Raw genomic sequence first — 236,663 nt, forward strand, 5'->3', positions numbered from 1 at the left:
GAGAAGATATGATGTTATTAAGGCTTTGAAGGTCAGGAGAGTAGTGGTCTGTCTATAATAAGGGGAGGGGAGTTCCAGGCCAGAGGGAGGATGTGGACAAGGAGTCGGCGGTGACATAGATGAGATTGAGCTACAGTGAGTAAGTAGGTTGGCGTTGGTGAAGGAAAGGGTGTAGGCTGGGTTGTAGTAGGAAATCAGTGAGGTAAAATAGAAGGGGACGATTTAAAGCACTGATTGAGCGCCTTCAAGTTTATGGTAAGGAATTTCTGTTTGAATAACTAGTTCAATTTCATTGAAAACACAGCTTCTGTTCATGATCCTGGACTACAATAGGAGCCTTAGTATATCCCTCCCTTCTTTAATCCTCCAGAATGTGAATTTTAAGGCACCCATTCATAGGTAGACCTGGATGTCACCTCCTCATTCCATTTTAGATATTGGGGAGATTCTACAAGGAGGGATTTGAAGTTGAAGTTGGGCAGTTGGAACAATAGGATGAATAAATATTACCTTCTTTCCCTTCTCTTCCCCTCCTCAAGAATCATTTTCCTGAGACTTCCCAAAGTCAAATTAAATCCCAAATTAAATCCGGTAAAGAGTTCAATCTTAAACTTGTATATGCTAGGTTGGAATTTTATCTAAGTAACAAACACCTTAGGAGTATGACTGATAGGGAACGTTATACATTGACTGGGACTTGGTCCATGTGCATAAAATGTTTAACGAGTTTTAAGGTTCAGGATAATCAGTGACACTACAGAATTTTTCTCACATGTCCATGTTAGTCTGGTCAGATCAGGGAACTTTATAGCAGTCTGACCATTCCAGGGCTGAGCCGATGATGTCAACTTAGTCTGTGATAGATTTTGTGGTCTTGGAAAACCCACTTTTGTGGAAATGAGATTAGAATTTTAAGGTTTAAAAGAGGAAAAATCATAGGAGATTTTAAGTTTATCTCACATCCATAAACATGGCGATTTCAGTCAATGTTAACAAAGAGAATGAAGACAAAATGTTGAAACATCCAATTAGGCAAGAACAAAAATCAATCTTTTAAATACTCAGTTCTTTTAAAAGAAAACTTCCTGATTTATCTATTTTTATGAAGACTGGCTGAGTTTAGCAAACACCTGTTAACTGAAAGTAGCTACTAAATATTGCCAAAACTGAGAGGAATGATTGTTATTCTGTTCTTGTTTGTTTAGACAAGCTCAGGTCCTTTTTGACTGCTACTCTTTATATATATACCCTGAAGCATAAAATTAGACCTAGCATATTTAATGCGCTTTTATGTACCTTATGGTAATTTATTCTGTGATTAATGGCCCGAGGAGTAGTGTTTGGGGCCTCCTGCAATTATAAATCATTGACAGACCTGAAGTTCACACTATTACTTTAAAGTTATAGCTTTATTAAAGTTTTAGACTTGCATCAGGATATCTCTAAATCATGCTTTACTGCTTATTGTTTTTGTTTTCTAACCTACAGTACACTTCTTTAGCATTACATAGGCATGGAATTGATGTTCCAAAATCCAGTTAGAAAAAAGCTGAAGAGAATAACTTGAGGAATCATATGGTCCTATTTAAGGGGACCCTATCAAGTAGTATGAATCTACAGTATTTTATGATGTCTTTTTCTCTGTTCTTCATATAAAATATAATTTTTGGATGTTATGACTTTTTAATACCATAAATATTTATATAACAACAGAGATAAATCCATTTTTGTGCATTATAGCAGCTGCCAACACCCCAGCCCAGGTCTCACAGTTCCTGAATGTACTGTTACTAGCATGAGTGATATCCATTTTTATTACATTTGGCTTCTATGTATGTGCAAAGGGGAAAAGGGAAGCCCATAGAATTTCAAAGAGCAGAGTACTGCCAGCTTTCTCATCTGTGGAGCCGGGGGATGGGGTAGCATGGATAGTTAAAATTCCCTGTTAATCCCCAAATCTTATATTATTTAATAATTCCATCCTCTTCCCCTTTTGCCTTTTACCAGAGCTGATAGCAAAGGAGAAGGGCAAATAAGGGAAGCCCTGTGGTGGCTGAGAAAGAAAAGATAAAGGTGAAGAAATGTTGTGGGACAGAAAAACAGGGCACCAGCCAAGCAAGGCCTCACACCCTTCAGGGACACTTCACCCCATCGCATGACAGATGCCCATTTCTTGCATACTTTCATTCATTCAATCATATTTATTGAGAGCTTACTGTGTGCAGAGCCCTGTACTAAGCACTTGGGAGAGTAAAATAATATAATAAACGTCACATCCCCTGCCCATAACGAGTTTACAGTCTGGATGGAGGCAGACAGACATCATACACATCCACTGTCCTCATTCTGGTGATATCTCTACCCAGAGATCCACACCTTAACAGAATAAAATGACCAATTTTTTCAGAGCTCAAAGTAGAACATGTGTGAGTTGGGGTGAGGGGGAGGGGTCCACGCTCCCTTAGGGCTGAAAAGCCAATAAAGAAGTGGGGAGTGAAATTTCCTTTTGGATAGTCCAACCCAGTCCCCTCCCCAATATTTCTCCTTCCCTTGGGAAATATCTCTCACCATGGAACATAGCACTAGTTTAGATGGACATGCTCAGGTAGGCACCTGTTCTCAGGAACACCTAAATCCCAGTATCTTTCTTGGGAAAATGAGCAAATGCTTAATGACTCTTTAATTTGTAGCTCCTAGATTTTGATTTAAACCTAAGTTTAAACTTAAAGAGGGGAGGCTTATCAGCGTCTCACGTCTGTGGACAGCCTGAAGGTGTAAAACGCATGGAATAACCCATTTCAGCACTATTAAGAGATGTATATACGTATATATAGATATATACATGGACATAAATATCACATAATGATAATGATGGTATTTGTTGAGCACTTACTCTGTGTCTAGCACTGATCTAAGCACTGGGGTAGATACAAGCTAATCGGGTTGGACACGGTCCCTGTCCCACATGTGTTAATCCCTATTTTGCAGATGAAGCAACTGAGGCACCCAGAGGTTACATGACTTGCCCAAGGCCACACAGCAGACAAGTGGCAGAGCCAGGATTAGAACCAGGTCCATCTGACTGCCAGGCCTGTGCTCTATCCACTAGGCCATGTCCCTCGAATACTGAAATAGGCTATTTTGGACACCATAGATCTCCTCGCTGAATCATTCAGGCATTTTGCTCTGATAATATGACTAAAAAGACCAGAGATGATATATCGGCCTTCTCCAGGGAATCAGTACATACAACCAAAAATCTTTATAGGCAACAGAGGCATCCATAGTGTCACAAAATTCTGTTACCTAGGTAGCACACTGATCAATGATGCAATAATAGACAAAGAAACAGCATGGCCTTGTGAAAAGAATACAGGTCTAGAGTCAGAGGACCTGGACTCTAATCCCAGATTTGTCAACTGTTTACTGTGTGACTTTGAGCAAGTCAATTAACATCTCTGGGCCTCAGTTTCTTCAACTGTAAAATGGAGATCAAATATCTGTTCTTCCTCCTATTTAGACTGTGAGTTCCAAGGCGGATTAGAACTGGGTCCAACCTGATTGACTTTTCATGCCAGCACTTAGAACAGTGCTTGACACTTAGGAATTATTTAACAAATATAATAATAAGTAAAAAAAAGAATTATAAGGTCTGAACTTCATTCAAATAGAGTGTGATGGTGGTGTGGTACTATTAAGTGGCGTGGTGTAGTGGATAGAGCACGGGGCTGGAAGTCAGAAGGTCTTGGGTTCTAATCCCGGCTCTACCACTTGTCTGCTGTGTAGCCTTGGGCAAGTTACTCCTCTCTGCCTCAGTTTCCTCACCTGTAAAATGGGGATTAAGACTATAAGCCCCATGTAGGAGGGATGGTGTCCAACCTAATTATCTTGTTTCTACGCCAGTGTTTAGAACAGTGTTTGGTGCACAGTAAGTGCTTAACAAATCCCATTATTATTATTAGGCTCCAGGCCGAACCAAAGATCAAAAGAGCTATAATATTGGCCATCTTTCTCTAGAGTTGGGAGACCTGGACTCCTAACACGTGTCATATCTGATTCATTTAGCAGTTCCATCAGCACCACGTATGGTCTATACTCAACATCAAATGATAAGACAAGTTCAAAAATAACCAAGTACTAGAATGAAATCAATCTTTTAGCCAAACTGGGTGGAGCATGTGAGGAGAATGAACAACAGTAGGATTACCCAAATAGCTGCTAAGTGGTGAGTTGAAGTTGGGAAATGGAAGGGAAGGAGGACAGAGGAAAGTTTCAGGTTTTTAGTATAATAAAGCCTCAGACAGTGCTGCATCTCTGAAAAGTAAAGGTCAATTGCCAAAGGTAGACTAGCATGGAATACTGCAGTCGAGAAAGGAATGTTTTTTTGTGACCAGAAGCTACATAATGTTACAAGGAGGCAAAAGCCAAAACCATGTCAGACACTACAAAAATTGAACAGGACAGCACGAAGGACAATATTTGTGTGTGCTTAGTGAAGCAAAGACCATGAGTCCCTGCTTTGACCTTTTCATCCCATCCTGGGCTTCACTGACACTGCCCTCTCCTAGTTTTCATCCATTTTTTTTCTTTTAAGGTATGTGTCCCACGTGGGGCTCACAGCCTTAATCCCCATTTTACAGACAAGGTAACTGAGGCAAAGGAAAATTAAGGTGACTTGCCCCGTCATACAGTGGACAAGAGGTGGAGCCAGAATTAGAATCCAGGTACTTCTGACTCCCAGGTCTTTGCTTTATCCACTAGGCCATGCTACTTCTCCTATCTCTCTGGCCTCTCATTCTCAGTATCTTTGGCAGGCTCCTCCTCTGCCACTTACCTCCTAACTTTGGAGTCCCTCAAGGTTGAATTCTGGGTTCCCCTTCTTTTCTTCATCTATAATCACTCCCTATGATGTCTCATTGACTCCCATGGTTTCAACTCCCATCTCTATGTGGATGATTCCTAAATCTGCATCTCCAGCCCTGCTCTCCTCTACTGCAGTCCCATATTTCCTCCTGCCTTCAGGACATCTCTACCTGGCTGTCCCACCAACACCTCAAATTTAACATGTCCAAAACAGAACCCCTCATTTTCCCACCCAAACCTTATCCTCCCTCTGACTTTCAACATCACTGTAGACAGCTCCGTGATATCCTCTCTGTCTCACAAGCCCGTAACCTTGGCATTATCCTCGACTCATCTCTCTCTTTAAATTCTCATATTCAATCTCTCACCAAATCTTGTTGGTTCTAAATGCACCACGTTATTAAAGTCCACCCTTTCCACTCCATCCAAACTGAGACTAGACTGATCCAAACATTTATCCTCTCCCGCCTTGACTACTGCATCAGCCTCCTTGCTGACCTCCCTGCCTCCTGTGCCTCCCCACGTCAGTCCATCCTTCACTCTGTTAACTGGATCATTTTCTAAAACACATTTAATCCATGTTTTTCCACTCCTCAAGAACCTCCAGTGGCTGCCCATTCCCCTCCCCCCACCATCGCACCCACTTGCTCCCTCTGCTCTACCCACCCCCCTTCCCACCCTCCAGCACTTGTGTGTATATATTTACATATTTATAATTCTATTTATATTATTAATGATGTGTATATATCTATAATTCTATGTATTTATATTGATGCTATTGATGCCTGTTTACTCGTTTTGATGTCTGCCTCCCCCCTTCTAGACTGTGAGTCCATTATGGGCAGAGATTGTCTCTATTTGTTCCTGAATTATACTTTCCAAGCACTTAGTACTGTGCTCTGCACACAGTAAGTGCTCAATAAATATGAATGAATGAATGAATGAATGAATGAGTCCACCTCTGCATCAAACAGAAACTCCATACCATTGGCTTTAAAGCATTCATTTGCTCTGTCCCCTCCTACCTTACTTCCCCATTTCCTACTCCAGTCCAGCATTCCCTTCACTCCTTTAACACCAACCTACTCAACTGTACTTTAATCTCACCTGTCTCGCTTCAAATCCTTCTCCCACATCTTGCTTCTGACCTGAAACTCCCTCTCTCTTCATCTCCATCACCATCCTTGGCAGATCATCTCCATCCCCACCTTTCAAGTCTAATTAATTTCACATCTCCAAGAGATCGTCCTCAGCTAAGCCCTATTCCCTTTATTTCCGCTCCCTTCCGTGTCACTCTTGCAGTTAGTTTTGTACCCTTTGTTCATCCCACCCTCAGCCCCACATCACTTATGAACATATCTATAATTTATTTTAATGCCTGTCTCCCATTCTAGACTGTAAACTCCTTGTGGACATGGAACCTTTCTACTGATTCTTTTGTATTGTACTCTCCCAAGTGCTTAGTACAGTGTTCTGCATACAGTGAGCACTCAATAAATATGATTTGTTCATTGACTGATTGATTGAAGGAATCCTACAGATGGAGAATGGGAGGCAGAGAGGACCCTGTGAAAGAGCCTGAGAAAATACTCAAAATATCAAAGTAGTCTTTGAGGATAATTAGTGGTTAGTAAAATGTAAAATAAATCAATGAAATACTGAAAGGGTTAGATATCCCACCAGCCCCAGCAAATCACACCACACACCAATTCCCATCAAATATCCAGTAAGGAGACAGCTCCTCTCTAGGAGTTTGAAGGGAGGACCTTCATCCCCAGCCCCACCTCCCCATCCTCTCTAGGGCCAAGGCAGTCTCTAATAATAATAAGAATGATGATGGTATTTGTTAAATGCTTACTATGTGCCGAGCACTGTTCTAAGCGCTGGGGTAAACACAAGGTAATCAGGTTGTCTAACACGGGGCTCACAGTCTTAATCCCCATTTTACAGATGAGGTAAATGAGGCCCAGAGAAAAGTGACTTGCCCAAGTTCACACAGCAGACACGTGGCAGAGCCCGAATTAGAATCCAGGTCCTTCTGACTCCCAGGCCTGGGCTCTATCCATTAAGCAACACTGTTCTGATGTCACAGTAGGGTACAGAACAGACCCTGGCCGACTGAACCACCAAAAGAGAGATGGTGAAGGGGACCCCTAGGGCACCAATGAAGAGGAGGAGGCCAGGCAGCAGCAAAATGATAATAATAATAATAATTATAGTACTCAAGTGCTTACTATGTACCAGCACCGTTCTAATCACTGAGGTGGATACAAGGTAATAATAATAATAATGATTTTTTTTAAGCACTTACTATGTGCAAAGCACTGTTCTAAGCACTGGGGGGATACAAGGTGATCAGGTTGTCCCACGTGGGGCTCACAGATTTAATCCCCATTTTACAGATGAGGTAACTGAGGCACAGAGAAGTGAAGTGACTTGCCCAAAGTCACACAGCTGGCAAGTGGCAGAGCTGGGATTAGAACCCATGACCACTGACTTTCAAGTCCAGGCTCTTTCCACTGAGCCACGCTGCTTACTAATCAATTAATCAGGTGGGGCACAGTCCCTGTCCCACACAGGGCTCACAGTCTTAATCCCCAGTTTACAGATGAGGTAACTGAGGCCTAGAGAAGTTAAGTGACTTGCCCAAGGTCATGCAGCAGAAATGTTAGTGACCAGTTCACAATTCACAGCAAAGCTATACCTGTCTCTCCCCACACAATTTCAGAATTTGCTGGCCTAGAAAAAGCGGAGTTTAGGGCTTGATTTCCCCTTGGACTTGCTAGATCCCTAAGGTGCAGAATGACCCAAATGGAAACAGAGCCTTCCCAGTCTACCTCCTCCAGTCAATTAAAAGGAACATATCTCCCTCTTCTTCCTCAGGTTCACTCCAGCTGAGAGGGAACAATGCACAGTTTGGTTTCTCTCTCAGGAAAAGTGAAGAATATCTTTTTCTTAAATGATCTCAATCAATGGTATTTATTGAGAGTTTATGTATGCAGAGCTCTGTACTAAACTCTTGGGATTCTTCAACATAGCAGAGTCGGTAAACACATTCCCTGCCCTCCAGGAGCTTCCAGCCTAGAGGAGGAGCTTATGGTTTGACCTTGGAGTCTTGCAGGCCAGGACAATCCACTGGAACTGAGTCTGAAGCAGTTACAGATACTCAGTGTACCTGGCTCTTGAAGCCTAAGAGGGAGGGAGAGAGAAAGAGAGAGACAGTGTGTGTGTGTGCCTGGCTGATTGTGTGCAGGGGGAAAGTGTCAGGTACGGTTCTGAAAAAGTGAGCAGGGAGTGTGTTTATTGTTATATTGTACTCTCCAAAATGCTTAGTACAGTGCTCTGCACATAATAAGTTCTAAATAAATACAATTGAATAAATGAATGAAAAGAGGCAGATGGTGCCAATCACAAGAAAAAACTGTTTTGACCCTCATTCAGCAACTCTTAGCATCTTTTAACCCCAAATCCAGACTCAGCTCTCAAGAGGAATGAAGCCAGCGTCTGGCCCCAAAAGCTGTTGGGGGCAAATGAATAGCTTTGCCATTGTTATCGTCATCCTCTTTATCATCATCATCATCATCATCAGATTTGTAAAGGGCTTACTCCACTTCAAGCACTGGACTTGGATCAGGTCATAGTCCCTAAGTATCTATGTATCTATGTCTCTATCTATCAAAGTCTAAGTAAGAGGGAGAACAGGTATTGAATCCCTATTTTTCAGATAAGGAAACTGAGGCCCGGAGAAGTGATTTGTCCAAGGTCACACATCAGGCAAGTGGCAGAGGCAGGATAGAAAGAACCCAGGCATTTTGACTCTGAAGCCTGTGCTCCTTCCACTAGGTCTTGCTACTTCCATAGTTCAAATCATGATGGATCCCAGCTCCCTGGTGTGTTGATCTCAGAGAGACCATTCCAGGTCAGTAGGCTGTCCCTAAGGAAGCATTAGCATTGGTGGGAGGAACTGGTTTTTACAGGACTTTCTTGGGCTTCCCTTAAGTAACTTCTTCACCAGTAAATGCTGGCATCAATCAATCTATCAGCCATTTTTATTGAGCACTTTCATTCATTCATTCAATTCATTCAATTGTATCCATTGAGCACTTACTGCATGCAGAGCACTTTATTAAGCACTTGGGAGAGTACAATAGTACAATTAAAGTGAGACAGGTGAGAAGCAGCGTGGCTTGAGAAGCAGCGTGGCTTAATTGAAAGCCCACGGGCTTGGGCGTCAGAGGATGTGGGTTCTAATTCCTCCAGCACCACTTGTCTGCTTATGACTTTAGGCAAGCCGTGTATCTTCTCTGTGCCTCAGTTACCTCATTGTAAAATGGGGATTAAGACTGTGAGCCCCACGTGGGACAACCTGATTAACTTGCATCTCTCTCAGAGCTTAGAACAGTACTTGGCACATAGTAAGCGCTTAAATTCCATAATTATTGTTATTATTATTACAATAAGCAGACACATTCCCTGCCCACACGAGCCTATAGTCTAGAGGAGGAGACAGACATTAATGTATATAAACAAACTACAGATCTGCATAAGTGTCGGGGCTGGGAAGGGGGAATGAATAAAGGGAGCAAATCAGGGCGATGCAGAATGGAATGGGAGGAGAGGAAAAGGGAGCTTAGTCAGGGAAGGCTTCTTGGAGGATATGTGACTTCAGTAAGGCTTTAAAGGTGGGGAGAGTAATTGTCTGTCGGATTTGAGGAGGGTGGCCAGGCCAGAGACAGGAAGTGGGCGAGACAGACAAGATCGAGATACAGTGAGAAAGATAGCATTAGCGGAGCAAAGTGTGTGGGCTGGCTTGTAGTAGGAGAGTAGGGAGATGAGGTAGAAGGGGGCAAGGTGATTTAGTGCTTTAAAGACAATGGTAAGGAGTTTTTGTTTGATGTGGAGGTGGGTTGGGTAACCACCGTAGTTTCATGAGGAGTGGGGAAACATCCTGAACGTTTTGGTGGAAAAATGATCCGGGCAGCAGAGTGAAGTTTGGACTGGAGTAGGGAGAGACAGGAAGCTGGGAGGTTAACAGAGAGGCTGTTACAGTAATCAAGATAGGATTAGGATAAGTGGTAGCAATTTGGATGGAGAGGAAAGAGCAGATTTTAGTGATGTTGTGAAAGTGGAACCGATAGGATTTAGTGATGGCTTGAATACGCGGGTTGAACGAGAGAGAGGAGTCAAGGATAATGCCGAGGTTTGTGAGATGGAAGGATGGTGGTGCCGTCTACAGTGGTGGGAAAGCAAGGGGGAGGATGGGGTTTGGGTGGGAAGATGAGGAGCTCTGTTTCGGACATGTAAAGCTTGAGGTGATGGGAAGTAGAAATGTCTTGAAGGCAGGAGGAAACGCCTGTTTCATTAGAGAAGCAGCGTGGCTCAGTGGAAAGAGCAAGGGCTTTGGAGTCAGAGATCATGGCTTCGAATCCCGGCTCTGGCACTTGGCAGCTGTGTGACTTTGGGCCAGTCACTTCACTTCTCGGTGCCTCAGTTACCTCATCTGTAAAATGGGGATTAAGACTGTGAGCCCCACGTGGGACAACCTGATTCCCTTGTGTCTACCCCAGCGCTTAGAACTGTGCTCTGCACGTAGTAAGCGCTTAACAAATACTAACATTATTAAACGCGAGCCGGCAGAGAGGGAGACAGAACAGGGCTGGAGAAGTAGATTTGGGTATCATCCACATAGAGGTAGTAGCTGAAGCCAAGCGAGCGAATGAGAGCCTACTCTGTGCAGAGCACTGTACTAAGTGCTTGGGAGCATATAGTATAATAGAGCGGATAGACACATTCCCTGCCCACAGTGAATTTACAGTCTAAAGAGGCATCTCCCGAGAATCCAGCACAGTAGGGTGGAGATGTTCAATTCTTTGGCTCCTTATCAACAACTGATTCAGAGGTGGCGTCTGCCTCGCCTCAACCCTTGCAACAGAAGAACCACATTCCTAGCATTTCTTTTGTTTCTGAGGCAATCTAGTAACCTAAAATATGTTTGAGTTTTGGGCCTAAAATACCACAGTACTCTTGAAGCTGGTATGATGCCACAACTGATGTGCTCAGAGGCCTTGTTGTTGAGAGTCATTTCCAGTTTACCCTGGATCACTCCTGGATCAGCAGTGGCTCAACCTAGTACCCGACAAGGGAGGGAGGCAGAGGAAATGGGGGCTCAGGGGGCCTAGGAAGACCCCTGCCCATCCTCTGGGGACCCCAGTCATTTGGGTCAACCCAGGGCAATGGAGATCTGTATGCCTATTCTGCAGTAATGCAGAGCTGTGCAGAAGGTTCCCTGCGTGGATGATTGGAATCACTGAATGGGGGAAGGGGTACAGAGAGAAACTGTGGTTCTCAGCCTCTTCCGAGGATATGTAGCTGCCCTTCCTAGAGAGACGTGAAGGCAGTAATTTGAAGTCGATAAATGGACGCTTACATTGTCATCAAATTTAATCAGAAAAATGGAAAATAAATACATCATTTGTAAGGACTTGGCCAATGGTCATTCTATATATACCCCATGTACCCCATGCACCCCATGAAGTGTAGCTTTTTGAAGGCTCATGTTGACAAAAAGAAGTGGAGAAAAGAAGGGTGGAAGCAGCAGATTGAAATGACTTGCCTGAGGTCACACAGAAAACAAGAGCATGGGCCTGGGTGTCAGAAGGATCTGGGTTTATTCACTCAATTTTATTTATTGAGCACTTACTGTATGTAGAGCACTGTCCTAAGTGCTTGGAGAGTACAATTGTGCAACAGATAGAGACAATCCCTACCCAACAACAGAGTCACATTCTAGATCTCAGCTCTGTCACTTATCTGCTGTGTGTCCTTTGGAAGTCACTTCACTTCTCAGAAGCAGCATGGCTTAGTGAAAAGAGCCTGGGCTTAGGAGTCAGAGGTCATGGGTTCAAATCCAGGCCCCGCTACTTGTCAGCTGTGTGACCTTGGGCAGGTCACTTAGCTTCTCGGTGCCTCAGTTCCCTCATCTGTAAAATGGGGATTAAGACTGTGAGCCCCACGTGGGACAACCTGATTACCCTGTATCTACCCCAGTGCTTAGAATAGTGCTCAGCACATAGTAAGCACTTAACAAATACCAAAATTATTATTATTATTATGTGCCTCTTCTTTAAAATGGGGATTCAGAGTGTGAGCCCCACTTGGGACAGGGACTTTGCCCAACCCAATTTGCTTGTATCCACCCCAGATCTTAGGGTGTGGTAAGAGCTAACATGGTATGTAGTAAGCACTTAACAAATGTCATTATTACTGTCATTATTCATTCATTCAATCATATTTATTGAGGACTCAATGTGTGCAAAGCACTGTACTAAGGACTTGGGAGAATACAGTGCAACAACAGACACATTCCCGCCCATAACAAGCTCTATTAAATGGTGGAGCTGCGATTACAATCCAGGTCCTTTGACTCCCAGGCCTATACTCTTTCCTCGAGGCCATGCTGCTTCTAAGTCGTGGCTCAGTGGAAAGAGCACGGACTTTGGAGTCAGGGCTCATGAGGGCTCATGAGTTCGAATCCCAGCTCTGCCACTTGTCGGCTGTGTGACTGTGGGCGAGACACTTAACTTCTCTGTGCCTCAGTTCCCTCATCTGTAAAATGGGGATTAAGACTGTGAGCCCCACGTGGGACGACCTGATTCCCCTATGTCTACCCCAGCGCTTAGAACAGTGCTTGGCACATAGTAAGCTCTTAACAAATACCAACATTATTATTATTATTATTAAGTAATTCAGCAACAGGCTCTTTTTAAACTGCTAATTTGGTTAAAAGATCTTTACTGACTTAAATTTAAGTATTACCAGCTTTTTGGCACTATGATTCTTGTGGTTCATTTTCCTCAAATAATGACTTTGAACAGGGTTGTAAGTGTGAGGTGTTTATCTCTCTAATCCTCAATGAAATGGTCTTTGTAGGCAAGGTACCATGTCTGGTTTTTATATAAGGCCCTTATTGTTTCCTATCATTTATCACTACATTCCAGAGATGCTGGTAAATCTTATTTAGATACTAGACAGAACAACCATGGCTCCATGTACATAGGATGGGGGTGTTTAATAAATACCATAGGGTAAAGTTGACCCAGGAACTGGGCCAGGTCTATTCCTCTTAATAAAATTATTTGCCTGAGAGTGCAGAAGGTCTTCAAATACCACATTTGGGCTTGAAGCTCTTGTTTTCCTTCCTCCAGAAAATGTTTTTAATATCTGAATAAGGAATCTCTTAAAATTGTAAATGCCATTCAGTCTCGTCAGATTACTCTATACAAGCACATATATGACACTTACAGACAATTATAGTTGTACTTGTACTTGAAGAAGATGCTCCTGATGGCGAACTTCACCTCTGGGTCCAGGTCAATTAGTCAATCAACGAATCATGTTTATTGAGCACTTAATGTGTGCACGGCGCTGTACTAAGTGCTTGGGAGAGTACAATATAACAGAGTTGGTAGACATTTTCCCTGCCCACTAGGAGCTTACAGTTTAGAGGGGGAGACATATTAATATAAATAAATTATGGATATGTACATAGGTGCTGTGGGGCTAAGGGAGGGATGAATGAAGGGTGCAAATCCAGTGCAAGGGCAACGCAAACGGGAGTGGGAGAAGAGGAAATGGGAGCTTAGTTGGGGAAGAGCTCCAAGCAGCATGCTTAGAAGCAGCGTGGCTCAGTGGAAAGAGCACGGGCTTTGGAGTCAGAGATCATGGGTTCGAAACCCGGCCCTGCCACTTGTCAGCTGTGTGACTTTGGGCTAGTCACTTAACTTCTCTGTGCCTCAGTTACCTCATCTGTAAAATGGGGATTAAGACTGTGAGCCCCACATGGGACAACCTGATTCCCTTTTGTCTACCCCAGTGCTTAGACAGTGCTCTGCACATAGTAAGCGCTTAACAAATACCAACATTATTAAGAGCTCCCGGAGATGTGTCTGACATGAACAGGGAGGTCAATCCGGGTCAGAGTCAGGATGTGGGCAAGGGGTCATTGGAGAGATAGACAAGACTGAGGTACAGTGAGTAAACTGGCATTAGAAGAGTGTATCCTGGGTTATAGCAGGAAATCAGTGAGGCGAATGAGAGCTTTAAAGTCAGTGGTACGGTACGTGGTTTCTGTTTGATGTGAGAGGTGGATGGTCAACCACTGGAAGGTCTTGAGAAGTGGGAAAACATGGACTGAACATTTTTGTAGAAAAATAATCTAGATGGCAAAGTGAAGTATGGACTGAAGTGGGGAGAGACAGGAGACAGGGAGGTTAGCAAGGAGGATGAGGCAGTAGTCAAAGAAGAAGAGGATAAGTGCTTAGATAAGGCTAGTAGCAGCTGAGATGGAGAAGAAAGGGCAGGTTTTACTGATATTATGAAGGTAGAATCAACAGGATTTTCATTCATTCATTCAATAATATTTATTGAGTGCTTACTATATGCAGAGCACTGTACTAAGCACTTGGAGTATACAATTTGGCAACAGATAGAGACAATCCCTGCCCAATGATGGGCTCACAGTCTAAACAGGGGAGAAAGACAGCAAAGCAAAACAGAACAAAACAAAACAAGCAGTCTAGCGCAGACATCATCAAGATAAACAGAATCATAGAGATATTCACATCGTTAACAAAATTAATAGGGTAATAAATAATATATACAAATATCTACAGTGCTGAGGGGAGGGGGAGAGGGAAGAGCAGAGGGCGGGAGAGGAGGAAGTGGGGAGGGGAGGAGGAGCAGAGGGAAAGGGGGGGCTCAGTCTGGGAAGGCCTCCTGGAGGAAGTGAGCTCTCAGTAGGGCTTTGGAGAAGAGAATAGAGTTATTTTGGCAGACGTGAGGAAGGAGGGCATTCCAGGACAGCGGTAGGACGTGGGCCAGGGGTTGATGACGGGACAGGCGAGAACGGGGGACCGTGAGGAGGTGAGTGGCAGAGGAGCGGAGTGTATGGGGTGGGCAGTAGAAAGAGAAAGGGAGGCGAGGTAGGAGGGGGCAAGGTGATGGAGAGCTCTGAAGCCAAGAGTGAGGAGTTTTTGTTTCATGCAAAGGTTGAAAGGCAAGTACTGGAGGTTTTTGAGGAGGGGTGTGACACACCCAGAGCGTTTCTGTAGGAAGATGATCCGGGCAGCGGAATGAAGAATAGACGGGAGTGGTGAGAGGCAGGAGAAAGGGAAATCAGAGAGGAGGCTGACGCAATAATCCATTCAGGATATTATAAGAGCTTGTACCAGCAAGGTAGCAGTTTGGATGGAGAGGAAAGGGCGGATCTTGGCGATACTGTGAAGGTGAGACTGGCAGGTGTCGGTGTCGACAGATTGGATGTGTGGGGTGAATGAGAGAGCAGAGTCAAGGATGACACCAAGGATTTGATGACAGATTGAATATGTGAATTGAATGTGGGAGATGAATTGAGGATATTGCTAAGGTTATGAGCCTGTGAGACAGAGAGGATGGTGGTGCTGTCTAAGGTAATGGGAAAGTCAGGAGGAGAAAAGGATTTAGGTGGAATGATGTGGAGTTCCGTTTTAGTTGTGTTAAGTTTGAGGTGCCTGTGGAACAACCAGGTGGAGATGTCCCAAAGGCAGGAGGAAATGTGAGACTGCAGAAAGGGAGAGAGATAAGAGCTGGAGATGTAGACTTGAGGATCACTGACATAGAGATGGTAGTTCAAGCCCTGTGATTCATTCAATCATTTAATCATATCAATTGAGCACTTAATGTGTGCAGAGCACTGTACTAAGCACTTGTGAGAGTACAGTGCAACCATAAACGGGCACATTCTCTGCCCCCAATGAGTTTATGTCAAATTAGTTCTCCAAGGGAGCAGTGTAGATGGAGAATAGAAGGGAAATCAGAACTGAAACCTTGAGGGAATCTCATAGTTAGAGGGTGGGAGGCAGAGGAAGAGCTCATGAAAGAGAATGAGATTAGTGGCTAGAGGGAGAGAAGAAGCAGGAGAGGACAGCGTAAGTGAAATCTAGGTTGGATAGTGTTTGCAGGAGAAGGGAGTGGTCCACAGTGTTGAAGGCAGCCAAGAGGTCAATGAGGATTAGAGTAGAGTAGAAGCTGTTGGATCTGGCAAGAAGGAGTTGACTGGTGACCTTAGAGAGAGACGTTTTCATGGATTTAAGGGGGCAGAAGCCAGATTGGAGGGGGTCAAGGAGAGAACTGGAGGAGAGTCAGTGGAGGCGGCACTCAGTTCTGGTTCCTTTCTATTCTCCGTCTACACCCACTCCCTTGAAGAACTCATTTGCTCCCATGGCTTTAACTGCCATCTCTATGTAGATTGTTCCCCAATCTACATCTCCAGTCCTGACCTTTCTCCTCCTCTATAGTCTTATATTTCTTACAGCCTTCAGGTCATCCTTACCTGGATGTCCCTCCAACATCTCAAATTGAACATGTCCAAAAGAGGACTACTCATTTTCCCCCATCTTTCCCTTTATTATAGGCAATGCTTTCATCCCTGTCTGTAACTGTAACCTGTAAGCCTGTAACCCTGCCATTTTTCTGTCAGTTCTACCTTCATAACATTGCTAACATCTGCCCTTTCCTCTCTATCCAAACTGCCTCTACAGTGATCCAAATACTTGTATCAGCCTCCTTGCTGACCTCCCTAATAAAAATAATAATAATTATGGCATTCATTAAGCACTTACTATGTGCCAGGCACTGTACTAAGTGTTGGGGTAGAGACAAGCTAATCAGGTTGGGTACAATCCTTGTCCCATATGGGGCCTCACAGTCTCAATCTCCATTTTCCAGACAAGGGAACTGAGGCCCAGAGAAGTGAAGTGACTTGCCCAAGGTCACACAACAGACAAGTGGCAGAGCCAGGATTAGAACTCATGACCTTCTGGCTCCCAGGCCCGTGCTCTATCGACTACGTCATGTTGTCTCTCCCCACTCCAGTCCAGATATACTTTACTCTGCAGCCTGGGTCACTTTTCTTGAAAAAGAAAAGTTCACTTATTCATTCAGCTGTATTTATAGAATGTTTACTGTGTGCAATGCACTGTACTAAGCACTTGGGAGAGTATACTACAATAATAAAAAGACTGATTCCCTGCTCACAATGAGCTTACAGTCTAAAATGGGGGAGACAGACATTAATATAAAAAAAATTACAGATAGGTACATAAGTGACGTGGGGTTGGGAGGGGGGAAGAACAAAGGAAGCAAGTCAGGGTGATGCAGAAGGGAGTGGGAGAAGAGGAAACAGAGGGTTTAGTCATGGAAGGCCTTCTGGAGGACATACGCTTTCAGTAAGATTCTGAAGAATGGGACAGTACCTATCTGTCGGACTTGAGGAGGGAGGGCGTTCCAGGTCAGAGGCAGGATGTGGGCAAGGGGTAAGCAGCCAGATAAGCGAGATGTAAGCACAATGAGAAGGTTAGCATTAGAGGAGTGAAGTGTGTGGGCTGGGTTGTAGAAAGAGAGTAGTGAGCTGAGGTATGAGGGGGCAAAGTGATGGACCGCTTTAAAGCTAATGGTGAGGAGTTTTTGTTTGATACGGAGGTGGATGGGCAACCACTGGAGTTTTTTGAGGGGTGGAGTGACATGTCCTGAATCTCAGTTCAGTCTGTGTCTCCTCACTCTTCAAGAACCTCCAGTGATTGCCCATTCATTCACTTCCCATCAAACAGAAACTCCTTACCATCAGCTTTCTCCCCCTCTTACCCTACCTCAGCAATTTCCGACAAAACCCAGCCCCCACACTTCACTCCTCCACGTGTACCTCTGTCTCATCTATCTCACTGCAGACCCCTTGCCCACATCCTTCTTCTGTCCTGGAATTCCCTCCCCCTCCATAAATGGCAGACTATCACTCTCCCTACCTTCAAAGCCTTATTAAAATCACATTTCCTCAAGAGGCCTTCCCCAACTAAACCCTCATTTCCCCTAGTTCCTCTCCCTTGTATGTCACCTATCTACTTGGATCTGTACCCTTTAAGCACTTGGCATCATCCCACCCTCAGTCCCACATACTTGTGTACATATCCATAATTTATATTAATGCCTGTCTCCTCCTTTAAACTATAAGTACTTGGTGGGCAGGGAATGTGTCTACCACCTCTTTTGTATTGTACTTCTAATAGTATATTTTAAGTACTCACTGTGCTAAACACTGAGAGAAAATACACCGATAGCAATGAAAATACACTGATAGCTCTCATAAGGCTCATAATCTAAAAGTTTAAGGGGGAATAAAGGATTGGAAACAGATATATCAAGAGTGATGAAACATCCAAACACAACACAAATAGACAAAAGGGACTTGAAGTCTCGGCAGTGCCGGAGAAGTCCAAAAGCATGCTGGAACACGCCAAGAGCAGGGACCCTCAGTGACAGGAGGGAAGCCCGTGGTTACCAAGGTGCTTTTCTCCATGACGATGGAAGAGTATCAGAGGACGTGGGAGCCGCTTTTCTCCTCAGCCCAGTGAGCATGGAGAATGTAGGAACTAGGAGCCTCAGTGGCAGGAGGGAAGGTGGTAGTTATACAGTGCTTTTTCCTGCAGAGGGAGGGGCTTTTATCCCGGCAGGCATGGAGCGTGTGGGAGCAAGGACCCTCGGTGGCATGAGGGAAGGAGGCAATAACTCTGGGACCCTGGCCCTTCATTTCTCATTTGTCCCTGCCCTTGATCGCCAGCACGTAGAGTAGCTTATTGTTAACCCAGGAGTAGGGGCCCGGGTTGGCTCATATTCCCACCTTGATTGGGGTCATGGCCAAGGCTGGGGAGTATGGGGGTGGGAACAAGTGACAGAGAAAGAAACAGTTTGAACAAGTGTGAGATGGATCTTTCACAGTCCAGGCTCTGGATGGCTGATGGCCGAACTCAGCAGGACATGGCAGCAGGAAATGGCGAATGAGAAGCAGCGTGGCTCAGTGGAAAGAGCCTGGGCTTGGGAGTCAGAGGTCATGGGCTCGGATCCCGGTTCTGCCACTTGTCAGCTGTGTGACTGTAGGCAAGTCACTTAACTTCTCTGTGCCTCAGATACCTCATCTGTAAAATGGGGATTAACTGTGAGCCTCATGTGGAACAAACTGATTACCCTGTATCTACCCCAGCGCTTGGAACATAGTAAGTGCTTAACACATACCAAAATTATTATTATAATTACCCAGTAGAATGACTCTACAGGGAATGGTGGTGTCCAAGACAGATTCTGACAGAAAGTGAAAGCCCACTCTCACTCTACTGGCATTCTGGATTCGAGCCTCGGCCAATGCTGGTCTGAGACCCCCCCATTCTGCCCCTGAGGCCCAGGCCCAGTAAAGGGTCCTGTCCCTCTGTCACCTGCCTTGTGGTCTGGGATTTCAGGAATATCTACTTCATAACAGTTACCCTCTGTGGCAAGACAATCACAGGGTCATCGAGCAGTCAGGCAGGGGCTAGTTGGACCTCTCCTGTGGGGACCTGACAGGGAGGCGGTGATACCTGGGGGGTCACTCCGCTGCTCTGGGGTCAGCTCCCTGTCCTCAGAGAGGGGCTAAATGAAGCACTGGTTAGATGTGCCCTCCCTCCTCACCTCCGCCAAACTGATTCTCTTTCCCTCTTCAAAACCTTACTTAAAAATCACCTCCTCCAAGAGGCCTTCCCAGACTGAGCTCCTCTTCCCCCTCTACTCCCTCTGCCATCCCCCCTTTACCTCTCCGCAGCTAAAGCCTCATTTTCCCCTTTTCCCTCTGCTCCTCCACCTCTCCCTTCCCATCCCCACAGCACTGTACTCGTCCGCTCAACTGTATATATTTTCGTTACCCTATTTATTTTGTTAATGAATTGTACATCGCCTCGATTCTATTTAGTTGCCATTGTTTTTACGAGATGTTCTTCCCCTTGACGCTGTTTAGTGCCATTGTTCTTGTCTGTCCGTCTCCCCCGATTAGACTGTAAGCCCGTCAAACGGCAGGGACTGTCTCTATCTGTTGCCGACTTGTTCATCCCAAGCGCTTAGTACAGTGCTCTGCACATAGTAAGCGCTCAATAAATACTATTGAATGAATGAATGAATGTGTCCTGTTTGCATTGGGTGAGGGAGGGAGGTATAGGTAAATTTCCTGAATCCTCTCATTCTGAAAAGATTCTAGAAGGACATAAAGACATCAGGGCATCAACAGAGTCAGAGCAGATTCAGCAGCAGGAGGGACCCTCAGCAATCTGTGCCTGCAAGTATTTGGGTAAGTATAAATGGATCAGTCAAGGATCAAGAGATTATAATGCAGGAGAAGGATTTTCATCCAAGTGAAATGAGAGGTGCTTAGAATGGAAGCAAAAGATAATTATTTCACACTCCTGGCCAACATCTTAAACTTGTGGGTGCTGCTCCAAGTTGTTCTTCACCTGAGCTCAGTGTTTGAAAAAATCAGGAACTAAACTTGCTAAGAGGGTCTTTCCCTGCCCCCAAAAGGAACAGGATTAGGCTGTGCCAGGAAAGAGAAGCAACATAGCCTAGTGGATAGAGCACCAGGCTTGGAGGCAGAAGGACCTGGGTTCTAATCCCGCCTCCGCCATTTGTCTGCTATGTGACCTTGGGTAAGTTACTTAACTTTTCTGTGCCTCGGTTATCTCATCTGTAAAATGGGGATTAAGACTGTGAACCCTATGTGGGCCATGGAGTATATCCAACCTTGTATCTACCCCAGTACATAGTTCAGTGCCTGGCACATAGTAAGTGCTTAGCCAATATCATAAAAAAGGAAACCCATATAATTTAAAACAAAATTAATCCTAGTCCTTCTCTGAATTTGTTTTCAATCATTCAGTAGTATCTACTGAGTGCTTACTGTGCACAGTATTGAACTAAGCATTTAGAAGAGTACAGTAGAGTTAATGAACAAGAGTTAGTGGACATGATCCCTACCTTCAAGGAGTTCACTATTTAGCAGCGGGGAGACAGACATTCTGTGCCTCAGTTACCTCTGTAAAATGGGGATGAGGACTGTGAGTTCCATATGGGCCATGGACTGTGCCCAACCTGACTACCTTTTATCTACCCCTGTGGTTCGTGCCTGACACATAGTAAGTGCGTAATGAATACCATAAAATAAATAAATAAATAAGTTATAGGTAGGGTGAGGCAGTAGAGTTTAAAGATAGGTTCAAAAGTACTACGTCATGGATGGGTGTGGGACGGGTGGGTACCCTAGTGCTTAGGTGATATGGAAGTGGTGCCCTACCTTCAGAGGAATTGCCAAACTGCCCAAGCATCCCATTCTATCATGGACAGTAAAGTCAGGTGACCAAAATTGGAGGAGCTCATCCTGGGGTTGGGGGTGGGGCTTTAAAAGGGTGGGATCAAAGGAGGAGAAAGACAGTGAGAAACTGTAAGCTCATTGTGGGCAGGGAATGTGTCTGTTTATTGTTATACTCTACTCTCCCAAGCGCTTAGCAGAGTGCTCTGCACAGAGGAAGCGCTCAATAAATACGATTGAATGATTGAAAAGATAAAAAAGGAAATAGAAGAGATGGGGAAAAGGAGGGAAGGAAAGGCCGGCAGTGATGAAGGTAGCTTAGGTGGGGTAAGGACGATAGGGAGGGACCAGGGGCCACTGGCATTAGTAGCCCCCTAGAAGCATCAAAAACAGCTCTCTGAATCAGGAGCCAGAAATACATCATCCAGTTGCATCGGAAGCTCGTATCGCACACCCTGCAATCAGATCGGCCAAAAGGGGGTGGGAATGGCAGCCGCGGCTTAGCTGCTATTCTGCCGCCAAAGTTAAGACTCTTCCTCCTCCTCCTCTTCAGCAATAGCAATGGCAACTACCTCCACTCCTGTGGCCACCGTCACCGTTGCCGCTGAGGGGGTCCTGCCTCATCCCTCTGGTCTAGAGCAGAACTCTCACTGTCTTGTCAGGCCACGGGGGAGCACCCCCAAAACTGGAGCAGTCTCACCTAAAGTGGGATTCCCGGTCATATTATAAGGGTTGCTGCAGACTGAGCAGCTCCCAAAACAGAAGCTGCCTTTGTAGTAGCGTTTCCCCTGAGTTGAAGAAGAAAACAATCTCTCCATCCTCTGTGTGAAGCTAAAAGGTCTAAGCCAGAAACTTCATCCCCAGTAGTTGTCCAACAAAATCCATCTCAAAACTCCTTGCCATTGGCATTAAAGCACTCATTCAGCTCTCCCCCTCCTACTTTACCTCGCTTATTTCATCATACAACTGTCTGCTCACTTTCTTCCTCCAAAGCCAGCCTATTCACTGTACCTTGATCTCGTCTATCTCGCTGTCTATTCCTTGCCCAAACCCTCCCTCTGTCTTGGAACTCCCTCCCCATTTATTTAAGACAGACCACCGCTCTCCCCTCCTTCAAAGCCTTATTAAAATCACATCTCCTTCAAGAGACCTTCCCTAAGCCCTCATTTTCCCTACTCCCTTTGCTTCACTAAACACTTGAATCTGTACCCTTTAAGCACTTGTTATACACCCTCACCCACTCAGCCCCACGGCACTTTAGTACATATCCTTAATTTATTTATGTTAATGTCTGTCTCTCCTCTAGACTGTTAGCTTGTTGTGGGCAGCGAATGTGTCTACCCACTCTGTTGTATTGAACTCTCTCAAATGCTTAATATGGTGTTCTCCTTACAATAAGCACTTAATAAATACCATTTATTACGAATTATTACGAATTATTTAATACGAATAAACCATTCGTTGATCGATTGGTTGTCATAAGATGGTACTTCTCATTCATCCATTCATTCAATCATATCTATTGAGCTTCTCCTTCACAGTTTGAGGAGGGCCTCTTTGTTCACATTCAGTTCATCTTTAAGTCTGTTATGCCTGACGGTTTTGTCAATATAAATCCACGCAAGCCTAGAAAATCCACGTTCAGAATTAGACTGAGCCAAATATGGCAAGCAGTGTTCCGTGCAGATGCAATCAAAGACAGACCCTATTTATGAGAATCAATAGCATTTCCTACACTAGAAAGTGAAAAACCCAAGACATAGGCTAAGAATGAGAGACCATTCTGGCTCAACTAAATGGAGTTTCAGATTCTGTATGCTCTCACTTCTCCTATGTGAACCCAATATAAATGATATTTCCCCTGAAGTTTTGTCAGAAGTCTCCTTTTTTTTTAATATAAGATGACTATTCAGTCCTCGGTTCCAAAATTAAGTGGAGAGCTGAGGCAATCTCTGGGTAATTCCAGCCAACTACTCGGTAAAATAAGGTGTGCCATTTGGTCCTTAATAACCCAGATTCCTGAACTCACAGGATCTTTCCATTTTATTTTGCCCATTTAGATATAGTCTGAGGTGGTAGTTTATTTGGGGATCAAAAGCTCTCTATGTATTATAGAAAATGAAGCAGTCATACTTCATGGATAGTATCAATAAGTAGCATTTATTGACTGTTTACTGTGTGCAGAACATTATACTAAGAGCTTGGGAAATACATTACAGTAGAGCTAGTAGATGTGATCCCTGCCTACTAGGAATCTATGCCATTGCTAGTTTCCTGGTACACTGGGTAAAGTCTGATGAGCTACCACCTTTGACTTGGCAACTCCCTGGTAGACTGCCTGTACTCCAGAAAGCCCAGAGGCATCAATGGGTAGTTGGGCCAATTCTTCCAGACTGTAGGTCCAAAAGGAAAAGGGATTAAATGTTTGCTGTGCCCCTGAGGGGTGAGTTGGTGGGAAAGAGAAGGGGGCTCCCCTCTATTGCACTGACTTTCCAGATCCCCAAAGTCTGGGAACAACATTCCCTCACCCTTTGCCCTGCAATCACCCAGACTTGCCACAGGCCTGTGATAGGGAAAGAGGTGGGCTAAGGGACTCCCAGGATAGAAAAGGTTGGGAAGTGCTGGACAAAGTCAGGCATAAGCTAGTAGAAATGGCAGTTCACTTTGAAGACGTTTGCAAGTTGTGCAGATTGGCCCTTTCATTTTCATTTCTGTGTCCTCCTGGGTCCATTCCAATTGGCTCAGGATTCCATCTGATTGACAGCTGCCAGGGGAGTGAGGAGGCAGGGCTGGAGGTTGGTTGATGTCAGTAGTGAGGTGCAAAGGTAGTGGTTTTGTCTTGTCTTATTCTTCTGAGTCGTCTCTGACCCATAGCGACTCCATGGACACATCTCTCCCAGAACACCCCACCTCCATCTGCAATCTTTCTGGTAGTGGATCCGGAGATTTTTTGACAAAAACACGAAAGTGGTTTACCATGGCTTCCTTCCGTGCAGTAAACTTAAGTCTCCGCCTTGACTCTCTCCCATGCCACAGCTGCTGCCCAGCCAGGGGAGTCTTGACTTGCAGCAGATTACCTTCCACTCACTAGCCACTGACCAAGCTAGGAATGGAATGGGTTGACTCTCCCTCCCATAATAGAGTCTGCTATGACTCTACCTCCCATAGTAGAGACTAGGAAAAACTCTCTAGGTGCCACCCTGAGAGCATAAAGTTAGTGGTACAAGCCCAATATCATCAGCTGTTTGACTTCTTGCCCTTGACAAATATGCACCATGCAGTCAAGTAAAAAAAAGCAGTATTTTCAATGAAAAAATATCCATCAAAAATATGCCTGCCTTCGAGACATGATCACTGATGTTTTGAAACTTCTCAAAGAGAACTGATGATCGGTAAGGATTTTCAATGTAGAAACTACCAAAAAATAGAAGTTCCTCCTGGAATCATACCCAGCCCCCATCATAATGTTCTATTTTTTTTCATTCTTTTGTTTAACAAAAAAAACCCAAAACCCAGAAAAAGAACTCTGGTCATATATTCAAAGCCAAACCTGTGCCATTGTTAGAGAGAATGATGTGAGGTTTATATAAATGCTCCACATTTTCTTTAACAGTCACATCTAAATATATTCACAGGCTGAATTCTTTTCACATTCAGAGAAAGAAAAATTAGCAAAGGACTTTTATCCAGGTCTTGTGGCTGGGTTCATGTTCAATATTGTTAATCCTACCCTCTATCTCTCTCCTAGGGCTGACATCTGAGGTATTTTCCTCTACTGGTTCATCACCAAGATAGAGTGATCATCTGTCTGTTATAAAAGGGAAGGGAGTTCCAGCCAGAGGCAGGAGGTGGGAGAGGGATTAGTGGTGAGACGGATGAGATTGAGGTACAGTGAGTAGGTTGGCATTAAAAGAGTGAAGTGAGTTTGCTGGATTGTAAAAAGAAATCAGTAGGTAAATTAAGAGGAGAAGCAGTGTGGACTACTGGAAAGAGCACAGGCCTGGGAGTCAGATGACCTGAGTTTTAATCCTGGTTTTGCCACTTGTCTGCTGCGTGATCTTGGGCAAGCTGCTATGCTTCAGTTTCCTCATCTGTAAAGTGGTGATTCCCTCCTATTTAAACTGTGAGCCCCATGCGGGTCAGGAAATGTGTCCAATCTGATTAATTTATATCTAGCCCGGCACTTAGACCAGCGCTTGATACATAGTAAGTGCTTAACAAATACCACAATTATTATTGTCATGGATTCTACTGCCCCTATCATCTGAATGGAAATGGCTTCCAAGTCAACTGAATGTTCCCTACAACACCCCAAATTTATTGTGGCAAAAATAGAAATCTGAAAGACTTTCTATTCAAACTTCCCTTCCCAACTTCTCGGCCAACACCATCCTGTGCATCCCTAGACCCATCACTTTAGATGCCCCCCCCCCATCCTGTGCCCTTCATGATTAGACTGTAAGCCTGTCGATGGGCAGGGATTGTCTCTATCTGTTGCTGAATTGTACATTCCAAAGGCTTAGTACACTGCTCTGCACATAGTAAGCACTCAATAAATACTATTGAATTGAATGAATGAATATTATCAAGTCTTGTACCTTTCTCCTACTTAATGTTGCTTGAGTCCACCCTCTTCTCTCTGTCCTTGCTACAGTCCCTGTCCCACATGATTCCAACAGTCTAAGTAAGAGGGATTAAACTCTTTCAGTGCCCCCTGGCAACAAAAACACCCTCCTGAGCCTTGACTTTGATGACTGCGTGCTAAATTCCAGAGTGTGTGTGGGTGTGTGTGTGTGAGATGTAGGGGGACATGGTGCCCATCAGTGATTCAAGAGATTTGGGGAACATGCTGAGGCTCACTTTGTCTTCATTCATTCATTCAATTGTATTTATTGAGCACTTACTGTGTGCAGAGCACTGTACTAAGTGCTTGAAAACTACAATTGGGCAACAGAGACAATCCCTACCCAACAACGGGCTCACAATCTAGAAGGGGGAGACAGACAACAAAACAAAACAAGTAGACAGGCCTCAATACCATCAAAATAGATAAATAGAATAACGGATATATACACATCATGAATAAAATAGAGTAATAAATATGTACAAATATACACAAGTGCTGTGGGGAGTGGAAGGGGGTGGAGCAGACGGAGAGAGTAGGGGCGATGGGGAGAGGAGGAGGAGCAGAGGAAAAAGGGGGGTTCAGTCAGGAAAGCCTCCTGGAGGAGGTGAGCTCGCAGTAGGGCTTTGAAGAAGGGAAGAGAACTAGTTTGGCAGATGTGAGGAGGGAGGGCATTCCAAGCCAGTGGTAGGATGTGGGCCAGGGGTCGACGGCAGAACAGGGGAGAATGAGGCACAGCGAGGAGGTTAGCGGCAGAGGAGCGGAGTGTGTGGGTTGGGCTGTAGGTGGAGAAAAGGGAGGTGAGGTAGGAGGTGCCGAGCTTTGAAGGCCAATTCTACTTTTCCTAGGGAGAAACCTTGCTAAAATGTTTGTAGGTACAGTCCCCAGTGCTAACCTGGGATTTCCACCTTTCCTAGTGGGTGATGGGTGAGTGAAGAATAAGCCAAAAGGGACAGGGAAGAGAGAAAGCAAAATGCAGACTAGGCTTCCTCTGTGCAGACCAAGGTGAGGGAGTCCTGGGAAGGCTGACCGTGACAGGGACATAAAGTCCCACTTCCAGGGTAGAGGCCTTCAGCAGCACTGCTACCAATGCTTTCTTCATTCAAGGAACCCTGCTGTTAGTTTGGGTCTGCCCTCAAATTCAAATCTCCAGCCTACTGCCCGGTCCCCCAGGGATCTCTTAAGCCCCACATCATATCCACCAACAGACTATTCCTCCACTTCTATGAGTACATCTAATGCTTAATGGTATAAGCTCGTTGTGGCAGAGAATATGTCTATTTATTGTGGTACTGTACTCTCCCAAGTGCTTAGGAACCTCTATAAACAGTAAGCACTCAATAAATGTGATTTACTGGCTGACTGACTGACTGACTGACTAAATAGTTGACCCTGGAAGCACATTCAGCTTCCCTCTGGATCTTGCTCTATAGCCTACTTTTTGCCACAATCACAACCTTCTCCCTATTTCTCCATCCGTGTATTTATAGCCTCGCTGATCACCGACAGTCAACATTTACTGAGCATACACCGGATGCAAGGCACTGTAGTGGGGTGGATTAGGAGTTTTCGTTCTTGGAACGGATATTTCCTCCTCTTGACACAAGTGGAACTTTGAACTGACTATGTTCTTTACTTTTAACACTTTCTGTTTGGAAGGGTTTTCGATCTAACTATAAACTCCTTGTGGGGCGGGAATATTTCTATCAACTCTGTACTCTCCCAAATACTTAGTACAGTGGTCTGTACACAGTGAGCACTCAATAAATACACTGATTGATTGATCTAGAGGTTCAACCGTGCTGCACAAGGCAACAGCATGCTAACTGGTGGAGAGCATTATTTAGGCTTGCTCTGATGAATTTCAGCCTCTTTCTCAGCCTGTTAGAGGATTAATCTTGGCTGTCGGCAGCCTGAAGATGAATTGCAAAATGCCCCCAAAGACTTGGGACACAACCAATGCTGCCAAGGTATTCATCAACCTTTGCCTCTCTGCCCGTTTTTCTTCAACTTTGATCCCTATTAATGGTAGGTTCCACAGGGAAACTGAACAAGTGGTTTGCTAACCTACCCTGGCTTGCTCAATTTTCCCAAGCTGAAGTTGCAGGTTTTAAAGACGAAAGCTTCCTCCCCTGCCGCCTTTCTAGGTCCCCCTAATCTGACACACCAAGGTAGGTGGTTAAAAATGAGCAGAGTCACAGCTCCAGCATTAAACCCTCTATTATCTATTGACATATCCCTAGCAACCTACTAGCTTAGAATCCTACCATCAGGCCTAGTGGGAAGGCTTGCTCAGCCTGCGCCTATGTCTGAAAGCAGAATTCCCGATTTGGAACATTTTTCTGTTGTTAGTCTTCATTAGCTATGCAACTTCCGCTAGGATGTAGTTAGTGACACCAGATTTCTAGGCAAGCGGAGAATTAGGTTTCTCACTGGATATGGAACCTTAAGTTTAGGGGTCTTGTTTGAAGTCATATGACATTCTAGGGAAGGAGGCCTTTCTGTGATCAGGCATCAAATGGCATAGTCTTCATTCATCTCTGGAAATCTATGAGGGAGCCTTAAACTGTTCCAAATGACCAGCACCCACCATTATCCATCTGCTGGTCCGAGATGAACAAGCAGACACCCAGGGAGAGGATGGAATTGTAATGAAAAGAGAAATAATACAACAATGTGGTAATACTATATTTTTTTGGACTTCTGAGGCTCAAAGCCAGCAGAGTAAGGAGAGCTGATGAAAAATTGGGGTTGTGAGAAAAAACGTTTTGTAAGCAAATGATTCCCAGACTAATATAAAGAATCTCATTTCAATACTCTCCTCCTATCTTTGTCCACCTCAACTTTAAATGACTTTGAGGATGGTATCTGATATATAGAAAGAAAAGAGAATGCTTTTTGCATTCATTTAATCAACTATCAGCTAGGCGGTATAGCATCGGTTTGGAATCCCCATTTGGTCGTCAGGTCCAAGTGGATGATATTTTGAGAGCTGAGAAAAGAGTGGGGTTACCATAGCAGAATGAGGTATATATGTCTACCGACTCAGTTATATTGTATTTTCCCAAGTGCTTAGAACAGTGCTCCACACACAGTTAAGTGTCCAAGAAATATGATTGATTGATTGATTTCCTCTGGGCTTCTGAAGCCCTGGAGAGCAAGTCACATGGGGGAATTGGTAGGACAAGGTCACCACAAGGAGACAGCAACCATAGCAACATGATTGCCATAGTCTAATAGGGGTCAACACCTTTCACGTAAGAGAGGGAGATTTTAGGTTCAGGCTGGGCACACTGAGTCAAAGCCAAGCAATGGGCTCAAATTTCAAGGGTGAGGCTATAAAGCCCACAAAGCAAGGAGTCAAAAGCCAGGGCTCCATTCAATTAATCAATCAATCATATTTATCGAATGCTACTGAGTGCAGAGCACTGTACTAAGCTTTTGGGAAAATACAATTTAAAGAATTGGTAGACACATTCCCTGCAAATAAGGAGTTTATAGTCTAGAGAGGGAGACAGACAATAATATAAAGTACGAATATGTATGTAAGTGCTGTTGGGGTGAATAAAGGATGCAAATCAAAGTGCAAGGGCATGGTCTAGTGGAAAGAGTACTGGCTTGGGAATCAGAGGATCTGGATTCTAATCCCAGCTCCACCACTTGTCTGCTGTGTGATCTTGGGTAAGGCACCTAACTTTTCTGTTCTTCAGGTACCTCATCTGTAAAATGAGGAAAAAGACTCTTAGCCCCATTTGGGACATGGGTTGGGTCTAATCAGATTAGCTTGAATCCACCCCAGTGCTTAGTAACTGGTACATAGTAAGCGCTTAACAAATATCACTAAGAAGGGGAGGGGGGGTGAGACGGAAGGGAGTGGAAGAAGAGGAGATGAGAGCTTAGTAGGGGAAGGCGTCTTGGAGGAGATGTGTTCTTAATAAGACTTTGAAGGTGGAGAGAGCGATATCTTTTAGATATGAAGGGGGGTGGAGTTCCAGTCCTGAGGCAGGACAAGGGCAATATGTTGGGTTCGAGATAGAGGTACAGTGAGTCAGTTGGCAACAGAAGAACGAAATATGCAGGTTATGTTACAGTAGGAAATCAGAGACCTGGGAGAGGCCATGCAATGATTCTGGGTCAAGTAGTTATTGCTTAATCCTTAAGAACTGTTGGTGGACTGACCCAATGTCCCCACCTTGTCTTCTCAAACACAGGACTCAGGACAGGAAGGGCAGAAGAATTTGTGCAAGACTGTCATGAATGTATTTGAAATTGAAGGCACAGAAGACCACAGTCTTAGTTTTGAGCTGAGGCCCAGATTCCATACTTGATTTCAGAGTAATTCCAACAGCATCACCTCTGACCTATATTTAACACCAAGGGGCAGAACTGGATACCAAATAACTAGAGGCTGGAATACCTTATCGACATATGGGAGGCAGGAGCTGGCTAGCCGGGGACTACAGTCCAGGAGACAAAAGCCATGGGCAAACCAGTAAGAGAGTGACAAGCTAGTATTGGGGGGCCTTTTACAGCGGGACCTTCCAGCATACTGGGAGGTTAAGAGGCAAAGTCACAAATGACTCTGGATTCCAGATAGCAAACACAACAGTGAAGCAAAGGTGATCTTTATGGCTGAGCAGGGTAGAAGGGATTATCAATTTTGCATTGACTTTATCAGCCATACCCACAACCACACCCACATGAATGAAATCTCATCAGAAGTGTCATCTTTGAACCCCAGGAGCAGCTGTACTAGATGTTCATAAAGCCTTGTGCAACCTCAACCTTTAAAAGCTTTGAATGTAAACGTGATAAGAAAGAACTTTAAATGGCCCTTAGAAGAATAATTCATACCACGCTTAGATTTATTTCTTCTCATTCCGGGTATTGACTTCAGTTAACTCTAATCGACCGTTAACCACCTGAAAATATATAGTGTGTAAGTGATTCCAAGAATGTTGTTAAAAACTTCATTAATTACACATTAAAGGGTCATGTCAAGTTTCTTTTTATCACATGGATATCAGAAGTTACTGAGTTTGAAGTTGCACAAGAACTTTACGAACGGTCTGTATATTAGCCTGGGAGGCCAAGCAGGGAAGAGAATGCTGTTATGCAGGCAGATATATATTGTTTTTGAGTCAAAATACTTTCTTAACTGGTCCCAAAGCTGCCTCAGATCGATAGATTTAAAAAAGGCAAAGACTCCTCTTCCCACCTGTACTGTAGCCTAAGACTACTAGCTTGCCTGCTCTTGTGCTCAGTTTTGGATCTAAATAGTTAGACAGGCGGTTGGAGCAGTGACCAGCTGCTCCAGGAATGAACAGCTTAAACATTCTCACCTCCCTTCTCGCCCTTATGTCGGTTCTGAGTCCTCATTAATGCCACAGGGAAGAGACATGCCGAGGCCTGAGGGCAGAAATGTGAAGCAGGAGGGCAGCAAAGCGTGCCCACTCAAGTGCATTATTATTTAGCTCACTGTCCTGGCTCTTAAACCCACACAGCCTCTCCAGTGCAGCACGAAGTTGTACCCCATCCAATGGAAACACTTTTGCTTAATTCCAGAGATGAATAATTGTGACAGCATTTCTCATGAACAGACCCGGCACCGGACTCAGAAATAATTAAAATATTTATTAGTATGAATCAGCGAAGATTAAATCAAAAACAAATATAATTTCATGTTGGGAGTGGGGAGGCATTAGACACGATCCAACCATGTCCAAAACAAAGAGGAACAAAAAAATCCTAGCACATGGCTGTAGCGCCCCATTAATGCGGGGGAGTGGAACCAGCCCACACAGCCCTTGCAGAAACCTAAGAGAAGAAGAGCGTTTAACACAGGACAGAGCGCTGACACGGGATCACTGGAACCGGTTTGAACAATGACGGTGAGAAGAGCAAAATCTGTCATCAGTATTCTCAACAGGGCTGACTAAGAGTCAGGGCCTTTTGGTTCAGAAAACTGCCCATTCCTCTATCCCCTGTGCATTCAGAGCCCTTCAACCAACCAATCCATCAGTGGTATTTGTTGAGCACTTAACCTTGTGCAGAGCACTGGACTAAGCGCTTGGAAGAGTACAATAGAGTTTGTCCCTTAGAAGAGAGACCCATCCCCAAGGGCCCATTTCGGCTTCCCCACGTTGAAACCCTTTGTCTGAAGGAAGCAATTTGCACTGGTCTCTTGTACCATTAAAACCCCACTCCCCTCTTCCCCGACCATGTTCAGTCCTGTGTTCTGGGTACAATGTCTATATATCTATGTGTTGGATAATGGTTATTGAGGGTTCCAGATTTTCCAGTCTGCACAGCAAACATCCTTAATGCTGACTGAAACAGCAAGTTGTTAAGGCACCTATAAAAGCCTCTTATTTTTCACTGCCTCCTATCTTTGGCCTTTCTGCTCTTCAACGTGAAAACATCACTAACAAAATTCTCACATGGTGTACACAGTAGATAGCTGTGAGCCCAGTGGCAAAGTATAACATGTCAGCATAACAAATATAAAACTATATTTATACATATGTACATACACACAGCCATAACAAAATTAGGTTCTTTTTTGAAAACAAACCTTTTAGAGAAAATAAAACTGGTCTGGGACGTGCTTAAAAAGCACATCGTGTCACCTACAACTCTCTGGCCGACTGTGAAGCCACAGAGGATGTCTCATAATACACTGCTATTACAGTTTGTGTTTCACCCCAGATGGCCCTGGAAAAGAATCTCATCCCCTAATTAAAAGCAAGCAAACTTGACTGGTGGAGAGGACCTAAGCATCTTCTGAACAGATTCACGGAAAAATCCAGATGCTCTTGATTCTATATCTCTCTGAATCTAGAATCTGAATTAGAAGACTGGCTGTCTTCTGACTTTTCAGGTGCTAACATATCCCTTGCTGAGCATTTAAGAAAAAAATGATGTTTCTGAAGGATAGGTAGCTGCAGGGAGGTGAAATACTGATCTCTACTTGGACTGTGCTCCTATTCCAAAACTCTGGCTTTGGGAAACTTGGTTTTATGGGGAAGCTGCGGTTCATCAACTTTTCGTCAGCAATTCCCTGACGTGTCTAGTTTTCCTCCTTACTCACTTGTTCAGAGGCTAACCAGAGCTCTTAGGGAGTATGAGAAAGTGAAAGGTGCAAGGAAAAACGGTATAGGCCATCTGGAAAGAAGTCAGTTCAGATTCCATTTTTAAACTACAGTTCCCTCCAGAAGCACGCCCAGTTCTGTGTCCAACTAGGGTTTGATTCAGGGTTTCTGGAAACTTGGAGAAGCCCATGAAATCTTCAGCTGGACAGAACTCAGGAGGTAGCAGATGGCTTTCATAACACCGATCAATCATGAAGCAACTGCATCAGCCTGTGATGGTTTAGGTGCGATTCTGCCAAAAGCTGGAGGGCGGGGTGGAGACTGTATTATTTGACTGTATTATTTTCGTTGAAAACCAGTAGGTCAAGACACCCTCCTTGCCTTGTGCGTGACAGTGAGGGCAGGAATTTGGGAAGGGGAAGTGGTGGGGCTATAATTTCTTAGCATTCTAGGATATCCGTACTACAAGACCAGACTACCAGACTACCTAGAATGCTGTAGGACTTACACTGGGCCAGTCCTGAGCACTCTTCACTCAGACATGGAAATCCAAACATTTAAGTAAGCAAAATCTGATGAATGTTTGTACAAGGCTGACTGGCCAGTTTATCCAGGACAGTTTAAATATTGGGCCACCCAAATGTTTGCCTAAAACTGGTGGGGAAACACTACACAAATCTAATCCTGTCTTGGCTAAAATAGGACTTGTGGCCTGCCTACCTGACAAGACTCCTACAAGCCCTGTGAATCTCTGACTCTTAAAAATCCCTCGAGCATGTTTGGAGTCACAGCCTGAACCCCAAATGGCACTCTGTGACCGAATGTATTTATTTGTATGAAGATCTGTCTCCCCCTCTAGGCTGTAAGATCGTTGTGGGCAAGGATTGTGTTTATTTTGTTATATTGTAATCTCCCAAGTGCTTAGTATGGTGCTCTGCACACAGTAAGCACTCGATAAACACAAATGACTGATCGACTGACTGACTTACCCCAGATGGGTTGATCACCTCCATTTAAGAAGTATTCATGCTGGGTCTGGTCATTTTTTTGGCAATCAGCCTGCTTAACACCACACAGCCAACAAGAAGGACTTGTAGTGAGATTCACAGTGATCCCTTCTGGAATGCTAACTCCTGCTGCTGAAGCAATTTGGAGTTCCTTCAGCTCAAAAGAGAGTGATAGCTCCACAGCGATTTGCTGCGTGGCTTCCTTGCCAAAGAACTAGCTCTGGAGGCAAGTTTTTCTTTCAACTAGCAGGTCTGCGACTCTCCAGGTGACTGGCAGCTGGGAAAGAATTTATAAACCACCTTCAGGTGGGAAATACTTTTCTCTCATGACTGCACCATGAATGGTTTTGCAGTCATATATTCGGGCTATAAGCAGTACTTTTATGGTTTAAAAACAGTTTGAAAAGACTCTGATTTTCCCCCCAGCCCTCATTTCTTTCCTGAATGCTAGCTGGCATTCCCTAGGCCTGGTTCCCCTTACCTTATCCCTGGATCTCAAATGAGCACTGCATTGAAGATTCTAAAGCTTTCTCCCCCACCTGAAGGAAACCCTATCAGGTTGGCCCCTTCTAGAACACGAGGAATTAAAAAAGTTGGAGTGAGCACAAGATTTGGATTTGGAGGTTGCAGAGGTGAGTGGGAGGAAGAGACAGGAGACCTCTTTGTCCCCACTCCTCCCTGTCCACCTGATTCAGATGATTGCTTAGTCGCTTAGTAGCAGTAGCCTAATCGGAGGCAGAGAGATCAAGGAAAAACATCTCCCAGGGAGTGCATTCCTCAAGGCCCGTTCTCGGTGGAGGTCACAGTGTAGCTGTTTCAGTGTTTTCTCTGGTTTCAAAACTCTTGGGACTCCTAGTTGCCTCAATCAATCAATCTTGCCTCAATCAATGGTATTTTTTGAGTGCTTACTATCTGCAGAGCACTGTACTATGTGCTTGGAGGAGTTCAATATACAGAGCTGGATGAGCCATGATCCCTCACCCATGAGGAGCTTATGGTCTTCTGCCTCACCTGGAGGACACTGGGCCCAGAGCTGGTTCTCAAATTTCCCCAATTCTTTTTTGAACAGGTTCTAACACAAGTTTGGGCCCCCTCTGTGGGAGAATGTCATGCAAGCCCAGTGCATTCCTGAAAACCAAGAGTTGGCAAGCACCAGAAGAGGCCCAAAGGAGTCTTTTGAGCATCTGCTCTCCCTTTCCTAAAAGAGCACCGATGCCCCATGGCACCTCCGGCCTACACATCTTACATCCCAACTCCTTGATCTCCATCTTCAGAACCCAATCCCTCCAACCCTCCTCTGGGCACTGAGACCTAATGGAAAGAGCACAGGCCTGGGAATCAGAGGACTTGGGTTTGAATCCCGGCTCTGCCACCTGCCTGCTATGTGACTTTAGACAAGTCAATTAACTTCTCTGTGCCTCAGTTTCCTTATGTGTAAAATGGAGATCCAATACCCGTTCTTTCCCATCTCCCCCCAACAAAACTGTGAGCCCCTTGAGGGACAAGGACTTGTCTCTACCCACACTTAGTACAGTCCTTTGAAAATAGTAAGCACTATACAATACCATAATTATTATCTTTATTATTATCTCCTGGGTGGATCTTTCTCAGGTTGGCTGCTGAATTTACATCGTGGGCTTTTGGGGAACCAAGATGTGCAGGATCAAAGGCAGTACCTGTTTCCCTGCTGATAAGGCAATAGATTCCAGGGATTCCAGGCAATGATTTCCAATGCGTCTTTTTCTCCCCATCTCTCTGCCCTTTCATTGATTTTCCTGAGTCTGGAATTTGGATGATAGTTCAATAACACTTCTTCCTGCACTGCAAGAAACGTGGCATGTGGAGCTTCGATCTTGAAGCCGTCCAGTACCTGAAAAATTAGCTATCGACTTTAATTCAGCTCTTGCTGGAGACTACTTGAAACTCCTGCAGAGGAATGGCACCAAAGCATTTAGATGAAGCCAGAACATGAGAAAAATATCCTGTCTGAGAGTTTAAGGTTCAGACCTCACCTTATCCTCGGCCCCCTTTCTCCATTCAAATGAGAAAGCAGAAATGCGACTGCTTTCCTATGAAATTTTCAAGTTGGAGGGATTTCACAGAATATCTCTAAAACATCTTTCCTCCCGCCTAACCCCCAAAATAAAAGCCACTGTTTTGTTTTGTTTTTTAAAAAGAGAACTTGGTATAGTATAATTCAGTAATCTGGCAGGATGACGGAGAGTTTACACGAAACCCCATCCAGGGATGGCTTCTGCTCTTCTTGCCTGCATGTTTCTCCTGAGGCCGGGCTGGGATTCAGAGCCTTCCCAAAACAGGTTACTGAGTCCCAGGGAGGGGGAACAGTTATGTCGGTTCTTCAAGGGCATCTGGCCGGAGCAGGTGGAGTCAGCAGCACCGGCGATTGGTCTGCATCGTCGGCTTCCCCAGGCGGATTGTTCCATTGTTGCCATTTTCATGAGGATCCAAGGGTGGGATCTGGCGACCTAGAATAAAAAAAGACAAGAGACAGCTTTCTGCAGGAGGGCACAACACCCCCACCTCCCCATCAATGCCTTCCAACAGAGCGACCCCATCTGCCCAGCGATACCTCTGCTGAGGAATGCCAAGGGAAAATCCCAGGAGGGAGGGGCTCCCCGATAATAATTATGGTACTTGTAAAGGGCTTACTATGTGCCAAGCACTGTTCTAAGTACTGGAGTGGATACACTGTCCCTGGCCCACATGGAGCTCACGGTCTTAATCTCCATTTTACAGATGAGGTATAACTGAGGCACAGAGAATTGAAGTGACTTGTCCAAGGTGACACAGCGGACAAGTGGTGGAGCAGGGATTAGTATCCAGGTCTTTCTGACTCCCAGGCCCATGTTGGACCCACTAAGCCACACTGCTTCTGCTCTGCACACAGTAAGGGCTCAATTAATACAACTGAATGAATCTGATGTCACCAGAAACAGGGTGGCTGGCCCAGGCTCTACCTCTCTCCAGCTCTCACCCTTTCGACATAAACATGGGGAAGAACAAAGCAGGAGGAACTGCTTCCCTGGTGTGCTGCCGTGTCCTGAAAGCTGAGGCAGGAGGGAAGGTCGCGGTGGGTGTACCATCCGCAGCCCATTCCTCTCCCTCCCAGCCGCTATGGCTTCCCAGTCCTATTCCACTTTACCAACCTCCCCTTACTTAGCCCACCTCAGGGTAGACCTTCCTCATGGCCAGGGAATGCATCTACCAACTCTGTTATATTGTACTCTTCCAAACTCTTAGTACAGTACTCTGAACACATTATGTGCTCAATAAATACCACTGATTGATTGTTGTGCATAATGGGATTTGGATTTTTGCCCTAACGGTCTGGCATTAAACTGTCATGTTTCTTAACTTTATGAAATCCACTGGGGTGAGGCCCAGCGAAGGTGGGGTCGTGTCTCTGGGACTTGTGGTTTTCTGATGCCTGTTTGGCTTCAGGACAGGCTGGAGAGCCTTGCTGAATTGCCAGTCTGCAGCGGAAAGCTCCCTTCAGCTTTTTCAGAAGCAGATCGATTGCCAGAACCTTCGTTCACCCTCCACTTCCCACCCCGCAGCACTGCCTACTGAACACCAATCCTTTAGTAAGGCACAGGATGGGGAACATTAAAGATGCCACATACACAGGCTAATTTAGATCCATGGAAAACTGGACTTAGTTTACTTGCTTGAGTGATAGTACAGTGCTCTGCACATAGTAAGCGCTCAATAAATACTATTGAATGAAAGGAAATGAAGAAAAATGGACGTCCTTGACCATGAGGCCCGAGAGAAAGGTTCAGTATTAGAGTTGCTGGGCGGGTGGGCAGCTAGAATAGACTCTGGGCCTGGAGAACCAGTCAATAAAACAATATAACTGACACATTCCCTGCCCATAGCGAGCTTACAGTCTAGAGGAAGGATTCCCCGGTGTCTGTAAGCATGACGCAAATCAAATTTCCAGTCAAGAATGTGCTGGTAGTAGAGGAAGAGTGGTCAAAGAGATCCCCAAAGAGCCAAAAGACCAACAGGAAATTCATGGGCTCTGCCTCCCCTTGCTATTTCAGCAGTTCTGGATCATTAAGGGCCAGAAGGTGCTGGGAGAGCCTGGATATACCTGCAGTATACAAGGAATTCCCCCCACTGTAAAGTAGCCAATCAGTACCACCTCTTCCCTCACTGAACAGTTTTCCAAAGCTGCTGACAAGGGTAAAGGGAAGGTTTTTTTTGTTTTTTGATTTTTTTTAATGGTATTTGTTATGCACTTATTATGTGGCAGGCACTGTACTAAGCATCGAGGTATTCATTCAATAGTATTCATTGAGCGCTTACTATGTGCAGAATACTGTACTAAGCGCTTGGAATGTACAATTCGGCAACAGGTAGAGACAATCCCTGCCCATTGAAGGGCTTACAGTCTAATCGGGGGAGACAGACAGACAAAAATAATAGCAATAAATAGAATCAAGGGGATGTACATCTCATTAACAAAATAAATAGGGTAATGAAAATATATACAAATGAGTGGATGAGCCCAGGGCTGAGGGGAGGTGAAGGGAGAGGGGGAGGAGCAGAGGGAAAGCGGGGGAAAAGGGGGCTTAGCTGAGGGGAGGTGAAGGGGCGGGGCAGAGATGCAGCAGAGGGAGCAGAGGGAAAAGGGGAAGCTCAGTCTGGGAAGGCCTCTTGGAGGAGGTGAGCTCTCAGTAGGGCTTTGAAGAGGGGAAGAGAATTAAGAAGAGGTATATACAAGCTACCCCATTTTACAGATAAGGTAACTGAACCACAGAAAAGTTGAGTGAGAAGCAGTGTGGCCCAGAGCATAGAGAATGGGCCTGGGAGTCAGAAGGTCCTGGGTTTTAATTCCAGGTCCTTCATTTGTCTGCTGTGTGACCTCGGGCAAGTCACTAAACTTCTCTGGGCCACAATTACCTCATCTGTAAAATGAAGATTAAGGCTGTGAGCCCCATGTGGGACATGGACTGTGTCTATGTGCTTAGTACAGTTCTTGGCACATAGTAAGCATTTAATAATTAACATAAAAAATAGAAGTGAAAAGATTTGCCCAAGGTCTCACACCAGGCAAGCAGCAGAACCAGGACTAGAACTAGGTCTCCTAACTCCTAGCCCTGTGCTCTTTCGATTAAGTGATAATGCTTCAGGATGGGGGCTTGTCCCCCGTCTCCTGGGTCTAGATACATAGTGACTTTCTGTGGGTTTATCATCCGGTCTATTTACTGAGAGGCTGGAATTCCTTTCTGGTGATCTCTCAGCAGAAAAATAAGTCTTGCCTGGTGCACATATTTCTGCAGTTTTTCCTCTCTGGGTTCATGACACTGACCCTAGAACTCTTCAGAAAGGCATCATTCCTTCAATTAGAACACACACCATCTGGGTAAGTTTAAATCAAAAATGAGATGACTTTTTGGTTAAGTGTCCCAAACTCCACATTTTTATCTGCGGCTTAAAGAGGAGGACACTGAAGAACATTTTGTTTAGTTTTTACTAGCACATTACACTTGGAGGCTTCAAAAATGCTGAAATCCTTCCAGATAGAATCGAGTGTGCCTGTTTCTTTCTCAGCATCAATTGCCTTACTCCAGGCAAACACATCTACTTGAATGAGAGGTTGTGGAGTATGGCTTGGGGGTTTATGTATTAAGAAGTTTTTTTCTGAATTCAGAAGTGCTTGACAGAGCTGACCTTTGGCAGGGAGAGAGACAGAGAGACAGAGAATGAACGTTCTCTTGCCCACAGGATCTCAGATTTTATTATGGTACTTGTTAAGTGCTTACTATGTGACAAACACTGTTCTAAGTGCTGAGATGGACATAAGTTCATCAAGTTGTACAGAGTCCCTGTCCCACATAGGGCTCACATTCATCCCCATTTTGCAGATGAGGTAACTGAGGCACAAAGACTGGCCCAAGGTGACAGAGCAGTCATGTGGCAGAGCCAACGTTAGAATCCAGGTCCTTCTGACTCCTGGGCCTGTACACTAAGCCACACTGCTTCTCATCAGATTTTCACCTAGATGGGGGGGGGGGGGACTCAGCCCTTTCATCCACTCCTGATTGATACCGGTCCCATCAGAGACGAAAGTGACTTGAGTACTGTAGAGGGAGCATTAACAATCATTTGCAATGACTTTTTTATGGTTTCTGTTAAGCGTTTAGTGTGTGCCAGGCATTGTACTACACACTGGAGTAGACACAAGATTATGAGGTTGGACACAGTCCCTCTCCCACATGGAGCTCACAGTCTTAATCCCCATTTTAAAGATGAGGCAACGGAGTCCCAGAGAAGCGAAGTGACTTGCCCAAGGTCACACAGCAGACAAAATGGCAGAGCCGGGATTAGAACCCAGGTCCACCTGACTTCAAGGCCCATGCTCTACCCACTGGGCTAAGCTGCTTCTCAGACCCATGATTTCTCCAGCCTCGGGTTCTGCCTTCAAGAGTAGCAACAGAGTGATTAGAGGCACTATGTGGTGACTCCCAGAGTCAGGTAAGCTGGGGCAGCATGGAACGCGGCACCACTACAAGAATAAGAGCAGTGTGCCTGTTCTAGTTTGAGTGATTTCAAAGCAGATTTTTTTTTCCTTTCAGGCTGGGCCGAGCTGGCTGGAACAGGGACTTCCCAGTATTTTGGGGTCGCTGAAGTGTGTGCCCAGGGCAGACATAGCCTGAACACAGTGCCACAGCACGGGGCCCAATCCCCAATGTGCCAGGCAGCCGTTAGGCCACCAGCAGCGCCATCTGCTCTCACCACCAGCCGGGGTGGCTCCAGCTGGGACTCAGAGGTCACTCTGAGGTGGAGTGTGGGGAAGCCTCCCTACGCTCCTACTCCGCTCTCTCACCCAACAGAACATGACCTCCAATCTGGCCTGGGATCTGAGGAGTCCCCTTGTCCTCAGTGCGAGCAGGGGGAGCCAGACTCTCTGTCCTGGTTATAACAATAACAACGGTAATTATTAATGGTAATTATTATTATTATGATTATTAGGGTGAGCCAGAGTTTCTGCCCTGCTTTGAAATGCCCTGTCTTATTTCTCTCCCTCTCAAGCTCCCATGGGCAATGCCTGGTCTTCCTTCCCACAAAGGCCAGAAACCTTCAAAGGCCCTCACTGTGATATGAATACTTTGACTCGATGATTGCCCTCCTGGAAAAGCCAACCTACAGGTTAGGAGTGTTATCTAGCCTCCTCGACTTTCTCTCCATAGGCTCTGATGTTCCATCTAGTAACTCGTATAAGATTTTACTTATACATGTATAAGGAATTGTTCCCATTCCTTTAAGCCTTTGACATGCCCTTGCTAAACCAGGGGAGCGGAGATATAGCATTTCCAGCTGCTTGGCCTCGTGGATAGAGGATGGGCATGGGAGTCCGAAGGACCTGGGTTCCAATCCCGGCTCAGCGACTTGTCTGTTGGGGTGACCTTAGGCAAGTCACTTAAATTCGCTGTGCCTGTTACCTCATCTGTAAAATGGATATTAAGACTGTGAGTCCCATGTGGGACAGGGACTGTGTTCAAACTGATTTGCTTAAATCCACCCCAGCACTTAGTACAGTGTCTGATACATAGTAAGAACCTAACAAATACCATAATTATTTTGAGTAGTAGTATTAGAGTCTAAATCTGTTATATCCCACAGTTCTCTTTTCCTTTTTGCACAACCAGTAGAAGAAATGTCCTATTTGTTCTAAACTCTCCTTAGTTTCAGGTGACTTAGTTCTAGCTCACCTCTAGGCTTTTATGATTTTGATTTTGAGGTGATTTTGTGTGAGTTTGTGTGTCCGTGTGCTTTTTACTCATGAGAGAGATGAGTACTAAAAGATATTTTCTTTCCATTTTATGGGTAAGGCTATACTTCAAGGCTTTGAATCTCATATCTAAGTGATTACAGACAGAAAATACTGAATTTAAAAAAGACCCTTTTTGACGAAGCTAGACTGTAAGCTCACTATGGGCAAGGAACGTGTTGTTACTTCTGTTGTACTCTATCAAGTACTTAATACAGTGGTATGCACATAGTAAGCTCTCAATAAATAAAACTGACTGAAAACCTAGAAATTAAAGTCTTGAGGTTCATATGTATTTGGTAAAAAAAATTGCTAGTTTCTGGTCATATAATTAGATGAGGGTCAATCGTCTGGCTCCTTTGAACACAGAGGAATTTTCCTTCTCCAGATTGGGTTATTTCATCTCCTAATCCATTTGGGTCATTTTAGCAACTAGTAGACTTGCGGGGACAAAGAGGGCTCCTTCTATGTTCATTATCACTATCATTATTGTCATTATTTTGACTATTGGTATTTTTCTTACTCATTTCTTTCTGGTTTCCACTGTGTGTGTATTATATTCTTCTGATACACATGTCCTCTTCCACTAAGATTGTGAGTCTTTTTATGTACCAGGCACAGTATTTTAATTTGTTTTCCTTATGATAATAATAATGTTGGTATTTGCTAAGCACTTACTATGTGCAGAGCACTGTTCTAAGTGCTGTGGGAGATACAGGGTCATCAGGTTGTCCCATGTGAGGCTCACAGTTAATCCCTATTTTACAGATGAGGTAACTGAGGCCCAGAGAAGTTAAGTGACTTGCCCACAGTCACACAGCTGACAAGTGGCAGAGCTGGGATTCGAACTCATGACCTCTGACTCCCAAGCCCAGGCTCTTTCCACTAAGCCATGCTGCTTCTCTAATAATAATAATAATAATGATGGTATTTGTTAGGTGCTCACTATGTGCCAGGCACTGTACAAAGTGCTGGGTGGATACAAATAATTCAGGTTGGACACAGTCCCTGTTCTTCATGGGGCTCACAGTCTTCATCCCCATTTTACAGATGAAGTAAGCGAGGCACAGAGAAGTTAATTGACTTGCCCAAGGCCACACAGCAGACAAGTGGTGGAACCAGGACGCCCGCATATGGCACAGTGTTTTGCACTCACTAATAAATCAATCAATCAAAAGTATTTATTGAGCACTCACTGTTTGTAGAACACTGTACTAACCACAGGAGTAGATATAAGCTAATTAGGTTGCACACAGTCCATGTCCCATGTGGGGCTACCAGTTTTAATCCCTATTTTACAGATGAGGTAACTGAGGCACCAGGAAAGTGAAGTGATTTGCCCATAGTCACACAGTAGACAAGTGGCAGAGCCAGGACTAGAACCCAGGTCTTTCCGACTCCCAGGCTTGTGCTCTTTCCACTAGGCCACACTGCAGTACAACAGAGTTGGTAAATATAAGGATAATAAGACGCCATCTGATCTAGCCTTCTAATATATCTACCGGCAGGTAATTGACCAGTCATTCAGGGCAGAGCATGTCCTGTTCCTTTCTTAAAGATTACCCAGGATGGTCACTCCACAAGCCCCATCTGTAGCCCATTTCAGTGTCTTTTCATTCCGAATATCTTTTCTTACTCTTCTGTATGTCCAACTGAAATTCATCCTGTTTTAATTTATGGTAATTTCCTTCTGTTTGGGTCTCAGTGACTTGAAGAAGAACTAGCCAGTTTCTTCCACCTTTCACTGACTTGAAGGCCACTAATCAATCAATCAATCAATCAATCAATGGTATTTATTGAGCACTTAATGTATGCAGAACACTGTAATAAGCACTTGGACGAGTACAGTAATAATAATAGTAATATTTGTTAAATGCTTTCTATGTGCTAAGCACTGTTCTAAGCACTGGGGGGCAGATATAAGGTGAGCAGGTTGTCCCATGTGGGGCTCACAATCTTAATCCCCATTTTACAAATGAGGTAACTGAGGCCCAGAGAAGTTAAGTGACTTGCCCAAAGTCACACAGCTGACAAGCAGCGGAGCTGGGATTAGAACCCATGACCTCTGATTCCTAAACCCAGACTCTTTCCACTGAGCCATGCTGCAGTACAATAGAGTTGGTAGACATGTTTCCTGACCACAAGTACCTTATAGTCTAAAGGGGGAAATAGCCATTTAAATAAATAAATACATAAATCTCAGATGTTTACCTTTTTCCACTCCTGGTTCCCTGCTATCTTTAGTTTTCTCTTCTCATAGTTAAACAACCCACTTGCTTTTATTTTCCATCATAGAGTCTATTTTCATCCCTTTTATCACTTGTGTTGATCTTTGCAGACCCCTACCCCATTTTTCTATCTCCATTTGAGACTATAAGCAACTTATGGGCAGGAATCACGTCTATTAATTGTACTGTACTGTACTTGAGAAAATACCGTACTTTCCCAAGAACTTAGTACAGTGCTCTGCACCTCGTAAGTGCTCAATAAATGCCACTGATTGATTGAGAGTGCAGGGCCCTACAATGGACCACGAAGGATTACAAAAGAGTCTGATTAATGTGAGGAAGTTTGGAAGAAGCACTTTCTGACTCTTCTATACACTGTTTCTCTTGTGCTATCTCAGGATCTCATTTTTTTAAAAAAAACACCACAGTGCTGGCATATATTCGGCTTCTGGCCAACCATAACTCCCAGAATGTTTTCTATTTATTTGTGCCTCGCAGGTCTCCATAAATCAATCAATGAATATCAATCAATAGTACTTATTTGAGTGCCTATGATTTACAGAGCACTGTACTAAGATTGTGGGAGAATACGATAGAGTAAGAAGACAAAATCCTTGCCCTCAAGAAGTTTACAGTATAGTGGATTGTACCACCTCTAGCCTTTCCCCTTTCTGTATTCATCATGTTTGTTTTATGCCCATCAGTGCACCTACCTGCAAACTTACATTAGGCCCAGCCCTTCTAAATTTCCTTCCATTTCTATAGGACCAGTATCCAATTTACCTAAGTCACTTTGGATCCTACTTCAGTCTTCAAAATGATTAGCTCCAACCCTCTCCTTCCTCCCAGTCAGTGTCATTTGCAAATTTGATGAGTGTCATCTTAATTCTTTCTTGCAGATTGTCAATTAAGAGACTGAACAGAGCCAGTAGTAATAATAATAATAATTACAGTGGTATTTGTCAATAAGCACTGGGGAAGATACAAGTTAAGCACGTTGGATACAGTCCCTGTCCCATGTAGGGCTCGCAGCCTAAGAGGGAGGGAGAACAGGTATTGAATCCCTGTTTTATAGATGAGGAAACTGAGGCCCAGAAAAGAAGGTCTGATGCCTGTGTGTAACCACTCACTGCACCGTCACGTCTGTCCCTGAGATATGGGGGTTTGGCCTCTGAGACACCTGTGCACTTGCCTAAAAGAAGTATTTTCCCAGCTTGTCAGCAAGGATGCCAATGGGATGGAATTAATTGCCTCGCTGAAGCCTATTTTCATCCCATATCTTGCTTCTCCCTCATCTAAATCACCCATCACTCTGTCAGGGGAAGAGAGTGTAAATTAATCTGGTTTGATTGGCTCTCCACAAGTTGGTTGCTTCCTAGTTCTTTTTGCTCTTTTAGGCGACTGCAAATTGATTTGGTATAATGCCTGTTTTCTTTGAAGGGAGTTAACTTGACATAAGTACAACTTAAGCAGAATAAACACCAGATCCCATGTAGGAAAAACGTCAAAATCAATTTTGTCCTTGAACTATTTTAGCAGCTATAGGACCTTTCATTGCTGTCTCCTTGTTTTCACCCATGAAGCAAAAGTGGCTGTCTAGTGTTATTATTATTAATAATTATAGTAGTATTTCTTAAGCACTTACTATGTGCCAGGCCCTGTACTAAGTGCTGGGGTAGATACAAGATAATTGGGTTGGACACGGTTCCTTTCCTACATTGGGCTCACAGTCTTAATCTCCATTTTACAGATGAGATAACTGAGACACAGAGAAGTGAAGTGACTTGTCCAAGGTTACACGGCAGACAAGTGGCAGAGCCGGGATTAGAACCAAGGTCCTTCTCTCTCCTGGGCCTGTGCTCTATCCACTAGGCCATGCCGCTTCCCTTATAATGAGACATTAGGGAAGTTATGAGTTATAATTTAACTCATGCAAGTTTGGAATCTCATCTTAGCGGGCACCCCCATGCCTCACTGCATGAATCTGTGCATTCAACCTCTTGAGCCAACCTCTACACTTAGTAGAGCTTGTTCAGCTCAGAGCATCCCTCTCTGGACCAAGAGTAGAATATTGTCCATCCCTGGAAGACTTGGAAAACTTACTAAACACAATTGATTCATAAAAATAGAAGAAAAAAAGGGAAAGAAATAGATATGAGTGTTTGCCCATCTGCAAAGATATAAATTGAAGTGAAACCTCCTGAGGCATATCAGAGAATTCATAGAGCAAGTAAGGAAAAAAAGATCTGTTTGCCCTAAGCAAAAATATGGGAGCCCAGGAAACAAAATGGAGGAAAATGAAAGAGAATGATATCGAGAACCGAACTAAAATGTAGTACAAGAGAGGAATCTAAACAAAAAAAGTGCCAGTGTAGAGTCAGAGCACGCACAGGAAATGGCTGAAGGCCCACCACCCAAGAGGAGAAAAGTAACAGCTGTGACTAAACATGCAATTTCATTTCATTTTTGTTCTATATTGGAGTCTGGTAGCTACCAATTCCTAGGCTGGAACTAAAATGCATGGGCTTTCCCTCACCGAGTTTCAGAAGAAACATTTAAGGGCCTGCCTGCCCCATTTCAAGGCTATCTGCTTTCTTTCAGGAAAATAGAACCATAACAATGTTTATAATGTTTCACAATCGGGTCCATTTCACAATCCAAATCTTACTAAAAATGTCCCAGGGCGTGCAGTCAGGATGACTTGTTACTGAGTATAGATATCAGCAGGAACAGGGGACTTATAGATGATACTCCAGACTTGCTCAGATGGTTTGAAAACTTCTTGTTCTCTCCCAGTTCCCAGCTCTCCTCCCCACCCCCGCCAGCCTCTCCCTGCCACGTGAATAATGTTGCTTCAGCAGACGATCTAGATGTCACAATGTTACATATCTAATAATAATAATCATGATATTGGTTAAGGGCTTACTATGTGCCAAGCACTGTTCTAAACACTGGGGTAGATACAAGGTAATCAGGTTGTCCTCTGTGGGGCTCATAATCTCCATCCTCATTTGACAGATGAGGTAACTGAGGCACAGAGAAGTTGAGTGACTTAACCAATGTTGCACAGCTGATAAGTGATGGGGCCGGGATTAGAACCCACGATCTCCGACTCCCAAGCCCGTGTTGTTTCTACTAAGCCACGCTGCTTCTCTTTGCCACACTGCCTAACGAATGCCATTATTATTATTATTATTATATCTCCATGGCTTCTTTGCCAAATGTTCTGGTTTGGTACATGGTACGTTTGCCGGCGGTGCCAAATTCGAACCTACAAGCAAAGGCGTGGACTCATTCGGCTCTGTTGAGGATTTTTTTTTAATGGTATTTGTTAAGTGCTTACTATGTGCCAGACATTGTAGTAAGCGCTGGAATAGATACAAGTTAATCAGGTTGGACACAGTGCACGTCCCACAACCAGACTGTGAGCCCGTTGTGGGCAGGGACGCTCTACATTTGTTGCTGAATTGTACTTCCCAAGCACTTAGTTCAATCCTCTGCACACAATAAGCGCTCAATACATACAACTGAATGAATGAATTTTAAAGATGAGGCAACAGAGCACAGAGAAGTTAAGTGCTTGCCCCAAGGTTACGCAGCAGACAAGTGACTCCCAACCCCATGTTCTATCCACTAGGCCATGCTGCTTCTCACAAAGCCACACATTAGACAAGTGGCAGAGCCAGTGGTCTATCGACAAATCACGCTGCTTCTTACGTACTTTTGTGTACTTCATTCAATTCCCTCATCGGGTAAGTGAGGATAAAATTCCTCCCTCCTAGACTGTGAGCCCCTTGTGGAAAACGGACTGTGTCCAACCTGATTACCTTGAACCTCCACCCAGTGCTTAGCACATCATAACCACTTAAAAACAGACCATCTTTATACTGAGAAAACATAGAAGGAGGGAAGTGAGTTTTGGGTTTTGTTTTTTTTACATTTGTCTTGCTGTCACCACCAACAAGCTGTTCAAGCCTCCCCCTCCCTCTGGCTCCAAGGACCGAGGCTTCTCTTTTCTTCCCCTTTCCGCCCACCTTGCATAGTCAGGCTTGGCCCAAGATATCGGTAGTCCCATGACTTCTTTTTTCGTAGGACAGAAACACTGTGTCTAAGGGGGCCCACTGGCCTTTAAAAAAGCCACAATCTGACAAAGCAATTTAAAGGATAAGGCACTGTGTAAACCAAAAACAGCCTTGGAAAACAGCTTAAAGGAATCTGAAACCAAAGCCACCCTACAGTAGTTCAAGTTATTTGCTGTGTATTTGTCATTAGGGATTTTTTCCTCCATCTTTGGGCTACAAAACCAACTCCAGTTAGCAAACAGATTATCTCATGGACTGAGGAGCTAGGCACTTTATTTCTAATTTATTACCACTTTGGGAAAAACAACAGAGGGAAATTTCCTTCATCTCCAACAATATGACTGATCCTACCAGAGGCTTTATCTTTTTTAAGCCTCTAATTTTTTTCACTCATCTTTAATAGTTTTTTGCATCTTTCCTTCCCAATAAGTTTGTCTTTAGAAGATTGTTTCTGGGAACAGAGGGAATGACCCTCTCTATTTCTATTTTAAGCACAAGGGTTGGGCAGAAGGCTTGCTCTGCAAATGAGAAACAGGGAAAGCAATGAGTGAAAGTCTCTAGAAATCCCCTAAATTTTTCATTCCTCTCCTGGAGCCTCTCCTGGAAAACTTTCAATTGTAGAGAGGGAGGGAAGAAAGAAAGAAGATATAATGTGTATGTGTTTGTGTGTGTGTGTGTGTATTCATTCATTCATTCATTCAATAGTATTTATTGAGCGCTTACTATGTGCAGAGCACTGTACTAAGCGCTTGGGCATTCATTCAATAGTATTTATTGAGCGCTTACTATGTGCAGAGCACTGTACTAAGCGCTTGGGATGAACAAGTCGGCAACAGATAGACAGACGGGAACGATGGCAATAAATAGAGTCAAGGGGAAGAACATCTCGTAAAAACAATGGCAACTAAATAGAATCGAGGCGATGTACAATTCATTAACAAAATAAATAGGGTAACGGAAATATATACAGTTGAGCGGACGAGTACAGTGCTGTGGGGATGGGAAGGGAGAGGTGGAGAAGCAGAGGGAAAAGGGGAAAAAGAGGGTTTAGCTGCGGAGAGGTGAAGGGGGGGTGGCAGAGGGAGTAGAGGGAGAAGAGGAGCTCAGTCTGGGAAGGCCTCTTGGAGGAGGTGAGTTTTAAGTAGGGTTTTGAAGAGGGGAAGAGAATCAGTTTGGCGGAGGTGAGGAGGGAGGGCGTTCCGGGACCGCGGGAGGACGCGGCCCGGGGGTCGACGGCGGGATGGGCGAGACCGAGGGACGGCGAGGAGGTGGGCGGCGGAGGAGCGGAGCGTGCGGGGTGGGTGGTAGAAAGAGAGAAGGGAGGAGAGGTAGGAAGGGGCAAGGTGATGTACAGCCTTGAAGCCTAGAGTGAGGAGTTTTTGTTTGGAGCGGAGGTCGATAGGCAACCACTGGAGTTGTTTAAGAAGGGGAGTGACAGGCCCAGATCGTTTCTGCGGGAAGATGAGCCGGGCAGCGGAGTGAAGAATAGACCGGAGCGGGGCGAGAGAGGAGGAAGGGAGGTCAGAGAGAAGGCCGACACGGTAGTCTAGCCGGGATATAACGAGAGCCCGTAGCAGTAAGGTAGCCGTCTGGGTGGAGAGGAAAGGGCGGATCTTGGCGATATCGTAGAGGTGAAACCGGCAGGTCTCGGTAACGGATAGGACGCGTGGGGTGAACGAGAGAGACGAGTCAAGGATGACACCGAGATCGCGGGCCCGAGAGACGGGAAGGATGGTCGTGCCATCCACGGTGATAGAGAAGTCTGGGAGAGGACCGGGTTTGGGAGGGAAGATGAGGAGCTCAGTCTTGCTCATGTTGCAATAATGCTACAAGTCAGATAATATTACTTATTTTATATTTTTAAAGTGAATACAATACAAATTTTAAGATAGGGAAATAGAAAAAATTTGTTCCTGAAGTAGGAAGCAGCATGACATAGTGAAAGAGCACGTGCCTGGGACTTAGAAGACTTGAGTTCTAATCCCAGTTCTGCCACTTCTCTGCTCTGAGACCTTGAGTCACTTAACTTCTCCGTGCCTCAGTTACCCTCATCTGCAAAATGGGTTTAAGACTAAGAGAAACACGGACTTCATCCAGTCTGATTACTGTATATTCTCCCCGATGCTCTCAGTACAGTGCCCGGCATGTAGTAAATGCTTAACAAATACCAAAACCTCCTCTGGCCTGAACTGTAGAAATAATTGAGTGAAAGTGGGGAGTAGTTGGATCTAAATGATCAGAAAATTGCCCAATTGCCTTACTTCATGTTTTGCTCAGAGCTGAGCACTGCAGAGAATTCTTTCCAGTTGTGACACTCCTTATCTGGATGGGCTGGTGACAAGAAGGAATTTTTCAATATTCTTGTCTGTGCTAAGTAACTATATGTTTTGGGAACTGTTTGCTTTCTCTAATGGGGCCTTTTCTTATTTGAAGAATAAACTCCCAGGCTCAGATATCCCTGGTTAACTAAGGGGCTGCAAAAAATACTTCAAAGATGTGGATTGGAATTTATTTACATTTGTAAGTGATTGACCACTATTTAATAATAATCAAATCATAGGCCCAAAGTCCTGCATAAAAAAATGAAACTTCCATGCCTGTGGAATCTAGGCTCTAAGTGGTCTAACCCACTACTCATCAAACAATAAATCATCTCTGCGGAAATAGATGGATTCTTGCAACAAGTGAAATTCTCATCCTTTCAGAAGATGGTTTGAACAGACTGCTGAGGCTGAGGAAGGTCAGAATGAATTCTTCATGCAGACACACTAAATCCACAGTGCTTTATTGGACAGCCAGCATTACCGGGCTAATCTGAATTCTATGCTTCAATGAACAGCTGTAAATCTATCACTCGGAAATTCTACAGCCAATGTGAACACATCCCAAGGAGGTTCCAGGTTGTGAACAATCAGCAAAGACAGCAGCCAAGGGTGGGGAGCGGGAGAAGAGGAAATGAATTCAACTGTACGGCTTTCAAGAAACAAAGGGGATGTAGAGGGAAAAGCTGTTTTTCAACTCCCTCATGTGGAGATTGATATTCCAAGGCAAAATTCCTGTCCCCAGTGAGTTTTCCCTGGAGCCAATATAAACAAACATAGGTTGCCAATTGTGGGTCCAATTCCCAGAGACCATGATAATGAACAGAAATGAGTTGAATGGAAACCAAATCTGTTTTAGGAAGTGCCAGCCCATGGAGCTTTTGCCAAACAGCCTCTAGCAAGGTCAAACTCCAACTACTTTTTGGGGATGGTCAATTCAAAACTACAATTCAAACTACTTTTTAATGACGTGGGGGCTAGAGGAGGGCTAGATTTCCCCTGAGGTAGATTCCCCAGAGGCCTCAGGTTTGTCTGTTATTCTGTGATGATAATTAATATCCTCCAGTTGATTAACTCCCTTCTCAGGGTCATACCTGGAGAGTTTCCAGTACTCTACCAGTTTTGACTATGGGAGGGAGAGTCAAGCAGTGGCATACTCATTCCATTCCTAGCTTGGCCAGTGGCTAGTGAGTAGAATCTGCTACAGTTAAAAAAAATCACCTCTGCTGGGCAGCAACGACATGGGAGAGAGTCAAATTTCCTACACGGAAGGAGGCAATGGTAAACCAGTTCAACATTTTTACCAAGAAAACTCTATGGAATCACTACCAGAACGATGGCAGATGGACGTGGGGCGTTCCGGGAGAGATGGGTCCATGGCGTCGTTACGGATCGCAGATGACTCGATATCATAAGACAAGACAAGTTGACCAACTGCAGCTAACTGAGGTTTCCATAGGCTAATTTTTTTCATGGTATCTGTTAAGCGCTGTGTCAGGCACCGTTCTAAATGCCGGGGTAGGTACAAGATAATCAGGTTGGTCACATGGGGCTCACAGCTTGAATGCCCATTTTACAGATGAGGTAACTGAGGCACAGAGCACTCAAGTGACTTGCCCAAAGTCACCCAGCAGATAAGTGGCAGAGCCGAGATTAGTATTCAAGTCTACTGAATCTCAGGCCCGAGCTGTTTCCACTAGGCCACGCTGCTTCTTGACTAGTATGCCAGACCACTGCTCTCTCCTTCTTCAAAGTATTACTAAGGTCACATCTCCTTCAAAGGGCCTTCCCCATTTGAGTCCTCTTTTCCCCAGCTCACTCTCCCTTCTGCATCATGTATGCACTTCAATCTGTGCAGTTTGATATTGCACAGTTGATATTTTCCCCATGCCCAACTCCATTATACTTATAATAATAATAATAATGTTGGTATTTGTTAAGCGCTTACTATGTGCAGAACACTGTTCTAAGCGCTGGGGGAGATACAGGGTCATGAGGTTGTCCCACGTGAGGCTCACAGTTAATCCCCATTTTACAGATGAGGTAACTGAGGCCCAGAGACGTTAAGTGACTTGCCCACAGTCCACAGCTGACAAGTGGCAGAGCTGAGATTCAAACCCATGACCTCTGACTCCCAAGCCCGCACTCTTTCCAATGAGCCACGCTGCTTCTCATAGTGCATATATCTATTAATTATACATTATAAATTATTTATTCATATTAATGTCTATCTCCATCTCTAGACTATAAGCTCGTTATGGACGGGAAACGTGTCTACTAATTCTGTTGTATTTTACTCTCCCAAATGCTCAGTGCTGTGCTCTGCACATAGAGCTCATTAAATACAATTGATTTTTGGATCACCTGGTGATTTTCAGAAATACGCTTTCTGGGACAGAATCCAGAATCAAAAACCTTGGATATGAAAATGGGGAGACAGGGAAATATGGATAGGGGCCACTTGTCTGCTGTGTGACCTTGGGCAAGCCACTTAACTTCTCTATTCTTAAGTTACCTCATCTGTAAAATGGGGATTAAGACTGTGAGACCCACATGGACAACGTGATTACCTTGTATCTACCCCAGCGCTTAGAACAATGCTGGGCACAGAGTAAGCGCTTAACAAATACCATAATAATGGTAATTATTATTATAAAAATGATAATTATAAAGTACTTGTTAAGCACTTACTATGTGCCAAGCACTTTACTAAGCGCTGGGGTAGATACAAAATCATCAGATTGGATACATCCCCGTCCACATGGGGGTTATAGTCTAACTAGGAGTGAGTAGGATTTAGTGAATAGAATGCTTCTTTTCACCCCTTGAGGTGACCCCCAAATACAATAACAGCACTCCTAAGCTGTGCTGGTCTGGGCCGGATTCTCTTCTTTTCTCCACCCTGCCTTTAAGACAAAAGGAAATTCTTGCTGCAAGGTGAAGGAAATCAAGATTACAATTCCACAAAGAGGTCTTTGAAATGAGTGAGTCAGTTTTCCCTCCAACAGGGGCTTCTAGCAGCATCCTGGAGCTTTAGTAGCTGAGGCTGCTATATGGGCCTGTGGGCTCCAACTCCAAAGGTGGTTATGGTCAGAGAAGCAGCGTGGTTCAGTGGAATGAACATGGGCCTGGGAGTCAGAGGTCACAGGTTCGAATCTCGGCTCTGCCACTTGTCAGCTGTGTGACTGTGGGCAAGGCACTTAACTTCTCTGTGCCTCAGTTCCCTCATCTGTAAAATGGGGATTAAGACTGTGAACCTCACGTGGGACTACCTGATTACCCTGTATCTACCCCAGTGCTTCGAACAGTGCTCTGCACATAGAAAGCGCTTAACAAATACCAACATTATTATTATTTTTACTACTAGGACAGAGAGGCCAGTGGTGATTTCAGGCAAGCTGGACTTGTTCAGTGGATTGACTGGATCCAGAAGCCAGTCCCAGGATCCTGCCCTGTGACACATGCAGTAAAAGGAAACCACAAGTGTAACACAGATAGGGAGACACAAGTGGGAACTGAGGAAGAAAGTAGCCACTTTATTATAATTAGTAGTAGTAATTATATTATATATTTATATTATATTATAAATATATATTATGTTATAAATATATTATATTAGTAGTATATTTGTTAAGCACTTATTATGTATCAAGTGCTGTTCTAAGCATTGGGTAGATTCAAGTTAATCAGGTTGGACATAGTCTATGTCCCATATTGGGCTCACAGTTTCAGTAGGAGGGAGAAAAGGAATTAAACCACCTTTTTACAGATGAGAAGCAGCATGATCTAGTGGATAGATCAGGGGCCTGGGAGTCAGTAGAAGCTGAGTTCTAATCCTGGCTATGACACTTGTCTACTCTGTGACTTGGGCAAGTCACTTCTGCTTTTCTATGCCTCAGTTACCTCATCTGTAAAATGGGGATTAAGACTGTTAGTCCTTTGTGGGACTGTGTCCAACCTGAATAGCTTATATCTATGCCAGCACTTAGTACAGTCCCTGGCACATAGTAAGTCTTAACAAATAACATAAAAAAAAAACTGGAACTAGGGCAGCTTCCATTTATAAGCTACTCGTAAGCAGTAAGCTCCTTGTGGGAAGGGATCATGTCTACCAACTCAACTGTATTGTACTTTCCCAAGCAAGAGCTCAATAAATATCATTTATTGATTGATTGATTGGAGCAGTAAGTCAACCAGAACCATTTGGACAGGTAATCATGCAGCCAAAAATTGCAAGTTCCAGGCTAGTGCTCCAGTCTAGTGCTCCATTAACTTTCCGTTTTTCTGGTGCTCAATACCCCAATTTAAGGCACAAGTGAAGGTAATGGCAGAACAAACATCCGCTCAAAGATCACCCAAGAAGTAAAGTGAGTGGCTTGGAGGTAATATGCTACTGAGAATCGGAAGATGAGGGTGGTGGTGATGATAATGATGATAATGAGAGCAGTGACCAAAAGAAGGCGAGCTTGAGGATTTGGGGCAAAAATATGCCCTTTCAAAGATAACCCTCTATTTCCTCCAGTGATGATCTCTCCCTGAGGGCAAGGATAGAGAACAAGACAGAATAAGCTACTACCCCCAAAATTAAGGAAAAAAATATTTTTAGCCACCTTTGGGTGTCTCCCTCCTGAGAAGTGTGGCATAGTGGAAAGAGCATGGGTCTGGGAATCAGAAGGAACTGCATTCTAATCCTGGCTCCACCACTTGTCTGCTGTGTGGGCAAGTCATTTTACCTCTCTGTGCCTCTGTTACCTCATCTGTAAAATGGGGATGAAGACGGTGAGCCCTATTTGGGACAGATACTGTGTCCAACCCAATTATCTTGTATCTACCCCAGCACTTATACAGTGCTTGGCACATAGTAAGAGCTTAACAAATACAATTATTATTATTATTACTACTCTAACGTCTGGTCACAATCAAGCATCCCAAAGTTTCAAAACTTTCAGAGGCCTCTCGTTGCTGCAACTTAAAAGCCCTCATGACCCTGCATGCCCCGAGCAGGTTGGAAGTGGGATCCCTGGATGTCACAGGGGGAAGCGATCAATCAATCAGTGGTATTTATTGAGTGCTTACTAGGTGCAAAGCACTGTACTGAGTGCTAGGGAGAGCACAATACAATAAAGTAGGTAAAGGCAATCCTTGCTCCCAAGGAGGGGAACAGGTGGTTTTGCTTGGCCATCTGGAGGGAAGAGAGACTAAAGGGCACCCAGCTGCAGCTTAAATCCCCCCTCTGATTACCCTTCCATTAGCAAGTGTCTTTCGGACTTCTAGCATCAGGCCTCTGGCTGGCCAGGCAGCCTGCGGAAGCCCAGAGCCACTGGCTTCCTGCCCTCACCATATTCTAGGGTTATAGCAGGATCGAGTGGGATGGATGCAGAGGGCAGGTTCCAACTTGGGACCAATAGGTTGTGGCGGAGCTTCCCGGGAATATCGTGTTCTTCTCTGTCTCTCACTTCCTAGCAAACAGCCACGTTATTTTTACCAATCATTCACCCATTCAGTGGTATTTATTGAGTGCTTACTAGGCTTTCGAGAAGCAGCATGGCTTAATGGAAAGAGCCCGGGCTTGGGAGTCAGAGGTCGTGGGTTCTAATTCTGACTCCGCCACTTATCAGCTGTGTGACTTTGGGCAAGTCACTTAATTTCTCTGGGCCTCAGTTACCTCAGCTGTAAAATGGGGATTAAGACTGTGAGCCCCACATGGGACAACCTGATTACTTTGTATTTACTCCAGCGTTTAGAACAGTGTTTTAATAATAATGTTGGTATTTGTTAAGCGCTTACTATGCGCAGAGCACTGTTCTAAGCGCTGAGGTAGATACAGGGTAATCAGGTTGTCCCACGAGAGGCTCACAGTCTTCATCCCCATTTTACAGATGAGGTAACTGAGGCACTGAGAAGGGAAGTGACTTGCCCACAGTCACACAGCTGCCAAGTGGCAGAGCTGGGATTCGAACCCATGACCGCCGACTCCCAAGCCCGGGCTCTTTCCACTGAGCCACGCTGCTTCTCTTCTTTTGCACATAGTAAACACCTAACAAATAGCATTATTATTATTATTGTTCTATGTGCAGAACACTGCACTAAATGTTGGGGATAATAGAATACCCAGAGTTGGCAGACATGTTCCCCACCCACAATGAGCTTAAAGTCCAGAGAAAAATAACAAGGAAATGCCCAACATAAATAGTCATGAAGCTGGAAGGAGCCTGGGAAATGGCCTAGTTTATAAATTCTTTGATCAGGCAGGAATATACCCCAACCAGCCCAGATGGATGATCTTTTCCTTTGCCCTTTAAAGGCCTCTCAGTTTCCGCAGTCCCTCCCAGTCACCTAGGCCAGTGTCAGATGCTCTCTTCCGATTTGGCACCTGTTGGTTTTTGATTTTCAGACCAAAAAAAGGTAAGCATTTCAGAAAGGATTTTAACTGAAAATCTTTAGAATTCCAGCCATGAAGAGAAAAATGGGGCAGAGGTGGAGGAGTTAAAGGACCAATGGAAGTCATGAGTTAAGGTACTTACTGATTCCTTGGAAGAGTTCCTCAATGTTTATAGCATTCTTTGCGCTGGTCTCCACCACGATGGCCCCTATGGATTCTGCATATTCCCTAGCGTCCTTCATAGGAACCTCCCTGGAAAAGCAGTATAACAAGCATAAATTAGTTCTGGTTTGAAGGCAACACACAGGCTACATAACACCGAGGCCATTCAAACAGAATTGATATCTCCCCGGTCCTGGTCCCCCGGGATCGAAAAAGCAAAGATATCTGCCACAAGAGACTGTGGCGTCGTGAGGTGAATTAGTCCAACAGGTAAAATGGCTCTGTTCTCTAGTCACGGAAACACAGTGCAGTTATGGGAATCATTTGTAACCAGAGCAGCTAAACGGAATCCTGAATAATTTATGGAGCCATTTGAGAGAGTTCAAACACAGTGCTGGCCATTTAATTTTTTGTTAGATATTGAATCATGTGAAAAGGAGTTTGGAATAGTGGCTTGGCAAACTGTCTTTTGACTCATTAATACAATTAATATTCATTAAAATGTATTAATTGAGCTTTGAGCAGATCCACTAAATGACTATTCATATGCTATCTTTCCCCTAAAGACTAACTGTGGTCTAACACTAACCCTAATCAAGTTTTTCAAAGATTAATTAATTCATTCAATCATATTTACTGAGCTCTTACTGTGTGCTTTGCACTGTACCCAGCACTTGGGGGAGTACAATATAACAATAAACAGATTTATTCCCTGACCACAGCGATCTTACAGTCTAGACGGGCTTACAGTCTATAGTGACTAAGTTGTTGGCTGGTTGACTTTGACTTTTAGAATGTGGAACAGATAGAATTTGTCCACTATAGGACTCTGGAAGAATTTTATGTTAGCAAGTTGTCATTTCCCCATCTTGTCCATCTTTCTGTCCCTAGAGAGAACTCAAGCAGTCTAGAAAAGATAAAGTCCTAGGTTTAACAATCCAAGAATAAGACTTTGGGTAAACACTTCTGGGCTCTAATTAACGAATCAATAATATTTTATAAGTGCCTACTGGCATAAAGCACTGTACTAAGCACTTCACCCCTCTCAAGCTAATCTTGTAGCTATTCCTCATTTTTGACTCCCCTGACTCAATCTCCTTGCTCATACCATTTCCCTAGCTTGGAAAAAGAAATATGGTACTTGTTAAGTGCTTACTATGTGACAAGCACTGTTCTAAGCAACTGGGTATTTAATAATAATAATAATAATAATAATAATGATGGCATTTGTTAAGTGTATTCTATGTGTCAAGCACTGTTTTAAGCCCTGGGGGGATACAAGGTAATCAGATTGTCCCACGTGGGGCTCACAGTCTTAATCCCCATTTTACAGATGAGGTAACTGAGGCCCAGAGAAGTGAAGTGACTTGCCCAAAGTCACACAGCTGACAAGTGGCAGATCTGGGATGAGAACCCACGACCTCTGACTCCCAAACCTATGCTTTTTCCACTGAGCCACACTACTTAATCAGGTTGGACACAGTCCCTGTCCCACATAGGACTCACACTCAATCCCAATTTTTTACAGATGAGATACTGAGTCCCAGAGAAGTTAAGCGACTTGCCCAAGGTCAAACAGCAGACAAGTGGCAGAGGCAGAATTAGAACCTATGACTTTCTGACTCCCAAGCCCGTGCTCTATCCACTATACCACGCTTCTCCTCCAAGTCCCTCCCATCTCAAATCCAACTGAGCCCAGTTCTCCCCTCAGTCACAGCCCTCCTAAAATCCCACCTCCTCTAACAACTCTTCTTCTGTTCATTTGCCAGCACCCTACATCCTATAAAACCACAAATCAACTCTAGCACTTACAAATTTAATTTATATTCCCTTCTCAGCGCCTTGCATATGTCTATTCAATTGTTCCATCAATTATTTAGTTTGACTACTTCTCTCAATTTTTTTTTTTTGCCTTCCCCATGAGAGTATACAGGCTCCTTTTGGGCAGTGAATGTGTCACTTCTTTGTTATATACTCGGTAAATTCTATAAATACTACTATGACCACTACCATTATTTCTACAACAGAAATAGTACAATAACTACCTTCAAAGAGCTAATAGCTGTCTATTTATATTCTTTAAGAACAGTCATGCCTTTCAGTTGTAAGTGAACTGAAGTCAACATTTTAATAATGATAATATAATAATAATAATTGTTGTATTTCTTAAGCACTTACTATGTGTCAGGCACTGTACTAAGCACTGGGGTGGATACAAGATAATCAAGTTGGACACAGTCCCTGTCCCACGTGGGGCTCACAGTCTTCATCCCAGTTTTCCAGATGAGGTCACTGAGGCACAGAGAAGTGAAGTGACTTGCCCGGGGTTATAAGGCAGGCAAGTGGCAGCACCTGGATTAGAACCCAGGTCCTTCTGACTCCCAGGCCCCTGCTCTGTATATTATTTATTCAATAGTATTTATTGAGCGCTACTATGTGCAAAGCACTGTACTAAGCGCTTGGACTGTACAATTCGGCTACAGATAGAGACAATCCCTGCCCAATAAGGTCACGTTGTGTCTCATGATCTATGATCATAGCACTCTGGTGTGACTCTTAGAGATCAACTGACAGGAAAACTCCTTGAGAAGGAACCAGTGCTCCCCTGGTCTCTTATATCTCTCCCACAGCTACTTCTCTGGCACTTTCATTGACTTCCTCCAGGTTTCATCCCCTCGCTGTGGGTGTCCCTCAAGAAACCCAATCCATTAGAGCTGCAAAGCTATCTGATAGTTTCAGACCCAAATCCTCACAGATCACATTAGAGACAATTCTCTCTCGTTAGGATATCACGTCATTTGACCTCTAGAAAAGGGTGACCGTGTGCTGCAAACAACACTTTTCCAAACTGTTTTCAAATCATCCTCTCTAGATTGGAGGAGTGTGGCCAGGCCTTGAGAGAGTTACGTCTGCCTGACAAGGTCTCTTTCTATTATTCGAGACTAATTGCTCAATAATTTATCCCTCTGAGTGGAATGATCATTTGGAGGGCCAACTGGAGCCTGTCGGGATGTTGAATAAGCATTGCTTCTTCTCCAGTGATGAGTAAACGGAGCCCAGAGAGTGGCTCTTCTTTTGTTTCTGTGGCATTTGACAGACTCCCTTAATGCCTTTTCTGGCCAATAAACCTCTCAAAACAGAAATCTAAACTCACTCCCTAGGAGAAACTACTACAGGCAAAACTACTTTTCTTCCCTCACTGATGCCCATGCCCATCATGCCCAGCAAGTGTTCCGGACTTTTAACTCTCTCTTCCGGCCCCCTGTTCCTCTCCCTTCCCCATCCCTCACCCCCAACGACCTGGCCACCTACTTCATTACAAAATTAACACTATCAGGTCTGAGCTCCCCAAAGTCACCCCTCCCCCTTCTCCATCCCCCCAGCTCCCAACCCTCTTCCCTACTTTCCCATCCTTCCCTGCAGTATCCTCAGAGGAGATCTCCTCCCTCCTCGCAAGTGCCACCCTCTCCGCCTGTGCTTCGGACCCCATTCCCGCTCACCTTATAAAAACTATCGCCCCTTCCCTCCTCCCCTCCTTAACTTCTATCTTTAACCACTTGCCAAAGGCTTCTTCCCCTCTGCCTTCAAACATGCCCTTGTCTCCCCCATCCTAAAAAAACCCGCTCTCGACTCCACTTCCCCTTCCTGTTATCATTCTATCTCCCTCCTACCCTTTCTTTCCAAACTCCTAGAATGAGTCATCTACACTCCCTGCCTTGAATTCCTAAACTCCAACTCTCTCCTGGACCCCCCTCCAATCTGGCTTCTGCCCCTCCGCTCCACCGAAAATGCCCTCTCGAAGGTCACCCATGACCTCCTTCTTGCCAAATCCAATGGCACCTACTCTATCCTAATCCTCCTCGACCTCTCAGCTGCCTTTGACACTGTCGACCATCCCCTTCTCCTCCACACTCTATCTCAGCTTGGCTTCATTGACTCCCGTCCTCTCCTGGTTCTCCTCTTATCTTTCTGGTTCTTTCTCGGTCTCCTTCGTGGGCTCCTCCTCCCCCTCTCAACTACTAACTGTAGGGGTTCCTCAAGGGTCAGTTCTTGGCCCTTTTCTGTTCTCCATCTATACTCACTTCCTTGGTGAATACATTCGCTCCCAAGGCTTCAACTATCATCTCCTTGCAGATGACTCTCAAATCTATACCTCTTCCCCTCTTCTCTCCTCCTTCCTCCAGGTTCATATCTCCTCCTCCTCTAGGACGTCTCCACCTGGATGTCTGCCCGCAACCTAAAACTCAACCTAAAACTGAGCTCCTTATCTTCCCCTGCAAACCCTGTCCTCTTCCTGACTTCCCTATCACTGTGGATGGCACGACCATCCTTCCAGTCTCTCAAGCCTGCAACCTCGGTGTCATCCTTGACTCAGCTCTCTCATTCACCCCACACATCCAATCCGTCACCAATGCCTGCCAGTCTCACCTTTACAATACCACCAAGATCCGCCCTTTCCTCTCCATCCAAACGGCTATAGTGCTGGTACAAGCTCTCATAATATCCCGACTGGATTATTGTGTCAGCCTCCTCTTTGATCTCCCTCCCTCCTGTCTCTCCCCACTCCAGCCTATTCTTCATTCCGCGGCCCAGATCATCTTCCTACAGAAATGCTCTGAGCATGTCACTCCTCTTCTCAAAAACCTCCAGTGGTTGCCTATCGCAAGAAACAAAAACTCCTCATTCTTGGTTTCAATGGTCTCCATCACCTTGCCCCTCCTACCTCACCTCTCTTCTCTCTTTCTACCCATACACTCCGCTCCTCTGCCACTCACCTCCTCACGGTCCCCCCGTTCATGCCTATCCTGCCGTCGACCCCTAGCCCACGTCCTACTGCTGTCCTGGAATGCCCTCCTTCCTCACATTTGCCAAACTAACTCTCTTCCCCTCTTCAAAGCCCTACTGAGAGCTCACTTCCTCCAGGAGGCCTTCCCAGACTGAGGCCCCTGTCCCTCTGCTCCCCCTTCCCTCCCACCCTCTGCTCTTCCCCCTTCCCATCCCCTCAGCACTGTGCTCAATGGTATGTACTATTTATTACCCTATTTATTTGGTTAATGAGATGTACATCCCCTTGATTCTATTTATCTTGATGATGTTGCCTTGTTTTTTTTGTTCTGTTCTGTTCTGCTTTACTGTCTGTCTCCCCCGTTTAGACTGTGAGCCCGTCACTGGGCAGGGATTGTCTCTATCTGTTGCCGAATTGTACATTCCAAGTGCTTAGTACAGTGCTCTGCACGTAGTAAGTGCTCAATAAATACTATTGAATGAACGAATGAAAACTCATTCGCTCCCATGGCTTTAACTATCATCTCTATGCAGGTGACACCCAAATCAATATCTCCTCTCCTGTTCTCTCTCCCTCCCTTCAGGCCCACATCTTTTCCTGCCTTCAGGACATCGTAACTTGGATATTCTCCCGCCACTTTTAACTCAACATGTCCAAGACAGAGCTCCTTATCTTCTCTCCCAAACCCTGTCATCTCCCTAACTTTCCCGTCCCTGTGGATGGCACAACCATCTTTTCCATCTCAAAAGCCCACAACCTTGGTGTCATCCTTGACTCCGTTCTCTCATTCACCCCACATATTCAATCCATCACTGAATCCTGCTGGTCTCATCTTCTCAACATCACCAAGATCCGCCCTTTCCTCTACATTCAAACCACTACTACATTAGTATATTCACTCATCTTATCCTGACTGGATTACCGCAACAGCCTCCTTTCTGATCTCCCAACCTCCTGTCTCTTCCCACTTCAATACATACTTCACTCTGTAGCCTGGATTATCTGCCTACAGAAATGCTCTGGGCATGTCACCCCCGTCCTCAAAAAATCTCCAGTGGTTGTCTATCAACCTCCATCACCTTGACCCTTCTTACCTCATCTCCCTTCTCTCCTTCTCCATTCCAGCCCGCACACTCTGCTCCTCTGATGCTAACCTTCTCAATGAGCCTTGATCTCCCCTTTCCCGCCGTTGACCCCTGGCCCACATCCTACCTCTCGCCTGGAACGCCCTCCCTCCTCAAATCTGCCAATCAATCACTCTTCCCCCCTTCTGAAGGCTCACCTCCTCCAAGAGGCCTTCCCTGACTAAACCCCCCTTTTCCTCAGCTCCCCCTCCCTTCCGAGTCACGAGCTCCCTTAGCTCTACTCCTCTCTCCCCACCCCACATCACATATGTATATATGCATATATATAATTCTACTTATGTATATTGATGCCTGTTTACTCATTTTGATGTGTATATATATATAATTGTATTTATTTATATTAATGCCTGTTTACTTGTTTTGATCTCTTTCTCCCCACTTCTTCCTTAGGCCCCCGTTCCTCCCCCTCCCCCATCTCTCACCCTCAATGATCTGGCCACCTATTTCCTCACGAAAATCAACACGATCAGGTCTGAGCTCCCCAAAGTCACCCCTCCGCCTCTCCCCTCCCCCCCACCGAACCCCTCCCCTACTTTCCCATCCTTCCCTGCAGTATCCTCAGAGGAGATCTCCTCCCTCCTCGCAAGTGCCACCCCCTCCACCTGCGCCTCGGACCCCATTCCCTCTCACCTTCTTAAAACCATCGCCCCTGCCCTCCTACCTTCCTTAACTTCTATTTTTAACCACTCAATCTCCAAGGGCTCCTTCCCCTCTGCCTTCAAACATGCCCACGTCTCCCCCATCCTAAAAAACCCGCTCTTGACCCCACTTCCCCCTCCAGTTATCACCCTATCTCCCTACTACCCTTCCTTTCCAAAATCCTAGAACGAGTCGTCTACAATCGATGCTTAGAATTCCTTAACTCCCATTCTCTCATAGACCCCCTCCGATCTGGCTTCCGTCCCCTCCGCTCTACCGAGACTGCTCTCTCTAAGGTCACCCGTGACCTCCTTCTTGCCAAATCCAATGGCTCCTACTCCATTCTGATCCTCCTCAACCTCTCGGCTGCCTTTGACACTGTCGACCATCCCCTCCTCCTCCATAACTTATCTCACCTTGACTTCACGGACTCCGTCCTCTCCCGGTTCTCCTCTTACCTCTCTGGCCGGTCATTCTCGGTCTCCTTCGCTGGAGCCTCCTCCCCCTCCCATCCTTTAACAGTTGGAGTTCCTCAAGGGTCAGTTCTTGGCCCTCTTCTGTTCTCCATTTACACTCACTCCCTCGGTGAACTCATTCGCTCTCACGGCTTTGACTACCATCTCTACGCAGATGACACGCAGATCTACATCTCCGCCCCTGTCCTCTCCCCCTCCCTTCGGGCTCGCATCTCCTCCCGCCTCCGGGACGTCTCCACCTGGATGTCGGCCCGCCACCTAAAACTCAACATGAGCAAGACTGAGCTCCTCATCTTCCCTCCCAAACCCGGTCCTCTCCCAGACTTCTCTATCACCGTGGATGGCACGACCATCCTTCCCGTCTCTCGGGCCCGCGATCTCGGTGTCATCCTTGACTCGTCTCTCTCGTTCACCCCACGCATCCTATCCGTTACCGAGACCTGCCGGTTTCACCTCTACGATATCGCCAAGATCCACCCTTTCCTCTCCACCCAGACGGCTACCTTACTGTTATGGGCTCTTGTTATATCCCGGCTAGACTACTGTGTCGGCCTTCTCTCTGACCTCCCTTCCTCCTCTCTCGCCCCGCTCCGGTCTATTCTTCACTCCACTGCCTGGCTCATCTTCCCGCAGAAACGATCTGGGCATGTCACTCCCCTTCTTAAACAACTCCAGTGGTTGCCTATCAACCTCTGCTCCAAACAAAAACTCCTCACTCTAGGCTTCAAGGCTCTCCATCACCTCGCCCCTTCCTACCTCTCCTCCCTTCTCTCTTTCTACCGCCCACCCCGCACGCTCCGCTCCTCTGCCACCCACCTCCTCACCATCCCTCGGTCTCGCCTATCCCGCCGTCGACCCCCGGGTCACGTCCTCCCGCGGTCCCGGAACGCCCTCCCTCCTCACCTCCGCCAAACTGATTCTCTTTCCCTCTTCAAAACCCTACTTAAAACTCACCTCCTCCAAGAGGCCTTCCCAGACTGAGCTCCTCTTCTCCCTCTACTCCCTCTGCCATCCCCCCTTTACCTCTCCGCAGCTAAACCCTCATTTTCCCCTTTTCCCTCCGCTCCTCCACCTCTCCCTTCCCATCCCCACGGCACTGTACTCGTCCGCTCGACTGTATATATTTTCGTTACCATATTTATTTTGTTAATGAATTGTACATCGCCTTGATTCTATTTAGTTGCCATTATTTTTACGAGATGTTCTTCCCCTTGACTCTGTTTATTGCCATTGTTCTCATCTGTCCGTCTCCCCCTATTAGACCGTAAGCCCGTCAAACGGCAGGGACCGTCTCTATCTGTTGCCGACTTGTTCATCCCAAGCGCTTAGTACAGTGCTCTGCACATAGTAAGCGCTCAATAAATACTATTGAATGAATGAATGAAAGTCCAGTGTGGACAAGGATTGTTTCTCTTTGTTGTTGCTGTACTTAGTACAGTGCTCTGCACACAGTAAGCACTCAATAAATATGAATGAACGAATGAATGAAAGGAATAGAATGTAGAAAGGGCTACACACACACACACCCCCCAAAAATAATCACTCCATTGCCATTTTTAAAATAAACACCCAGACATAGGCTGATGAGTTTTTTAGAAAGACCTAGGCACAAGGGAGGAAAGAACCAATTCTCTCACACAATTACAATTTTCAGTGGTTTGGAATGCAATCACAGCAATTTCCTGACTCCCCAGGGCACAGCCACAGGGCAAGCCCTCTGCCCTTGCCTCCTTTAGGTAGGAGAAGCAATGTGGTTTAGTGGAAAGAGCACAGGCTTGGGAGACAGAGGTCATGAGTTCTAATCCCGGCTCCGTCATTTATCAGCTGTGTGACTTTGGGCAAGTCACTTATGGGGATTAATACTCTGAGTCCTATGTGGGACAACCTGATTACCTTGTATCAACCCCAGCGCTTAGAACAGTATTTTGCACATAGTAAGCACTTAACAAATCCCATAATAATTATTATTATTACAGTAAAAGTGCACAACTGCCAGGCAGTATAATTTTCTCCTAAACAAAAAAACAATTAGGTCAATGGCTTTCCTACACAAACATTTAGTCTTTCATCCTTCATTCATTCATTCAATCTTATTTATTGAGTGCTTACTGCAAATAGGGCACTTGGGAAGGTATGATACAGAAACAAAGAGAGACAATCCCTGCCCAAAACAAGCTCACAGCCTAGAGCGGGGAGACAGACATCAATACCATAAACAAGCATCAAGACATCAGTACAAGTAAACAGGCATCAATATAAATAATTAAAATTACAGATATGTACATAAGTGTGGGACGGGATGGGGGGGAGAGCAAAGGGAGCGAGTCAGGGTGATGTGGAAGGGAGTGGTAAATGAGGAAAAGTGGGGCTTACTCTGGGAGGAGATGCACCCTCAGCAGAGCTTTGAAGGTGGGGAGATTAATTGTCTGGAGGATTTGAGGAGGGAGGGTGTTCCAGGCCAGAGGTCAGAGGTGAGACAGGCACAGTGAGAAGGTTAGCACCAGAGGAGTGAAGTGTGCGGGCTGGGTTGTAGAAAGAGAGAAAGGGAGGTGAGGGTAAGAGAGGGCAAGGTGATGGAGAGCTTTAAAGCCAATAGCGAGGAGTTTTTGTTTGATAAGGAGATGGATAGGCAACCACTGGAGATATTTGAGAAGGGGGGTGACATGCCCTGAACATGTCACCCTGAACGTTTCTGTAGAAAGATAATGTGGGCTGTAGAGTGAAGTATGGACTGGAGTGGGAAGAGGCAGGAGGTTGGGAGGTTAGAAAGGAGGCTATTACAGTAAAGTAGGTGGGATAGGATGAATGATTGTATTCTCTCGGATGACTCAATCAGTGGCATTATTTAGCTCTTACTATGAGCAGAGCACTGTTCTATTATTAATCTCAGTAGAGTGGAGGAAGTAGAAACAATCCCTGCCTACCGTAAACTAGTATTCACTGTTTAAAAATATTTCCACCCTTTCACCCTCTTTCCACTGCCATTCGAGCATAAAGTTGGGTTCCAATCCTGGCTCAACTACTTATCTGCTGGGCGGCCTTAGGCAAGTCGTTTAATTTCTCTGTGCCTCAGTTACCTTATCTGTAACAATAGGACTAAATCCTATTCTCTTCAATTTAGACTGTGAGCCATCTGTGGGATTGGGGCTGTGACCCACCTGATTATCTTGTATCTACCGCAGCACTTAGAACAGAGCTTGACACACAGTAATACCATACACAAAATGTTTAGAGTTCCCCCGAGATGACAAAGCAACGTCCATGACAATGAGCAATATATTACCTGCCTATGAAGAGACAGCAATTTCCAGGATACAGCTCAAGCCACACTGCTAACTGCTAATTTTCTCATAGGAAATTCTTGGAATCTAGGGGTTGGGGGAACCATGCTTGGCAAGACAGTAAGCCCCAGGGTGATACGCCCGTTAAAAGTCCTTTCACCTTCACCCTCTAGACTGTAAGCACCTTGTGAGCAGGGAATGTGTCTACCTTAGTGGAAAGAGCACGGGCTTGGGAGTCAGAGGTCATGGATTCTAATACCGGCTCTGCCGCTTGTCAGCTGTGTGACCTTGGGCAAGTCACTTTACTTCTCTGTGCCTCAGTTACCTCATCTGTAAAATGGGGACTGAGACTGTGAGCCCCACGTGGGACAACCTGATTACCTTGCATCTACCCCAGTGCTTAGAACAGTGCTTGGCATGTAATAATAATGTTGGTATTTGTTAAGCGCTTACTATGTGCCGAGCACTGTTCTGAGCGCTGGGGTAGACATAGGGGAATCAGGTTGTCCCACGTGGGGCTCACAGTCTTAATCCCCATTTTACAGATGAGGGAACTGAGGCACAGAGAAGTTAAGTGACTTGCCCACAGTCACACAGCCGAAAAGTGGCAGAGCTGGGATTCGAACTCATGAGCCCTGACTCCAAAGCCTGTGCTCTTTCCACTGAGCCACGCTGCTTCTCTTCTTCTCTGCCATGTAGTAAGCGCTTAACGAATACCATCATTATTATTATTTATCTCCCAAAGCATTTAGTAGAGTGCTCCACACAGAGTAAGCTCTCAATAAATATTATCGATTGATTGCTTTGGGATGTTTATAGTAGTAATGGTAATAGTGTTTATTAAGCAGTGACTGTGTGCAGAGCACTGTTGTCAGTCCTGGAAGAGAATTCACAGGAGGGAGTTCGGACATGGTCCCCGGCTCTCGAGGGGTTCAACCATCTGTGCAGGCTACTCCCTGCCTGTCCCCACTCCCTTTACCAGCCTGGTGGTGCTGCTTGCTGCTGGGAGTTGGGGCTTGGGGTGCAGGATGGCCTAGTGGATACAGCACGGGCTTGGGAGTTAGAAGGACCAGGATTCTAATCTTGGCTCCTCCACTTGACTGCTGTGTACCCTTGGGCAAGTTGCTTCACTTCTCTGTGCCTCCGTTCACCTCATCTCTAAAATGGGGATTAAGACTGTGAGCCTCATGTGGGACAGGGACTGTGTCCAACTTGATTATCTTGTAAATACCCTAGCTCTTAGAACAGTGCTTGACATACAGTAAGCACTTAATGAATATCATTACTATTATTATTATTATTTTATGCCTGGTGGCCTTCCTAGGGGCTCTGAGAGTTGTAACGTAGTCCAACCTGATGAGCCCACCGAGGAACACCTCACAACTATGACTCCCCTAGTGCTTATCCCGGTCTGAATGAGACTCACTTCTGCACCTGGTTGGGATCTGGGATCAAATGCAGTTTCCTTAAAAAATGTCCACCCTGCCCCGTTCCTCTGTGCCTTTCCTCATTTTCCTGGGCTTCCCGTTACCCTTTGGCTTTGCGACTGGGGTGCCATTTGCACGATGTGTTTGGTTGGCTTACAAATTTTCTGGACGGCCTATCAATTTTATGAGAAGTGGCATGGCATAGCGGACAGAGCACGGGCCTGGGAGTCAGAAGGTCATGGGTTCTAATACCGACTACCACTTGTCCGCTGAGTGATCTTGGGAAAGTCACTTCACTTCTCTGTACCTCGGTTACTCATCTGTAAAATGACGATTGAGACTATGAGTCCCAAGTAGGACAGGGACTGTGTCCATCCAACCTGATTTGCTGGTATCCACCCCAGCATTTAGTACAGTTAAGCACTTAACAAATACCACAGTTATTATTATTAACAATGCTGAACTTAAGGGGTTGAACTACAGTCTAACATGGCACCACCTCCCTGACACATGACACATGACCCATGTCACATGAAATAATCTGACCCCAACCTGGTACCCCATGGCTGCAGCACTCCAGTTTGGGAGGTTGCCTATGCCATGGACCGCTGCTGGCCCTGGATGATTAATTTTTTTGTCAGTTGTTTTAAATAAAAAGAAAACAAATACAAGCCTTCTCGTTTTGTCTCCTCTGCCCACTCAGTGGAGAGACAGACCTTGAGTAACACAAACCTACCCAAGCTTTCCAAGCTCTCCACCGGGAAAGCCCAGTCCAGCTCCCTCCTCCCTCAGTTCCGAGCGTGGCACTACTGTGGGGTGACAGCACTCCCCTTCCGCCATGGGGTTCAGCCCGGGAAAATGAGCCAGGACGGCAGAGAGATTTCTTGCATCCCCACAGCGGCCGCTACTCTGGAGCTCAGGAAAATGAGCCGGGGAGAGCAGAAGAAAATGTGTTTTCCTGCTTCCCCCGTTTCAGAGCCCAGGAAACTGAGACGGGAGAGTGGAGGAAACCATGCATACACCCACAGTCAGCCTGTGATGTTTCCTCCCAAGCTTGATGGAAGGTCCCACCTCCCTCTTCTGAGACACCATCTCCTGCTCAGTAAGTCCAGAGACTTCATAATTTAAACCCTGCAGAGAGCTGGCTGGGAGGTTTTATAAAGCGCTACGTTATGGGACCATCTTGAAGGATTTCGCCTGATTAACATTTCTTAGGGCCAAATCCGCCAAACCATTGGGGAACCATCCAGACATGCAGCCAGGATGGCCCTCCACATCTCCTGCTGATTGCCCGTTGAAAGATTACCAGACCAACATGTTTCTCAATCTCCATCTGTCCCTGGTTGCTGGGAGGTCATTCTCCTTCACCAGTTTATCCAGGGCCATATCTTTCTCCCAAAGCAAGAACTTCTCAATGGAGCACTGGGCCAGAAGACCTGATTTCTAGTTCCAACTCAGTCACTGAATTGGTCTGACCTTGGACCAAGCCCTTAAATACCCCTCCATACATCCAGACCCTCTCTCTGCCTCTATCAATCAATCCGTCAATTATATTTATTGAGTGTTTACAGTGTGCAGAGCACCATACTAACTGCTTGGGAGAGTACAATATAATAGAGTTGGTAGACACGTTCCCTGCCCACAGTAAGATTACAGTTTAGTCCCCGATTCATTCTCTCCTCTACTTTCTCCAGTTCTAAAATGGAGATAAACCAGCGTGGCTCAGTGGAAAGAGCCTGGGCTTGGGAGTCAGAGGTCATGGGTTCGAATCCCGGATCTGCCACTTGTCAGCTATGTGACTGTGGGCAAGTCGCTTCACTTCTCGGTGCCTCAGTTACCTCATCTGTAAAATGGGGATTAACTGTGAACCTCACGTGGGACAACCTGATTATCCTGTATCTACCCCGGCGCTTAGAACAGTGTTCTGCACATAGTAAGCGCTTAACAAAATACCAACATTATTATTTAGAGGAGAAAGAACCATTGGGGAGGCTGTGATGGAAAAGCCCTTTGAAAGTACAAGTGTTATCTAGATAATATGGTGGTTCCACCTTCCACCAGCAGCAGTAGGGAAGGGGTAAAGTTAGGGAGGAGGAAGAGAGAGGAAATATGAAAACCTTAACTGAATGCACCTGGACTGAGGCCAGAGCTCAGAGCAAACTGAGCAGAACAGAGAGGGAGATTTGAGATGGGAGCCTAAGAGCCAGAAAGGCTGCGAAGGGGCCCCAAAGGAAGTAGAAAAGCCAACAAATAGTTGGGGTAAAAGCTGAAGAGACAGAAAACAGAGCGGACTGCAGGCAGCTGGCTAGAGAGGCGAGGCGGACAGCCAAGATTCTCTGAGGCCTCAACTAGTTATCACTTGGGCCATAGGATTTGCCTACCTCATCAAAGGACAGGGAAATCACAGGAAGTTTCATTGTTCCTTTCCATTTACGATCTTAGTAAACACTAGATATTTACTGAGCACTTACTGCGTGCAGAGCACTGCCCTAAGTGCTTGAGAGAGTACAACACAACAGAGATAGTAGACACACCATTGAGAACAACGGAAATTTACCTCGGAAAACTACTCCAAAGGGGTTCCTGCAGCAATTACCTCATCATCGAGTACTGTTTACTGAGCGCTACCCATGGCCGTACTTAACTTCAGAATGCATGGCCGGCTCACAGGCAACGGAGTCCTGGAACCGTATCAGCACTGATTACGATACAGCTTTGCTGCTCAGGAGGTGGTAATAATGATAATAATAATAATAACTGTGGCATTTGTTAAGAGCTAACTAAGTGCCAAATATTCCCCTGAGTGCTGTGGTAGATAGAAGATCATCAGCTCCCACATGGGGTTCACTGAGGGAGAACAGGTTTTGAATCCCCATTTTGCAGATGAGGGAACTGAGGCACAGAGAAGTGAAGTGACTTGTCCAAGGTTACCCAGCAGACAAGCGGCTGAGGCAGAATTAGAACCTAGGTCTTCGGACTCTCAGGCCGGTGCTCCTGCCACTAGGCCATGCTGCTTTTACCTCTCTCTGGTAAGAGAGTGGATAACTCAGGATACCCACATTCCTGGGAAGCTGACTCGGGGTGTTGGGAGCACGGTTCGACACGAGTAGACACAGCTATGGAAACCTGGGAAAGAGCAACGGCAACAACAGCCGACCGGTCAGCCCAGCTTGCAGCAAGTCAGGAATCGGCTGGCTCTTGTAGAGCAGAGGTTTCGGGAAATCACGAGCCCAAATTTGGCAGAGTGGCTCGCCTGCTTTGGAGAGAGAGTGGCTTGGGTTGGAAAGAGATAAAATCAGCCAGCTGCTGCCGCCGCAAGAGAAAGAGGAGGCAGCAAGCGGCACCACAGGGGGAAGAGATCCTGGCAACTGCTACAAGAGGGACTTTCCCTGATCTGTCTGCCTGATGGTGACTGAAAGCAGAAAGAGGAGAAAGAGAGAGGCCCTTCCGCCTGTACAGATATCATTTTCCCTGTGCTTGAAAAGACAAAATAACAGCATGGAGAGGGAATGAGAATAAGGTTGTAAGAGGAGGGGGGTTCATATTTATGCCGAGGCTTTTTCAACTTTTAAGGAGACACAAACTGTGCCACAGCAGCAGCCCTGAGCCACTGTAAACATCCGTGTATAAGCAAAGCAATGGTGCATGGTGGATTTAAGCGCTTAGTACAGTGCAAATGCTTAGTACAGGGCTCTGCACACAGTAAGCGCTCAATATATATGATTGAATGAATTTTTGAGAAAGCCAGGGAGTAAGAGCACTATGGCATAGTGGATAGATCAAGGGCCTAGGGTTCTAATCCTGGCTCTGCCACTTGTCTGCTGTGTGACCTTGGGCAAGTCACTTCACTTCTCTATGCCTCGTTCACCTCATCTGTAAAATGGGGACCGAGACTGTGAGCTCCACGTGGGACAGGGACTGTGTCCAACTCGATTTGCTTGTAACCACCCCAGCGCTTAGTACAGTGCCTGGAACATAATAAGTGCTTAACAAATGTCATCATTATTATTATTATTATAATTGTGGTATTTGTTAAGTACTGTTATGTGCCAAGCATTATACAAAGCACTGGGGTAGATACAAGATGATCGGTCCCTGTCCATGTGGGCTGACAAGATGACTATAAAATGGGTTTTTCAGTCTTCGTTTTCTCTAAGCCCACAGCCCCACCACTCCTCTGAGGTGAGATTCAGAGGAGCCAGAGCTTGGAGAAGACAAGGGAAGATGTAAATTCACTCTAAATTCAGCTTCCTGAAGATACAGGGCCTAGTGGAAAGAACCCAGTCCTGGGGGCCAGAGGATCTGGGTTCCAATCCCAGTTCCATCACTTGTCTGCTCTGTGGTCTTTGGCACGTCACTTAACTTCTCTGTACCTCAGTTACCTCAACTGTAAAATGGGGATTTGAACTGTGAGCCTCATGTAGGTCATGGACTGTGTCCAACTTGATTAGCTTGTATCTACCCCAGCATTTAGTACAGTACCCAGCATATAGTAAGTGCCTAACAAATACCCTTTTTAAAAAAAGTGACATGAGCTGTATTATTAAGGTGTAGAGTTGAAGACACGAAAGCAAATAAGCAAATAAGTGAGTGCTGGAAATATTGGTAAGGCACGCTGAGCTCGCATAGCATGACATGAGATTAGGTGGCGTTTTTGTAAAGCCTTGATCCGATTTGATTGAATTTAATAAAATAGACACTTGTTATAAGTGCTATTGCCACAGCATTAGATTTCTTGTTAGGTCACTTATGACATGACTTTCAAGCCCTGACCACATGCCTCTGAGGTAAAATCTTTCAAGGGAGCAGCATCAGAATTAGGTCATGGAGGACAAGAGGTTAAATTCATACTACTCACTTGACTGAAGGGTAACCTCCACCTTAAATTCCTTAATCTGCCCTACTTTATGATATTCCTTTCACTTCTTCTATTACACTTGCAACTTTTCCTCATTTTCCTAGCCTATGTATGACTGTCCGTTGATAGACCTGTATGAGAATTCTGAGTTTGGGACAGAGGCCTCAGAGTAGGGAGACCTTCCTCCACCCCACTACCTCCCGCAATGAACCTGAGCCCTAGGACACCCTTGTCCCTTTTAGAGAATTCCACAGGGTAGGGAAAGATGAAAGGGAGATAGACACCTACCTCTATCACAGGGACTGTGTTTCATTCCCCCTTCTGTATCGCCTCCCTGTGCTTAGCTAGAGAAGCAGCGTGGCTCAGTGGAAAAAGCACGGGCTTGGGAGTCAGAAATCACGGGTTCTAATCCTGGCTCTACCACTTGTCAGCTGTGTGACTTTGGGCAAGTCACTTAACTTCTCTGTGCCTCATTTACCTCATCTGTAAAATGGGGATGAAGACTGTGAGCCCCACGTGGGACAACCTGATTACCTGGTATCCCTCTAGCGCTTAGAACAGTGTTTGGCACATAGTAAGCGCTTAACAAATGCCATTATTATTATTATCGTGCTTTGTACACAATCAGCACTTAATAAATACTATTATTATATTCATGACTATTGATAATAGTAGAATGGCATTCATTAAAAACTTACTACTCTGCTAAACCTGGGATGAATACCAGATAATAATAATAATGATTGTGGTATTTGTTTAGCATTTATTATGTGTCAGGCACCATTCTAAGCACTGGGGTAGATTCAAGCTAATTAGTTTGGACACAGTCCATGTCCCACGTGGGGCTCACAGTTTTAATCCCCATTTTACAGGTGGGGTAACTGAAGCACAGAGGAGTTAAATGACTTGCCCAAGGTCACACAGCAGACAAGTAGCAGAGCTGAGATTAGAACCCAGATCCTTCTTACTCCCAGGCTCATGCTCTATTCACTAGGCCACTAGGTCAGAAGCAGTCCCTGTCATACCCATGTAGCTCACAGTCTAAGGAGGAGGGAGAATTGGTTTTATCCCCATTTTTCAGATGAGGAAACTGAGACACAGAGAAGTTAAGTGACTTGCCCAAGGTCACTCAGCGGGCAAGTAGCAGAGCTGGGACTAGAACCTGCAGCTCCTGACTCATTAATTAGCCAGGAAAATGAATTAGTAGGTAATCATAATTGTTCGACAGAACCTGCTGTTTCCTCCCCACAGTCTCCAATATGGAAAATATGCTTTCTCCATTGCTTCCAATGCCCAGGCAGAGACTAAATATGGATTTAATTTCCATAGAGTGGCTCCCTGCCAATCTGCCCCTGGAAACCACCAAGCTCACAACCAATAGCCCGCTCTCTATGAGGCAAAGCAGAGCCAATCCGGCACCCGTTAACTTTCTAGCAGATCACCAATACAACATTTCCCTTTATTCACTTCACTGTTCTCTCCTAAAATCATCACCCACAGGTGGACTGAGAATCTACTGTGTGCAGAGCACTGCACTAGGACTTGGGGCACATACAGAAAGAGAAAAATATCTGTGTCTCCATTTTTCAGAGGCTTACACTCCAATGGAAAAGGCAAGCAGACATATATTCATTAGTAGAGAATAGTTACGAGCATGTGAGATACATACAAATAAACCTAAGTATATATCACTATCGTCCCTGTCTCCCAAGCCCGTAACCTTGACTTTATCCCGGACTCTTCTGTGGGTGTGTCAACCCACATATTCAGTCTGCACCAAATCCTGTCAGTTCTACCTACACAGCATCGCGAAAATCCACCCTTTCCTCTCCATAAATTGCGATAGCACTTATCCAGTCCTTTAGACTGTAAGCTTGTTGTGGGGCATGGAAAATGTCTGTTTATTGTTGCATTGTACTCTCCCAAGAGCTTCATACAGTGATCTTCACACAGTAAGCCATCAATCAATACGACTGAATGAACTTGACTACTGCTTCAGCCTCCTCGTTGAGCTTTCTGCCTCCTGCCTCTCTTTACTCCAGTCCATACTTCACTCTGCTGCCCGGATCATTTTTCTAAAAATAAAAAAGATCAGGCCACGACTCTCTTCTCCACAAAAACCTCCAGTGGTTACCTATCCACTTCTGCATCAACAGACACTCCTTACTATCGGCTTTAGAGCACTCAGCCAGCTCTCACCCTCCTACATTATCCTGCTGGTTTTCTACTAAAACCCAGCCTAAATGCTTTGCTCCTCCAATACCAACCTACTCACTGTACCTTGTTCTCCTCTTCCTCACCTCCAACTGCCTGTCCACGTCCTCCTCCTGGCCTGGAGCTCCCTCCCCCTTAATATACAACACACCACCAGTCTCCCTACCTTGGGCTTTATTAAAATCACATCTTCTCCAAGAGGCCTTCCCCAACTAAGCTCTCATCTCCTCTACTCATTCAATCATATTTCATTCAATCGTATTCATTGAGCACTTAATGTGTGCAGGTCCTCTGATTCCCAGGCCCTGGCTCTTTCCACTACGCCACTACTTCTTAGTGTAACCCCCGTGACTCACGTATGATAATGGCTCAGTGGAAAGAGCCTGGGCTTGGGAGTCAGAGGTCATGGGTTCGAATCCTGGCTCTGCCACTTGTCAGCCGTGTGACTTTGGGCAAGTCACTTAACTTCTCTGTGCCTCAGTTCTCTCATCTGTAAAATGGGGATGAAGACTTGTGAGCCTCATGTGGGACAACCTGATTCCCCTGTATCTACCCCAGCACTTAGAACAGTGCTCTGCACATAGTAAGCGCTTAACAAATACCAACACCTCCCCCAGTTAGACTGTAAGCCCATCGATGGGCAGGGATTGTCTCTATCTGTTGCTGAATTGTACATTCCAAGCACTTAGTACAGTGCTCTGCACACAGTGAGCGCTCAATAAATATTTTTGAATGAATGAATAATAATAATTAAGATATTTGTTAAGCACTTACTATGTTATTATTATTATGTGCCAGGCACTGTACAAAGCACTGGGGTGGATACAAGCAAATGAGGTTGGCTATAGTCCTTGCGCCAAGTGGAGCTCACAGTCTCAATCCCCATTTTACAAATGAGGTAACTGACTCACATAGAAGTGAAATGACTTGCCCAAGGTCACACAACAGACAAGTGGCGGAGTCAGAATTAGAACCCATGACCTTCTCTGACTCCTAAGCCCGTGCTCTATCCACTATAATAATAATAATAATGTTGGTATTTGTTAAGCGCTTACTATGTGCAGAGCACTGTTCTAAGCACTGGGGTAGACACAGGGGAATCAGGTTGTCCCACATGGGGCTCACAGTCTTAATCCCCATTTTACAGATGAGGTAACTGAGGTACAGAGAAGTTAAGTGACTTGCCCACAGTCACACAGCTGACAAGTGGCAGAGCTGAGATTCGAACCCATGACCTCTGACTCCAAAGCCCGGGCTCTTTCCACTGAGCCACGCTGCTTCTCACTACACCTTGCCGTTTCTCATGATGGGTTGGCTCCTGCCTCTCTGGTCTCCCTGGTCTCCCAGACCTGGAGACCTGGTCTCCCAGACCATGAAGGTCCTCGATTTCCAAACCCCAGAGTGGTCTTCCCTACTTAGGATCTCCTCACCGGCGGTCCATAGGCTTCTGAGAGTCCTCAATGCCTGCCGGGGAAGCGAGCCTGCCTCCTCCCAACCACTGACGGCCTATGATCCACTGGTCACTTATTCCTCTGGAGAACACACAGCTGACGCTTGACTCCATTCTTCTTCCATCCCTCTGGGAGGTCCTGGATCCCAGCAGCCTTCTACCCTAAAGCCCTACCCAGACAACATATGTGGGTACATCTACAAACGTATATACATTACCTTATATCTGAGAGATCACACTTGTTTCCAGCAATAGCCATTACAATATTTTCTGGACCATGTTCTTTCAATTCCTTGACCCATTTCTTCAAAGTATGAAATGAATCCTAAAGCAAAAACACAACACAAACCCATAACTCACATGGCCTTTCTGTATATTACATTACAGTTAGGTATCCAGCTCGCTAAAATCTAGCGGAGAGGACCCCTCTGAGGTTCATGAATAATGTCATTTCCTTCTGAAGTTTAGCCCCGAAGCTACACTGAAAAGATCACTGTCACGCTAGCATATAGCAATTCCTATTAATATGCTGAAATGGAAACTTGGAGGAAAGGGAGATGTATGGCTAGCAGCATTCTCCTTGAAGATTATTATTCATCTTAGTTGAAGACAGCACAGGGGTGGGAGTCAGCAGGTCTGCCACTCTCAATTATTGGTATTTACTGAGCGCTTACTGTGTGCAGAGTACTGTACTAAGCGCTTGGGAGAATACTATACAAAAGAGTAGGTACAGATGATCCCTGCCCACAAGGAGCGCACATTCTAATCAATCAATTAATCAATCAACGGTATTTATTGAGGATTTACTGTGTGCAGAGACCTGTACTAAGCACTGGGGAGAGTGCAATATAACGGAGTTGGTAGACACTTTCCAGAATGGATTTGTGGACTGAGTCAGTCTCTTCTGAGCTAAAAGTAAATCATTCCAACTGGCAGAGGAGAAAGAGATAACTCAGCAAACTACTGCAATGATCCATTACTGGACCTGTGGCATCCCTGATGGATCAGATTTCATGAAAAAAAAACATTACCCTTAGGATTTTCCAATCACGGATACACTTGGAGGGGGGCTCAGACTCTTAAGGAGTTTATGGACTAGTTTGAGTGTCGGTTTGATATCTGGTTTGCTCTTTGACATTAGCACTCGGGTAAATCTCGGAATTGTGAGAATGAAAGGCCTTCTGGAGTCACACCATGCCCACTGTCAGACAACACATGGGTGTTCCCCAGTAAACTCCCCTTCCGATCTCAGGGTGGAAATATACTAACACAAAAGGGACAAGAAGGGGAAGAGGGAAAATGATTCATCAAGCAAGGTGGGGTGGACCCTTACTTAATCCAGTAAAGTTCCCGCCACTGGAAAACATCAATTCCAGAATTCTGCACACAGGGCCTGCCCCCGGCTTGGAGCGTTTCAATGATACAATTCCTGGATGATTTTTGATCCTTAAACTCCTCTTGCGTTTCAATGATACAATTCCTGGATGATTTTTGATCCTTAAACTCCTCTTGCCCCATTCCCCATCTGATCTCAGAAGTGGCACAGCGTAGTGGATAGAGGATGGGCCTGGAAGTCAGAAGGTCTTGGATTCTAATTCTGACTCTTCCACTTCTCTGCTATGTGACCTTGGGCAAGTCACTTCATTTCTCTGGGCCTCAGTTACCTCATCTGTAAAATGTGGATTGAGACTGGGAGCCCCGTGTGCGACAGGGACTGGCACACAGTAAGCGTTTAACAAGTGCTACAATGGTTATTATTATCCCACACTGAAGTGGGAGCCCCAGGGTCCAAGGTGGAGCTCTTTCCCCTGCTCTTTCCATGTTTCCATCCCACGTGGAGACGCCAGGACAGAAACTCTCAAATGTCATTTGGGCTGTGATATCCAGCACATGGGAGTAGTGAAAATAGTAGAAGTATTTATTAAGCACTTACCATGTGCAGAGCAGTTTACTAAGCAGTGGGAAAGAAAGCACAGTTGGAAACTGGACACTTTTTAAAAGGAATTTGTTAAAGGCTTACTATGTGTCAAATACTGTTCTAAGTGCTGGGGGAGATACAAATTAATTAGGATGGACACAGTGCCTTTTCCGCATGGGGCTCACAGCCTCAGGAGGAGGATAAACAGGAGAACTGAGACACAGAGAAGCTAAATGACTTGCCCAAGGTCATGCAGCAAGCAATGAGCAGAGTGTGGATTAGTATTCAAGTCCTCTGACGCTCCCGGCCATGCTGCTTCTCAGGAGGCTCACAATCAAATAACACGGTTCTCTGTGGACTTACCTGCTTGGTGATATCATAGACTATAACAGCTGCGGCTGATCCTCGGTAGTACATGGGTGCCAACGAGTGAAACTGTTTAAAAATAATAAATGGTTTTAGGCCAAAGTCAAGGATTTGGTTTTTAGTCATCACAAACAGCTCCAACACAAGGGGGCTATATTATCCTGTAATGGAGAGGCTTCCCCTAGAATTTGTTTAAAATCTTTAAAAAAAAAATCCATTTATGATTCCTGCAGTTAAATTGGGGAATTGCTATGAAACGAGGAAAGCTTCCCGTAGATGTACAGGTACACTCCAGAGACACATCACACCCTAGCCATTCTAAAATACATGCAACTACAGTTTGGTTTGTTTGCCCAGCTAACTGCAAAGCTTTGCGTTTCTAAAGAACCACAGTCCAACACTTAGTTAACAGCCTAGTTGCAGATTCATTAAAAATTGATTCTTAAAAGCATCAGGGTTCGATTCTACGGATCGCCATGAAACTGAACCCCTATTGATATCCTTGAGAAAGCCTGGCCACATTTCAGTTTGCAAAAACAGATCCAGATGAAACATTTCACTTGCCAAACTGGTTTAGTTTGTGTTTTCAACCAACTCCCTGAAACAGCAGACGATAGAGATCCCACCTTTGATTATGAGTCGGCACCAAAGCGTCCAAGAATATGATATAGATTGGCATTTGGCCCAAAGTCTGCACTGAGCACTGAGTGTGGAGAAATTCCACCAGGCTCAAATCTTTTCCTATCCCTTCTCCAAGCTAGATAATTCCCGACAATGGAGTTCTAATACCACGGCTCATTCCTTCATTGTTTCAGATAGGGTTAAATCAAAGGTGAGACCAAGATGAGCCATCTGAAGAGAAGCAGATGAGACCAGGATGAGAAGCCATGTGGCCTAGTGGAAAGAGAACAGGTCTGGAAGTCAGAGGCTTTGGGTTCTAATCTCGGTTCCATCACTTGTCTGTTCTGTGACCTTGGAGAATTCTTTAACTTAGTGTCTCTGCTACCTCATCCTCCTACCTAGACTGTGAGCCCCCTGTGGGACAGGGGCTGTGTCCAAACTGATTATCTTGTACCCATTCCAGCACTTAGAGTGCTTGGCACATAGTAAAAAACAACCATGGACATCTGCTGGGGGTTTGTTTGGACTCTAGTGCTGAAATGCCCCAAATGCTGGAAAAAGAGCTGAAGGTGGCCCTGTCTGTCTGCCCTTGAGATCACTGCAAGAATCCACTTGATTCAAATCATCTACTATACCAGCTTTCTGAGGCAGTGAGAGAGAGGCAAGCAGGGCAAGTGCCCCAGAAGCTGGGCAAATGAGGGGCCTAAGGATTGAACGACGGTGGCGGTAATGGTAGATACTGTACTGGGTGCACTGCACTATATGAATCACTGGAGAAAGAGCAACAGAAGCACAAACTACCCCAGAATAGACCACTTGGTTGGGATGCTAGTGCCTGCAGCTATTTTTACCTCGGAAGAAGAGGAAAAACAGGAGGCAAAATCTCTCCACTGATCCTCCCTCCTTCCCTGGCAGTAACAGCTTCCTTCTGTTGGGTGGCATCCCTGGCAAAGATGGTTTAGGCTGCGGCCCTGCCATCAGTTTCTTAACTACTGGGTGGTCACTGCCCCTTTAGAAACCCTCAGAGTGGGGATATTGTCCTTCTTATGTCCTACAACCGGAACCCACCCCGCTCTAGCCCTGAGCCAGCCAACAAGGACCAGGCTCCAACCGGAAGACCCTCTTCAGGTCACTAATACGTTCTTGATCCTCAACCCCCAAACACAGAGGGGGCCAGTAGACAGGCCGCTCTGAATCAGAATCAGAAAGGGAACTGCTTGAAAACCAGATGGCCGACAGCCAATCCCGGGTGCGGCAAGGGGGGAGACGGGTCAGCAGAGGAAGGTATAATAGGATCCCTCACTCTCACTCCAGGCTGCTGGCATTCACGGGGATTTGCCTCTTCAGTACCCTCTCTAGAATACCGCCTTCTGCCATGTGATGGGGTTTTAAACCCCGTCCTAGATTCGCCTGACTGAGCCCCGGAGTGGCAGTCGATGTAATAATCCGTCAGTTGGAGGATGAGAAATCGAGAGATTAAGCGCCTTCTCTAAGATCAAACTGCAAGTCGGTGGCAGAGGCTGCTGTTAGGATGGATTGCTTTTGTATTTGAGCTCCATGAGATTCGCCTTCGGCCCCTTTCCCACATGGCAAGTCACTTAACTTCTCTGTGCCTCAGTTACCTCATCTGTAAAATGGGGATTAAGACTGTGAGCCCCACGTGGGACAACCTGATTCCCCTGTGTCTACCCCAGTGCTTAAAACAGTGCTCTGCACATAGTAAGCGCTTAACAAATACCAACATTATTATCCTCACTTGGGCCTGGAACTCCCTCCCCATCCAGATAGAACAGACCACCACTCTCCCAACCTTCAAAGCTTTATTAAGGTCTCATCTCCTCCAAGAGGCCTTCCCCAGATCCCTCTCATTCATTCATTCAATTGTATTTATTGAGCACTTACTGTGTGCAAAGCACTATTCCTTCTTCATTCATTCATTCAATAGTATTTATTGAGTGCTTACTATGCGCAGATCACTGTACTAAGCGCTTGGAATGTACAAATCGGTAACAGATAGAGACAGTCCCTGCCCTCTGATGGGCTTACAGTCTAATTGACTTCATTGTCTTTGCACTTGGAGTTAAATTCTTTGGGCATTTTCCACTCACCCTGCCCACAGCACTTTTATATATATATGTAATTTATTTATTTGTATTAATGTCTGTCTCCCCCTCTACACTGTAAACTCCTTGTGAGCAGGGAAGGTTTCTACCAACTCTGTTATATTGTACCCACCTAAGCCCTTAAGTGCAGTGCTCTGAATAGAGTATGCATTCAATCAATCAATCATATGTACTAAGGGTCTACTGTGTGCAGAGAACTGTACTGAGCGCTTGGGAGACTACACTATAGCAGAGTTGGTAAGCCATGTGCCCTGCCCACAATGATCTTACAATCTAGAGGGGAAGAAGGACATTAATATAAATACAATTGATTGGTTGTATCGTACTCTCTCAAGCACTTAGTACAGTGCACTGTACACAGTAAGCATTCAGTAAATACTATTGATTGACTGTTCAAAGCACCAACTTTTGCCCAAATTCTTCACCATTCCCCTCCATCGAGGCAGGGGAACCTGTTTGCTGTGCCCTTGGGATTCCGGTGGCTGCCACAGTTCCAAGAAGACCCAATAATAAACTATTCCACTTCATCCCAGGCAGCTGGCTTGAGCCTCTGGTCTCAGGGAGGGAGAAGCAGCAGCATCTGTCATATTACCGATGAGGAAACTGAGGCACAAAAAGTTAGGGGACTTGCCCAAGGTCACACAGCAGGCAAGTTGCAGCATCAGAACTAAAGAACCCAGGTCCTCAGATTCTCAAGCCCGTGATCTTTCCACTAGGCCTCACTGCTTCTCAGAACCTAGGTCATTGAATAACTAGAAGAGACTTTTTTTTTTTAAATCAGCCTGCCTCAACTAATGGAAGAGACAAATGTGGATCTGGAAATTTTGCTCCTGCCTTGGACTTCATTTTCCTTTCGGGAGTCAAGGGCCGCCTGCCAGGTTGGAGGAGGATAGGGACACATGGGTCTTTCAGCTCCCCAGGATGCCTCCCTTCCAGTCAGTGCTACCCCTGGCCTAAGCTCCCCTCAGAATGAGCCTTGCCTTTCTGAGGAACACTACAACATGTCCCCATGGCACTTATGTATCATATCTGTATGTTTTTGGTAAATTCACAAACATCCATTGCCAGTAAAAAATATCTTTTGAGTAATGGAAATACAATTTGGCTTAATTTTCATTACATAGGAAATAAATGCTTTTTTCAACTAGTGTGGGGAAATAAAATATTCTGCAATGGAAAAATTCAATATTAATCAATCAATTGAGTGCTCACTGTGTACAGAGCCCTGTACTAAATGCTTGGAGGATTATAATAAAACAGAGTTTATAGACACAGTCCCTGCTCATAAGGATTTCTCAATATAGAGGGGGAGGTAGGCATTAAGATAAGTGATAATAATTGTGGCATTTGTTAAGTGCTTACTATGTACCACAAGCACTAGGGTATGTACAAGTTAATCAGGTCCTACATGGGGCACACAGTCTAAATAGGTGTAAGAACAGGTATTTAATATCCATTTTGCAGTTAAGGAGCACAGAGAAGTGAAGTGACTTTCCCAAGGTAACACAGCAGGCAATTGGCAGAGGAAAGTTTAGAAACCAGGTCCTCTGACTTTTTTTCCACTAGGCCATGTTGCTTCATTATTATGGATATTCAGGTAAGTGTTGTGGGTCTGAGTGTGGGGTGAATATCAAGAACTTAAAGGGTACAGATCCAAGTGCAAGGATGATGTAGAAGGGATAGGGAGTAGGAGAAATGGGGGGTTAGTAGGGGAAGGTCTGTTGGAGATGTGGTTTTCATAAGAATTAGAAGGTGGGGAAAGGGTCTATCAAATATTAAGCGAGAGGGAGTTCCAGGCCAGAGGGAGGGCCTGAGCAAGGGGTCAGTGATGGAGGTAGATGAGCTCAAGGTACAGTGAGTAGGTTGGCACTGAAGGAGGAAAATGTTTGTGCAGGGTTGTAGTAAGGAATCAGCGATGTAAGGTTGGATGGAGAGTGCTGGCTGAGTGCCAATGTTGAAAAGTTTCTTGAGAAGTGGGGAGAAGTGGAGTGAAAGGTGTTTTTTTAGAAAAATCTGAGCAGCAGAATTTGTTCTGTCACCAATACGTGTTACAAATTATTTCGCTGAGAAGGGGAGGAACCAGAGAAATGAATCTGTGGAGTGACCTACTTTGAATTCCAGAAGTCCAAGTTACTTGATTCTTGGCCATTTACTGACTGACTCAGGAATGGCTGGGTGGGTGATAGCAACAAGAAGGTAGCCTTTCCCCAAGTAAGGAGCATAAGGCCTCAAAATGCCCCATTTTGAAAGTCAATAATACTTGTAAGGTCCTACTATGTGCCAGATCTTGTACTAAGCACTGGGTAGATACAAGAGAAACATATTGGACATAGTCCCTGTCCTACATGGGCTCACAGTCAAAGTCGGAAGGAGGAGAATTTAATCTCAATTTTACAGATGAGGCAACTGAGGCACAGAGAAGTGCCCAAGGACACACAGCAGGCATCTGGCAGAGGTGGGACTAGAACTCAGGTCCTCTGATTCCCAGGCCCATGTTCTTTCCAGTAGGCCACACTGCTTCTCTCAACTCTCATAAACAAGGGATAATTGGGCCCAAGGTCTGGCTGAACTTAATAGACAAAAATATAGTAGCTGAAATTTTTTATGTACCCCATTTTTTCATTCATTTTAATGAGAAGCAGCTTGACCTAGTGGAAAGAGCATGGGCCTGAGAGTCAAAGGACTTGGGTTTTAATCCCAGCTCTGCCAGTTGCCTGCTATGTGATCTTGGGAAAGTCACTTAACTTCTCTGTGCCTCAGTTACCTCAGCTGTAAAATGGGGATTAAATCCTTCTCCCTCCAACTTAGTCTGTGAGCCCCACGTGGGACAGGGTCCGCATCCAACCTGTCAACTAGTATCTAACCCAGGATTAAGAGCAATGCTTGAGACAGCAGTCTCCTCCTCAAACTGAAAGCTCTCTTTGGTCAAGGAATGTGTCTGCCTACTCTGTCGTATTGTATTCTCCCAAGCGCTTAGAACAATGCTCTGTACATTGTAAGCACTCCATAAATATTGTTCATGATAAGCGCTTAACAAATACCATAAAAAATTTTTTTTTTTACTAAATCACACTAAATCACACAGGGATTGTGTGAAAAGTTTGTGATTTTTTCACTAAATCACACAGTGGCCTATTCTTTGTTCAGTGTTCCACAGCTGAAATTTCCACCTTGGTCTGAAACAGAGGAGTATGGAGAAGTTCATTCTTTCAGGAGGTGACTGTTCTTGAGAACTCAGACCAAAGAACCACAGACCAAAGTGGGCATCTTCGAAAGAAAGCCAGCTAGACTGCAACCACGAGAGCTGTGAATGGTCACTGATGGGCAACGTATGAATTATTGAAAACCACTTTGTTTATAATGCCCCGCTTTCCATTTCCTACAAATGGAATTACTCCAGAAACAATTGGATTGGGGATCCATTTAAGATTTTCATTGCTAGGGTTTTTTTTATATATTAATGAGTTATGAGTTAAAGGCTCAGCCACAGTAACCTCATGATCTGCTGGCAAAAAAGACACCCACAAATTAACCATTTTTGAAAAACACAAAATCAAAAAAAAAAAAATTTCCATCCTTCACGATTGTAGAAACAAAAAATGTTTGGTCAAAAAATGACCAAACTATGACCAGAGACAAATAATGTATCTGCTAAAGGATGGACAGGAAAAAACAGAAACCTGAGCACTTTTAGAAGGAGAAACTCCATGTTCATGTGCTTTTGGGGTGGTGGTGGGAGGAACCAAAAAATATCTCCTTGAAGGTGTTTAAATATTTCAGAACTAACACAAGTGGTCAGTTTTGCAATTTCTTCTTCATTTGCTCACATGGTCCAAACAAGTCAGAGGCCTAGATCCTTTGATCCCTCAGAAGTCCCTCAGAAAATCCTCATGAGTAGCCCCTTTCCGGAAAAGTGTTTATGTTCTCCCCGTAGTGCAGTTATTCCTAAACAGGAGAGTTGCACCATATTGCCCATTTCCTCGTCTCCTGAAGGAAAACGCTTTGTGTGCCTTTGGCAATGTGCTGCACTCCATCCCACTGCTTCACTCATTGCACAATGTACCCCAGGAGGAACACAACTGACAGGAAGGAGGGAGTGCAATTGGCCCTACCCAACCTCTAGCGCTATAGTCGGTTCACCGGTGCAGGTTCTTGGACTTGAAATCTCAAGCCCGAGCCTTGTCCAACATCCTTGATGAATGACATCATCGCCATCATCGTCATCATCATCCCCGGGCTCTTATTCCCTTCTCTAAACTCTCACTCCCTAATGTTTCGGCTTTCCAACCACATTCTTAGCCTTCAGAAGCAGATCTGGAGAGCAGCCTTGAGCGTTTAATAAATGAAGGCTCAGAAGGAATGACTAGCCCTCACTGGATTCTGCCTGGCAAATTCGAATGAACCAAGAGACATATTTTGAAATTCCCAGAGACCAGCCATGTGTTTGCTATTTCAGAGGACAGTCGATCCCCAGAGGTTCAGTATACTTAGACTGGAGAAACTTGCTTGGCTTGTCCTCATCTTGACATCCTCTTTTTTTATGGTATTTGTTAGGCTTATACAATGTGCTAAGCACTGTACTTAGTACTGGGTTAGATTCCAACTAATCAAGTTCATTCATTTATTCAATAGTATTTATTGAGTGCTTACTATGTGCAGAGCACTGTACTAAGTGCTTGGAATGTACAATTCGGCAACAGATAGAGACAATCTCTGCCCAGTGATGGGCTCACAGTTTAAATGGGGAGACAGCAAAGCAAAACAGAAAAAAACAAAAACAACATTATCAAGATAAACAGAATCAAGGAGATATACACCTCATTAACAAAATAAATGGGGTAATAAATAATATATACAAATCAGCACTGTGCTGAGGGGAGGGGAAGGGGGAAGAGCAGAGAGTGGAGGGGGAGGGGAGAGGAAGGGGAGCAGAGGGAAAGGGGGGCTGAGTCTGGGAAGGCCTCTTGGAGGAGGTGAGCTCTCAGTAGGGCTTTGAAGAGGGAAAGAGAGTTAGTTTGGCAGATGTGAGGAGGGAGGGCATTCCAGGTCAGTGGTAGGGCATGGGCCGGGGTCGACGGCGGGAAGGGGTGAATGGGGGGCGGTGAGGAGGTGAGTGGCAGAGGAGCAGAGTGTATGGGGTGGGCAGTAGAAAGAGAGAAGGGAGGTGAGGTAAGAGGGGGCAAGGTGATGGAGAGCCTTGAAGCCTAGAGTGAGGAGTTATTGTTTCGTGTGAAGGTTAATAGGCAACCACTGGAGGTTTTTGAGGAGGAGAGTGACATGCCCAGAGCATTTCTGTAGGAAGATGATCCGGGCAGCGGAATGAAGAATAGACTGGAGTGGGGAGAGACAGGAGGAAGGGAGATCCCAGAGGAGGCTGACACAATAATCCAGTGGGGATATTATGAGAGCTTGTACCAGCACGATAGCAGTTTGGATGGAGAGGAAAAGGTGGATCTTGGCGATCGTGAAGGTGAGACCAGCAGGTGTTGGTGACGGATTGGATGTGTGGGGTGAATGAGAGAGCTGAGTCAAGGACGACACCAAGTTTGCGGGCTTGGGAGACGGGAAGGATGGTCGTGCCGTCCACAGTGACAGGGAAGTCAGGGAGAGGACATGGTTTGGGAGGGAAGATAAGGAACTCAGTTTTAGACAAAATGAGTTTTAGGTGGTGGGCAGACATCCAGGTGGAGATGTCCTGGAGGCAGGAGGAGATACGAGCCTGGGGGGAAGAGGAGAGAACAGGGGAGGAGATGTAGATTTGGGTGTCATCTATGTAGTGATGATAGTTGAAGCCGCGGGAGCGAATGAGTTCACCAAGGGAGTGACTATAGATGGAGAACAGAAGAGGGCCAAGAACTGACCCTTAAAGAGCCCCTACAGTTAGTGGATGGAATGGGGAGGAGGAGCCCGTGAAGGAGACCGAGAAAAAAGGGCCAGAAAGATAAGAGGAGAACCAGGAGAGGATGGATCCGTGAAGCCAAGGTGAGATAAAGTTTGGAGGAGAAAGGGATAGTCGACAGTGTCAAAGGCAGCTGAAAGGTCGAGGAGGAAGTTGGACTCAGTCCACGACCCACATGGGCTCACAGTCTTAATCCCCATTTCACAGATGAAATAACTGAGGAACAGAGAAGTCAAGTGACTTCTCCAAGGTCAAACAGCAGACGAGTGGCCAAGCAGGATTAGAACTCAGGTCCTCTGACTCCCAGGCCTAGACTTTTTCCACTAGGCCACGATGCTTCTCCCATCCCTAACTGGTCCTGTGAAGCCAATCCAGAGATCAAGACATCAGTTCTAATTCAGGCTGAGGAGAGAAGCAAGGCAGACATGCAACCAGAAAAGGCTTGCCAAAGATTCAACTCCGGGCCCAGGAGGAAATGGCAGGAAAGGAAATTCCTGGCATTCCCAGCATTCCCAGCTTGCTGAGTGTGAATGGATAATTCTCTTCTGGGTGCTTTTCCTCTGTCATTCAGCAGACACTGAGTTTTCCATTCATCTACTCTCTAGGTAAAAAAGTGGTAGGAAACCAACTCTGAAGGAAACAAAGTTTTTTAAAATTCACAGTTTGTAGGCAGGGAATGTGACTTCCAACTCTGCTATATTGTACTTTCCCAAGCACCTAGTACAGTGGTCTGCACACGGTAAGTGCTCAATAAAGACGACTGCCTGAACAGTCAGCTCTAAATCGCCTCCCATGTTCACCGGGAGGGTTCTCCGGCAGCTTCGGAGGCTTCGAAATTTAAAGGGTTATGAAACCATAATATTTGGCAGTTATTCTGATCGAAGCAACCTGTCACTTTCCTTCTCTTAGATGAAGAACTGGAGTGTTTGTACCCATAGGGAAATGTCTAAAATAGGCTTGAATCTAGGCTCTGTATCACTACAGAATAGCATTCTATTCGGCTCTCATTAAAGTGAGAAATCATTAAGTCAAACAACCTTCAGTCTACGGTTCTGATCTGTCATGCTCACGGCTTGAAGAGAACAATCCTTTCCTACCTTTATCCTGCCACTCTCTTGTCTCCTGACTACAAAGTCACTGTCTTCATCAGCTGAGGGGGGTGCTGCAATTCCTAAGGAAGAGAGCCGCCTCTACCATGTCTCCCTCCTCTCCTTGCAAGTTAATGGACTGATTCCCTAGCTCACCTCTTTCAGCCCCATCATAGTCTTCCTTCCATCAGACATAACTGGATTCCTCAAAAGGATGTGGGTGGTATCACTGGCTGAGAGAAATCCAGAGAGCGAAAGGTGGAGAATGAGCCCTGAACAAAACTGGGTCATCGTAAAGCAGCAGCAGCAGCCAGAGAGATTCCTGCCTCGCTGCCAGTGTGTGAGGCTGAGGGCTAGGATTTCCCCTGCTTCCTCCTGCATCTGAATGCCCCACGATGCAGAAGTTCAGAGTCGAGCCAGGGTAACCCCAGGATTCCCCTCGCATCCTCCCTACTCTTCAACCCTTCACCTCAACTGCCCAAGGTCCCCACCTTCACTGAGCAGACCGAGTCCTCTCTCCAGTCTGCTTCTGGGAACGATGATCAATCAGTAAATGAGCACTTATTGTGTGCAGAGCACTGTACTAAGCACTTACGAGAGTACAACAGAGGTGGTAGATACAGTCCCTGCCCACAAGAAGCTTACAGTCTACAGGGCAGTCAATCGATGGTATTAACTGTGTGTTTAATAATGTTGGTATTTGTTAAGCGCTTACTATGTGCAGAGCACTGTTCTAAGCGCTGAGGGAGACACGGGGGAATCAGGTTGTCCCACATGGGGCTCACAATCTTAATCCCCATTTTACAGATGAGGTAACTGAGGCCCAGAGAAGTTAAGTGACTTGCCCACAGTCACACAGCTGACAAGTGGCAGAGCTGGGATTCGAACTCATGACCTCTGACTCCAAAGCCCATGCTCTTTCCACTGAGCCACGCTGCTTCCCTAAGCGTTTACTTTGTGCACAACACTGTACTAAGCACTTGGAAAGCTACAGTACATTTGGTAGACACGATCCTTGTCCTCACGGAGCTTACAGTCTAACATGGACAACAGACATTAAAATAAATAACAGGAAAGAGAAGCAAACAAATGCAAGGATAGGTTCATATGTGCTCTGGGGGTGCGGAGAGAGTTCCTAACTGTTTGAGAGTGGAATTAACTGCACGAGAGAGGTGGTTGGGAGAGAATATAGGATGGGGGGAAAGTGAGTTTAATCTGGGAAGGTTTCTTGGAGGAGATACTATTTCTGTAGGGCTTTGAAGATGGGGAGAGTACTGGTCTGTCAGTTATGTAGAGGGGTGGGTGGAGAAGCTCCAGACAGGAGGGAGGGCGTGAACAAGGGTTCAACAGCATGGAAAAAGAGAGTGAGGGAGTTGTATTAGAGTGAGGAGATTGCTTTTAGAGGAGCAAAGTGTGTAGGAGAGGAGTGAGGATAAGTAATGGGGAGAGAGCTAATGTCACCCCTTGAATCTGATGGTAAATTGTTTCTACTTGGTGTGGAGGCGGGTGAGCCACCACTGGAGACACTTGAAGGGTGGGGAGATGTGCACAGAATAATTTTTTTTGGAAAAATGATCCTGACAGAATGGACTGGAGAGGGGATAGGTCAGAGACAGGGAGGTCGGCAAGAAGACTGATGTGGTAGTGCTTGAACCAGTATGCTAACAGTTGGGATCAGCTTAATTGGGTAAGCAACACAATGTTGCAAGCTGTTTGGGATAAACTTGGGGATGAAGGTGAGTACATGTTCAAAGGGATGGAAACATCCCCCATGGAGGGCAGCTACCCTCCGCCCACACCTCTGACCGCCTGACTGGGAATTCTAGGGGCTGCATCAGCTTTAAACCACTCAACCATCTCGCCCCATCGTACCTCACCTCACTGATCTCCTACTACAGCCCAGCCAGCACATTGCTGCTCTTCTAGCACCAGCTTACTAACTGTGCCCCGATCTCCTCTATCTCACGGACAACCCCTTTCCCACATCCTCTCATTAGCCTGGAACTCCTCCCCGCTCCATGTAAGCCTGATCACCACTGTCCCCACCTTCAATTAATAATAATTAATAATAATTCTGGTATTGGTTAAGCTCTTACAAGCAAATTGAGTTGGACACAGTCTCTGTCCCACGTGGAGCTCAAACTACCAATCCCCATTTTACAGATGAGGAAACTGAGGCACAGAAGTGAAGTGACTTGCCTAAAGTCACACAGCAGACTAGTGGCAGAGCTGGGATTAAAATCCAGGTCCTCTGATTCCCAGGCCCAGGCTCAGGCCACGAGGCGTGCCCTATAGTTTGTATTTGACCAAGCATTATTAAGGTCACATCTCCTCCAGGAGGCCTTCCCCAATTAAGCCCTCTTTTCCCTGGCTCGCTTTCCCTTCCACATCGCCTATGTACTTGGATGTGTGACCTTTGGGCATTTGATATTTGCCCCACCTAGAACACCACAGCACTGATATACTCATCGGTAAATTATACATAACATATTACTAATTTATAGTACTATCTGTCTCCCCCTCTAGACTATAAACTCATTATGGGCAAGGATCATGTCTGCTAATTTTATTGTATTGTACTCTTCCAAGTTCTTGATACAGTGCTCTGAACGTAGTAAGCACTCAATAAATACAATCGATTGATTGATTGATTGATTGCAGCATGCCTCAGGACAGGTGATTCCCCAAGCCGGAATGGGCCGGCCAGGTCAAGCTTGTTAATAATAATAATAATAATAATGTTGGTATTTGTTAAGCGCTTACTATGTGCCGAGCACTGTTCTAAGCGCTGGGGTAGACACAGGGGAATCAGGTTGTCCCACGTGGGGCTCACAGTCTTCATCCTCATTTTACAGATGAGGTAACTGAGGCCCAGACAAGTTAAGTGACTTGCCCACAGTCACACAGCTGACAAGTGGCAGAGCTGGGATTCAAACTCATGACCTCTGACTCCAAAGCCCGTGCTCTTTCCACTGAGCCACGCTGCTTCTCGTGGCTTGTTAAGCTTGTGGGGATCCTGAATCTAACCTATCTAGAGCCAATTGAGCGGCCTGGACCCTTAACCAAGAGAAAGCCCCAGGAAGGCGCCAAACTATTGGAAAAGATTGCACTGGGCCCGTTGTTGGGCAGGGATTGTCTCTATCTGTTGCCAAATTGTACATTCCAAGTGCTTAGTACAGTGGTCTGCCCACAGTAAACACTCAATAAATACGATTGAATGAATGAATTGGGGAAACAGAATGGGAATGAAATATGAGAAGAATGGCAAAAACTGGGGCTGTGTCATTAAGTCTGTCCCTGAAGCTCTCCTTTGCAGCAAACTCAAATATCTTTGAAGGCTCAGCACCACTGATGCCTAAATACCATCCATTTCCACGTCAGAGATGCCTGCCAAGGGGGTGGGAGGAGAGGCGAGGGGCCAGATAGAGCTGGCATAAGGGAACTTTAGAAAGAAGAAGCAGGAGGTTGAGGCCCTTTACTGATCTCCTTCTACAACTCAGCCCACGCTCTCCACTCCTCTAATGCCAACCGATTTACTGTGCCTCAATCTAGTCTTTCTCACCATCTACTCCTTGCTCACACCCTTCCTCTTGCCTGGAACTTCCTCCCCCTTCATATCCAACAAGCGTCCATCTATGCACTTAAGTCTGTACTCCCTAAGCACTTAGAGACTCACTCCATCCCCAAACCCACAGCTTTTGGGTAACTATCGCTATAGTCTTCTCCTATCTATAATTTATTTTATTGTCTGCTTCCTCCACTAGACTGTAAGCTCCTTTACGGCAAGCACCTTGTCTACTTACTCTGTGGTACCGGCCCAAGCATATACTGCTCTGCACTCAGTAAGTGCTCAATAAATATCATGGACTGATTGGGGATGGATCCCTCCCTCAAATCAGTATCCACAAAGGTTGATGTTTCCTGTGGGAAAAACCAGCACAAATTTTCAGCCTCAAAATGCAGCTTTCAGGTTTCCTCTGGTGCTTATTACCCTTCCCACAACATTCTTTGAGTCGACACAACAGAAAACTGGAGGCAATCCAAGAAACACAGACAAAGCCTTGTAACTGGAAGCTCCCTCAGGCTGGCTGGTCTGAAATCCACACTCCTGAACTTGCCTGACACCATTTGGGAAGAAGTGCCGTGTGGCTCGGGGGGAGGAGTTGGGGGGCAGCTATTCACTCCCACCTCTCCTCAGACCTTCCTGCCTTGGAGACGAACCAGACTTCCCCAGCCAGCACCAAGGAGCAAATGGAAGAAAATAATAATAATAATAATACCAGTTAAGCACTTATTGGGTGCCAAGTACTGTACTAAGTGGGATAGATACTAGATAATCAGGTCCCACATGAGGTTCTCTTTCTACTTAGAGAGAACAGGTACTGAATCCGATTTTACAGATGAGGTAATTGAGGCACAGAGAAGTTAAGTGACTTACCCAAGGTCACATAGCAGTAGAGTAGGGGAGCTGGGATTAGAACTCAGATCCTCTGACTCCCAGAGCTAAGTTCTTTTCACTAGGCCATGCTTCTTCCCAAAAAGCAAGGAAAATTATGGGATAGGCAAGGCAGAAAAGCCAAGTGAACGGAATTGATGAGGGGCGCTGGAGACAAAGCGTGTCCCAAAGCAGAATCATGTCAGCCACTATTTGGCACCTATTTCCACAGGGAATAATAATAATAATAGTACTTGTTAAGCACTTACTCTCTGCCAAGTACTGTTCTAAGCACTGGGGTAGATAAAAGGTAATCAGGTTGGACACAGTCCCTGTCCCACATAGGGTTCACACTCTTAATCCCTGTTTTACAGTTGAGGTGACTGAGGCCCAAAGAAGTGAAGTGACTTCCCAAGGTCATACAGACATGTGGCAGACCCAGGATTAGAACCTATGACCTTCTGACTCCCAGGCCCATGCTCTGCCATCTTCTCCTCCTGCCCTTCACATGCTTAATACGTCTGCTATTTCCGTTCTGTTGTATTGCACTCTTTCAATCACTTAGTACAGTGGACTACAATACGATTGACTGATTGATTTTCTGGACCCTTCCTTTCCCTCCTTCACTCCCTCGGCCTGGTCAGTACCCCACAGTTCAGTAAGAGCTTCTCTCCTTTCCGTTTATTCATTCATTCAATCATATTTATTGAGTAATTACTGTGTGCAGAGCACTGAATTAAGCGTTCGGGAGAGAACAATACAATAATCAACAGACACATTTCCCTACCCACAATGAGCTCACAGTCTCGGGGGGCGGGGAGACCACAGGGAGGGACCAATTTATCCTGCACCACTCTTTGCAAAGCTACCACTAAGCCCCAGTTCTTCATCCAGGGTGTCACTGGTATTGGGGTGAATGGCCTCCTGTCTGGACCTCCTGCACGCATGGTCAAACTCCCACTCACCCCACAACCCCCTTCACTGCTTCAAGCAATGCAGACTACAAGTGACCTTGGGAATTAGGACTCTCTTGTTGTGGTTTCTCTTACCAGTCACTTTAGGAAATGAGCTCATTGAGGCCACAAATGCATTTTCAGACTCCTGGACACACTCTCCCCATCTCCTCTCTTTCTGCTGCATTTTATAAATCAGATTCCAACTGGGTTTTTTTTTTCCGTCTCCCATACAGACACACACTCCAGTTTCACCTTCTCCCTTCTCCATCTGCTCCATTTCTCCTGGGAAAGGGGGGGAGGGGGAACTGAAATGGAGCTATGGCTCTTTTCATTCCTTTGAGCTTGATGAAATTAGCCCCGCAGAAGGGCAGGGGACTTGGGGAGGGAGAAGGAGGAGGAGGGGGGGGAGAAGGGACAGGAGGGGGAGAAGGAAGAGGAGGGAGGGGAGAAGGAAGAGGAGGGAGGGGAGAAGGAAGAGAAGGGAGAGGAGAAGGGAGAGAAGACTTGGAGGAGGAGGAGGCTGCAAGGGCAGAACCTTTCTTAAAGTTACCAAGAGCCGATCCCTGTTTGCTGGGTTTGTGTGCCTAAGGTCAGTGGGTTTGTGTGCCTATGGTCAGCGGCTGAGCCAAAGTCAGACATCAGCTCTGCTGGTTTAATGAGGTGCCCCCCAATTGAGAAGCAGCGTGGCTCAGTGGAAAGAGCACGGGCTTTGGAGTCAGGGCTCATGAGTTCAAATCCCAGCTCTGCCACTTGTCGGCTGTGTGACTGTGGGCAAGTCACTTAACTTCTCTGTGCCTCAGTTCCCTCATCTGTAAAATGGGGATTAAGACTGTGAGCCCCACGTGGGACAACCTGATTCCCCTATGTCTACCCCAGCGCTTAGAACAGTGCTCGGCACATAGTAAGCGCTTAACAAATACCATCATTATTATTAATTCCATAGGCTCCTGAGGAAATCATGGGTATGGGAAGACTTGGCTCACAGTTTGTTTTGCAGGAAAGCAGGGAGAAAAGTAAAGAAAGGTCTTCCCTGCTCTGCTTCTGTAGTAGTCTTCTATTTTTCTGCTGGATCCGCCTCACATCTGAACCCTATTGACAAAGTTTGCTTGCTTGACAGGGGGTGGGGAAGAGGGGGAGAGTAAAAGGCACCTACTGGAACTGTAATATAATCAGCAGCAGCAGCACCATCAGTTTGTTTGAACATAACCAACAACTCCATTGCTCATGCTCTCCCCATCTTCATAGACCTACTAAAATCAAACTTCTTCCAGAAAGCCTTTCCTGACTCAACTCTCACCTCGCCATCCTATTTTCCCTGAATTATGCAGCACCTAAATAAGCACTTCAGTCTGTATTGTCTAACCACTTTGGTACTCATCCCAACCCCGCCCCAACAGCACTTAGGTGCAGTTCATTCATTCATTCAATGGTATTTATTGAACGCTTATTGTGTGCAGAGCACTGTATTAAGCGCTTGGAAAGTGCAATTCGGCAACAAATAGCGACAATCCCTACCCAACAACGGGCTCACAGTCTAGAAAACTAGAGCAGTCTAGTTGCTACACATATTCTGTTGCTTCCCCTACCTATAATTTATTTTAATGTCTTGCTCCCCATTAGTCTATAAGCTCCTTGAGGGAAGAAATCGGGCCTACCAACTTTATTATATTCTCCCGGGAGCTTAGTACAGTGCTCTGCACAAAGAAAGCACTCAATAAATAACATTCGTTGATTGATGGATTGCAGATAATAGCTCTGTCTTTTACCCTGTCGAGTCGTTTCCGACCCATAATGACACCACGGAGACATGCGTGGCTCAGTGGAAAGAGCCCAGGCTTTGGAGTCAGAGGTCATGAGTTCGAATCCCAGCTCTGCCACTTGTCAGCTGTGTGACTGTGGGCAAGTCACTTCACTTCTCTGTGCCTCAGTTACCTCATCTGTAAAATGGAGATTAAGACTGTGAGCCCCATGTGGGACAACCTGATGACCCTGTGTCTACCCCAGCACTTAGAACAGTGCTCTGCACAAAGTAAGCGCTTAACAAATACCAACATTATTATTATTATTATCTCTCGCAGAAAGCCCCGCTCTCCATCTGCAATCATTCTGGTAGTGTGTCCATAGTTTTCTTGGTAAAAATATGGAAGTGGTTTACCATTGCCTCCTTCCGCATAATAAATTTGAGTCTCTGCCCTCGACTCTCTCCCCCACCGCTGCTGCCCAGCATGGGTGAGTTTTGACTTGTAGCAGATTGCCTTCCACTCGCTAGCCACTGGCCAAGCTAGGAATGGAATGGGTATGCCTCTGCTTGACTCTTCCTCCTGTAGCTGAGACTGGTAGAGTACTGGAAACTCTCCAGGTGTGACCCTGAGAGGGGAGATCATATCACAAAATAGAAGACACTGTATCTGCCCTCAAGGAGCTTGCAATCTAATGGAGGAATTGACTCCTTCGGCTTCTTTTCAGTTCTTTTGCAGCCTCCACCCAGGTTCACCGATACCACAGCCAGCCTGCCAGGACCCCTGGGCCATGTCCTCCCGCGGTCCCGGAATGCCCTCCCTCCTCACCTCCGCCAAACTCATTCTCGTCCCCTCTTTAAATCCCTACTTAAAGCTCACCTCCTCCAAGAGGCCTTCCCAGACTGAGCTCCCCTTTTTCCCTCTGCTCCCTCTACCCCCCCCTTCACCTCTCCGCAGCTAAACCCTCTTCTCCCCGCTTTCCCTCTGCTCCTCCCCGTCTCCCGTCCCATCCCCTCAGCACCGTACTCGTCCGCTCAACTGTAGAAATCTTCATCACCCTATTTTGTTTAATGAGATGTACATCACCCTGATTCTATTTATCTGCTATTGTTTTAATGAGATGTTCTTCCCCTTGACTATTTATTGCCATTGTTCTTGTCTGTCTCCCCCGATTAGACTGTAAGCCCGTCAAAGGGCAGGGACTGTCTCTATCTGTTGCTGATTTGTACATTCCAAGCACTTAGTACAGTGCTCTGCACATAGTAAGCGCTCAATAAATACTATTGAATGAATGAATGAATGAATTCCTAGGTGTTGAAGAGTGGTCCTCCAAACAGCCCCACCATTTAGGACACCTGCAGATCAGCCCAGGATATCAGAACCAGGCTTTATCACAGAGATGGAGGGTGGAAGAGCCTGGTCCCCCAAAATACCCAAGGCCTGAAAGACATGGTATGTGTGGTTTGAGGTTACCCTAAATAGCTTCAAGGTAAAAAATTGATCCTAATGGGCTAGACAGTGGGCAGCTTCAAGTGAGGGGAAGGTGGAAAGAAGGACATGAAGAAAAAGTGTGACTATTTCACAAAGCAAACTTTCAATTTGGCACTCTCAAAGTTGTCCCTGAATCTTTGAGAGTTAATAATTGTGGTATTTATTAAGCGGTTATTATGTGTCAGGCACTGTACTAAGTGCTGGGGCAGATACAAGCAAATCTAGTTGGACACATGCCTGGTCCCAAGTGAGGCTCATGGTTTCAATCCCCATTTTACAGATGAGGTGACATGAGGCCCAGAGAAGTGAAGTGACTTGCCCAAGGTCACAGAGCAGACAGGTGGAAGAGCCAGGACTAGAACCCATGACCTTCTGACTCCCAGACTTGTGCTCTATCCACTATAGCAATTAGAGTATCAGTTTATGAATTATTATTGTTATTAATATCATCACCAACAACATCAATGTTATTATTTGCTTACTAAGTGCCAAGCACTGTTCCAAGCAATGGGGTAGATATAAGTTACGTAAGGCAGACACAGTCCCTGTCCCACATGGGACTCACAGTTTAAGTAGGAGGGAGAACAGGCATTGAATCCCCATTTTACAAATGAGGAAACTGAGGCACAGAGAGGTTAAGTGACTCGTCCAAAGTCACACAACAGGTAACTGGCAGAATAGGAATTAGAACCCAGGTCCTCCAACTCCCAAGCCTCTGCTCTTTCCACTAGGCCTCACTGTTCCTCCTTGTCAACCAGGCAATCAGTCAATCCTGGAAAGCAGCATGGCCTATAATAATGATAATAATAATAATGATGGTATTTGTTAAGTGCTTACTAGGTGTCAAGCACTGTTCTAAGCACTAGGGTAAATACAGGGTAATAAGGTTGTCCCACATGGGGCTCACACTTTTAATTTCCACTTTACAGATGAGGTAACTGAGGCACAGAGAAGTTAAGTGACTTGCCCAAGGTCACACAGCTAACAAGTAGCCTGATGGATAGAGCACAGGCCTGGGAGTCAGAAGGACTGCCCCACTTATCTGATGTGTGACCTTGGGCAAATCACTTAACTTCCCTGAGCCTCAGTTACCTCATCTGTAAAATGGGGATTAAGTCTGTGAGCCTCATGTGAGAGAGGGACTGTGTCCAACCCAATTTGCTTGTACCCACCTCAGAGCTTAGTACAGTGCCTGGAACATAGTAAGTGCTCCACAAATATCATAATAATAATGATAATAATAATATTAATAATAATCAGTGGATGAAAGTGATCATTTCTCAGGGAACTGAGTGTACGTGGAGGCTGCTGCTGCTGAAGAGCCTGCCAATCAAGGTCTACTGGTGTTCTTTCAAATGAAGGAATTTGTTCTTGACATATTTTGGGGTGAAAGGAAACATCAACTGTTGCAAGTTCAGAAGCTGGATCCGGTAAGGCGTTAAGCAATTCCTATTGCTTCACAGCGCTGACTGTTAGTCAGGGCTCAGTGCTTCACATTCCACCTTTCCTAAGGGTAATTTATTTTGTGTCTGTCTCCCCAACTTTTTTGTAGGCTCCCGAGGGCAGGAATCATGTCTTTTAACTCTACTGCGTTCTCTCAAGGGCTTAGTGTGGTGCTCTACACACAGAGGTACTTAATAAATACCATCGATATTTATTGATTGCTTGATCAATGCTTCCCCTTATGACTTTTTCACTTCCCAGAGAGGGAGTCCAAGGGGCCACATGTAAACACTCTTAACGGCTCAAATCTCCCTTCAGGCATACTGATTCGAGAGCAAGTCGAATTCTGCTGGACTGCATTTCCAATCACCAAATAAATCTCTTCAGAGTCAAAAGAGGCTTGTCTCTGATAATCCAAGGGTTACAGAAGTAAGTATGTAAAAGCATAGCCCACACGCTGAGCGAGAATTCATAGCATATGCCGGCCTCAGCATTTACCAGCTCGAGTCATTTCCGACCACTGAAGCACAGAGAGTTCCGAGGCAGATTAGCCAGCCTCCTGGATGAGAGGATGCCCAGTCTCAGTCTCTTCCCGTCACCAGGCCTTCCCGGGGCTCAGGAGGCTTCAAAGAGGAACTGGGGTGGCAGGGAAAGGATTTCTCTTCCAATGAGGGTAAAGTTTGGCTCCCGCCCTGCCTATATTGCAGTTCTGTGGGCAGGGAACATGTCTGCCAACACTGTTATACTGTATTCCCCCAAATGCTTCATACAGTGCTCTGCACTCACTAAGTGCTCGATAAACACGATCGTTTGACTGAACGATTGATTCTGATTCTAGTTCATTTTCCAGCACCGAGAGAGATGCCTTTTCTCCAACCAGAAGTGCAAAAACAGCAGAAAAACCGGTGCCCTTGGGTTCTGCCATCCTTGGATCCTGGTGGAATTACTCCCAGGAATCTTTGAGAGTCAGTCAGTCAGTCTATTGTATTTATTGAGCGCTTACTATACGCAGGGCACTGTACTAAGCATTTGGTAATAATAATAATGTTGGTATTTGTTAAGCGCTTACTATGTGCAGAGCACTGTTCTAAGTGCTGGGGTAGATACAGGGTAATCAGGTTGTCCCACGTGAGGTTCACAGTTAATCCCCACTTTACAGATGAGGTAACTGAGGCACAGAGAAGTGAAGTGACTTGCCCACAGTCACACAGCTGACCAGTGGCAGAGCTGGGATTTGGTAGAGTACAGTACAATAATATTAACAGACACATTCCCTGCTCACAACAAGCTAACAGTCTAGAGGGGGAGACAGACATTCATGTAAATAAATAAAATTACAGATAGGTACATAAGTGCTATAGGGCTGGGAGGGGGGATGAATTAAGGGAGCAAATCAGGGTGATGCAAAAGGGAGTGGGAGAAGAAGAAAGGAGGGCTCAGTCAGGGAAGACGTCGTGGAGAAGAAGTGCCTTCAATAAGACTGCGGCAAAGTAGTTCACAGCAGGAGGGAGGGAGATGGGGTTTCGAGGGAGTGGCTGCCCTGGAATAAAAGCTGCTCACTGCACTTGTGGACCCAGTGTAAGAAATAACTGCACTTCGGCACTCCGTCCCTGATCAACCAGGAGGCAGAAAAAGTGGAAAGGAGGTGCAGAGAAATGGAAGGGGCAGGGTGATGGGGAAGGTCAAAGATAGAGGAGGGATGAATGCTAAAATGGCTAAGCAGGAAAAGCCAGATAATTTTTTCACATGAATGGCGGGGAGTCTTACAGCAAATCCTTGGAGGCAGAAGAACTAGGGTTTATCAGAAGGGATTAGGAGACGATTTTCAAACCAAAGGCCAGAGGTTTCTCTGTGTCAGTGATTGTAGACATATCCTGGATAACTGTCAGGAAATGCCCACAGGCCATCTCAACAGCATAAAGGATGTGTAGAAAGAAGTTATTCCCTATAAAACTAAGAACCTCAGGATAAAGAGCTTATTATTTCAAAGTCATCACTCAGTATTTGGATATTTCTAGTGGGATTGTCAAACATTTAAAAAAGTGTCATTTTCCTTGTGAAAACTGCTCAGGAAACAGAAATCAAAATGACAATATTTCTAATATAGAGTTTGAAAGAGGGATTTCTGAGTACTTTTTTCACGGTATTTGTTAAGCAGTTACTATGTGTCAAACACTGACCTAAGCACTGGGGCAGGTACAGATCAAATAGGATGGACACGGTCCCTGGCTTGCAAGGAGCTCACAGTCTAAGTAGGAGAGAGAACAGGTATTGAATCCCCATTTTACAATTGAAGAAACTGAGACACAGAGAAATCAAGTGTCCTGCCCAAGGTCACACAGCAACCAAGTGGAAGAGCCGGGATTAGAATACAGGTTCTTCTGACTCCCAGGCCTGTGCTTCTTCTACTAGGCCATGCTGCTTCTCTGACCTCCGACTCCAACTAGAGGCATTAAAAAACCGCTCCTGTTTTCACGGCCCTCCTCCTCCCACAAAATCATCAATCAACCAATCAGAGATTACTTATTTATAATGTTGGTATTTATAATGTCGGTATTTACTAAGCGCTTACTATGTGCAGAGCACTGTCCTAAGCGCTGGGGTAGATACAGGGTAATCGGGTTGTCCCACGTGAGGTTCACAGTTAATTCCCATTTTACGGATGAGGTAACTGAGGCCCAGAGAAGTGAAGTGACTTGCCCACAGTCACACAGCTGACAAGTGGCAGAGCGGGGATTCGAACCCGTGACCTCTGACTTCCAAGCCCGTGCTCGTTCCACTGAGCCACGTCGCTTCCATGTGCTTTATTTAATGCTTTCCGTGTGCAGAGCCCCGTACTCAATGCTTGAGAGAGTACAACACAATGGTTAGACCCATTCCCTGCCCACGAGAAGCTTACAGTCTACAGGGGGAGACGGACATTAAAAAAAATTACGAATATGTGCACAAGTGGGAATGCGTCTGTTTATTGTTGTATTGTACCCTCCCAAGCGCTTAGTACAGTGCTCTGCATAAAATAAGTGTTCAGGAAATACGACTGAATTGAATGAATGCTGAGGGTCTGAGAATGCTGTGGGCCTGAGGACGGGGTGAATATTGAGGGCTTAAGGGGTACAGATCCAAATGCGTAGGCGACACAGAAGGGAGAGGGAGTAGGAGAAACGAGGATTAGTGAGGGTAAACCCCTTGGAGGAGTTGGAATTTGAAGATGGGGAGAGTGTGGTCTGTCATATATGGAGGGGAAGGGAGTTCCTGACGAAGGAAAGCACATGGGCAAGGGGGAGGCAATGAATCAGTGGTATTGATTGAGCTGTAATCGTGTGCAAAGTACAATGGTGCTGCTGCTCTCAAGGAGTTTACAATCCAACAGGAGGTAGTGCTCCAGATGTTTTCATGGAGTAAGTTAGGAATGAATAGTTGCCCCAGATTCACATTTCCGTATGAGGAAAATGTGGAACTATAAATGGTCCATTTTTTTAATGGCATTTGTTAAGCACTTAGTATGTGTCAAACACTGTTCCAAGCACCGGGATAATAATAATAATGTTGGTATTTGTTAAGCGCTCACTATGTGCAGAGCACTGTTCTAAGCGCTGGGGTAGACACAGGGGAATCAGGTCGTCCCACGTGGGGCTCACGGTCTTAATCCCCATTTTACAGATGAGGGAACTGAGGCCCAGAGAAGTGAAGTGACTTGCCCACAGTCACACAGCTGACAAGTGGCGGAGCTGGGATTTGAACTCATGACCCCTGACTCCAAAGCCCGTGCTCTTTCCACTGAGCCAGATACTAGTGAATTAGGTTAGATACAGTCCCTGCCTTGCATGGGGCTCACGGTCTAACTAGGAAGGAGAACAGGAGAGCTGAGGCACAGAGAAGTTAAATGACTTGCCCGAGGTCAAACAGCCAGCATTTGGCAGAACTGGGATTAGAACCCAGGTCCTCTGCCTCCCAGGCCCATGCTCTTCCCACTAAGCTATGCTGCTTCCCTATTTCAGATTGATTCCATGCATTTCCAAGTTACAGATCTTGGATCTGTAAATCAGAAGACCAGGATTATAACCCTAGTTTGGCTACTTACTTCCTGTGGGATTTGGGGTTTGCTACTTAACTTCTCTTTGCCTCAATTCCTTAGTTGTAAAATTGGGATAAAATAACTTTTCTCCTTCCCTCTTTGAACCCCTTGTAGAACTGAATCTGCCCCAATGTTTAGCACAGTCCTTGACACATAGTAAGCACTTCATAAATGCTTATTTATGTGTTGTTATTGTTATTAATAATGATAATTTCAGCAGAATACATTATGGTTCAAAATTACTGGATTTTTAGGTGAGAAAAGTTAGAGAGGTGGATGGTCTATCCCTAACTATGAAGAGGGATGAAACATACAATGCTAATGCACTTGGCCATTTTCTTCTTCCATTCCTCCCCAGTTACCTTTCTTCATTTTCTTCAAGCTAACTACTCAATGTGCCCCATTCCTGTTTTTTCCACCTCCAACCCAATGCTCATGCTCTCCCTCCTGCCTGGAACATACTCCTTCTCTATTTGGAGAAGCAGGGTGGCCTAGTGGATACAGCACGGGCCTGCCTGGAGACAGAAGGACCTGGGTACTAATCCCAGCTCTGCCACTTGCCTGCTGTGTGACCTGGGGCAAGTCACTTAACTTCTCTGTGCCTCAGTTACCTCATCTCTAAAAGGGGATTAAGACTGTAAGGCCCCATGTGGGACATGGACTGTCTCCAACCTGACCAGCTTGTATCTACCCTGGCACTTAGTATAGTGCCTGGTACACAGTAAGCACTTAAATAACATTAAAAGAATGTACCAATCCATAACTTTCTCCATCTTCAAAGCCCTTCTGAAATCACATCTCCTACAATTATTTTTTCTTCTCCCCAAGTCATATCCCCCTTTGACCATCCTCTGCACCGATTACACATTTTAGCACCCAAAGCACTTTGATACATTTCAATTTACACGGCCTACTAATTAATCCCTCATTCATCTACTCTTCAATTTTTCTCTGCTTTTCTCTGTAAAGTATTTTGGGTTTGTCTCCCCTGCAATACTGTAAGCTCCTTAAGGACAGAAGCCGTGTTGCGTATTGGAAAGAGCACGGGCTTGGGAGTCAGAGGATGTTGGTTCTAATCCTGGCTCCACCACTTGTCTGCTGTGTGACCTTGGGTAAGCCACCTAACTTCTCTGTGCTTCAGTTACCTCCTCTGTAAAATGGGGATTAAGACTGTGAGCCCCACATGGGACAACCTGATTACCTTTTATCTACCCCGTGTTTAGAATAGTGCTTGGCACATAGTAACCACTTAATAAATACCATTATCATTATTATTACTATTATTTTTCTAACTCTGCTGCACTCTCGCAAATACTTAAAACAATGCTCTGCACAGGGGAGGTCCTCGAAAAGTACTATTGAATGATTGTCCAAACTTCTTTTGAGGTCACTCTTGGGTAGTCAGTGGTATTAGTTATCTTCTCAAAAAAAAAAAGGCAATATCCACTAGAAATCATTTAAGTGAATCTTGAGGAACCATGGAGTCTTTTGGCTGCTTTCATTTCTTCTTCGGGAATTTGTTATCTACCCCTTTCCTCCCTACCTCAGTGTTAAAATGAGACACAAAGCAATTCCCTGCGGGAGGGAAGTCTTGTGAATACCAACATTAGATAAGAAAGTCTCAGCAAGGTTAAAAAGAAATAAACTTAGAAGGTCAGAGAGAGTCTGATGAAGGGAGTAAAGGTCTGAATATCACCAAACCAAAAAGAAACCTTTATTCTAAAAATAACAATAATTATGGTATTTGTGAAGTCCTTACTATGTGCCAAGCACTCTTCTAAGCCATAGGGTAGATTCAAGGCAATCAGGTTGTCCCACTTAGGGATCACAGTCTTAATCCCCATTTTACAGATGAGGTAACTGATGCACAGAGAAGCTAAGTGACTTGCCCAAGGTCACACAGCAAATCAATGGTAGAGCCAGGATTAGAACCCGTGTCTTCTGACTCCCAAGCCTGTGTTCTTGCCATTAGGCCATGCTGTGTCTCTTAATTGTATTTATTGAGTGCCTCCTGGGTGCAGAGCACTGTACTAAGTGCTTGGGAGAGTACAATATAACAGAGTCGGTTGACATATTCTACGCCCACAATGAGGAGTAAACTGGCTGACTTGCTCCATGGTGGCCCACTGTGTTCTGACAGCCTGTTGGGAATTGACCTAAGTCTCATGGCCAAATAGAAAAGCACATAGGATTGGGAGTGGAAGACCTGCCTGGGTTACACTTCTGTGACTAACATGCCGTTACCTTGGGCAAGTCACTTAGCCTTTCTTGGACTGTTTCCTCATTTTCTAAAAAAAACATTCAATCCATGTCTCCCAACTCCTCAAGAAGCTCCAGTGCCTGACCATCCACCTCCGCATCAAACAGAAACTCCTTACCGTCGGCTTTAAAGCACTCAATCAGCTCACTCCCTCCTATCTTACCTTATCGATTTCCTACTACCAGCCCAGTCCGCACATTTTGCTCCTCTAATGGCCGATTGCTCACGGTGCCCCAATCATGTCTATCTCGCCTCTAACCCCTTTTCCATGTCCTCCTTCTGACCTGAAACTCCCACCACCTCCATATCTGCCAGACCACCACTCTCCCCACCTTCAAAGCCTTATTTAAATCACATCATGTAGTGTTTCTCCCCAATTAAGTCGTCTTTTCTCCAGCTCCTTTTCTGCGTCATCTCATGCACTTGGATGTGTGACCTTTGGGAATTTGCTTTTCATCCCACCCTCCGCCCTACGGAATTTATGTACCCATCTATAAATTATATGTTATAAATGATCTATTTATATTAATGTCTGTCTCCCTCACTAGGCTGTAAGCTCATTATGGGCAGAGAACGTGTCAACCAACTGTTGTATTGTATGGCTCCCAAACAGCGCTGTACATCCTGGAAATGCTCAATAAATACCACTGATGATGACGTTGATTTGTAAAATGAGGATAATAATTCTTAAATCATTTTACCATGGAGGGATGTTATTCATTCAATCATATTTATTGAATGCTTACTGTGTGAGAGCACTGAATTAAGTGCTTTGTTAGGAGAAGCTGCGTGGCTTAGTGGACGGAGCATGGGCCTGGGAGTCAGAAGGACCTGGGTTCTAATCCCAGCTCTGTCACCTGTCTGCTGTGTGACCTTGGGCAAGTCACTTCACTTCTCTTTGCCTGTTACCTCATCTGTAAAATGGGGATAAGAGTGTGAGCCCCATGTAGACAGGGAATGTGTACAACCTGATTAACTTGTATCTACCCCAGTGTTTAGAACAGTGTTTGGCACATAGTAAGCACTTAAGAAGTAGCATTATTATGAGATGGTTAATGTGAAAGCACTTTGTAAAAGTAACAGCGTTTTACAAAAACAAGGTATTAGTGACTTATTATTGATCTTAAAAAGGTCACACCTAGATATGAATTCACCCTATAGCTGGATGCAGTATTTTACTGGCCTTGTATTTTGAACATTAATGAAAATCTCCTTGATTCTCTTAGAAAAGAAAATTCCAAATAATATTTTACTAACAGAAATTGTTTCACTTCACATCTGATTTTCATAGTAAACATCAATTGTATTACTACATTGGCTCCACATTTCCTGCTGGGATGTTTCTGTTGGATTCTAAGGTGAAAACTGCCACTGATGACCCACATGTTGATTATTTTCAACATGGAAAAGCATAAAGAAACTAGCTTGAATTGAATTTTTAACCTGTTTAATTCCACTGGCCTCTAAGTATGTATGCCAGTAATTTGGCTTATGCTGTCGAGCCGTCTCCGACCCATAGCGACTCCACGGACACATCTCTCCCAGAATGTCCCACCTCCATCTGCAATCATTCTGCTAGAGATTCCATAGAGTTTTCTTGGTAAAAATGTGGAACTGGTTTACCACTGCCTCCTTCCCTGTAGGAAATTTGACTTCTCCCATGCCGTTGGTGTCCAGCACAGGTGATTTTTTAACCCCAGTTAGACTGTAAGCCCGTCAAAGGGCAGGGACTGTCTCTGTTACCGATTTGTACATTCCAAGCGCTTAGTACAGTGCTCTGCACATAGTAAGCGCTCAATAAATACTATTGATTGATTGATTGAACTGTAGCAGATTCTACTCACTAGCCACTGGCCAAGCTAGGAATAATAATAATGTTGGTATTTGTTAAGCGTTTACTATGTGCCGAGCATTGTTCTAAGTGCTGGGCTAGATATAGGGTAATCAGGTTGACCCACGTGAGGCTCACAGTCTTAATCCCCATTTTACAGATGAGGGAACTGAGGCACAGAGAAGTAAAGTGACTTGCCCACAGTCCCACAGCTGCCAAGTGGCAGAGCCGGCATTTGAACCCATGACCTCTGCCTCCCAAGCCCATGCTCTTTCCACTGAGCCACGCTGCTTCTCAATGGAGGAATGGAATGAGTATGCCACTGCTTGACTCTCCCTTCCATAGTCGAAACTGGTAGAGTACTGGAAACTCTTCAGGTGTGATCCTGAGAAGGGTGCTGGTAACTGGCATGGTGAAAATATAGAACTTGGGGGGAATTTCACAAGAAGAATGAAGAATGACTTGCTTCAACTCTTCTTTACTGAATTGGTAACTGTTGCTCTTTTTACCCAGCATTTAGAGAGCAGACTTGGGGTTGCTTTAGTATTTATTCCACTGGGGTGACAGAGAATTGTTACTCTTGTTTCAGCTGACTCTATTGTAGCATACTCCCCTGAGCACTTAACACAATGTCTGTCACAGAAGTAGCAGGCTCTACTGGAAAGACCGGGCCTGGGAGTCAGAGAACCTGGGTTCCAATCCCAGTTTTGTCACCTGTCTGCTGTGCGACCTTGGGCAAGTCACTTCACTTTTCTGTGCCTCTTAGTTGACTCATCTGTAAAAAAGGAGATTAAAAGACTGTGAGCCCCACATGGGACATGGACTGCATCCAACCTGATTAGTGTGTATCCACCCCAGTGCTTGGGACGGTGTCCGGCACGTAGCACTTTTTACGGTATTTAAGCGCTTACTATATGCCAGGCACTCTACTAAGTGCTGAAATTTATAGATACCATTTAAAAAGTGCTCAATAATAATAATAATAATAATGTTGGTATGCGTTAAGCGCTTACTATGTGCAATTAGACTGTAAGTCCGTCAAAGGGCAGAGACTGTCTCTGTTACCGATTTGTACATTCCAAGCGCTTAGTACAGTGTTCTGCACATAGTCAGCGCTCAATAAATACTACTGAATGAATGCAGAGCACTGTTCTAAGCGCTGGGGTAGATACAGGGTAATCAGGTTGTCCCACGTGAGGCTCACAGTCTTAATCCCCATTTGACAGATGAGGTAATTGAGGCACAGAGAAGTTAAGTGACTTGCCCAAAGTCACACAGCTGACAAGTGGCAGAGCCGGGATGAATACCACTGATTGATTGCTTGGTTGATTGTCAACTAACAAGGTGGCTGTTCATTTTGTCTTGCTTTCAGTAAATAAGCTGGAACTGAAACCTTTGATTCTGTTGCAGGGAAAAGGCAAATGCACACACACACACACACCCTTCCCCACCCCCCCATGAGATCAGGACACAGAAGTCCTACAGTGCATGTCCAAACAGAAATCTAAAACTGTGAACACTGATGGTAACAACAAATATCTGTTCATTTTCTTGTAATGTGTGTTCATTATTTCTTTATCACTGGTCTGATGTCACTCAAGTATGTAAATATCTATCATTCTGAAGGCCGACTCAGCATGCCTTTTTGATATTTACAGGACTATTTTGTATTCTTGGGTGACGTCAAGGCCCACCCCTACAAAAACAATCCACTCACTCAATCAATGATTGTTGTGTGTAGATCACTGTACTAAACACTCGGGAAAGCACAGTACAGCAAAGTTGGTAGATATGATCCCTGCCTGCAACGTGCTTTCAAGTTTACAAGAGAAGACACACATTAAAATAAATTACTCATAGAGGAAATAGCAGGGTATAAAGCTATGTACATAATGCCATGGGGCTGAGGGGAGTCTCAAAGTATCAAAGTTAAGCTGTGTTATAAAATAGCTTAGTGTGTACACAGCTGGATCTGCATGAGTAAGAGAGGGGGGCAGGTTGGGGAAGACAAGGAAGGACAGGTTGGAAAAACAGAGTTTAGTAGCAACCGCCACCCCTTTTAGGTCAACAACAAAGATGGTGGGGATTTTTCTGCTGCTGCCCTAGTTTAGTTCCCTAATAAGCTAGTTCCTCTCGCCCACGTCCTGCTTTTGGCCTGGAACGCCTTCCATCCACAAATCTGACTCTCCCTTCCTTCAAAGCCTTATTGAAGGCACATCTCCTCCAAGAGGCCTTCCCAAACTAAGCCCCACTTTTCCTCATCTCCCACTCCCTTCTGCACTGCCGTAACTTGCTCCCTTTGCTCTCCTCCCCCGCCTCCCAAGCCCCACAGCACTTATGTATATAGCTTTAATTTTATTTATTTGGATTGATGTCTGTCTCCCGCACCAGACTGTTTGCTGTGGGCAGGGATTGCCACTGTTTATTGTTATATTGTTCTTTCCCAAGCACTTAGTACAGTGCTCTGTACACAGTAAGCATTTAATAAATATGATTGAATGAATGAATGAATGAATGAATGAATGAATGAATGAATATCTGACAGATGATCATTCTCCCCACTTTAAAAACCTTATTGAAGGCACCTCTCTTCTAAGAGGCCTTCCCCAACTAGGCCCTCAATTCCTCTTCTTCCACTTCCTTCTGCGTCGCCCTTGCCCTTGGATTTGCACCCTTTATTCACTTTTCCCTCAGCCTCATGGAACTTACGTGCATATCCATAATGTATTTATTTATATTAATGTTTGTCTCCCCTTCTAGACTGTAAGCTTGCTGTGGGCAGGGAACATGTCTACCAGCTCTGTTACACTCTACTTTCCCAAATTCTTAGTACAGTGCTCTGCCCACAGTAAGCGCTCAATAAAGTTGATTGATTTGATTACTAGTCAGTGCACCAAGAAAGGTGGGAAAATCCCTGGTGCAGTCAAAATTTTTATTTTTTTGATACCCATTATGCTTCATTATGTTGTTCTTTACCACATGGTTTACCTTACTGCACACAACTCACAAACACACACACACGCCTTCTCGTGCTCTCTTTCTTCTATGTGCGTTGGTCTCTCTCCCTTAGTCTCCATGATATAAAACCTCAGAACCTGGAGATACCTTAAAGAGTCACAGTTAAGTAGAACAAATCTATGAAGCATCATGATGAGGAAAAAATACAAATTTCTGAAATGCACAAATAGAGGCATTCAGTATAGAGATTCAGTCTAGCAAAGCTGAGAGAAATTAGCCTAAATGCTTAAGCATCCATTTAGAGTACTTGATAGTAACAAACACCAGTAATAATTGAACATCAATTAATTCCCTATCATTCTTTAGGCATCGTGAAGAGCAGAGTGAAACATCACCCTTCTATTTCAAGAGAAGAGTTCATATAAATTTATAACCATATTGTCTAAATAGAGTTCGACACAAAAAAGAACCAGACATCCTCAGTTCTGCCATAAATGTGTTTTCACTAAATGTTTTGTCCTGGATGCTTTAAGGAATTTTGAAATGTTCAACTGGAATTGCAAGCCTGTTTGGATACAAAGTGCTGTGATGTCTGAAGAGAAGGGTTGTGTTGTGCAAAAGTTTGCATGTGTACAGCATTTTTTAATGGTATTTGTTAAGAGCTTACTATGTGTTCTAAATGGTGGGACAGATTCAAGTTAACAAGGTCGGCACAGTCCCTGTCAGAGTCAAAATAGGAGGGATAACAGGTATTGAATTCCCATTTTACAGTTGAGGAAATTGAGGCAAAGAGAAGTGAAGTGACTTGCCTAAGGTCACACAACAGGCAAATGTTGGAGGCGGGATTAGTCACAGTCTTCTAGACTGTGAACCCGTTGTTGGGTAGGAATTGTCTCTATTAGTTGCCAATTTATACATTCTAAGTTCTTAGGTCAGTGCTCTGCACACAGTAAGTGCTCAATAAATGATTGAATGAATCAATGAATGGAAGGTTTCTTGTAGGAGATGTGACTTTAGTAGGGCTTTGCAGATAGGGAGAGTGGAGGTCTGTCAGATATGAATAAAGAGGGAATTTCTGGCCAGAGGGAGGATGTAACCAAGGAGTCTTCTGTGAGAGAGATGAGATTGAGGCACTGTAAGTAGGCTAGTTTAAGGCTGAAGTGTACGGCTTGGCTTGTAGGGGGAGAGGAATGAAGAACAGTAATAGGGAGACAGCTGATTGAGTGCCTTTGAGCTGATTGGACTATTTTGTTCTTCTCTCTGGCACCCAGGATTATTTCACTGCTTATTAACGTTTCCCTCCCAAGGACAGCAGGGAAAGGGAAGGCAAAGGAGTCAGGGTGGGTGCTACCTAAATGTCTCTATGGTTAGACGGTACTCAGCGCTTAGAAAAGTGCTGGGCACATAGTATCAAATACCTTCACTATTATAAAGGGAAGAGGAGGGGAGAGGAGGAGAGGGGGAGGAGGAGAAGAAAGGGGAGGTTAACATTAGGAGCTTAAGTGAAGCGGGAGGACCCCCATGAACCTGAGATATAGATGTGCCTATGTACACACTCGCACACATCCTAAACCACTGCTACTGATTGGTTGATTGATTGATTGCCATTTCTCCATCAAGGGTAATGATGCCAGAGGTATTTAATCCTCTCTGAAAAGATTTTTTGTTGTTGGTAAAGGGAGAGGGTGACTGATACTGCCACCAACCGAAAGCTGCCTCTCTCCTTTTGAACAGAGGGTCCCTTACACTGGAAAACAAATAACAGAGACTCACCCGCTCCTGACCAGCTGTATCCCAGATGAGGAATTTATGAAGCTCATTCCCACAGGTCACTGTTTTGGTCATAAAAGAAGCTCTGCAATAGAAAAACAAATGGCAAAGTTACTCAGTCTTTGCCTCTTCCTCCCCTCAACTTCCCAAGATCCTTAGAATTCAGATTTCATACAAGTCAACTTTCCTCCTTCAGCCAGGTGCTGGATAGGGTACTCGAGCAATTCTTTTCAGATCATGTGACCGGAAGAGGCCAGATGTTATTTATTAAGTTCATCAGTGTTATTTATTAACCACTTACTGTGGGCTAAGCACTTTACTAAGCACTTGAGAGAGTACAATGCAATGGAGTACAATCTCTGCCCTCAAGCACCTTACAGTCTAGTGTTCTAGTCATGAACAAAAAGTCCTGATTTGGCTGCATCGTTTCAGTGATTTAGTTTCAGAAAATCTACCAGAGAAATAAATAAATCTTAGGTACTTCTTAGGAGGGCCTCTTTCTTATCATTCAATTGCAAGTCCTTTATGGGCAAGGTAGCACTTTTCAAATAAGTTCGCTGTGGGCAAGGAATGCATCTTTCTATTGTTACACTGTACTCTCCCAACCTCTCAGTATGGTGCTCTGCACACCTTAGCACGCAATAAATACAACTGAATGAATGAAATCCCAGAAAAGAATACAACTGCAGGTTTAAATGAAATGAAAACAAAGACACCAGTCTGGGTACCCAGAAGCTACCCTGGGTGATCATAGTTTTGTCCCTGTTTTTATGACAGTTAAATACCAGTGGAGATTCACCTGACAAAACATCATAATAATAATAAGAATGTTGGTATTTGTTAAGCACTTACTATGTGCAGAGCACTGTTCTAAGTGCTGGGGTAGATACAGGGTAATCAGGTTGTTCCACATGAGGCTCACAGTCTTAATCCTCATTTTACAGATCAGGTAACTGAGGCTCGGAGAAGTTAAGTGACTTGCCCAAAGTCACACAGTTGACAAGTGGCAGAGCCGGTATTAGAACCATGACCTCTGACTCCCAAGTCCGTGCTCTTTCCACTGAGCCACGCTGCTTCTCTAAAACATCTTATATAATGTCCTGTGTTGGTAGTAAATTCAGCACCACCATTAACAGCAACCGTTAGCAGAATGTGTTATATCCAACTGATAATAATAATAATAGCATTTGTTAAGCCTTTACTATGTGCAAAGCACTGTTCTAAGTGCTTGGGAGGATGCAAGGTGATCAAGTTGTCCCACGTGGGGCTCACAGTTTTAATGCCCACTTTGCAGATGAGGTAACTGAGGCTCAGAGAAGTTAAGTGACTTGCCCAAAGTCACACAGCTGACAAGCGGCAGAGCCGGGATTTGAACTCATGACCTCTGACTCCCAGCCCGAGCTCTTTCCACTGAGCCACAAAGGAAATTCTCCTGTACACAAGGGGTATAGATTGCTAAACCAGCAAGAATTCATGTTTACTTCCAACATCAAAGTAGAACATTAAGGATTCCCAGAAGTTGATGAAACGCTTTATGGTAATTCCTTCTTAGTCTTTCTCAGGAGTAAAGTCACCACATTCAGCAGTGCTCAGACAATCAGTGCCTTTAACTGAGAAGAGAATTTCACCATCCTCCATTCATTCTCAAAACACTTCAAATCACCAAGCACAATGCTACATGCTCTCTCCTTCCATCTCCCCCCTCCCATTCCCCAGTTTTATATCCTTTAAAGCAATTCAGCTCAACCTATCTTGAGGAATCCAATTTCCAAATTTCCAGCTGGGAAAGCACACCAGTATGCCAAGATTATGTGTTCCACTAGGTAGCTTTTAGATGGAAATGCACCACACAGACAAGCCTTTCATAAAAAAGAGTGTAAAACATATTTACAGTTGGGAATTTTCCCATCTCTCCTCTTTCAAAGGTCATGGTTAACACCTCTCTATGATGAGGTGCCTTAAAAATAATAATGGCGATATCAACCAATCAATCATATTTATTGAGCACTCACAGGGTGCAGAGCACTATACTAAGCACTTGGGAGGGTACAACAGAGTTGGTAGACACATTCCCTGCCCACAAGGTGCTTACAGTCTAGAGGGCTAAACAGACACTTAAATAAATTATGGATATGTACATAAGTGCTGGGGGCTGAGGGTAGGGTTTTAAATGGTACAAATCCAAGTACAAGGGTGATGCAGAAAGGTGCGGTAGTAGGGAAAATGAGGGCCTCTTGTAGGCGATGTGATTCTAATAAGGCTTTGAAAGTGGGGAAAGAGGTGGTTTGTCAGATACGAAGTGGGAGGGAGTTCCAAGTTGGAGCCAGGATATAGGTGAGGGGTCGGCAGGGGGATAGATGAGATCGAGGTAAGGTGAGTAGGTTGGTATTAGGGGGTGATGTGAGTGTGCTGGGTTGGAGTAGGAAATCAGTGAGGTAAAATAGAAAGAGGACAGGTGACTGAGTGATTTAAAGCCTAAGGTAAGGCGTTTGATCAAACAGAGTTTGATGTGGAGGTGGATGAGCGATTATTATAGGTTTTTGAGGCGTGGGAAAGCATGGGCTGAACATATTTTTAGAAAAGTGATCTGAGCAGCAGAGTGAAGTATTGACAGAAGCAGTGAGAGACAAGCACTGTGCTTAGCACTGGAGTATATACAGGATAATCAGATTGGACAAAGTCACTATCCCAAACAGCTCAGAGTCTATGAGGGATTCTTGTCTGTCTCCCCTGATTAGACTGGAAGCCCGTCAAAGGGCAGGGACTGTCTCTATCTGTTACAAATTTGTACATTCCAAGCGCTTAGTAATAATAATAATAATAATGTTGGTATTTGTTAAGCGCTTACTATGTGCCGAACACTGTTCTAAGCGCTGGGGTAGACATAAGGGAATCAGGTTGTCCCACGTGGGGCTCACAGTCTTAATCCCCATTTTTTTTACAGATGAGGGAACTGAGGCACAGAGAAGTTAAGTGACTTGCACAGTGCTCTGCACATAGTAAGCGCTCAATAAATACTATTGAATGAATGAATGAACAAGCATTTTATTCCTATTCTGCAGTTGAGGAAACTGAAGCACAGAATAGTTAAGTGATTTCCTCAAGGTCCCCCAGCAGGCAAGCAATGGAGTCAAAACTAGAACTCAGGTCTCCCGACTCCTATCCTGTGCTCTTTCCACTATGACACACTGCTTCCACCCAAAATTAAAGGTCTGCCCTCCTGACTCTGGTGGAAGGGAAAAGTTATCTCAACTTCACCTTCCTGACTCCAGAAGAAAGAAGATGACCCAAGATTTGGAACAGGAGAAATGATCTGAGGTGTATTTTAAGACTGAGGGCTTAAAATACGAAAGGAGAGAGGAAAGGGGAAAGGAAAGAGGAGCCAAGAGACCATGCTGGGCTGGGGAAGGGGAAAAAGGGAAAGGGGGAAAGGAAAGGAAAAGGAGGCAAGGGAAAGGGAAGCCAAGGGAGCATGCTGGGCTGGAAAGGGGAAAAGAGAAGGGAAGAAGGGAAAGGAAAGTGAAGCCAAAGGACTGTGCTGGGCTGGGGAAGGGGAAAGGGGAAGGGAAAAGGGAAAGGAAAAGAGGAAAGGAGAGAAGAAGAAAGGGGGAAAGGGGAAGGAAAGTGAAGCCAAGAGACTGTGCTAGGCTGAGAGAGGAAAGGGAAGGGAAAAAGTAAAAAAAGGGGGGGGGGTTGATCTGAGGTGTATTTTAAGGACTGAGGGCTTCCTGCTGTGATATAGTTTATATTTTAGAGTGGGGGCCTAGGGGATGGGTCTGGGGAAGTAAGGACAGTGCTCATATTCTAGAAGCCCTGGGGGAGCTCACACTTGCCTATGGCAGTGAGGGCTGGGTGGGGAAGAAGGAGCCAAAAGGGCAGAATCAGCTTCCACTTTAGTAGATTCCCCAACCCCAAATTGAGGCCAGGAGATTGTGGTTCTGGGGTCCAGGATCTCTCCGGGGTCAATACAAATGGAGGGGAAAGGGGACTAGTTTAAGGTGGAGGTGGAAATCTACCAGAGCAGCAACTGTAACAGCAGCTCTCCATGTCCCCAGCCCAAAGTAGCAGGATTCTAGGTTGTCCAAGGCCACTGTTGGCCTGGACAATGACTATGACAATGGACAATGTTGGCCTCCACTCCCTCGCTGACTCTGAGCTGCTCTGAGGGGAGGCTGAAGAAGATGGCCCTGAGTAAGTGAACCTCAGCCCCGGTTCCAAGGACCCCGGAGAGGCCACCTGCTACACCCGCCTCCCCAGGGCCCCTGAGACCGGGCTCTGAGGGGAAGCCAGCATTCATCAGTCAAATCCATCATGACTCCACTGACTGCAGAAGGCAAAGTCAGGCAGAGGAATAAAAAGACTCAGTCACTCACTACATACACATTTAAATGTCAAAGCAATTTGCTTCATTAGTACAGTCAAGATTTTTCAGCCTGAGTCATAGCTGAGGAAATGACATTAACCCTGAAGTGCTTCAGTGAAATGTAGCAGGCCCATAGCTCAGGTAGGGGTTGTGATTCAATTGCTCCACCTAGTAAAGTCAAGTTACTAGGTGGAGCTGGAAAAATAAAATGTATTTTTCTGTTGGAAATTCTTCTCACAGTTTCTTTGTATGATCCGCCAGTTGGGACAAAAGGCGTTGGGGTAAACTTTTGTTTATTTCCTAGGAGACGTGGAATTCTTACAGTTGGGCTGGGCTGGAGAGAACAGCATTCTGCATCCCAGAAGAGAGGAATGTGAAAACAGAGAATGGAAAGGTAAAAGGAGGCACCTCAGAGAAAATGGCAGGAAAGGGAGGAGAAGCTGACAGAATGGGGCTGGATGGAGGGGGTGGCAATAGAGGAGCCAACAGTAGGGTGAAGAAGGCTGAGGATGAGGCGGGAGCCCAGGCTCTGTGACTGGTGATGTCTGAGCCCGGAAATGTTACGGAGACTTTGGCGGCATCAAGGGACTGTGGGTTGGGGCCCTGGATTGGCACCCAAGAAAGCAGCTAGTTTCAGCAGCCATCGCTGCTAGGGCCTGAACTCCAGCCCGGGAGCTGGGGTGAGGGGCTACCAGGTAGTTAAAAGGAGATGGAGGGGGAGGGGACAGAAGAGCTAGAAGATGGGGAGGAAAAGAAAAAGAGCATGCAGGAAGAGGTGGAGACCCAGAAAACTTCCCCACCCCCAGAGCCCACAATGACGACCCCCTCTATACCCCTATCATTCATTCATTCATTCACTCATTCATTCAATCATATTTATTCATTCAATCGTATTTATTGAGAACTTACTGTATGCAGAGCATTGTATGAAGCACTTGGGAGAGTACATTGTAACAATAAATAGACTCATTCCCTGCCCACAACGAATTTACACACTAGATGGAGGATGCTTCACACTGAATTTGGGGAAGCCAGAGTTCACTGTGAGATTAAGTGCTTACTACAGCCAAGCACCATCCTAAACCTTCATCCTTCCAGATTATAAAACTGGATGTCTCCTTCCTTGCAGCACATTGCTAATATTTTTTTTCATGGTTTTACTATGTGCCAGCCATTGTTCTAAGGGCTGGGGTAGATACAAACTAAATAGGTTGGACACAGCCCATGTCTCACATGGGGCTCACAGCCTTAATCCACTTTTTACAGATAAGGTAACTGAGATACAGAGAAGTTAAGGGACTTGCTGAAGGTCACACAGCAGACAAGTAGAGGAGCCGGGATTAATCAATGTATATACTGAGCACTAACTTTGTACATGGCACTGTACAACAAACAACAAAATATAACAAATACATTCCCTCTCCACAGTGAGTTTACAGTCTAGGGGGAGCTGACACTATCAAGGTGTGAGCTCCTTAAAATTGCCCCTGCCACTCCTTAATCCCTCCCCCTTCCAGCCCCCTCTTGAACTCTGCCATCCTTCCCAGCATTATCTCTAGAGTTCTCCTGCTTTCTCTCAAAAGCCACCCCCTCCCCCTGCACATCCGATCCTGTTCCTTTGCAATTTATCAAAACTCTCAACCCCTCCCTTCATCTTTAACTATTCACAAACATGCCCATATCTGCCCTATCCTAAAAGAACCCTCCCTTGACCCCATGGCTCCCTCCAGTTATCGCCATCTCCCTCCTACCATTCCTCTCCAAACTTCTTGAGCGAGTTGTCTACCCCTGCTGTCTCAAATTCCTCTCCTCCAAGTCTCTCTTTAATCCTCTCCAATCTGGCTTCCGCCCACTTCACTCCACAGAAACCACCCTTTCGGAGGTCACCAATGATCTCCTTCTTGCCAAATCCAATGGCTTCTACTCTATCTTAATCTTCCTCGACCACTCGGCTGCCTTCGACACTGTGGACCACCCCCTTCTTCTGGAAATGTTATCTAACCTTGGCTTCACTGACTCTGTCCTTTCCTGGTTCTCCTCTTATCTCTCGGGCCGTTCATTCTCAGTCTCCTTCACAGGATCCTCCTTTGCCACCCACCCTCTAACTGGGGAGGTCCCTCAGGTTCAGTTCTGGGTCCCCTTTTATTCTCCATCTACACCCACTCCCTTTGAGAATTCATTCGCTCCCATGGCTTCAACTTCCATCTCTACGTGACTTTCCCATCACTGTGGACGGCACTACCATTCTTCCCGTCTCACAAGCCCGCAACCTTGGTGTCATCCTTGACTCCGCTCTCTCATTCAGCCCACATATCCAATCCGTCAATAAAGCCTGCCAGCTCTCACCTTCACATCTCCAAATCCGCTCTTTCCTCTCCATCCAAACCACTACCAAGTTAGTAAAATTACTCATCCTATCCCAACTGGATTACTGCATCAGCATCTTTTCTGACCTCCCATCCTCCTGTCTCTCCTCACTTCAGTCTATACTTCACTCTGCTGCCCGGATTACTTTTCTACAGAAACGTTCAGGGCCCGTCACCCCCCTCCTCAAAAATCTCCAGTGGTTGCCTATCAACCTTTGTATCAAGCAAAAACTCCTCACTGTTGGCTTCAAAGCTCTCCATCACCTTGCCCCCTTCTACATTCCAGCCCTCACACTCGTCCTCTGGTACTAACCTTCTCACCGTGCCTCATTCTCGCCTGTCCCGCTGTCAACCCCTGGCCCACATCTTACCTCTGGCCTGGAATGCACTCCCTCCTCAAATCAGCCAAACAATCACACTTCCCCCATTCAAAGCCCGATTGAATGCTCACTTCCTCCAAGAGGCCTTCCCAGACTAAGACCCCTTTTCCTCAGCTCCCCCTTCCCTCCCCATCACCCTGACTCGCTCCCTTTGCTCTATCCCCCTGCCCCATAGCACTTGTGTATATATGCCATATCTATAATTCCATTTATTTATATTAATGCCTAGTTACTTGTTTTGATGTATATTGTATATATCTACAATTCAATTTATTTATACTGATGCTATTGATGCCTATTGATAGTTGATGCTTCAACTATCATCTTCAACTATCATCTCTATGAAGATGACACACAGATCTACATCTCTGCCCCTGTCCTATCCCCGTCCCTTCAGGCTCGTATCTCCTCCTGCCTCCAAGACGTCTCTACCTGGATGTCTGCCCGCCACCTAAAACTCAACATGACCAAAACTGAGCTCCTCATCTTCCCTCCCAAGCCCTGTCCTCTCGCTGACTTCCCTATCACTGTGGACGGTACGACCATCCTTCCCGTCTCTCAGGCCCGCAACCTCGGTGTCTTCTTTGACTCGGCTCTCTCGTTCAGCCCACACATCCGATCCGTCACCAAAACCTGCCGGTCTCACCTTTATAATATCGCCAAGGTCCACCCTTTCCTCTCCACGCAAACGGCTATCTTACTGGTACAGGCTCTCGTGATATCCTGGCTAGATTACTGTGTCAGCCTGCTCTCTGATCTCCCTTCCTCCTCTCTCGCCCCCCTCCAGTCTATACTTCATTCCGCTGCCCGGCTCATCTTCCCGCAGAAATGCTCTGGGTATGTCACTCCCCTTCTTAAAAACCTCCAGTTGCCTATCGACCTCCGCACAAAACAAAAACTTCTCACTCTAGGCTTCAAGGCTGTCCATCACCTTGTCCCCTCCTACCTCGCCTCCCTTCTCTCTTTCCACCGCCCACCCCGCACGCTCCGCTCCTCTGCCGCCCACCTCCTCAGCGTCCCCCGTTCTCGCCTATCCCGCCGTCGACCCCCGGGCCACGTTCTCCCGTGGTCCTGGAACACCCTCCCTCCTCACCTCCGCCAAACTAATTCTCTTCCCCTCTTCAAAACCCTACTTAAGGTCCAAGAGGCCTTCCCAGACTGAGCTCTCCTTTTCCCTCTGCTCCCTCTACCCCCTCTTCACCTCTCCTCAGCTAAGCCCTCTTTTCCCCCCTTTCCCTCTGCTCCTCCCCCTTTCCCTTCCCCTCCCCTCAGCACTGTACTCGTCCACTCAACTTTATATATTTGCATTACCCTATTTATTTTGTTAATGAGATGTACATCACCTTGATTCTATTTATTTGCTATTGTTTTAATGAGATGTTCATCCCCTCGATCCTATTTATTGCTATTGTTCTTGTCTGTCCATCTCCCCCGATTAGACTGTAAGGCCATCAAAGGGCAGGGACTGTCTCTATCTGTTACTGATTTGTCCATTCCAAGCACTTAGTCCAGTGCTCTGCACATAGTAAGTGCTCAATAAATACTATTGAATGAATGAATGAATGAATATTTACTTGTTTTGATGTCTGTCTCCCCCCTTTTAGACTGAAAGCACATCATGGGCACGGATTGCTCTGTATTACTGAATTGTACTCTCCAAGCGCTTAGTAAAGTGTTCTGCACACAGTAAGTGCTCAATAAATACAATTGAATGAATGAATAAATGATACCCAAATCTACATCTACATCTCTGAACTCTCTCCCGTCTCACATTTCCTCCTGCCTTCAAGACATCATCTCTACTTGGATGTCCTCCCATGACCTAAAATCTATCATGTCCAAAACAGAACTCCTAATCTTCCCACCCAAACCCTGACTTTCCCATCACAGTAGATAGCACCACGATCCTTCCTGTCTCACAAGGCCGTAACCTTGGCATTATCCATGAATCCTCTTTTTCATTCAACACACATATTCAATTTGTCACTAAATCCTGTCGGTCTCATCTTCACAATGTAGCTAAAATCCACCCTTTCCTCTCCATCCAAACTGCTACTATGTTAAGACACTCACCCTATCCCGTCTGGATTACTGCATCAGCCTCCTTGCTGACCTCCCAACCTCCTGTCTCTTCCCACTCCAGTCCATACTTCACCCTGCTGCCCGGATCATTTTCTAGAAAAACATTCAGGACATGTCATCGTGCTCTTTGAAAAACTCCAGGGGTTGCCCAGTCACCTCTGCATCAAACAAAAACTCCTCACCATTGGCTTTAAAGCACTCTACCCCCTTGCCCCTTCCTACCTCACCTCGCTACTCTCCTCCTACAACCCAGTCCGCAAACTTTGCTGCTCTAATACTAACCTTCTCACTATGCCTAAAACCTCGCCTATCTTGCCACCAACCCTTAGCCCTCATCCTGCCTCTGGATTGGAACATCCTCCCTCCTCAGATCTGACAGAAAATTACTGTCCTTCCACTTCAAAGCCGTATTAAAGGCACAACTCCTCCAAAAAGCCTTCCCAGACTAAGTCCCCCTTTCCTCATTTCCCACTCCCTTCTGCTCCCTTTGCTCTTCCCCACTACCAGTCCCACAGCGCTTATGTACATATTTGTAATTTACTGATTTGTAGTGATGTCTGTCTTGCCCACTCTGGATTGTAAACTCACTGTGGGCAGGGAATGTGTCTGTTTATTGTTGTATTGTATCTCCCTAGCGCTTAATATAGTGCTCTGCACACAGTAAGTGCTCCATAACAATTGAATGAATGAATAAATGAATGATCCCAGGTTCTCCTGACACCCAGACCTGTGCTCTATTCATTAAATCCTGCTGCTTCATCTTGCTTATCTTGAATGATAAGGATAATTGTGTCTCTGTAAAAGTATGCAAGGAACCAGGGAGGGAATGGGGAGAAGCCACGGATCTGGAGCCCAGACTAGATAAACATATTGCTACAATCTCACAGATTAACTGACAGAGCTTCTAAATCTCCCAGGAGAAATAAAACCTGGGCAGCCAGCATTAACATTTCTTCTCCTATCTCACTCAATCGAGCAGAGCCAAAGTCTTCCGGGGCCCAAACCCACATAAAAATAAGATCAGCCTCTATTTCATCTTAGAAAAATTATTTCTGGCCCTGTTCCTTTTCAGACTCAGAGTAACAAGAGCAATATCCCTGCCCTTATTGCCCAGACAAACTATCTCTCTTCCCCTCCCTTCTACTGGGGACATTTCGCCACTCAAAAGTGCCTTCCCTAAGGATAGGCAGGGAAAAGGAAAAGAAGAAACTCCAGTCAGCTAATTGTAAGCAGCTCTAGAAAGTGATTTTGTGGGAAACCAGGGACAAAGCTGGTTGAGAAGCACTGTGGCCCAGTGGCCATGGGCCTGAAACTCAGAGAATCTGTATTCTAATCCTGCTTCTACCACTTGCCTGCTTGTGTGACTTAGGGTGAGTCATTTAACTTCCCTGTGCCTCAGTTTCTACATCTATGGAATGGGGATTCAATAACTGCTCTCCCTCTCAATTAGACTTTGAGCCCCATGTGGGACAGGGCCTATGTCCTACGTGTTATCTTGTATCTACCCCATTGAGACAACCTGATTACACTGTATCTACCCCAGCGCTTAGAACAGTGCTCGGCACATAGTAAGTGCTTAACAAATACCAACATTATTATTATTGCTTTTTTTATGGTACTTCCATGGCTCAGTGGCAAGATCCCAGGTTTGGGACTCAGAGGTCATGGGTTCTAATACCAGCTCCGCCGCTTGTCAGCTGTGTGACCTTGAACAAGTCACTTCACTTCTCTGTGCCTCAGTTACCTCATCTGTAAAATGGAGATGAAGACTGTGAGCCCCACGTGGGACAACCTGATGCCCCTGTATCTACACCGGTGCTTAGAACAGTGCTTGGCACATAGTAAGCGCTTAACAAATACCAACATAATTATTATTATTATTATTATTATTATTAAGCACTTCCTTTGTGCCAGGCACTCTTCTAAGCCCTGGAGTAGATACAAAATCAGGTTGGACACAGTCTCTGTCCCCCCTGGAGCTCACAGCCTTAATCCCTATTTTACAGATGAGGTAAGTGAGGCAGGGAGGAAGTGAAATGACTTACCCAAGGTCATGCAGCAGACAAGTGGCCAAGCTTGGGACAGTGTTTGGCATGCAGTAAGCATTTAAAAGAATGCCATAAAAAAAGGCTTGGAGGAGTGATTCTGTGGTAGGGGTCTTGGCAGTTGATCTGGGAAGGATGACCCTGAGGTTCAGGACATGCCTGCCAGTGACGACTCCACTCTGACCAAAGGCAAATGCAGCAGAGTTCGGGGTGAGACTCCTGACTCCTTGATCTGGGATGGGAATGGGGAAAGAGGAGAAGCTGGAAGTATGGGGCTGATCCCTTGCAGCCTAGACCCTAAGGCCATGCCAGGGTAACTGGGGCCCTCAATGCAATGGCAAGGCTCCCCCAAACTCCCAAAACCAGGACATGATCGTCCCATGGTAATCCCACCCCCGAAAGGGAGGGGGGGAAATTAAAAAAAAAAAGAATTTATAGATCAGAGTACTTCTGGTTCTTCCCTATCCCCGCTGAGTTTGGAACAGCCACTGGAGCCCAAAACACCAAACCACATCACCAGATAAGGCATTTTATAGAAACTACGGGAAAACCAAAAGAATGCTCATTACAGAAATCAAGAGAAGGAAGATCCAACATGTAAAAGTTCATATTTTCATAAACATCTCTTCCCAAAAGCTTTGTGAAAAAGAAAAAAATGTAGCAGCCATTCTTTCTCCCGGTTGCTCTTCCTCAATTCCCTTTCTGGCCTCCAAGCCTTTACCCTCCCTACAGGTCTCACGCACCTTCAGGTCTCATGAACATGACAGAGCACATCTGTGATTTCAAGAATTTTCCCCCAGCAAACGAGCACTCCCAGACCTTGCTGGCACAGGGCATAAAGCAGGTAGAGAAGGGAGTTGTTCCAGTCAGGCAGCTTCCCAGAAGGCACAAGGAAATTCGAAATCTAGTCATTCGATCAGTCATTCAGTCAAATCAATTGTATTTATTGAGCACTTACTGTGTGCACAGCACCGTACCAAGCACTTGGGAGAGTTCAATATCACAATAAACGGACACACTCCCTGCCCACAATGAGCTTACATCCCACCAGCCTGCCAGTGCTGACTCCACAGGCAGGTCACCACAGAACCTGCCTGTAAAGAGATGGGGTTTGTTGTGAAGAGAAATCCCCTCGATAATTAAATGAAAGGAAAAGATTGTCACTACAACAGGGAGGACGCTTGAGGGACACAGTGGGGTGTAAGACGTTCTGCTACTCGCCTGTTGTGTGACCTTGGACGAGACACTTTACTGCTCTGTGCCTGTCTCCCATTTGTAAAATAACAATAATAAGAATAATAATCATGATACTTGATATTTGTTCAGGGTTTACTATGTGCCAAGAAGGCAGCCCCTGACCCACCTGGGACTCAAATTAAACTAATTAATTAATGTTAAGCGCTTACTATGTGCGGAGCACTGTTCTAAGCTCTCCAAAATGATTATCTTCTATCCAACCCAGTGCTTTGTACAGTCCTTGGCACACAGTAAGCATTCAACAAGTACCAAAATTACACCTTGCCTCCTCCTACCTCACCTCCCTTCTCTCCTTCTACAGCCCACCCCATATACTCCGCTCCTCTGCCTTTACCTCCTCACTGTGCCTCATTCTCACCTGTCCCGCCGTCGACCGCGGCTCACATCCTACCTCTGGCCTGGAATGCCCTCCCTCCTCACATCCGCCAAACTAACTCTCTTCCCTCTTCAAAGCCCTACTGAGGGCTCACCTCCTCCAAGAAGCCTTCCCAGACTGAGCCCTCCCTTTCCCTTTGCCCCTCCTCCCCTCTCCATTCCCCATATTCCCTCCCTCTGCTCTACCCCCTTCCCCTTCCCCCACAGCACTTGTTAATATTTGTATATATTATTTATTACTCTATTGTATTAATGATGTGCATATATCTATGATTCTATTTATCTATTTTGATGCTATTGATGTCTATCTACTTGTTTTGTTTTGCTGTCTGCCTCCCCCTTTTAGACGGTGAGCCCGATGTTGGGCAGGGAGTGTCTCTATCTGTTGCTTAATTGTACATTCCAAGTGTTTAGTACGGAGCTCTGCCCACAGTAAGCACTCAATAAATATGATTGAATTAAGTAATATTACTACTGTAGGACATTGTGGACTCACTTTCTCTGAAGGACTTTAAAAACAGAATAGACTGTCACCCATCTGGGATGATCTATGGTCTGAAAGCAAGGGGATGGACAAGATGAACTCTCTAGGTCACTGCTGACTTTGGAACAGCATGAAAGAAAGAATGTAAAAGAGGACAATGTCCAGGTCACTTACCCAATCGTAGGGCTGATGTTATGGTCAAAGTGATCCTGGACGAATCGGCAAACTATACTCGATTTCCCAACCCCAGTATCCTGGAAATAAATCAGAGCACAGTGGTTACGTTCAAGGTATGCAGAAATGTGATCCAGAGCTGGAACATTCTTGGCCAAAGAAGAGCTAGGGTCTTTTAAAGGAAGAGGGACATGGGCGGAAACGGAGTGTGTTTAGTTTTAAGAGTTTAGAAAAATAGACAGCTTGTGGACTATTTATTTTTTCTCTTGGGACTCAAGTAGCCCTGTCAAATCTGGAGCAAGGCAGTTCCTATTTCTACATTTCTAACATTCCTTTCCTGGGGCCTTGTGACTGTCCAATCACTTGGCAGCACTGTCTAATTATATTGGGCTTTTTGCAATGTGGCTGACAATTTCTCTCAAGGTACATTGTTTTGGTCCATTCGGAGGAGAGTCATTCAAACGAAAGACCCTTTTTCTTTATGCCTTATTCATTTCTGTATAGTCGCAAAAATGCCTTAGGCCACCTAAAAATGAGGCACCAAGCCAAGTCCAAAGCCTGTGGTCTACCTGAGAGGCCAATAATTCGTTTGCAGTTTTCCATTAAAGGGAACTTGAATTCCAGGAATAAAGTGCAGTCCCAAGCTCCCTTGGTAAAAACTTGCATCCCTTTTCCACATTAAAGAAGCACCATGGCCTAATGGAAAGAGTATAGACCTGAGTCAGAAGACTTGGGTTCTAATCCCAACTCTGGCACTTGTCTGCTGAGTGTCCTGGGGCAAGTCACTTAACTTCTCTGTGCTTCCATTACTGCATCTGTAAAATGAGGATAAGATACTTGTTCTCCCACACACTTCGATTGTGAGCCCTATATGTGGGACCGGACCTGTGTTGAATCTGATTGTACTGAATCCACCCCAGCATTTAGCTTAGTGCTTGGCACAAAATAAGTGCTTAACAGATAGATACTTCTAGTACAGAGAACCCAGGCGACTGTGCTTCCTGGACAGAAGGGTTCAGTGTTATTCCTGTGAGGATCCAGAGAGGAGTTCGGAGTGTGATGGTGACAAGATTACTGGAAGTTTCCCTGAAGGAATGCCACTATTATGAACTACAATGCTGTCACGTGGCAAAGCTGTGCTAGATAAATGGATAAGCTGCCACATTTTCTTGCCACCTCATCCAATCTAAGTGATTTCCATTAGTTGCTGGTCTAGTGATAAGGGGCCGGAGCCGGGGAAGAGGGAAGTGACACATTCTGGTGAGTTTGGCTCCCTTCCCTCCCGCAATGGCCTCTCTGTCCCCCTTCACTGACACAACCCCTCCCAAAGCACCCCTCCCCACCCCAGGCCTCTTTTCTGCCCCCGGGAGGGGCAGCAGCTATGGGGTTCGGGGTTATGGAGGGAAAACCCAGGTGGGCACAACCCCTTCCACGGAGCAGGAGCAAAGTGGTTTCAGTTATTCCTCCACCTCCTCTCTCTCTGGGGCAGTGGCGGCAGACATGACCTGTACAGAAGGAGCCGGAGAGTCGCATTATGAGGCCTTTGAGGGTGGGGAAGCGCAACTCCCCCACCCCCACCCCACCGCAACCCCTGAGGAGCCAATATACGGTACCGTGAGACTTGTGCAGGCATTGACAACCACGACCCCTTCTACCCCACTCCCAAAGTTATTTCACAGTGTTATGAGGTTTACAGGGGTGGAGGCAGACACAACCCCCAGATCCCCTGGCCTGAGCAATAACTCAGAGGAATAACTCAGAGAGGTGTTGTGAGTTTCCACCCTTTTCTCTCCATCTAAAATGCTACCATCTTAATCCCTTTGGTCTACCCACCCCTCTGCCCCACAGCACTTGTGTATATATGTACATATCTATAATACTATTTATTTCTATTAATACCTGTTTACTTGTTCTGATGTGTATATATATAATTCTATTTATTTATATTGATGCTATTGATGTCTGTTTACTTGTTTTGATGTCTGTCTCCCCCCTTCTAGACTGTGAGCCCACTGTGGATAGGAATTGTCTCTGTGGCTGAATTGTACTTTCCAAGCACTTAGTACAGTATTCTGCACACAGTAATCGCTCAATAAATACAACTGAATGAATCCAAACACTCACCCTCTCCTGCCTGGATTACTGTATCAGCCTCCTTGCTGACCTCCCAGTCAACTGTCTCTCCCCACTCCAATCCATACTTTTCTCTGGTGCCCAGATCACTTTTCTATGAAACTGCTCAGGACATGTTTCCCCACTTCTCAAGAAACTCCAGTGGTTGCCCATCCACCTCCATATCAAATAAAATCTCCTCACCATTGGCTTTAAAGCCTCAATCACCTCAATCACCTCGCTCCCTCCTACCTCACCTTGCTACTCTCCTACTACAACCCAGCCTGCACACTTCACTCCTCTAATGCCAACCTTCTCCCTGTACCTAAATCTCATCTATCTCCCTGCTGATCCCTCTCCCACATCCTACATCTGGCTGGAATGCCCTCCTTCCTCAAATCCAACAGACAATTACTCTCTCCTCCTTCAAAGGCTTATGGAAGAAACATCTCCTCCAACAGGCCTTCCCTAAGTCCTCCTTTCCTCTTCTCCCACTCTCTTTTGCGTCACCCTGACTTGCTCCCTTTATTCATCCCTCCTCCCAGCCTCATAGCACCTACATACATATCTGTAATTTATTTATTTATACTAATGTCTGTCTCTCCCTCTAGACCGTAAGCTTGTTGTGGGCAGGGAATGTGTCTGTTTATTGTTATATTGTCCTCTTCCAAGTGCTTAGTAGAGGGCTTTGCACATAGTAAGCACTCAAGCAAGTGGGAAGCAGCCCGGCACAGTGGATAGAGCACGGACCTGCAAGTCAGAACGTCACGGGTTCTAATCCCAGCTCCACTGCTTATCTGCTGTGTGACCTTGGGCAAGCCACTTCACTTTGGGCCTCAGTTACCTCATTTGTAAAACGGGGATTGAGACTGTGAGTCCCACAGGGGACCGGGACTGTGTCCAATTTGATTTGCTTATATCCACCCCAGTGCTTAGTACAGTGCCTGGCCCACAGTAGGTGCTTAACAAATGACAACACTATTTTGTGTTTGATGTCTGAAAAGTAGCAGTGGGAGGGGAAAATTTTATGTGAGTGGCAGTTGCTTCAATCAATCAGATCCTGTTTATAGGAATCAGACGACGTGGCTCATGAGCGTGTCCTCAAATCAATCCCTTCAGCAGAGGGTGAACAGATACGGACGACAAGGCACACCTGTAATCCATTCAAATGTAGTTTAGCCAATGAGCACTTGAATCATGTACACTACTGGAATAGTCAAACATTGCCACATGAAAAAGTGGGCCAGGCCCCGGGTAGGGGGGAAAACCCTGGGCATCTTTCAGGGGACTGGAATTTTTTTTTGCCCTAAATCCCTGTTAGGTGCCAGGGGGTGAATGTCTTTTAGGTGGGTGAGACCCTCTCACATTTTTACAGTTGTGACATGTTACAGCTGGAAGGGACATCACAGAAAGGCTCTCTCTAATGGGAGAGGTAGGAAGTCGAGGAAGCAGTGTAAATCTCAAATCACTCAGGGGCAAGCCTTCCCACCGGTCCTGGGTGCAGGTGACCCGACCAATCACCCTCCAACATGGTTGGATAACAGCGGGAGAACTGTAGGATCATGGTGTGACAGAGATCCTCCAGGGAAGAGTTGTGAAAGCCCCACACATGAGACCAGGGAAAATTAAACACCGTCCTAAAGAGGTAGAGCAGGTTACCAACTCAGGACCTAAATACTGCTCTCCACTGAGGTTTGGGGAGAGAGGCAATTCTTGCAACCACTTAAGTTTGGAACTAAGAAGGCCAATTTAAATTGCTTTGACTCCACCCTCCATCCGGGAGCAGGAACCTTGACATTTATCAAAAAGCATCCTTCAGAATCCCTCGCATCCCCATCAAGGCTGCTTTCGTTCAGCTCCCAAGCCATAACAAAACCACGCTCAGTACCAAGAGCTGTTTACCTGCAGGTGTAAATCAATGTGCAAAGTTCAGAGAGCAATGACAGCATTTAAAAGCCACTCAAAAAACCCCAGATCAATATTGCTGCTTTTCCAGAGCTTCTCAGAGGAGATTCCTATGTAGTTACCAAAGCCGTCGCCTGTCCGATTTTTCTCTCTTTCCTTCCACTAAAGCTCCTCCTGGATACGCTGAGCAAATGTGTTATCATTTCTGCTTTATAGCAGTTGATCCTGTAGTAACTTGAGGTTGTCTTTGAGGATCAGAGGAATTACACTTCTCTTCCCTCCATTTCCTCAACCTCATCCTGTTTCCAAAGGCTTTAAATATGGAGAGAGTGGCGGCCTGTTGGCTATGAAGAGGGAAGGAGTTCCAGGGAAGAGGGAGAGGACAGACTGATTGGAAGAGCAGTCTGGTAAAGTTTTGAATTTTTATCTCCTCCATGCTGATTCTAATTTATTATAATAAATTATAACCTAATAATTAATCTAATTCTCATTTATTATATTCTAAAAATAGATTACCCTTTAAGGATCCTCCCTCAGCCAATAATTACTCTTCACTTATTACATTCACCTAAGACCACATACTTAACTCTAACAGGAGTCTGCTTTTTGAATTGCCATATTCATCCATAAAGCTGTATTTTATGTGAAAATGTAATGTTTATTCTAAACTTGACTCTTTATTCTAGAAGCAGCTTCAAAGCCCCAGACAGAGAGTTCTGTTGAAATGCTCAATTTATTCCAAATAAATCAAGCTAAAATGACTATAGGCAGGTTTTGAATGAAATTAATTATACATACATTCGCAAATCAAAACCTCTCTCCAAAAGCAAAAATAATCCAATCTGCATAAATCATTCAGTGTTGACAGACCCCCTGAAAATACCTTCACAAGGAAGCAAATGAACAGAAGACAAGCCTTTAATTTACTGGATTTAAATCAGGCTGTTTCATTTTCATCTTTTATGCAAATTATATCGGCTATCTGAAACTCAGTGACTAAACTGCTTTTTACAATAAGATTTTAAAATATAATACACATCCAGTGGACCTTCTCACAGGAATATGAGCCTGATAATAGGATCTGCTGTCTGGGATCATACTACTGGCCTACACCACGGTACTGAACAGGAGTTTCGTTACATTCAAGTCCACAGAGAGCCATAATAGCACAAGTAGCCCCAGGGTCAATGTGAACAGCATACTAAAATAGGCAGAGGTTTTGCACAACATTTTACAGTTGGAAACTGCAGAGTAAGAGCACACGCCAAATGGAAAAATAACTCTTTCTGGAACTGAAACAAGCCAACTACCCAGAGAGCAAGGATGACACTTCCTATTTCTTTTGAAAAGCCAGTCAGCAAGAGAAAGAAACAGTGCACTGGTCTAGAACTCTGTTTATACCCCAAGTGTACAACGAGACACACTGCAAATCTTGGGGGAAGAGATTTCAAGGAGACTCTCGGAGGTCCTGGACCTACACGTGGAGATGTGGAAGGGTAGGGAGGGACAATATTTCCAGTGAGCTCAGATGGGATAAAATGGGGAGTTCTGTGCCCTCTCCACAAACATAGTTCGGTGCCTGTAGAATCTGTGGGAGCATGAGGCCAGAGCAGAGATCCCACCCTGCTCCCCTGAGGTCTTTTTGCAAGGCTGGGCCTGGGCTTCCCCTCACAACCTGATGAGGGAGGGACAGCCCATCAAAAAGAACTGAGACCAGCCATGAACATCCTCTTGGAACTCGGGGAGATTCCTGGACAAATATCTTCCACCTCTAGGCATCATGTTTCACTTTCAGAAGATTCAAGTACAAAACTTGGTCCTGTGTGCCCCCTCCCCCTTCCCCTCCAGGATGGTAGGAATGGTGGAGAGTGGGATTCTGGGAAATTCCTGGGTATCGTGTTTCCTTTTCTGAAGTTGCAACTGCCAAGCTCGTTCTATGTGCTCACCCAAGGATAGTAGGAATCATGGAACCAATAGGCCATATTCTCTATCTTGAACTAAATGGCTCTGAATGGCTTAAACAGATTTCTGCACCCTTCTGCCCACCCAACCTCAACAGGGAGGGATTCTGGTTGGAACATGGGTGATAGACGGTGCTCAGTAAATGCTATTGACTGATGGATCCTGTTACACATCATGTCAAACTCCTCAGAGCAAAAGTACCGAGGACTGAGGGTACTCTGTCTTCCTACTGCAGAGAAAGGCTTATTTTATTACCACTACATGCTTAAAAAAAAGTTTACTATTGTCCCAAAATGATTCAACAAGAGGAAACAACCAGCCACATATTGATTCTCATCATGAGGGTTGAAATCCAAGCCACCGATACTCACTGATTCCAAAGAAAATCCCACCAAAGGAAGGCACAGGGGACTTCTGTAATTCTATTGATCTATTTTGATGTTATTGATGCCTGTCTACTTGTTATGTCTTGTTGTCTGTCTCCCCCTTCTAGACTGTGAGCCCATTGATGGGTAGGGTTTGTCTCTGTTGCCGAATTGTACTTTCCAAGCGCTTAGTACAGTGCTCTGCACACAGTAAGCGCTCAATAAATACACTTGAATGAATGAATGAGAAGCAGCATGGCCTAGGGGAAAGAGCCCAGAACTGGGAGTCAGAGGATCTGCGTTCTAATTCTGGCTCTCTCACTTGCCTGCTGTGTGATTTGAGGTAAGTCACTAACTTCCCTGGGGCTCAGTTTTCTCAACTGTAAGATGGGAATGCATTACCTGTTCTCCATCCTACTTACTTTATGAGCCCCAAGTGGAATGGGTACTGAGTTGTGTTTTGGATTTTTTTTTTTAAGGGTGTTTGTTAAGTGTTTACTCTGTGCCAGGCACCATATTAAGCACTAGGGTAGAGACGAGCTAATAAGGTTGGACACAGTCCATGTCCTATACAGGGCTCACAGTCTTAATCCCCATTTTTACAGATGAGGCAACTGAAGAACAAAGAAGTTAAGTGATTTGCCCAAGGTCACACCACCAACAAGTGGCAGAACTGGGGTTAGAACCCATGTCCTTCTGATTCCCAGGCCCAGTGCTCTTTCCACTAGGCCAGGCTGCTCAGTCTCACCTGATTATCTATTCCAGGGATTGGTAACAAAAACCACAATTATTGTTGTTCTTATTATTACTGTCCAGAAGGCACAGAGTTAATGTTCACACAAGGAGCTGTTTCCCCCAAAGTGCCAGGAGCTCCTAATAGAATAGTTCCGTAAGTGGGAAGTTGCTACTTATTTAGGGACTAGTGCTTTAGCTTTTTCTCTCTAACTACACCAACCCTGCTGAATCCTGGGCCCTTTCCCATACCCGATAGTTCTCCATACCCTCCTGCCTCACTACGATTCCCATTCTTTTGAGATGAGGAAAAGGGAGTGATTGAATCATTTTCACATCCCTGTCAGAAATGAGCGGGGTCCATCCTGAGCTAGAGTTAGCTTTCCATTTGAGACAACAGCCATCTCAATCAGGAAATCAGGACTGGGAGGTGGGAGTCGGAGAAGGAAATCCCAGAAGTCCTACTCGATTCGGCTCTTTGTGCTGGGTTTCAAGGGTGCTCAGTGTCTCTGGCTGGTACAAGTTGGCTGGGCTTTGTTTGCTAACTCCAGCAAGTATGGAGATTCCTACTCCGTTCCTTGGTCCTAGGATAGTACTTTGAGGGACTCTTGTTATTGCTTGGAAGACTAGGAGGGCAAATTTACGACGAGAACATGCTAGAACCGCTGTGGGTCTCTGCTGGGAACATATTTGCTAAAGCCAAGCCTTTAGATTCACAGACATAGGTAGTGGTGTCTAAACAATAGGCAGGAATCAGGGGTCTTGCTCCTACAAGTGGCACCACCTTCTTTTTTTTTTAATGGTATTCGTTAAGCGCTTACTATGTGTCCAGCCCTGTTCTAAGTGCTGGGGTAAATACAAGTTAATCAGTTTGCAGTCAGTCACTGCCCCTCATGGGACTCACAGTCTGAGTAGGCAAGAGAACAGGTATTTAATCTCCATTTTACATTTGTGGAAACTGAGACACGGAGAAGTTGACTCGCCAAATGTCACCCAAGAAGCATTCAGCAAAACCAGGGTTAGAACCCAGATTCTCTGACTCCCAGGCCTTTGCTTTTTCTACTAGACCATGATGCTTATCTGGCCTATCTCTGCCTAGCCTTGATCTGCCTCCGAGTCTTCTCCCCTCCTCTGGGGTGAAGGAAACCACCATGTCTCAGAAACTCTGGAGAGGAGCTTGATAACTGTAGACTTTAAGCTCATCATCTGGACTGTAAGCTCACTGCGGGCAGGAAATGGGTCTACCAGCTCTGTTATATTGTACTCTCCCAAGCTCTTAGAGCAGTGCTCTGCACAGAGTAAGCACTCAAAAAATATGATTGACTGACGAGGAAGCATCTAGTGTCTTCACTGGCCTCACATCTGGGGGTGACCTCCTATTTTGAGCCTGTTTGCTCCTGGTTCAACTGGGGGAGCCTCTGCCTGCTCCATCTTAAGGGATGTTTTTCTAATTTTTCACCCTGGCGAACACACTTATTCTACTCCCTATCTGATCATTGGTCTTCCAACTCCTCCCACTATTTGTAAATAGTCTGTGTGCCTGTCTCCCCTATTAGACTGTAAGTTCCTTGTAGGTGGGGAAATTGTCTTTTGCTTCTCTTGTATTTTCCCTAGCACTTAGTACTGTGCCCTGTACTCAGTAAATAACATAACTATCCCATGATTACATCACACCCTTATCCCCACAGCCCATATGTACAGATCTTTAGACTCAGCTGTTTCCCCTACCTGTGCTTTATTTTAGCCTGTGTCTCCTCAATGTGACTGTAAACTCCCTGAGAGCACGGTTTGTGACTACTAACTCCCTTGTCCTTCCCCAAGCACTTAATACGGTGCTCAACAATAATAATAATAATAATTGTCCTATCTGTTAAGCATTTACTATGTGCCAGGCACTGTACTAAGCACTGGGGTGAATGCAAGCAAATCGGGTTGGACACAGTCCCTGTCCCACATGACCTCACAGTCTCAATTCTCATTTTACAGACGAGGTAACTGAGGCACAGAGAAGCGAAGTGACTTGCCCAAAGTCATATAGCAGCCAAGCGGCAGAGCCGGGATTAGAACCCATGACATTCTGACTCCCAGGCCCGTGCTCTATCCACTACACCACGATGCTTCACAGAATAAGTGTTCAATAAATACTACTGAGTGATTTGGTAGAAAGACTTCCCTATCCAGGATGGAAGTATTATTTCTACCCATTCCCACCCCATTGACCCCTACCAATATAACGTAGAGAAGCAGCGTGGCTCAGTGGAAAGAGCCCGGGCTTGGGAGTCAGAGGTCATGCGTTCGAATCCCGATTCCTCCGCTTGCCAGCTGTGTGACTCTGGGCGAGTCACTTCACTTCTCTGTGCCTCAGTTACCTCATCTGTAAAATGGGGATTAAAAACTGTGAGCCCCACGTGGGACAACCTGATTGCCTTGTATCCCCCCGGCGCTTAGAACAGTGCTTTGCACATGGTAAGCACTTAATAAATGCCACCACTAAAGCATAACAGTTTCAAATCTTGTTTTTTGAGATGCCCATTTGTCCATGAAGGGTACTCTAGGCAAACACTGAGCCAACAGATTTCCCTGAGAGCATTCTTTCTAGGTAAATAGCAATGTGCTAATGGCTGTGAGGATTCTGCCAGCTGGAAGATAACTGGGCACAAAGGAAGTACCTTTCATTCAGAGCATTCGTTCATTCATTCATTCAATTTATTGAGCGCTTACTGTGTGCAGAACACTGTACTAAGCACCTGGAAAGTACAATTCAGCAACAGATAGAGATGATCCCTACCCAACAACAGGCTCACAGTCTAGAAAGGGGAGGCAGACAACGAAACAAAACAAGTAGACAGGTATCGATACCAACAAAATAAATAGAAACACAGATATATACACATCATTAATAAAATACAAACAGTAATAAATATGTACAAATATACACAAGTGCTGTGGGAAGGAGAAGGGGGTAGAGCAGGCGGAGGGAGTAGGGGCAATGGGGAGGGGAGGAGGAGCAAGGGAATGGGAGGGCTCAGTCTGGGAAGGCCTCCTGGAGGAGGTGAGCCTTTCAGTATGGCTTTGAAGAGGGGAAGAGAGTTAGTTTGGTGGATGTGAGGAGGAGGGGCGTTCCAGGCCAGAGTAGGACGTGGGCCAGGGGTCGACGGTGGGACAGGTGCGAACGGGGGACCGTGAGGAGGTGAGCGGCAGAGGAGCGGAGTGGTGCGGGCTGGGCTGTAGGAGGAGAGAAGGGAGGTGGGGTAGGAGGGGGACAGGTGATGGAGAGCTAGCTTTGAAGCCAAGAGTGAGGAGTTTTTGCTTGATACAAAGGTTGAAAGGCAACCACCGGAGATTTTTGAGGAGGGGAGTGACAGGCCCAGAGCGTTTCTATATATCGCACTGTGCTAAGCACTGTACTAAGCACTTGGGAGAGTACAATAGAGGAGAGTTGGTAGACACATTCCCTGCCCACAAGCTTACAGTCAAGCAAGAGACACAGACGTTAAAATAAATTATGGATATCAATCATATTTATTAAGCATTTACTGAATGCAGAGCACAATACAAGAGAGAAGCAGTGTGGCCTTGTGCAAAAGAGCACAGGCTTTCGAGTCAGAGTACCTGAGTCCTAATCCCAGCTCTGCCTATTGCTTGCTGTGTTACCTTGGGCAAGTACTTCAATTCTCTGTGCCTCGGTGTCCTCAACTGTGAAATGGGGATTCGATGTCTGTTTTCCCTCCTACTTACACCGTGAGTCGCACGGGGGCAGGGACTGTGTCCAACCTTATTGACCTGTACCCACCCCAGGGCTTGGAAAAGTGTTTGGCACATAGTAAGTGCTTAACAAATACCATTTAAAAAAAAACAGTGTTGGTAGACACATTTCCTGCCCACAGGATGTGTACCCAAGTACTGTGAAAGAAATGAAAGAAAAGCTCTGGGAATTTTACGGGGAGATGAACCAGCCCACCACTTCTGCTTCCTTGGGGCAATTTCTCCCAGAGGCCACAGATTCTCAAGGACTTGATCTGAGCAATCATCCGCCGATTCCCTGCTCTAACTCCCAACTGCGAGGGTGTTTCTCGGCCGGCACCGATGCCAGGAATACGCAATACGTATTCCCGGGAATACGCAATGTCGGGTGGCTGGTGCAGAAACGGCTGCGCGGCTGCTAGAATCAATAGGCATCACAAGGAGCCGGAGCACGCGAGGTGTCGTGACCCGCAGAGAGCCGGCCGGCAGCGTTAATGAACGGGGAGGGCCGGGAATACCAACCGATGCCACGGCCTCGGGGGCTCCTCCACGGGTTCCTGGCTGGAGACGTCACCGTCGCCGGTGATCCTAGATTCTGTCATCATCCTGCCTCGCCCACGCCCACCCACCCCCTTCCATTTCAGAGCAGAAGCTGAGAAGTGTCAGGAGAGGTGGGGAGAGGGGAGGGAACGAGACTTTTAAACCATAAAGAGGAAGGAAAGCTCCAGAAAGCCTTCCCTTCCGTTTTTCTTATTATAACTTCCACTGCCACTTGACATTTTCACAGAGTAATTTCCCCTGAAGTTCAAGATCTGTAAGGCGAAAGCCGGACTTTCTGTTTTGTTCGGTCACGTTGGCAGAGTATACCCTTGGCCTCCAACCATCGCTCAGAGTTGAAATGGGGATTGAGCTGTGTTTCATCGATGGTATTTCCTCATCAGTGGTATTTACCGAGCTCTTACTGTGTGCGCAGCACTGAACTAAGCACTTCCTGTGAAAGGAACGGGGTGTTCCCCTGGGGCTGGACGTTTCTTCAGTTGCAGCGTGCCCACATGTTCGTTCACGGGGCAACGACTTGTCCTGGTTCCCGAATGACTAAGACAATGTCAACCCTCTCTGAAGAAGAGATCGGTTCCCTGAATAAAATACCCCCGAGTGTCCAGGTCAGTCCAGTAAATGCTGGTGGGGCCTGAAGCCAGGAGGCACGGATGCTAGGCTTGACTGTTCTGCTGAAGCCTTCCGGAACATTAACTCCTCCGGTGATGGACTCGGAGAGAGGGAGGACGAAAGGATTCGGGGGAAGAGGCAGCAGAGGGAAAGAGTCCCCCATCTCTGCTTCCACCTATGTCTTCTCCTCCCGGGTGCCATTCCGCCAGGGCACCACAGATGCAGCAACAAGGACAGAGAAGCGGTGTGGCCTAGTAGAAAGAGCACGGGTCTGGGAGTCAGGGGATCTGGGTTCTAAATCCGACTCTGCTAATCTAATCCCGATTAGACCGTAAACCCGTCAAAGGGCAGGGACTGTCTCTATCTGTTGCCGACTTGTTCATTCCAAGCGCTTAGTACAGTGCTCTGCACATAGTAAGCGCTCAATAAATACTATTGAATAATTGCTTCCTGGGTGACCTTATTTCTCCGTGGCTGTTTCCTCAATTGTAAGATGGAGATTTATGTTGGTATTTGTTAAGCGCTTACTATGTGCAGAGCACTGTTCTAAGCACTGGGGTAGACACAGGGGAATCAGGTTGTCCCACGTGGGGCTCACAGTCTTAATCCTCATTTTACAGATGAGGTAACTGAGGCACCGAGAAGTTAAGTGACTTGCCCACAGTCACACAGCTGACAAGTGGCAGAGCCGGGATTTGAACCCACGATCTCTGACTCCAAAGCCTGGGCTCTTTCCAGTGAACCACGCTGCTTCTCTAAAGATTTGATACCATTTCTCCCTCCTACTCTGTGTGCCCCATGTAGGGCAGAGACTGTGCCCGACCTAATTAACTTTTACCTACCCCAGCGCTTAGAACAGTGTTTGACAAATAGTAAGTGCTTAACAAATACCTTAAAAAAAAAGGACAGAGGCAGCTTCCTGTCTGATTCCCTGGGATCGGAAGCAGCACCTGAATTGGCAGTATGTGAACCCAGGAGTTTCATCATCATCATGTGGGTATTTGTTAAGCGCTTACTCTGTGCCAAGCACTGTTCTAAGCGCTGGGGTAGATACAGGGTAATCAGGTTGTCCCACATGAGGCTCACAGTCTTCATCCCCTTTTTGGAGATGAGGGTAACCGAGGCACCGAGAAGCTAAGTGACTTGCCCCAAGTCACATAGCTGATAGGTGGTGGAGGTGGGATTAGAACCCATGACCTCTGACTCCTAAGCCCGTGCTCTTTCCACTGATCCATGCTGCTTTCCCAGCATGGCCCAGGTCCAGACCTTGTCCCCAGCTGCTGCCAGACTCTAGACTGTAAGCGCCTTCTATACTGTAAGCATATTGTGGTCATGGACTGGATCTACCAACTCTGTTATATTAATAATGTTAATAATAATAATGTTGGTATTTGTTAAGCGTTTACTATATGCAGAGCACTGTTCTAAGCCCTGGGGTAGATAGAGGGTAATCAGGTTGTCCCACGTGAGGCTCACAGTCTTCAACCTCATTTTACAGATGAGGGAACTGAGGCACAGAGAAGTTAAGTGACTTGCCCACAGTCCCACAGCTGACAAGCGGCAGAGCCGGCATTCAAACCCATGACCTCTGACTCCCAAGCCTGGGCTCTTTCCACTGAGCCACACTGCTTAGAGGGGGAGGCAGACATTAATATGAATAAATAAATTACAGTTATATGCATATTTGCTGTGGGGATGGGCGAGAGGATGAATGAGGGGAGCAAGTTAGGGTGATGCAGAAGGGAGTGGGAGGAAAGGAGAGGAGGGCTTAGTCAGGGAAGGCTTCTTGGAAGAGATGTGTCTTCAATAAGGTTTTGAAGTGGGGGAGAGCAATTATCTGTCTGATACAAAGAGGGTGGGCATTCTAGGCCAGAGATAGGATGTGAGTGAGAGGTCAGCAGCGAGAACGTATTGAATATTATCGATTGTCAAAAATACCTCAAAATGCCAGGGGCTCGACACAGGCCTGGAGGGTGAGGCCCCAAAGATTTCAGTGCCAACCAGCTGTGGGGCCCTGCCAGTCCAGCTCGGAGGGTTTTCCCTGGGCCTGGGGTTCAAGGAGGGCTGCGGGACTGGAGCCTGGCCCGCCTTTTATTCATTCAATCAATGGTATTTATTGAGCGCTTACTATGTGCAGAGCAATGTACTGAGCACTTGGAATGTACAAATCGGTAACAGAGACAGTCCCTGCCCTTTGACGGGCTTACAGTCTAATCGGGGGAGACGGACAGACAAGAACAATAGCAATAAATAGAATCAAGGGGAAGATGGATAGAATAGATAGATAGATAGATAGATAGATAGATAGATAGATAGATAGATAGATATAGATAAATAAATAGAATCAAAGGGAAAATCAAGGCTTTGCTCCTCTCAACCACCTTTGTTGAGAGCCCAAAAGGAGACCTTGCTAGAAAGGCTGACTAAGAACAGGGCAGAAAAGGGGGTGAGAAGGGGAACCAACAAGACAATAAAAAGAACAGAAGAAGAATTAGAGACAAAGGATCTCAAGATCTGGTAAAGCCAGAGAGGAACACGTGTGGTCAGAGGAAAAGGGAAATGAGGAGAATCACAAGAGGGGAAGAGAGGGACTGAGAATAAAGGGAGGGGGACACAGAGAGAGATGAGAATGAACAGCACCTAACCCAGACAAAGACCCAGTATTTCCTCTAATATATCTAAAGTGGGAGACAGAAAATATGACATAAAAACACTCAAAGGAAAACACCATACATAAAATACAAATCTCAGCGGTGCAATATAAACAAAAGGTACAGAAACACCTAAAATGCACTATTCAGAGAACACCAAGAGCTTTCTTGAATGATTGGAGTATTGAAACTGAGGTGGGGATAATCAGGAAAGATGGCTTTGGGGTAGTTTTGAAATACAGAAGGGTCCCGCTGGTATGGAAAAGAAGAAGGTGTAAGTGACCCAGACGATGACCAAGATGGAGAGACCTGTGGGAGAGGAGGTATGTGGTGTGCTTGGCCATCTTTTGAAACATGGCTGCCTTCCTCCCAGGGAGAGTGCCACGATTACTCTGAGGATGCCTGGGAAGGTGTTTTGGCCTTCTAACTTGGCTGGAAGCTCCTTGAGGGCAGGAGTTGTATCGATCAACTCTATAGAACTGTGGTTGGCACAAAGTAAGCGCTTAAAAAATAGCATTATTATTGTCCTGTAATCTCCCAAATGCTTAGTACAGTGGTCTGCACAGAATAGGCATCAGTGAATACCACTGATTGATTGATTGTTTGAATGATGGCACACAGACTTGTTTAAGGTGCAATTATTTTGCACTTTGAAGGACTATTTCGAGGATCACACTCTGCTAGGCCAGGTGGGTCTGTGTAGTTTTGAGGAAGAAAAGTTTTAAAATGAATTCCTTTCAATTAAAACCTCGTAATGGCCAAATTGCTTTAAACTGGAATGGGCTGAGGGAATTCACCTCGAGACCTAATTGGCATTTGAAGCATCTAATGACTCCATTCAAAGAGAGTGCATTAAGGGACTGATACAGCTCTCAAGGTAGGTATATTTAGCATTAGGTGAAAAATTTACTTGCTTTTCCCATCTTATTTCAGACACTTAAAGTCCCTTTAATTGAGTAACCATCGGCTCAATGGACTGTGAAGTGCCACGTTGTTTCATTAAAATCTGCTCGCTGTAACCACCATTATATGTAGTCCCTGGGAATGTCCAGAGTGCTCGTTCTCCAAAGGCAGGGTGGTTCAGTGGGGCGATTCCCTGTTGGGAAACCCAGGTTTCAGTCCAGGGTGGCCACCCCATCCCGAGACTCCCAAACAGTGGCTCCACCTTCCTCCAGCCAAAAGGAGGCTGGGAGGCAGAGTGAATGGCCGGAGAATGGCCACAGAATGGGCCGCTCAGGTCAGAGCTCGGCCAGGGACCGATGCCAGGGAGGAGAGAATACCACTTCGTCCAGGGAACCAAAAAGTTGAAGCCAGGGCCAGAGGTCAAGGAGGAGGCAGGCCGAATCCCTATTGCCCATCTCATAACAGCACTCCACAGGGATCAGAAAACTCAGAAACATCAGTGCTCTAGCAAAAAGGAATCCAATTCACTCATTCTAACCCCTCAGTAAAATCTACTGAGCACTTACCCCGTGGAGGGCAATATACTAAGTATCTGAAAAGGTACAAGAGAATTAGTAGGCATGTAGCAGTGTGGCCTAATTGAAACAGCACAAGACTGAGAATCAGGAGATCCAGGTTATAACTTTTTTTTTTTTAATGGCATTTGTTAAGCACTTACTATATACCCGGTACTGTACTAATTCCCCCGATTAGACTGTAAGCCCGTCAAAGGGCAGGGACTGTCTCTATCTGTTGCTGATTTGTACATTTCAAGCGCTTAATACAGTGCTCTGCACATAGTAAGCGCTCAATAAATACTATTGAATGAATGAATGTACTAAGCACAGGAGTAGATACAAGATAATAGGGTTGGACACAGTCCATGTCTCACATGGGGCTCACAGTCTTAGTCCCCATTTTACAGATGAGGTAACTGAGGCCCAGAGAAGTGAAGTGACTTGCCCAAAGTCACACAACAGACGTGTGGCATAGCCGGAATTAGAACCCACGACTTCTGACTCCCAGGGCCATGCTCTTTCCACTAGGCCATGCTTGAGAATGATCATGCAGGGCAGCTGCCCATAGAAGCCTTCTCCAAGCTTGCTTCCATCAGACTCTCTCTCTCTCTCTCTCTCTCTCTCTCTCTCTCTCTCTCTCACACACACACACAAACACACACACACAGACACTGGGTGTACAGAGTGGGGAGGGGAGTGAGGACTGTGTCCAGAGGGTCACTGGAAATACTGCAGTTCTAGCAGCTTGACAAGTCCTGCAGCTTCGGGTCTGTTCCTGTATACTGTTCCCGGGATGTGCACAATGTGCCATGGGCCGGAACACGTTTCCATAAGGCTGTTCGGGAAGAGGGGCACAGTCCAGGTCATTAAGAGGATTGGGAAGTGGGGAGGGGGGTGAACACAGGCCAGGTCATAAAGGGAGACCTAAGCCCATTGCTGAATAGAAATGCCCTGCCTGCAGTACTGGAAAAACAGCAACAACTGAACAACACACACCAGCTCAATTGAATTTCAAGAATTAATACCTTGAACAGAATTTTTTTTCATGATATTTGTTAGGCACTATGTGCCAGGCACTTTACTGAGCATTGGGGTAGATAGAAGTTAATCAGGTTGGACACAGTCCATGTCCCATACGGGGCTCACAGTCTTAATCCCCATTTTACAGATGAGGTAACTAAGATACTGAGAGGTTAAGTGATTTGCCCAGGTCACACAGCAGACAAGCAGCAGTCTGGCTTAGAACTCAGGTTCTCCTGATTCCAAAGCCTGTTCTCTAGCCACTGCTTCTCAAATTCTGATCACATGTGGTATTTAAACAACCCCCAAACCTGCTTCCCCCAGGGGAACCAGCAAGCTTAGTTTTCTGATTTCTTCCCAGCGGCCATGCAGTGGAGCAAATGCTGATTCATCTGCTGCACTGCTCTGTCCACCTGCAAGATGTGGGGACTGTAACCATCTCAGGAAGCAACTGGAGACATGATTTACACACTATTCTATAACAGATTTTCCATCCCCCAATTTTGACATCCATATCCGCATTTCCAATTTGATGTATGGGATGCAACCTCAAAACTAGGGAAGGTTTTTGAGCTGACAGGATTCACACAAACAGAAGCATATGACACAATCCTGCCCAGCCCCAGAGAAGGTTTGGAATTAAGCAAAAGCATCAATCAGTCATATTTATTGAACACTGACTCTGTGCAGAGCACTGGACTAAGCACTTCGGAGAGTACAATGCAAGAGAGTTGGTAGACAAGTTCTCTGCCCACGACGATCTTATAGTCTAGAAGGGGAGACAGACATTAATATAAAAAAATAAATTTTAGATATGTACATATGGGCTGTGGCTCTCTCTCACTTCCTGCTCTAACCGAGCTTGGGGAAGGCAGTGGGAAAAGAAGCTAGCAACATGATCATTTCACAGTGATAACCTTCCTAGCGCAAGCCTAATCAAACTGTCTCAGGACCTCCAGGAGGAAGTTAAAGGTGTATTATGGAAATGAATCCCAAGTCCCACAATTCATCCATCGGTGCATTAGAGGAAGGCTTAAGAAGGGATCTTCCCTTTCCAGGTCAATGTAGGAAACTAGTCTTCTACTATTTGAAAGTTTGAAATGTTGGCCCAATCCATTCACCCAGGCAGTGCCAAAAAAAGCCCTGGGCAAGCAGATACTTAAAACTTAGTGTCTATACAGAATTTAAAGCCTGAAGTCTTTGTGAAAAGTCCCAGTGTATTCAGGATATGAAAAGAGGAAGTGACTGGCTCAAATACACTTACGCACATCCCTACCCATAACGCTCCTTATAAATAATGCTAATCAATATTGACCGTAGACTGTTTTCTTTGCAGTCTACAAACTCACAATGCAGCAGGAGAATAAGATGCTGACAAAGCTTTATGGAATTCAGTGATTGAAGAAATACAATGTTGAATTAAATACCTGGGGCAAAGATTGGTAAAAATGAGAGATTGTTCACAGCTCAGCAGAGCCATTAGCTCAGATTTTTCCATTTTTAAGCACCTGCAAAGAAATGTTTAACATGCAAACAGCTGCACTTTAAAGATGACTTTCCCAACAAAGTGTCTACGTTGGTTTTAAGGGACCTCCTCCATCAAGGGACAAAGTGACAAAGTAGAGAAGGACATGATTTTGTTCCTCGTTAGACTCGGCCTGCAATAAATACCATTCAATCAATCATTGGTATTTATTGAGCATTTACTGTGTGCAGAGCACTGTACTAAGGGGTTGGGAGGGTACAGTACAATAGCATTAGTAGACGTGTTCCCTGCCCACAAGGGATTTATAAGCTAGAGGGGGAAGCAGGCATTAAAATTAATTGGTGTTATGTACATAAGTGCTGTGAGGCTGAATATCAAGCTTAAAAGGGTACGAATCCAAGTACAAGGGTAACATCCAAGGAAGAGTGAGTAGCTTAGTCAGGGAAGGCCTCTTGGAGGAATTGGGTTTTAATAAGGCTTGGAAAGTGGGGAGAGTGGTGGTTTGTTGGATATGAAGGGGGAGGGAGTTTCAGGTTAGAGGCAGGATGTGGGTAAAGTGAGATAAACAAGATAGAATTACAGTGAGTAGGTTGGCATTAGAGGAGTGAAGTGAGCATGCTGGTTGTAGTAGGAAAGAAGAGAGGTAAGACAGAAGGCAGTAGGATGATTGAATGCCTTAAGCCCAACGGCTAGTAGTTTTTCTTCACTGAGGAGATGGATGGGCAACCAGTAGAGTTTTCTGGGCAACCGGTAGAGTTTCTTGAGGACTGGGGAAACACGGCCTGAACGGATTTGTAGAAAAATGATCCAGACAGCAGAGTGAAGTATGGACTGGAGTGGGGAGAGACAGAAGGCAGGGAGGTCAGCAAGGACGATGATACAATAGTCAAGGTGGGATAAGATAAATGCTTGGATCAGCATAGTAGCAGGACAAAGATTAGCTGTTGATAATAATGATGATGATGGCATTTGTTAAGCCCTTACTATGTGCCAAGTACTGTTCTGAGCACTGGGGTAGATACAAGGTAATCAGGTTGTCCCACGCGGGGCTCACAGTCTTAATCTCCATTTTACAGATGAGCTGAGGCACAGAGAAGTGAAGTGATTTGCCCAAGATCTCACAGCAGACAAATGGCAGAGCCAGGATAAGAACCCACGACCTCTGACTCCCAAGCCCGTGCTCTTTCCACTTGGATCAGACAGGTCCATTTAACCTGGGATAGCTCTTTTGGGTTCCCAGGGCCTTCTCAACCGCACTGACCCCTTCCCACCCACCATGTTGCTCTTCATCCCTCATGGTCATTGATGGATGGAAAATAGTCTCAGCTTGATGGGGAGGAATGCCCACGAGGGCTCTAGAGAGAGGTGGGAGGCTCGGGTCCACTGGACTTCCCCTCCCCTGGATCAACTAGGACCATCATCTGGGCCTGTGACCCTAGTGGCCATGGGAGCCACTGGAGAGAGCCAGGAAGGGGAGGAGCAGACCAGCAGTCCTTTGAGATGAAACCCCAACCTGCCTCATCCTATCTACACCAATTCCTCACCCTCGTCACAGCCTTTTCCCGACTCTGAAAACTCAGTACCGGGGTCAGTGAAACTCCATAGATCAGGCCCACACTTCCTATAATGATCATAACTGTGATATTTGTTAAGCCCTTATTATGTGTCAAGCACCATACTAAATCCCTGGGGTAGATTTTTTTAAGGTCTTTGTTAAGCGCTTACTGTGTGCCAGGCATTGTATTAAGTGTTGGGGTAGATATAAGCTAATTAGGTTGGACACAGTCAGACATGGGGCTCACAGTCTTAATCCCCATTTGACAGATGAGGTAGTTGAGGCTCAGAGAAGCGAAGAGCCTTGCACAAGGTTGGTCATTCATTCATTCATTCATTCATTCAATCCTATTTATTGTGTGCTTACTGTGCGCAAAGCACTGTCAGACAGCAGACAAATGATGAAGCCGGAATTAGAACCCAGGTCCTTTTGCCTCCCATTTATTCATTCATTCAATAGTATTTATTATTGAGCACTTAACATGTGCAGAGCACTGTACTAAGCACTTGGAATGTACAATTCGGCCACAGATAGAGACAATCTCAGACCAATGATGGGTTCACAGTCTGAACAGGGGAGACAGATAGCAAAGCAAAACAGATCAAAACAAAACAAGACAACATCATCAAGATAAATAGAATCAAGAAGATATACACCTCATTAATAAAATAAATAGTGTAATAAATAATATACACAAATAAGCGCAATGCTGAGGGGAGGGGAAGGGGGAAGAGCAGAGGGTGGGGGGAGAGGGGAGAAGAGGGGCAGCAGAGGGAAAGGGGGGGCTCAGTCTGGGAAGGCCTCCTGGAGGTGGTGAGCTCTCAGTAGGGCTTTGAAGAAGGGAAGAGAGTTAGTTTGGAGGATGTGAGGAAGGATTGCGTTTAGGACAGCGGTAGACGTGAGCCAGGGGTCGACGGCAGGACAGGCGTGAACGGGGGACAGTGAGGAGGTGAGCGGCAGAAGAGCAGAGTGTACGGGGTGGGCAGTAGAAAGAGAGAAGGGAGGTGAGGTAGGAGGGGGCAAGGTGACGGGAGAGCCTTGAAGCCAAGAGTGAGGAGTTTTTGTTTCGTGCGAAGGTCGATAGGCAACCACTGGAGGTTTTTGAGGAGGGGAGGGACATGCCCAGACCGTTTCCGTAGGAAGATGATCCGGGCAACGGAATGAAGAATAGACTGGAGTGGGAAGAGACTGGAGGAAGGGAGATCCGAGAGGAGACTGACACAATAATCCAGTCGGGATATTATGAGAGCTTGTACCAGCACAATAGTCGTTTGGATGGAGAGGAAAGGGCGGATCTTGGTGATATTGTAAAGATGAGACCGGCAGGTGTTGGTGACAGATTGGATGTGTGGGGTGAATGAGAGCGCTGAGTCACGGACGACACCAAGGTTGCGGGCCTGTGAGATGGGAAGGATGGTCATGCCATCCACAGTGACAGGGAAGACAGGGAGAGGACAGGGTTTGGGAGGGAAGATGAGGGGCTCAGTTTTAAATACCGTCTAAGCAGAATGGACATAGTCCCTGTCCCTCATGGGGCTTACAGTCTTAGGGGGAGGGAAAACAGGTATTTCATCCCCATTAGCAATAGTAATAATAGTAATAGAAGCCAAGACCTGCCGGTTTCACCTATACAATATCGCCAAGATCCGCCCTTTCCTCTCCACCCAAACGGCTACCTTACTGCTACAGGCTCTCGTTATATCCCAGCTAGACTACTGTGTCGGCCTTCTCTCTGACCTCCCTTCCTCCTCTCTCGCCCCCGCTCCGGTCTATTCTCCACTCCGCCGCCCGGCTCATCTTCCTGCAGAAACGATCTGGGCATGTCACTCCCCTTCTTAAACAACTCCAGTGGTTGCCTATCGACCTCCGCTCCAAACAAAAACTCCTCACTCTAGGCTTCGAGGCTCTCCATCACCTCGCCCCTTCCTACCTCTCCTCCCTTCTCTCTTTCTACCACCCACCCCTCACGCTCCGCTCCTCCGCCGCCCACCTCCTCGCCGTCCCTCGGTCTCGCCCGTCCCGCCGTAGACCCCCGGGCCGCGTCCTCCCGCGGTCCCAGAACGCCCTCCCTCCTCACCTCCGCCGAACTGATTCTCTTCCCCTCTTCAAAACCCTACTTAAAATTCACCTCCTCCAAGAGGCCTTCCCAGACTGAGCTCCTCTTCTCCCTCTACTCCCTCTACCACCCCCCCTTCACCTCTCCGCAGCTAAACCCTCTTTTCCCCCTTTCCCTCTGCTCCTCCACCTCTCCCTTCCCCTCCCCACAACACTGTACTCGTCCGCTCAACTGTATATATTTCCATTACCCTATTTATTTTGTTAATGAATTGTACATCACCTTGATTCTATTTAGTTGCCATTGTTTTTACGAGATGTTCTTCCCCTCGACTCTATTTATTGCCATCGTTCTTGTCTGTCCGTCTCCCCCGATTAGACCGTAAGCCCGTCAAACGGCAGGGACCGTCTCTATCTGTTGCCGACCTGTTCATCCCAAGCGCTTAGTACAGTGCTCTGCACATAGTAAGCGCTCAATAAATACTATTGAATGAAAAGGAATACTATTTATTACGTGTTCACAGTGTGCCGAGCACTCTATTAATCACTGGGAGATAATACTTGTATGAGAATTATACACGGTCCCTGTCTCTTGATGTAGCAGAATTACAACTTGAACACGCATATCCTTGCTCTTCCCACTAGGCCATGCTGCTTCCTATTTTTTTGCTTTGGACTACGCTGGCTATCCACTAGCAAATTGGAATAGATAACTGAGACAATCATCTACATCATTCAGGCAAGCAAAAGAGAATGGCCATTACAGTAAGAAGTCTAAAACCTTACTCTATTCCCCATTTCACTTGGCTGTAATAGTGCGCAGTTCCTTAAAAAGAAAACCATAAGTAGGAATCTCTGTTTCTTTCAGGTATTTGGGCTAAATCTACAGATATTCCCTAGGGAACTCCAGCCAGCAAATGAATGTGTCCAACCCGATTTGCTTGTATCCACCCCAGCACCTAGTACAGTACCTGGCACATAGTGAGAGCTTAACAATTACCACAGTTATGGGGTGAAAATGAGACTGGAATTGTGACTAGCTTTTGAGAGACATGTTTAGGGCCAGGAGCTCAATGGTGGGTTTGGGGAAAAAGTAGCCCCGCTCACTCCAGATTTCAAATTTGTTCAAATAGCAACTAGGGTTATTTCTGGTTGCCTAGTAACTCTCCAAATGGCAGTTGGAGAAGGAGCTGGCTTTCCGAATTTTTCTGTTGCTCTTGCCTGAACTCTGCCTAAAGTGTTGATTTTGCCCTAAAAATACATTACACTGGGGACTTATTTTTGAACTATGTATTGCTGAAATTTCACACAAAACAATCAAACAGCACATTCTGAAATTTATTTATATAAACCCCTCTCCAATTTTTTGTACAGTATTAAAGTTCTCTAAAAAAAAAATTATGTCAGGCTCTGCGTGAAAGGAGAATGTTGTGGCCTGTAGCTTCCTCTCCACATCACCAGACTCCCCACATGACCAACTGCATCAGCCTCCTCATGGACCATTCCAGTTCCAGTTTTTCCCCACTGTAGTCCATACTTGACCCTGCTGCCTGGACCATATTTCTAAAACCCTATTTTGTGCCCCTCTCCCCACTCCTCAAAAATTTCCAGCAGTTTCCCATTTCTCTCATCATCAAACAGAAACCCCTGACCACTGGCTTTGAGACATGCAATCAGCTCTCTCACCATTTCTTGTCCTCTCTCTTCTCCCACTACACCCCAACTCGCAAACTTCGCTCCTCTCAACCCAACCTGCTCTCTGTGCCTCGCGCTCGCCAACCTCTTGCTTACACCTTCCCTTCTGCCTGGAACTTCTTCCCCTTTTACATCCTGAAGACAACTGCTCTCCCCATCTTCAAGGTTCTTTTGAAATCACATCTCCTCCAGGAGACCTGCCCTGATTAACCTCTCATCTCCCCACTGTATTTCCCTCCTACCATTTCAGCCCTTCTACCTAAGTATTTCTAGACTCCCACCCCACCAATGCAATTAAGTATAGATTCCTTCCCTCTACCTGTAATTTATTTTAGTGTCTATCTCCCTGGCTAAAATGTATTTATTATTATTTATTATTATTCTTGTTAAGTACTTACAATGTGCCAAGCACTGTTTTAAGTGCTGGAATAGATACAATTTAATCAGATCAGACATAATCCTTGTTCCACATGGGGCTCACAGGCTAAGAGGGAGAATGGGCATTGGATCCCCATTTTACAGGTGAGGAAACTGAGACACAGAGAAGTAAAGTGACTTGGCCAAGGTGACACAGCAGATAAGAGAACTGGGATTAGAACCCAGGTCCTCTGACTCCCAGGTCTATGTTCTTTCCAGTAGGCAATGCTACTCCTCACATTCTTTGAGGGCACAGATCAGGTCACTGTCTTTATTTTACCTTCACATGCTTAGATCAGTGCTCTGCCCTCAGTGGGTGCTCAAAATATATTATCAATTGATTAATTGATTGATGGAGGGGTTCAGATGATGTAACAGATATCCTCAGAACAGAGTCATTAATAATAATAATAATAATGTTGGTATTTGTTAAGCGCTTACTATGTGCCGAGCACTGTTCTAAGCGCTGGGGTAGACACAGGGGAATTAGGTTGTCCCACGTGGGGCTCACAGTCTTAATCCCCATTTTACAGATGAGGGAACTGAGGCACAGAGAAGTTAAGTGACTTGCCCACAGTCACACAGCCGACAAGTGGCAGAGCTGGGATTCGAACTCATGAGCCCTGACTCCAAAGCCCATGCTCTTTCCACTGAGCCACGCTGCTTCTCATTACCAAAAGGATGACAGTGATATATTTCATCTAGCACAACAAAGGGAATCAATAGGTAGGAAAGAGATGTATTAAATTGTCACTGCTGAGGGCTGGGAAAGAGATCATGTGGGGAAAACTTAAACCTCCGTGTACACACAACACACATACACCATGCACACACACTTGGCATGATGAGACACAATAAACCCACCAAACTGTATTTTGTGTTCTCCCAACACCATTTCAATTAGTTCCTGAAACCAGAGTCACTACCAACTCCTGGAGGTAGAAAGGACCACATATAATTAGAGATGTTCAGAAAATTGATCAATTAATAGTATTTATTTGCGACTTACTGTACCAGAGCACTGTGTTTAGTGTAGCAGGGCCTAGTAGATAGAGCATAGGTGGGCAAGTCAGAAGGACCTGGGTTCCAATCCCAGCTCTACCCTTGTCTGCTGGATGATCCTGGGCAAGTCACTTAACCTCTCTGTACCTCAGTTACCTCATCTGCAAAATGGGGATTAAGACTGTGGGTCTACCGTGGGACATGGGCTGTGTCAAACCTGTCTATCTTGTATTTACTTCGTAAAGTACCCAGCATATAATAATAATAATAATAACGATGGTATTTGTTAAGTGCTTACTATGTGGCTCACTGGAAAGAGCACGGGCTTTGGAGTCAGAGGTCATGGGTTCGAACCCCGGCTCTACCACTTGTCAGCTGTGTGACTTTGGGCAAGTCACTTAACTTCTCGGTGCCTCAGTTACCTCATCTGTAAAATGGGGATTAAGACTGTGAGCCCCACATGGGACAACCTGATTCCCCTGTGTCTACCCCAGCGCTTAGAACAGTGCTCGGCACATAGTAAGCGCTTAACAAATACCAACATTATTATTATTATTACTATGTGCCAAGCACTGTCCTAAGCACTGGGATAGATACGGGTAATCAGGTTTTCCCACAAAGGGCTCCCAGTTTTAAACCCCATTTTCCAGATGAGGTAACTGAGGCATAGAGAAGTGAGGTGACTTGCCCAGGACCACACAGCAGACAAGTGGCAGAGCCGGGATTAGAGCCCGTTGTTGGATAGGGATTGTCTCTCTCTTGCCAAATTGTACATTCTAAGCGCTTAGTAAGGTGCTCTGCACACAGTAAGTGCTCAATAAATATCATTAAATGAATGAATGAATACCCTCTGATTCTGCTCTGCACACAGTAAGTGCTCAATAAATACGATCGAATGAATGAATGAACGTCCTCTGACTTCCGAGCCCCGGCTCTTTCAACTAAGCCATGCTCTTCTCTTATGAGCAGGGAATTTGTCTGTTTATTGCTATAGTGAACTGCCCTAAGTGCTTAGTACAGTGCTCTGTACACAGTAAGTGCTCAATAAATAAAATTGAATGAATTAACAAATACCATTAAAAAACAACGGTCTGCGAGTGTACGCTAGATTGAGTAGACATGATCCCTGCCAGGTTCTAAAATAACTTAGAGCCAGGAAGAAGTTAAGTGGATTTTTAGGTGAGTGCTTAAGTAAGAAAATACTACTGGTGGTTCCCAAGTACATAAGCGCATGGTTAGCACAAAGCATTGGGATGGTAGATGGGGGCATAAAATGGAGTGGGTGGAGAAATTCGGGTTCTCAATTTCACCTTGCAAAGCTAACCTGACTCATTCATTCATTCAATAGTATTTATTGAGCGCTTACTATGTGCAGAGCACTGTACTAAGCGCTTGGAATGTACAAATCGGTAACAGATACAGTCCCTGCCCTTTGACGGGCTTACAGTCTGATCGGGGGAGACGGACAGACAGAACAATGGCAATGAATAGAATCAAGGGGAAGAACATCTCATTAAAACAATAGCAAATAAATAGAATCAAGAATCAAGAATAAATAGAATAGACTCCCTCAGTCTCCACAGAAACTCTCCTTCAAGAGGCCCTCAGACCCCACCACCAGCCCGGAAAGGAAATTAGGTCATTCCTGCTGATCAGGGTTATTTTTGTTTGGCAGGTAAATGTCCCAAGCTGAAGCAGAATATGGGATGGTTCAGGTGGCAAGCAGTATGGCCTACTGGATGGAGCACGGGCCTGGGAGTCACAAAGACCCGGTGTCTAATCCTGGCTCCGCCACTTGTCTGCTGTGTGACCTTGGGCAAGTCCCATAACTTCCTGTGCCTCATTTACCTCATCTGGAAAATGGGGACTAAGACTGTGAGTCCCAGGTGGGACATGGACTGTGCCCAACCCGATTAGCTTGTACCTACCCCAGAGCTTAGAATAGTGCCTGGCACATAGTAAGCGCTTAACAAATACCATAAAAAAGCACATCAGGGCCAGCCGTGTCCTAGAGAAGGGGGTCGAGGCCTTTAAGAGAAAAGGAGTCCCAAAATGTGTCCCAAAAGGTGTCCCAAAATGGTTTCTCCCGACGGAGGCCCAATGAAATGAGCAGCTTATTGGAGAGTAAGCAGCATGGCCTAGTGGAAAGAGCACAAGCTTGGGAGTCGGAGCACGTGAATTCTAAGCAGCGTGGCTCAGTGGAAAGAGCACGGGCTTTGAAGTCAGAGGTCATGGGTTCGAATCCCGGCTCTGCCACTTGGCAGCTGTGTGACTGTGGGCAAGTCACTTAACTTCTCTGTGCCTCAGTTACCTCATCTGTAAAATGAGGATTAAGATTGTGAGCCCCACATGGGACAACCTGATTCCCCTGTGCCTACCCCAGTGCTTAGAATAGTGCTCTGCACATAGTAAATGCTTAACAAATACCAACATTATTATTATTAATCCTGACTCTGTCATGTGTCTGCTGTGTGACCTTGGGCAAGTCACTTCACTTCTCCGTGCCTCAGATATCTCATCTGGAAAATGGGAATTAAGACTGTGCGCCTCTTGTGGGACAGGGACCGGGTCCAACCCGATTTGCTTGTACCCACCCCAGCGCTTAGTACAGTGCCTGGCATATAGCGCTCAAAAAATACCATAGTTATTATTACTATTATTGCTGCTTCTTTGATGGAAACTGGGGCAATTTTAGGGACTGTACCTTGCGTTGCACCTTGCAATGATGAGCCCCTTTAAGAGTGTGGTCCGGGACCAACTGACTCTCCAAACTACAGGCCCTGACCCTTCTGCTCCCACTCCCCATGTTGGGACAGGGTGGGAACGTACAGAGACCCTGGGGCATGGCAAGAGACACACAACCAGATCTGAAAAAGATGATGAAATTCAAGCAAAGCAGTGGACACGATGGATGAAGTCTTACCAGTTAGTTCCTTTTCATTCAAAAATAATAATAATAGCGGTATCTGTTAAGTGCTTACTATGTGCCAAGCACTGTACTAAGTTCTGGGGTGGGTACAAGCCCATCAGGTTGGACACTGTCCATATCCCACGTGGAGCTTACAATCTCAATCCCCATTTTACAGATGAGGTAACTGAGGCATGGAGAAGTGAAGTGACTCACCCAAGGTCACATAGCAGACAAGTGGCGGAGCCAGGATTAGAACCTATGACCTTCTGACTCCCAGGCCAGTGCTTTATCCACTATGCTTTAAAATAATAATAATAATGATGTTGGTATTTGTTAAGCGCTTACTATGTGCAGAGTACTTTTCTAAGCGCTGGGGTAGATACAGGGTAATCAGGTTGTCCCACGTGAGGCTCACAGTTAATCCCCATTTTACAGATGAGGTAACTGAGGCACAGAGAAGTTAAGTGACTCGCCCACAGTCACACAGCTGACAAGTGGCAGAGCCGGGAGTCGAACCCATGACCTCTGAGTCCCAAGCCCAGGCTCTTTCCACTGAGCCACGCTGCTTCATGTCAAGACTAGAAACCACCACGTTGCTCTAGCAACTGTTCTCCAGAAAACAAATGAGGCTGAGTTTTTGCTCAGATTTCCACTGTTCCCAGGTGTCCTACCACCGTCACTGAGCACCTTCTGTGTTCAGAGCACAGGCACTTGGGGGCATTTGAAAAAGGTAAAGGATGGGATGGCAAAATGGGAAACACAGTACACATGAAGTTAGATGAAATATAGGTGAATGATAATACAGGCAAATAGAAAATAACCAATAAATAGACAAATACATGAACGCTGAGGTGACTGATGGGCTGATACAACAGGGAGGATAGAAAGGTTATTCAGGGGAGGTGACCTTTAATTTAGGAAGTTTTGAAAGAGAGGAGGGACCTAGTTTATCAAAGCTGCAGGGGAAGGTGTCCTAAGGGACTGGGAGAGAGAGGCGGCTCAATCAATGGGTCAGAGGCAGAGAATCAAGAGGGAGGGAAAATGAAGAGATTAGTTAGGGAGGAGTGAAGAATACAAGCTGGGAGGCAGCGGGTAGGCAAGAATAGATAATCAAGAGGAGATCTGGGATGATGAGCCTCGATGCCAATGGACAGAAGCTTTTGCTTGTCTACTTGTCTAGTGTTCTGAAGGAACGTCAGGGCCACCTAATTTTGTAATTAAATACCTACAGAAAAGTGGGGCAAGGGGGTAGAGAGGTCAAGTGAGGAGCCCGGTGTCTTAGGCTGGGATATGACAAGTGCCCAGATTAGCATGGTGGCAGTTGGGAGAGAGAGGAAGAAATGGATTCTGGATATTTTAAGAAGGAAGAACTGACGGGTTTGATAATAGACTGAATATGGGGGAGAGAGGGAAGAGTTGGGGATAACGCCAAGCTTGAGAGACGGGGAAGACGGTGGGGGTGTTAACTGCGGTGGGAGTTCTCAGCTACCCTAGGAGGAGGAAAGGATTTGTGAGGGAAGATGAGGAGTTCAATTTTGGACATACTGAGCTTGGAGTGTGGACGAGACATCTATATAGAGATGATCTGGAGGAAACGTGAGACTGGAGAAGAGGAGAGAGGTTAGGGACAAGGACACCGGGGTAGACTTGAGAATCGTCCACACAGAGGTGATCGTTGAAGAAGTGCAAGTGGAGGAACTCCCCAAGGGAGTGAATGTAGGTTGAGGAGAGAAGAGGACCCAGAACAGTTTTGAGGGGCAACCACAGTTAGGGAGTGGGAAGCAGGGGAAGGACCAGCACAGGAAACTGAGAATGATCACCCAGAGAGGTAGGAAGAGGACCAGGAAAGGGCGGTGCCAAAAACACAAGGTTATATACTGTTTCCAGGAGAAGCTGTCAAAGGTAGCCAAGAGGTCGAAAAGAAGGAAAATATTCATTAAATTTGGCCAAAAGGAGGTCGTCGGTGATGGTGAAGAGAGCTGTCTTAATGGAGTGAAGAGGGTGGAAACTGGATTGTAGAGTCAAGAAGTGAGTCAGAGGACAGGAAATGGAAGCAGCAGGTGTATACAACCCATTCAAGGAGTTGGACAGGAATGGGCGGGGGGGGGAGGTGGGGCACTAGCTGGATGGCACCAAGGGCCAAGAGAAGTTTTTTTGGATAGGGTTTCTGTCTGTCCCGTATACATCCCTGATGGTGCACAGCGTCACCTGGGCCTGGGACACTACTGTATACTGGTCCAATCTGGTGAGGAACACAGAAGCCATGCAGCCCAAGCAACTTGTTGAAGGGCTTCCTGACCGGCAGTGGTTTCTTGAATTCAGCCAGCAGTTGCCATAAACGATGTCTGTAAAGTCTACCTTCCATCCTGAGGGGTGCCGGAGTTGAAGACTTCACTGACAGAGTGAGCCCCAAAACAGTCAGCCAGCAACCAAAATGGCAGCCCAACATGTACAAACCCTGAATCTCTCTCACACATGCCAGCATCTACATCCAGTCTGCCCTTTCTCAGACTCTGCATTTTTATTATCACAAGCCCCGGATAGTCACTTCTTTTATCTTTTACCAGGTCCTTCTCTGGCCGGTTGTTCTAATGAGCACAAGGCACAGAACATTCAGTGGTAGTCATAAAGTGCTTACTGTGTGCAAAGCACTGCTCTAAATTCTTGGGTGAGTATAGTGCAACAGAGTTGTTAGACATGTTCCCCTCCCACAAGGAACTTACCCTGAATCTCCACTCTGGGCAATCAATCAACCATATTTAATAATAATAATATTAATAATGATATTTGTTAAGCACTTACTGTGTACCAAATGCTATTCTAAGCATTGGGCTAGATATAAGGTAACTAGATTGCTCCACGTGGCGGTCACACTATTAATCCCCATTTTACAGATGAGGTAACTGAGGCACAGAGAAGTTAAGTGATTTGCCCAAGGTCACACAGCTGAAAAGTGGTTAAGCGGAATTAGAACCCACATCCTCTGTCTCCCAAGTCCGTGCTCTTTCCTCTAAGTCACACCACTTCTTTACTGAGCACTTAGTGTGTGCAGAGCATTGTACTAAGCACTTGGAAGAAAACAATATAACAGAGTTGGTAGACACGTCCCCTGCCCACAAAGAACTTACACTCTAGAGGGGGAGACAGACATTAATATAAATTAATTAATTAGAGTATTTACATAAGTGTTATGAGGCTGAGGGAGGGATGAAAGGAGCAAACCCAAGTGCGAAGGTGGTGCAGAAGGAAGTGGAGAAGAGGGCTTAGGGAAGGCCTCTTGGAGGAGATGTGCCTTCGGTAAAGCAATAGGGCAAGAGGCAGACAGTTTTAGGCCTTTCTCTGGTGGACACTTAGCCTTCCCGCAGTAACTTCCAGAGGTGATTTGGGTATCCCCAGCTTTTCCTCAATCTTGCACTTTTCAGCTATCTGGACCCGGGCTCTGGCTTCCTCTGAACTTTCCCTGGGTGTTAACGGGGGTTTTCTGGGTGCTTTTTGTTTGGGTTCGGAATCAATAATTGGCCAGGATAAAAGTCAACAAAGTCCATTTCTCCCTCTTTTTTTTTTTTTAAACAAAGGGCCATCTGTTTCCTCCAAACACACCCACATACTCATCCTCAGTCTGGGCAATCTGCACTTGGTTATCTGGAACCTCTTTCTAGCACACGTAAGGGTTGGAGTCTTTGAGTTCAGCAGCAGCTAGAGTGTCCTAGGTATGGCAGCAATTTGGTGAGCGGAGAAGGGTGCTGCTCCAAGCTCAATGTGTCCTCTTATCAGCCTCTCACAGGGGAACCTGGAACGCAAATCATATATATCCATGGGAAGCCTACAGCCCAGAGCTGGTCACCTAAAACCATAGGGCCCCCCAGCCAGCCCGTAGCTTAAATTTCTGCCCTCCCTAGCAGCTCCATCCTAAAGCAGCTGGGTCACAGAGTTCAGGTGAGCCTGGTCCAGTGATGACACTGAGATTGAAACTAGTGCAAATTTGCTTCAATCAAAGGTTCTCAGTGACTCTTGAGAGTGGCCTCTTGCCAGAATCACAATTCTCCCTGGGGAAAATCAGTCACAATGCTACTTTGGATGTGTGCATGTATGTGTACACACAGAGCCCCCCCTCTTTCTTTTTAGGTAAACCAAGTACTTTCATTTCTTCTTAATAATACTAATGGTTTTGGTATCAGTTAAGCGCTTATTATATGTCAAGCCCTGTTCTGAGTGCTGGAGAAGATTCAAGTTAATCATGTAGGTCACAGTCCCTGTCCCACATGGGGCTCAACATCTAATTAGGAGGGAAAACAAGTATTTCATCCCCATTTTAGAAATTAAGTAACCTGCCCAAGGTCACAGAGCAGACAGTTGGTGGAGTCAGGATTAGAACCCAAGTCCTCTGACTTCCCGGCCTGTGCTCTTTCCATTAGGCTATTCTGCTTCACTAATCTACTTCCATAATCTATCTTCACAACAATCCTTATGAGGGAGGGGGAGGGTGGACCATTATCCTCATTGTACAGAGGAAGAAACTGAGGCACCGAAAATATGGAACCCATCATCATTCTCATCATCATCCTCAGTACTTATTGAGCATTTACTGGGTGCAGAGCCCCACATCGTAATCAGCACTCAACAGCATATGCTAAAACTAGAAGACAAGGGCCCTGCCTTTGAGGAGCTTACAATCAAATAGGTTCCCAATCAGAACTCCTGACTTCCAGCCCGCTGCTCTTCCCTTGGGCCACTCTTCCTTCTATGAGGAATGTACAAATCAGATAAAAATAAGAGACAAATTTTCATCGACTACTTCTTAATACAACCACAAGTCCTGACCACCTCCTGGACATAGGCACTCATAGTGTTAGTAAACACTTAACGTCAAGAACCTTCCCTCAGCCTTGTGAAACATTTATATAATGCTTTGAGGCACACAGATCCAGAGATTTTTAGGAACAGGTATTTCTGGGTAAGAAGATAAATGGCTAGTTTTCCTGAAGTCCAGATGCGGAGAGAGCCCTTTCATCTGAGCAAAGGAGTCCATTTCAGTATCCATGAAGAAAATGACTGATTTAGAATTGTAACACTGAATGTTAATTGTAACATTCGGAGGGGCTTGGTGGTGGTTAGAGTTGTCGAAGGTTCAGGCCATCTGAGGAACATAATAAACTACTCGATAGGGTGGGGAGAAGGAATGGATGTGGGAAAAAGCCAGAGGCCCACTTCCTCATCTTTACTGAGGACAGAAAAAAGAAAGAAAAATGCTTTGAAAATGCTAAGCAAAGCATGATGTTGCAAAGGTCTCTGCTTGGGGCAAAAATACTTGGAAATGGAGGGGGGTTTTCTGTTTTGTTTTTATGGTATTTCTTAAGCGCTTACTATGAGCTAGGCACTGTACTAAGCACTGAGATTGATACATTAAAATCAGGTTGGACACAGTCCATGTCCCACACGGGGCTCACTGTCTTAATTTCCATTTTATAAATGAGGGTTCTGAGGCCCAGAGAAGTTGTGTGATTTGCCCGAGGTCACACATCAGATAAGTAAGATAAGTGCCAGAACTGGGATTAGAACCCAAGTCTTTCTGACTCTCGGGCCCATGCTTTTTTCACCAATCCATGCTGCTTCAGCTGCCTCTTCTCATACAGATAATCTATTACGGCCCAGGCCTGGATCTTTACGGATGGTCAGCCACAGAAATATGAAATGTATGAAGCTCTGTCACAACTGTGTCCATATGCCTACCTTTGCCTTGGTGTTTTTAAGCCTCTGCTCTCGTGACAACACTGGCTCGCCCTATATTAAGTATGTGTGCTTCAATTTTTATGTTTGGTTTTTTAATCAGCGTTGACCTTTTCCAGAATGAAATCCCCATTCTGTTTTCAATTTGGATCTTTCCCTGTTTGCTTCACATTGTGACTAGCAAATCAGCAGCATCCCATCAGCCCCAGGCCCAGGCAGGCAGGAAGTATACGCTTAGGTGATGGTAACAGATAAAAATTTCACAGATAACCATTTTGTCAGGGGAACAAGGAAGTATGTTTCTTCACACCCTGATTATGAGCACAGTCACACATTCTGCTCTTCATAGTCCCTGTCCTCCCCTCTGGCCTCAGACTCACACTTCATTGTGCAATCCAGCAGCTATAATTTTCTTAATAATAATAATGGTATTTGTTAAGCACTTTCTATGGGCGAGGCACTGTACTAAGCATTGAGGTGGATAAGAGCAAATCAGGTTGGACACAGTCCCTGTCCCACTTGGGGCTCATAGTCTCAATCCTCCTTTTACAGATGAGCTAACTGAGGCACAGAGAAGTGAAGTGCTTGCCCAGGGTTACATAGCAGGCAAGTGGAAGAGCCGGGATTAGAACCCAGGTCCTTCCTCGTGACTCTCAGGACCATGCTCTATCTACAAGGCCATGCTGCTTCTCTGTCTTCTCTGCTTTTCTTCGGTCACTTCTCCGAGAGGCAAAAGTCAACTTTTCCATGAACAGACCCTACAAGCTCTACAGCCATATTAGATGCAAGAATCCCACCTTCAAAGCATTATTAAGGGTCACATTTCCTCCAAGAGGCCTTCCCCGGTTAAACCCTCTTTTCCCCGGCTCACTCCCCACTATGCATCATCTATGCACTTGGATCTGCGAATTTGGGGTATTTGATATTCAACCCACCCTCAACTCCACAGCAGTGATGTATACAACTTTAAAATATATATTATAAATTACTTCTATTAATGCCTGTCTCCCCTTCTAGACAGTAAGCTCACTGTTTACTCAAGTAGCATGGCCTAGTGGATGGAGCACAGGCCTCAGAGTCAGAAGGAGCTGGGTTCTAATCCCGGCTCCTCCACTTGCCTGCTGTGTGACCTTGGGGAAGTCACTTCACTTCTCGGGGCTTCAGTTACCTCCACTGTAAAATGGGGATTAAGACTTTGAGCCCGATGTGGGACAGGGACTGTGTCCAACCAGATTAGCTGGTTTCTACCCTAGCGCTTAGAACATTGGTTGACACATAGTATAGTGCTTAACAAATATCATCATCATCGTCTGCCAACTCTGTTGCGCTGTACTCTCCCAAGAGCTTAGTACAGTGTTCTGAACACGTAAACACTCAATAAATACTACTGGCGATGATAATGGTGATGGTGAGGCTAAGCTAGGCTAATTGGTAGGCTATTGACTACATATCCAGCACAAAGTATTGATTCTCTGCCCAGAAATCTGCTGTCCCTCCAGGCAATGGAAAGACCATTTCCAAAGATTCTGAAGTGGCTGGGCTTAGCTCTGTGAAGAGTGTGCCCTGCTGCGGGGCACTTCGTTTTGTGTGCACCCTTGAGACCGGGGTGTTTAATCAGGCTCCTGGATAAGTTGGTCCTTGGTGGCACTAAAGAATTCAGGACTCCCTTTACTGACCCGTTGTGTTACCTAGATAAGGGACACAACCTAAAAGCATCACAAGGAGATGCACAAAAAGGTTCCTTGAGCTAGTTCACGGAACCCCTACGTCTTCTGAGCATATTGCAGGATAGTCCCTGATCTTCTCCATTGCTCTGGATCTGCCCCATTTGCACCCCAGGACCCTGCAAACACCGGTGCTGTTTCCAAGAGGTGGGTGGGTCTTGGGGCCAAGAGCCATGGCAAGGGGAAGCTCGTTGATGAAAATTAAATATACAGGACATAAAGGTGACCTCTCCCGTATCACTAGACTGATATTTTCTGTATATACTGATACGGCAGAGGTTGTGTTAATGTCCTATATATTTGTTCTTCATATTCGAATATCTGATGATGTATCAGTATTCATTCAATCAATCAGGCATGTACTGAGGCCTTATTGTGAGTGGAGCACTCTCTACTAAGCGCTCGGGAGAATACAATACAGAGGAGTGGGTAAACATGATCTCTGCCCTTAAGAATCTTACAGTCTAGTGGAGAAGCTTGTAGATTGTAAGACAACCCAGCATTTATGTACTTCTTTATACCTGTCCTGGACACTTTTGTATATAGGTTTATTCTACTATACATTCAATTATTCATTTCGATCACTCAGTCGGTAAATATAAAGTTACTTATGAACTGAGTGATTGAAATAAATAATAAATAAATGATTGTCTCATAAAAATACCTGTCTCCCACATTAGAGAGTAAGCTCTTTGTGGACAGGGAAATATGTTCCTTCCCACAGTTTGGTTTGGTACTCCCCAAGTGCTTAACATAATGTACTTCAATCAGTCAATCACTGAATAGTATTTATCAAGCACTTACTTTATGCAGAGCACTGAACTAAGCACTTGGGAGTGTACAAGAGAACAGAGCTGGTAGACATATTCTCTGCCCACAAGGAGCTTACAATCTAGAGGGGGAGACGGACATTAAAATAAATTATGGGCTGTGGGGCTGAGGGTGGGGGGAATAAAGGGTACAAATCCAAGTTCATGGACATCCAGTAGGTGTTCATTAAACATTATTATTACTATTAGACCAACTGAAAACTTAACTATCCAGAGAAAAAGTTGAAGAATGCCCATGCTACTCCGGGAGAGCACACACCTATTCCATCTGACGTTTCAGTACCACAGAGGGGCATCAGCAGTAGGGCCATTTTCTGTAAATGAGATGCAAAATCCTAACTGCCAGGAACAAGGAGGTCAACCAGGATGTGCAACCAGCAGCAGTAGCATCCTGTCATACTGCTGACCCAGGAAAAATCTTGGGAAAAGAACTTGCCTGGGAGCCGAGGTTTATGTAACAATTAACCCTGGCTTTGGAGCTCAGAGCTGCAAGTCATTTGCCTGAAACAGTAGCCACATGACCCTAATGCATCACATCCTTTTCGTCCCCCCTTTCCGTACGGTTTCAAACACAAGTCACTCAGCAAGCCACTCTTCTCGCTTAAACCTCTTCACCCTCCCTCAAACCCTCATCCACCCTGGGCCCTCCAGAGCTACATAACCAAATTGGTTCCACCCTTGGGGGAGCTATCCAACTTCCCTGCTCCGTGGTGACTCACCTCAGTTTCAATACTCCAATCATTCAAGAAAGCTCTTGGTGTTCTCTGAATAGTGCATTTTAGGTGTTTCTGTACCCTTTGTTTATATTGCACCGCTGAGATTTGTATTTTATGTATGGTGTTTTCCTTTGAGTTTTTTTATATGTCATATTTTCTGTCTCCCACTTTAGATATATTAGAGGAAATACTGGGTCTTTGTCTGGGTTAGGTGCTGTTCATTCTCATCTCTCTCTCTGTCCCCCTCCCTTTATTCTCAGTCCCTCTCTTCCCCTCTTGTGATTCTCCTCATTTCCCTTTTCCTCTGACCACACGTGTTCCTCTCTGGCTTTACCAGATCTTGAGATCCTTTGTCTCTAATTCTTCTTCTGTTCTTTTTATTGTCTTGTTGGTTCCCCTTCTCACCCCCTTTTCTGCCCTGTTCTTAGTCAGCCTTTCTAGCAAGGTCTCCTTTTGGGCTCTCAACAAAGGTGGTTGAGAGGAGCAAAGCCTTGATTTTCCCTTTGATTCTATTTATTTATTTATTCATTTATTATATCAATCTTCCCCTTGATTCTATTTATTGCTATTGTTCTTGTCTGTCCGTCTCCCCCGATTAGACTGTAAGCCCATCAAAGGGCAGAGACTGTCTCTATCTGTTACCGATTTGTACATTCCAAGTGCTTAGTACAGTGCTCTGCACATAGTAAGTGCTCAATAAATACTATTGAATGAATGAATGACTCTGTCTGGAATCGGACTGGAAGAACCACCTACAACTGAAAGATGAAGAAGGAACTACAGGCCAAGGGGAAAAAAGGAGAGAGGAAGAGGCAGCTCTCCCCATCTTCAAAAGTGCCATTTAGATCCTCCAGACTGTAAGCTTTCTATCGGCAGGGAACATAACTGCTAATTCTCTTATATTGTACTCGCCCAAGTGATTAGAACAGTGCTCTGCACGTAGTAAGTGCTCAATAAATACCACTGATTGATTGATTGGTTCATTCATTCATACAATTGTACTCATTGAGTACTTACTGTGTGCAGAGCACTGTACTAAGTGCTTGGAAAGTACAATTTGGCAACAAATAGCGACAATCCCTACCGAACAAGAGGCTCACAGTCTAGAAGTGGGGGGAGACAGAGAAAAAAACAAAACAAGTAGATAGGCATCAATAACAACAATATAAATAGAATTATAGATATATACACATTATTAATAAAATAAATAGATATATGTAATGTACAAATATGTACAAATATACACAAGTGCTGAGGGGCAGGGAGGGGGGTAGAGCAGAGGGAGGGAGTCGGGGCGAAGGGAAGGGGAGAAGGAGCAGAGGAAAAGGGGGGCTCAGTCTGGGTAGGCTCCTTGGATAGGCTTTCGGTACATCTCCTCCGAGAAGTCTTCCCTGAGTAGGCCTTCAATTTGTCTCCCTTCTGTGTTGCTTATGCACTTGTATCTGTAGCCTTTTTAGCACTTGATATTCGCCCTTCCTTTAGCTCCACAGAACTTATGTACCTATCCCAATACTCTCCCATTTCCTCTGTCTGTAATTTATTTCAATGCCCATGTGCCCCGCTAGACGGAAAGTTAACTTGTGGGCAGGGATTGTGTCTACCAATTCTATCGCATTGTACTCCCCAAAGTGTTCTGCACACAGGAAGTGCTCGATAAATACTTTTGAGTAATCGACAGATGGATTGATATGGAAACAATTAGCTTCAGGCTGTGGCCCAAGCAAGTGAAAGTAAAATAGTCCTCTAAATATTAATAATAATAATTGTGATATTTAAGTGCTTACCATGTGCCAGGCTAAGCACTGTACTAAGCACTGTGGGGACAATACAAGCAAATCGGGTTGGACACAGTCCCTGTTCCGCATCAGGCTCACAGTCTTAATCCATTTTACAAATGAGGTAACTGAGGCACAGAGAAGTGAACTGATTTGCCCAAGGTCACACAGCAGACAAGTAGGGGAGCCAGGACCCATGACCTTCTGACTCCCAGGCCCATGCTTTCTCCACTAAGCCATGCTGCTTTTCTACCTACAAAGGGCAAGTAGAGAGAAGAACTCGAGGCAATGGCCTAAGAAAGAGTAGGTAACATGGGCCTCTACCTACAAGGGATAGTAGAGAGAAGAACCCAGGAGTCATTCATTCATTCAGTCATATCTATTGAGCACTTACTGTGGGCATAGGACTGCACTAAGCGCTTGGGAGAGTACACTATAAGAATAAACAGAAACATTCCCTGCCCATTCATTCAATAGTATTTTACTGAGTGCTTACTATGTGCAGAGCACTGTATTAAGCGCTTGGAATGTACAATTCGGCAAGAGATAGAGACAAACCCTGCCCAGTAACGGGCTCACAGTCTTAACAGGGAAGCACAAATCTTCAAAAATGCCCAAGAAGAGCTTACAGTCTAGGGGGTGATGAGAAGGGGTACAGATCCCTGTCGTTATCCGCAAGCTACATCCCTGAAAACCTTGGGCCGGGAAGAGCTTCCAGCTCAGAACAAGGAACGGACTCCATCCAGGAAAGCAGCAGCCAGGACAGAAGTGAGAGCAGGTCCAACCTGGCCCCAAGCAGGGAAGGGCAGAACAGGGTAGGACTTGAGCAGGCTGCTGTCACTGCAGTTTTTCCAGCGGCGACTTGACTCGGGAGATGACTCAGAGGATGGGGGATGACTCACGGAACTGGTTTAGCAGACGGGCTGAGTATGTGGTTATCTCAGAGCCCAAGAGCTGAAACATCGGAAGGGCGGCCCCCGTGCCTAGGGGCTGCCCATCTGCTCTCTCGGTTCTGGGCCCAGGGGGACAACCACACCTGCCTGTCTATCGAGGGGGAACCAGGGCCAGTGGGTGCTGAGCACTGAGGGAAAGAAGTCAGTCCATCGTATTTATTGAGCACTTACTGTGTGCAGAGCACTTGCACTTGGGAGAGTACCTTATAAAAACAATCAATCACATTTATTGAGTGCTTACTGTCTGCAGAGAACTGTACTAAGCACTTGGGAGAGTGAATATAACAATGAACAGATACATTCCTTACCCACAACAAGCTTGCAGTCTAGATGGGGGAAGATAAACATTAATATAAATTTGAAAATTACAGATATGTGCATAAGTGCTGTGGGGCTGGCAGGGGGGATATGAATAATGGGAGCAAGTCAGGGCGATGCAGAAGGGAGCGGGAGAAGAGGAAAGGAGGGAGTAGTAAAGAAGGGATTAGTCAGAGAAGGGCTCTTGGAGGAGATGTGCCTTCAATAAGGTTTTGAAGTTGGGGGGGAGAGTAACAGTCTTTCAGATAGGAGGAGGGAGGGTGTTTCAGGGCAGAGGCAGGACGTGGGTGAGAGGTTAGTGGCGAGAGAGATGAAATCGAGTTACTTTGAGAAGGTTAACATTAGAGGAGCAAAGTGTGTGGGCTGGGCTGAAGTAGGAAAGTAGAGAGATGAGGTAGGAGTGGGGCAAGGTGACTGAGTGGTTTAAAGCCAATGGTGAGGAGTTTCTGTTTGATGCAGAGGTGAATGGACAACCATTCGAGGTTCTTGAGGAGTAGGGAAACATGGCCTGAATGTTTCTGTAGAAAAATGATCTGGGCAGCACAGTGAAGTATGGACTGGAGTGGGGAGTGAAAGGAGGCTGGAAGGTCAGGAAGGAGGCCGATACAGTAATCAGGGCGGAATAGAATAAGTGATTGGATTAACACGGTAGAAGTTTGGATGGAGAGGAAAGGGTAGATTTTAGTGAGGTTATGAAGGTGGAACCAACGAGATTTAGTGATGGATTGAATATATGGGTTGAATGAGAGAGAGGAGTCAAGGCTAATGCTCATGAGACAAGAAGGATGGTGGTGCCATCTGCAGTGATGGGAAAGTGAAGAGGAGAATAGGATCTGGGTGGGAAGATAAGAAGTTCTGTTTTTGACATGTTCAGTTTGAGGTGACAGAGGCCAACCAAGTAGAGATGTCTTGAAGGCAGGAGGAGATGTGAGACTGGAGAGGGGGAGAGAGATCAGGGCAGGAGATGAAGATTTGGGTGTCAACTGTATAGAGGTGGTAGTTGAAGCCATGAGAGCAAATGAGTTCTCCAAGGGAGTGGGTGTAGGTGGAGAATAGAAGACGGCCCAGAACTGAACTTTGAGAGACACGACAGTTAGGGGCTGGGAGGCAGAGCAGGATCCACGAAGGAGACTGAGAATGAACGGCCAGATAGATAAGAGGAGAACCAGGGGAGTTCAGAGTCAGTGAAGCCAAGGTTGGATAACATTTCCAGGAAAAGTGGGTGGTCCACAATGTCGAAGGCAGCTGAGAGGTCGAGGAGGATTAGGATGGAATAGAAGCTGTTGCATTGGACAAGACATAGATCATTTGTGACCTTTGTGAGGGTGGTTTCTGTGGAGTGAAGGGGTCAGAAAACCAGATTGGAGGGGGTCAAAGAGAGAATTGGAGGAGAAGACCTTGAGACAGCAAGGGCAGACAACTCGCTCAAGGATTTTGGAGAGGAATGGTAGGAGGGAGATGGGGGATAAGTGGAGGAGGCCATGCGGTCAAGGGAGGGTTTTTTTTTAGGATAGGGGAGGCCTGGGCATGTTTGAAAGCAGTTGGGAAGAAGCCATGTGAAGAACAGATGAAGATGGCAGTTAGGGAGGGAAGAAGGGAGGGGTCAAGTTTTTGATCAGATCCAAAGGTGGAAGGGGTGAATTTTGAAAGAAGGCAGGAGAGCTCCTCTAGAGATACTGCTGGGAAAGATGGGAGATTTGAAGAAGGGGCAGGAGCGGGGAGGGACTGGCAGAAGGGCAGGGGAGGTTTTAGCAAGATTTTGCCTTATGGTGTCAATTTTCTCTATAAAATAGGTGGCCAGGTCTTTAGGGGTAAGGGGGGGGGGTGTCGGGGGGGACAGAGGGTTTGAGGAAGGAATTAAACATCTGGATCAACTGGCAACAGCAATGGGCATGGGTGTCAATAAGAATGGAGAAATAATTTTGCCAGGCAGAGGAGAGGGCAGAGTTAAAGCATGCAAGGATAAACTTGAAATGGATGAGGTCAGCCTGATAGCTAGATTTCCTCCAGAACAGCCCTGCGGCTGGTGCACAAGAACAAAGGAGAAAGGCTGTGGAGGTGTAGGTTAGTGGTGTGAGACTGATAAATGGAGAGGGGAGCAGGTGAGTTGAGTTCAGTAGACAGGACAGTGTGGAGAGCATCAATTTGGTCGTCAAGGGAAGATAGTTTGGGTATGGAGACTAATTGGGGTCTCCTGAGTGAATCGTTTCCCTGAGTGTGGGCCCTTTTGGCTTTCTGATTGAGAACACTTTGCTTTCCTCCAGCAACCCTGGGACAGCCTTCATAGTGTTTTCTGCCAGGGAGAGAGATGATGATGGTATTTGTTAAGCGCTTACTACGTGCCAAGCACTGTTCTAAGTGCTGGGGAAGATACAAGATAAACAGCCCACAAGGGGCTCACAGTCTTAATCCCCCTTTTACAGAGGAGGGAACTGAGGCACAGAGAAGTTAAGTGACTTGCCCCAAATCACACAGCTAACAAGTGGCAGAACCTTTTGTATCGAAATCCATTCAGCAACCATAAAGAGACAGCCATCTTTACTCCAAAATAAACTGTGAGACTTTTATACTTGTGTCATTAACCCGGGACTGGAGGCAAAATCCATTTTGGCCTTAATCATCTCTCACCCCAGCCACCCACAGGCTTGGATATGACACCACTCGGGGCTAGATGACAGACAGGCTCCTGTATTATTATTACTTTGTACTAAAGACATACTTTAATATCCTTTATAATGTCAGGGATGTGTAAGCCAGAGATTAAATCTATCGGGTTTATCCTTTTGATAAAACACCATCCTGTTGTATGCCTTACTTATGGTATTTGTTAAGCACTCTCTATGTGCCCAACACTGTTCTAAGCATTGGGGTAAATACAAGGTTATCAGGTTGGGCACAGTCCTGTCGCATATGGGGCTCACAGTCTTAGATAGGCGGGGGTAGGATATAATCCCTATTTTACAGATGTGGAAATCGACGCACGGAGAAGTTAAGTGACTTTTCCAAGATCACACAGCAGGCAAGTGGCAAAGCCTTATCAGGCTTATCACTTTGGACACAGTCCATTGTCCCACTTGGGGCTCACAATCCTAATCCCCATTTTACATATGAGGTAACTGAAGCCCAGAGAAGTCAAATGACTTCCCCAAGGTCACACAGCAAAGTGGTGGAGCCGGCACTAGGACCCAGGTCCTCCTGACTCCCAGACCCATGCTTTATCCACTAGGCCATGCTGCTTCTTCAATTTCCCACAACCCCTCACCTTGATTTCAAGGCTCTCCACCATCTGATCCTACCTTCCCTGTTTGCTCTCCTCACCCTCAATTCCTTAACTCTCTGTCTTTGTTCTGACTAAGCCAATCCTCTAGTTGTAGCTCACTTTCAAGTCTCCAGCTTCCATGTCCTCTTCCTCCTCCTTGGACAGTATAGTAAAAAAGAACACAGGTCTTAAACTCAGAGGACTGGGTTCTAATCCTGGCTCTGCTACTTGTTTGCTCTGTGACCTTGGGCAAGCTGCTTCACTTCTCTCTGCCACAGTTTTCTCATCTGTAAAATGGGAACTAAATACGTTTTCCCTGCCCTTTAAACAGTGGGTCCCATTTGCAACAGGGACTGTGTTCCAATCTGAAAATCCCATATCTACCCCAGCACCTAGTGCAGCGCTTGGCCCACTGAAAGAACTTAAATGCCACAGTCATTATTTTTATTAAATAAACACTCTTCAAATAGAGGAGACTCCAACTGAATGTTTCCTGAAGCTCCGATGTCCATCACTCAGGCAGGAACAATACCGGTTGTGCACATATTATGAGCATAGCACTCTCCTAGGCACTCTGCAGCATTACAAAGGAAGTCCAAGTATCAATCCATCAGGGACTTGGGACAAACAGGATATTCCAATGTACACAAGGAACGGAAACATATAAACATGCATGTATCCAGCTCCAGCTGTCCCAAGGCTCAAATGCAAGAGAGGTTGGACTTGAGTCTCTTCACCAAAACTTCATTTCTACCTTCGGGAAGCTGCATGAATGGAGGATAATCCCTCACTGAGAAACTGGAAATGAAACAATTTGGGGAGAAGATGAGAAATAAGTAAGTTCTGCTTGGTCGCTCCAAACCCTGAAGGTCAGTCTGTCAGTCAATCGTATTTATTGAGGGCTTACTGTGTGCAGGCCCCTCCATGGTTGCACCTGGAGAGTTTCCAGGGTTCTACCAGTCTTGACTACGGGATGGAGAATCGAGCAGAGGCATATCCTCTGAAGCAGCGTGGCTTAGTGGAAAGAGCACAGGCTAGGGAGGTCGTGGGTTCTAATCCCGGCTCCACCACTTGTCTGCTGCGTGACCTTGGGCAAGTCACTTAACTACTCTGTGCCGCAATCACCTCATCTGTAAAAATGGGGATTAAAAAACGTGAGCCCCACGTGGGACAATCTGATTACCCTGTATCTACCACGGCACTTAGAACAGTGCTCAGTACATAGTAAGCACTTAACAAATACCATAATTATTATTATTATATCCATTCCATTACTAGCTTGGGCAATGGTTAGCAAGTGGAAGACAATCTGCTACAAATTAAAACTCCCCTGTGCTGGACAACAGCGGCATGGGAGACAGTCGAGGGTGAAAACTCAAGCTTAGTGCGCAAAAGAAGGTGATGGTAAACCACTTCTGGATTTTTACCAAGAAACCTGTGTGGATCCACTATGAGAACGACGGCAGATGGAGGAAGGGCGTTCTGGGAGAGATGTGTTCATGGAGTCGCTAAGGGGAGGAGACAACCCAACAACATAAGACTGTGTGTCGAATACTGTACTAAGAGCTTGGGAGAGTACGATATAACAATCAACAGACATACTCCCTGCCCAGGACGAGCTTACAGTCTAAAGGGGGAGACAAACTAATGTAAATAAATGAATTACAGATATATATATCAATTACAGAGATTGATAGTGAGGTGATAGTGATATTGAAGGTGAGGATAGAGGCAGGGAGAGAAAGCCCAAAGTAAAATTTCTCAAGTGTGCCTCTTCTTTCCATTGCCCCAGGCACAGTACTGTTCCCAGCGCTGACCTTTTTGTTCCCGGACTGTTACCACAGCCTCCTTCATGGCCTCTCTCCCTCCAGCCTCTCTTCTTTACAATATCACTTACACCCTCAGCAGGCAACTAAATCCCATTCAGATCACATTGCTTCTCTGTGCAAAATTTATAGGGGCTCCCAACTGCTCCTCAAACAATAATAATAATAATAATAATAATAATATTTGTTAAGTTTTGTGCCAAGCACTAGGTTAGCATTAAGGTAATCATTTCAGACTCAGTCCCTGTCCCGTATGGGGCTAACAATTTAAGTAGGAGGGAGAGCAGGTATTAAACCCCCATTTTACGGATGAGGAAACTGGGACTGAGAAATTAAGTGACTCACACAAAGCCACACAAGCAGGCAAAGGTCAGACTTGGAATTAGAAGCCCAGGCTTCTGTCTCAGGCCCATGGTCTGTCCATTAAGCCAAGATGTTTCTCACACCTAACTGAAGACAAGGGCCTTCAAGATCTTCCACAACAGCTCCCAGTTCCCTTACTTACCTACCTTCAGGACTCTCTATCCCCTGTTCAACATCTCAGCAAATCTGCCTCAAAACACAGGCTCTACCTATGATGCCATCCCTCTTCCTCTTCACCCCACCAAGCCCCTTTCCTCCTTCAAAACTCAAATGTAACCTCTCCTCAAAGGTAATAAGGGGAATCGTTGATCCTACCCATGCGGGGAATACCATCTGTCTCTCAGTATTTCACAGTCAATCGTTTGATCGTATTTTTTGAGTGCTTATTATCTGCAGAGCTCTGTACTGAGCACTTGGGAGAGCATAATTCAACAGAATTAAAAGACAAACTCCCTGCCCACAATGACCTTACAGTCTGGAGAGAGAGGCAGACATTAATATGAATGAATAAACATAAATAATAAAGAGAAAAAAGATTTCACTTACCATAAATTTCTGATCCTAATCCTTATCAACTGAAAAACATTCCCACCGCTGATTCCTCTCTATTCCATTTTGTTTGGCTTGATTGGTTAAAGCATTCATTCATTCTTCATTCAATTGTTTTTAGTTAGCACTTACTATATGTAGAATACTGAACTAGCTCTTGGGAGAGTAGAAGCGCTTTATGGGAAGCAGCATGGCGTAGTGGACAGAGCCTAGACCTGGAAGTCAGAAGGTCATGAGTTCTAATCCTGACACTGCCACTTGTCTGCTGGGTGACCTTGGGCAAATCACGTATAATAATGGCATTTAAGTGCCTACTATGTGCCAGGCACTGTTCTAAGCGCTTCAGGGCCTCAGGTCCCTCATCTGTAAAATGGGGATTGAGAGTGTGAGCCCCATGTGGGATAGGGACTGTGTCCAACCCGATTTGCTTGTATCCATGCCAGCGCTTAGTACAGTGCCTGGCGCACAGTAAGCGCTTAACAAATGCCATGATTATTATTGCTATTATTATTACTATGTAACAATAAACAGATACATTCCCTGTTCACAATGAGTTTAAAATCTTGAGCAGCTCTGGTAAAGTTGTAAGATCATTCTGAACAACATCCACCAGCCCTGGGGGGCACTTTTTGGCCTTTCTAGGTCCCCCCTGTAACAGAGCTGTTAGGGGCATAGCCCTTCCACTAGGTCCCCTCCCAAACCGAACCTCCCCTCGCTAGGCTTCTGTGGACAATCTGCCTTGAGTGAACTGACGAAGCAGAAAGTAAGAAAGGACCATTTTCACCTCTCGCTTTTTGTGGCTCAGCAAGCCAGATTCTCCCTCCTGGACCGTCTTCCCCCAACTCTCCCCCTGGCTGTCCTGGAGATTCGCTTCATTACATTCTACTAAGAACTCCTTGATGAGCTTCCTGCTCAGTCACAGCACCGAGAAGACGCAGCCCAGAGTCCCCACCCTGGAAAGTGGGGAAGGAAGAAAGGGAGGAAGCTTCTCTTTGGAGCAAGTCTATTTTCTCTAAAAACCTCCTCTGAGAGCCCCCCATGAACCCAGGGGTCCTGTTTGCCGGAAGTGGCTCATGGCTTCATTTCTTCTTAGGGCCTCCATGACAGCCCTCGAGGACTCCAGACACCCCCCTTTGGTGACCCAGAAGTAAAAGGCACAGATTAAGTTGCATACGTTATGCCAATTGCACAGCGTGACATAAAGATTTTATTCAGAACCTTCCAAAATGCCACCGAAAGTAGAAAGTGTGTCTGAGGAGGGAGGACCTCTGTTCCCTCAACCTTGCTCCGCAGCCGTTGCACCACTAGTGCACCTGGTAAACAGTTTCAACTACATCAAGACACCCAGAGCCTTGGCGATCCCCTGCCTTTCCCTCCCTTCACGCCTCTCATTACCAATATGGCCGTTATTTACTGTGAGACCTAGTGTTTCCTTCTGGCCGGAATGCAACCAAATAAACAGTTCTTTTGCAGTTTGTGTGTAAGAGAGACACAGACAGAGAGACAGAGGACAGTGAAAAAGAAAAAAGGGCAAGTTGTTTGCTTGCTCCACTCCACTGACTGCAGCCATAACCTGCAGCCTGATCTGACAGTTAGAGAAGCACAATTTCTAACAGCATTTGTTTCACAAAGGGAAAGCAGCATTGAGCCACATTTATTGGGACACCAATTCAGTGTCTCCTCTGCCCCAGTGCTTCTGCCCCTCCCCCACTCTAAAATAGTTATCATCGTAGGGCCTTTGAGAAAGAGGGTCTTTTTTTGGTGGGGGCGGGGGGGAGCCAAGAACTGCAGCAGGCTGATCAATTTAAGCTAGTCTTAAAGTGAAACAGATGGAGTCAGCGGCTATGCTGGCAAAACGCAGTTACACAATTAAATTGGCATATGGAAAGGTATTTTTCACAGTATTGTGTTGGAATGTTAATGTTCTTGACCTTGCTGTATTTCCATAATCTATCATCACATGAAAGGCTGAGAAAGTGTCACCTTGGCCTGCTTTTTAAACCCAATTAACCAAATTGATATTCTAGATATGCAAATCCATTGAGCCAGCATTTAATATGCTGTGTGAAATGTGTCCCTTCAAATCTCCATATACATATATGTGTGTGTGTGAACATATACACACACACATATAAACCACAAACTCAATGGAAAAGCACATTTTTAATTCTGAAGTTTTTCAAAAATCATGAACCCTCACATTCCAGGACTCTCCCTTTCTCAAAATATACTGTTAGTTTATAGTGTACCCTGAAAGAAAAAATTTCATTTTCAGACTGAACAGGGAAAAGGAGGAACTCATCCTAACAAACAAAATGGAAACAAAATGAAAAAGATCATTTCTGGTTAGAAGACAGCTTAGATGATCCTCGCTTGGACCAAATTCTAGATATTTCTCAAATGTGAATTTATCACCACATTTATTGTATAGTAGGAATTTGGAATAGAGAAGCAGCATGGCGTAGTGGATAGAGCACGGGAATGGGAGTCAGAAGGTCATGGGTTCTAATCCCAGCTCCGCTCTCTGTCTGCTGTGTGACCTTGGGCAAGTCACTTCACTTCTCTGGGCCTCAGTTACCTCATCTGTAAAATGGGGATTGAGACTGGGAGCCCCACAAGGGACAGGGACTGTGTCCAACACAATGTGCTTGTATCTGCCCCAGCGCTTAGTACAGTGCCTGGCACATAGTTAAGCGCTTAACAAATACTATTATTATTAGAAGGAAATCGGGCCTCAGGAATGCCCAATAAAGGAGCAACTTTATCACCAGGATGATGAGGATGGTATTTATCAAGCACTTACTATGTGCCAAGCACTGTGCTAAGTGCTGGGGTAGACAGAAGGTAATGAGATTGGACAAAGTATCTGCCATACCCGGTGCTCACAGTCTAAGAGGGAAGGAGAAAAAGAATGTAATCCCCATTTTACAGATGAGGGCACAGGCAAGTTAAAAGACTTGCCTTAGATCACCAGCAGGCAAGTTGGTGAGTCAGGACTAGAACCCAAGAATCCTGACTCCCAGTCCCATGCTCTTCCATCAGGTCACACATAGTTTCCAGTGTGTCAAAATTATCATCCTCAGTCAGTCAGTCGGTCAATCAAATTTTTGAGACTTTACTGTGTGCAGAACACTGTACTAAGTGCTTGGGAGAGTAAATATAAGGGATACATTCTCTGCCCACAGCGAGCTTATAGTTTAGAGTGGGGACATTGATATAAATAAATAAACTTACAGATATGTGCATAAGTGCTGTGGAACTTGGAAGGGGGATGAAGGAAGTCAGAGCAACACAGAAGGGAGTTGGAGAAGAGGACAGGAGGATTTAGTCAGGGAAGGCCTTTTGGAGGAGATGTGCCTTCGGTAAGGTTTAGAAGTTGGGAAGAACAATTGTCTGACGGATATGAAGAGGGAGGGTGATCCAGGCCAGAGGCAGGACGTGGGTAAGAGGTATGTGACGAGATAGATGAGATCGAGATATTAGACAAGACTGAGGTAATGGCTATCATTGAGCAGTCTCTCAAAGACTACTGGGCATGGGACATCATAGTCCTAAATTATCAGCAAGTATTTACAGATTCCCTCAGGGCCAAGGCATTGTACTAGGTCCTTTGTGGTCTTACTACATAGTCCTTTTCCTCTAAAATCTTCCATGAATCCTTATGGTATCAATCTGAAAGTCTGCCATAGTGGTCCAGCCACCACTAAACTACACAGCACCATAAATGTTGAAGGTAATGGGGGAGTGAGAGATTTGCACCCAAATCAGGGAGCAGTGTACTGTCTCTTGTGCTTTTTGGAGGATGTGGGTTTTTCACTGAGGGATTTGGCTATAGAATCTGAAAGAGAAGCTCAGAACCTACTCCCAAAACTGCCCCCGAAAAGGAGAATAAAAGGAAAGCACTCGTGACGAAGTAACAGGTATTTCTTTTCATTTTTGTTCAGGCTGGGGGTTTTTGTTTTGTTTTTTTCTACAAGAGTTATTTAGAAAGGTTCAGGCATCGGACATCTAGTAGGCAGGGTGCCAAGCATTTCAGGTTCCTTGTGATGATCTAAACACTGTTCCTGAAAAGCGCTAGCTAGAAACGCGGCCCTCACTTTTCCCGAGAATTAGATTGACATCCTCACAGCACTGAGGTACATATCTATAAATGATATATTACGTACCTATTCATTTATATTAATGTCTATCTCCCCCTCTAGACTGTAAGCTTATTGTGGGCAGGGAACATGTCTACCAACTTTTTTGTAGTGTACTATCTCAAGCGCTTAGAACAGTGCTCTGTTCTGTGATTGACTTCATAGGGGATTAGGGACTCCACCTCACCTCTTTCACTCGCTGCCTTTGCTCCATGATATAACCCACTGGATCTCCAGCAACGAGGAGCTTTGATGGTAAGAGAGATTCCTTGCTGGAAAAGAGACAGCACTTGAGGCACACTGCATCTCCAGAGATCTTTCATTATTAGCACTATATTACTAGTATTATTACTAATAATAATGATGATAACAATAGTGGTATTTGTTAAGCACTTACTAAGCCCTGGGGTGGATTCAGGTTCACCAGGTCAGACACAGTCCCTGTCCCACAAGGGGCTGATAATCTAAATAGGAGGGAGAACAGATATTGAATCTGCATTTTACAGATGAGGAAACTGAGCCTCAGAGAAGTGAAATGACTTGCCCAAAGTCACACAGCAGGCAAATGACAGGGCCAGGATTAGAACCCAGGTTCTCTGACTCCCAGGCCTATGCCTTTTCCACTAGGCCAGACTATTAGAATAATTGGGATATTTATGAAGTGCTTGCTATATGCCAAGCACTGTCCTAAGTAGTGGGATAGATACAAAATAATCAGGTCAGACACAGTCTCTGTCCGACATGGCCTAAGTAGGCAGGAAAACAGGAATTGAATCTGCATTTTACAGATGAGGAAACTGAGGCACCGAGAAGCTACATGACTTGCCAAAAGTCACATAGCAGGCAAGTGGCAGACCTGGGAAGAGAGCCCAGGTCCTCTGACTCCTAGGCCTGTGTTCTTTCCACTAGGCAACACTGCTTCTCAGGTGGAAAACAAGTCCCTGGCCCACCTAAGGCTCACAGTCCTGATAGAAAGAGAGGATGAACCTCCATCCAACTGGGATGATTTAGAAAGACCCCAAACCAAAGACAGGAGGTTGCACCAGATGACTTCTTGAAGCCAGAGAAGCAGTGTGACCTGGTGGATAGAACACAGGCCTGGGAGTCGGAAGGACCTGGGTTCTGATCCCAGCTCTGCCACGGGGCTGCTGTGTGACCTTGGGTAAGTCACTTAACTTCTCTGGCCCTCAGTTACCCCATCTGGGAATTAAGGCTATGAGCCCCATGAGGGACATGGACTGTGTCCAATCTGTTTATCTTGCATCTACTTATGTTGGTACTTGTTAAGCGCTTACTATGTGCAGAGCACTGTTCTAAGCGCTGGGGTAGATACAGGGTCATCAGGTTGTCCCACATGAGGCTCACAGCCTTAATCCCCATTTTACAGATGAGGTAACTGAGGCACAGAGAAGTTAAGTGACTTGCCCAAAGTCACACAGCTGACAAGCGGCAGAGCCGGGATTTGAACTCATGACCTCTGATTCCCAAGCCCGTGCTCTTTCCACTGAGCCACGATCTACTTCAGTGCTTAGTACAGCGCCTGGTACATAGTAAGCATTTAACAAATACCGTTAAAAAAAAAAGGTCTCATTCCAGTTCCGGGAATCCTTGAATCGAGAGTTCCAACCTGGCCATCCTGGCTTCTCTTTTTCCGCTTCATCTTCAAAGTGGGGGTGATGGCTATTTTTCTATTAACTAACTATTAGGAATGGAGTTTCTTCACACGCACAGGCTGGGGGATCAGGATTTGAATGGAGATACTAGTAGAAAGCCTTCCTTAGGACTCCCTGTGTTTAAAACCAGTTACAACAGCATTTAGCTTTCACCTCGTGGGGTTTTGCTGCTAACTCCAAGATCAGCAAACGCACCCCAGAAAGGAAAACAAATTGCTCAGCTTCAAGGCAGTTTTCTGAAAAGCAGCCAAGCTGCACAGGAAATCATAATGTCTAATTTAGAACTAAGCAAGTCCCAAAGACTTTCCAACGTCAGCCCCCGCAACTCTATTAACTCCATGAACAGATTCCAAACGGGACCTTCCCACTCCCCTCCGAGCCCCTCCACATCCTTCCCCACTCCCACTGAAGAAAGTGGTTCCCACTAAAAAAAAGCACTGCCACGTCACTACATAATTCCAACAGAAGGAAGAATAGTGAAGAGAGTCTGGATATACATCAGAAATGTGTTAGAACCAGGGTCAAAAGAAAAAATTCTCAAGCCAAATCCCAGATTCAGCCAGTTTCTGGTCTTGGCACCGTTTAAAATATGCCTGAGGGGTAGCTGGGTCTCCTGCCCAAATCTCAGCATCTGCTCCATAATCTGGCCCTGGCAGGAGGTTGGGTCCTTTTTAATAATAACTCTTTTAAAAGTCTCATTTGGGTTTCTAAATTTACTCCACTTGTTTACAGTTATCGAAAAAAAAAAAATCTGTCTGGTAAAGGTTCTCGGACAACATCTGTCTGCCTTGCCTGGGCAATTTATTTTCTCAAGGAGCGAGTGGAAAAAAACCCCACAATTTCCTGCCATTTCCTAGCCACGCAACTCCTCTCAAAGGTTAAAGAAGAGGACTATGGGCAAATATCATGAAGAGCCCCATTAGTTAGATAGCACACACAGCTCTTTAGGGAGTTGGCAGGCTTAAAACTCCCATTTACCTGACCTCAGAAATTTTGGTAGATAAAACAATGTGCCGATGCAGCAGTGTGTTTTGGAATGGTTAAACTGGAATGTGCATAATTGCTTTCAGCTTGACTAGGGAGTTGCTGCTATAACCTTTCCACGCTAGAGGAAAGCGATTTACATTCTATTGTATCCGTGGTCCCCTCCATTTCTCCCCAGAGTTTGCTCCGCCATCAACAGGTATCTGCAACACTGTTCATGCCTCAAAGATCTGATCCAGCTGAAAGTTAGCAGTGGGGGAGACAGAGAGAGAAAAGAGTCAGAAGTGCCAGACGCAGTAAGCACGGCACATAATAATTTTGGTATTCGTTAAGCGCTTACTGTGTGCAGAGCAGTGCTCTAAGCGCTGGGGTGGATTTACAGGGTAATCAGGTTGTCCCACGTGAGGCTCACAGTCTTAATCCCTATTTTACAGAGGAGGTAACTTAGGCCCAGAGAAGTTAAGTGACTTGCCTCCAGTCACACAGCTGACAAGGGGCAGAGCACACGGACAAGTGTGGCATTTTCCTTGACTTACCTCTCTCATTCTACCTACTTATGCGACCTGGCATGAAATCCTGTTGATTCTACCTTCACAACACCTCGAGAATCCGCTCTTTTCTCTCCACCCAAAACTGCTACAGCACCGAAGTAATCAATTTATTTCCATTGTCTGTCTCCCCCTCTAGACAGTAAGCTCACTGTGGGCAGAGAATGAGTCTGCTAACGGTTAAAGTGAACTCTCCCAAGTGATTAGTACAGTGCTTTGCACACAGTAAGTGCTCAATAAGTAAGACTGACTGACAAGCACTCAGTCATTCATTCATTCAATAGTATTTATTGAGCACTTACTATGTGCAGAGCACTATACTAAGTGCTTGGAATGTACAATTCGGCAACAGTTAGAGACAATCTCTGCCCACTGACGGGCTTCCAGTCTAATCGGGGGAGACAGACGGACAAAAACAACACAACTTAATCACGATAAATAGAATCAAGGGGATGTACAGCTCATTAACAAAATAAATAGGGTAATAAAAATCTATACAAATGAGCACAGTGCTGAGGGGAAGGGAGAGGGGGAGGAGCAGAGGGAAAGGGGGGAAAGGAGGCTTAGCTGAGGGAGGTGAAGGGGGAGCAGAGAGGGAGCAGAGGGAGCAGAGAGAGCAGAGCAGTCGAAAGAGGATGGGCGTGGGAGTCAGAGGACGTGGGTTCTAATCCCGGCTCTGCCACTCTGCCGTGTGACCTTGAGCAAGCCACTTACCTGCTCTACGCCTCAGTTACCTCATCGGCAAAATGGGGATTAAGACTGTGAGCCCCATGTGGGCCAGTGCTTAGAACAGTGCTTGGCACATAGTAAGTGCTTAACAAATACCTTAATTATTATTAATACTGCATCAGCCTCATTGATTGATTGACTGACTTCCCTGCCTCCTGTCTCTCTCCACTTCAGTCCATACTTCACTCTGTCTGCCCAGATCATCTTTCTGAAAAACTGCTTATTCTTTACATCTCAAAAATCTCCAGTGGTTGCCCATCCAACTCTGCATCAACAGAAACTCCTGATCATTGGCTTTCAGCTGCCTCCCTCCTACCCTACCTCACTGATCTCCTACCAGAATCCAATTTGCACATTCCACTCCTCTAAGCGTGGCTTAGTGGAAAGAGCACAGGCTTGGGAGTCAGAGGTGGTGGGTTCTAATCCCAGCTCCACCCATGGCAAGTCACTTAATTTCACTGTGCCTCAGTTACCTCATCTGTAAAATAGGGATTAAGACTGTGAGCCCCACATGGGACAACCTGATAACCTTGCATCTACCCCCACGCTTAGAATAGTGCTTGGCACATGGTAGACACTTAACAAATACCATCACTGTTATTATTACTATTATTATGAACAATATTGGTGGTATTTGTTAAGCACTTACTATGTGCCAGGCACTGCACTAAATGCTGGAGTGGATACAAGCAAATCGGGCTGGATAACAGTCTCTGTCCCACTTGGGGCTCATAGTCTAAATTCCCATTTTACAGATGTAGCAACTGAGACAAAGAGGAAGTGAAATGACTTGACCAAGGTCTCACAGTAGACAAGTGGCGGATCCTGAATTCGAACCCGTGATCTCTACCACCAACCTACCTTCTGTACCTCATTATCATTTATTTTGAGAAGAAGAGTATGGTCTAGTGGAAAGAGCATGGGCCTGGAAGTCAGAGAACCAGGGTTCTAATCCCAACTCCGTCAAGTGTCTGCTCTGTGACCTTGGGCAAATCACTTTACTTCTCTGTGCCTCAGTTGCCTCATCTGAAATATGGGAATAGAATCCTACTCCCTCTTACTTGGACTATGTCCAACACAATTAACTTGTATCTACCGCAGCGCTTGGCAAAGTACTTGGTACAAAGTACGTATTTATTATTATTATTTCACCACACCCCCTTGCCCATGTTCTCCCTCAGGCTTGGAACTCCTTCTCCACTTCATAACTGACAGGCCACCACTCTTCCCAACTTCAAAACCCACTGAAATCCCACCTCCTCCAAGAAACTTTCCCAGACTAAGTCCTTTATTCCCCCTATCCACCCTCACTCTGCATCAAGGATCTACTTGGCATTTGATTCTCACCCCAGCCCCACAGCACTTATGTGAATATTCTGATACTCTAATTCCCCCCTCCCTACTCTATGTTGAGGTCTGTCTCCCCCCTGTAAAATGTAAGCTCCTTATGAGCCGGGATCGCATCTTCCAACTTCACTGTATTGTGCTTTCCCAAGTGCTTAGCACAGTGCTCTGCACACAGTAAATACTCAATAAATACCACTGATTGATTGAAAACAAAAGATAGTCTTTTGCGGGCCACAGTGTGGCCAGGATTGGGGTCCAGTGTAGGAACAGGATAACCAGGTTGACCACATTCCCTGTCCCACATAAGGTTCACAGTCTTAATCCCCATTTTACAGATGAGGAAACTGAGGCCTAGAGAAGGGAAGTGTCACACAGCAGACAAGTGGCAGAGGCAGGATTAGAACCCCAGTTCTTCTGACTCCCGGGCCCGTACTCTATCCATTAGGCCACGCTGCTTCTTTGAGACTACCAAGGACAACTCTATGTTACGACTGCAGGTTCCAGATGGCTTCAAACTTCAGGAGAAATCACTGGGGCCTCTTTAAGTAGGGTGCAATGAATTCAGCTGAGCCAGTTTATCTCACACTCTGCGACTCAACTCTTCCATCCTCTTAGAACTTTCTGAATCATATCCAATGAAGTGGCCATGCCCAGACAGGAAAGAAATGTTACAGTGGGTGTTATGGAAGCTAGGCATTGAAGTTGAGAGGTCCTGTGGCTAATGTTGGGGCTCTCAAACTCTATGTACGGAGCAGGAGAATGGGGTGGAGCAGGCAGTTATTATTATTATGGTATTTGTTAAGCACTTACTATGTGCCAAGCACAGTTCTAAGAACTAGGGTACATACAAAGTAATCAGGTAGCCCCACGTGTCCCATGGCTCACAGTCTTAATCCCCATTTTACAGATGGGGTAACTAAGGCACAGAGAAGTTCAACGGCTTGCCCAAGGTCACACAGCAGACAAGTGGCAGAGTTGGGATTTGAACCCACTGATTTCCAAGCCCATGCTCTTTTCCACTAAGTCACGCTGCTTCTCCCACAGTGTAGTGCCTTGCAGAACACAAAGGCAGGTATCCAGAGCCGCACAATAAACAGTACACAGAACCCAGAAGGATGATGGGATCAGGCCAGTAACCAGCACATCGGTGAAGGGACAACAGAGCTACAACCAACAATAGATCATTCATAATATCCCATCTGGATTATAGCGTCACCCTCCTCTCTGATCTCTCTTCCTCCTGTCTCTCCCCACTCTAGTCTATTCTTCATTCCGCTGCCCGGATCTTCTTCCTACAGAAACGCTCTGGGCGTGTCACTCCCCTCCTCAAAAACCTCCAGTGGTTGCCTATCAACCTTCTCATTAAACAAAAACTCCTCACTCTTGGCTTCAAAGCTCTCCATCACCTGACCCCCTCCTACCTCACTTCCCTTCTCTCTTTCTACTGCCCAGCCCGTACGCTCCACTCCTCTGCCACTCACCTCCTCACCGTCCCCCCTTGGGGCCTATCTCGCCATCGACCCCTGGCCCATGTTCTACCGCTGTCCTGGAATGCCCACCCTCCTCTCCTCTGCCAAACTCTCTTCCTCTCTTCAAAGCCCTTCTGGGAGCTCATCTTCTCCAGGAGGCCTTTCCAGACTGAGCCCCCCTTTCCCTCTGCTCCTCCTCCCCTCCTCATTCCCCCTTCTCCCACCCTCTGCTTTTCCCCCTTCCCCTCCCCTTAGCACTGTGCATATTTGTATATATTATTTATTACTGTATTATTTTGTTAATGATGTGGATATATTGGATCCTATTTATCTTGATGTTATCTGCGCCAGACTACTTGTTTTGTTTTGTTCTGTTTTGCTTTGCTGTCTGTCTCCCCCGTTTAGACCACGAGCCCGTTATTGGGCAGGGATAGTCTCCATCTGTTGCCGAACTGTACATTCCAAGCGCTTAGTACAGTGCTCTGCACATAGAAAGCACTCAATAAATACGATTGAATGAATGAATGAATCATCCCATCATCACCACTAGGAAAGCTACTGAGCTTGGCAATATTGAAACATTTCCCAGATAATCAGCCCAAGAAGACCATATTAGCTGACCCAACCGGGACGCTTTCACAAGAGCTGTGCCAACTTCCAACCAGGAGACCCACACACACACACACACAACCCTCAGGACTGCCCCCGGTCCACCCAGATTGACGTCAGAGGATGCCCACCTTTAGGACGGAACAAGAGAGGGGCAAGGGGTGATGGGAGGGCATAATAGGGGTCCAGGAGACAATGTTTTTTTGCTCTACGGGTCAGGGTCCACTGGCCCCTATACCAGTGTATGGGTGAGCCAGTAAACTGCATCGTTCTGGACCTCTTGACACATCATCCCTTCTTGGATTGGTAAATATACCACTGAGACAGGCAGGTTATTTCCCTTGTTTATTTTCTGTTTCGTCTCTTGTTTTTTTATGGTATTTGTTAAGCGCTTACTACGTGTCAAACACTGTTCTAAGCACCAGGGTAGGTACAAGTTAATTAGGTTGGACACAGTCCCTCTCCCACATGGGGCTCACAGTCTAAGTAGGAAGAAGAGGAGTCATTTAATCCTCATTTGTACAGTTGAGGCACAGAGAAGACAAGTGAGTTGCCCCAGGACACAGGGCAAGCAATTGGCAGAGTAGGGATTAGAACCCAGGTCCTCTGACTCCCAGGCCTGTTCTCTTTCCACTAGGCCATGCTGCTTCTCATTCTTCTTGGGAGGTTCTCTTAGAGGAAACCCCGGACATTGCTGTCGGGAGTCAGCTGTTGGCAACAATGGGAAAAACACACAAGAACTTTAGATAATGGAAGTTCTGTTGTACGTTATTCCAAAGTAGCATGGCCTAACGGATACAGCATGAGCCTAGGAGCAAGAAGGACCTGGGTTCTAAGGACCAGTCCCGCCATTTGAAGGACCAGTCCCACCATTTGGCTACTGTGTGACTTGGGCAGGCCACTTCCACTTCTCTGGCCTCAATTACCTCACCTGTGAATTGGGGATTGAAAGTATGAGCCCCTTGTGGGACAGAAACTGCCCAAACTGATTAGCTGGTAAACACCCCAGTGTTTAGAACAGTGCTCATCTCATAGTAAGCACTTAATTACCATCATCATTATTATTATTATTAACAGGATGCAGTTTCATCATATCACCTCTCTCCCCATTCAGTCCTCTGCAGTCTTCCCTCATCCTGCAACTCCTCACTGGGAAGCCTGGGACCCTGAAAAACTTGCTCCATTGCTTTAATCCTTAAGAAGTTTTAACTTGTCACCTAGCTTTTGAAAAGAGGCTTGTACTTGGATCACCAGGTATTGCAGCTGAGAAACTTATCCATGAAGGGGAGACAAGTGAAATCTCCACATAATGCAAAAACTTCATTCTAATCATTCATTTTAAACTCCTTACCTACCGCACCTTTTGCTCAAACAGCCAACAAATAGCTGACTGACTTGAATATCTCCTTCTCTGCTTTTTTCCTGCTCATTGTCAGGAGAAGGTGCTCATTTGGTGGTTGATGGCAGAAGGGAAGAGGAGAAATGAGCAGGAAAATTCACAAACTAAATAAGCAGTTCTTGGATGAGGAGTTCAACACAGCTGGACTACTGTATCAGCTTACCCAGAAAGACCAAACCCATCAGGCAGGAAGCCAAATGCAATCAAGGGAAAAAAGTCATTTTTTCCAGCTCCTAGGGAGACTAAACTCAGCCCCTCGGAACTTAGAACTAACTCCGGTTTGTCATTACACGAGCTTCAGTTTTGGAAAATGAAAAGCTGACCACAATCAGAAATCTTGTCTTTTTTCCAAGGAGCTCAGAGGGCAAAGAATTTTCACTGAACTCTCCTTCGGGTGCTGCACTGAGAAGAGGAAAGGACTGAAAACTAAACACCCTTGGAAAGTTATAAAGTCACAGCTGCAGGGGAGAGCATTATTTGACCCATCTCGGCCAGCAGTGAGATCTGAGGTCGTTGGGAGAGAGCACCAAGATGTGATCTTCCAACATAACGGCTAAGGGATGCTGTTCGTCATGACTTCTTTTCTTTTTTTTTTTGGTATTTGTTTAGTGCTTACTGTGTGTCAAACACTAGTCTAAGAGCCGGGGTAGGTACAAGTTAACTAGGTCAGACACAGTCACAGTCCCGTTTTTGAGCTCACGGTATAAGCAAGAGGCAGAACAGGTATTTAATCTCCATTTTACAGTTGAGGATACTGAGGCACAGAGAAGTTAAGTGACTTGCCCAAGGTCACACAGCAAGCAACTGACAGAGTGGAGATTAGAATCCAGGTCCTCTGACTTGGAGGCTCAGGCTCTTTCCACTAGGGCATGCTGATTCTCTTGCAGTCAAGATGTCTTCTCTAGGGAAACAGGTCCTCTGTGTTCGAAGCAGTATGGTGGTATTTATAACATGCAGGGTGCATTCGGGAAGTACAAAACAGGCAAATGACATATTCCCTGCCCACAAGGAGCTTACACTAGGGATGCAGAAAGGTGATGGCATCCACTGCTGCCAGCAGCCGTTCTCTTCCCGTGATTCTGCCGGGCAGGTGTGCTAAAAGGAGAGGCTTAGGGAGATAAAGGAGAGGAGCAGCAGGTCTAAGCTGGCCACTGCTTAGCGAAGCTTTGGGACTAAAAACATGATTTGGTGAAGTGCTTGGCAGAGATGGAATGGCAGGGCATGGCCCTGCTCCACCATTTTGAACTCCCCACTCACCATAACATTGACCACTCTAAGGTTTTCAGGGAGAAAGTAAGTATACAAAGGTCTTCTTTTCCCCTGCTCAGGGGAAGGGAAATCCTTCCCAAAAATTTCAAATGCAGTTTAAACTTTAAAATTTAAACTGCATTTTTTTCCATTTAGCAGCCTGACAAACATTGTCTCCACTGAACTTTTTTGTCTCAGGCCACACACAGCTATACGATTCCAAAAATCACAGGAAAACCCAATTATCAAAATGCTCGATTATGTGGGTTTGTGTCTTCAGAAGCAAAGAAGAAAGGAAGCAATTATCCAGAGCATTTGACAGATGAAAAGAACTAATCTGGATCATCCGTGCCTCAAAATCCTTCTTTTTCCCCCAGTCACCAGATTTGGGTCCTCAATTATCCAGATCATTGTCTTCACTTTGCCTACATGAACAATGCTGAATATCATAGTTTTAAAGTCTGTTAGCTCGGCAAATCAATCCGAGTTTTTCATGAAAAAAAATTTTAATAATAATAATGGTATTTGTTAAGAGCTTACTAGGCGCCAAGCACGTGCCGAGACCAAAGTGGCTGTGGGAGGGGATGAAAAGCGAGAAGAGAAAAGATAAATTAAATGAAGTATTTTGCTTCTTCCTAGATGCCAAAAATCTGGAGCATCAAGGGAGAGATTGATGTAAGGAAGATAAAAGCATCCTTCATGTATGACCGACTCAATATGTAGAATTCCTCCAAAATGTGACTTAAAAGTTGGGGAAAAAATCTGACATAGATTGATTTTTACCAAATTAGAATCTGGTGCAGCTGCTGCTAAATATGTCTGGGGGAACTGAGAGGAGAGAAGAGGCAGGGGCTAGAAAGTTCTGCATTCTCCACTGCACATCATTCCTTCCGAGGGGATGGATTTGAAGGAGCGGACATCTCAGCTCAGCTCTGTCTCATTCCTACCGAGGCTTTCTCCTAGTCCAGGGCTTAGGAGCAAAAATACTGGTGACCACCGTAGCTCCTTTCTGCAGGGTGTGTCGGTTTGCTTCTTTTGGATTGAATCTATTTGTGATAGCCCAACCATAGGAAGAAGAGGAAAGAAAAAGAAGGGGGATATGGATTATTTCTCAGAAAAGACCTTCCTAACCCTCTGTTTTGCAACAAGAGAAAATCTAATGGGTTCCTCTGGGGAGGGCGTTGGGAGAATAATTTTAATAATTGTGGCATTTATTAAGTGGTTACTATATGCCAGGCACTTACAAAGCCCTGGGGTAGATACAAGCTAACCAGTTGGACACAGTCCCTGTTCCAGTTTTAATCCTCATTCATTCATTCGTTCAATCATAATTTATTGAGCGCTTGCTATATGCGGAGCACTGTACTAAGTGCTTGGACAGTACAATTTGGCAACAGATAGAGACAATCCCTGCCCAACAAAGGGCTCACAGTCTAGAATGTTCATTTTACAGAAGAGCTAACTGAGGCACAGACCAATGGAGTGACTTACCCAAGGTCATGCAGCAGACAAGTGGCAAGTTGGGATTAGAACCCAGGTCCTTCTGATTCCCAGCCCTGTGCTCTGTCCACTAGGACACACTGCTTCTCTACAGAAATAGGCCATTTTTTCCCCTTAGGAACTGTGATGTCTACCAATGGCACTTAAGAATTTTGGCTATACTTTTGCCAGCCCCCAAACGCATACTCATATGGCGATAACAGTATTTTTTAAGTGCTTACTATGTGCCAGGCACTGCACTAAGCGCTGGGGTGGATACAAGCAAATCGGTTTGGACACAGTCTCTTTTCCCAAATGGGGCTCACAGTCTCCATCCTCATTTTACAGATGAGGGAACTGAGGCACAGAGAAGTCAAGCGACTTGCCCAAGGTCACGCAACAGACAAGTGACCTCTTCTCTGTCATAACCCTGTTTTCACAATGAGTTTTGGCTAGAACAGTGTTCGGGAATTAGGGAACGTTCATCATCAATGCAAGTTTGTTTGGCTAAGGCATACCATGTGGTATTGGAAGAGGTAGCCTGGCCTACTGGATAGAGCAAAGTCCTGGGAGTCAGAAGGACCTGGGTTCTAATCCTGACCACCACCTGCCTGATATGAGAGCTTGGGTAAGTCACTTCATTTCTCTGGTCCTGAGTTTCCTCATCTGTAAAATGGGTATTGAATACTTGTTCTCCCTCCTATTTAGACTGTGAGCCCTCGGTGGAGCAGGGACTGTGTCAACCTGATTATCTTGCATCTACTCCAGCATTTAGAATATTGTTGGCACATTGTAAGTGCTTAACAAAGATCACAATTTTTATTATTATTAGTTATCAAATGCACCCAGAGTCAGAATGAGGGGGGTATTCTAGTACGTGTTTTCTTTGACCTGGGACCCAGCAAGACTGCAAACTCACAGGCATGTATTTGATCTCATGGGAGAGATTAGTATTTGAAATTCTGTCCATTCTTAGTTATATTCATAAGGTTTTTGTTTTGAAACTGTTAAGGCAATCATTCTTATTCAATTCAATCGAACTTATTGAATGCTTTCTGTGGACGTACATTTTTATAATAATAATAATAATGTTGGTATTTGTTTAGCACTTACTATGTGCAGAGCACTGTTCTAAGTGCTGGGGTAGATACAGGGTCATCAGGTTGTCCCACATGAGGCTCACAGTCTTAGTCCCATTTTACAGATGAGGGAACTGAGGCACAGAGAAGTTAAGTGACTTGCCCACAGTCACACAGCTGACAAGTGGCAGATCCGGAATTCGAACCCATGACCTCTGACTCCCAAGCCCGGGCTCTTTCCACCGAGCCATATCACACCCCAAGGATCAGGTGCAACGTAAGGACATACACATGAAAGGTTCTTTGCAGGAATCTGTAAAACCTATATAGTTTCTAAACATTTTTAACATTATTATTGTTGTTGTTAAGCGCTTACTAGGTATCAAGCACTGTTCTAAGCATGGCGGTAGATACAACAAAATCAGGTTGGACACTGTCCCTGTCCCACGTAGGGCTCACAGTAGGAGAGAGAACAGGCAATGAATCCCCAGTTTATAGATGAGGAAACTGAGACCCAGAGAAGTGAAGTGATTGTCCAAGGTCACACAGCCGACAAGTGGCAGAGCCAGATTTAGAATCCAGGTCATCTGACTGCCAGACCCGTGCTCCTTCCACTAGGCCACTGTGCATAAAGGGATAAAACCGCTGATTTGTCCACCCTTCTAGGAACCCAGTCTGAATTATCTTTGGATAGCAGTGAAAAATAGGATCTTATAAGTGGTGTTTCACTTCTCAGAACTTATCTGTTCCATTAACTGAGGGATTCCTGCATTTAGTTTAGAAAAGTCACTGTACAAAATTATTCAACCCAAATCATTTGATGGAAATGATTTTTTTAATAATTAGACTCTGCCTCATACCCTCTTCCTTCCAAAAAAAAAACCCCAAAACAAAAGAACAACCGCAACAACAAAAAAGCAGTTTCAGTTCATTAGAAGGATCAACTCCAGCACTGACTGTCGGAGGGCCTTGACAGCACTGTACTTCAAGGGTGGCACAGACTCTCTCAGGATGCACATCTAGAGCAGAGGCAGAACATTCCTCTATAATCCACCTGGTGGTGCCCAGAGATTGCATCACTTCTGGCATGCATTTAATCACCTGCTCAAGCATCCTGAAATGCCTCCGGTCAGGGAGCCGAGGTGTCCGGGATCTAGCATTAATTCAGCACTATGTAGCTTTATGGAATTTAAGTTGAATTAATGAATCAATCTGGCATTTATTGAGCACTCTCTGTACATTCCACACTTGGGAGAATACACTACAACAGAGTTGTAGAGTTGGAGAAGCAGCGTGGCCTAATGGGAAACACATAGAAGCAACGTGGCTCAGTGGAAAGAACCCGGGCTTGGGAGTCAGAGGGCGTGGGTTCTCATCCCGGCTCCGCCACTTGCCGGCTCTGGGACTATGGGTAAGTCGCTTCACTGTGCCTCAGTTACCTCATCTGTAAAATGGGGATTAAGATTGTGAGCCCCATATGGGACAATCTGATTACCTTGTTTCCCCCCCGCCCAGAATTTAGAACAGTGCTTTGCACATAGTAAGCGCTTAACAAATGCCGTCATTATTATTATGGGTCTGGATGTCAGAGGACTTAGGTTCTAATCTCAGCTTTGCCAAATGCTGTGAGACCTTGGGCAATTCACTTAACTTCCCTGCGCCTCAGTTCTCCTGTTCTCCCTCTTTCTTAGACTATGAGCCCCATGCGGGACGGGGAATGTGTCCAACCTAATTAATGGTATTTACCCCAGCACTTAGAAGAGTGTTTGACGTCTAGTAAGCACTTGATAAACGTTATAAAAAATAGAGTTGTAGACGGGCCCTGACCACAAAGAATGTTCATTTTAGAGGAGGCAGACATTAAAGATCGTGAACTGACAGGAGGGGACAAAGGGCAAAAGTAGAGAGACCAGTGAGGAGTTTTTTATTACTAAAATAAATTACATCTAGAAGGAAGTAATAGAGTACAAAGGTATGTACCCGAGGGCTGGGAGTGAGAGTACCCAAGTGGAGTGGAAGTGCTGGAATGGCAGTAGCCGGGGATATGAAATAGGGTGATTAAAGATTAAGCGGGGAAGGCCTCCTGGAGAAGATGTGACATAAGAAGCGTTTTGAAAATAGGAAGAGCAGTAATCTATCGGCTGTGAAAGAGGAGAGAGTTGCAGGTGACTGGGAGGGCATGAGTTAAATATTTGTGGTGGAAGGGAGGAGAATGAGGTACAGTGAACAGGTTAGTTTGAGAGGAACGAGGCAGGTGAGCTGGAATGAAGTGGGAGAAGAGAGTGGTTAACTAGTTGGGATTAAGCTGATTGAGCACCTTTAACCCAGGGATCAGGAGTTTCTGTTTGTTGTGGAGAGGAACTGGTAACTACTGGAGGCTTTGGAGGAGTGGAGCATATGAACGATGTTTTAGAAAAATGATCTGGGTAACTGAGTGAAGTATGCCTGGAGAGACTGGTAGCAGGCAGATCTGAAAGGAGGAAGATGCAGGAGTTAGGTTGAGATATAATAAGTGCCTGGGCCAATGTGGTGGCATTTTGGATGAAGAGAAAGGGGCAGATCCTGGAAGTGCAGTAGAGGAAGAAATGACAGGATTTGGTGACAGATTGAATATGGGGGTTGAAAGAGAGGGAAGAATCAAACCAAACACCACAGTTGCAGGCTTGAGAGGCAGAGAGAGGATTTGGGGGTACTGAGGAGTTCAATATGGGACATGTGAAGCTTGAGGTGCCAGTGGATCATCCATGAAAAGTTGTGCTGGAGGCTGGAGGAAATGCAAGAATGCAAAGAAGGGAGAGTTGGTAAAAGCAGAATTGGGAGCATATGCATAGAGGTACTACTGTCGAAGCTGGTGGAACAGATGAACTCATTTAGATTAAGAAGAGAAGGGGACCCAGGTCAGAGCTTTGATTGACACCCACAGTAATGGAGTGGGAGGTAAAGGAAGAACCAGCGAATGAGGTTGGAAGAGAGGATAGTGTCGGAAAAAAACAAGGTTATTTAGGAATAATAACCTCGCTTTTTAGTTTTTCCAGGAGAAAGGAGTGGTCATTGGGAGCCTAAAGTAGCAGTGATGTCAAGGAAGATTAGGAGAGAGTAAAGTCTGTTATATTTGGCAAGGAGATAATTGGTGACTTTGGAGAAACAGGTCTCAGTGGGGTGAAGAGAATAGAAAATGGTCAAGAAGGGAGTCCCAGGAGATGAAGGGGAGGTGGTGGGTTTGTACCACCTGTTCAAGCAGTTGGACTGTGTCCAACCTGGTTGTCTTGTATTTATGAATCTCAGGGCTTAGGTTGTAGAGAGGAAGAGCTGGACCACCAGAGGGGTGGGGATGGGTTGGATGGCAGGGTGTGATGGTGGATATTGGAGGTTGGGAGAGGTGGCAAGAGAGAACAGGCCTCGGTGCACCAACGGTGAGATGGGGAAGTTCTGCTAGAAGAACTTGAAAACTTCAGCTTCCAGGTCTTGGTCCCAAGTGGCCTCAGCTTCCAGTCTCCAGTCCTGGAAAAATGTGGCTTCTCCAAGTTTTAAAGGATACGAGGTTCAGCCTAGGTGTTCTGGGTGCTGGTTGGGGGAGGGCCACAATGCGATGCTTCTGGGCCCGGTGGGCCAGGTCTGGGTCTACGATTCAGTCCGGGTATTCTGAGGGCCATTTGGAAATCATAGCAGGGTGACTGGCACCTCCCACCTCTCTCCATGCCTAACGAAAATACGCAGTGGGTTGAAGTTTCTATATAATCCCACACAATTTTATGGGTGACCCCTGGCTACCAACAGTGCCTTGTTCCTGAAATACCAATAAAAATCAAGAAAATGGATGTGGGAGGCGTGCGCAGGGTTCCTGCCCAATTTACACTCACTCTTTCCGGGGCTCGCGCCTCTGTTCTTTCCCAGTCACCATATCATAGGTGTTGGTGGAGAGATCCCGAAAGGGACTTAGGAAGCTATAGGACGTTAGACAATTTTCTGCTCTTCCGTAGTTTTCAGTCTAAGAGGGTGACGATTTGAAGAATCCAGTTTATCAGAGTCTCCTAGGCTCCACGGAGTGCCCCAGGCCTCTGGTAGAAATGCAGAGCAACAATATTTTCAAGGAGAAGCTCCAAGAGTTCCCAAAACTCTAAGAATTGTTCACGGTCTTCAAAAGATGCCAAGATGGACTGGCGTCTTGATCCTCAGCTTATGCCCTAATGCCAACGTCTTTGGAGTGAGATTTCAGAAAAATACATAAATGCATTTTGGGAACAAAATTTAATTGCCTGCTCCAAAGTCCATGTAGAGGCCCAAAATCCATCTGCTGCCTCTTCCCATTTTCCTGATTTCTAGCTGCAAAGAGAAATGGCCAAGGCACAAGGCTGCCAGGATGCTGATGGAGCAGAACTCTCTGTTATTGTGATATTCATCAGAATTTAAACAGATGTCACACCAGGATACTTGGGTCCTGCTAAGCAGGGATCTATGTCACAGAGGGAAAGGAATCCCCAGGCAAAAACAAAGCCTGAGGTTTCCAGAAGAACCCTTGGAAACTGAGGGGCGATGTCTTCTGCAACCGAAGTACGGCAAAGACTTGACTCGATTCGGCCAGAGAGTGAATTATTAGATCCACATGGGAAGATATTTTCCTGTTCTTAACTTCACTCTTACTGTTCTTTCAATCTGTCTCCCCCCACTTAGTTTATGTGGAAGAAGGACTGCATTTGATCTAACAATCGTGTATTTACCCTGCACGTAGAACTGTGCCCTGTACACAGTAAATGCTCAGTAAATCCCAGGTCTCCCCCGGCCTGCTAGGCGACCTTGGGTAAGTCACTTAACTTCTCTGTGTCTTGGTTTCCTCATCTGCAAAATGGGGATTCAATACCTGTTGTCCCTCCTACTTAGACTGTGAACCCCATAGGGTACCTGATCACCTTGTATCGACCCCCAGTTCTTAGTACACTTAGGGCACTGTACTAAGCACTAGGGTAGACACAGGCTAATCAGGTTGGAAACGGTCCATGTCCCACATGAGGCTTTCAGTCTGAATTTTCATTTTCAATCAGTCGTATTTATTGTGCGCTTACGATGTGCAGAGCCGTGTACTAAGCACTTGGGAGAGTACAATATAACAGGCACATCCCCTGCCCACAGCAAGGCTAGATGAAGAAACTGAGGCACAGAGAAGTTAAGTGACTGGCCCAAGATCACACAGCAGATGAGTTGTGGAGAGAGGGTAAGATTAGAACCCAGGTCCTCTGACTCCCAGGCCCTTGCTCTATCCACTAGGCCATGGTGCTTATTATGAGGGACAGGGATTGTGTATGATCGGATTGTATAACAATATTAATAATAATAATAATTGTGGTATTTGTTAAACACTTACTACGCTCCAGACACTGTACTAAGTGCTGGGGTAGAGCCAAGGATATCAGATTTCATTCATTCATTCATTCAATAGTATTTATTGGACAGTCAATTTATAGATTGGACAGACAATTTATAGATTGGACAGTCGCTGTCCCACAGAGGGCTCACAGTCTTCATCCCCACTTACAGATGAGGTAACTGAGGCACAGAGGAGTTAAGTGACCTATCCAAGGTCACACAGCACACAAGTGGCAGAGCAGGGATTAGAACCCGGATCCTCTTGTCTCCCAGGACCATGCTCTATCTACTAGACCATGCTGTTTCTCTTCCCTGAGAGTTAAGTGCAGGGACTGGCACATAGTACTGAACAACTACCATAATGCTCATAAATACCATCACTAGGAGCTAAAAGAAGGAGCATGTATGTCTTACACAGTTCTTTCACCCCTTAGAGGATCTGCTTATCACAGTCAGCACCACCCCTCTCTGCAGGGATCCCAAAGATTCTGCATAATCTTAGCTGGCGTGTCACTCCCGAGCTACTCTGGAGAAAAGAATCCAATCACCACAGAAAGGAGAGAAACCCAGGAATGCAGAAGGAATCCCCTACTCCCAAACCAATGTAGCCCATAGCAAGTTCACCTTTATTGGGAAGGGGATGCTCAAGTTGCAATAATAATGTTGGTATTTGTTAAGCGCTTACTATGTGCAGAGCACTGTTCTAAGCGCCGGGGTAGGTACAGGGTCATCAGGTTGTCTCCCACGTGAGGCTCGCAGTCAATCCCCATTTTACAGATGAGGTACCTGAGGCACAGAGAAGTTAAGTGACTTAAGCTGCAAGTTCCCCTGCAGTGATTCGGCCCTTACCAAAAGTCACAGAACCTTAATAGTCTCCGTGGGCCCATCCGGTGCCAGATGATGATGATGATGACGGCATTTGTTAAGCACTTACTATGTGCCAAGCACTCTTCTAAGCGCTGGGGTAGATACAAGGTAATCAGGTTGTCCCACATGGGGCTCACAATCTTAATCCCCATTTTACAGACGAGGGAACTGAGGCACAGAGAAGTGAAGCGATTTGCCCAAGGTCACACAGCAGACAAGTGGCAGAGCCAGGATTAGAACCCGTGACCTCTGACTCCCAAGTCTGGGTTCTTTCCACTAAGCCACACTGTTTCTCTTCTTGCAAGAAATACTCTCGCAACCCTGCTACACAGACTCTCAGGAAAACAAGAGTGGTGCAAATGCGAAAATGGCACAGAATCCCAAGATGCTGATATCTTTGGGAATGATGCCGCCATTTTTTTTTAAGAATCTCATTCAAGCAACCATATTCATCAGCACCTTGCGGAAGGAGGAACAGGAGGAAGAATGAACATCGTACACCTTCACTCTCCCAGGACTGGTTTGGACTGCGCTTGGGGAAGTTAGCTAAATTTCTAAGCCACTTGTTGCCAAGACAACCTGAAGGTTAAATACTGGATAAGACCCCTGAGAGTCCACGTGGAAGCAGTTTTTCGAGCGTACATAGCTAAAAAGGGGAGGAAAAACAGGAAGAGAGGGAGAAAAAGGTTGACTCCGCCTCTCCATGTGTACGAGAAAATGCATTACTGGGAAAGCTTCCACCTTTGGGGTTTGAACAGCTGCTGCCTGAATGTTGGGACTTTTTAAGTTCCTTTTTTTTCCAAAGAAGTTGTTTTTCAGGTTACAGCCCAGCAATGTGTTTCATAAGGCATATATCGGTTCAGACTACTAGACGCTTAGCAATCTACATCTGCGGGGCAGGATAGACAGAACCTTACCTTTTTAAGGGTGCCTGCCCAGCAACCTCTTCTCACTTCCGCTGGGTTCTCCGCACTAACCCAGTTACTCTCCTGAGAGTCCCACTGTACTGACATCACCAGGGAAGACAATGCACAAAGATTTGCTGAACTTGTGCCATTTGTTTATTTTTGACAAAGCTAACAGATGACAACAAAGGGATCAAATTCTGTGCTCCCGGTTAACCAACTAAACCTTCATTACTTGTGATGGCTCCCTGGGTTTCCAAGAGAAGTTCCCTGAGAGCAGAAACCATGTCTAATTGCTCTACCATGGATTTTAGTACGTGTTCGGCACAAAATAGAAACGGCATGGCTTAGTGGAAAGAGCACGGGCTTGGGCGTCACAGGTCATGGGTTCTAATCCCAGCTCTGCCACTTGTCTGCCGTGTGACCATGGGCAAGCCATTCAACGTCTCTGTGCCTAAGTTACCTCATCTATAAAATGGGGATTAAGACTGCGAGCCCCCATGTGGGACAACCTGATTACCTTGTATCTAACCCAGTGCTTAGAATAGTGCTTGGCTCACAGTAAGCTCTTAACAAATACCGTAATAATAATATTACTGTTATTATTATTAATAGGTGTTCGATAAATATTATTGACATTGTTTACAAAGTTCTGCTTGGTACTGACCCTGTTTAGGGTGGACCATTAGTGGGGATGCGAGGTCAACCAAGCTTTCTGTGGGGTTATTCCAAGAAAAGATGGAAGAAATTCAGGGTTCCAGACCGACAGACATTGGGGTGGACCTCAGGGGCTTTGGAATGGATTTCCCTGACATGAATCGCGCCCCCACCAGCCACCCAAAGCCAAGAAGCGGCAGAGTCAAACGGTCAAAGCCAGATGAACTTTTTCTTTTTTTTCCCCCTACGGCATTTGTTAAGCACTTACCGTGTGCCAGGCACTGAACTGAGCACTGAGGTAAGATACTGGAAAATTAGGACGGACACAGTCCCTGTCCCACACGGGGTAAAACAGTCTTAAACCCCATTTTACAGATGAAGTAACTGAGGACAGAGAAGTGAATCGCCCGAGGTCACACAGCAGACAAGTGGCGGGGCCTGGATTAGAACCCAGGTCCTCTGACTCCCAGGCCTATGCTCTTTCCACAAGGCCATGCTGCTTTACCACTGCACCGACTCCCCTCCTAATGAGGCAATTTTAGGGGCTGCCTCACTGTGCCTTCAGCAGCATTCCATCCCTGATGCAATGCCAGGCGCATTGTAATGTTCATTAAGCCTACATTATTCAGCGCTGCTGCTGTGTGTCCCCTGCTCTCCTTAATGAGGGCCTCTGCGCCCTAGAATAGTCGGAGAATTACAGCTTCGCTCCACTTGAGAATGCTTCCAAATGGGACAGTTGCCACTTCCCGAGTCGTCGCTTCTATTCTTACCAGTACTTTCGATGCCTTTCTCAACCTGACTGAACCCTCGGAGGAGTTGAGAGGATTCCTAGAAGGTATTTCCAGATGGCATTAGACGGCCTGGCTAAGGCTGGGACGAGATAGAGAAGAGGAAGAGAGACGCGTTCAGCACACGACCCGGATGGCTCAACGAAATCCGGACTCAATAGCGGAGAGGATCTCAGATCGGACTGCACACCACACTCAGCGCCGAGACCCCTGCCCCGGCCCCCCACTCCACCTCCCCCCTTTCTTCACCAATTCGGTTCAACTCTCACCCCCTTACCCAAACGCTTGGGAAGAAGCTCTTCGCTCGTTTCCTTTTATTCACTTAGTGGAAATTCTGTCCCTGGGCACAGAGTTAACACCTCTAAGAAGCAAAGGAGGCCAAGGAACGTTCCCCGGCCGCTCTGTCTGGCAGGAGGCTACCGTCAGAGAGGCCGGGTTACCTGGGTTCAGGGGCATGAGACTGTATGGGGTGCAGAAAGCATGCTCTTTTGGTTTGTTCTTGGTTTGTTTCTGTCAAGTCTGTGATGGACGGAGGCGGGGAGAGGGCAAGCCCCTAGACTCTGGCGAGACTGGGGGCCTGGCACCTGGACCCCCAGGATATCTCACAGACCAGTCTGGCCGGGCGAGCTGGGGCTGACCCAGGAAAGGACGCACTTGGGGGGAGAGTGGGGAGGTGGAGGGGGTTTGAAGGGATCGCACACCCTGAGCTCCAAGAAAACCCCAACAAAAAGTAAAGAAATAGAAATCCCTCCCGGGAGGGGAGGGGCGGGGAAGGGAAAGGCGACGGCGGCGGGGGTGTGCCCGGGAATTTTCGGCCAGAGGACGGGCATCCCGCTCCGGGCATCGACCCCCGGGGTCCGGGGTCGGGCGGCTCGGGCCCGGGCAGGGGGTCTGGAGGCAGGGAAGGGGGAAAAGGGACAGAGGGCGCGGCGGCAGGGGGCGAGGGTGGGGCCATAAGGATGGAGACGGGGGAGAGGGCAGGGAGTATGCGGGCAAGGGGTGGGACAGGCGGGCAGTGGGGAGAGGCAGGAATAGAAAATACGGAGAAGGGGGCAGAGAGTGGGAAGGGGGCAGGGAGAGGGAAGGGGCAGGTGGAGAAAGCCCGGAGAAGAGGGCAGGGAGGGGGAAGGGGCAGGGAGAAAGGGGGAAGTGGGAAGAGGCAGGGAAAAGCGGGGAGGGAGAAGAGGGGAAGTGGAAAGGGGCAGAGAGAAGGGGGGGAGTGGGAAGAGGCAAGGAAAAGGGGGGAGGGAGAAGTGGGGAGGTAGAAGAGGGGAAGTGGGAAGGGGAGAGGGAGAAGGGGGAAAGGGAAGGGGCAGGAAAAAGTGGGGAGGGAGAAGGGGGCAGGGGGCAGGAAGAGACAGGGAGAGAAGGCCAGAAGAAGGGAGCATGGGAAGGGGCAGGGAGAGAAAGCCGGGAGAGGGAGAAGGGAGAGGCAGGGATCGGGAGTGGGTTGGCCGCTCAGGGTCAGGCCCGGGCCCAGCGGGCGCCCTCGCGGCCGCGAAGGCCAGGAGGGTCCGGGAGGTCCGGGGGTCTCCGGGCCGGCCCAGGCCCCTCCTACCCCGGGCCAGCGGGAGCCGGGGACACCCGGCGGAATCCCTGGTGCCCGGCCCGGCCCGGCCCGGCCCGGCCCGGGACTCACCCCGAGAAGACAGACTTTCAGCTCTCGTATCGCCATCATCTGCTCGGGGCCGGGGGGCGGGGGGTCCGGGCTTCTCCTCCTCCTTCTCCTCCTCGAGCGGGGGTCCGGGGGTCCGGGGAGCCCCGGCCGCCGCCTCCGGGCTGTCGGCCGGTCCTTCCTCGGCCCGGGCCCGGGCCCGGCCCCGCCTCCGCCCCCAGTGCCGGCCCCCTCCCGCCCACTCCGGCCCCACCCCGCCCCTCATCATCTCGCACAACAATCATCATCATCCTCATCGTCCTTTTGGGGCGCTCACTCTGTGCCCAGCGCTCTTCTAAGAACCCGAAAAGCCGTTACGAGGTCACCAGAGAAGAGAATGATCATCATGTTGGTATCTGTTGAGAAGCAGCGGGGCTCGGTGGAAAGAGCCCGGGCTTTGGAGTCAGAGGTCATGGGTTCCAATCCCGGTTCGGCCACTTGTCAGCTGTGTGACCGTGGGCTAGTCACTTCACTTCTCTGAGCCTCAGTTCCCTCATCTGTAAAATGGGGATTAAGACTGTGAGCCTCACGTGGGGCAACCTGATCACCTTGTATGCTCCCCGGCGCTTAGAACAGTGCTCGGCACATAGTAAGCGCTTAACAAATGCCAACATTATTATTATTATGATTAAGCGCTTACTATGTGCCGAGCACTGTTCTAAGCACTGGGGTGGATACTGGGTCATCAGGTCGTCCAAGATCATTAGAGAAGCTGCGTGGCTCAATGGAAAGAGCCCGGGCTTGGGAGGCAGAGGTCATGGGTGCGAATCCCGGCTCTGCCACTTGTCAGCTGGGTGACTGTGGGCAAGTCACTTCTCTGGGCCTCAGTTACCTCATCTGTCAAATGGGGATGAAGACTGTGAGCCTCACGACAGACAACCTAATTCTCCTATATCTCCCCCAGAGCTTAGAACAGTGCTCTGCACACAGTAAGCGCTTAGCGAATACCAACATTATGATTATTATCCGGTTGCCCCACGTGGGGCTCGCAGACGGAGCAGGGGCCTGGGAGTCGGAAGGTCGTGGGTTCTGATCCCGACCCCGCCACGTGTCTGCTGTGGATCTCTACCGTTCAATTCATTGTCAGTCGTATTTCTTGAGCGCTTACTATGTGCGGAGCACTGTACTGAGCGCTTGGAATGGACAATTCGGCAACAGATAAGAGACAATCCCTGCCCAGTGACGGGCTCACAGTCTAACCGGGGGGAGACAGCAAAGCTAAACAGAACAAGTAGTCTGGCGTAGATGGCCTCAAGGTAAATAGAATCATAGAGATATACACACCATTAACAAAATAAATAGGGTAATAAATAACATACACAAATATGCGCAGTGCTGGGGGGAGGGGGAATGGCGAGGGGAGGAGGGGCAGAGGGAAAGGGGGACTCAGTCTGGGAAGGCCTCCTGGAGGAGGTGAGCTCTCAGTAGGGCTTTGAAGAGGGGAAGAGAGTTAGTTTGGCGGAGGTGACAAATACGACGGCAAAATGTCAGTGCCATGTCATCAAAATGTCATTGATAGCCAGTTGACCTACTAAAATGGGGGGCGGGGGGGTGCAAAACTTTCTTGGAATGAATTTAGGAGTGAGAAGGAGCCAGTTTTCTTCTATCAGGGAAGCGGTCGGCCATGTAGCACACTACTCTTGAGAAGCAGCGTGGCTCAGTGGAAAGAGCCCGGGCTTGGGAGTCAGAGGACATGGGTTTGAAACCCGGCTCTGCCACTTGTCAGCTGGGTGACTGTGGGCAAGTCACTTCGCTTCTCTGTGCCTCCGTTACCTCATCTGGAAAATGGGGGTTAAGACTGTGAGCCCCACGTGGGACAACCTGATGACCCCGTATCTACCCCAGCGCTTAGAACAGTGCTCTGCACATAGTAAGCGCTTAACAAGGGCCAACATTATTATTCACTTCTCTGGGCCTCAGTGACCTCATCTGTAAAATGGGGATGAAGACTGTGAGCCCTACTTGGGACAGCCTGATTACCTTGTAGCTACTCCAGCGCTTAGAATAGTGCTTGGCACATAGTAAGCGTTTAACAAATACCAACAGTATTATTATTATTATCTGTTGCCAAACGTACTTTCCAAGCACTTAGTACAGTGTTCTGCACCCATTAAGCGCTCAATAAATATGATTGAACAAATGAATGTGTGACCTTGGGCAAGCCATTTCACTTCTCTGAGCCTCAGTTCCATCATCTGTAAAATGGGAATTGAGTGTGAGCCTCGTGTAAGATGGGGATTGGGTCCAACCTGATTACATTCTATCTACCCCAGCACTTGGCACTTGAGGCACTTAACAAACACCATAATTATTATTATTATTCATCCCCATTTGACAGATGAGACAACCGAGGCACAGAGAAGTGAAATGGCTCACCCCGGTCACCCAGCAGACAAGTGGCGGAGGAGGAATTAGAACCCACGACCTCTGATTCCCAAGACCATGCTCTTACTACTAAGTCACGCTGCATCTCTAATACTGCTACTAATAAAAATAATTATAGTATTTGTTAAGCACTTACTGTGTACCAAGCACTATCCTAAGCACCGGGGTAGATACAAGATAATCAGGTTTTCCCTGTAACTGAGGCACAGAGAAGTAAAACGGCTCACCCCAGGTCACCCGGCAGAAAAGTGGCAGAGGCGGGATTAAAACCCAGCTCCTCTGATTCCCAAGCCTGTGCTCTTGCCCCTGAGTCACACTGCTTGCTTTATACTAAGCAAGCACTGTTCTGAGCACTTGGGAAAGTACAACACAACAATTAACACACACATTCCCTGCCTCCAGTGATACTCCGGTCCCAAACTTCAGCCGGCTTGGGGTGTGGGAAGCTGACTGTATCTCTTGATGATTTCATTTTACATTTAAATTCGATGTTCTCCCCAAATTTACCAACACCCGGGGACCACGGATTTCAGTCCGCCACTCCCCTCTCCCAACCTCTCTCAAAGGTTACAGAGTTGAGGCCCGGTAAACCTCAGCATGAGTGACTCCCAGCTTCCCGTAGCCCCTTCCACACCAACCCTTGTGCCTGGTTCCTGACTGTAGCTTGAAACGGCAGAGAGGAGGCAGCCTGCAGAATTAGGAAGGGCTTAATCTCACCCGAACTGGACAGTCCGGCTAGTGAGTTTCATTTTTATTAGATCCACAGCTGACCCTGAGCCTGGAACGGCCTCAGCTGTTGAGCAGCTGCATCACTGCAATCCCCAGCTGCCTATGTCCAGAAGCTGGAGAACTCACTGTCTAATTTGGAGCTGGAAGGGAGGTGGGGCATGTAGTCTGGCTGCATAGCAGCACCTGATTTGGAAATGGGTAAAATAACCCTCCCTCTCCCCTGGATCTGATGAATCCCTGCCCCACTAGTTGGCCATATGCCTGCTCTATTTCTTTCATTTCGCAGTCATATATTCTGCTTGTACCTTGGGGATTTGGCTATCAACAGGGGTTATTCTGTTTTGCTGAAGACCAGATACGAGGATAGCACTAAAAAGCAGTGAGAGGGTTTGAACTTAGATGGGAGGAAGAGTTCCCTGATGTAAATAAGACTTCTTAGAAGTGGGCTGTGAATTCTCGCTGATAGCCTTTTAAACTATCCCTGTGGCTTAAGATGCCCTCAGGATCTGTGGAGAGGAATGTAGGCCCAAACTCACACCAAATTTGGTAGTCTACATGGTAAACTAGCTACAACCCATCTCACAGTCCTGCTCAGGAAAATGGATCTTCATTTTTTTTATGGTATTTATTAAGCACTTACTATGTGCCAGGCAAGGGAAGATACAGGCTAATCAAGTTGGACTCGGTTCCTGTCCCACATAGGGCTCATAATCTTAATCTCCATTTTATAGAAGAGGTAACTGAGGCACAGAGAAGTGAGGTGACTGACCCCAGCTCATACAGGAGACAAGTGGCGGAGCAGGGATTAGAACCCAAGTCCTTCTGACTCCCAGGCCTGTGCTCTATCCATTAGACCATGCTGCTCTTCATTCTGAGGGCTGTGCATTTGAGACATTAAATGGGAAAACTGCATTCCTCATCAACAAAGATATTTATTGAGATCTTACTGTGGACAAAACACTGTACTAAGCACTTGGGGGTTGGGGTTTGCATCAGTCAGTGATTCAATCACATTTATTGAGCACTTACTGTGTTCGGAGCACTCTACTAAGTGCTTGAGAGAGTACAATGTAACAATAAACAGACACATGTCCTGCCCACAATGAGCTTGGACTCTAGAGGGGGAGACAGACATTTATATAAATAAATAAATTACAGATATGCATATATGTGCTGTGGGACTGGGAGGGATGTTGAATAAAGGGAGTAAATCAGGATGATACAGAAGGGAGTGGGAAAAGAGGAAAAGAGGGCTTAGACAGGGAAGGCCTATTGGAGGAGATGGACCTTCAATAAGGCTTTGAAGGGCGGGGGAGTAACTGTCCGTCGGATATGAGAAGGATGGCCCACCACAGTAACTGGGACAGATAGGCCTTTAGTGCTTTTTGAGCATGATAATGATATTCCTGCAAATAATAATATGTTGGTATTTGTTAAGCGCTTACTATGTGCCGAGCACTATTCTAAGCGCTGGGGTAGATACAGGATAATCAAGTTGTCCCACAGATGAGGTAACTGAGGCACCGAGAAGTTGTGACTTGCCCAAAGTCACGCAGCTGACAGGTGGAGGAGCCGGGGTTAGAACCCCTGACCTCTGACTCCTAAACCCGTGCTCTTTTCACTGAGCTACGCTGCTTGCTGCTACTGCTGCTGCTTATCGATTTTCAACAGGCTACACTTCAGTAGGGAGGCAAATTCCAATGTTCCAGGGGAAAGGAGAGTTGGAAAGGGCAGGGTCAACATTGATGAGAATTTAGGGATTTCCTGTTTTCTCCTCTTCATCACCAACAACCGGATTTCTTCAACTCTTATTCTGTGCATCGCAACTTTCTCGATGCTGAGTGGGGTTTCAAGTGACCTATAAACAAGCCATCTGCCCGCGGAGGAGCTTTGATCCCCAGAGCCTATCTGCAATCATAATGCATTTGCAACAGGCTTCAGTTTCACACGTATACCACCTGTTTACTCACATCAAGGTCGGACACTTCTACTCATGTCTTCATGTTAACCATAAGTCAAAACTGAAACCTACCAGCAAAGCATCAGTGGAACAGCTAATGACTGGTTGAAATGTGATGCTTTAATACTTTGAAATTTCAGTGAAGAGAGAAGATCAAATTATTAGGGTCCCCTTCTACCTTACCTCACTGATCTCCTAAAACAGTCAGTGGTATTTTTGGAGTGCTTACTGTGTGCAGAGGACTGTACTAAGCCCTTGGGAGAATACTAAGCACTTGGTAGTCACATTCCCAGCCCACAGTCTAGAGAGACAGAGAGAGACGTTAAAATAAATTACGGTTATGTACGTGAGTGCTGTGGGGCCGAAGGTGGGGTGAAAACAGGGCACAAATCCAAGTGCAAGGATGACACAGAAGGGAGAGGAAGTTTACTCAAGGGAGGACTCTTTGAGGGGACATGATTTTAATAAGGCTTTGAAGGTGGGAAGAGTGATCATCTGTTGTATATAAAGGGGGAGGGAGTTCTAGGCCAGAGGCAGGACGTGGGTGAGGGGTTGGTGACGAGATAGGCGAGATCAAGAAACTCTGAGTAAGACGGTGTTAGAAAAGTTGAGTGAATGTGCTGGGTTGTAGTAGGAAATCAGTGAGGTAAGATAGAAGGGGACAAGGTGATTGAGCCTTATAAAGCCTAAAGTAAGGGATTTTTGTTTCATGCAGAGGTGAATGGGCAACCACTGGAGATTCTTGGGGAGAGGGGAGGCTGTCCATCACCTCGCCCCCTCCTACCTCTCCTCCCTTCTCTCTTTCCACCGCCCACCCCGCACACTCCGCTCCTCTGCCGCCCACCTCCTCACTGTCCCCCGTTCTCTCCTATCCCGCCGTCGACCCCCGGGCCACGTCCTCCCGCTGTCCCGGAACGCCCTCCCTCCTCACCTCCGACAAACTGATTCTCTTCCCCTCTTCAAAATCCTACTTAAAACTCACCTCCTCCAAGAGGCCTTCCCAGACTGGGCTCCCCTTCTCTCTCTACTCCCTCTACCCTCCCTTCACCTCTCCGCAGCTAAACCCTCTTTTCCCCCCATTTCCCTCTGCTCCTCCCCCTCTTCCTTCTCATTCCCTCAACACTGTACTCGTCCGCTCAACTGTATATATCTTCATTACCCTATTTATTTTGTTAATGAAATGTACATCGCCTTTATTCTATTTATTTGCTATTGCTTTAATGAGATGTTCATCCCCTCGATTCTATTTATTGCTATTGTTCTTGTCTGTCCGTCTCCCCCGATTAGACTGTAAGCCCGTCAAAGGGCAGGAACTGTCTCTATCTGTTACCAGTTTGTACATTCCAAGCGCTTAGTCCAGTGCTCTGCACATAGTAAGCACTCAAAAAATACTATTGAATGGATTGTTTTTGTAGGGACTGTAGGGACTGCAGTCAGGAGAAGCAGGAGGCAGGGAGGTGAACAAGGAGCCTGCTGCAATAATCAAGGCAGGGTAGAATAAGTACTTGGATCACTATGGTAGCAGTTCGAATGGAGAGGAAAGGGTGGATTCCAGAGATGTTGTGAAGATAGAACCGACAGGATCTGGTGACGGACTAAGTATGCGAGTTGAATGAGAGAGATGGTTCGAGGCTAATGCCAAGGTTATGGGCTGGTGAGATAGAGAGGATGATGGTGATGTCTACAGTGATGGGAACGTCAGGGACAGGACAGAGTGCGAGTAGGAAAATGAGGAGTACAACCCAATCCATACAATTTGCTCTCTTAATAATAATAATAATAATAATAACAATTATGGTATTTAAGTGCTTACTCTGTGCCAAGCACTGTTCTAAGCCCTGGAGTAGATACAAGGTAATCAGGCTGTCCCACATGGGGCTCACAGTCCTAATCTCCATTTTTCAGATGAGGTAACTGAAGCACAGACAAGTTAAGTGACTTGACTAAGGTCATACAGCAGACAGGTGGCAGACCCGGGATTAGAACCCATGTCCTCTGACTCCCAAGCCCGGGCTCTTTCCACTAAGCCAAGCTGTGCTCTGCCAACCTACTCACTGTACCTCAATCTCAACTAACTCACCACTAATCCCTTGCCCACATCTTCCCTCTGGCCTGGAACTTCCTCCCTCTTCATATGTGAAAAGACCACCATTTCCCCCACCTTCATAGCCTCCTAAAATCACATCTTCGCCAAGAAACCTTCCCCAACTAAGCCCTCATTTCCCATTCTCGCCCATCTGCGTCACTTGTACACTTGGATCTGTACACTTTAAGCCCTGGCTACCCACTCCATCCTCAATCCCACACCGCTTATATACATACCCTTAAACCCGCCATTTCGTGGCTCAGTGGAAAAAACCCCGGGCTTGAGAGTCAGAGGTCAAGGGTTCGAATCCGGGCTCTGCCACTTGTCAGCTGTGTGACTGTGGGTAAGTCACTTTACTTCTCTGTGCCTCAGTTACCTCATCTGTAAAATGGGAATTAATTACGAGCCTCACGAGGGACAACCTGATTACCCTGTATCTACCCCAGAGCTTAGAACAGTGCTCTGCACATAGTAAGCGCTTAACCAATACCAACGTTATTATTATTGTTTCCCCTATCTGTAGTTTAATAATGATGGTATTTATTAAGCACTTACTATGTGCCAAGCACTGTTCTAAGTGCTGGGGTAGATACAACACTGTTCTAAATGCAGGGGTAAAGTCAGATTTTTCCACATGGGGCTCTCAATCTTCACCCCCATTTTACAGAAGAGGTAACTAAGGCACAGAAAAGTTAAGTGACTTGCCCGAGGCCACACGGCAGACAAGTGATGGAGCCAGGATTAGAACCCACGACCTCTGACTCTCTTCCCACTAAGCTCTTTCCACTAAACCATGCTGCTTCTCATTTATTATAGCCTATAAAAGTGGTTGTCTTCCTCTAAATGACGATAAATTTCCTGTGAGCATGAATGATGTCTACAAACAGGGACAGCATGGCCTAGTTGATTGAGCACGGATCTGGGAGTCAGAAGGAACTGGGTTCTAATCCCGGCTCCGCCACTTGTCCGCCGTGTGACCTTGGGCAAGTCACTTCACTTCTCCATGCCTCAGTTACCTCATCTGTAAAATGGGGACTGAGACTGTGAGCCCTATGTGGGACAGGGCTCCAACCTAATTTGGCTGTGTCCAAACTAATTTGCCTATGTACAACCCAGCATTTATTACAATGCCTGACACAAAGTAAGAGCTTAACAAATACCATTATTATTATTATTAATAACTCTACTATATTTTATTCTCCCAAGCTTTTAGTGAAATGTGCTGCACATTCAAAAACACTCAATAAATACCATTGATTGATTGATTGACTGCTTTTGGGTTAAGGCCTTCAAAATGACTATAGTCAGAGAAGCCAACTCCAGAGGGGCTTTGGAGACAATGATTTCACTACTGTCTGGCATTGCTGCACAGAGTAACATTCAATAAATACTACTTTTTTTGCCGTGGGCATCCATGTTGCATATCCCAGGTCTGGAATGAAACTTAAGAGCTTCCACAATGGGTGGGAAAAGCCAAAATAGTGGCTTTTTTGGCCTGCTCTTTAATGTCTGTCTCCTGGCACCTTTGAGCTGAGCCCTGGCACCTATGCAGGAGTTCTGGGGCAAATTTGAGGAGACCCTTGGCATTTTTAAGTACCAAATGCTTCTGAGGTTTTTTTTATTTCCCCAGGGAGATCAAAGTTGGGGCCATTTTGCTATGTAATCATAAACGAGGACCAAAACCAACCATTTTGTATCGAGGACTTGGAATTAGAAACGCCACCCAGATTCCAGTGGCCAGATCTGTGTAGGCCCCAGGGATGATGGCTGAATCACACTCCCAAGCCAGACATGATCAAAATTGGGATTTCATTGGAAACACAAATGGGAAAATATCGTAACAGAGAATGGTAGAGGCTAGACGTGCAGGGCCATATTTACAGCCCCTCAGTTTAAAGATTGTCAGAGAAAAGTTGAGAATCTGATTAAATGATGTCAAATACCCTTGACGAGGCCATCCGTTCATCAAGCTTGATGAGTATGGCCTGTTGAATAGAGCCCGGGCCTGGGAGTCAAAGAGACCCCGGTTCTAATCCCAGCTCTGCCACTTGCCAGCTGTATGACCTTGGGCAAGTCACTTCACTTCTCTGGGCCTCAGTTCCTCATCTGTAAAATGGGAATTAAGACTGACCCCCATGTGCAACGGGGACTGTGTCCACCTTGATTAGCTAGTATCTACCCCAGTGCTTAGAACAGTGCTTGACACATAGTAAGCACTTAACAAATATCATCATTATTATTATAACCCCCAAATTCAAACTCATCCATTTTGGCTTCCCTTTTACCCCAGGCATGGCTTAGATGGAAATAAATAAATCTACCTCACGAAGATCTCTCTTGGATGGGTCATGCAGAAGCAGTCCTCGTCATCAGCGGGAAACTCCAACCTGCTTTCTTCCCTTTGCTCTGTCCTAAAGAAGTGCTTGGTTCCACCCTTCACCATTCCTCCATGGACAGAGGAGCCAGCCCCAATTCCAGAATATTCCAAATTCTTCTGTGGGCCCCAAGAAGGTTCCAAACAATTCTGGTGGGGAAGGTTAGCAGGGACATTGCAGTTTTGGGACGAAGGGCTAGGCTGCTCTTAGAACTGGAGGAACTTTGGGGAAGACTGTGAAACCAAAAGAGGAACAGGCACTTCTAGGGCAAACCCGTCTATGGAGCAGGAGGCGATCATTATGTGTCCAGGGTAGAATGGAGTATCAACCACCCTGACCCCTGGATAAATCCTTACCATCGTAGAACCCATAGCGATGTGCAGATCTTGCCTCTTTGGGACCCTCTGTTGCTTGCTCTGATCATTTTAACGGCATCAATTAATTAAACATCATCTTACAGCATGGCCTACTGGCAAGAGCACGGGCTTGGGAGTCAGAGGATGTGGGTTCTAATTGTGGCTCGGCCTCTTATCTGCTGTGTGACTTTGGGCAAGTCACCTGACTTCTCTGTGCCTCAGTTACCTCACCTGTAAAATGGGGATTAAGGCTGTGAGCCCCATGTGGTACACGGACTGTGTCAAATCTTTCATTCATTAGTATTTACTGAGCGCTTACTATGTGCAGAGCACTGTACTAAGCACTTGGAATGAACAAGTCGGCAACAGATAGAGACGGTCCCCGCCGTTTGACGGGCTTACGGTCTGATCGGGGGAGACGGACAGATGAGAACGATGGCAATAAATAGAGTCGAGGGGAAGAACATCTCGTAAAAACAATGGCGACTAAATAGAATCGAGGCGATGTACATCTCATTAACAAAATAAATAGGGTAATGAAAATATATACAGTTGAGCGGACGAGTACAGTGCTGAGGGGATGGGAAGGTAGAAGGGGAGGAGCAGAGGGAAATGGGGGGAAAAGAGGGTTAAACTGCGGAGAGGTGGGGGGGGGGCGGTAGAGGGAGTAGAGGGAGAAGGGGAGCTCAGTCTGGGAAGGCCTCTTGGAGGAGGTGAGTTTTAAGTAGGGTTTTGAAGAGGGGAAGAGAATCAGTTTGGCGGAGGTGAGGAGGGAGGGCGTTCCGGGACCGCGGGAGGACGCGGCCCGGGAGTCGGCGGTGGGATGGGCGAGACCGAGGGACGGCGAGGAGGTGGGCGGCGGAGTAGCGGAGCGTGCGGGGTGGGCGGTGGAAAGAGAGAAGGGAGGAGAGGTAGGAAGGGGTGAGGTGATGGAGCGCCTCGAAGCCTAGAGTGAGGAGTTTTTGTTTGGAGCGGAGGTTGATAGGCAACCACTGGAGGTACCTTGTATCTACTCCAGTGCTTAGAACAGTGCTTGGCACTTAGTAAGCACTTAAAAAAATACCATAATTATTATTATTATTAAAACTTGGGTCTCTGATGCATTCATGGCAGCTCTCTGTGCAAGGCTGCTGATTTATTGGCCTCTGCTTCTAATGGGCCAGGTGGCACCTATGATAATAATAATAGTAATAATAATAATAATTATTATTATTACTAAAAATAGGGATTAAGACTATGAGCCCCACGTGGGACAACCTTGTATCTATCCCAGTCCTTAGAATGGTATTTATTAAGCACTTACTATGTGCCAAGTACTGTTCTAAGGACTGGGATAGATACAAGGTTGTCCCGCGTGGGGCTCATAGTCTTAATCCCTATTTTACAGTTGAGGAAACTGAGTGAGGCACAGAGAAGTTAAGCAGCTTACCCAAGGTCACACAGCAGACAAGTGGCAGAGCCATAATTAGAACTCACATCCTCTGGGTCCCAAGCCGGTGCTCATTCCACTAAGCCATGCTGCTTCTCCATAAAATCATCCCTCAGGTACTTAATTCTGGCCCCCACTGCCGCTTTTCTCTCTGTAGTGTCCTCTAAACTGTAAATTCGTCATGGGCAAGGAAAGTGCCTATTTACCATTAGAGAAGCAGTGTGGTTTAGTGGTAAGAGCCGGACTTGGGAGGCAGAGGATATGGGTTCTAATCCCACCTCTGCCACTTGTCTGCTGTGTGACCTTGGGCAAGCCACTTAACTTTTCTGTGCCTCAGTTCCCTCATCTGTAAAATGGGGATTAAGATTGTAAGCCCCACGGGGGACAACCTGTTTACCTTCTATAATAATAATGTTGGTATTTGTTAAGCGCTTACTACGTGCAGAGCACCGTTCTAAGAGCTGGGGTAATGAGGATGTCCCACGTGAGGCTCACAGTCTTCACCCCCATTTTGCAGATGAGGGAACTGAGGCCCAGAGAAGTGAAGTGACTTGCCCACAGTCACACAGCTGACAAGGGGCAGAGTCGGGATCTACCAACCCCATTCTATCTATCTACCCCATTGCTTACTACAGTGCCTGGCACATAGTAAGCAGTTAACAAATACTATAATTATTATTATTCTTGTTATACTGTACTCTCCCTAGCACTTAGTACAGTGCTCTGCACACAGTAAGCACTCCAAAAATACGATCGACTGACTGGCTGATTTAGGGCCGGCCGACCTCCTTACAGTCAAATAACCCCATTCAGTTATCCTCCACACCAACGCATACACTTACACACACACACACTCATCTCTCGGACACAGCTGCAACAGTTATACGACTGTCAGCAGAAGAATTTTGCTGGTTGCACAGATCATCTCGCATGTGTCCTCTCCTGACTCTCAGCTGTCCTGCCATCTGTGGATGTCCAGTGTTTAGTGAGTGAGGACGTGGGTGGGAGTGGGATGAATGTGGGGTGTGTGAGTTTATGTGACTCTATGTGAGAGGAAGGGGTGTAATTTGCTGCGACGTTGTAATTTTCCATTTGGGAGAATCAGGTTTTGGGATGGAGATGCCTTAAATCCAGGTCATCTTAAATTGAGAGCAAAAGAGCCTTGGGAGCAATGAAAGTTCACTGACTTAAGGTTGGGCGCAATCTCCCTTGGCTAGAGACAGAGCAAAGCTAACCATGGAATAAATGAGCAATGTGAAGGACTCAGAACACTCACTTCAACAGCAGGAAGCTCCTAGGGACAAGAGAATTGTCTCAATGATCTCATCAGAATTTCAGTTTTCCAGCTGAGTAGCTAAAAATATTAAATTACAGTACTAATATGTGAAAGAAAGCCTTCTTCAGGGCTAAATCAATCTCTTAAGAGGCCTATTTCAAATAACCAGAGAGAGTTCTAGAGGACTATTAGACTCATTCTGTTCAAAATGAATGTTTTTAAGCTATACTGCGTTTTTACTTAAAACTTTGTTCTCCATCCAAATTGCTTCCTTCAAGAAGTCAAGTACTGCAAATTTTACTCATTGATAATTTGCTATTTTGTAATAAAAGGTTTGGTGGAGAGGAGATCTAAGTGACGTGGTTAAAATGTGATTTTTGCTTATCTATGAATTTAATTTATTCTCCCTACAACTCTCCCCCATTAATAGAACATGTCTGATGATAACAATGATCATTTTGGTATCTGTTAAGGGTTTATTATGTGCCAAGCACTATGCTAGGAAGTGGAGCACTTACTGTGTTCCAGGCACTGTTCTAAGCACTGACACATACAAGTTAATTGGCTTGGACACGGTCCCCAACAGGGCTCACAGTCTTAATCCTCATTTTAAAGTAGAGGGAACTGAGGCTCAGAGAAGTTAAGTAACTTGCCCAAGGTCACAGAGCAGACAAATGGCGGAGCCCAGATTAGAACCCAGTTCCTTCTGTCTCCCAGGCCCACGCTCTATCCACTAGACCACACCGTAGGAGGGACGACATTTAGTCCTCATTTAATAGGGAAAGAAACAGAGGCACAAAGAATTTAAATGCTTGCCCAAAGTCACGCAGTAAGCGAGTGGGGAAGTCAGGAGTCCTTGCTCTGTGGTCCAGAGGAGGCAGGTAAAAGCAAGATGTAGAGGGATCTCAGAGACGCAGCGGGGTTCGGGGGGGAGTCAGGCTCAGCTCTCCCTACCCCAGGGAAAGAGGGCACGATGGACAGGCCTGGAATCTCAGCAGTGCTCGGGATGGGATTCTGGAGATCTCCTCTCTGCAGAAAGGAGGGAGCGACTCAGAGGTAGCAGAGAAGGTGGATGAGGAAAGGGCAGTTAAACTGATCGAAAGCCCAAAGTGGGGGCTGCAGCCCCAGTCCAGGAGTGCCTTCCCTTCCCCTCCCCTCGGGCTGAGCTCGCCCTTACATGCGAACCTTTACGTCTCTTTCTCCCTCTGCCCTCAGCGGCCACTGCCCTCATCCTGAGAGAGATCCGGCCTTGCCACTGTCGGTCAGTCAGTCATATTTACTGAGCGCTTACTGTGTGCAGAGTACTGTACTAAGCACTTGGGAGAGTACGATATAACAATAAACAGACACACTCCCTGCCCACAGTGAGCTTACTGTCCAGTCCATCACCTTGCCCCTTTCTACCTCACCTCACTTCTCTCCTTCTACAAACCAGCACGCACACTTCGCTCCTCTAGCGCTGACCTTCTCACTGTGTGTCGATCTCACCTGTCTTGCCGCTGACCCCTAGCCCACGTCCCGCCTCTGTCCTGGAATCCCTCCCTCCTCAAATAATAATAATAATGTTGGTATTTGTTAAGCTGTTACTGTGTGCAGAGCTCTGTTCTCAGCGCTGGGGGAGATACGGGGTAATCAAGTTATCCCACGTGAGGCTCACAGTTAATCCCCATTTTACAGATGAGGTAACTGAGACACAGAGCAGTGAAGTGACTTATCCACAGTCACACAGCTGACAAGTGGCAGAGGCAGGATTCGAACCCATCCAAAAATGACTCTCCCCCTCTTCAAAGCCTTACTGAAGGCCCATCTCTTCCAAGAGGCTTTCCCAGACTAAGCCCCACCTTTCCTCATCTCCCACTCCCTTCTGTATCACCCTGACTTGCTCCCTTTGCTCTTCCCCACTCCCAGCCCCACAGCACTTATGTACATAGCTGTGATTTTATTTATTTGGATTGATGTCTGTCTCCCCATCTAGTCTGTAAACTCACTGTGGGAAGGGAATGTCACTGTTTATTGCTGTAAGCGTGGCTCGGTGGAAAGAGCACGGGTTTGGGAGTCAGAGGTCTTGGGTTCAAATCCTGACTCTGCCACTTGTCAGCTGTGTGACTGTGGGCAAGTCACGTCACTTCTCTGTGCCTCAGTTCCCTCATCAGGAAAATGGGGATTAAGACTGTGAGCCTCACGTGGGACAACCTGATTACCCTGTATCTACCCCAGCGCTTAGAACAGTGCTCGGCACATAGTAAGCGCTTAACAAATACCAACATTATTTTCCCAAGAGCTTAGTACAGTGCTCTGCACAAAGTAAGCGCTCAATAAATATGATTAAATGAATGAATGGTAACAGTCACAGTCACTGTGACTAATGGCATGCCCTACTGCCCCAGGAGCCTAGAGATTTTGTGACAAAGGGATGTTGGGGACATTAGGGAAGGAGGAGTGTTGCAGTTTGGGTGGGATGACTGGAAACTGCTGTTTTGCCACATTTTGATGATTTCACGCTATCATGTGTCTGGACTGCAGGATTAGGGGGTGGCACTTTGAACTCTAGCCTCAGGACCAAATCCCTGAAGTCAGCCCCCTATATTGGCTTGAAAAAAAATCTTCACCAACATCTCTGTCTACTTTGGATCGGCTCAAGGATTGTGACCATCAGGGTGGATTGTAGGAAGAACCGTCCCTAAGTCAGAAGAAATAAACTTTGGAGAAAAAAAACGAAATTGAAGGGTGATGATGATGATGATGATGGCATTAGTTAAGCGCTTACTACGTGCCAAGCACTGTTCTAAGCACTGGGGGAGATACAAGGTAATCAGGTTGTCCCACTTGGGGCTCACAGTCTTAATCTCCATTTTACAGATGAAGGAACTGAGGCACAGAGAAGTGAAGTGACTTGCCCAAAGTCACACAGGTCAAGGGTGGTGATCTTAAAATTTTCAAAGTCCAGGCTAACCAATAAAATTGAGACTGAAAGTTTCTTCAAAGACTACTAGGGTCAGATTGCTAATAATAATTATAGTAATAGTATTTGTTAAGTGCCTTACTATGTGCCAGGCACTGTTCTAAACTTTGCGGTTGATACAAGGTAATCAGGTTGGACTGTGTCGCTGTCCCACATGGGGCTCACAGTCCTAATCCTCATTTTACAGATGAGGTAACTGAGGCACAGAGAAGTGAAGTGACTTGCCCAAAGTCACTCGGGAGACAAGTGACTCTATTTAGTGCCATTGTTCTCATCTGTCCGTCTCCCCCGATCAGACCGTAAACCCGTCAAACGGCAGGGACTGTCTCTATCTGTTGCTGACTTGTTCATTCCAAGCACTTAGTACAGTGCTCTGCACATAGTAAGTGCTCAATAAATACTATTGAATGAATGAATGAAAAGTGGCAGAGTTGGGATTAGAACCCATGTCCTCTGACTCCCAAGCCCTTGCTCTTGCCACTAAGCCACTCAGGTGACTCCAGTATAACCTCCGCAGCAATAATAATTGTGGTATTTGAATGGTGCTTACTGTGTGTGTGCCAAGAACAGTACTAAATAATGGAGTAAATACAAGCTCATTAGGTCAGTCACATTCCCTGTCCCACATGGGATTTGCAGACATTCTAGGAAGGAAAACAGGTATTGAATCCTCATTTTATTCATTCATTTGTATTTATTGAGCGCTTACTAAGCGCTTGGAAAGTACAACTCGGCAACGAATAGAGCCGATTCCTAGCCAACAGGCTCACAGTCTAGAAGCGGGGAGACAGACCACAAAACAAGAAACTTAAGCCTACAGAAGTGAAGTGATTTGCTCAAGGTCACACAGCAGGTGAGTGCAGAGCCAGGATTAGAACCCAGGTCTTCTGAATAACAAGTCCAAGCTCTTTCCACTGGGTCATGCTGCTTCAGTAGGGTTAAACCTACCCTAACTGCATAAACTCACTAAACTGTAAAGTCTTGGAGGGCAGGAATAATGTTTACGAACTCTATTATGCTCTCCCAAGCATTTTAGAAGCAGCATGGCGTAGTGGATAGAACATGGGCCTGGGAATCAGGCAGTCATGGGTTCTAATCCCAGCTCTGTCGCTTGTCCGCTGTGTGACCTTGGGCAAGTCACTTCACTTCTATGTGCCTCAGTTACCTCATCTGTATATCGGGGATTAAGACTGCGTCCAACCCGATCTTCTTGTATTCATCCCAGAGTTTAGTACAGTGCCTGGCACATAGTTAAGCACATAAAAAATACCGTAATTATTATCATTATTTAGTACAGTGCTCTGCACACAGTCAGCACTCAATAAATACCACTGATTGATAGAGGGGTAGGACCTGAACCCAGGACTTAGTACTCCGAATCTGTGCCTGTTGCTAGACCTTGCCGACTTTCCAAGGTCAAAAACCAAATGAATTAGACCTTTTATGGGTTAAACCTTTCTTGCAACTTTTCATTTTCCAGGAACTGCCATATGCTCCATTTGTATGCTTGTAAGAGCTGTGGTTAGAAAAACATTTTTGGGGAATTTGTCATTTTGCAGTGTTTTTCAACGTCTAGTTGAAACCAAAGGAAACAGGTTTTATGGCACACTGTTTTCATTTTTATTTTGCAACTGCTTATTTTAAGTTTCCAAGATGCGAAATTATTATTGTGGTATTTATTAAGTGCTTACTCATGTGCCAGATGGCGTGTCAAGTCCTATGACAAGCCCTGGGGTTGACACAAGATAATCAAGCCAGACACAGTCGCTGTCCCATATAGGGTTCACGGTCTAAGAATGTCTAGATTCTTTGTTCTGTGAGCTCTTCTGCCTTTGGGAATTTTCAGCGTAAATGTACCAGTGGAGCTTAATGGAAAGAGCATGGATCAGAGAGGCAGGAAACTCTGGATCAAGTCCCAGCTCTACCACTGCCCCTGGCCTGGTGTAAAATCTTGGGCAAAGTCACGTAAAACTCTCTGAGCTTTGGTTCCCTTGCCTATTAAATGGGGGTTAATTATACGCTCTTCTTTCTGCTTAGATTATGAGCCCCGTGTGGAACAGAGACTGTGTCCTATCTGATGATTCAGCCTCTCCCCCACAGCTTAGCATGTAATAAGAGCTTAATAAATGCCATATTATTATCATTATTATTTCATGAGATTTAGCGATGGGCATTTCTCTCCTCTGAAGTGAGTTACTGCCATTCCCATGCCACAATGTACAGAATTCAAAGAGGCCAGGATTTCCCAACGACAGTGAAAAGAAGGTTTTCCCCTTGAATATTCCAGATAAATTGCCTCTGTCTTCCTCTTTGTTTGGGCTCTGGAGACCTGACAGAGAATGCTTCATACCCAAAGAGAGTAAAATTGGCGAAGCAATTCAAGTCAAAGTGCTCTGTTTTTCAGCCCAAGGAGAGTTTGATAGACACTTTTTTAAAACAAAATTCCTAACCCTTTCATTATGCCAACCTTATCAGTGATTCCAGAGAGTGGCCTATTGGATAGAGCACGGGTCTGGGAGTCAGAAAGACCTGGGTTCTAATCTCGGCTCCGTCATTTGTCTGCTGGATGACCTTTGTCATGTGTCTCAGTTACCTCATCTGTAAAATGGGGATTAAGGTCAACAGCCCCATGCGGGACATGGTCTGTGTTCAAGTTGAATAGCTTGTACCTACCACAGTGCTTAGTACCTGACACATATTAAGCACTTAAATACCACCCACCCCCCTAAAAAAAACCCAAAATAAACAAAAAAAAAGATTTTCCAGTTCCATTCGCTATTCGTCACACTCCTGGGAGCCAAAATAACTCTGAATGTCCCAATGATGGGGGGAAATTGGCTCAGGAAACTAAAGCCAATTGTCAAAAATCACACAGCACATTTGTGGCAATGCCTAGATACTATCTCAAAAAATGTGGGCCCTCCAAGAAGCCCCCTTTTCCCCCAAAACTTTCCCAAAAAGTCATAAATCACAATTTATTTCTATATCTGTCATACTTTTATTATATCCATACTTTATTAAATCCAGAATTTATTTATTTATATTAATGCCTGTCTCTCCCTCTAAACTGTAAACTCTCTGTGGGCAGGGAACATGCCTACCAACTCTATTATATTATTCGCTCCCAGATACTTAAGACAGTGCTCTGCACACAGTAAGCACTCAATAAATACAATTGACCAATTGATAGATTGACAGACAATTTGGGGTAGGAATGGAAATTGGGAAACTTACTAAATCATCTTTCCACCTCCAGGTGCAGCCACACCAAGCTCATCACATAGATAGATGATTTTCCCAGACCTTTTCAGGAGATTCCATTTCCTCCCTCGGTAATGAATTCTGGCTTCTTGTCCTTGATGGTCAGGCAGTTCTCCCTAATACATATATAATATAATAAAAATATATAACATATAATCCCTAATAATGGGGATATAAAGCCCCATTGCTGCTGAAAATTAACCCCATTTTCTTTCACTCTGTCCTTAGCGGAAGCCAGATTCAGCTGTATTCCTCCCCTTGTGGAATAATTAGCTGACTTCTAATTTCCCCCCATAGATTGGCTGTTCAGTCCCTTCTCCTTCACCACTTCAAACCCACTTCCAGTTTAGGTAGTTTCTCCCCTAGGACTTCAGGGTTTCATTGCCTGGAGGTCAGGATGGAGAAACTCCCATACTTTCAGGCTGCTTGGTGGAGCTTCCTAGGGGAGGGATCAGTCATGGTTTCCAGCACCTCGAAGGTCAGGGCATGGAGCGGAGCCCTGTGGATCACAGCTGTGCCTCTCACTCCCAGCTGCTAGACTCCAAACTCCCTGTGAGCTTCCGGACACTAGTCCAATTTTCTGGTCACTTAGTCCTGGCCTCTGCAAGTGTCCTGGGCCTGAAAACCCCGTGCGGAGACGGAGATTGTGTCTCATCTGATCGCGTCGTATCCACCCCACCACTTAGCGCAGGGCTTAGCATTATAGTAAGCACTTAACAAGTACTGATATCATTGTTGTTGTTATTGAATCAATCGTATTTATTGAGCACTTATTGTGTGCAGAGCACTGTACTAAGAGAGCTTGGGGGAGTCCACTATAACAATATAACGGACACATTCCTTCCCCACAGCAAGCTTACAGTCTAGTTGTGGTTGTCATTGTGGAAGAGATCTGGAGTTGTTCTTGTCTTCCATTCTGCCTCTGTCCTCTTGGACTATGGCATTTTGTAAGTAGTCACTATCTGTCAAGCACTGTACTAAATGCTGGGATAGATCCAAGATAATCAGGTCAGACCTGGTTCCTGTCCCTCACGGGGTTCACAGTCTAAGTAAGAGAGAGCACGGGTATTTAATCCCCATTTTACAGTGAGGAAACTGAGGTATAGAGAAGCTGTGACTTGCCCAAGGTCAGACAGCAGGCAAGTGGCAGAGCTGGGATTAGAACCCAAGACCTCTGACTCACAGACCTGTGCTCTTTCCACTAGGCCACACTGCTTCTCCTAGGCCTGTGTTTTGGTCAGGTCATCCTGCCCTCTCTGGAGTTCTAGGCCAACCCCCACCCTGCAAACAGTGCCCAGTGCTTAGAACATGCTTCGCACAGAGTAAGCGCTTAACAAATACCATCATTAATATATACCTCCTGCTGTTCATTCATTCAATCATATTTATTGAGCACTTGCAGTGTGCCCAGCAATCTAAGCACTTGATAGAGTACAAAATAACAATAAACAGACACATTAACTGCCCACATTATAGTCTAGAGGGGGAGAAAGACATTAATAGAAATATATTAATAAATTACAGATATGTACAGAAGTGCTCAACAACAGTCACTGGCTCTAATATCTAGAGAATCCCTGGGTTAACCGGCCCACTCCTATTCTGATCTCAAAATGAAAAAGCATTAGCCCGACAACTCTGGAGGCTTTCTAGACTTTAAAATTTAGGAACAGCCTTAGAACTTGGGAGTTTCATTTCTTATTGACCTTCAGATATTGTCATATAGTATGAATGTTGACAAATGGTTTTGCTAATGAGATGTACATCACCTTGATTCTATTTATTTGCTAATGTGTTAATGAGATGTTCATCCCCTCGATTCTGTTTATTGCCATTGTTCTTGTCTGTCTCCCCGGATTAGACCGTGCGCCCGTCAAAGGGCAGGGACTGTCTCTATCTGCTACCGATTTGTACATTCCAAGCGCTTAGTGCAGTGCTCTGCACATAGTAAGCACTCAATAAATACTATTGAATGAATGAAATGGTTAGGTTTCCCGCTATATTTTTTTTGCCTATGGCATTTAAGTGTTTACTATGTACCAGGCACTGTGATAAACACTGGGATAGACATAAGATAATAATAAGGATGGCATTTGTTAAGCGCTATGTGTCAAGTACTGTAAGAGTGGACACAGTCCCTGTCCCATTCAGTCCTCACAGTCTTAATCCCCATTTTACAGATGAGGTAACTGAGACACAGAGAATTTAAGTGACTTGCCCAAGGTCACGCAGCAGAGAAGCGGCTGAGCAGCGATTAAAACCCACGTCCTCTGACTCCCAGGCCCTTGTTCTTTCTACTAGTCTGCTATTCTATAATTAGTATTTAATTATACTTGAATGGTAGCTGCAGAGCTGAGAAACTAGATTTATTGACCTTGCAGGGTGGAGAGCTTTCTGAGGTGCAGAAGTCTCTCAAAGCAAATACATGTGACTAATAAAAGGCATCGCAGTACAGTTGGGGGCAATCGTCATTTCCTGATGTAGGAAGGCTCACCAGAGAAACATACTTTAGACCCCCTATAGCTGAAGCAAAAGACTCAGGTGAGAAGGGCAAGAATAATTCAGGCAGCACCTGGCAGTTCAGACCACACGCCTCAGATACTAATAGTACCTCAGGTAGCCTCTCGATGTTTGAGATGGTATCTACGTAAATAAAAGGCATGCTGCGGCCTTCTGGCTCATTTCCTCAGAGCATCTGATTGGCTCCAAAATGGCTCCCAGGTGGCGATTGCCTCATCACTGAAGCTCTGTTTCTGTGAGCCTGTGAAACCCAAGTCTTTTTGTAGTTTGTAGTAAATTGAAAGGGTACAAATTTCACGGCAGGGGCTATATCGCAAGTTTCCTTACAATTGATCCCCACAGATAAGCAGAATACGTAGCAGTAGGCCGCCACAAAAATATAGAAAAAGGGGTAGGGTGAAGAGGTTGTGGTAGCTTTGGCAGCTATGACTTTTGCACGAGGAGTCTGAAATTCTGCTCCTTTAGCCACAGTGCTCTACTGCTTGTTTTGGTTTTTACTGTGATTGTACTTTTAGACTGAGCATCTATGCTGTTTCTTCTTGTCTTTTGGGGATTCACTACCTACTTTCCCTCCCGCTTTTTTTTTTTAATGGTATTTGTTAAGTGCTGAGTATGTGCCAGGCACTGTATAAGTGTTGGGATAGATACAAGATAATCAGGTTTAACTCAGTCCTTCTCCCACATGGGGCTCACAGTGTTAATCCCCATTTTATAGATGAGATAACTGAGGCACAGAGAAGTGAAGTGACATTTATTTATGTATATTATTGTCTCTCCCCCTCTAATAACAATAATAATAATAATGACATTTGTTAAATGCTTGCTATGTGCAAAGCACTGTTCTAAGCACTGGGAAGGGTGCAAGGTGATCAGGTTGTCCCACGAGAGGCTCACAATCTTAAACCCCATTTTACAGATGAGGTAACTGAGGCACAGAGAAGTTAAGTGACTTGCCCAAAGTCACACAGTTGACGAGCGGCTGAATGGGGATTTGAACCCATGACCTCTGCCATGACTGTGCTCTTTCCACTGAGTCACCCTGCTTCTCTAGACTGTGAGCTCCTTGCTGCAGAGAAGCAGCATGGCTTAGTGGAAAGAGCGCGGGCTTGGGAGTCAGAGATCGTGGGTTCTAATCCTGGCTCTGCCATTTGTCTGCTGTGTGACCTTGGGCAAGTCACTTAACTTCTCTGGGCCTCAGTTACCTCATCTGTAAAAATGGGGATTAAGACCGTGAGCCCCACGTGGGACAACCTGATAACCCTGTAATCATCCCAGCGCTTAGAACAGTGCTCTGCACATAGTAAGCACTTAACAAATACTGTAATTATTATTATTATTGTGAGCAGGGAATGTGTCTGTTGTTGTACTCTCCCAAGCGCTTAATACAGAGCTTTGCACACAGTTAAGCACTCAATAAACATGCTAAAATGAATGAACTGGCCCAAGATCACACAACCGACAAGTGGTGAGCTGGAATCAGAACCCAGGCCTGTGCTCTTTCCACTAGGCCATGCTGCTGTACATATGTGCTTAACAGAGACATTTTTATTATTATTTTAGTTATTATTATCATTATGTATGTTTTCAGTCCCTTCTTCCTCAGTTTTCCTTAGATTGTGACCTTCTTGAAGGTTAGGGATTGTGTCTAATTCTCACCCATGAATTCTTTCATGACATTTAGTACAAGTGAACTATGCAGAGTAGGTACTTAATAGAATGCCATTAGTAATAATAATAATGTTGGTATTTGTTAAGCGCTTACTATGTGCAAAGCACTGTTTTAAGCGCTGGGGCTGATACATGGTAATCAGGTTGTCCCACATGAGGCTCACAGTCTTCATCCCCATTTTACAGATGAGGTAACTGAGGCCCGGGGAAGTGAAGCAACTTGAGCAAAGTCACACAGCTGATAAGTGGCAGAGCCTGGATTAGAACCCAGGACCTCGGACTCCCAAGCCCGGGCTCTTCTACCACGCTGCTTAGTACTCCTGGGTTTCCTTGAAGTGGAAGACAGGTTAACCGTCTAATTGGTCACTGCGTCTCCATTGGAAAGCGAGACCTTTTTAGAAAAAGAAAATATTGCAAGCTTGTGACTTGCATTATGGACTTTTCTTTGACGGCTAAGAAAGGTTCTATTTACCTACCACCTATACCAATGAGAAGCAGCGTGGCCTAGTGGATAGAGCCCGGGCCTGGGAGTCAGAAGGACCTGGGTTCTAATCCCTGCTCCGCCACTTGTGTACTGTGTCACCTTGGGCAAATCACTTTGCTTCTCTGTACCTGCAATGTGGATTCAGACTATGAGCCCCACTGGGGACAGGGACTGTGTCCAACACAGTGCTTAGTACAAGTGCTTGGCACACACAGCTTAACAAATACCCATCAGGTAAATAAAAATAAAATAAATTCATAGCCTGAGGTGGGAAGGGGACAGATCTGGTCGAGAAGGGGACTGAAACTCACTTGCGCCCCTCCCCTCTGCCCCCCCCCAACCAAACCTACCCAGATTCTAAAAATTTAGCAGTTTCTTAATCATTTCCTGTAATATAATCATAGGGTCCAATGCACACAATCTCCACCACAACTCTTTCCCCACTGAAAGAATGATGAGTCCAACTGCCCTCGCTGTGGTTTATGCAGTTGGGGAGAGCAGCAGGGGGATGGGAAGGTGGCATTACAACTAAGTGTAGCCCCACGCCCAAAATCTTAGAGCAGGGAGACCTCATTTTTCCCAGTCACTTTATATCTTTTGAGCACCAGAATAGTCGGTATGCTTAACATATCCGAGCCACAACTTCTCTCACCTGCAACTTACGCACTGAATGGCCCTTCCTCGCTTTTCTCCTTCCTCCCTACTCTTATTAGCTGATCTAAGTCACCACACAAAGTAAAATCAGTCATTCGTCACATATTAGTAAACCACTCTCCCCCTGCAAGCTTGCATGTGTACACAAACACACTCCCTCCCGCCACACACACGCACAACACATATTCTGGTCTCTTTGTTTATCGCTTCGATTTTTTTCTTTTCTTTAATATTTATTTCATTTATATTTTTCTTCTTTTCATGAATGGTCACACTTGATAAAGATGAAGAGGAACTGATAGAAATCAGGGGACTTGGGTATCCTAAACAAATCCGTCAGACTGAGACAGTTTCCTGTCAGAGAAGGACATTGATAGAGAGGAAAGAGGTGTCGGGAGGAGAATCCCCCCCATTCCTCATTCTCTTAGCCAGGCTCTAACCCTGAAGTCAACAGTTCAGAGTCCACATTTTGAAGGAATAAACCCTGGATGGATTGCAGAAATTCCCAAAGCGGGCTATATTTAATTATTATATTGTGATTATTATCATGTTATTATATTATTAGAACAATGATCATTTCTTGGTGGCCAAAAATCAAATAATCAAATAACCCAAATGAACATTCTCATGGAAGATTTTATTTCTTCATGTGTTTTTAAAATAAATTTAATTTAATTGTATTGAGTTTAAATTTAATTTAAATTTGAAATATTAAATATTTTTCTCACCCTTTCATTATCTCCATCTGACACGTCCATTGCTCAACCCCCTCTGAGAGTCGTAATAATAATAATGACGGTATTTGTTAGGCACTTCACTACATCCCAAGTACCGTACTGAGCGCTGGGGTAGATACAAGGTGATCAGGTTGGTCACAGTTTCTATCCCACATGAGGCTCACTGTCTCAATCCCCATTTTACAGATGAGGTAAATGAGGCCCAGAGAAGTGAAGTAACTAGCCGAAGGTCACACAGCACACTAGTGGCAGAGTCAGAATTAATAATAATAATAATGTTGGTATTTGTTAAGCACTTACTATGTGCAGAGCACTGTTCTAAGCGCTGGGGTAGATACAGGGTCATCAGGTTGTCCCGCGTGAGGCTCACAGTCTTAATCCCCATTTTCCAGATGAGGTAACTGAGGCACAGAGAAGGGAAGTGACTTGCCCACCGTCACACAGATGACAGGTGGCAGAGGCGGCATTAGAACCCAGGTCCTTCTGACTCCCAAGCCCGGCCCCCACTGATTCCTTAAGAGTCAGTATGAGAGACAAGGAGGCAAAAGAGAAAACAGTGCCAGATCCTGCCACACCAAACGTGACAACACAATGAGGGCCACACTTTTTCTATGCATATGGTGGCCAGGACTGTGGATACCACATTGGCCCTTTTTTTGCCACACGCAGTCATAGCTGTATTTTACCATCAATGGTTTCTTTTTCAAATATGAAGGACAAAGAAATTGAGAATTTCACTCAACAGCAGTTTACAAGCTAGTACAGGCAATAGAAGGGCACTAAGCAAGGCAGTTCATTTCTCTTTTCACAGCATGACCTGAATAATGTGGGGAGAGGGAACGGGAGGCTGTCACATAAAGAGAGATGAAGCAAGAAAACACTGACAAGATAAAAGACAAGGACAAATACACAGAAGGAAAAACAAAACCAAAAACCAAAAGCAGGTTTCTCGCAACTTCGAGTCCCACATTCATTCATTCGATCTTATTTTTATTGAATGAACAAAAATATGTGAGCAGAGAGTTGTACTGAGCGCTTGGGAGAGTACGACGCAACAATAAACAGACACATTCCCTGCCCTACAATAAGTTTACAGTCTAGAGGAGGAGACAGACATTAATATAAATAAATAAATTACAGATATGTACATAAGAGCTGTGGGGATGCGGGGTGTGAATAAAGGGAGCAAGTCGGGGAGATGCAGAAGGGAGTAGGAGAAGAGGAAAGGAGGGGCTTAGTCTGGGAAGGCTTCATGGAGGAGATGGGCCCTCAATAAGGCTTTGAAAGGGGAGAGAGTCATTGTCTGTCGGATTTGAGGAAGCAGTCACCCCAACCTTCCTCAAGTTGTGTGGAGGCCACTTGATGTGGCCGTTTCCTCCTTCACACCAGAGTAGTGCCGGGCAGAATGGGATGGAGACTCCAGGAGGACAAAGAGGAGAGCCAGCCAGTCAGTCAGTCGTATTTATTGAGCTCTTGCTGTGTATAGAGCACTGTACTAAGCGCTCGGGCGAGTACAATACAACAATAAACGGAGCTTACAGTCATGAGACTGCAGAGGAGAGCCAGGGCAGGACCCCGGAGAGGCGGTACGGCTGTCCATTGTGGGCGGGGGAGAGAACATTCATTCATTCAATAGTATTTATTGAGCGCTTACTATGTGCAGAGCACTGGACTAAGCGTTTGGAATGGACAATTCGGCAACAGATAGAGACAATCCCTGCCCAGTGACAGGCTCACAGTCTAAATGGGGGAGACAGACAGCAAAGCAAAACAGAGCAAAACAAAAACAAGACAACATCACCAAGATAAATAGAATCAAGGAGATATACACCTCATTATCAAAATAAATAGGGTAATAAATAAAATATACAAATGAGCACAGCGCTGAGGGGAGGGGAAGGGGGAAGAGCGGGGCGGGGGGACAGAGGGAAAAAGGGGTAGTTCAGTCTGGGAAGGCTTCCTGGAGGAGGTGAGCTCTCAAATGCTCAAACTTATATCCCCGTGCAAGCCCCCAGTGCTGTGAGTCCAGGAAACTTTCAATAAACATTGTTAATGATGTTATCTGAAGGAGCGGCTTCTCCTACTAGCTTGGCCTAGTGGAAGGAGCACTGGCCTGGCAGTCAGAGGACCTGGGTTGTAATCCTGATCCACCACTTTTCCACTGTGTATCCTTGAGCGAGTCACTTCACTTCTCTGCGCCTCAGTTCCCTCATCTGCAGAATGGGGATTCAATACCTGTTCTCCCTCCTACTTAGACTGTGACCCCCATGAGAGACCCGATCATCCTGTATCTTCCCCAATGCTTAGTACACTGCTTGTGTATTTATTTATCTATTTATTAATGTCTGTCTCCCCCTCTAGCCTGTGAGCTTGTTGTGGGCAGGAATGTGTCTGTTTTGTTGTTATACTGTACTCTCCCAAACACTTAGTACAGTGCTTTGCACACAGTAAGCACTCAATAAATAGGATTGAATGAATGTTTGACACATAGTGAGCACTTAGAAATACCACAATTATTATTATTATTACTATAATCCTGTTCCTCTTGGACTCTAAGCATTCAGCTCCTCAATAATTAATGGTATTTATTGTATTCTTCCAAGTGTTTAGTACAGTTCTCTGCACACAGTAACCTCTCAATAAATACCATTTATTTATTATTTATTTTTATTTCTTTATCTAAGCTCACATCTCGTGAGTCGTGGAGCCTTTTATGGGCCGGAAGAGTCTGGGCTTCCAACACACATGAAAAAGTCTGAATTTCTTATGGATCTGTGATTGGAATTTCCTGACTTTGGTGTCTGTGGAATTTTAATTTGAAACTGCATTGATGTGGTTGGGTTGTTCATTTCTGTGATTGCCCTACTAAGGTTAATCATACCCCAAATTACTTTTACATCAGATCTTCCTCAGAGGAGCATCTAGCAATATCTTGTTCCTCCTCAGGACTCAATAAACGATAATAAGTTTAGGCAGAGGGGAATTGTGAAGGTTGTCATGGTAACCGTTCATGTGTCGGTCGCCACGGTGACATTTGACTCACACTATTTTATTTGAAATTTCAAATGATTTTGCTCTTCTTCAACCTCACATTCCATAAGTGAATTTAAAAATTATGTCTCTGCCTTCTCTCCCTGGAAAAGGAAGAAGCGATGAAAAAAAGAAGAAAAGAAAGAGCAATGTATATGATGACGTTTGGGTAAAAACAGGGCCCAAGATGACGACGAATTAGAACCTCAAGAACAAAAATATGAAACTGAAATCGATGGTCTAATATGATTTATTCAACCATTAGTTACCTAAGACATTTGTTTTTATGAGTTTTATTTTTGAGGTGCTAGTTAACTGATTTGTTTGGTTAATTTTTAAATTAATTGTTCACCTGGGCTTTAACGTAAGTCACCCAAAGCTATCAATCAGCAGAAGGGCTTGCATTCGGGAAATTCATTTCCATTTCTCAGACCATCAGTTCCTAAAAAGGCAGGAAGGGCCAACTTTAGAGGCAGTCATTCCTTACTCGGGGAGCGGTGGTGAGGGAAGAGGGGAGTGTTGGGTGGGGGGTGATGGACCCATCACCAGTAACGAATAGGAAATCTGCTGACAAAGCCACTAACCTGCCCCTACAGTCCTTGGAGCAAGTTGTTTATCGTCCCCCGCCACTCTTTATGAGAAAAGGGCAACCAAAAGCAGTGTGGCTTAGTGGAAAGAGCATGATCTTGGGAGTCAGAGGTCGTGGGTTCTAATCCCGGTTCTGCCACTTGTCTGCTATGTGACCTTGAGCAAGCCGCTTAACTTCTCTGAGCCTGTTACCTCATCTGTAAAAGGGGGATTAAGACTGTGAGCCCCAAGTGGGACAACCTGATTACCTCATCTCTATTCCAGCAGTTAGAACAGTGCTGGGCACATAGTAATCGCTTAACAAATATCATAATTATTATTCATTCATTCAATAGTACTTATTGAGCGCTTACTATGTGCAGAGCACTGTACTAAGTGCTTGGAATGTACAAATCGGCAACAGATAGAGACAGTCCCTGCCCTTTGACAGGCTGACAGTCTAATCGGGGGAGACAGGCAGACAAGAACTTGTTATTATTATTAAAAGCTGGAACAGTCCCTGGATTCCGGACCTCAGCTCTCCCCCATCTTCAACCACAAGCCCTAAATGGGCTTTCAGTCCCTGCCAAGCCTAGATGACTTTTCCTGTGTGCCTCCTAATCCTGTGGGTCCCCCCAGTCCTAAGTGTGTCTGTATTTTCTCCTTCTTGCACCTTTTTTAAAATAGTATTTGTTAAGCAGTTACTATGTGCTAGGCATTGTTCTGAGCTCTGCCAGAGATAATCAGGTTGGACACGGTCCATGTCCCACATAGGGTTCACAGTCTTAATCCCCATTTTACAGATGAGGTAACTGAGGCACAGAGAAGTGAAGGGACTTGTCCGAGGTCACACAGCAGACAAGTGGTGGAATCAGGATTAGAACCCAGGTCCTCTCTGACTCCCAGGCCCTTACTCTTTCCACTAGGCTGGACTGCTTCTAGGCTGTGTATATGCGTGCGCATATGTGTTTGTGCGTACATGTCCGCTGCCCCTCCCTGTCCTCAAGTGTGTCTATATGTCCAGTTCTTTTTGTGCATGTGTTTGTGTGTGTGTGTGTGTCTTCATGTTGACTTCCTTGGGTGTTTGTATTTTTTTATGGTATTTGTTAAGTGCTCACTATGTGCCAGGCACTGTTCTAAACTCTGGGGTAGATACAAGGTAATCTGGTCAGATACAGTCCGTGTTTCACATGGGGCTCAGAGTCTTAATCCCCATTTTGCAGATGTGGGAACTGAGGCACAGAGAAGTGAAGTGACTTGCCCAAGGTCACAAAGCAGACAAGCGGCAGAGCCAGGATCAGAACCCTCATCCTTCTGACTCCCAGGTCTGTGCTTTATCCAATCGGCCACGCTGCTGCCCTCATGTGTGAGGAAAGAAGGGAGACAGAGTGTGTGCGTGTGCGTTTGTGTGCGTGTGTGTGTGTGTTGTGTGTATGTACCACCAATATACCATTGATTGATTGATTGGTGGATTGGACCATTTGCCTGTGGTCCACTGGGACAAGTGGCCTTAACTAGGCAGTGTTTGGGGTAGGGACTGCGGAGCCAGATAATAACAATAATAATAATAATAATGTTGGTATTTGTTAAGTGCTTACTATGTGCAGAGCACTGTTCTAAGTGCTGGGGTAGATACAGGGTAATCAGGTTGTCCCACGTGAGGCTCACAGTCTTAATCCCCATTTTACAGATGAGGCAACTGAGGCACAGAGAATTTAAGTGATTTGCCCACAGTCACACAGCTGACAAATGGCAGAGCCGGAATTCGAACCCATGACCTCTGACTCCCAAGCCCGGGCTCTTTCCACTGAGCCAAGCTGCTTCCCACTGCCAGATCCCCAGGGACTCGGACAGGAGCCTCACCGCCACTGCCCTAGCTCTATCCTCACTTGATAGATCCTCACTTACAGATCCCACCTTGATGTCCTTGACAGAGGTCGGGGCCTCGGGACCACTAGAGGTGGAAGGACAGGCTGCCGTTGCTGCCCAGACAATCTCTCTCACAAAAAATTGGATTGTCAATCCACTGGACTGAGAGAGGGAACATAGTCCATGTGTCTTGCTTCTATTATACTCCCCCGACCACTCAGTAGGTGCTCAATAAATTCCACTGGTTGATAGATTGATAGAGGTAGGCAAAACCTGGGGGAGATTGAGGGAAGGGAGATAAGAGTAGGTTCCAAATAATAATAATAATAATGGTAGAGAAGCAGCGTGGCTCAGTGGAAAGAGCCCGGGCTTGGAAGTCAGAGGTCATGGGTTCGAATCCCGGCTCTGCCACTTGGCTGCTGTGTGACTGTGGGCAAGTTACTTCACTTCCCTGGCCCTCAGTTACCTCATCTGGAAAATGGGGATTAGGACTGTGAGCCTCACGTGGGACAACCTGATTACCCTGTATCTACCCCAGCAATTAGATTATTATTATTATCAATTATTATTATTATTTGTTAAGTGTTTACTATGTGCCAAGTATTGTACTAAGTGCTACTCAGATTGGAGACCGTCCCTGTCCCACCGTCTTAATCCCCATTTTACAGATGACGTAACTGAGACACAGAGAAATGAAGCGTCCTGCCCAAGGTAATAATAATGTTGGTATTTGTTAATCGCTTACTATGTGCAGAGCACTGTTCTAAGCACTGGGGGAGATACAGGGTCATCAGGTTGTCCCACGTGAGGCTCACAGTTAATCCCCATTTTACCGATGAGGTCACTGAGGCACAGAGAAGTGAAGTGACTCGCCCACAGTCACACAGCTGACAAGTGGCAGAGCCGGGAGTCGAACCCATGACCTCTGACTCCGAAGCCCAGGCTCTTTCCACTGAGCCACGCTGCTTCCCCGAGGTCACAAAGCGGACATGTGGTGAAGCCAGGATGGGAACTCACGACCTTGTGACTCCCAGGCCCAGGCTCTCTCCACTAGAAAATTAGAAGGGAAATCAATCATCAATCATTTATTGAACGCTTACTGTGTGCAGAACACTGTTCTAAGTGCTTGAGAGAGTACAGTGCAACAGAGAAAAACAGAGCCCATTAAAACAGTAGCTTTTGGAAGACTCAAGAGCAGGCTGCAAAATACAGAATTACTCATTGCTTCTCCCTAGTGGGCTAATATATATTTAAGCACTTCTATTTTCCTCCTTTTCAACTCCTCTGATTTTTAGAAAGGAGCCTCAGCGCCATGACTTGCGAAGAACACATATTGGCTAGTGGGAGGATGCTGGATCATGTACAGTCAGTTGTATTTATTCATTCATTCATTCATTCAATAGCATTTACTGAGCGCTTACTATGTGCAGAGCACTGTACTAAGCACTTGGAATATACAATTCGGCAACAGATAGAGACAATCCCTGCCCAATGACGGGGTCACAGTCTAATCGGGGGAGACAGACGGACAAAAACAAGACAATATAATAACGATAAATAGAATCAAGGGGATGTACACCTCATTAACAAAATATTAAGTGCTTACTCTGTGCTTCTTTAATGAGATGTACATCACCCTGATTCTATTTATTTGCCATTGTTTTTATGAGATGTTCTTCCCCTTGACTCTATTTATTGCCATTGTTCTTGTCTGCCTGTCTCCCCCTATTAGACTGTAAGACCGTCAAACGGCAGGGACTGTCATTATCTGTTGCCAATTTGTACATTCCAAGCGCTTAGTCCAGTGCTCTGCACATAGTAAGTGCTCAATAAATACTATTGAATGAATGAATGAATGAATGAATGAATATTAAGTGCTTGGAAGAGTTCAGTACAACAAAAACCGGACACATTCCCTGCCCACAATGAGCTTACAGTATAGAGGAGGAGACAGACATGATTAATAATAATAACAGTGGTATTTGTTAAGTTCCAAGCACTGCACTAGGGGAGATACAAGATCATCAGGTTGTACTCACGGTCTTAATCCCCATTTTCCAGAGGAGGTAACCGAGGCACAGAGAAGTAAAGTGACTGGCCCCCAGTCACACGGCTGGCAAGTGGCAGAGCCGGGATTAGAACCCACGACCTCTGACTCCCAAGCCCATGCTCTTTCCACTAAGCCACGCTGCTTTTCAGAGATATGTACATAAATACTGTGGGGATGGGGTGGAGCAAGTCAGGGCAACGCAGGAGGGAGTGGGAGAAGAGGAAAGGAGGGCTTAGAGAGGGAAGGCCTCTTGGAGGAGATGGGCCTTAAATAAGGTTTTGAAGAGGGAGAGAGTAATTGTCAGAGCATAGAGCACAAAGTGTTCTCTCCACTCTGTCTTAAAATCATAGGTTGGGATAATGATGGGATAGTGATGATGACGATGGAGTCTCCCAACGGGAATGCCAGATGAACCACAGTCCTGAGACTTCAGGACCAAGAGTCTGCACAGAAGCCGCGTGACATAGTCAATAGAATAGAGTAGGAGTGGGGGTCCTAGTGGGAGTCAGAAGGTCATGGGTTCTAATTTCCGCTCCGCCACTTGTCCTCTGTGTGATCTTGCGCAAGTCACTTCACTTCTGGGTGACTTTGGGCAAGTCCCTTCACTTCTCCGAGCCTCATCTGTAAAATGGGGATGAAGGTTCTGAGACCTACGTGGGACAGCCTGGTTACCATGTATCTCCCCCAGTGCTCAGAACAGTGCTTGGCACATAATAAGCACTTGACAAATACCAACATTATTATTATCATTATTCTCTGGGCCTCACTTATCTGTCAAATGGGAATTAAGAGCATGAGTCCCTCGTGGTACTTGACTGTGTTGAATCTGATTAGCTTATATCTTCTCCTGTGCTTAGTAGGGTGCCTGGTTGATAGTAAGTGCTTAATAAATGCCTTTTTTAAAAAAAAAAAATGGATAACGGTGTTAGCAGCTTGTTCTGTGCCACTCACATTCTCCTGTCCCTGCCTGACATATTTTCACTGGGGCACAAAGTGCAAGGAAAAAGTAGGTGGGCAAGGTTAGAGCCCACTATGAAGTGCATGTGTGGTCTTCAACTACATTAGCGAGACACAAGCAGTACCGCAACCAGGATCATCAATCAATCAGTGGTATTTATTGAGCACTTACTAGGTGCAGAACACTGTACTAAACTCTGGAGAGAGTACCATATAGCATTCCTTGATTCAGTCATATTTATTGAGCACTTACCAAGAAAACTCTATGAATCCACTTCCAGAACTATTGCAGATGGAGAGCGGGGCGTTCTGGGAGAGATGGGTCCTTGGAGTCGCTACGGGTCGGAAACGCCTCGATGGCATAATAATAATAATAGTAATGTTGGTATTTGTTAAGCGCTTACTATGTGCAGAGCACTGTTCTAAGCACTGGGGTAGACACAGGGGAATCAGGTTGTCCCACGTGGGGCTCACAGTCTTAATCCCCATTTTACAGATGAGGTAACTGAGGCACAGAGAAGTTAAGTGACTTGCCCACAGTCACACAGTGGCCGAGCCGGGATTTGAACTCATGACCTCTGACTCCAAAGCCCGTGCTCTTTCCACTGAGCCACTGAGCCACGCTGCTTTTCTAATAAGACAAGACGGTGTGCAGAGCCCTGTACTAAGTGCTTAGGAAAGTACAATACAACAATAAACGGACACATGCCCTGCCCACAATGAGCTTACAGATTAGAGCGGGGAGACCGACATCAATGCAAATAAATAAAAGACAGATATGTACGTAAATGCTGTGGGACTGAGAGGGGGAAAGAAAAATATGAGCAAGTCAGGGTGAAGTAGAAGGGAGTGGGAGAAGAATAAAGGGGGGTTCTAGGCTGGGAAGGCCTTTTGGAGGAGATGTGCCTTCGATATGTCTTTGAAAGGGGGGAGGGGGAGAATAATTGTCTGTCAGATTTGAAGAGGGAGGGTGTTTCAGGCCAGAAGCAGGATGTGGGCCAGGGGGCCGTGGCGAGACAGTAGAGAGCGAGGCACAGCGAGAAGGTTAGCACTAGAGCAGCAAAGTGTGCGGGGTGGGTTGTAGAAGGAGAGTAGCGAGGTGAGGTAGGAGGGGGCATGGTGGTGGAGTGCTTTAAAGCCAATGGTGAGGAGTTTTTGTTCGATGCGGAGGTGGATGGTCAACCACTGGAGTTTTTTAAGGAGCAGGGTGACATGTCCTGAACGTTTTTGGAGAAAAATGATCTGGGCAGCAGAATGCAGAATAGACTGGAGTGGGAGAGACAGGAGGCTGGGAGGTCAGCAAAGAGGCTGATGCAGTAATCCAGGCAGGGTAGGATGAGTGACTGTACTAAAGTGGTAGCATTTTGGATGAGAGGAAAAGGCGGCCTTTAGCGATGTTGTGAAGGTGGGACTCAAAGGATTTAGTGAAGATTGAATATGTGTGTTGAATGAGAGAGAGGAGTCAAGGATAATGCCCAACGTATGGGCTTGTGAGACAGCAAGGATGGTGGTGCTGCCTGCAGTGATGGGAATGTCAGAGGGAGAACAAGGTTTGGAATTAGCAGACACATTCCCTGCCCATAAGACAGACTTTAAAATTAATAAATAACTTATATAATTTAAATATATGGTCGCCTCCAGGTCTCCTGTTTTCCACAGCAAATACTCTTTCCCCTGGACCATCAGCGGGACTGATAAAATTATGAAACTGGAAAGAATCTTGAAAATGAATTACTGCAAATAAAATTGCAGATATAATGGTAGCGAACATGACGACCTGGATTATCCCTGTGGATTTAAGAAAGATCCCCTCCTCCCTTACCTCGCTCATCTCTCACTACAACCCAGCCCACACACTTTACTTTTCTACCTCCAAACAGCTGATGGAACTTGTCTCATCTCTCTGGCCACCAACCCCCTACTCATGTCCGACCTTGGGCCCGGAACTCCCTCCCCTTCACAGGAGTGTGGTGTAGTAGAGAAAGCATGGACCTGGGAGTCAGAAGGTCGTGGGTTCTAATCCTGGCTGTGTCACTTGTTTGCTGCGTGACCTTGGACAAGTCACTTCACTTCTCTGGGTTTCAGTTAGCTCATCTGTAAAATGGGGATTGAGACTGTGAGCCCCATATGGGACAGGGACTGTGTTCAATCTAATTTCACTGTAACCAACCCAGCATTAAGTACAGTCCCTCGCACACAGTAAGCACTAAACAAATACCACAGTTATTATTGTTATTATCCAACAGATTACCATTCTCCCCATTTAGCCTTACTAAAATCATATCTCCTTCAAGTAGCCTTCCTTGACTAACCAGTCGTTACCTCACTCTATTTTCCCTCCCTTCTGTGTCACCCATTCATTTGGGTGAGTATCCCTTAAGCATTTTGATGCTTAAACCCTACTTTGAGCCCTACTTTGAGCCCTACTGAGAGCTCACCTCCTCCAAGAGGCCTTTCCAGACTGAACCCCCCTTTTCCCTCTGCTCCTCATCCACCCTCTGCTCCTCCCCTTCTCCCCTCCTCAGCTGAGCCCCCTTTCCCTCTGCTCCCCTTCTCACTCCCACCCCACCCTCTGCTCCTCCACCTTCCCCCTTCCCCTCCCCTCAGCACTGTGCTCATTTGTATATATTATTACCCTATTTATTTTGTTAATGAGGTGTACACCCCCTTGATTCTATTTATCTTGATAATGTTGTCTTGTTTTTGTTTTGTTCTGTTTTGCTTTGCTGTCTCCCCCATTTAGACTGTGAGCCCGTCATTGGGCAGGGACTGTCTCTATCTGTTGCCGAATTGTACATTCCAAGCGCTTAGTCCAGTGCTCTGCACATAGTAAGCACTCAATAAATACTATTGAATGAATGAATGAATTTTGATATCCACCCCACCCCAGCTCCACAACACTTATGTACATATCGTTGTACAGCTTACTCTATCTCTAATTTATTTTAATGTCCTGTCTCCTCCACTAAATATAAACTCCTTGGTGGTAGGGATTGTCTCTACCAACTCTACTGTATTGTGCTTCCCAAAGCAATAATAATAATTCTGGTATTTGTTTAGCACTTACTATGTGCCAGCACTGTTCTAAGCACTGTGATAGATACAAGATAATCAGGTTGGGCACATCCCTGTCCCACTTAGGGGTCACAGTCTTAATCCCCAATTTTCAGATGAGGAAACTGAGGCACAGAGAAGTGAAGTGATTAGCCCAAGGCCGTACAGCAGACCAGTGGCAGAGCCGGCATTAGAACCCATGACCTTCTGACTCCCAGGCCCATGTTCTATCCACTACACCATGCCCATATTAAGCCCTCACTAAATAATAATGTTGGTATTTGTTAAGCGCTTACTATGTGCAGAGCACTGTTCTAAGCGCTGGAGTAGACACAAGGGAATCAGGTTGTCCCAAGTGGGGCTCACAGTCTTAATCCCCATTTTACAGATGAGGTAACTGAGGCACAGAGAAGCTAAGTGACTTGCCCAAAGTCACACAGCTGACAGTGGCAGAGTCAGGATTCGAACACATGATCTCTGACTCCAAAGCCCGTGCTCTTTCCATTGAGCCACGCTGCTAAATACCATTGATTGATTGACTGTCACTCTCTCTTTGCCACTCCAAGGCTCAAAGGGAAGTCAGGGCAGCCTATGGAAAGAGCACAGGTCCGGGCGTCAAGAAAACTGGGTTTTCAGTTCTCTCTGCTACCTACCTCTTGTTACTTGGAGCAAGTCACTGTGTTTCCATTTCCCCATCTGTAAAATGGGGATAAAAAATATCTGCCCCTCTCTACCACATAGTGAAGACAACATCACCATCCTTTCTATCTCCCAAGCCCCTAACCTTGGCATTATCCTTCACTCCTCTCTCTCATTCAACTCACATATTGAGTCCATCATTTAATCCTGTAGGTTCCACCTTTACAACATCGCTAAAATCTGCCCTGTCCTCTCCATCCAAACTGCTACCATGTTAATCCAATCGATTATCGTATCCCACCTTGATTACTGTGTCAGCTTCCCTGTTGAACTCCCAGCCTCCCGTCTCTTCCCGCTCCAGTCCATACTTCAGTCTGCTGCCCAGATCATTTTTCTACAAAAACGTTCAAGCACTGTTTCCGCCCTCCTCAAGAAACTGCCCATCACCTCCATATCAAGCAAAAACTCCTCAACATTGGCTTTAAAGCACTCCATCGCCTTGTAAACCACCTACCTCACCTCGCTACTCTCCTAGTACAACCCAGCCCGCACATTTCATTCCTCTAATGCTAATCATCTCACTGTACCTCAATCTCATCTATCTTGTCTCAGACCTCTCGCCCACATCCTGCCTCTGGCCTGAAACGCCTTCCCTTCTCAAATCCGACAGACAATTAGCCTCTCCCCTTTCAAAGACTTATTTAAGGCCCATCTCCTCCAAGAGGTCTTCCCTGACTAAGCCCTCTTCTCCTCTTCTCCCTCTCCCTTCTGCGTGGCCCCGACTTACCCCCTTCATTCATGCCCTCTCCCAGCCCCACTGCACTTACGTACTAATCTGTAATTTATTTATTTATATTAATGTCTCTCTCTCTC

General features: G+C 45.7%; 1 protein-coding gene and 1 non-coding gene across 2 annotated transcripts; both read right to left on the reverse strand.

The window, feature by feature from the left end:
• Nucleotides 1–33,681: 33,681 nt before the first annotated feature.
• RAB31 (RAB31, member RAS oncogene family) lies at nt 33,682–198,855 on the reverse strand. Its single transcript, XM_029065627.2, has 7 exons — nt 198,728–198,855; nt 125,529–125,608; nt 112,006–112,087; nt 79,311–79,382; nt 77,248–77,354; nt 56,734–56,843; nt 33,682–36,263 (listed from the first exon to the last, which is right to left on the reverse strand). Exons 1-7 carry the CDS (start codon nt 198,764–198,766, stop codon nt 36,166–36,168), a joined length of 588 nt encoding a protein of 195 aa, XP_028921460.1. The 5' UTR covers nt 198,767–198,855; the 3' UTR covers nt 33,682–36,165.
• On the reverse strand, nt 96,675–96,812 carry LOC114812307. The gene has a single exon (XR_003759963.1). It is a non-coding gene; the product is annotated as a small nucleolar RNA SNORA7 (small nucleolar RNA).
• Nucleotides 198,856–236,663: the final 37,808 nt, after the last annotated feature.

This window comes from Ornithorhynchus anatinus, chromosome 5, assembly GCF_004115215.2.
Source record: "Ornithorhynchus anatinus isolate Pmale09 chromosome 5, mOrnAna1.pri.v4, whole genome shotgun sequence".
Classification (NCBI taxonomy): domain Eukaryota; kingdom Metazoa; phylum Chordata; class Mammalia; order Monotremata; family Ornithorhynchidae; genus Ornithorhynchus; species Ornithorhynchus anatinus.

Bases quoted from the DNA above. Each gene is read 5' to 3' on its own strand.
- RAB31 (XM_029065627.2), bottom strand. From the start codon at position 198,766: ATGATGGCGATACGAGAGCTGAAAGTCTGTCTTCTCGGG. The intron at 125,609-198,727 runs GTGAGTCCCGGG...ATTTATTTCCAG, and splicing joins TGAAAGTCTGTCTTCTCGGG to GATACTGGGGTTGGGAAATC. The intron at 77,355-79,310 runs GTAAGTCCACAG...TTTTTGCTTTAG, and splicing joins TCTATGATATCACCAAGCAG to GATTCATTTCATACTTTGAA.